Raw genomic sequence first — 288,358 nt, 5'->3', positions numbered from 1 at the left:
GGTGAACTCTGGTAAAACTGATCCTGAGGACCTGGACCAGTGTTACGGCCCGGGGAATGTTCCGGTGAATAAATCTGACCTCACTGGTTCACTGACTTCACAATTACAGGCAACCCTGCCAAATGACAGCGACGTGTAAGATGGCTGGCTGCTGCAAAACGACCGATTGCAAATCATGCGAGTGTGGTACAAGACCGTAAGAACGCATGGAGGTTTTAGTTAAGGTTTCAGAAGTGAATTTATTGATATGTTTATAAGTTATCGCGATTGGTAGCAGTAAGTAATACTCACGGTTGAATTGACTGAATGTGAAACTTTCTCAAATTTTATTTCTGATAGATTTCGCGTTATTCTTATCGTTAGTAGTATTGTTGGAGGTGGTTGAACTATTGAAGGTTAACAGATGTAAGTTAAGCACATGTTATCAAAACCATTGAATTCTAATAAAAAATGTTATTAGCTTTTAGCATTTGTCAACGCACTACACGCGTGGATTAGCTTAAAAGAAGCCGAAAATTCCCTCTCCAACACGTGTGTTGATGAAACACTACTTTTTGAGGAAAAAAAGTGCCGCCTATACCAAAAAATGGCTTGATGAGTGTTATCCGGACTCTGCACCGGGCGAAGCAACAATTCGTAAGTGGTTTGCAAAATTTCGTACTGGTCATATGAGCACCGAAGACGATGAACGCAGTGGACGTCCAAAAGAGGCTGTTACCGATGAAAACGTGAAAAAAATCCACAAAGTGATTTTCAATGACCGTAAAGTGATGTTGATCGAGATAGCTGACACCCTAAAGATATCAAAGGAACGTGTTGGACATATTATTCACGAATATTTGGATATGAGAAAGCTTTGTGCAAAATGGGTGCCGCGTGAGCTCACAATCGATCAAAAACAACAACGAATTGATGATTCTGAGCAGTGTTTGGAGCTGTTATATCGAAATAAAACCGATTTTTTTCGTCGATATATAACAATGGACGAAACATGGCTCCATCACTTCACTCCGGAATCCAATCGACAGTCAGCTGAGTGGACTGCACGCGATGAACCGAACCCAAAGCGTGGAAAGACTCAACAATCGGGCGGTAAGGTTATGGCGTCTGTATTTTGGGATTGAAGGACGAAATTTGAAAAAAAACGGCCTCATTTGAAGAAGAAAAAAGTTTTGTTTCATCAAGACAATGCACCGTGTCACAAGTCGATGAAAACCATGCTGAAATTGAACGAATTGGGCTTCGAATTGCTCCCTCATCTACCGTATTCTCCAGATTTGGCCCCCAGTGACTTTTTCCTGTTCTCAGACCTCAAGAGAATGCTCGCTGGTAAAAAAATTTAGAAGCAATGAAGAGGTAATCGCTGAAACTGAGGCCTATTTTGAGGCAAAGGACAAATCGTACTACAAAAATGGTATCGAAAAGTTGGAAGATCGCTATAATCGCTGTATCGCCTCTGATGGCAATTATGTTGAATAATAAAAACGAATTTTGGCAAAAAAATGTGTGTTTCTTAAACGATACGAACTTTTCAGCCGAACTGTTAGATGTTAGATCTGAACTTTAAGTCTAAATTTTGGAACTGACTTCTGAATCAGACTTCAATTGCAGAATCCCGGTTCATTTCAATTTTAATCACAAATTAAGAATTTAAATCATAAACTCAGTTTCAGAATTCATTTCCATAATACAGAACCTGCATGGTGGAACTAACTTCAGAACTTGGATTCTGAAACTAGTTTTTGGAACTTATTCCTGTTACTTTACTCAAGTTCGGAATTCAAGTTCAAAATGCAGTTCTGGATTTTGAAAATGAGTTCAGTTTAACAATTTTAGAACAGAATTCTCTATATGAATTTCGAACCAGAATTTTGAGCCTGGATTCGGAACCAGTTCCATCTATCGTTTACAGTGCTGGTATAGATAAATGAATGATGACAAAAAGTACTCAACAGTTGTAAAACTCGGATAAAATGTAAATCTAAAAAAACTACTATAACATTGTTTGTTGTATTTTTTTACTCTTGCAATCAACTAATAAGAGCGATTATCTATGTTCGGAAGTGTGAAGAAATCATGTCAATTTTATTCGTATTCACGTATTCGTTATTCATTTAATTGTGCATTATTAGTCATCCAAGATTGAGAGAATTCTCTCTGCACGAGAACCCAATACCGCTCGATAGGTCACAACTTCGGGCTGTGAGCTGGGGGCTCCATTCGCTTTACACTATTCCAAAACATCTTTGACGTAGTGTCAAAATACCAAATCAGGCCAGTATAGCGAGGATGACGCTCCCTGCGTGGCAACAATCGCTTTTTTGGCATTCTTCACGGCAGCATATTTCATTGTTTATCGATGAAGCTACGGCTTGTTCGACCACAGCTGCATATTGCCTGCCAAACCGTATATTTTTTCGGGAAACTAGGCCTTTCTCTTCGTTTTGAAATGTTTCTCTCCGTCGTTCCGTTGCAATAGCTGTATAACAAGAAATTGCGAGAAGCTGCCTAAAGTCTTCAAGCACATAAGTTTCATCTTCCATTATTACACAGAAAAACTTGGTCAAATATTCGCGATACAACTCGCGAGTCCGGGTTTTAGCCGTCATATTCTATTTATCATTACGGTTCGGTATAGTTTTCACCTTGTACGACTTCACGCGTTGCCGTTGCTTGGAAGAATTCACGAAAATTGGAGACATTTTAATTTTTTCACTGTTCGTACCGAAAAATTTGACTCTTCTGAAATATTTGCTTGTCGTTCGGCTCCTTCTGGTAGTTCCTGAGATTCGTTTTTGTTCCGAATCCAGCCGTCATGGCTGTTATCAAACGTTATTTAAGAACATTATGGTCGGTGCTTGCAGGAAAACCAAACTTTTGTGCATGTTTTCTTACTGAAACTTGATACAAACCGGTTAACTGTCCTTCAATGTCAACTTCCCTTTCTGAGCAGCCTAGACAGCCGTAGTGTAGTATCGGTACCTATTCCCAACTGGCTGAGAAAAATAGCCTTTCCTCGGATCCTAAGATGGTAACTCTCTGTTTTGGCCGAATTTGGCATCTTACCGTTTCGCGAAACCGGTGATGGGGTGGCCAACGTTGATGTTTTCGTTCCAAAGAAAGTAAATCCGCTAACATCCCCAGAGCTTCGCCCAATGGAAAAACTATACGAGAAAAGTTTTGAAAAACAGGGAAAGTTTTCAAACAAGACCCCGAGTTGATGATAAAGTGTATGAAAATTTGTACGAAAGATGACGCAGGTGTTGCACAGAAATTGATGGGTAGTGTTAATTCCAAGGTGCGAACAACTTAACCCTAGAAGAGGAGGATTAGTCACTAATATTGCTAATATTGCGAATCCCTTAGGAAATTAATCAATGCGTTTTAACCGAGCATTGGTAGAAGCAACTGCAGTCCAGGCAAATCTAATGGAAATTTTTTACTGTATACCACGTTCCTATCAGTTTTGGTTCCCAGTCAGTTCCCATTACGTACTTCACCGTGCCACTCCTATATAACACAAAACAGTAGCAAAACGGTTCCCCCGAAGCCTTAGTCACGTTCTCCGACAAACCATCGACGACCACAGTCATTTCGCGAGGAAAAAAAAACCAGGTGTGATGAATTCTTTCGTAATCTCACGTTCCATATCTGGCAACGGGGCTCGACCGTCCGTGGTATCGAAATGTCTTAATCTAGTCGGCGGACCCGGTCGCATCGTCGGTTAAGTGAAGGGGCAGGACAGATTCTGCATCGGTTGAGCAATCAACATTTTCCTACACGCGCGCACACTCACAAACTCGTTCTCTAGCAGCCCGAACCTGAGTTCATTGAAAGTGTATCCGTCAAAGTCTAGCTAGGAGCGTTTGCACGATCATGCAGCAGACAGCATAGCCTAAAAGAGTCAATTACAGTGCGCAGAAACCAACAAGTGGCAATGTTAGATATTATGCTAATTAGGAAAAAATACGGGTCCAATTGCTCATGGGAATGACAGAAACGGGTTTTTATTTTATTTTTTGTTGGTGTTGTTTTGTTCAGCTTGAGCTTCTCGGTAAGGATCGGAGTATGTTCGAGTAAATTAATCACAGGTGCGGTATAAAAAAAAATAAAACGCCGCATCGAAAACCGGTACGTCTACCGACGCATATGACGGCAATGAACCGCTCAACAACAAATCGCATCGGACGCCAAAGTAGCTGTCATTAAAAAAACATGTAGTTTTCTGCACGCTAGGAAGCGCGCACCTTTGCGGGATGCGTCGTCATTCATTGCCGAAAGTGTAAACAACCGCATCGGTTGATAAATATCTCGTCTACCGCCGCCGAGAGGTGCATCCAAATGAAAGCGAAACCTGCATATTGGAAAGTGCTACAGAGGGGTTTGTTTTATTTTGGCAGGTATTTGGCCGGCACCGGCCAGAGGAAATTGAAACAATAACAGAAAAATTACGATTGATAGCGGCATAGTGGCGGCAATGAAAATTTTAAAGTAACGGTATAATGATTGATGAACTTTGGTTAGCCATCATCAGGTAAAGCCGGAGTAGCAGCCGTCAGCAGTCATCATGTCACGGTTTTTGGGCTAGCCAGGCCAGTAATGATGGGTAATAGAAAATAGGCTTACTTCGTGCTAAGATTTTCATGACATTACCGACGTTGGCCTTTGTTTGCGTTCACGTTCGGTAGAAGAGGAAATGATGATGGTGGCTCTTCGCTATTGTGCAAGCAGTTTTTCATTGAGCCAACAATCGAGGCGCACTTTCTCCGCAGTGTTCCGAAAAACTAAGAAAACAATGATCGTAGTCGAGTTCCCATAAAATAAAAGATAGAAAGTGATGCTTGAGAGTTGGAGGAAGAATACACTGTTTTTTTTCTGTTTAACCTAGCAGTGAGATCATGTAAACTCTCATAATTGTTAAGATCTAGTCCGATCAGCCTATTGTTGACTGGTCGGTTCATGTTAATTATGTTACTGGAACCCATCCTAAACTTTTGTAGTGAAGTTTTACATTTCTTCCTTGTATTCTCAAATGCCATGTAAGACAGTGAAGTTAAAATTTTCAATTTCACAAAAACAAAGTTGGAAAGTATTATTGTATTCAAAAGTAAGATTAAGGCGTTCTACAACAGATGATGCCACCAGCAGATTTCAGTGTCATGATCGAAAGCTTGAGCATATGCCGATCGGTTTCGTATATTGTCGTGAATACGACTTACTTTTCTATGGGGTGCCTTTTCAAAATTAGCCATATGGAAGAATGGGCAGAACTTAATCGTGAATATCTCGACTTGTATTAATGGTAGCAACATAATTCTTTCACCATTTCATCAAAAAATATGATCAAGAATTTAGGATAATATTTTGAACATTGTGCGATAACCAAAAACAACTCAAAAATTAAGTTTTCTCAAAATTTTGAAAACAACGCGGAAAACTCTTTACTTTCGCTTGGGTTTTTCGCGCAAGGACGACGATTTTGAGGTAGTCAGGCACATATTTTCAACTGAATGCGTATAAAAGAGGAACCGTGGTCGAAAATCGATCATTTCTTTTCGTGCGTTCGATGGAAGCAGACGTCGTGGGAGTTAAACCTTTAACCAGCAGCGACGAAGAGTGCACCTTCTGCGTGGTTAAAACCTCAAACGCTCAGGTCGCAACTCTCATTTGCTTATCGGTAGTCCTAACGAGAAGTGAGTTTAGTAGAGGTTTAGAATTCAGAGCCTGCGTGCTGAAACTGGATTCTGGAAGAACTGTATTCCGGAACTGATTTGAGTTTCGAAATTGCAGTTCTCTAATTGAAACTGGATTCTGAGAATTATTGGTTCTAAATTTAGTTCTTGAACTCAGGGTTCAGTTCTTTATTCCAGACTTCTTCTATTCGGTTCTTTTTAGAACCATAATAATACTCCTAAAGAATTATGCGGAATTTACGTTACTGTACTCTATACAATCGTCTTCAAATTTCAGAGCTTAGTTCCGGAATATGGGTTTAGAATTCAGAGTCTGCGTGCTGAACTGGATTCTGGAAAATGATTCCGGAACTGATTTCAGTTTCGAAATTGTAGTTCTAGAACGAAAATCCAACTGAGTTCTGAGTCTGTTATAAGTTCTGAATTTAGTTCTTGAACTCTGATCTTGTTCCTAATTTCAGAGTTCTTCAAATCGGTTCCTTTTAGAACCATAATAATCGAATTCGAAAGTAGAAAGAAATCGTGTCAGTTTTATTCGTATTCACGACATCCAGTTATGTCTCTGACATTACACACCCGTACTTTTTATTGCGAGAAAATTGGGGTTAATGGTGAACCAAATAAGCGTCATTTGGGAGAACTTTTTTTCTCCGTTACGAAGACAATTATTCAGCTCACAAGCTCAACGTGGTCGATTAAACCATTTTTGCCACTCTCATGAAGAAAGGTTGAGCAATTGAGATGTCTGTTTCTGTGGCTCAGTCGACTAACGGGCGTACTTTGTGATCCAATGATTCTCGGTTCAAGTGCAACGGTTCGCCTTCAGTATTTTTTTTATTTCGATGAATTTCATGTCATGTTATACTACCTGGATCAAAAAGTTCCCAGACTTCATTCACAACATTAAAAATACAAGATTTTTCATCAAAATCGATATTAAGAAGTGTATCGAAAATAAGCTATCCACATACATTTGTGTTGTACGCATATATTTGAGATGGTTTATTATGCTCAGTTCACAGTATGCTGTGCGTTTGGCTGTCAGCTTTCGTTTGTTTACTTGTTTGTGCGGTTGGAATTCTGCGTTTTCAAAATGTCGTGATTTGGCCAAAAAAGCTGGAACGAGTGTCGGAATGATCCAGCGTATCAAGAGGCGAAATCACCTTAAGACCTGCAAGAAGCATAAAATCTCGAAACAAAGTGTAGAACAGAAGAAACGAGCAGCAACAAGGGCCCGGAAATTGTATTCGTGTCTTTTATAGTGTCCCGGTGTATGTGTTTTGATGGACGATGAGACCTATGTAAAGGACTCAAAAACCCTTCCAGGACCACAATATTTTACTGTCGTCGTTGGGGAGGATATGAGCGATGCGGACAGGTCGATTCAAGTGGAGAAGCTCGGTCTACAGACACTGGTATGGCAAGCAATATGTTCCTGTGGTTTGAAGTCAACCATTTTAGACACTACCGGAACTATAAATGCAGAAATGTAACATGCAGGAGTTCCAAAAATTTGGGCTCAAGCGTCCAAAAAATGTGATGCAACATTTGTCCGAAACTGGATGAAGAGCGCTCGATGAAAAGTTCGAAAATTTGTGAAGGAATAACTTAAATTTCATCCGGTTTTTTATTATGCTCAAGTTTAACCTCGTACAATAAAGGATCAATTTTTAGTTTGAATAAAATATCGTTTTTTATCATAATTTTAAAGAAAAATTTGTGGATAACTTATTTTCGATACACTCCTTATCCTCTTCAAAGTACTCCCCATTGACGGTAACACACTTATGCGAACTTTTGATCCAATCCTTGAAACAATTTTTATATTCAGTTTTCGGAATGTCCATCAGAGCCATCTGTAATTTTTCCGTCACGCAATGCCATCGTTATTTGTGAACATTCGGCTAAAAACGAAACGAATACCATTCAGCAACCACTGAATTCACCTGATTTTACCCCCAGTGACTTTTTCCTATTCGGTCGACTCAAGAAACCGCTCCGTGGAAAAAGTTAACGACTTCTACTTCAGTTACATGTCAAAAATTACCATAACTACATTACCATTAAAGTGTTCGTTACCAACGAAATAGAATTATTTGCTCTCGTACGGTTTTTGTAGAAACATTCAAAATTTCTGACGAACAAATGAACGGTTCAGGAGAGCCATTTTTTCCAGTAGAACTATCACATTCTGAACGATTCTTTGAGATGAATTGTTTTGTCACGACTCGAGAAGGTATCCTCAATTGAATTAAATTCGTTTTTACTGATAAGCTCGCTGGAAAATTTCTGGTCTGACAAGCGATGTGCACCTGCAGACGAGAAACCTCACGTTTTCTTCACAAATGAGTGTATGAACTCGAAAACAGAGAAGAGTACCGGCTGAAAAATGGATTCTAGATCCGGTTTTTTCCGATCTGGAATGAAACAGTCTTGAGCATCATTGGATAATTTTACAAGAAGGTTAGCAATCGAGAACCTTGTGAGTTGAAGCAGAGGTAATAACGACCAGTTACCGTTAATGTAAGTTACCGTTAATGTAAGAAGTTGATGCAACTAACCCACAATCACCGATGGAGTAATTTTGGATCAATTTTGAATATTATTTACGTACTTTGCATCGTAATTATCAACCAAACCTTAACACATTCAACACTTTTCACGGGCTCGGCCAAAAATTTAATAGCAACATATGAGACAATATGACGGCAGTTTGTGAAAATCAGTTACACAGTTCCGATACTTCCGGAATCAAAATACAGGAACTGGTATAAACAAAATCAGTTTGTTGACCATCAACTCACAAGACCTACAAGTTAGAACAGTTTGTAAAAAAGTTTTTACGTTCATCATCATTTTAATGACGACTGGAGATTTCAAACTCCTTATAATTTTGCATTCGGAAGCCAGATCATTATCAGAAATTCAGTATTCAATTGATCTCAAAAATCTACACGATTCCGCATCAGAATGATCAAACACGTTTCTGATGTTAGCTCGCGTTTGCGTTTTTGTTATGAAATCTTCAGATGCAGTACCCAGAAGCAGGATTTTTTTTCTCGTTCAAAATATGACGTGAGCGCTCAGTGCTAATCCTTGTGGCATCTAATAGCTCTCAGACCTTCATTTTTCGGTCGTTCATTACCATTTCAGGACACATTGTCTGACATTGTCTTGTGTAACTGCATCGATGTCTTGTGTAACTGTCGCTTCGGACTGCATCGGTAGTGTAGTTTCAGCCAACACGATTCTTCTTGAATTAAGGGCTGAGGACAGTACCGTAAGGTGGTAGATTTTTTGCTATTTTCCCGTTTCAAATTAAATTTCCTTGGAAACGGTGCAGAATATAGAAAAACCCACCTGACAATGTCTTCGAAATTTAGTTGAGAATATTCCGTGAAATTTTCAGAATCATTCAGTGAGTTTAGCGGTCGTGTTGTGTTTTTTTCTGACTGAAGAACTGCTGAAAATTGGAACGCTCGGAAATGCATACCTCTACTTGTTCATCGAATATCTCGGCTTTGAAGGCTTGTATCATAAATCTACTGTGACAAAGTCTAGATAATTTAGTTTAGATGCGATTAGTACATAAAAACATATATGTTATCGCGATTAAAATAAAGTCTTGTATTTTTCTGTGAAACAAAGTCAGTTTCAATGCATCCGCCATTTTTTTCGCTTTGGTTTCCTGATAGCATTCTGGCTGCCAAACACACAGACATTCAATCTTTGTGAAAGTTGAATATTTTTTCATTGTTCATTGGAATCCATTTAACCCATACGATAGATTAATGTGATAAAACTTCTCATCAAAGTGATAAAATGTATGCTGGCAACCCGGTACAGTTTGCTCATATACGAGAGAGTACAAGAGCAATACGATGCTCGAAGGGAATTGAGCGAGCCACGTGGTCGATTTAAAACTCAACACGTGGCCCTCTGTCCTCAGACCTTAAATGTTTAAAAGCAATAGTTCCATAATATTTAGCAAAGTATGCTATGATTTCCTTCGTCGTTTTGCTTCTTGAAACATTGCTTTGTGTAATGGAGAAATTTTGAAATTTCAGCCCGGCGCCCTTATTCCTGGTTGTAATAAAAGTGAAGTACATATTCATACCAAATAAGTTGAAAAATGAATGAAATATTCATTAAAATTCTGACACACGATGTACTTCCTTTCGATTACATCCAGAAATATGGATGTCTGCGCAAAAAAGACGGGCGGGTAATGTCAGAGACACAACTGGATGCAACAAACCGAAATAAACGGGATCGTTGAAGTTCTTCGATGTTAAACATAGTAGAGTGCATTTCTCTCTACTGAAAAAAAGAATTGGGCCTGTGTTTACCATATTTCTGGTCCAGTCAAGATGCAGCTTCAGCTACTGAAATTCAGGACCTAAATTTCGAAACTCAATGTGAATCCTGGACCTAAACAACTTTAGACTTTAGACTCCTATTCTGGACCTGGTTTTGGGACCTAGATTCTGGATTGAAATTTTGGTTCTAAATTCCTGAATTCTGGCCCTAATATCTGAAGTTGATTCTCGACCTGAATTCTAAACTGGAACTAAGGTTCTAGACTAGGATTCTAAATATGGACTTGAGAATTATAGACTAGGATCTAAATTCTGTATCGGTATTCTGGACCTGAACTCTCACCCTGGACCTGAATTCCGGACACTTAGATCTGAATTTTGAACTTGAATTCTGGGGCTGAATGCTGAGCCTGGACCAGGTTTAAGATGCTGGTTCTGGCTCAAAACATGGAACCTAGAGAAGCTAGATTCGGGTCTAATTTCTGAATCTTGATTTTTAAAATTTGTTAATTGCTGAATATATTTCCGATCACACGAAGCAAAATGAAGTTGGTCCGTTGAGAAAAAACAAAAGATATTCACAATCGAAAACTTATCACTTTTCCATAGTGATAGTTTTGAAAAGACAGCTCATAGTAAAATAAAACGTATTTACGTCAACAATAAATACTTGTATAACGATTAAATTTATGTCTCTCTAAATATGAATAAACTGTATTTTTTCTTTCTCTATACAAATGTAATTGAATTGCTAGAAAACCCGACTTTTGATCGGAGCTCCGGAGAACCCTGGTATTATATACGGTTCTATTCAGCTAGACGAATTCGGAAAATGTTCTCACCGCTCAATATGATCGAATATGGCAAAATCGATTTTATCAAGCATAAACTTTTTTGTAAGATACTAAGGGTTGTGAATCAAGCTCGAAGACCAAACGGCTGTCATTTCGGTTTCTGGAGATATAATGGCATGAGTGACGTAACCGACAAAACGAACTTTTTTCCAGTCGCTCAATTCTCGGAGGTGACTGAACCCAATTCAACAAGCTAACTCGTTTGGATGTTTATCTTGAGATGTGAAATAAGTTTTAAGACCAAATGGCTGGCGCATTTAGTTTTCGAAAAAGTATAAGTGACGTAAACGACTAAAAGTAATTCTTTTTGCCTCTGCTCAATATTCTCAGATACCCATTTGAACCATCTTAGGCTCATTCTAAAGCCACTATTGGTCACTGATCAAGTTTGAAGATCAAATTGGAGATATTTCCGGTTGCGGAGATATAATCGCTAACGTGACGTAGGCGACAAACAGCCTTTTTTTTATTCGCGCATTTTTTTTCTAGAATGTGACCAATGATCAAGAAGTTTTGTTGGTTTGGATCATTTCCTTTTCGTTAGGTTTTTCATTGAACTAACTAGAGCAAAGTCTGGAAACTAGAATTCGATGAGGATCTAGGATCAGACAATGGCATGACCTGTGCTACGATCCTACTGACAATAATAAACTTTGCAAGTCAGGGTTCGAACATACGAACACTGACGCGTGAGACAAGCGCCTTCTACCCTGAACCAGCGACCCCACAATTTAGTATTTTTTCTAGCTTTCTCACACCGATCACCTAGCTTTAAAAAAAACTGCTGTCAGAGTTCTTCAAATTAATAATCGTTTTTGGTCTCATTAGCATGTAAGTGCGCAAGAGAAACCTCTTCGCCATCATTTCGCAACAAGGAAGTCGACCGCCGTGAAGCCGGATTGCATCACAGCGTCTGGGGCGATGGTTTGGAAGATTTTATGTACGCACTTCGGAGGAACATAAAAAACTCCACCTCGTCCGCCCCGCCCCACTTTCCAAGGTGACGACGGTGATCACCTCCGGCGTCGTCAGCAAGGTGGAAATTATGTTTGACTTGGCAATGATCTGCGGCATCCGTCGGCCACCTATTATTCGTACGTGCCGAGCTCGTTCTCTGCCACAGCGAAAACGGTTCGCGTGCGAAATTGTGGCGGAAACGGTCTTGGTCCTAACCGGATCGTGATTTGATTTTATTTTCTTTCAATTTGGAAATTTTTCCGCTGAGGCAATTTCTACGCGAAGCATGACCGATGCGGTTTTGGCTTCGGCGAATTGAAACTCATTCACCTAGCATTCAAACATGCGTACCCCGCTATTGAGAAAAGAAAAAGGTCAGCCAAGCACGTTGAGGGATAATTTTAGGAGTCAAGGTCACCGGCGGTACGAAAATAGCCGACGGTTCAGCTCGTTCAAGTCGGCGGGTTATTTCGGTGCGGAGTGAAAAGAGCATTGAGATTTTTCATCACCACCACCGTCGTCGCTGTGTTGAAGTCGGTTTTAGATGCAGTGTTGTGTGACTTTTCTGTACAGACTAACTAAAACGGCTTATCGCATCCGCGATAAACAACAGTAACTGAACAGGATCGAAAAATCGGTACGTGAAAGTAATCAAAATAAACGTGACTCCTATTTATGAATGGTACTGCAGTAACAGAAATTATTTAGCTTTGCAATCAATTGCATTGTTTATAAGTCTGCACACGCGCATCTGTGCAGCCGGCCGTCGACCGACGCCTCCGTGGTGAATTGTGGGAACCAGATCGCCAAAGCGAAAGTGACATTTCCGCGAAAAGATGCACCCAGCATCGGAAAGCCCGCGGACCGTAAGTAAATAAAATGGGGTTTGCCAATCACAACGGCGCAGTGAAATCCAACTCTTGTTGTTCGATGCAACAGAGTAAGTAAGATTTGCGTAACTTTCCTCCTCACACCCGACAAGACGAAGAGACCCCGGCAAACCGACCCGCGCCGTGACGGTGATGATGTTTATGGTAATTAAGATGAAGACGGTTGTTGATTTATTTTCAATTTTTCGAAAACACTCGAGCATAACCACAACAGCTGAAGAAACGGTACTGAACTCATTAGCGTAGGTACCCCGTTTGCTCGAGAGTGGGTGCACCGGGGCAAGCGGGAACCCCCTTTTTTCTGTCCTGTACTTTCCAACAGAAACAAAACTCAAAAGTTTAAAATTAAAGCTTTAAAAAATATTTCAACAATCGATCGCGAAATGACCTTCGGAGAAACGGCTCTTTCGGTGAAATGATTCGTTCCATGTAGCCCCAGAACACACATCCCCCACTCTCCCCTAATTGTGTTGGTCGTTCAAAACCCACATAAGAGAACGCGTGAAGAACTCACTTCACCGGTCGTCATTTAGGCGTTTCATACGAACGGGGAAAGAACAACCAGCGAAGCATACAAAATAAAGTTACGGCGGTGGATGGATTTTGACGCGTTTGAGCGACCGTTTTTCCTTGGTGTGTGTGTGTGTTCTGTTAGTACTTTTAAGTATTCTTCGTAACCACCGAAGGCAAATAGGCCTTCTTTAGAAGAAGGTATGCAAAAAAAAGAAATATTGCGGTTCAGGAAGCTGGTGGAGAGACGAGTAAGGAGGAAACCCGTTAGATTCGGTAGCTGGAAGAAGGAACGGAAAACCAAAAAAAACACAAGCAAAGCGCAGAAGAGCGTGAAGAGTTTGATAATTCGATTCGACGATGAGCGGCTAGAGTTTATGTTCTAGATTTCAACCGGCAATTATTGTGCATTACTTTGGGTTTGGTGAATTGTTTACCAAATCATCAACAAAAAAAAAAGGAGTGAAAGCATTTGACGCATGATCTGTTTGAGCGGGGCTTTTCCCTGGTGGATGGAGAGCGCACATTCGCATAACGGGCACAACGAACCAATCAGCGAAACTATTCTGGTTTTTTTAACTCAATACAAAAAAAAAAGAAATTCGTCATTAGCGAGAAAAAAAAATCCAATGTGCGTTTATACTGTGTGAAAGTTGGGAAAAAATTATCCCGGCTTTCGATTCTCATTAGAAATTATACGAAAATGTTTTCACAATTTGCAGCAGGACAATCGTATGACATTTTTCCCAATCCGTAGAACTGCTCTTCCATTGAGCTACTCTGGGGACACGATGGAAGCATGTTTTCGGAAAACCAATTGTTCATGTATGGAGCCATGAGCAGTGTACGGTCAACGAGGTTCTCATTATATGCAACATTTACATTCCATCAAAGTAAAGCAAGAAAAACGAAGCATTCAAATATTTTCCTCGCTGCTTAACTCTTAGAATTCGCCAATTTGAGACTTAAACATGCTTCTATAATTTTGACTCGTTTTTTCAGACCAGAATACGAGATCCAATTCTAGATTTCAGTTCTCTTATATTTAGTTTCTCGCCCAAAATCTAAGGCCAGAATCGAGTTCCAGACTGGAAATAAATTTCAGAATTTGAACTTTAGAGCCTGAATATCAGAACCGAAATTTGGAACTGAATGTAGAATCGTGATTCTAGACCTGAACTCTGGAAGTAAGTTTCGACAGTGAATTCTGAGCTTGGATGTGATTTTTGAAACTGAATTTCGAAACTGAAACTGAGGTTTATCCAGAATTCAGTTCTGAAACTTTTGTCCGATTTTCAGATTTTAAAATCAGTTTCAGAATTCTGAAACTGAATTATGAAATTGATGTTCTGGAAATTCAGACCGAAATACAGATCCAAAATTAAGTTGTATTTCTAGGATTCAGTTCTAAACGGCATTCCAGAACACAGATTCAAAATTCATTCCCAAAATGCAGGTCTAGAATGTGGTTCCAAAATTCAGTTTCACAAGTGTAATTCAATTCAGAAACTAGGTTCTGAAAATTTTTGAACTAAGCTTGGGATCCAGGTCCAGAACTTAGAACTAAGATTCAGATGGTGAGAACACAGGTTTAAAGATCAGCTCAACAACCCTGATCCAGAATTCCGTTTCTGAGTTCAGGTTCAAAACTCAGTTCCAGAATCTAGCATCAAAATTGAGCTTCAGAATTCAGGTCTAAAATTTAGTTCCATAATTCGGCTTCAACGTTCGGTACTAGAATTCCAGGTTCAGAATTCGGATTCTTTAACTAAACCATCCATTTTATTCGTATTCACATCATCCGGTTATATCTCAGGACATAACCAACCCGCCTCTTTTAAATTGGTCAAAACCCTTTGCGTCTAATCATAATTTAAGTTTCAATATGCAACATAGTGAATTACCATATGGTCTAGTGGCTAGGATATCTGGTTTACACTAGGAAGGCCCGTGTTCGAGTTCCGGAATATTTCGGGGCTAGAGTCCATTAGAAGATACACCGTTGATAATGGTTTAATAATTGAATTATAAATCTTGCTACTAAGAATAATCGAATCAGACCATGGAACGGAACGAGATATAAGGCAGGACCGAGTTTAAATTAAGATATTCATGAATCTGAATTGATGAGATCAGAAGCTAAATTCTGGATCGAAATTTCGTTATTTGAATTTCATTTCACTTACAGAACTCAGCTTAAAAATTTAAGTGCAGAATAGGGGCCAGCATTTAGTTACAGTTCCAGAATTCTGATTCTGAGATTTGAAATAAGAATCTGGAACCGAATCATGAAATTGATTTCTGGCACTAGGACTGAATTGAGACGGGCAGAATCCAGTTCAAGAACTCCGTAACTGAATTCTGGAACTGAATTCCTAACCCGCATTATAGGCCTACCACTGGCCACTAATTCCCGGCTTCTGTCGGGAACTATTACAATAAAAATGAATGAAAAATTCTACCTCACACTTTACTTAGTCCAGGTTGAACGCCATCTGTCTACCACTTGTTTCGATGCAGAACGCTTATACCGTAATGCGCTTCTCTTTATTGGAAATAACTTAAAGATTGTTATTTTCGACAAAATTTGAGATGGAGAGGAGACCAAGTTACTGTAAACTGTCACATTATCGAGCTTTCGTATATTCCAAAGCTGAAAGTTTATAGTTATGTTTTACGGTGTCCACTATAAGCTTGAATATTTGATTTCGCGAAACGCGCACGGTCGTAACAAGCCTGCGAATAAATAATCGTATTAACGACAGTCTGATAACGTCTTCGGTTTTCAATAGATTAACTTTTCTTGAATTTGTTTTAGATGCAATCCGATGAGGCATAATATAACTTTTACTTTCAGTATACTGTAACGCAGACGAACTGTGAATTTCCATATGGTCTAGTGGCAAGGATATCTGACTTTCACTGAAATGATCGTGGTTTAATTCCTAGATATTTTTTCCGGGACTGAAATTCATTAGGAGATTTATAATACGCAGATGATAATGATTTCATAACAAACGAATAAACAACTTTGCCTCCATATTTCACACCAATGAGATCCTACTGAGAGTGCAAATATAAAACCTGTACACCATGATCTATACTCCACGTTTCCACGAACAACAATAGCAATGAAACGACCCATAACAATAACCGCATTGTTGCGGTACAACAAATGCCAACATATGCAACGATTCAATTGCCGGGTCGAACGGAAAATAATTCCACAATCATGGTCAATTAGACTGATTGATTGTTCGGTGCAGGTTCTGGTTCTGGCGTTCGTCGCAGTTCCCCCCCTCCAAAATCTCCCAGTGAATGTGACATCGGACGATGATCAATACAATGTTCGATCCGTTTCATACCAGTAATTCGGCTGAAACTGTAACAACTGTGCGATACGAACGATGCGAACGAACAGCCCCATTCAACCAACATATGTAGGAACAACAACTGTTGTGTTCCGATTTGTGTATGTTTCGAGTCGTACCAAGTGCCGCGGAACTAGGTCAAGGTGCCGGGCAGTGACGATGACGGGAAGGCAACGGGAAGTAGATGTACGCCGTAGGGTCTCAAGTGGTTCCGATCACACAGTCGGACGTCAACTCGAGTTCGTTCGGGCTGTCTGTTTCTTGCCTCATAAACTTATGATTATGAAGACGCGTTAGTTGAGATCAACAAAGTATGACTTCATCTTTTGCGCCTATACACTGAAATATAAATTCAAACGGAAGGAGACGAGATGGTGTTGTTGCTGCCGTAGAAACAAATATGAATCAATCGAAGTGCTTGGGGTGCTAATAAACCGTTTGCTTATTTGCTTGATCACTATCGGTACGAAGCATGAGTTCATCAGAACAAATTTTTTCGGTCAATATTGAACTCAGTGTTTTTAGCACTTGAATGAGTTTAATTTGTCAGATGGAAAATTTTTTACCCAGAACACAACGAAATCAAGCATTTGAACCGGTTTGCTACGAAATTCCGTTTATGGTTTCGGGTAAAATTACGGTTATGATCGTAAGGCAAACTTCAAAACGCCGTCAGAAGAAGAAACAAAGCATCGACCGAGAGAGAGAGAGAAAACAAACACTGCATTTTACTCGAGTCTTGGTTCCGAGTTCCGTTTCTGCTCATTCAACTGAGATAGCGTAAATATAGTATATACAATATAAAACCTAACTAATTGCAGCGGAGTATGATGGATTACTTCCAACTCCCTGAACGGTAGACGGCGGCATCGAGTCTACGGCCGCAGTCTCTCTCTCTCTCTCTCTCGGTCATACCTTTGAACCAGAGCCAATATAAATTCGAGAATGATCGTACGCGGCACGTATTTTCACTTTCACTTTTCGCATTGTGTGTGTGTGCGCGCACTTTTGTTTCTTCATCTTTTTTTCATGAAGCAATTTTTGGTATAAACCGTCTGAACCATGAGTACAAGCGACTCCACGAAAAGGCCAGACAGAAGAGGTAAATGTCAATATTGACTAGCGCCGTTATCATCTCCACTTCACGACCTCATCGTTCGGAGTTGTTTTGACAGCAGAACGGTTAGTAAATCATTTACAGATTTGACACAGTGTCGATTCCACGTGGAAATCAGCCACACAGAGCCCACATTCACCGAAAATTCCCGAACCATATTAGCAAATTAAATCCCTTTCACCACCCGGCACTTCACGTTTGTGTTAGATAACGGTCGACTGCCGTCGCCCTAGGCCGAACGAGAGTTGGACCATCAAGTGTCAATTTACGATACTTATTAATATTTTGACAGCACCCAGCAAGCTTGGTGAAGTGGGTCTATTTATGACACGACCATCAAACGACGGTCGGCCCAACGGGGTAAAGCGTGTGGAACTACAAAATGCAGCTGTCGGACCAGAAAGCAGTTGTTGGCGGTGAATTCAGTAATAAACTGTGAGAAAATTTTACGCCGCCCAAGATACAACAAAAGCAGTGGTCTGATAAACAAAATAGCAACAATTCGGACGTTCTCACATTATGTACTTCAGTTTACCTGGAATGACCCATTGTTAACATTAAGCCTTGTAGGTACGAATGAAAATGGAGGTAGCTAAGCTGCCAGTAAGTCATCAAATAAGACAAAAATGAAATCGGATCTTACCTCTATTTTACCCTGAGTAAGACAATAGAATGTTATCATTTTGAAAGTATGCTTACCCACCAAAAACAGCTCCTGCTTTCGTATCTTCAATTTCATAGAAAAAAGCATCTTTGGTTGTTTGTGACTTTCGAAAATAAACGAGAATCGGAAACCTATCCGTCCAATCAGGTTTAGGTTTGGCATTCGTATTAGAGATGTATTCAAATTAGAATGAACACATAAACAAAGCACTGATAGCTGTCAAAGGTAGTTCATTTTAATGATATTATGTCATTTTCATGCAAAACCCAACTCAATGCGTGCTCGAAACATACAGAGATACATTTGATGACAACTCGGAAACCGCAAAATAAATTTCGGAAATGCTCGCCAGCCTACTCCATAGGATGGTCGTTAGGTCCTTCAGAAGAAACCCATGTTCGATCATCCAAACAGAATACCTCAAAAACCTACTGATCAAGTTCGGTAGCTGAGTGTTCACTCATGCAAACTGAAACCAACATAAGACCGACTTTGGACAGCTTCCCGGGCCTAAATTTCACAAGACGAAAGCTAGAGAAAGTGTCCCCATTTAGGTTCAAATTTGTTGTGGTTTAAATCGTACGTAAATATATGATCTGAGCAGGGATTTGCAGCTGCGTTCAGACGGCAAAGATTTTCATCATAGACAGAACGACACAGCTGAAGGTTTATGATATCTCCAGCGAAATCTAGTTACAGCAGTTTCGGTGACAATTTACCAGATTAATGAATGAATAAATGTTTATCTATTCTTGATTTTAACCCTTTCGGTCTTTCGCCGAGGTAATTTGGGCCGCATCTAGCGAGTTGTCGGTAAAACCGGAAAGTATCAACGGAGTTCAATTTGTTCCATAAACTCTCAAACTACTTAGAAACAGTTTTCAAATTCGAATTAGACACATATGATGTTGTTCCATTATTAGGTGCATTCCATTTAAAACTGACCTACACAAAAAAAAACAAATAAGACAATAAACGTTCAGGTTTAGAACGTCAATAACTCAGCCATTTCATGAGACGTCTTCCTCACATTCTTTTTAAGCAGGTTTTATTCGAAGTCTGTTCCACAAAATAGAAGGCAGTCGCTTAATCACCTTAGTGATGCTTGGAGCTCCGAAGAGAGCGATTGTTTATCGAAATAAGTGTCTCGTATGCGAAACGCTTGGAGGCTGTCTTTCTAAAAAAAATCCAGTTCCAAGGCCCAGTATACAGATTAAGAATTTAAGTTCAGAATTCAGTTCCAGAATCCAAGTTCAGAATTCAGTTCCCGACTTAGAATCCAACAGCAGAACACAGAAATGTGTTTCCGAGGAAAATTCGATCAACATTGTTAAACTTCGAAATGATTTTGTTCGACGAATTTACTATAACCAGTCAACTTATCGCAGAGAACTTTTGTCTAACGTTGAAAAGGTAAATCGTCATTTTGCGGTTTAAACCAGAGGCAACTTGTTCTCGTAAATACGGATTTCTCTTACTATGAGGCGCCTATTCAAAACTTACCCTCTGAGAGAGTGATAAGTTTTTTATCGTGAATGTCTTTTGATGAATTTTACATACCATCGGGAATAAGATCATCAATTTATGATAACATTTTTACATAATTACAAATAATTCAAAATTAGTTTCTCTAAATGTTTGGTATCATGACGCCTCTCTCGTACCTGGGTAGGTATAAAAGGTTAACAATGAGTAGGAAGTAAAGCAAGTGCATGCCGAAACTGCAAATCGTATCGAATTTCAATCTTAACGTGTGACAATCGATTGAACTTTCCATGAGATGTCGAAGTAAGTTCAACTTTAGAGTTTTTCGTCATAATTTATGGTACTTCCAGAGCCGGTATTCAGGAGCTAGTATAGCCCAAAATGATTCGAATGGCCATAAATTATTACGCCAAACAATTTACATCTTCTATATCGGTATGCATTTTATAAACTCATCATCTGTAACTCCAGAATCGGATAAAATTCACCTAGGAGTGTGTAGACATTTTTAAGAAATTGTAGTGCAAATTAAAATTTGGGGATACATTCCGAATCCAAAAACGAATACCGCTCAAACTGAAATAAATTTATTTGGTAATCGACTATCCTAATCTGCAAACCCGATAAACCTGATTAATTTATGTGCAATGGACATTTTTATACTAATCACCCTGTATCTTCTAAACCAGAAGTCGGATCTGACTAGAAAGTAAGATGTTTTATAGGATTTTAAGACCTCTCATTTGAATCATAGATGATTCTTAGATTTCATTTGAATCTTACATCGGTTCAGCCATCTACGAGAAAAATTAATTGCATTATTTTAATTTCGTTTCACATATCATCCTGTGGTTCCGCAATCAGAAGTCGGATCCAAACGTTATTCAGGAACCTTGTTTGGGAGTATACTACTTTTCATATGAATCTGAGTTTGTAGAAAACGGTTTAGCCATCTCCGAGAAAATTTAGTGAAATTATTTGTCACACACGCATTTGCTGATCTCGACGAGCTGAGTCGTATGGTATATGGAAGTCATGTTCTTTCAGCATTTATTGCTGTAAGTAGTTTAAATCAATATAATTATGGAATTATTTCCAACTCGATAATGCTGATATCATCTGGTTTACATATGCCATATTCGAAAGATTATGTTGCCAAAAACTAACCGTGCTAAAATTGGTCCGAGGCAAATTGTCATGAAAAAGGATGATGTACACAGTCTTTTTGGTACTTAGAAACAATTATATGTAACAGTATAAAAAATCGTGTTTCACGTTGCTCCCAAGCATTGCTTTTTCATACAGCGCTCAAAACTCCTACTGCTGGAATAGGGAGAAAAGTCGCTTACACAAAAATATTTTAACAATCTATGGCTTGTTGGATAGGTATTACCGAGCGAAATCTAAGTCTAAAAACATATTCTGCTTTCAAGGTCAAATGAGACAGATACTGTCAAAAAACTAAAAATTTTGACATAAAACTTCGTGTAACTCAAAAAGTGAACATCCTATCTCAAAACCATTCAATAGCGTTCTGGGTGACGGGAAGACCTTTCATTTGCGACTAGTTTGATCAAAATCGGTCCAGCCATCTCTGAGATCTCGACCTCTTAGTTGACAACACACATACAGACACACACACATACACACACAGCCATTTGCTCAGTTCGTCGAGCTGAATCGATTGGTATATGACATTCGGCCCTCCGGGCCTCGGAAAATTTTTCGAAAGTTTGAGCGAATTCTATACCTTTTTTTATATATATAAAATAAGGTAAAAAAACTATAAAAATTGCTACTTTGCAAATCAAAGATAAGAACCATCAGTTTAGTGTACATCTAGAATAATTTGCTGTATAGCCCTTTTCGCAGTGTGAAATTCGCACTAAATGAGTTCGAATAAAGCCAGCATTTGACTGCTTCGCGTTCGAGAGAATTTCACAATAATGGCCCTTCTGAATGTCAGAAATAAATTTGGTATGTACAGCAGTTCTACTGCGGAACTTTCGCAGAGCCAGTTTTTCTTTAAACACGCTCAACAAACCCCAAATCGGAGAACCCAAAATAATCCTTAAAAAAAACTAGTTCTACTACTATCAAAATCAATAACTCTGTTCCTGCAAGAACCCAAAATCAATCCCAAAGCACTAATTGATATTTTCAAAATCAATCCCAAAGATATTAATATTGAATCTCCTATTGAATCTCGATATAGTACGTCTCTGTGTCTCCATAAAACACTTAGAATGTTCATTATTCATTAACACATTATTTTTCGATGCAAATCAGAGACTATTATTTCCAATAATATTGATCAACAGAAACATTGCATTCAAGCAAATAGGTTGGAGTTATTATAATCTGCGGTAGCAAGAATTTTCTAAAAGTTTCAGAAGATTGCTGGAAAATACGTAAAATATTATAAACATTACACTTCAAAATTCACTCGCTAAGATCAGAATTTAGTTCCCGAGTTCTGAACAAGAATTCAGTTCCAATAATTCCGATCTAGAGTTCAGTTTCAAAATTCACATCCAGAATACAGTTCCCGATACAGATTCTATCTCAACAGTCCTGGAATGGGCATCCAAGGAAAGCTCTATCCACATTGTGAAACTTCGAAATGTTTCTGTTCCATGAATTAACTAGAACCAGTAAACTTATTCCAATGAGCAGTATTTCGTTGAAATAGGCTAATCGGTGACCAGAGGTAATTGTTTTCTACAATACTTAGCAACAGAAGCATTGCATTCAACCAAAACTCGAATTGTTAAGAGTACTGTAATAGTTGAAAGAAAAAGAATCTGTCACGTGCACTTAGGACCCAATCTAATGATTATAATGTCCGATACAATAATTATCTGGAAAGAACTTTTCGGGTGTTTCGGTAGTTGTTAAATAAAACATGTTGTTAGCTTGAAGTCCAATCGAAGAAGAGACCAGCTCTTTCTCAGACCATACTTTTATCTTTTATTCTCAGGTAGTCATTGTCATTAACACACTAATTGAACGTTACGTAAAATCTAGATAAATATTTTATAGTGAAGCGCAGTTACGCTGAAAGAATTTTATATTCAGAACGCTGATACAACAGCTCTTCCCCCTTAAGGAGATATTACAAAATTCACAATCTGAATACATTTAACCATTATAATCATTGAACTAAGAATTCACAATTACATCTAATGAATTATTTCCATTTTGATTCCTGCTTCGGTGAGTACACCTTCCTATTTGTCTCCCTTATGGCTGTCCCAATGAACTCCGAAACATCGTTGGCGTTTTGTACAGTCACAGACAGTTTCTGTGTCAATGGTGAAAGCATCCACCCTCCGTTCAGTCGGCCCCACATACTAGTTAATCTATTAGTTGTTCGAAGAACCATCACCACACTCCTTTCCTCAAGAGTTGGGTAATATCTCTTCACTTCTATGTCACCAATATTTGTGACAATCGTTGAACGAAGCCTTGAAAAATAAAAGATCCAACCAAGCAAACAAATATTCAATTGAAATTAAATTGGAATTGTCCTTAGCCAGTTAGCTGCAATGCTTTGTCATATTCCGAAAAAGCTCGGCAATACTCATCAAAAGAAATCCACTGTTTACACTAACAAAAAGACGCCACTGAACAAAATGGCGTTCTACATACAAAAAAATCGTCACTTTGGCTTTGTCGCTGAATGCTGGTTGATTCCTTTCCTTTGTCGAACAATTGAGATCACCAACACTCACCAACTTCCTGATCGGAACTTTTCCCGCTAGCAATGGAAAGAAAAATTCAGCTAAAGTTTCTGACGCCACAATAAAAATGATCGAAACAATGAAACACTTCCAGTTCGAACAACGATTCGCACACTTATTAACTTTCTGGCTGGAACCTTTTCCGTTCCCAAATACACAGCCACTGCCGTTGAAAACGAGAAATCAATCTTCTGACGCCTTTATGGCCATCACTATTCCTCACACGTCGAAAACCTTTACTCGCAGCTCACAAACTTTCACGCGCTATAAAAAAAAACACTTTTTCTCGTCGCCACTTATAATGTCCGATACAATAATTATCTGGAAAGAACTTTTCGGGTGTTTCGGTAGTTGTTAAATAAAACATGTTGTTAGCTTGAAGTCCAATCGAAGAAGAGACCAGCTCTTTCTCAGGTCATACTTTTATCTTTTATTCTCAGGTAGTCATTGTCATTAACACACTAATTGAACGTTACGTAAAATCTAGATAAATATTTTATAGTGAAACGCAGTTACGCTGAAAGAATTTTATATTCAGAACGCTGATACAACAATGATCTTCATCGAGAAATGCTTAGAACGACAATCAATCAAATGGAAGTCCAATAACAATTAGTTATTGGTAAAATAATAATAGATAAGCTTAATAAAACAAATAAGCTAGTGACAAGAATTAGCAATCTAGCGGTAAATCAATCTAAACAGTGGACTTACTCAAACAAATGAACTGATCTAATCCGAAATATGCCTTTCTCATTCCGCACAATAGCTCCTAGTTTTTGGTCGTGAATGTGATTTACTTGTCAATGAGGCGCCTTTTCAAAATTCACCCTGTACAAGAATGGATAGAACTTAAACGTGATTTTTTTTTGTATTTAACCCAACAACATAATTTTTTCTTCATGCTATCAGAAATATGATTAGCAATTTATAATGAAATTTTCAGTAGTATAAAATAATCACAAATAACTCAAAATTATAGTTTTCTAAAATGTTTGGTTTCAATGAGTATCAAAAAGAAAAACTAATGACGCTTGTTTGCCTTTTGTCGTGAATACGACTTACTGTACTATGGGGCGCCTTTTCAAAATATACCCTCTAGGAGAGTGGTAAGTTTTTAATCGTGAATATATCTTGTTATACTTAACGCAACAACATAATTTTGTCTCCATGCTTTCAGAAATATAATCAGGAATTTGTGATTAAATTTTCAACAGTGTAAAATAACCATAAATAACTCAAAACCTATGTTTTCTCAAACTTATGGAAACAACGAGGAAAACTCATTACGTTTGCTTGCCTTTTTCTCACCAGGACGACGGTTTTGAGGTAGTCAGGCACATCTCAGTTCAAAATTTAGATCTGGTTTCTGAAACTAAATATTAGGGCTGAACACCGAACCTTGATTTAAAAACTGAATTCAAAACCAGAGTTTAATTCCTGAATTAAGTTTCAGAATTTAATTCATCAATTCATTTCCAGAATTCAGAACCTACATGTTGGATCAAAATTTTTTTTTTTTTTTTTTTTTTTTTTTTTTTTTTTAAATAACTATTTATTGGAATATGAGTTAAAATTAAATTATTAAGATTTAAATTGGGTGTTCAGCCACAAGTGGTGACTTTTCAGCCCTGTTATATATATATGATTTGGTTATTACCATGAAGACATCATTTGCTTCCGCAATTCTGAGATTTTTGTGTAGGGAAAATTCTAAACCTACTTGTATTGTGTAATGGGGAAAAGGAACTTATATACTAACTTACTAACTAATACAGAGAGCGAATCGATTCAATTGAAGATTGCATCGATTTTTGTCGGAATTTGCTTATAATATTATGTGACATTACATCTAATGGTTCTATATTTGTGAGTCTGTGTAACTCATTTGTACTAAACCAGGGAGGACGCTTCAGAATCATTTTCAGAATTTTATTCTGAATCCTTTGAAGCGTTTTCTTCCTGGTGGAACAACAGCTTGACCAAATTGGTACCGCATAAAGCATGGCTGGTCTGAAAATTTGTTTATAAATTAACAATTTGTTTTTTAGACAGAGCTTAGAATTTCTGTTTATAAGAGGATATAAACATTTAATATATTTATTACACTTTGCCTGGATTCCTTCAATGTGATCCTTGAAAGTGAGTTTTTTGTCATACGTTAAACCTAAGTATTTAGCTTGATCAGACCATGTCAATTCCAAGCCATTCAATTTGAGAATGTGATTATTGTTTGGTTTAAGAAAAGAAGCTCTTGGCTTGTGAGGAAAGATAATTAATTGCGTTTTTGCTGCATTTGGTTTAATTTTCCATTTTGACAGATAATCACTGAAAATATTTAAACTTCTTTGTAGGCGACTGCAGATCACTCTTAGATTTCTACCTGTGGCTAACAGACTTGTGTCGTCACAGAATAGCGATTTCTGACAACCAACGGGTAGATTTGGAAGATCAGAAGTGAAAATATTATACAAGATTGGAGCTACACTCGAACCCTGCGGAACACCGGCTCGTACGGGTAGCAATTCAGATTTACAATTCTGATAGCTAACCTGAAGAGTACGATCAGTTAAATAATTTTGAATCATTTTGATCAAATAAATAGGAAACTGGAAATCAGACATTTTTGCTATTAAACCTTTGTGCCAAACACTGTCGAATGCTTTTTCTATGTCTAGAAGAGCAACTCCAGTGGATAACCCAGAAGATTTATTTGATTTTATCATGTTCGTTACTCTGACAAGTTGATGAGTAGTTGAATGTTCATGACGAAATCCAAACTGCTCTGGTAAAAAAATTGAATTCTCATTTATATGAGTCATCATTCTTAACAAGATAATTTTTTCAAAAAGTTTACTGATAGAAGAAAGTAAGCTAATTGGGCGATAACTTGATGTTTCTGCTGGGTTTTTATCAGGTTTTAGGATAGGAATTACTTTAGCGTTTTTCCATCTTTTTGGGAAGTAAGCTAATGAAAAACACTTGTTGAAAATTTTAACCAGGAGTCTCAAGGCAACATCGGGAAGATTTTTAATAAGAATATTAAAAATTCCATCATTACCAGGAGCCTTCATGTTTTTAAGTTTTCTAATAATTGATTTAATTTCATCAAAATTCGTCTCAATAATGTCATCGTGTGATAACACTTGGGTTGAAATATGATCATATTTCAGTGAGACTTCATTTTCAATAGGACTCACAACGTTCAAATTAAAATTGTGGACACTCTCGAACTGCTGAGCAAGTTTTTGAGCTTTTTCGCCATTTGTAAGAAGTATTTGATTTCCTTCCTTGAGAGCAGGAATAGGTTTCTGAGGTTTCTTAAGAACCTTAGAAAGTTTCCAGAAAGGTTTAGAATATGGTTTAATTTGTTCAACTTCTTTAGCGAAATTTTCATTTCGCAAAAGAGTAAATCTATGTTTAATTTCTTTTTGTAAATCCTTAACTATGTTTTTCATAGCAGGATCACGAGAACGTTGATATTGTCGTCGACGAACATTCTTCAACCGAATGAGCAGTTGAAGATTGTCATCGATGATAGGAGAATTTAATTTAGTTTGAGCTTTGGGAACTGAAAGATTTCTAGCTTCGATAATATAATGATTCAAATTATCAATTGCTGTGTCGATATCCGCAGAATTTTCTAAAATAGTTTCATGATCCACTTGATTTTCAATGTGAGATCTGTAATCCAACCAATTTGCTCTATGATAGTTGAAAATAGAACTAATTGGATTAATTATAGCTTCGTTGGAAAGTCTGAATGTTACAGGAAGATGATCTGAGTCAAAATCAGCATGAGTAATCGGTTCACTACAAATGTGACTTTGATCTGTTAGAACCAGATCAATTGTAGACGGGTTTTTCACGGAAGAGAAACAAGTAGGATTACTGGGATGAAGAACTGTAAAGTAACCAGCTGAGAGTTGATTATGAAGTATTTTACCATTACTGTTATTTTGCCTACAATTCCACTGGACATGCTTAGCATTTAAGTCCCCTATTACGAAAAATTTCGATCGATATCTTGTAAGTTTTTGCAAATCGCCTTTAAAGAAATTTAATTGTTCGCCGGTGCATTGGAATGGCAAATATGCTCCAGCGATGAAATAAATTCCATGAATGGTTTCAACTTCGATTCCCAAGCTTTCAATAACTTTAGTATTGAAAGAAGGTAAAATTCGATGTTTAATTTGCCGTTGGACAAAAATGGCAACTCCACCACCAATTCCAGTAAACCTGTCAAATCGATGAACCACATAATGTGGATTACTTTTCAATTTTACATTTGGTTTAAGAAAAGTTTCTGTCACAATGGCAATATGAATTTTGTGAACTTTGAGAAAATTATAAAATTCATCTTCACTCGATTTCAAAGATCGAGCATTCCAATTTAAAATATTCAAATAATTATTTAACATCACTGTTAAATTTTAAATTCATTATAATATTATTTGCAAATTTCCATCCGATTTGAAATGCTTCAAAAAGTGATGAAGTCGAATTCATTTGGATGATCATTTGAAAAAGTTGATCTTGTAGGTAGATCATTTTATTTTCAGTTATATCGCCTAAATCGACTTCATTTAAAGAAGCGAATGGCATTGAAGGAATATTTGTAGGTAGACTGCCATTAGAAGAAAATGATTTGGCCGGTCTACCTATTAATAAATTGTTTTCGTTAGAAGAAGAACTGCAAGGCGGTCCTGTGTTTTGATTATTTACATTAGAAGAAATAGGAGATAGATTTCTACCTAATATACCAGCATAACTGACATTAGAAGAAGATGATGACGAGGTCGATCTACCTGTCAATAAATTGTTTTCGTTAGAAGACGAATTGGCAGGTGCCTTAGAAGAATTTTCAGGTATGTTCTGTAAATTTAAGGTCGTTGATTTGACTTGTTGTCTAAGCGAACGAGCGTTTAAAATTTTTTCCCTGACAGGACATTTCAAATAATTGGATTTATGATTTCCATTGCAATTTGAACATGAAAATTTATCAGTGGTTTCATTCATTGGACAAGCGTCTTTCGAATGCGATTTACCACAATTCAAACACCGTATATCCATATGACAATTTTTGGTTCCATGACCGAAGCCTTGGCAACGACGACATTGCGTTAAGTTTGCAATACGATTATGCCGTTTATAATGTTCCCAATGAATTTTAATGTGGGAAATGAAACGTACTTTTTCTAAAGTTTTCAAATTGTTTACATCACTTCGATTGAAGTGTATTAGGTAAAGTTCATGGGAAATTCCAGAGCGTGGTTTAGAAGTACCATTCGCTCTTTTTTTCATAAGTATTACTTGGGAAGGGGCAAAACCAAGCAATTCTTTTAGTTCATTTTTAATTTCATCAATACTTTGATCATTTGATAATCCTTTCAAGACAGCCTTGAAGGGTCTGTCTGATTTTATATCATATGAATAAAATTTATGAAGTTTTTCGGACAAATATCGAATAAGACGTTCGTAATCTTCCAATCCATCCACCAAGACTCGACATTCTCATCTTCGTCCGATTTGAAATGAGACTTTTACTTCCGGGAGAAAAGTAGAAAGCTCAGTACGGAATGCTTTGAAGTCGGAAATCATCACCGTCACTGGTGGCATAGATTGATGTTTCTTCCCAGAACGACAAGCGTCCATTTTGGGAATTTTTGAAGAATTTTCTTCTATGTCGCTACAATCGGATTCAGGAAGAATCTCGTAAATATTGTTAGACGGCATAGGATCAACGGAAGGGAAATCCGTCCGTTGTCTTTTATTTTTACATTCAGATTCTATAAGATCATGAATGTTATTAGAAAAATGTTGAATAACGGATTGTGATTTATTCCGTATTGAATTATTTTTAGCCTTAGGCTTGTTGCCTTTCCGGTTGGACGCAGGCATTTTTGAAATTAATGAAATTTTAAATTAAATTAACTAGGCTAAATTAGTCTTCGATTAGACTCCTAGCTAGCCTTAAAAAAGGCTGATTAATTTCTTAGTCACTCTAATATCACTCTTTGTATCACTTAGTCACTCTAATATCACTCTTTGTATCACTTAGTCACTTAGTTAGTGATTCAGGTAGCCTTGAAAAAGACTGAAGCCTTGAATCAATGAAACTCTAGGTAGCCAGAAAAAAAATTCCAGGAGCCAAGAGCTATACGCGTGCGGTGCGAACGACTGTTCAACACCGACATTGGATCAAAATTGTGAACATGATTTCTGGAACTAAATTCAGTTCCTATATTAGGACTTGGAATTCAAGTTCAGAATTTAGTTCTTTAACGCAATCTGGAAAATTCTGAAAATAACTTCAGTTCCTTACTTCTAGAACTAAATTTATGACCTAAGTTTTTGATTTAGATTCCGAAAATTTGCAACTGAACTCGGAGCGTGCCCAAGATTTATATATTAGTTCTTTAATTTTAACAGTTATAAACATTGGACAAATTACGCAAAGCGGTTTTTTAGAACTATTAAAACATTTCCAAAAAAAGTAGTTTAATTCTACTAGTATCTAAATCTACAAAACTGTATTTCTTCCGTGTTATTTGATTGTATGGTAGAATATGTTTGCCGTCAATTAGTCATACTATAGTATAGATGCATTGTTAAAATTCTGGAAGCGAAGCAATGAAAGTGGCAAAATATACACTATACAATCCGGAAGTGAGAAAGAAACATGTCAGTTTTTTTTGTATTCACGTCCTCCAGTTATGTCTGTGACACTACCCATCCGCCTTTTTTTCGTGTTTGGACGACGGTTTTTGATGCAGTGGGTGACATTGCATTCTCGCGTTACCAACTGGGTAGGTATAAAATGTAAAAATTCACACGTTTTATTCATTCAAGCTTGTGTAGTTGACTTTTGATATCATATCAACTAATTATTAAAGCGGTTTTTGATATTTTCTTCCATTGAAATTATTGTCCTCTCTTATTAATTTATGGGTTAGAATAAGTGTGTCGTGAATTTGTCGTACTCTAGTATAAAATTACACAATTCAAATACAATAATTAACTCATGAAAACGATTTTAGATATTCAGTAGTGTGAAGTTTTATTCGTATTCACGTCATCCAGTTATGTTTCTGACATTACCAAACCATCTTTTTTTCCAAATTCGCACAGTCCTTACAATCTTTTTCGAATTTCCATCCAACGACTGCGGAAAAAATTTCTTTTACGTTTTTCAACAATGACTGCTTTCTTAAGATTGTAAAACTTAAACTTTTTCGAACTCGCAAATCTCACACAATTCTTTTCTAACCTCGCCAAATGCCATTTGAGTTCATACAAGGTTCAAAGTGATTTCATCATATTTTAGAGTTCCTTTGCCATCTCTCTTCAAAATAGATGACAGAAGGCGTATAGGACGTTATCACATAAAACGCGTGAAATAGTAGAAGAAAGCAGTCAAGAACGCCACAAATTTTGTTTTTGTCAACCCGCAGCCGAAATCGGCTCCGTTTGGCATCCCTGACCGGGATGAATCGTCCGCCACTTGAAACCAGAACGATTGGTGACTGTGTGCGTACTGTGGACCTTCGCACTTGACAGGTATGACTTCATACACAATTTATTCATTGAAATATGAACCGAACTTATCGAACTAAACCTTCAGCTAGGCTGTTTGTCAATCGTGTTGATTGCATTCATACGCAGCAATGAGTTATTTTAATAATACCGTCACGGTAGAAATAAATCATCCACGTTACCATGGTTGAGTCGTTAACGTTATCTTCCTCCGTGGTTGATGATATAAAAAATCCTCCTCTGCGATGATATAATCCCGATGAACGTGTTACTGGGAGCCGAACAGCCTACTACACTTAACTTGCAAGAACTTTGTGGGATGTCTCCAACAATCAACACTTTGGGTTGGGTCGCCTCTATTTTTTTTTCGATTCCTCTTAACGAGCGAATGGAAACACACACTAAATTTCACACACGAACACAACGTTTACCAATTAAATCGAAGAAAACGGCGACACTTAGTTGCTGCACAGAATAAAACACCGATATCAAGTACAGTAGAAGATAGGAATGCACTTCGAAATTAATCAAACACTGCACAAATCACACGACTATTTCGCTCGGAGCGACTGTCTGACACCTTTCGTTGACGGGTAAACACTGACAATTGCAAAGACTCCGCCGAAAAAAATAAGAAACCCCGATTGCAATCAGCAAATGCATGTATCACAAACCGAGTCGTGGATCGATTGGGGGAGAGCCCAAATGCCTCTTGCTACAAATGATCACTGCAAAACAACAAACTGAAATACAACCACTTTTGCCGTCCGAGCATTGGTTTGGTACTCGTTTCGGTCAAGTGAACACACACTGTCAGTACTGACACTCAAACTATGCTGGGTATTGCGGTGATGGCTTGTGATTTGACCAGTCGTCAAAATGCGCTTCGATAAGCGCAACTGATTAGTGTTCAATTATGATTAATAAATAGTAATCATTCGAGTCCAAAAATATTGCTAAAATAAGCTAGATATATTAAAAAAGTGGATTCGATCAAATAATTTCACAACCCTCAGTATTCAAGAAATTTTCTTTATGTTGTCATTTTTGCTGGAAAGCAACAATACTCATGAATGTTGCTCAAGCAGTGCTGCAGAAAAGCCACACAACCACTACCACCAAACGCGAGGTGGGCTGTGCTGCGATGGTGGGAATTGTTGGCACAGATTAGCTTTTAATTTTCTTATTGGAATTCTAATAGGTAATGAAAGACTATAATATTGTCAATACAAGAAGTTTTGAAATATTTATGATGATGTGGGAGAAACTCCACCGGATTAACGGATTCTCCAGAGAAGAAAATATTTAATATGTGCATTCAACTTTTCTCTGTTTTTTCCTTGAAGCGTCAGTTGCAATGTTAAGCGACCCTTACACGAGACAATATTATTGTCAATACAAGGAGTATTGACAATACTTTTGATCGTGTAATGGAAACTTAATTGGATTGACGAAAATATTGTCAAAAAATCAAAACTGCTCATCAATCCGACAAATTTTTTCTCTACAGAGAGAAACTGTTAAATATGTGCAATGACCTCTTCTCTCAATATTTTAATATTCATTTGCAATATTTAACGCGCCAAACGCTTGAATTTTTCGCAAAACTCGGACTCAAGTTATCAAACCAATTGGATTGATGGTATTGACAATACTTTGGATTGACAATAATATTGTCACGTGTAAGGGCCGCTTTAAATGCCATAAACACTGGATTTCCTTGGTAGCAGGAGATGAAGTTACCTTACCAATTGCAGCGATATTTCGACAAAGTGTTGACAATGCTTTGAATTGACAATAATATTGCCTCATGTAAGGACCGCTATCAATAGAAGACAAACATTAGAAAAGGTCCCAAGTGTAAATGACAGTTTCTCTTTCGAGTATAACATAGGATAATAACAAAAACCATCAACTTTCGATATGCACTATAGAATTTGTTGGAAATTACTGAAATTTGGCGTTATAATTGAACAAGAAAGTAAACCAAGAGAAACTGTCATTTGCACTTGGGACCTTTGCAAATGTTCATCGAGAATAGGTAAAGCTTAATGTTGAAAAAATGAATATGTAGAGATATTTAAAAAAATCGAAAAAAGCATCCATTACAAATAGGTTTTCACTTAAGATATCTATACTGTTATGTAGCTTCAATTTGTTGTTTGGAAAAATATGCATTAGTTTCCGTAAAAAGTCGCGATGAAGTGACCAATCCTTAACCTTAATCCAAAATTTCAGAAACTGCGGGGTTAAACCGGACACTTATTGGAAATTGAAAAAAACACCCATTATACGTATGTTTTTACACAAATTACACACTTAAAACCATTTCTTGAGCTCGGCATAATAAAATGCCGAAACTGATCAGCAACACGTAAATTTGCTGATTGCTCAGTAATCAATACGCATGTTTCTGAGCTTCGTTAAATGCTTTCACTGATATTTCGGTAAAATGCTTCACTTTGCCGAAATTTGGCATAATTGCTTGCTGAATTTATCAGTAAACAACAGATATGCCGACATCAGCAGAGACGTTTGCCGAGATTTCGGAATATGCGCTAGCTGTTGCCGAGATTCAGCACGACAGCTGTCATTTATTGCCGCGTTACATTTTCGCTTCGCATTGTGCGATTATTTTCTAATGAAATTCTCGAGTGAAAAAAATGGATAATCTTCGAAGAAGCGTGGAACCACTTGCAAGTAAAAATATTGAATAAATATAGTGACATGTTTCGCTTTATAAAAAGCGTCTTCATCAGAGCACTCGCGATTATAAGGGAAAAACACCCAACACGGGTCTCAAAGCGTCCTCGAGACAAAACTTTGGGGGATATGCGAAAAAATAACCCAATGCATGGAATAATTCAATAGATCAAGGTAAGTTTATTTGAACAATACCGTATATGCATCATTAAATATTGAACATTTTTGTAAGCCAAAAATCAATATATATTTTTATTTTCATATTTCCAGCTCGACTCAAGGTGGCCGCATCTGGAAACGCCGCTTTTTATTTATGCTACATGTTTTCAGGTAGGCTTTAAGCACTATTGGCAACAAATTTGTAAGCCTCCTTTAAGTGTTAATAAAATGAATTTTTTATCCTGAATGGCGTGTTTATAATGTTGAGAAAATACAAACAAAATTATTTGACTAGATTTTTAATTACTGATGATTCGGTAATTTATTTTTTCCATTTTTTCGTTTTATTGGATTGCCGAATATTCAGTGAACGTTTCACTGAGCAAACAGTAAATCTTATGCTGACGATTTCGGCAATATTTGACGTTTGTCAAATTTTAGGATACCGAGACGCTCAGTAATTTTATTTTTGCCGAGATGATTGCTGATTACTCGGCTGTGCGAATCTCGGCATTTTTTTGCCGAGACTCAGCTAAAAAATTTAAGTGTGTATCTATACGATTGTGCCGCTTCAACCTTTAGCTACAATTTCCAATTTGTGACATGGAAAAACATGCATGAATTTTTGTACCAAATCACGATGAAGTAACCAACCCAAAATCCAATATTCAGGAACCGCGGGGCTTGAACCAGAGAGTCATTATTGAAGCCTATTTGATTGTTTCGCTTCATATAATATTACAATACGTTTTACTTGAATTTATAGTACATCTAGTTTTAATAAGTGATAAGAAATATATTGTAAATAGAGATATCAATATTTACGTATGTTTCACGAATCCGTTTACAATTTCAAGTTGAAAATTATGTGTCCGGTTAAGCCCAACATTTTTTGTCCGGTTTAGCCGGTTTAGAAACAGATAATTCATTTTCCAGACAGTAATAATTTTATTTTCCACATAATCGAAAACACTCAATAGTCACTGCATTCAGCACGAAATGATCGTTTAAAATTATAATGTCATCATAATGAACAGAAATCAAATACACCAAAATATCAGCAAATTTGAAAAAAAAAACTTCCGTTAGAAACGTACACGTTTTGACAAAAACACGATTGGCGCCAAACTGAATTGAATAAACGTTATCCAGTTAACTGATTGTCTGTCACATTTGCCATAACTGAAACTATCATTTTTTGATCTGCCTTGAAAAAATTATCGAAAAATTCACGAATTCCATAATAATTGAAAGAGAAACTGTCATTTGAACAAAGGACCTGTTACTGTTAAGCAAATAAATGCCAGCTCGAACATTTTCTTCTAATTTGTTTTTCTACAGACCCAATTTCTCTGTAGACCAAATAGTTATTCGCTTTCATCTTTTCTTATCTCATACTGCGAAGAGGTAAAAGTTCGGCGTACAGGCCCATAACCAGAGATGGCATTTCACCAGAGTTATACACGCTAGAGTCAGATTTTTGCCACACCGAGGATGCAAAAAACGAATCACCGCACAAAGAGGAAAGCGCACTTCTTCTCAGTGTCGAATAGACAGCATTTGAGTGTGTGCTTGTGGTTAAAACAGCTGGCGCGAGTGAAACACATTCTCTTCGCATGAATCGCTCACACGCGCTCTCGTCTAAATACACCCAAGTGACCACTGGCGCGTGATGGTGAGCGAACACTTCTGTGAACTTCAATTAATAGAGAGTAGATCTGGCCTTGCTATGAAAAATTTGCAAGGAAAACCGAAAATTTTACGATAAATTGTTTTATTTTGCTGATTTTGCGTGTCCACGCTTCATCTACGAAAACCATACAGCAGAGTGCTCACCGGCGTGTACACCTCTGTGAAAGTATCTGCATCCACCTCAGAGAATTTATTAGCTAATGCTCTAGCACTTTGGTGCGATTCAGTGGAAGAGGTAAAAGGAAATAAACAAACGCACTCATGATGCGTGCACACTTACACAACAGTGGTGTATAAATGTGAAAGAGAAGAGCTCTCGTTGAAGCTGTCAGTGCGAGGGGAGAAATTTTGCTTGCTCTTCGTCACACAGAGGAGATAGACATCTCTGCCCATAACTTCCAGAATTTTGTTCCGATAGGCCCGAAAATTTGACAAAATATTCTTGAAAAGTCTTACTAAGATTTTTCAAAAGTGTTAGACCTTACCCGCCCCTGGAAAAATAAATTGCTTCCTTTGATTTAATAGACAATAAACGTTAAACGCGTTTTTCTCGAAAGCACGATTTAAAAGTCCGTGTCCATCGCCATTTAAAAACTCAATATTTTTCCAAGAAAACATTACAGAATGTATTAAGCAAAACTGTTGCATTTACTTTTTTTTTGAATGATAGCTCTGAAAAAACGTCTTGGGATGCTACGAGCCAACGAGACATGGTTTCTCATACTAGAAACATCTGTTAAATCTAGAGTACACAGTTTGATGAATCCCAGACCTTCGTATGACTTGCCCATACTCGGTAAATTGATATTTTCGGCATAGAATGATAGCTTGACAGATCTTAATTTTACGAGTACGAAATGCAAGGATCTGTGGAATTAGCCAATTTACTGTTATCGTTCAAATTTCGCTTATTTCTGCCTTTCCCTATAAGAAGGTAATAGATTTTTTGTCCTTTTAACTCCACTACACTTTATATACTATTACTTGTTTTCACTTGTTACAGTTCATCTGATCGTTAAAATGTAAAGACCGCTAAAACTTTAATTTCATTAGTATTCAGCAAAAACCTAACCCGACAAACACTGATGAATGACTCAGCATAAATGAAAATTAGAGGGAAAATAACTTTTCCGTGATTGAATAAAATACTTCGGAACATTTTATGCATCGTTTTTCGTAAAAACTGCTAAAAAATTAGATCTGAGAATTTTTAAACAATCAATTTCCCAAATCTACTTCTCTAAGCTGACTATAAAAACCCTGAGGGGTCGCGTATAGATTTTGAATCAATCACGTGGCTCCTTCAATTTCCATTCGGTTTTGCACGATGACAACACAAGTAAACTGTCGATGAATCAAATTCATTTTTGACAGTTGCCGTGTTTTTGTTTTTTTTTTGTGATTGCAAATTAAACATTGAAAAATGGCGAAAAAGTTCCTGTTAAAAACGTGTCCCACAGTGAAAAGAGCTAAAAATATTGCTCCCTATGAATTTGTCTAAATCTGTTTAGTTTGAGGCGACTTACAATTTTTACATTCAAACGATGAACCTCTGATGAACTTTTAAACTGTAAACAATTACACCTTGACTGTCAAAAAAAAAAGTTCATTCTGCTAATTTTGTGAGGTTATGTCATGTTCGTGCAAAACCTAATTGCGTCTGTGTGTTTAGGAACCTTGTTGAATCGATTTTATTTCCCTTCTCTCCTTTTCCCGAACGCTACAAGGAAATTAAAGCGAAAAAATGGCGGACGCATTGAAACTACAAACCGTAGTTAAACTAAATTATCTAGACTTTGTCACGGTAGATTTATGACATAAGCCGTAAAATCCGAGATGAACAAATCGGAATATTTCATTCCAAGTGTTGCAGTTTTCAGCAGTTCTCCAATCCGAAATAATATAACTCGAGGGGTAAACTCAATTAATTATTCTGAAAATCTCACAGAACATTATCACCCTCTCAACAGGCGGTTCTATTTTGTTGGTCGTTGAGCGCTTATTAAACGACATACTGCACGAAACATTCGCTCGGTTTGCTGGAACGGTTTGTTGTTGTTTTTTCTCTTGCAAAAATATTGTGAATTCTAGATGTTACCTTCACATAGAAAGAAGATTTGTTGTTACTCTACATGAAGTAGAAGTATTGTACAGGACTTAAGTGGACAAAACTTCGGAAATTGTGCAGTAAAACTAGTCCAACAGGGCTCCAACACCTCATATTAAAAATGGCTCATCAATGGACCTCTGTCTGCCGGGTTTGTTGAACTAAAAAAATGGCATTCGGTTCAACGGTCTGTTTCAAAATCGGCAAACGAAGATCCCGTGTTGGCCTCCCGTTGAACGATTGATTGGACATTCATTGGACCAATGATCCAACTTATTGGACCAATGAAGGACCACCGTTGAACGTTTTTTTTCTAAGAGGGCAACTAAATTCCAGTGAAAAGTTTTCAGGTGGCTTTTTCGATATTCATCGCCATTTCAAAGATGATTTTATTTGAAGCGATAATGTATCAAAACCTGGCTGTTTCCAGTCCTTAACTATAAAGAGTGAACACAAATGGCTAAAACTCAATACCGAATTCTATGAAACACGTGCCACTCCCCGTCGACAGAAACCGAAGCCGGTGACAACTTGGCCTCTTCGAATTTCATGCAATTTCCCCTCTTCTAAACCGACAGCACGCATACCATTGCATTGTCCTATGCTGAACAATGTTGGGGCGGATGAAATACGGCATCATACGAGGGGTTATGCTGAACATTTCCACACGCATAAAAAACGACCGCACCAGTAGCAGCATACTACCCCAGTCGGAGCGCATTGAATGAACCAATGAACTGCATTGAATGAATTGCGGTGGGATGAATCCAAGTCAGGCGATGAATTAAATACAGCGTTACGCCTTAGCGTTATCAGCCTGCAGTGACAGTGACCGTGATGCCAGTGTTTCTAGCATATATTTTATATTTTCCTAATTTGTTTAAACATTAAATCAAACAAAATTCTTTCAGAATTGCTAAATTTTGGTTCAACATCCAATAAATCGTCAAGTACATCTTGTCTGTTAGAAATAATGTTGGAATTATCCTTTACTAGTTTTGTTCACTCATGTTCATTGTCACGTTATTATTTATTTATTTATTTATTCAATACCTAAAGGTGTAAACTCGGATATAGAACTTACGCTTATCGTAAATTAAAACTTCTCCCACAATTCCTTGAGGCACTCACCTGAAAATATAAAAAAAAGAATAAAAAATATAGTAGTTTTCATTTTTTCTTTGTTAAAAAATGGAATTAATGTTTTCAAATTTGATCATTAGTTATGCAAATTTATTCAGTATTTACTTGGAAAACACCGTACTCAAACCCACGAGTGACATACCTCGCATAAATATCCAGCTCAATTTCTCAATCACGTCGAGAATTCGCGAAGATCATTTCAAATTGGGATACATTCTGTAGTTATAAAGAGCTGTTGAGCCAATAGTCATTGAAATAGTAAAGTCACCACGTTACTTTGCGTCACCCCATTCCGGGAATGGTTTGGAACTTTTAGACAACCGAAATTCGGTGTTTAATCAAAGTAACCGTTTTTCTTCCATTCAAAACTAAGCGATGAGAATAAGTGGAATCAGTCAAATATAGCGATATTTTTCGTGATATTAAGAACAAATTCATTCAATGTTTGTCGTTTATGCGTGACAAGAAGAACAGGAAGGGCGAGATGGATCAACTATGGTCTTAGTCTGTCGATAAGACAACACAAACAAAAAAGTACAGGTGTGTAATGTCAGAGACATGACTGGATGTCGTGAATACGAATAAAACTGAGTCTTTTACTTTATACTTTCCAAAATAAATTAGTTCATCGATAGGCTACAGTACAGATTAGTTACATTAAACATTCTGACACACAAATATTTCGAAATAACCAGTATAGTTTCTTATGATGAAATAATGGTGGCTCTGAAAAGAACCGTTTATGAAGGCGTTCGTGATGGAGAGTGACGAGTTGAGTTCAAATTCCGATGGATCCCGCTGACTTCCGTCTTCTATTTCCAGGATGACCTGTTGTCCGTGAATGCGAAACTGATATGTGTTCTGTTGGAGTCTCCTGCTTCTCCCGCTTGCGGTAACAAGCTTTGTATTTCGCTTGGAGATTCCTCGATCGCACCATAATGAACACGATGACAACGACAACCAAATTCGAAATTAATGGCTTCTGAGCCGGTGCTATGCATTTTATATAGCAAATCTGCAGGAGGTTTACTACAAACTACATCTGGTTGAAAAATGGGCCGTATACACTATAGTGAAGTAAAATTTCGCATAATTCTTTGGGTATAAAATTATGGCTCTGAATGGCACCTTAAAGAATTTTGATGTCGATTATTTCATTTCGGATTTCAATATTTTAGTAAAAGATACTATCAAAATGCAGTACAGGATTAATTTCTGGCATCCCAGAAGAGCCAAATTGTATAATTTTCTAAGATGTTAAACACTGATTGGATATAAACGATTTTAAACACTGTTGCGAATTTAGAACTGTGAAAATTGCAAAAAACTGATCAAATTATCTTAGATTTGCACTACACTGATAATTTTAAATTTCGATTTACAAAGAAGCAATCTTTATAGTTCTCTAGGTAACATTTAGAGCCATTAGAAGGGCTGATGTTGCATAATGTTCCACATTGTTGTCCATTTTCCGTTGTATTTTGCTCCAATGCAAACGACCACCAACAGGATGATGTAATCGATCTTCTTCGAAGGAAAACTGGCTCTGCGAACTGAGCGTTTGAGGTTTTGTACAACGCTAAAGGTCTGCTCTTATTCCTAGCGACTGCTTCACCTGACGACCGAAGTCCAAATGAAAGCATTGACGACTGCTGCTCCCAACGATTGAAGTCCAAATGAAAGCACGACCTAAGCATTGACGACTGCTCCACCTGACGACTGAAGTCCAAATGAGAGCATGACCTGAGCGTTTGAGGTTTGATACCATGCAGAAGGTGCACTCTCTGAAGCTGCTGGTTGATTAAATCATTCCCACGACGTCCGCTTCCATCCAACGCACAAGAAGAAATGATCGATTTTCGACCACGGTTCCCCTTTTATTCGCATTCAGATGAAGATATGTGCCTGACTACCACAAAATCGTCGTCCTTGCGCGAAAAACCCAAGCGAAAGTAAAGAGTTTTCCGCGTTGTTTTCAAATTTTGAGAAAACTTAATTTTTGAGTTGTTTGTGGTTATCTAACACTGTTCAAAATTTTATTCTAAATTCCTGATCATATTTTTGATGAAATAGTGAAAGAATTATGTTGCTGCCATTAATATAAGTCGAGATATTCACGATTAAGTTCTGCCCTTTCTTCCATATGGCTAATTTAGAAAAGGCACCCCATAGTAAAGTAAGTCGTATTCACGACAAAAAAAAATAGAACAGGAAGATATGAAAAACAAAAGCACATAAAAATCAAATCGAGAATTAAAGTCCCCTTTCTGAACTATTCGTGTAGAGTCGGTAGGTTGCATTTAAAATATGTTGTTTTTTTGTGCGTCATTAATGAATTCAAGTCATCCATCCAGCTACACGGAAAATTGCGTAAACATGTGCAGTGTTTTTTGAGCAACGATCGGCGCATCACTGAGTAAAATGAATCCAAAATGTGTCACTAATTGTTTCGCTCCACTTCCAACTGCACACAGCCACGGTCCATTTATGCGTCGAGTGCCCCATTCATTTTGACAAATCAGCTCCTCTGCTCTGGGTGGTCTACTCGAAAACTTGCCATCGATGGCAGCGGGCCAAACTATTCCCGAAATGATAGCCATAGTTTATTCATCATCATCATAAAACCTTATGTTACAGAAACCGATTGACGGTGATTTACTGCATTTTTTACTTTATAGATAGACTTCAACAGATCCTGAGAATGAAACTTACAGGTTAGAAGAAAAATCGGGTATGATTCTCAAACAGGACGATCCTTCAGATTCAAAAATATTATTTATGGTGTTGAGGGGAGTGTTTCATTGGCACGATTCGGGTATCGTTTTACGTTTCCTCGTGGGTTTAATTTTGAAATAATTGCTATTTTTGGCTTGATCTTGAAGCGTGTGCGGGAGGAAACCGTTCGAACGGTCTTTGTTTGCTTGCTTGCGCGCCATGGGCCGGTGCCAAGTTTGAAGGTTTGGATTTGACTGGAAAATTTCCATCCATGAACAGAAACAGAATTATTTTATTTGTGTCACTTCGAACGAAAATTCGAAGTCAACTTCACTTTGAACCTTCCCTATGGAAACTGCTGATCAACGTTGATGGCACATGATTGATGATGATGAAAATTTACCATCGTAAAACGCTAACTAAGCTGAACAGCTGTGGATGCCCGTTCGATTTAAATTTTGTCAACTAAACCATCGCGAATATTTTCAGCCTTTTGGGTGGTCTCGTAAGCAGTGGAAGTTGTGCAAACTGCGTAACAAGGAAGGTAATCTGTTCGAGAAAGCATGATAGTATAGTTATAATGTCATTGCACTGTAAGAATATGAAAGATGATTATGAATTTATACGCAATGTCCTCAAAGATCAATTCTCGATTTGTTTTTTGAAAACTGCATCAGTGGCTATTTCTCTTTGCTTCCTGCTTTACGTAAGAGCATTTCTAAACAGTAGATATTGTAATGTCAAAAATATCTGCAGAATTTACAAAACTGTAGCTGTTCAAAATCTGACGATCGTTCCATAGTGATCCATGTTTTTTTTCGAAAAAATTGAAGTATGCGAACAGTTGCAGGCTAATTGGGATCAAGTTATCGAGAGTTCAATGCACTCGCTTTGAAAGCAGTTTCCCATTTGGTCAATTCCGGCTCGAGGTTCGTAGCGCACAAAAATAGCCGGCTAAAGATGATTTTCGTTTCCTTATACCATTCTGATGTGGATGGGTAGTGCGCCGTATCCGTTGTTACGGGTTTACTCTGTATTCCGTAACCGACAGTAACGTGGAATTTTCCAATATTTACGTTAGCGTGTACGGGATCTCGAAGTGTTGTGGTGAAAATTATGTGTCATAGCAATCGAATGAGTATACAGAAGTATTCTCACATCAAATGCATCAGTAGTGGATTTTCTACAGTCATATAAACAATATTTTTATCACTAATCGATGAAGACCTGTAACATCTCAATTTTCTCGGAAATTGTTAGTACCAATCTTGCTGGACAGGCACATTTTGACGGCTTCTTCTGTGTTTTAATCAGAATTGTAATTCAAACATTATCACGGACAATACGAAGAAAACAGAAATCTTGCATCTTTAGTCCAACGTGAATCTCGTGAAATTTCCAAGCAAAGCTCAGGGCATCGGGTTGGCGAATATTTCAAAATCAAGTGTACAATCAACGCTTAGTTCTATAGAAACCCATATGGAAAAATTTCCGCCTATGTTAATTAATTGCGAAAGAATCGGAATCTATTATCGTTATTTAAAACCCAATTCTTAATGTAATCCAATTTCCGGTACCAACATGTAAAAACAACACACAGAACATAAAAACGAAAAAGAAATCTACCGTAGAACCTAAAAGACATAGTTCTATTTTAGAGGAATCATACTTCCATGTTCGCATTCTCCTCTTCCACCGGATGTTATGATAATATTTTTAGAAGACCCCATTTCTGCTGGTTTCACCGCTAAACCAGACATCGTGTTGGCATCTCGTAGAACATATGTTTCCCGGTGCGTCGTTACGGTCGTGATTAGGCACACTTCTAACACAAAATAAGCCTTTATTTGTTTACATTTTAAAGCTATTAGAAAAGTTTATACAATGTTCTAGACTGTTAACTAAATAATCGGGGATTTAGGTTGGGAGTGATAGAAAGAATTGTGCATTCCAAGCAAAAAAAAAACGACCTACTAGGGCGATCGGGTCTACCCGATAGTGTTCGATTGGGACTTGATTGCAGCGCTACTTCAAATTTTCTTAGGAATAGTATGGCGAAAAATGTTGAAATTTAAAGTATATGTTTAGTTTAACCATTTCTGACAAAAACGAGCTAATTCATTCGATAAATTATTGCAGGAGCGGAAGAATAAGTTTTGGCACTAAAGTGAAAGCTTCGTTTATAATTTATTGTGAGTTTACTTAGATCTGCTTTCTGTTGAACAAATGTTCGTCGATTAACAACCAATCTAACCGAATTTCACACATTCCTGAAAATTGTCAATGCTTTATTTATTTCGAGGATAAATTATTGTTCCATGCCGATTTCTCTTATTTCGACGTCAACTGTTGTCAAATGTACGGATTTGACAGCAGTTGAGAGGTTAACTTTGGCTTCCAAAGAAATAGATAATATTGACTATATCCCTTATGGCAAAGACATCATAGTAACAAGATATCCAGCTCTCACATTTCCCGAAAAAATAATTGGCAACATCTTTTTTTGCGAGCATGGCGCCCTCAGACGAGTCCGCATCGAATCTCCTACATAGAAGTAGGGGAGAGAAATGTCAAATTCGTGCGCGCCAAAATAGCCCATATAATTGACATGATATGTTGAATGTGATGCCGTGCGATGGCGTTGCTGAACTGAAGATTGATTTCACTCTAAGCTGACAGGGTCTGCTTATGGTCAGACGATTTTACAATATGCCGAAAAGACTATTATTATACAAACAATGCAATATTCTTGTGCGAATTATTGCCAAAACGGTACTAGAAAAGTACTGTCGCTCAATGAAATATCCCCACAGTTTTTATATCGATAGTGATAACAGTGTTAGCAAAAAAACATAAATGTTTTGCATTGCTCTCGCTTAATTCATTTATCATTGATTTCAACACTATCGAAGAAAGCAAATCTAATGGATTTGATTGTATCCTGATTTTTCAAATGAGTTTTCATCAAAAATTGTTAAAAACATGAACTAACTAAAAAAATTCCTGGCAATCTGACAGATTTTGCTGAAAGTATCATCTCTAAACGAGCAGCGCCTCTGCATTTCATTTCAACGTTAATATGTCAATTTCAGTTCATTGTGCGAAGATTGAAGTTCGATAGTCCCACCAAAAAAGGGCCCACATGCAAATTAGAGTCTCTCTTTGTTTACTTTCTCTTATGATTATTACGGAGCCATAACTGCTATTCCTTGAACGTTTCCAATACAAATCGAAGCTTGTTGTCTTAACATGAAAGGTTTGCGAAGAGTTAGGGATCAAATATAACGTCAATCCGGTAAATCGTGAAAGAAAATTTAAACAAAGAGAAACTGTCATTTGCAGTTAGGCCTATTCGTTGTGGGACCATCTAGTTCATTTAGAATGGAACATTATACTTTGATCAAAAACCATTTTTCAAGTGATCGGAAATAGCAAGTAAAGTATTCAAATTAAATCGTTATCGAATGTTTTCGAGATGTTATCATTATACTGGTTTCTGTTCAACAAATGTTCGACGATTACAAACTAACCTAACCGAGTTTTACTCATTTCAAATTTTCAAACTTCAATAGTAGTTCACTCCAGAAAAAGTAGTACTAATCACTTCCAGATCAGTTTTCTTAACACCCGAGCTTATTTAGTTTATCTGTCAAAATGCAAAAGAAAACAAATTTTCACTTCTAAAATCATTTAAAAATTATTTACAAGATCATTTGTTCATGCGAAAAGGTAATTTTCGTGTGAGGAAAATCATTTTCTACCTCTGTTATTTTTGGAGCACTAAAGAGTCTGCGTCGGACAATGAAAATTTTCAGTTCTGATTTCAACATGTAAGAAAATGTAATGTAGATCATTTTAAAACGAGTTTATTCATCGCGTATATCATTAAATACCAATTGTGGGACCGTATAAATGCGCAAACTTAACCAAATATTCGAAATTATGATGAAAAATTGTTTTTTACAGTCTTTTGATTTATTCATCTAGCGCTCAAAATAACCTCAACCGAACCGAAACAAATTCCGGATCTCGATAGTGGCCAACGTATCGTCTTATGAAATCAAAAATGATTGCACTAAGTGAAAGAGTAGATTTTCTTGCATTTTAAAATAAACAGTTCTTGGAACAGATCATGAAATTCTCGAAAAAACTAAAATTATATTGTTTTCCCAGCCTGTGCAAAATTCAATCATTCTAAGAATGGTTCAAATAATGAAACTTAGATGACGCGTCAAGTAAAATTAGTTTTGCGCCTGATTGACACAATGACGCTAAAATGAAAGGTAGAGGCGCTACTTGTTGAGAGATGATACTTTCAGCAAGAGCTGTCGAACCGGCAGAGCAATTTTTAATTAGGTTTTTTACCGTCACTGCTAACCTCAATCGGATGAACACATTTTGACAGTTCAGCAGTACTGTTTGTAAACAGACATTTATTTTGTTTGTTTATTGACAAATTGGATCAGACCATTTACGGTTCGTATCGCTTAAATAAAGTTTTAAAACATTTGTTGACGTTTGAATACGGATTGTTTTTGATATTTATTAAATAAAAGTGACTAGTTGCAAAGTGTAAAGATGATTGTTTTAGATGTGCTCTTCGATTTTTGTTTAAGCTTGTTTGTAAACAGTACCGCTGAACTGTCAAGGATGAATACTTGTTGATTTGCGTCGTCACGATAGAAAACCTAATTACTTCATCTTTTTAACGATTTCTTATAAAAATGGGCAAATTCGTTTGAAAAATCATAGTATAAGTGAAAGAAAAAGTTTTTACTCTGAAGTGGTAATGTTGATCTTAATTTGTTGTGCGAAAACTAACGTTTATTTAGAATCGAGCATTACACTAAGTTCAATATCATACCGAAAATAAGAAATATACTATCTAAAATAAATAGCACTCGATCGCTATACATTCTAGTACTCGAGAAATTAACATTACATTGATGTTCTGTAACCTAACCCAAATTCACACATTTCTGAAGATTTTCCATGTTTAATCGTAGTTTACACTAAAAATATGTAATAGTAATCACTTTAAAATCGACTTTCTTCTACTCCTAGTTTACTTTTATTGCTGATATCTATTTGCATTGATGAATAATTTGAGTTTTGCAGCAATGTACCAAGCAAAGACGGATTCTTCCGAAAATTGTCATGCCGGCAGTTGTGATTTGTCAAGATTTTGTTTTGGTTATTCAATAATACAAATAGATATCTCGGTTAATTTTTCAAAAGGGCGTATAAGCAAGTGACAGTTTCTCTTTGTTTACTTTCTCTTCTATTAATTACCAAGCGGTTTCAACGTTTATCACTCAACTCTTTGCATGAAATGATACCCGACACTTTCGACTTTCAAACAGAATAAAGATATTAAAGAAAATCTTTTTAATCACATCACAATAATCGAAAGAGAGAGTGATTAAAGAGAAACTGTCACTTGCTTATACGCCCTTTTGAAAAATTGCCCGAGATATCGGCAATAGATGGAAACTCGGAGGGAAAGAAAATTGATTTGAATTCAATTATGTAGGTGCTTTCCGCGTGATTCTACTGGAGAAAAGAAAATGGCTAACTTGGTGTTAGCTTCAGTGCAAGTGCGTGTCTTTGCTTCCTGCAGATTAATGTGGAAATTAATATAAATAAAAGTGAAAATTTGGTTTGATGATGAAAGTTGTGTTTCTTGCGTAATGCGAAAATTCAAAAAATGAATAATTCATTATCCTCTGGTGAAGTGATTGTGTTCGTAATCGAAGCAACCATTGCATTTGTATAGCAGAGTCAGGGTGTAAAGGACTATTCACACATATCCGGTCCGGTTCAGTGCCGGCACGACACCGTGCACGGATACTGATATTATTTCATTCGTTTTCTATGCGCGCATTTACACCTATCCGGCACCGTGCCGTTTCAGTGCAGCTCGCCGTCAGTGTAGCGTCCGTACGGCAAACTCAAATTCGTCGTCACCGATATTTTTTATTTTCACTGAAGTCGGTATGTTATTGCATTGGCTGTGCCGGAACGGAAACAGTACGGAAATGGAACGGAAGGGTTCCGATAAAAAATGAACACTGACGGCGAACTGAAGGCACTTTCACTGAACCGTCACGGAACTGAAATGTGTGAATAGTCCTTAATTCGTGGGGTGATTTAGAAGTGGTATGAAGTTCAAGCAAATTCATGTGAATATCGAAAATTCATTTTTTTCTAAATATTTAATAGGGTGATAATAATCTTCGTTATTTATGAGTTTAAGGCAACAGTAAAACTGAAGAGTGGAGGATAAAAGGTTAGTTATTGTAAGTTTTACTGTTCTATATATGATATATATATACATCTAAGTCCTTTGGTACAATGCAACGAAAGAAAAAATCATTGTGTTTATTATTTTGATGTAAGGGTTTCAAATCAAACACAACTTTCGATCGCGAATCAAGCAGCCTACATTGACTGACAATTTTGTAGTCAATTTTTGCAGCTCACTTTGTCTGATATTTTGACACATAAACTTGTAATTATCATCATCGCACACGTACAAGCCAAACACAACGTTTGGCCGCGAACTAAGTAGCCTACTTTGACTGACAACAATTTCGTAGCTTAATGGTTAAAATCAACACAATTCTTATTTTTCCCTGCGCGAAATTGTTTCTGTGATCCTGTGGGTTTCAAACAACTTTCGTACCCACCGTGATGATCTCCGTCCGACTCCACTCCTCCCCGAAAATGCCCATCGTGGCGGCGTCCGTCAGCTGTCAGTCTTGGTAACAATTTATCACAGCAAAACAGCCGAAAGCATAAATATTTATCACGTTGTATCGAAACACTTCACATCACCTTACGCACCGGAATCAACACTTCACACAGGCAGTCCTCGCTAGGACTCGTTCGACTAGATCACATCCAACAACGGAGGAGGACGATCACGATCGCAATCCTCACACTCGGTTTTCAAGTATTTCGTATTTTTTCCTGGTATAATTTCTCTTCCGCGGTTTCAACCGCCTCTTCCGGGCATGGACCTGTCAGTCGACTCAGACCGGATAAATCACTTTCAGCTGTGTGCTGTAATTTATGGTATCACTTTTCTGGCGACTTAATTACAAACATGCACAAACACACCAACCCCGGACGACCTCGGGACGATCGTTTTGACGATTTACGAACAAGCAGTTCGCTACGTTTTTTTTCCACAACCTACGCACTGCAGATTAATTCCAATCGTACTTCTTCACTCTATTCGAAATACGGACGAGCTGTTGCGTATCAGGACTTTCGGGATCGCGTATTTTGTTTGCACACACACAGTCTCAGAGCCTCCTAGAATCGAACGACAATTAACCTGTCTCGAAAAAGCAAATAATTTCAATTAAAATAATTAGTTTCGAGACTTTAAAAAAAGTATAATTGAGGCCAGTTGTTTCGAAAATGGTTGCAATCTACTGGAAAGTTTTAATTAAAAACCACCCACGATTTCATAACCGCGCCCGTGTGTAGCCCCGATTCCGAAGGAGACAATAATTAGTAGAAAATTAACGGAATGGTTCCCCAGTGTGCTGAAATTTTTATGCGTGAATCAGTAAAATTTACGACCTTCGTTTGTTCGAGTCGGTTTCGTAGGTGTTGTGTTTTTTTCTTCTTCTTTTCATTAATATGTGTGAAAACCGCAGCGGTTGGTTCTGATCTTAACGGAATGTTCAGCTCAACTCTTATTATAAAAAGCGGTTATTTGTGGTGAACACACACCAACATTTGGAAACGGAAAATCGGCCTCGGTCCTCATACTCAGCCATTAGTAATAATAATCCACTACAGAGACACTATCGAAAATGAGGAAATGGCCATGAAAAGGACGTTTTGTCGGGTTTCAATTATTAATAGTCTCGTTGAACTACGAAAACAGCTGGTTCGATACTGATGGTTGTTTACTAAGTAGTGCTAAGCTCGATTTCCGGTTCAAAACTCAGTCTATGTAGTTCGAGTGCAGTAGACAAACTTTATAATATCTCTGAAAAAAAATGAGTGGGAATTCTAGAGGAAAAATCTTGCATTGTACTGCTACTTGACACTCGCAGGTGACGTTAGATGTTTAAGCATAATGTTTCAATTCCAAGTATCGATAGAACTGCGTACAAGGACAACACATCATACACTCAGATTGGAATCTGAGATCAGATTGCATAACTTATTTGAACACTAACTTTTGATTAGTCATATCAATCACTCATTCGAAATCGAATTAAAAACTCTAGTGATGGTGATGTTTAATTTTGAAATTTATTCTTCTGTTGGAGAAATTCCATTCAAGCCATGGAAGCAATTCTCAATAATTTTGCTAGCTCATCATGAAAATCCGAGCTACTCGCACGTTGAGTTAGTGAAATTGCTGAATGCGGTTGAATCAACATCGCAGGCAAGCTACGACTGCCGTCTACAACTGTGCATTTATTTAAAAAATGGTGACTGCAAATCGTGACAATTGGCAAAACAAATCTGTCAGAAGATGCTGACAAATCTGTACAAGAAGATGCTGATGAAGTTTAAGGATCAAGTCAAAAATATTGTACGGCAACTGAAAGCGTTAAAATGACAGATTCTCAAACACGCTAAGCTGTCGAAATTCACAGAGAATTATCTCGCTTTTAAGGTCATCTGTGACTAGAATAGTGACAATTACATCGCGACTAAGACCAATAACCCAGCATTTTATATGCACAAGGATCTGGAAAAAAATTTGTTGCCTTTCCTCAAGCAACACAACTATTTCGTTCTATTTTTTGCTGGATTTGGTATCTAGCCATTACGGAAAATAGCCCTTGGATTGGAAGGCCACACACAACATGCAGATGGAGACTAAGACTATATTTCTTAGCAAGAAGTTTTACCGATTCGAACGCATTCTTGTTTTTGTCGTCTGTTCGTTTTAATAGAATTCAGAATTCTGACCTAAATTCTAAATATACTCTTTCGCATGCAAGGTAAATGCACACAACATTGTTAACATCAAAGAGCCTGAACAATTTTGTTTTATTCCTTTTCACGTTATCCAGTTATGTCTTTGATAATACCCAACTATCTTATTTTTTATTTCCAGTATTTTTTGTACTGTATTAGTGCTATTTTGGTAATCAAGTATTTTTTAAATTTTCGATATTTTTGGAATTTTGAGTAATTTTTGTTTGTATTACTTGTACATTTGGATTTTTCACAAATTTTGCATGGATACTAAATGTTATTTTGACATTTTCGATAGTCCTGTTTTTTTGTCATGTGCTTTGGAAACATCTTCATGTTTTGGTCTCAGCAATTTTTTAATTGTAATTGTAAATATTGTATTTAAGGTGTGTTTGAATTTAAAACACACTGAAGTCTTTTTTTATGCGAATTCACGTACTGCATAAAAAACGCATAACTCTGAAACTTCGCATAAAAAAACCGCCTAACTCTGAAAATTCGCATAAAAAAGTCGCGTAAAAAAACGCATAAAAAAGACCGTATAAAAAATACCTCAGTGTACTTTAGTCATTTAAAGTACTTTTGTTATTTCTCGCATTGTTCAGATGCAAATTTTTTGTGTATTTACTTTTTTTTTTAATTTCAAGGTATTTTTTAAAATGTTGCTTTATTTATATTTTTCGTGTATTTGTGATATGTTTCATTTTCTTTTTAACTTTTAAGTTTTTCTGATATTTTTCGTACCTTTTTTCGCATATTGGAATTATCAGTATTTTAAAAAAAATTGTTTGGTTTTCTTAATTTCAACGTTTTGGTATTTTGTGTGTTTTTGATGTATGTCCTATGTAAAAATTCGTAGAGTTCCAGAAATATAATATTTCGTTATTATAGTATCGGAATTGTTTGCAGATTTACGTGTTTTTTTGTTAGTACTTATCGTATTTTTATATTTTTTGTGTATAAAGCTTGCTTCATTTAAAATTGGAACAAACTTTTACTCATATTGTGGCGCTCCTGGTGGACGGATTTGGAAGTTCTTGGCGCCCACGTGTCGGGAATTGTGTCAGCTTCACGTATGATTTTTGACATTTCGCAAATCGACTGTACTTTGTAAACAATCAACATGGAAGCCGAAAGAAGGGAAAAATTTATGCACAATTATTTGGAAAATCCATTGTGGTCTGCATCTAGGCTAGCTAAACAGCTGAAATTGCCCAGAAATACCGTATGGCGCGTTATCAAACGGTATAAAGAAACATTGACGATGATTCGGAAGCCTCAAGCCAATCGTCGGAGTGGGACTGTCGACCGGAAACTGCGTGGTAAGATTTTGAAGACGATTAAGAGACGATCCCAATCTGTCGGACCGTGATTTTGCCAGAAAATTCGGTGCTGCCCATAGTACCGTGAGGAAAATTCGACTCCGGGAAGGAATCAAGTCGTATCGAGCTAGCAAACAGCCAATTCGGACCATAAAACAGAATAGTGTGGTCATGAAACCTATGTCAAGGCAGACTTCGGGCAAATCCCAGGTCAAAAATTTTACTCGGCAACGGCTCGGGCGGATGTTCCAGCCAAATTTAAATTTGATTTTGCCGACAAATTTGCAAAAAAAAAATGATTTGGCAGGGCATTTGCAGCTGTGGTAAAAACGAAAGTTTTCGTTACAAATAAGACAATGACATCGGAACTATACCAAAAAGAGTGTCTCCAAAAACAAATTTTGCCGTTCATTCGATCCCACGACCATTCCGTAATGTTTTGGCCAGATTTGGCAAGCTGTCATTACAGCAAAGTCGTTCAAGAATGGTATGCAGAGAAAGGGGTCCAGTTTGTTCCGAAAAACCTAAACCCACCCGACTGCCACCAGTTTCGCCCTATTGAGAAATGACTCAAGATTTCTATAAAGAATGGAACACAAAATTTATTTAGCGAGCAAAAACAAAACCGACGATTTTTTAAATTAGGACTTTTAAGTTCGTAAATTTTGACGAATGTCTGCGAAAATAATAATTTTCAAAAGTCTGCAACAAAAACATGTCTGCGATTTATTTTGGAAGTCTGCAGACCTGGCATATCTGATATCAGGTATCTATGTTTTTTTTTTTCTAACGAGAAAAATATATTGTGAAAAGATTGAAGAATAGAGCTATGAAATGAAAACAGCTATCGCAGAGACGAAAGTTCTATTTTTCCGGCAAGGAGAAGGCTACGGGTTCGAGTCCTGTCTCTGCGATAATTTTCTCGTAGGTTTTTGTTCCCCAGTTGTACCCGACAGTCTATTTTCAAGCCGTTAGATACTGATAAAAATTAAAACATAATCTCAAGGCGTTTCTCCATCTTGACAAGACTAAAACAAATCGTTAGAAGTATCTTTGAGATTTCTATCTGTTTCTCGAACTTCTTGTACTTTTCGCATTGTTGTTATTCGAGTTTTCGAAATTTTGTATATTGTAGACATTTTCGGTATTGTTTGTATATGAAGATATTTTCACATTTGTAATTCCATATTTTAGATAATTTTAAAATTTTTAACAGATCGGCTGAAAAGTTCGTATCGTTTCTATGAGAGGGCACCACTAGAATTAAATCCATACCATTTTCAGTTAGTACCAACCTTCAAAAGATTCGTGTATAAATTTGACAGCTGTCTGATTATTAGTTTGTGAGATATTGCATTTTGAGTGAAGCTACTTTTGTTATTGTGAAAAAAATGGAAAAAAGGAATTTCGTGTGTTGATGAAACACTACTTTTTGATGAAAAAAAGTGCCGCCGATACCAAAAAATGGCTTGATGAGTGTTATCCAGACTCTGCACCGGGCGAAGCAACAATTCGTAAGTGGTTTGCAAAACTTCGTACTGGTCATATGAGCACCGAAGACGATGAACGCAGTGGACGTCCAAAAGAGGCTGTTACCGATGAAAACGTGAAAAAAATCCACAAAATGATTTTCAATGACCGTAAAGTGAAGTTGATCGAGAAAGCTGACACCCTAAAGATATCAAAGGAACGTGTTGGACATATTATTCACGAATATTTGGATATGAGAAAGCTTTGTGCAAAATGGGTGCCGCGTGAGCTCACAATCGATCAAAAACAACAACGAATTGATGATTCTGAGCAGTGTTTGGAGCTGTTATATCGAAATAAAACCGATTTTTTTCGTCGATATATAACAATGGACGAAACATGGCTCCATCACTTCACTCCGGAGTCCAATCGACAGTCAGCTGAGTGGACTGCACGCGATGAACCGAACCCAAAGCATGAAAAGACTCATCAATCGGCCAGTAAGGTTATGGCGTCTGTATTTTGGGATTCGCATGGTATAATTTTCATCGACTACCTTGAAAAGGGAAAAACCATCAACAATGACTATTATATAGCGTTATTAGAGCGTTTGAAGGACGAAATTTAAAAAAAACGGCCTCATTTGAAGAAGAAAAAAGTTTTGTTTCATCAAGACAATGCACCGTGTCACAAGTCGATGAAAACCATGCTGAAATTGAACGAATTGGGCTTCGAATTGCTCCCTCATCCACCGTATTCTCCTGATTTGGCCCCCAGTGACTTTTTCCTGTTCTCAGACCTCAAGTGAATGCTCGCTGGTAAAAAATTTAGCGGCAGCAATGAAGAGGTAATCGCTGAAACTGAGGCCTATTTTGAGGCAAAGGACAAATCGTACTACAAAAATGGTATCGAAAAGTTGGAAGATCGCTATAATCGCTGTATCGCCTCTGATGGCAATTATGTTGAATAATAAAAACGAATTTTGGCAAAAAAATGTGTGTTTCTATTAAACGATACGAACTTTTCAGCCGAACTGTTATCACCCTGTAATTCCGAAACCAGCAGTCGGATTCAAAGAAAATTCAAGAACTTTATGTGGGGTTACAAGACCTTTCATTTAAATCTAAGTCCATGAAAATTGATTAAGCCATCTCCGTGAAAAGTGAGTGCAAGAAAATGTTACATACACCACACACACAGACATTTTGCGTACTCGACGAATTGAGTCGAATGGTATATGACACTCGGCCTTAAAAGTCGGTTTTCACAGTGATTGCATAATCTTTCTATATGAGAAATGGAAATCACACTGATTATGGCTTATAGAAATCACACTGATAACAACGAGAAACAACATCTCTAAAAAGGAGAAAATTGAAGAATGATTGCAGTTGTACAGAACTTTCATATCACTATTGATAATAGTTGTTACTGCGACGGCTAGAAACCATAAACAAAATTGTTACAAACCTATCCACACTCGTTTTATCGATGAACTTTCCTACAATCGCAGTTATCCATTAGAACAACGCTTAATATTGTACTTTAAATTTAGACCATGAGAAATTACTTGAGAATTTAGGGGACGGGTGTAGCGTAACGGGTAAGTCGATGCCTTTCACGCAGCCCACCTGAGTTCGATTCCCAACCCCGCACATAGGGTCAGAAAGTTTTTCTGGCCCGAAGAGGCGAATGACCTTAAGGTTAAAACCTCTATAATCGAAACAAACAAACAAACATACTTGAGAATTTCGAAACACATGGATACATTAAAAATGCAATTTTCAAAATTAGATTTGAATACTAATATTTGAGTATGGTTGACGTTAGTTACAAATCCTGCTTGTTAAACCCGTCAACACTTTAGAACAAACCGGTACACATGAGGTACCAAAACCCAAGATACTATGATTGAATTCTTCCAAGCAGTGCGCAGTTACCATGAACACTATAATGCATATTAGTGATTTATGGCGATTGAATGTGCACAACAATTAGCTCCTAGCAAACACGAGATGCCAGATTGTACGACAGTTTCACCAGTAACATCGGGAAATAATACCGCTAGCCACATCGAGATATGATTTAGAAGAAATACCATCAGCGGCTTCACTCATCTCAGGATCCTTCCGACACAGTGATCTAACGCATGATTTGAGGAATCAAAACGGTGAGATTTTTACGAAACGAAACGTAAAGAATAGTAAAAACGGTTATGTACCCTAAGCACAAACATAGGCTAACTCCTAAATGACCACACCTGCATCGGCCAGAATAAGCCGAAAACAACGTTTTCGTTCGGCACGTCAGGAAAGACGTGGCACTTCGGTACCAAATATATAAGTGTTTTGCAAATAGCATTAACTTTACGTCTGCTTAGCAGTTCAAATTGAACTGCTCTGCACTGACGAGTCTAAGACAAAACGTAAAGAACAGCAGAATGTGATTGCCTTAACCCGGGCTCGCTAGTCGTATCGCAGATTTTTGACGAAGTTTTCCTGCGTGATAATGGACTATGAAATCAGGCAGCTTCCCGGAATGTATTTTTATACTACCATGCAACGGAACGGCGTAGAGGAGCATTTCAGAGCGAATAAAAAGGCCAAGTTTCCCAAAAAATAATTGGTTTGGCAAGCAATATGCAGCTGTGGTCGAGCAAACCGAAGTTTCATCACTACTGGAACGGCAAACAAGAAATTTTACCGTAAAGAATGCTTGAAGAAGCGATTGTTACCATTCCTACGCAGCCATGACGGTATGATTTGGTATCTTATCACTACGTGCCACATGTTTTGGTATGGTATAAAGCGAATGGAATGTTGAACCGGAAGAGGTAAATCCACCTAACTGTAAGGAGTCGCGATCTATTCAAGCTACAACTATAGAAAAATGTCGTAAATCTTGGACAAAAGCTGCTAAATCGGTTGCACAGAAGTCTGCACAGGCCCTAACGGCTAGAGTAAATTAAAAAGTTCGTAGTTTCTTCATGCAGCTTAATTAACTGTAATTATTTTTATGATGACTAATGCACAATTAAATTGTTTTATTCCAAATTTAATCTGTCCAGTGTTGATATTATTTTCTAGTATTTTGAAATTTTAAATGGTATTCGCATTTTTGAGAACATAGCATCTCAGGATATTTCAGTATTTTTGTCAATTTTTATTTTTTCGTGTTCAAATTTTTTGTACTTTTTTGCAAAATTATATTTGGATTTATTTAGTCTTTTGGTATGATTGACATTCCTGAGATACCGGTATTGATAATGTTCTTACAATTTTAAGATGATCAGTTTTGCCTTTTGTTTTTCAAATATTTTTAGAAGAAATATTTCATTCTATTATTTATTTAATAATCGCTGTCGCAATATTATCTATTTTGTTGTTCTTCCTTCTTTCTTCCTAGTTAGCAGCTTTTCAATATAACATTGAGTCTAGAAACAGAAACATTTGATGCTCGAATAAGTTTCCTTGTTCGTTTCGTTATTCATATGCACATTTCAAATCTCTTCTAAAGACTGCTTTTCGAAAAGAGAAGTACTGTTCGTGCATTCCTTTTTTCAAACATGGAACCCTTTTTCTAAAGTGCTCCACACCGAAGAAATAATGACTGACAGAGGGTCAAAAACCGACTAGCATACACTCACACGTGTGAGTTTAGATTTTCAGAAAACTGAGAAACTGGCTCCCTTCCATTCACCAACTGTTCCAACTGTTTTTCCCGGCAAACAGCAGCCAAAGTTCAATCTCAAGGCAACCGAGTGGAACCTCGCACGTCAGGTCGAGTAAATCTATCATCGGACAACAATATTCAGCAGCAGAGTGCGCACCACAATTTTCACACTTCAGACCGTCGGACTCGGGTTTTTACTGGTACTCGCGATTTCTGGTTCCCTTCGATTCCTTCTCATTCCTGCTCCCGTTTCCCGACGGCACGGAATAACAACACACAACAGTTCAGAGCAGACAAATCAAGTGATAAATTATCTCGGTATTACTTCGTTGTTCTCGCGGAAATCACAGGACCCATTTAGACAGCGAAGAATCGGTGCGAATATTCGCACCGGCCCCTCAAGCAAATCCACTACGTTTTGGGTTTGAAAAATTGCCAGTCTCGGCGGACCAGCTTCCTCGTGAACCAGCAAACACAAAGCCCGAAGACAGCTTCTCACATTTCAAACCATCGGAGAAACCGTCTTCTTCACCGTCAACCATAATCCGAACGGTCGTACCCAGCTCTCCCGACGACCAGTTAATCCACTTCGCTTTGTTTGTTTCTTGTCACGAAATGTTCCAACGGGGGCAGCTGTTGGGTCATTAATCTTCCATAAAATAAAAAAAAACGCACTTTGCAATCCGCCCTTCGTGACACGTGTATTCGCGGTTCCGATCGTAACACGGCAATCGGCGAACTCGAACTCGTGGTTTCGATTCTCGGTTTTCGGTTACGGTTTTCGACGCGGTGTGTGTGTGAGTGGTAATCGGTAATGCGACACACTGGTCCGAACTGCACCGGTTCGTCCCCCGACAGCGACTGAAGTTCCGCGGACTGATTTTCCAAAAAACCTGCAACAACTGGGAACTCTCTGAGACTCACTGAACTCATCGTCTCAGCGGGACCAGCGCGGTGATCCCTGGCCACACGAACTGGACGGAAGGAAGCAAGAACAGGCGGGAGGAGGCGGTGCGGTGCTGCGACGTTAAATATTACCCACGGGGCCGAAAAATTGAGAGGTTTTCCAACCAAGATTTTCACCGTTTCTGCCGTGTTGCGATCGTATATTATATCAGCCGGCATCGACCGCCCCGTCTCCGACACCGTCGCCTCCGATTGGCCACCAGAAGAGCAGTTTTCATATTTATGTTTCCTTTTGGAGCCGGCTCAGTGAGGTGACGAAGTGCGGGGTTCGGCTGTTTGTTTTCTTTATTTTCCACGGCTTTATCCGATGAAAGTGCAGAGCAGTTTTTTCGGAACGTCTGATGATTTTTTTTTCCAGTTCAGAACCAGGTCGGTCGATGCGCCAAGATATCGGCGTGTGGTTTTTTTTCTGTTTCCTTTACCAGCGAAGTGCCTGGAGAAAAGACTTGGCATACGTAGGATTGGAATTAGTTGGGGTGGGAAGCAAGTAATAAATACCTAACCGACCTATGTAAATGTAAAGTTTCTGTCAACAACTATCGTTTTCGTATCTTTACAACAAATGTTGCCGGATGATTCATTCCATTCCCGGTCTATTTGATCTTTGTTCTCGGTTCCTGAGATCTCGAAGCAACTGAGAACAGTCATTTTCCGATTAGGACTGGTTCAACAGTAAAATCCTGCTTGAATGTTTTATTTGTTAATTTTGAAAACAGCAGATTTCTAAATTATTCTTTCTCTGCTTTGTGACAGAGACGAAATCTGGTTCTCATATGTTACCATGGTATTTGTTATAGTATGGATCACCCTGATGGGCATAACGTATGAAGGAATAGGCTTAGTTAGTCGCACAGATAACCGTGTAAAAAACACCGCAAACTAAAGAAATTTTTTCTGACGCCGAATGTCTTAGAATTGCATGAAAATTTCATATCTGGTGTAATCTCGGAATTTTTTAATAAGAATCGACTCTGGAACTTGGAAAAATTCTGAGATTTCCAAAATAGAAATTTTTTTAAGCCAAATTACTTAAAAATTGCATTTAACGTCGAGATTTGGTGCGATCTGAAATTTTTTTTTGACGAGAAAAAAATCAAAAATCATATTTGACTTTAAAAAAAATCAGACTCGATGTTTTATGTATTTCTAAGAAAACCGGACCGCGTAGCTTCAAAAATCCGTGTAAAAAACCGCTCAACTTCATAATTCCGATTATTTTTATATTTTACTATGAAAAAACTAATTCGGAAGATTTTTAACGATGTTGGCATCGTACTTTAAACGACGAATTGAAATTTTATACATCTGTCATCGTGTAATTCCGGAGCCAGGAGTCGCATATGAACAAAATTCCGGAGATGCGAAGGTAACTTTTTATTGAAACCTAAGTTTGCAAAAATCTGTCAAGCCATTTCCGATCTAAGTGAGTTATATTTTGGAATATACGACCACTATTTCTGGTGCTTCCAGGATCGAAAACCAGGATAGCCGGAATCGGTTCGTTTGGCAGTCCAATGATGATAACTGTCGATTGGAATAGCTATGAGTCTAGTTTAGATTTTTGTCGTGAATACGATTTACTTTAATATGGGGCGCCTTTCCTAAATATATTTCTAATTCAAACAGCCAAAAACCAAGCAGATTCTAAGAAATTTTGTTATATTGTTTCCTCTTATTTTTAATTTATGACCCATGCATTGCTATATGTTTCCAATACAACAATTTTCCAAATATATTTTATCCAATTTTCATTGGATATTTTACATGTTATACGTCGATCGTTGTCATCATTTTACTTACAGTATCATGAAAATGCAATTATTCCAAATTTTTGGTAAGATTCGACATAAATATATTTCTTTTATGTTTGTTTATCTTGTTTATAATAATAAGGTATAGAATTCGCTTAAACAAAAGAAAAAAATTCCTAAGTGTGCAAAAGCATGTCAGTTTAAACGTATTCACGTCATCCAGTTATGTCTCTGACATTACCCACCCGTCTTTTTTTAACGTTTTTTGCTTTGCCGCTCAGATAGACGGCATTGTAATTCCGGAATGAGAAATCGGATTCGAATGAAGTTCCACGAGTTTTGTATGGGTCTATCAGACCTTTCATTAAAACCTATCACGCCATCTTTGAGAAAAGTGCGAAAATAATATGAAATTGAAATTTTACACTTGTAACCCTGCAATTCCGAAACCGGAAATCGGAACCAATTTTTCATGAGGCTGAAAGCTTTCATTTCCTAAAGAAGTAGGTGCGTAGTTATTTTGCGAATTTTATCTCTTAAATCCGGAATTGGAAGTCGGATCTGGATGGAAATCAGGAATTTTTCAGTGTGAAAGACAAAGAAAGCACAGGCCATTTACCCTATAAACTTGAAGATGAAGAATTATTGAACGAAAACATTACCCAAACTCAAAGACAAATGGCGGAATGGAATAACGTAAGTTGCCAAGCCTTTTCGGATCGTTTACTCATGGTGGGAATCATAAAAAGGTGAGAAAATGGGTGCCTCATGAACTTATTTGAATCTAAGTTTATGAAATCCGGTTCTGCCATCTCCGAGAAAAGTGAGTGCACAAACAAACACATCCACACATACAGACATTTTGCGTACTACATGAACTTAGTCGAATGGCATAAGACACTTGGCCTTGCGGGCCTTGGCTCAAAAGTTGGTTTTTCGAATTTTTTCTATATGAGAAAGACAAAAACATTCGGAAATCGAACTTGAAACTATTCCGAAACCCCCGATTATCTCGTCAACATTACCAGGTTTTCACATCTACCCAATCAGTGAAGTTCTTCTCTACAAGTCAATTGAAACGAATGATAGTCGGAAGGCGCCTATTCGGGAGTGTATGACGGGCGATTGGGGCAAAAATTGTCATCTGAGTTCAAAAATGATATTCTTGGTCGCTTCCGCTGTGTATACCGGGCCGTTGTAGTGCTGCAAAATGACTCTCATGTATTGTGAAGGCATTCTGGTCGTTTTTCGAACAATGAATGCTAACTTATAAGAAAAATCATGTAAGTTTACGTCTCGATAGATGCACATAAAAGGAGCGTCACAATTCATCTAAATTTACAACCCAAAGCATGCAAAACTGAATCTTGCTACTGACTTTAGAGCTGATTTATCTGAATTTTACATCGGAACTAATGTAAAATTTAATTTTATAGGTTATGATCTGTCACCGGCTAGAACAATGCTAGTATGCTTGGATTTAAGTCATGTTTAATTCTCAATTTTTCTAAGAGTGTGGTTCAATTTCATAATTTGCGGTCGGTAGCGATTAGTATATAAAGTTTCCTCTGATTTGAGAAGCTCATAGTACCAGACACAATTTGGATCCTACCAAAAGTAAACGTCGACCCATGATTTTCTGCACTTGAGATTATCAAAATAAGTTCTTTTTTCAGCCACCGTCACGATCCGGAGCTGAAAATCGTTCGTTTCGTGCCGATATGTCAAAATTTTGCTACCGTCCGTTATTCACCTCACAAAGAACCCATTTTCTCACCATCTTAATCATTCCTCTGACGAGTTTAGGTAATGTTTTAGTTCAACAATTTTGCATCTTCAAGTTTATGGGATTGACCTGTGCGTTCTTTTTTTTACACACTGTAATCCCCACTTTTAAATCATTTAAAACAACGTTTATGAGATTTGATGGGACTTAGAGGCACTTTTTTTTCAAAAGAAAATTATGAAAATTTGTAACGATCGAAATGAGGTCAAAATTATCGGAATTCCTCAGCCGTTTTCTAAAATGTAAGGCAATTTTCAGGGGATTTCACGAAAAATCAACAAGCATAGCAAGGATTTGTGACGTGAAATGTGAATTTTGTTTCTAGCATGTATAACGTATGGCCTCTGTCGGGCCTCGGAATGGGCAGGAGCTGTTTCGGGAGGCATTCACTCTTGGAAGTCGAAGGCTCGATGAAGGACTTATCCATTCTGTCACAACCACACATCGCTTGCCATGCCGGAAACTTCTTGTCAAATTTGGACAGTTTTTTCTTCCGGACAGTTCCAGGAACCGCGATTTGGTAACGTTTTTCTTTCAGAAACAACTGTCAATTTTCATCTAAAAAAAATCTTCCTTTGCAGCGTGACAGAAAATGGAAAAACAAAATTGATTCCCAACACACATCTTGGAAATTCAATTCTTGGTAGTAAACTAAAAAAGAATCTTGGTGCTACACTTTTGTGCGAGTTTTTTTTTTGTGAATTTTCAAAGTTTTGCGGTTTTCTATGTGAATTTTCAACGTTATGCAATTTTTTTTATTAAAATAGTCTTTTTGGATGCCCACTTCCAATTTAGAGTCTGAGAATTTCCAAAAAAAATTTTTGAAAACAAATTACAAACAATTTATTTTTGGAAAAACAAATTGCAAAAAAAAGTTTCCACAGTTACGTCAACTCGAACCCGCACCTTTTTTAAGCAAAATCGGTTTTTTCATTTCAACTACGCAACACAGAAAACAACCCAATTGAATGGAATCTCCATACATGCTCAGACTTTGCACGGTCGTTGTTTGGTCCAAGTTTCAGTTTCACTTGTTTGGCATAATTTTGAATTAATCTCAACGAATTGAAGTAATTTCAACGAAAGAGCCATTTTCCCGAATTAAACAATTGTCTTAAACTTGTATAAACATTTATTTTAAACAAATTGAATTAAATGATGGTGGTCGAATTCTTTAAATAATAGATGAAATAATTTTCGTTTTTTTGAAGAATATTTCCTAAATAAACCTTCCGAAATAGATTTTCTAATCATCTCTGAATGAAATTTACTGGAAAGTTAGTTGACTTTGTTAAGTATCAACGCTTATTTTGGAAGGACGCTTTGCTCAGATTCAAAGAAGCCATTAATCTAGCATCGAGATAAGCAACTGTGAGTCACCACGAATAGGTTCTTTAGATGAAGAATTGTAATGTTGGTATAGGAAGTACCATTTCACAGTAAGAAGCAACAGAAATTCCACAGTTAGGAGAAGAAATTGAACGATTCGGTACTTTTTAAGACCAATCAGTCGATCCGAAAGAACTCATTATGATATTTTCTTCCCTTAAAATGAACAAATCTGCGGAAAGAGATCAATTGAATCAGTTTTATTCGTATTCACTAGCTGAGAATGCATTTCAGTAAACTTTTTTTAGAACCTATTCTTAATCCACCTAGTGGTGTGATGATTTCTTTCTTTTGTCACTGACACAACCTCTTTGAAATGTTTCCCGCGGATCCACACGAACCGAAGAATGCGTCCAACATAGATAATAACCAACGCCATCTGGAAGACTCTCATGCTAAATTCAATTCACCGGCCACTACCGATATCCAGCTGGCTGGATTCTCGAGAATCCGCGATCCCGATACCACATTACATGATGATACTATTCTAGTTTTAAGTTAGACGATAATTAAGATTAGGAAATACCCTTGGCATCTTAGAACTTAAGAAGTGTGCCTTAATATTATATTATATTATTGTATAAAAAAACTCTTTGCAACGTGTTTTGTCTTTTATATAAAGACAAATTTTGACAATAATTCGGGCTTATTTTTAATACAAATTAATACAAGCAATACTACATTTGTACTTGATTTTTCACATTGATTTGTCGGTTACGTCAGTTATACGATAATATCTCCGAAACTTGAACTGCCAACCATTTGATCCTCGAACTCTACCTACAACCTAATATAAATCTCGAACGAGCCTAAAAGTAATAGAATCGGTCCTCCATATCCGAGAAAATTCAGCGGGAATGAGCTTTGTCGTTTACGTCACTTATATCATTATATCTGCGAAATCGGAGCTGACAGTCATTTGATCTTCAAATTTGACCAATGGCCCAATAGTAGCTTGCGAACGAACCAAAGCTTGTTGGAAAAGTAGGCTATGTCGTTTACACCACTTATACCATTATATCCACGGGAATACGGAAAGTGACAGCAGCTTGATCTTCGAACTTGACTAACAATATAAAAAGTGTTTAAGTTTGTTGAAATCGGATCACCCATCTTCGAGAAGCAATTCTATTTCCTCTCTAGAGAGAAAGGCAAACAGTAAGAAGACTGCCGCTTACTACTCTCGAATATTAATATCCAACCAAATGGACACTAGCGAATAATAATTGTTCTGAAATTTTGATGAGCCAGCAAATCTACAACGACCAAGACCACCACGGCATCGATTGCAGAATTGTTATAAAAACTTCGGAGGGGTGTGTGTGTAATCTTCGGTGTCAAAACAACAACGATTTTTCAGGGTGATTCATTGATGCCCTGTTGCACAGGCAGGCAGCCAGTAGAAATTGGGTTAAGTCAAACAGTTCCCAAACGCGTTTGCTGTGTTTACAATTCACATTCTCCGTCAGTGTGTTCGCGAAAGACCGTCCGCCCGCCCAAAAGAGCTGCTGTCGAGCGGTTGAGCGGTGGTTGCTTCATAAACATCGTAAAGAATCTTGAAAATCCCGGCCGCAATTCCGATGGGCCCTGACCAGAATAATAGTCGGAGTGTAGTTTTGTTTTTCGGTTTCGGTAAGTTTTACGACAATTTATGATTTTTTCAAGTCATTCTCATCAATTAGAGGACGTAAGCAGATATTGCTAAACAGCAAAAAATGATGCGTTTCGATTGAGTAGCTACTATTATGTTGAAACTGTCAACGATCGTCAGTTTTGACTGACCGGCTGTCACCATAAATTTTTTCCCAGAACATATGCATCAAATCCACCGATTTTGTTTTCGAATGAAAGTGAAACGACCGGCTTTTCAGTTATTATCAGTATTAAAATCGTACGGTTTCTCAAGAGTTTATATGCGACTGTCAAGAGACACATTTTTTCGATAATAGCAAGTCTGCTGACGACTTTCGGAAAAAAGGAAATTAATCTTCACTGCATCTTAAATTAAGAAGTTAAGTTTAAAAGATTTATTTAGACCCGGTTTTAACCTAATTGTAGTCTTATCGCCGGGTTTAAAAATTAAGAACTGTGTTATTTTGATGTAAACATTCAGTGGAACCAGAAACTGTCTAGTCTTGCAGAACTCGATTTTAGGGTTCTGTTCAGTAGACTAATTATAAGTAAAAATGGTCCCGATAGTTTCCATAACCTTCATATGAAAATATATTACAAAGAAAATTGTATCTATTGAATAGCAAGTTATGCTGCATTGGTTAAAATTTTGGATTGATGAGGTTTTGTTCAATTTGAAGTTATTAAAAATGACTTGTTTGGATGACAAGACTTTGTTTTAAATACTGCGTCGTTACACATTTACATTAAAAAAGCGGCACTTGCGAGAGCAAAAAAAAAAAATGACCAACCCAAGAATTACCCATGGTGCGAATTACAGCAATACTGACAAGATAATTCCTTTGAGAGAAAAATCAAACAGTTGTGAGGCGTCGATTTTACATCTCATAGGATCCCAATTTTAAATTTCATGTTGAACGCCGAATCGTATGTCAATTTTCGAATTGTTGATGTGATTAACAGGGTATATTCCAGCTATCCGAACTCCCCGCTGTCGTTCGTTCGAAATAAATTTAGTCAAACGCACTAGCATTTGGGTAAACCGGACTAAACGAATAAACCTAAACAAATGTGATTTCGGTGGAGTGTCTGCCCTCCTTGCAGTAATCGGATGCTTCTATTCGATGGATAGCCAGTGCGCTTGCGACCTTCAGCCGCGTTAGTTTGATTTATCTATCACTTATCAATTTCATAAATAAATATAAAGATTTGTTGAAGATCCCTACTATGTTGGGACAAGTAAGATTTGTTAATATTTATCGGTTAGTCGGGCGCAGATTGACTAATACGGTTTCACTGCTTCGTTCTTATTCGTTAACTGCCGTTCGTTCGAATCTTACTAAGGTAAGGCAAATGCCGAAGCGGTTACAGGTTAATACGACAGAAAGCTGCTTCCGATTGGTCATTGGGTGACTCGAACTACGTCACCGAATTTGGAGTTGGATTTGAATTAGGATTAGATCTTGAACGTCGAACTCGGCCCAGAACTTAAATTTTTACTTAACCTTGAAGGTACCTTGAATTTGCACTTGAATTTGGTAGATGATTCGGACTTAGATTTAAGTTAAGCTCTCGACTTGGACTAGGAACTTGGACTTGAATTTGTATTTCAACTAGAACTTGAGGTGGAACTCGAACATTGTTCTTGAACTTGGATTTTGAGTTGAAACTCGGGCCAGAACTGAGATTACTGATACTTGGACTGGGACTTGAATTCGGATATGGATATGAACTCCAACATTGAGTTGAACTTGGAATAGGACTTAGACTTGAACTGGGGCATGGGTTTGGATTTGAACTTGGATATGATCATCGACATAGTCAAGGACTTAAATCGGGACTTGAATCGGACTTGAACTCGGACTTGGACTACGACTTGGACTTGGACTTGAACTTAAATATGAACCTGAACAAGGACCTCGACTTGAACTTAGACTAGGACTTGAACTTAAACTAGACATTTAGATCAATCTGGAACTTTGACTTGGATTTGGACTTGGATATGGACATGGACTTGGACTTGAAGTTAGATTTGGGCTTGAAGTAGAACTTTAGATTGAACTCGTAGATTGACTTGAACTTGGAATAGGATTTAGACTTGGCCTGGGACTTGAACTTGGATTCGGTCTTGAACTTGGATGTGGACATGCACATGAACAAGGACTTAAATCGGGACTTAGATTTGGACTTGAACTTGAACTTAAATATGGACGTAGACAAGGACTTAAATTTGGGCTTGAACTTGAAGTTGGATTTGGACTTGAACTAGAACTATATGGATATGGACATGGACTAGAACTTGAGGTGAAACTCGAACATTGACTTGAACTGGAAGTAGGATTTGGATTTGGACTTGGACTTGAACTTGGAGTTGGACATAGACAAGGACGTAAACTGGGACTTGGATTTGAACTCGGACTGGGACTGGAATTTAAATGCAGTCGTGGACAAGGACTTGAACTAGCACTTGGACTTGAACTTGAACTGGACCTTAAGCTCAAGCTGAAACTTTAAATTGGATTTAAACTTGTACTTAGATATGGACATGGACTAAAACTTGGTTTTGGATTGAGCTTGGACTTGAACACGGACGTGGATTTGGACTTAGGCTAGGAATTGAAATTAGACTTAGACATGGACAAGGACTTGATTTGGATTTGGACTTGAATTTGGTTTTGGACTTGGACATGAACTTGGAATTAGATTTGGACTTGATCTTGATCATAGACTTGATCTAGGACTGGCACTTTGATTTGAATCTGGATTCGGGCTTGGACTTGTACTTGGACTTGTATTCGGACATAGACAAGGACTTAGGAATTGGATATGGGCTTGAATGTGGATTTAAACTAGGACTCGACATTTATGTTGGACTTGATCTAAGGTTGGGACTCTGACTTGGATTTGGGATTGAAATTAGATTTAGAATTGGACATGGACTTGAACTTGGACTTGGTTTTGAACTTGAAGCTGCATTTGGACTTGAACAAGAACTTGAGGTAGAACTCGAACATGGACTTGAACTTGGAATAGGATTTGGACTTGGACTGGAACTTGGACTTGAACTTGAACTTGAACTTGGATATGGACATGGACAAAGACTTAAACTGGGACTTGGATTTGAACTTGGACTTGAACTGGGACTTGAACTTAAATGCAGTCGTGGACAAGGACTTAGACTAGGACTTGGACTTGGACTTGGACTTGGACTTGAACTTGAACTAGACCTTGAGCTCAAGTTGGAACTTTGAATTGGATTTGGACTTATACTTGGATATGGACATGGACTGGGACTTGAACTCGGACTTAGAATTAGACTTAGACATGGACAAGGACTGACTTGGACAGGGACTTGACTTGGACTTGGATTTGATTTGGTTTTGGGCAAGGACTTAGGAATTTGATAAGGGTTTGAATTTCGATGTAAACTGACATTTATGTTGGACTTCTTTCAGGGTTGGGACTTTAACTTGAACTTAGATTTGGGATTGGACTTAAATTTAGAAGTGGGCATGGACTTGGACTTGGATTTAGACTTGAACTAGAACTCGAGGTTGAACTCGAACATTGACTTGAACTTGGAATATGATTTGGACTTGGACTTGAACATGGATATGGACATGGACAAGGACAAGGACATAAACTGGGGCTTGGATTTGAACTTGGACTTGAACTTAAATGCCGTCGTGGACAAGAACTTGGACTTAGACTAGGAATGGAATTAGACCTTAAGCTCAAGCTGGAACTTTGAATTAAATTTGGACTTGTACTTGGACTTGGTCTTGGACCTGGACCTGGACCTGGACCTGGACCTGGACCTGGACCTGGACCTGGACCTGGACCTGGACCTGGACCTGGACCTGGACCTGGACCTGGACCTGGACCTGGACCTGGACCTGGACCTGGACCTGGACCTGGACCTGGACCTGGACCTGGACCTGGACCTGGACCTGGACCTGGACCTGGACCTGGACCTGGACCTGGACCTGGACCTGGACCTGGACCTGGACCTGGACCTGGACCTGGACCTGGACCTGGACCTGGACCTGGACCTGGACCTGGACCTGGACCTGGACCTGGACCTGGACCTGGACCTGGACCTGGACCTGGACCTGGACCTGGACCTGGACCTGGACCTGGACCTGGACCTGGACCTGGACCTGGACCTGGGCCTGGACCTGGACCTGGACCTGGACCTGGACCTGAACCTGGACCTGGACCTGGACCTGGGCCTGGACCTGGACCTGGACCTGGACCTGGACCTGGACTTGTCCAAAGTACTGGACTTGAACTTAGACTTGGACTAGAATGGGACTTAAGCTAGGACTTGGACTCGGGCTTGGATTCGAACATGGACTTGATTTTGGATTTAAGCTAGAACTTGATCTTTGTCTTGAACTTGATCTAGGGCTGGGATTTTGACTAGAACTTGGATTTGGGCTTGGACTTCGACTTGAGCTCGGACATAGACAAGGACTTGGAATTGGGCTTGGGCTTGAATTTGGATTTCAACTAGCACTTGACTTTCATATTGGACTTGATTTAGGGCTGGGATTTTGACCTGAGCTTGAACTTGGATTTGGTATTGGATTTGTACTTGGACTTGGACTTGAACTTAAATATAGACTTGGACTTGGACATGGACAAGGACTTGGACTCTATGATACCAAGGGCAGACCTAGACCTTGATTCAAACTTGGAGCCAGGAATTGGAATTGAATTTGGATTTGAACTAGAACTAGAGCTTGAGGTCGTATTTTGACTTGGATTTGGACTTAAACTGTTCTGAGTAAGGAATATAACTTGGATATTGATTTGGACTGGAACTTGGATTTAAACTTGGGCTTAGACTTGGGACTTAAACTTGGATTTAGACTTGGGACTTAAACTTAGACTTTGCCTTGGAGTTATACCTGAACTTAGATTCGGACTAGAATTTAAGGTGGAGCTTGAACTTTTACTTGTATTTGGACTTTGAGTTGAATGACTTGGACCAAAACTGATTGAGTGGCTTGTGATTCAACTGATTGAGTGACTTGTGATTACTTCAACTGAACTAGACCTTGAGCTTAGGTAAAACTTTTATTTGGGTTTGTACCTGGACTTTTTAGTCTTGACGTTGGACTTTGACTTTTATTTGAACTTGGAATGGAACTTAGGCTTAGATTAGGACTTGAAGACAGAACTTCTTCGTTTTACGAATTGCGTTGTCTAGAGAAAGTACGCTATCGGCAACAACTGTCACTACGAATGATATCCAAGTAGCCAGAAAGAAGAATTCTGACCGATTCTTGAGATCGGCATACAAAAATTTTGATTGATTGTTTCAATGTTCTGTTCCGTAATTCGCTGAAATAGTATTTTGATATCTTGGTGAAGTGATGAAATCGGCAAATACGTTTACCGAGATTTTGTACAGTTTGGCAGATTTTAACCGAAGTTCGGCAAGATGCTTGTCAGCTAATGTCACTTGTCGATTCTAGATCGCACTAGGTCGCCATTTTTTCTGGGTTTTGAAAGATATAAAATTTAGGATTGAAGAGAATCTGATACATTTTACCGAGATGATTACCGGGCTCTTGACTCTCGGCTATTTTTTCGCCGAGATTCAGCAATAAAATTGTTTTTGTTTTCGTAATGATTACTCATGGGAACTATGTTTCAAGAGAAATTATGACAGTTAAAAGATGAAACGTTACGTCAAAACAGCGAAACTAAACAAATTGGATCCACTCATCGTTTCTGGTTTTCTGGTTTCCGAAATTCACGGCCTGCTGATTCTCGAATCCATTAAAATAGTTGGCTCCAAAAGCCGAACCGAAAAAAAAAACGAAACCCGCACCCTCGAAATATGACGCCAACTGCAGCGCAAAACAAAGTGCGCCAATTTCGCCAGCCGTACGGTGCTTACAAAATACCGGCAGTGTTTTGAGCCGGCAAAAACAAATCTTCCGGAGCCGCGTATCGTGGCTGTGTTGTTCGCCGGAGTGTGGGTGTGTGTGTGCGTGTGTGCAAGCACGATGAGAACGGCGCAATGTCGAGCTAAAATTAACTCCGAGGATACTAAATTTGGAAATGTTTTGCGAATTTCCTATCCATCGCGCCGCCGTCACTCTGTGAAACTCTCTGTGAAACCCCAGGCTGTGTGTGCGCGCGCGAAAAAAAGAAAAACCTCCACTGGTGTGCCGATGGAAACTAACACACACACACACGGGGTCCTCGGTTTCATCCGGAGCGGGTGGAAATTGTTTCTTTTCTGGGACATGTGGAAAATTTGCTACATTGCAGCGCAAAAAACACGCGGTTCTCGGGTTCCTTCGCCGATGCCCCAGATCGATTCCTGTCCTGCATTAACAAAACTGCGGGAAGGAACACCGCAGCAAAGTCTCACGGGAAAACGCTTTGACGGATGGGCGACTGAATTGGTTATTGGTTTTTGTCCAAAAATAATGTATGAACACACCAACTGTAAAAACAGACGGGTTTAATGGCTGCGCGCATGTGTCTGTGTCAAGAGTTTTTTTTCTGTCGAATTTGGCTGACGCCCCGCGGGAAAAACTGCGCCGAGAGCGTGAGAAAACGCAAAAGCACTCCTAGTTTCAATGGGTTTTCTTCTCTCGTTCTTTCCTTCTGTCGATCCCTCTCCTTTTGCCTCGTGGCACTTAAGACAACCGGGTGGTGCCAAACTGTAGGTCATTTCTGACAGTTCATCATGTTTATTTACTTTGAAAACCTCTGTCATTACTACTGAACCCAAAATATGGTCAGGTGTGATGAAACTCACACACACACACACACTCTCACTCAGCAACGATCTTTAACGACTTAAAACTAAACACCAGTGGAACAGAATTTTCTAATAGATTACATAAAAAAAGCGTAATCCACATCTATTTTTATCCATCCGTCTGCAATGATGAGCAGAGCAGACTGACTACTGCTCCACTGCCAGTGCCCCGCCATCGGCCGACGACGACCAAACGAACAGTCGTTGATAGGGACGCGAGGAGAGAGAGAGAGAGAGAGTGGAAATTTAAAAAAAAAAAAGAACACAGACAGTTGGTGTAAAATTTTCTGTTTCCCGAGATAAGAAAATCGTTCCCATCGTTAGTCGTTACTTTGCTACGTTATATCGTTCCCAGTAGGGTGTAGCTCTACCGTTCGAAGGGATTTTTTTCGAAACTTGGATGAATCATATCAATTTTGAGTAGGTTTTTTTTGTCAAAATTTTGATGAGACCCATAATCTTTAAAGACGTTTTTGGGCACTGCACTGCACTTTAAATAATGTTGTTAAACTGCTAGGTGACAATTGCAACTCAATTGGAACTGCTAATGCCCCGATGAGACGAAGACGAAACGTATAACTTTTAAATGTATAAGTATAGGATTTCAAACTCACTACTTAATACGTCAATTGGATGTCGCTCTCGGTAACTAATGTAAAGTTTTAGGAAAATTTCGTTCTTCAAAATTTATCTCTGACTTGGTATTTAAAATCCCGGGTAGGCGGTTCAATGTATATGGCGATAGTCTTACAAGCCAGCTGTCGTATGGTCGAATCTCGACCGGGAAGGATTCTTAGTGTCAGTAGGATCGTAGTATAAGTGATGCAATGATTTTGTACGCGAAGAATCAGCTGATGAAAGAGATAGGACAAATTCCACAAAAGGAATGTAATACCAAGACTTTACTTCTGGTATATAAAATCGCAATCTAACATTAGACCTATGTTAAATACTCAGAATGAATAAAAACAATTGCATTCTCATTGGATCTTTGCGCGAAAGAGTCGAGTAATAAATTTATTAAAACGGGATTTTGCTTTTGAATGTTTTAAGTAGCCTAAAATTTCTGTTAAAACCTAGCAGAAAGATAATGCCTTTCTCTTGTTATTCTGACAGTCGCATAAAAATCTATTTTTTTCATTAAAATAATTTTTGGACATGAATATAGGATTATTTTGCGACACAAATTCGTTCCTATATCACTCTTGCAGCCAAAAGTAACAATAATAAAACATTTGAATGTGATCAGTAGTCATTTTCTGCAAAAAAAAATGTAGGCATAGAAAAAAACGTAATTTGTCGGTTACGTCACTTATACCATTATGTATCCAGAAACAGCCACTTGATCTTCGAGCTTAACTCACAACCGACGATTAGTTTTAGTAGTATGTTAGTATCCGCTCAGTCATCCTCCTAGTCAAAATCGATCCAGATTTCTCCAAGAAAATTTAGTGAAGATAAAACACTAAGAACCGTATCTCCGGAACCAGGAGTTTGATCCGAATGAAAATTTGGATATTCTTATGGCATATTGAGACCTTTCAATTGAGTCTAGGATGGTGAAAATCGGTTTAGCCAACTCAGAAAAAAGTGAGTGAAATTATGTTATTTTCACTTTTTTGGAGCACATCACCCTTTAATTCCGGAACCGGTAGTCGATTCCAAATGAAATTCAGGAGCTTTATATGGGATCATGAGACCTTTCATTTAAATCTAACTTGTGAAAATCGGTTCGGCCACCTCCGAGAAAAGTGAGTGACAATATTTGTGTGTGTGACAAATATTATCACTCACATTTGCTCAGTTCGTCGAGTTGAGTCGAATGGTATATGACATCGGTTTAAATGTCGGTTTTCACAGTGGCTGTATAGCATTTCTATATGAGAAAGGCAACATTGATGTGGTCATCGAAAGTTCAGTTAACTAAGTGCTCACAAGTTCCTACCACATCAATAAAAAGTAAAATTACTCCAAAATCCTTCAAATTAGCTCAGAGTTTTATAAACTGAAGTTTATTCAATAACATTTTTATAAAAGAGAGATGATGCGACCACTTTTGCAGAATTTTTTTGAATGCTGGCTTTGTGATCAAGTATTGCTTTACACAAACACTATTATTTTGGCATTAAAGACCGACGTTTCGAAAAAAAGCCCTGAAGATGATGGGATATTCCTTCGAATCGTCGATCTTCAACGCAAAAAAGACATTTCAATCTAGTTTGAAATTAGCTCTAAATTACCTAGACTATTCGTCAACGTGACGATTTTTTTGAAAAAAATGACGTAAACCCAATACCCGTCCTCGGTTGCTTGTCATCCATTTGATGCGAGCGTTGCATAGAGGCGGGGCTGGTCGAAGCTGCCATCTGCCAATATGCCTGAATTTGCTTGGCTTGGAAAATCTTACTATGTCAAATATTTGAGTTTTACAATCGCCCATCCTCAAAAGCAATTAGACATTAAAGTTTTGACAATTCTGTAATTTTGATAAAAATATTGAGAAATAAATCGGTGAAAAAGTATTTTCCAAGACACGTTTTAGAAATCGTGATTTGCGGTGTCGACTGAATCTCAGCGCGAAACTATCGGAAGCCAAAAAATCCAAGTGTTGTAGTTGTAGGGGGTGTTTTTCTTGACACATTGATTGGCATTTGATATTTAAAAAAAAAATTTTTTTATAGATTTAATTTTTGGTGGTTCTTTTAAGTCGAAACCGCAAATTTTCCACGAAAAAAAGGCGCCATTTTGTAGCTGTAAAAACCCAAAGTAACAAAATAAAAAAACGAAGGCAAACGTTGGGGTTTGGTTTTTTAAGAAAATGTGTGCAAAATTTGAAAATAAGTAGTTTCTTAACGACGATGGACACGGACTTTTAAGAAGTCCATCCGAGAAAAATGTGTTCGAAGTTTACTTTCTGTAAAATCGAAGGAAACAATCTACAGGGACACTTTCGCAAAATATTTTTTTTCTTTCCATTTTATTATAACAAAACATTTCAAAAAAATTTTTGTCAAATTTTCATGTCAATCGAAGCAGAAATCTTTGGCCTGTGAGCCGAGCTTTTGCCTTTTTGCAGTATGAGATAATAAAAGATAAAAATTCGTAACAACAACGTAACAGTTCTATTCCGATAGGCTTGCTAGACGGTGGTGTTTTCTTCTTCCGTATCAGCACGTACCGTACCGGGTTTGCATAATTTTGTATGAAGTTTTGACAAGTTTGGAACAGGAAGTCGGATCTGGATGAGATATATCCACTAACTAACAAAGTCTGCCAACTAGATGAATTTACCAGTATATTTAAAACAAACTTGCACCTCGTTTCGCCATCACTTTTGAAAAAAAAACTCAGGAAATTGAAAATTTTTCATTTATCGCGCTCTAATGCCGGAACCAAAAGTCGGATCTTGATCAACTACTTGGGGGATTTTTTAAAGAATTTCAAAATCTTTTATTTGCATCTTAATTTAAAAAAAAATCGGTTAAGAAATATCCGAGAAAATTGAGTAACATATTGCCTTGTAACACCGGAACCGGAGGTCGGATAAAGATAAAATTCAATTGCAAGCTATGGGACCATAAGACCTTTCGTTTGAATCTAAGTTTTGGAAAATCGGTCATATCATCTCGGAGAAAATTGAGTTGTCAGTAACTGTTAAACCGATTTTCACAAATCATGATTCAAATTAAAGCTCTTAGAAATTATAGTGCGATGAGTGTCAAAACTTTTAAACCGTCATATAAAATGTTGATGCAAAACCGGCAAGCGTCGTTACATGCTGGTTCGGAAGAATAAAACACCACCGCCTTTGCGAACGAAGCACACAGCGTGCTTTGTTCAATTTTGTATAGCGTGAAGGGTTGCCACATTTGTATCTATATTAACTTGACATAACTGTTTACGAATTGAATTGGTTAAAAAAATTAGTTGTAAAAGTCATCCATATGGTAGTTTATACCCAAAGAAAGTTTTTGATTTTATTCAAATTAAAAAAAAAAGATTCTTGACAGATCTTCTAGTGATGTTTATGAAAATATAAGTAATATGAGAAAAGCATCATTACACCACTAGGTGGATTAGAAAAGGTTTTTAAGAGCCTGAATGCTACAAAATCTCCCGTTTTTTAAGGCTTTGGATGAAATTGAAATTTTTTTAGTGTTACAGAGTTGACTTAAAAAAAATTCGGGATAACATCAGATCTCGACGTTTCGTGTAATTCTAAGACGAAACAAAATTACCGGATAACTATAAATTTGCCTAAAAAATACCGCGTAACTCCCGAAATCCGCGTAAAAAACCGCATGAAAACAACCTCATAATAAAAGTATTCAGTGTACAGATTTTATATGAAAATATCCGGCATCTCTGGTACACACTTAAATTTGATTACCAATCTCAACTGTTCAAATCTTGATAATTAATCTTCAGCAGAATTTTCATTGAAAATGATGTTTCACATCGGTGGGTTCAAAGTATTAGGTAGTTCGTTTTTTTGTTCGGCCTGGTTAACATGAACCATGAACATGAACACACTTAAATAGAATTCCCAATCCCAGTCGTTGAATTCACAGTAAGTGATTTCACTTCAGGTCTTGAAGAATTTACTGAAAAGTTTCGATGATAACTATACTAAAGTATGATTGAGTGCTGAGTGCACATTGCTATATTAACTTGTTTTTACGTTTCCACTTCGACTCTTCCGTGCGATAGCAGTTTATGTTGAACTGCTAGTGCCACTTCGTCGTTCAACATAAACTGCTAATGCGCTGATGGATCCAAGGCGAAAAGATTTTTTTCCCACTAACTCGCTTGGTAATTCCAGGTTTTTTTCTAAAATTAATTAGTGAATTGCTGCTTCAAATTAGCATAGCCTAATCAATCTTCTGAAAAAGTCATTGAACCTGAAAAAACTCAGTCTCAGTAAATGAAGTACTGTAAACGATCAAGATCGTTTTATTGCCATAATTATGAATCCGATTAAGTATGATTCTGCAATCCGCATAGCACTTTTCGGCACGCCTCAAAGTGTCGCACTTTAAAACAAAAAAAAAAGAAAGCAAAAATAACGAAAACATCGCACCAACTGAGTCCAAGGTCTAACCTAACAAGCCAGTTTCGAACCTCCTACGCAGGACACGATGTTTCGCGTTTAGTCCCCGGCCGAACGAGGCAGGCCGTGCGCGCCCGTCAGCACCAATCGCTGCAGCCAACATCACCAAGCAAACGGGGCAAACATTGTTTGTCGCGGAATTTATTTTCAAGCAGACACCTGTCGCTTCATTTCTATCGCTCTGCCGTCGCCGTCTCTCACCGCAGTGCTGCCAATCACAAATCCCACCCCCCCGTCGAATTATTAGGGGAGAAGTTCGAGGTTCGTTTTTTTTTGTGACGGTTGCGGGGTATGATGTTCCCGCGATACCTAAACTTTGTGTTGTTTTGGGATGCCGCAAGCTTGGGCGTAGGTGCGGTGCTGAAAACCTGGTGTGACGTCATTCCTACAAAGAAACCTGCGTAAAAACCGCGCAGGTAGGAAAACTAAAAACCCAAATGTAAACAAGTTCGAAAAGAGGAACGTGCGAATGGCGCGCACAGGCTAGATGAGCGTAGATCCGGCGAAGGTGTTCGTAAAGTGCGATTTTGCAAAGGTATTGAAGGTTTGTTTACCGTACCTGACATTCGAGCGAGCAGGCAGAGTAGAGCACTGACTGTGTATCACCACCAGAAATGTGTGTGCGTGTTTGTGTGTTTTTGCTAATTTTTCAGATTCAGATCACACGGGGATGGAGAGACTAAATTTGCCATAAGAAGAAAGCACAGGAAGCAGGTTTTGCGTTGGACACTGCGCCGTTCGAAAGTGAAAAGCAACTTCCGAATCCAGGTCAACAGAGTATAGGAGCTGGACATATTTCTACACTGATCAGTCATTAGTTTTTTAGGCGAAAAATTTATGTTCCGAAGTTGAATTTGTTACTCACAATCTAATGCAGAAGTTTTAATTTTTCCCGAAAGTTATAGAAATTTACAAGCTCTAGGGAAAGCTACAAATATATTCGTAATACTCGTTCATAATTCCGGTACCTTACCCTGCCGACAACCGGTGAACGATCTAATTTCACTTGGACATAGGATGCAAAGAATCAAATTTACCGGTCGATGAAAGAAGTTTGTTTGTTGTAAAATAAGGTGAGACCTACTTTGGGTTAAGTGCATGTTGCGATGCCAAAAATTTGAATGACATGTGACACAGACAACGTGCGGTTTGTATTCAATCAATGTTTTTTTTTTAGAATGTGGTTTATTCCGCCGACGCTTTTTACATAACGCCGATTCGCCAAGCACCTATTTTTGCAATTTCTTTTTTCTTTCACGTTTCGTCTTTGACTCAACAGTGCATAGCAGTACACATTAAACGGCTATCGCAACTTAGTGGTTCAACTTAACTCTGCTTGAGGTGAATTTTGAGAAGGGACAATTAAAGTCCTAAAAATATGAAACTTGCAGGCTCAACAGCTGATGCAATGAAACAAAACTAGCTGAAGTAGACTGAAATTTTCTTCCGGAGAGCCAAGTGCAACGTACGGATAATCGTACCTAGTCATAATCGTACCTAGTCATTTGAAGTTTTGCTTGCTCAGTTTCAAGTGCCAAGTAGTCTAGCTGCTTCATTGTCTTCGCTCTTGGTAGTAAGCAATTTCGAACGAATGGAATTATAAATGGAGTAAAGTGTTAAAAATGAAAACTTAAGGAGGAAACAATTAATATATGTGTATTTTGTGATTGATATTTCAGTTATCTGATTAGTCTTTCATCTATTACCTTGAGCCAATTCGAATGTTTACATGAACCTCATTTGAAGGCCGCTATCACACTATTGAAAGAGATATTTTGTTACTTCAAAAGATCAACTGACGGTAATTTAACTGGATGTATTGAAAATAGTGGCCAAAAACTCCAAAATTCAACTCACTCATTTTTCGCAGAAATGGCCATTTTCTCAAATTTAAGTCAAATGAATGGCCTTTGGTCTTGGATTTGGTTACAGATAATCAGTTTGTACTGAGCGTACGTGATTGTTTCTACTTTTCTTTTACATCTTTATTTTACGTTTCGTTTTCAACCAGTACCTCGTAAACTTCTTTACGTCCGGGATTTCACCAGTATCAGCGCTAGAAACATAAACGACATAAGTGTCTCAAGTTCAATGTGATATAAACAGATATTACCAGGTCACATGGCTTGCTGGCAACTTTGTAAACAGTTCGGTATGGCCTTCTTTGATTCAATGCCAACTATCTCGAATGTTGTGACGAATGCACGTGATCTTTTGTTTTGAATAACAATTCCATACGAAACCGAAGGTCGATTTTTCTGGTACCTTATGATCAAAAAAGAACCGGAATTTTCATTTTAAAATTCCCGCGCTTGTCCAATCGGTAAACTTTTATTCTCTCAACGTTGGCAACACTTTTATACACATTCTGTCAAATTTTGACGCATATCGTACAATTATTTTTGTTTGGCGTCTATACAAAGAAGTTGAAAAATTTTCGTGAGGCGATTTTTATAATTGATGAAAATTTAGAACAACGTGCGTGCATCAAATTTTGTGTTACAAATGGATTTAAGTGTTCCGAAACGTTGAAAATGTTAGAAAAGGCCTTTGGTGAATCGTGTCTAGGAAAAACACAGGCATACGAACGCTATAAACGCTTCAAAGGTGGTCGTACAAGCTTGGATCATGATGAGATCCCTGGCTGCCCAACAACATCTGTTACTGAAGAAAACATTGAATCGGCGAAGCAAATCGTGTTGCAAAATCGTTCTGTACCGATTAGAGAGATTACTGTGTTGTTGGGCATCTCTTATGGATCAGCCGAACACATTTTAACTGATGTTTTGGGTTTGAAACGCGTCGCTTCTCGGCTGGTGCCAAAAAAGCTAAATTTCATTCAAAAACAGCGTCGTGTTGATGTGGCCAAAGAGATGATTTCTGGCCAAAAACTCAACCAATATCATCAACCAAGCACCGTACTCTCCAGATATGGCCCCGTGTGACTTTTTCCTCTTCCCCAGACTCAAACTGCCATTGCGGGGAACGCGTTTTGAGACCATAGAGACCATAAAAGAGAATTTGCTGCGTGAACTAAAGGCCATACCTTCGGCGGCCTATAAAACTTGTATGGAAAATTGGATCAAGCGTTGACATGCATGTATTGCCGCAGGAGGAGAGTACTTTGAAGGCGATAATAAAGAAATTTATTAAAAATTGAAATTTTGCGTTTTTTAATAAAATTCCGGTTCTTTTTTGATCATAAGGTATTTTTTTTATTTGGCTCGAATTTTGCAAATCTTTGTAATCAAAAGAGACTATTTGCATCATAAGTTTGCCATTTTTACTCTAGTCTCACTTTCAAGAATGGACTAAGAAAAAATCCCTCGAAATTTTTCAAATACTATATATCCCAGAAACGGTGGGTCCAATCGGTTTGCTATCTTCTGCAATGTTTTAGTTAATTATAAGGACTATGTTTAAAAATTTTAGTACTGTTGGAAAGTTTGTCTTGTTTTTTTTTTCATTTTAAAAATAACATCTAAAATTCAAATATCTCGAAAAACATATTTTTGATTTTTTCTCCATTTTTTGCTATGTTGTAGCTGAGGTCAAATTTATAGAATGGATTTAAGTTTTGAAAATTGAGAGAAATTATTTTGAAAATCGAGAGAAATCTTCCTCGTAAAATTGCATAACGATGTTCTTAATACTTTCAGTTAGTCCACTGACTGCCCTCGATCCAATAGTTGTCGACGAGACAAATTCACTCATAGTTGCAGCATATGAAGAGGCTTGTCCACTTTGGATTGTGCGAGCTACTAGAGGAACTCCTTGGTGGAATGCTGAACTAGCTAGACTAAGGAAACTATGCAGAAGAGCTTGGAACCACCGACGCAGAGATGGGTCGGAGGCATTCGTGTTGGCTCGAAGGGCTTTATAAAATGCTCTTCGATCGTCTGAGCGAAGTGGTTGGAAAAGCCTCTGCACAAATGTCTCTAGTCTCAACGAGGCTAGCAGATTAAATAAGTTACTTTCGAAGTCTAAGGACTTTAAGGTCAGTTTCTTAAGAACTTCAGATGGTGAACACTTGTCTGATGAAGGTGATGTACTTCACTATCTTTTTAACACTCACTTTCCAGGATGTATGGATCCATCACCGACAGCTCTTCCCGAGACTTTTTCAGGTAGTTACGATTCTTGGGCCCTTGCTCGAAGCGTTGTGACGATTGAATCGGTCAAATGGGCAGTTGAGAGTTTTGCTCCGTACAAGTCTCCTGGAAAGGATGGAGTTTTCCCAGTGTTACTGCAGAAAGGGTATGAACATTTCAAACATGTTTTGAAGAAAATACTTACTTTTAGTCTTGCGACTGGATATATTCCAAGAGCCTGGCAGGAAATTATTGTCAAATTTATTCCCAAAGGCGGTCGCGACACTTATGAGGAAGCGAATAGTTTCAGGCCTATTAGTCTTAGCTCATTCCTTCTTAAAACAGTGAAACGCATAGTCGATCACTATATCAGGAATGTTAGTCTGGGCGTGCATCCGCTACATGGAATGCAACATGCTTACCAGCGTGGAAAGTCCACTACAACCCTGTTACATGATGTTGTGTACAACATTGAAAAAGCTTTCTCACAAAAGCAATCTTTCTTGGGAGTTTTCCTAGATATTGAAGGTGCCTTTGATAACGTGTCTTTCAATTCAATTCTGGAAGCAGCCCGTGGTCATGGCATACCTTCAAGTATCACAAATTCGATACACGCAATGCTTAGCAATCGACTTCTTTGTTCATCGCTTCGGCAAGCAGAGATTAGAAAGCTGAGTGTCTGTGGGTGTCCTCAAGGTGGTGTACTATCCCCACTTTTATGGAACCTATTCGCTGATGGTTTGTTGAGGAAACTTAATAACCTTGGATTTCCGACGTACGGTTTGGCCGACGATTATCATATATTGATGACCGGTATAAGCATTAACACTCTCTTTGATTTAATGCAGCACGCCCTGCGATCTGTTGAACAATGGTGTTGTCAGGTTGGATTATCTGTAAATCCGGGCAAAACATCAATGGTGCTTTTCACTCATCATAGGATAATCACAGAAGCTCGTCCGTTGCAGTTCTTTGGTTCAGAGGTGACTGTGGTCGAACAAGTTAAATACGTCGGGGTTATTCTTGACTCTAAACTGAATTGGTCTGCTCACATTGACTTCAGAATTAAAAGAGCTTGCATGGCTTTCGGCCAATGCAGACGAGCTTTTGGAAAATCATGGGGACTCAAACCCAGATATATTCATTGGATCTACACAACTATTGTTAGACCAATTTTAGCATATGGTTGTCTTGTATGGTGGCAGAAAGGAGAAGTCGCGACAGTTCAGTCAAAGCTAAATCATCTCCAAAGGATGGTCCTAATGGCGATGACAGGAGCATTCACGACAACTCCTACTGCTGCTCTAGAGGCGCTACTGTGCATTAAACCACTACATGTGTTCCTAAAACAAGAAGCATTATCGTGTGCATACCGTCTTAAGGTTACAGGGCTTTGAAACAGTAACCCATTAGATTATGCTACCAGCCAAACTCGCTTGTGGTCTCAAATGGTTACGTGGGATGAGTATTTACTCGCTCCTAGTGACCTAACTCTCACATGCAGTTTTCCTTTCAAAACATTCAATGTGAGCTATCCTCTTCGTGAGGAATGGTTGTCTGGTTATCTGGAACGACAACTTGATGAACACATAGTTTGTTATACGGACGGTTCTCTGTTGAATGGTCGTGCTGGTGCTGGTGTCTACTGTCGTGAAATGAGGCTGGAGCAGTCTCTTTCACTTGGTAGATACTGTACTGTGTTCCAAGCAGAAATCTACGCAATTCTGTGTGGAGTACAATCGGCACTTCAGCAGAGGATCTGTGGTAAACGAATTTATTTTTGTTCCGACAGTCAGACAGCCTTAAAAGCACTCAGTTAGAATGATTCACGGATGAATCTAGTGATTGCATGTCGAACTCAAATTGAAGACCTCAGCATTTCAAATGCTGTTTACTTCGTATGGGTACCCGGCCATTCTGGTATTACTGGAAATGAATGGGCTGATGAGTTGGCTAGAGCTGGTGCAACGAATGATTTCGTTGGTCCTGAACTAGCTTTACCACTTTCAACTGGTTGGATAAAGCACAAGATTCGTTCTTGGGCTGCATCCAAACATGCCAGCTACCGGCGCAGCTTGCAAACTCGCGCTCAGAAAAAAGCATTTCTACCAAATTTTAATCACAAAATGTGAAAATGTCTACTGCATTTTGCTAAACATCATTGCAATATTCTGGCCAGAGCTCTGACTGGACATAGCAAACTCTCAACTATCACATGGCTACTATTCAGCGTGTTGAGTATTATTCGTGTGATTTGTGTGAAGGCGATTACGGTACTTCATATCATCTGATATGTAACTGTCCCGCATTGACGCAACTACGTATCCGGGTTTTTGGTTCTCCATACATGGTTGAATCTGTGTATGGTGAGTTAAAATTAAAGGATATTCTATCGTTTTTCGCCCACTATGATGAGTCAGAGGGGCTCATCGTTCCTCCTGCAGTGAAATAATTCTTTCTGTATTGACCATAAAGGTTTTAGCAGATTATTTGGCATCCCTTATGGAGAGGGGGGGGGGGGGGGGGAGGGGTTAGTTCTAAACGATGAAAAAATTATAATTTTTGTGATTTTTTTCCAAAACTATCGTTTAACAAAATAAATTCAAATGTTTTGCGTGATAAAAAGCATCATTCGAACATTATTTTATTATTTTTTTCGTGGAAAAATATTGAGAAATAAGTCGGTGAAAAGGTATTTTTGAAGACGCTTCTTAAAAATCATGATTTGCGGTGTCCACTGTATCTCAGCGCAGACTAATCAGAAGTGTACAAATGAACGCAGCATAGTTAGAGTAGTAGTTTTTCTAGACCACAACGTTTCTGTTTGATTTTTTTTTTAATTTTTTAAATTTTTGGTGGTTGTTCAAACTGAAAACTACGATTTTTCACGAAAAAATTCGCCATTTTGTGGCTGTTAAACCTGCCTAAAGTTTTTATATGTAGAAAGTGTTTGCAGAATTTGAAAAAAAAATGGTGCAGTAGTTTTTGAATAACGATGGACACGGACTTTCAAAACCTGCTTTCGAGTAAAACGCGTTTAAGGTTTTTTGCCTATAAAATCAATGGAAACAATTAATTACTCCAGGGTCTAACATTTTCAAAAAATCATATTTTTTCTTTTATAATTTGTTATAACGAAACATTTCAAGAATGTTTTATCAAGTTTTAAAGTCAATCGAAGTAGAAATCTTGGGCCTGTGCACCGAGCTCTTGCTTCTTCGTAGAATGAGATAGCCATGGATAAAGGTCCATAACTTCCAGAGTTTCGTTCCAACAGGCTTTAAAATTTCACAGAAAATTCTTCAAATGTTTTGCTATAAGAAAATATAAAGAAAATAATAAATGATTCTTCAAAAGTATTAGACCCTACCCGCCCCTCAATGGGATGCCGAATTTACTTCTGTTCATTCTTCCGGAAATGCAAAATGATGTCGCTTGTGTAAAATCGGGGATGCAGAACGATTTGTTTTGTGTCACTTGAGCCAATTAGTTCAGATTCCTGATTAAATCAGTGCACTTTTTGGAGTTAACTAAAACTGTGTTTTTCGAGTAGTGGAAACTTTGTTTGATTAGCGATTTTTGTTGAACTGCTCAGTAGTATAAGAGTTCAAAATAAACTGTTAATAGTCGAAGACGAAATAGATATAACAGATTTATGAACGATCGAGTCATCGTTTTATAATAATTCAAACAAGCTCGATGTCAATAAAATCGACGGTCCTCATTTTGGTACAACAGCAACAAAAAAACAGAAACGATCTTTAATGCACTGAAAGTTCACAAGTGCGCGACGACGTCGTCGTCTGTCGCCACCGAGCATCCTCGAGCAATGCCCTCGTCACCCCTGGTCAAACGCCGGAAGGTCACCGTAATTCTTTCGTAAAAGTTTCTCTGTTCGATACGGTTGTTCTGTACTCGTAGGTAGGCAGAAATATTTAACCGTTCTCCTCCAAGAAGAAGCGTCGTTGGGATGCTGTTGTTTGTTTACCGAGTTTCCCACCCCACCCCGCTTGGCTTAGCCTACCTGAGAACTGACTGACTGTCTGTCCGGATTGGATTGGCCAAGCAGTAAACACAGTATACACAGTTTTTCATCCAGTGATCCATCATCCCGGTGCCCATGACAGCAATTTCACACCGGATCGGACAGTAACCAGAATGGGCGTCATAATTCGACTGGCCTTCGACAAGGGCACCTCTCTGGTTAAAGATGTACGATTGTGTACGATTGTTCTGAACCACGGTTGGTCATTTGTTGATCAGGACCGAAGGTCCGAAGTTTTTTTTTATCGATAAATGCGAAGAAGAACACTCATTAGAACATTTGTCCGTTTTAATTCAATGAAACGTCCCCGTCTTCTGTCAGCAAGTAAATTTTCACTCTCCCAAGGAAATGAGGAAGATGCCGAGATTTTCTGTTAAAAATAGTTACCCACATCTTTTTCGCTTTGCTGTCCACCAACCGACGGTCAGTCGCATGAGTACACGCGTTTTTTTATTTCAGCTGGCGAAAAAAAACACACTCACACTCATACCAAGTCTCAGCTACTCACGAAGCGGAATGCTCGTAGATGGCAGCACTTTTCGATATATCAACTCCGGTATTGTTTTGCTTCCCTCAAGGAACACCTAATTGTCCACTTACCTCTTCAATCCGGAAGGTGGTCATCGATTTCCTCGTGACGGTGTGAGTTTCCTCGTAATCCATGGCGGCGGCGGTGGCGGCACTACTATCCAAGTATCTTCGATTGATGTGTTCGATCACCAGTAGAATAAAAAACGATAATAAAATAGCACTTCTCACTTGTTTTTTTCTTCTAGCCTTCAAATGCAGACCGTCGCACACGAGTTTCTGCTTTTCTGAGACACACTAGCCGTTTTTTCTATGACACTCTGCACTCTGAGAAGATGATAAATGAATGAAAAAAAAACCGATCACTTGATTCTTCCTTCTGCAAAAAAAAACAGTCAAAAATGGTCACTTCTTTAACATTTTAAACGTTGCCGTTTTGTACTGCTTTCGTACCGAGTTACATAAATAAGCTCATAAATTTTCTTCGCCTGTCTTCCTCGCAGTGAAGCATTTTCCGTAGCGGTTCTTCTAAGCGTATGCACGGGAAAATCCGCGAGCGCAGAAAGGGGGCCGTCGTGACAGGAAAAAAAAAACAAATTCAAATCAGGACTTTTTTTTCTATTGGCCACCTGTCTGCGTTCTAAGCTTCTCTACTTCTCGAACTAGATAATACTCGCGAACAGGAGAAAGTGTGAACGTGTTTTTTTTTATTCCAACACTTTCACGGCACTTCGGCTTCGGAATCCACGGTACGCGTAATCCCTTCAGCAAAGTACATGTCAAATTACTACGCGAACATTTGCTGCGATTGTCGTGTTCAATTAACCAACCAACCGTCGTGCGTTGCGCAGCGCGAACCGAACGTCTTTCCACTACACGTCAACTTTACTGTGGCGTGTTTGAGAAGAGTAAATAGAGCGCACCAGCTGTCCGTCCCAAGCCTTGTTTGTCTCACTTTATCTCTCTCGCTCTCTCGCTACTGTCAGCGTCAGCGCAAGAAAATATCGTCGGAAAAATTAAATACTAACCCCAAAAATTAAATACTAACTAACCAACGTGTTTTTCAACGCAACGCAGAGCAACAAGGCTGACAAAATGAGCACAACTTGTCACAACAGTTGGACCACCGCGAGAGAGCTAGAGAGAGAGACGTACGCCCGTTCGTCCATCCGTTTGTCTCATTTTGTTTTTTTTTCGTTTCGGGAGAAGAGTAAACAGTAAAGAGCAACCGAACAAACGTCATCGTCACCCACTATTAATGTCACATCCTCCGATCGGCGTCAGCTGATTGACGCGCGTTCCGCTCCGTACGCCTTTCGGATAACGGCCAGAAAATCACAGCATCACGCACGGTGGTCTATCGCTATCGCGGTCCCCTGGACTAATAGAAAGACGACACGGCGGAAAAATCGCCCGGTGAACTTTTTTCGAAGGTGATTTGCCAGTGCAAAATTTATACTTTGCTCACTTGTTGGGGTGGGGACGGCGTTTTTGGGACGGTGCAGCGAGTTGTTTGGAGAAAACACGCGGCTAACGCCGCAAAGTACCCCCAATACTTCGTTTATTTTGGTTTGAAGCGGTTGGTGTTGCTAAATTATACAACAATTGTACGACTAGTCCTACGTTGAGTTATTTCGTGGAAACACTTGTAATGAATGGGTGTTGCAAGATTAACTCTGAGAACGTTACTCGATTTGACAATAAATTTTAACACAATTCATGATAAATGAAAGCGTTTTAGGAGCAAAAACTGGGTATGTCCTTCTCGGTGAGATTGGTGGAGGCGCATTATCTCTCAAACAAAATTTCCTTCGGTAAAAAATGTGTTTACCACTATGATTACCAAACTGGAATACGGAAACAAAGAATTACTAAACTAAACGGTTAACTTTTTTACTTTAAATTATTCGAATGTAGGCAGAAAACGTAGAGGAAAACTACAAATGAGCTAAACTACATGTCATGCTTTGGGGGAAGGTATATTTTCAATACATGAGAAATAGTTGTCGAACCATGAATTATTTTGACCTATTACGCTGAATTACTTTGCGCAGTGAGAAAAAATATTACTTAAGCAAAAATACCAGTAGAATCGATTAAGGGTGGCACTTCATGGAAAATATAATTTTTATTTATTCTTTTAATCGATAGATATGTTGACTGAGAACGAAATTTATTAGTTTCAAATTCGTACTTTGAATATTGTCGATGAAAATGCGAAACTTATCAGGTCGGCTGTACCGGCAGAGGCTGGTTAAAATACATAGATGATAATGCCTTTAAAGTGAGTGTGTACAGTGCCTAACGAATTGTCATCGCCGTTTCAGTGACAGTTGTTCTTGTTTTCGTATTATTCACCCTCGAAAATGTCTGTTTATGTGCCCAATTCTCGCCATTTGCGGGAAGTGGTCGTCAAATGGTGAGATAACTAAGTCCTCACAAGTCCCTATCTCATGCCTCCCCGAGCGTCTATGATGACATTTGGTCAATAGAACGGCGTCGACTGGGTGCTATCGCCTTCTGCGTTAGTAGCAGAATGAGAGGGTGCGAAATGGCTTGTAGGTTGAAGCCCATCCTAAAGTGCAATGTTTATCATAGTATATTGTAACATATAATTCTGTCGTTTATTACATCATGTATTATTAGTATTATTTTTATTATGAGAAGAGCGTAACTTACACTGCGACATTAACTGTTATATTATATCATAGCATATTGTTTCATATATTATCGTCTTACACTATTTTATGTTATTATGGTATTATACTGCATTGCATCATAGCATATTATATTATATAATTATATTATATTTTATGATATTATATTATATTGTATTCTACTATATTATGTTATATTGTATTATGTTGTATTATATTATATTATATTATATTATATTATAGGGTTTATTATGAGTAGTACTACGTACCTCTGCGCAAAATATAAATTTGTTTTCCTTATAAGTTATCATTATCATTATCAGTTATATTAAAGTAATCTTTTAACTAACTATCAAGGTCGTCACAAGGTGAGCTTGGTCCTCACTGGTTCCTGTTTCATGACTACACGTGTGTCTGTGGTGACAATTGGTCGATGGAATGCGTTGAGGGCAGAATGAGAGCATGAGAAATGACAAATAAATTCAAGTAATATAATATCATAGCATATCGCAACATATCATTTTATTCATTCTATTATTTATTATATAATTCATTGTACTATATTAGATTCGTTTTTTATTATTATTTTCATTATTATATTTACTGTTATTATTATTAATTTGTCATCAATAATAATAACATATATTATTTTTATAGATGTGGATATTATTATTGTTATTAGAAGAGAAATATTCTACTTCCTGCAGTATTGCGAAGATAGAAGAGCATAACTGACACTCTACACTAAATGTTATTTTATATATTGTTTTATGATATATTATATTATATTGTATGACATTGTATTATATTATATTAAATTAAAATATATTATATTATATTATGTTATATTGTATTATTTTGTAATCTATTATATCTTTTCATGTTATATTAATTTCATTACACTATGTTTCATTGTATTTTTCAATATAAAACATTTTGCACGGGGGCGTAAAGGGGAGGGAGCATCAGGGCATCGGACGAATTGACGACTGGACGAGGGATTGTGGATAGCCAGCCCAAGTCACTTGAAGGAAACTTGTTTCCTTCTGAAGGTTTGAAATGAGTCTGACGCGCCCTTCTCAAACAAACCATCAGGCGGGTTCGAGCATGTATAGCGAAATGCTTCATCCATGCACTGGATATTATGGTTGGAAGAGCATCTTTTATTCCCGCGGAATACGAGTAAGTAACTCTACTTACATATCCGCCCAACCCTTTTTGTTCGCTTTTCGGTAACAGCTATAGTAAGAAAGTGAATGGATGAGTCATATCGGGGCTACTGTAAGTCTACCCGCATCCACTGGCAAGTCCTTGAACTGATGGTGGCTTCACTTCACATCACAATTCTCGCCATTTGCGGGAAGTTTTACTTTTCTGTTACAATTCGGAAAAAAATGCAGCTGAAGTGCATCGAATGCTCTCAGAAACTTACGGTGATGCTGCTCTGAGTAAAAGAACGTGTCGGGAGTGGTTTCAACGTTTTACAGTGGCGTCTCGTGACAAAATTGACTAGTTGTGCACTGCTTATGTGGTATAATTGCAGATGTAACAGATGTAAGTGAAACCTTAAAATTTAGGAACGGAGATTCGCTTGTGTTTTTCAATACAATGAGATAACGATATACTTTCGGACGGGATTTTTGATTAAACAAACAAAACTCAGAGCTTGTCTGAGTAATTCTTTTTCTTCTTGAATCTGTGCAGTAGCTTATGTGCACGGAAAAGACACTAATACAGCGACAGTAGATACCTGAAATTTAATGTCTGATATATATGAGATGCGTGTAAATACACGCAATTTTGGTGTGATACAACCTGCTTTCATCGAATAACTAAAGATTCAAAAAAAAAATTGGTTGGGGTTGGGGACCCAGTTCATTCCTTCAATTCAATCGGTTGTGCAGTGCACGAGGTGCACAATAAGACGAGACGCCACTGACGTTTTAAAAATGATGATTTCGATGTCGAAGACAAACATGTTGGTGGAAGAGAAAAAAACCTTCAAGGATGAACAACTAGAAGCATTGCTTGATGAAGATTCGTGCCAAACCCAAGAAGAGCTTGCCGAATCGTTGGGAGTGAGTCAGCAAGCCATTTCAAAACGTCTCAAGCCCCGGGGAAGATTCAGAAGGAAGGAAACTGGGTGCCGTACGAGTTGAAACCGAGGGACATCGAGCGCCGTCTATTTGTATGTGAGCAACTACTTCAAAGACAAAATCGTAAGGGGTTTTTACATCGAATCGTAACCGGTGATGAAAAGTGGGTTCGATACGATAATCCCAAACGCAGAAAATCATGGGGAAAGCCCGGGCATGCTACTTCGTCGAAGGCAAACCCGAATATTCACGGCGCCAAGGTTATGATTTGTATTTGGTGGGATCAGCTCGGTGTGATTTACTGCGAGCTCTTAAAACCGGGTGAAACCATCACAGGAGATCGCTACCGAACGCAACTGGTGCGCCTTAGTCGCGCACTAAAAGAAAAGCGACCACAATATCAAGACCGACATGATAAAGTCATCCTTCAACACTACAATGCTCGACCTCACGTCGCAAAAGTGGCCAAAAAGTACCTGGAAACGCTGAAATGGGAAGTCTTGTCCCACCCGTCGTATTCCCGAGATGTCGCCCCTTCTGACTTCCACCTATTCCGTTCGATGGCACACGGCCTGGCAGATCAACATTTTCAATCCTTCGAAGAGTTAAAAAAATGGATTGCTTCATGGATAGCGTCAAAAGAGGATTCCTTTTTTCGAGCCGGGATCCGAAAATTTCCGGAAAGATGGGAGAAAGTTGTCGCTAGCGACGGACAATACTTTGAATAATACATCTGTAAGCACTTTTTCGCAATAAAGCTTTTAATTTTGAAAAAAAACGGCAGAAGCAAAGTTGTATTCCTGATAGCACTTAGCGAAACATCTTTTACGCGAACAGGTGAGTAGTTTGTTGCTAATTAGTAGCTAATTAGTCAGGGTAGTTTTGAATTTGTCGCAAAATTTATTTTTTCAAGCACTTCGCTAAGCCTACGAAACATTCCTCCTAAATAAGCTTAATAAAAATCGAAACCCAGTGGATAATTTGTTACTAATAAATTTGTTACAGTAATTTCGAATTTGTTGCACAATTTTTTTTAAATTTTTTCAAGTACTTTGCTGGGTTTATATGAAGTTAAACGAAACACCCCTAAACAATAAGCTTAAAAGCAAATCAAAACATAATGGATAATTTGTTATTAATTAGTAGCTAATTAGTTACACGATAATTTTGAATTTGTTACTCAACTTATTCTTTATCTATTTTATCTATAAATATTTTTACTGAACATTTTACAAGCCTATTATAAGGGCTTCTTGGTTATAAATTGAATGACTAAATTGACCGTCTTAAACAACTTGCATAAATGTGGCTCCCTCATATTAGTTAATCAAAAATACTCATGGTTTATAACCGTACATAGTTAGTGCCTGTTCCACCAACGAACAAAACATACCGTAAGCCCACTGTACTCGATCACCGACAATATTCCGTATTTATATGTATCGGTTTTTCCCGATACACCTTGTACGATGATTCGTTCAATTCAGGCATTATTTTGGCACTGAATTTCACCATAATGCTGGATAATACCAAACATTTTAAAAAAATTGCTTGCTGACCATATTTCCGATTACATGGAGAAAAAATTATGTTGCTGCATTAAATGCAAAAAGAGATATTTTCGATTAAGTTCTACCCATTCTTGGGCAAATTAAGACAAAATTGAGCAACAAATTCAAAATTGCCCTAACTGATTAGCAACAAATTATTCTTTGCGTTATCAGCGGGGATAGGTACTTCATTATTTTTTTTTATTCAAAAGATGCTTTTATTCAGGCCTATTTGCGTAATTTTATGTTCATATATTTTTGGAGATACTGTTCTTTAAATTTATTCGCGCCCAGCCATTCCTTTAAAGCACACAAACATTGAAGCGCGATTTCTCAAAACCGTCTGTTCACACGATAAAAACCAAACTACTGATCCAATCGATACGATTTTTGCCTTTCTCATAAAGAATGGTTTTGCAATCACTGTGAAAACTGACTTTACAACCGAGGCCCGTAGTCATATACCATTCGACTCAGTTCGTCGAGATCACAAAATCTCTCTCTCTCTCTCTACAAATACAGTCACTCAGTTTTCTCAGAGATGGCTGAATCGATTTTCACAAACTTAGATTCAAATAAAAGGTATGGCCTCAATTGGGGTACAATTTTCTTGAATTTCATTTAGATCCAACTTCTGATTCCGGAATTACAAGTAAATATGTGCAAACTTATTAAAAAATGCGTAGTCAATTTTCTCGGAAATTTCCTAACCGATTTTCACAAACTAAAAAGCGAATAAAAGGTCTTGAAATACTTTAAAAAATCCAGATCCAGATCCGACTTCCGGTTCCGGTATTACAGTAAGCAAAGTCTTGGTATTACATTCCTGTCGTGGAATTTGACCTTCTGTTTCAACAGACTTCGCAGCCGATTCAGAGTGTACAGAACCAGTGCATGGCTAGTGCTACGATTCTACTGACACTACGAATCCTTCCAGGTCGGGGCTCTAACATACGACAACTGGTTTGTAAGACCAGCGCCCTATGCATTGGACCGCTGGACCGTTTCGCCTTTCACCAGTGATGTCCGAGCTCAGCACACGAGCTGCTCTATACCTGCAGTGTGTGCCTATTAAACTCGTGTGCTGTGCTTTTCAAACCAGACTCATGAGCGTGTGCTATTTGTGTGTAGTCCACCTACTGACGAGAGCAAAACAAGAGCGGACATTGTGTGCTTAAAAATTATATTATATCATTAAATAAAAAAAAATACGGACACTCAACTCAGCTCGTGAGCTAGCACATGAGTCAGCTCACGAGCTAGCTCCCCATTCCAGCTCATGAGCCAGCAGATGAGCCAGCATTGCGAGCTGGTTCTTCGAAACATACGACTCTTGATCTAGTAGCAACACGGCACACGAGCGTGTGCTTCAGACTTCGTGTGCGTGTTTTTGAAAAGGTACAGCACACGGACTGTATGAGAGCTGGCTCGTGTGCTGGACCATCATTGCCTTTCACTCATCAGTGCAGTTTACGTTGAACTGTTATGCCACCTAGCAGTTAAACACAAGCAGCTAAGCAGACGGTAAGTTTCTGCTATTTCCAACACCGAAGTGCAATGTCCTTACTGACTTGTCGTTAGAATATTTGTTCTTAACTATTCAGGTTTGGTCATTCGGGAGTTATCTCTCGTCAGAAACTGTCACAGTTTAGATATGATGTGTGACCACATCCACCATATTCTCCCAATCTGGCACCATACGATTATCATTTGTTTCGGTCATCACTAAATTCTGTAACTTCAAATGATTCAAATGAAGGCGTTAAAAATCATTCGCTGTATTTTATTTTTTTTGCTGATAGAAAGGGGGACTTTTATTAGCGTGGAGTATTATAATTACCAGAAGATCGAAAAAAGGTAGTGGGGGGAAGGAGTAATACATAGTTAAATAGCCCATTTTGAAGACCTTGACAAATCTTTTTTTCAAATTGCATCAAAATGTTGGAGGACCGATGGGTCAAGTGTATCGCTCTAGATGGATATTATGCTGAAGACTTCTCATTTCATGTAGTGTAAAACGAAAAATCTTTCCCGTTCGCAAATCTGTTTTTACTGCTCATCATAAGTTTGATGTCGCTAGAAAACAGAAGATTTGTGGAAGTTTGTCGAAACAAATATATGATTTGGCAAGCAATTTGCTCATGTGGAAAGAGGAGTGCTCAATTTGTGACAACCGGGACTATCAATTCTACTTTTTAGGTTACAACAATGGACCGACGCTTTTTCTGCCCGAATTCAGCTTCGTGCCATTACACAAAAGAAGTTTGCAGTGGTACAAGTCTAATGAGGTCAACTTCGGGCCGATGAGCTTCAACTTCTGCACTGGAATTGCAGACAATTGAACAGAGCGAACATGGAAAAAGTTAAATAATATCTTTGATTTGATTCCCTGAAAGTTTGGTGAATTTTACCAAATATTTCCTTGTGGTTAAATTCAACTCCGGACACCCTTTATCCCTCATATTCTGGACAGATACGTAGTTTTTTTTTTTGTTTCGATTATAGAGGTTTTAACCTTAAGGTCATTCGCCTCTTCGGGCCAGAAAAACTTTCTGACCCTATGTGCGGGGTTGGGAATCGAACCCAGGCGGGCTGCGTGAAAGGCATCGACTTACCCATCACACTATACCCGTCCCCTAGATACGTAGTTTTTCTACTACTTGTAGGCTTTTTCAGGCCGAAATAACCTTGACTTCTTCAATTAACAAACATTTAGGAAATCAAAATGAAAAAGAAGTACAGTTTTATACGGAACTGCTAAGTCGCACTAGCAGTTCCACATGAACTGTCAAGTTGAAAACGAAGCAAACATAATTAAAAATAGCGCTGCACATTTCACATCAAACGGTTTCTTTCAATCAAAATCTGAAAATGATCTGAAACTGAGACTGGTTGGAATCAGTCTCAGTTTCAGTGTCAGATCATTCCGGATCTCAAACAACTGAATAAACATTTTTATTCCTTTTTTGACATATAAAAACGTGACCTTGTGCTGTTCGAACCGAACGTTACAAAGAAAACTTCAGTGAGATTTCCGTCCAACTTTCCTGTCTTTCTACTGGCTAGCAGTAACTCTCTCTCTCTCCCTCTGTCTGTCTCTTTCTATCTGCCTCTCTCGTTTCAAGAGTTGAAGCACTGATCATTTTAATTGATCAATAAATATTTTATTAATAAACCATCATGTCTAATTTTCTTCGGACTGCGCTCGTTCTAGTCAACGGTGGCGGCGTCGGCGGTGCACATGCTTTCTTCATCGCCGGACAGATTTTGCTTTGCTCATCACTCTTCACTGTTCACTATCTCCCTTGCGCACTAATCCATCTGTTACTCGAAACGTTAAATTCACAACACATCCTTTCGCGCAAGCGTGCGAACTGTATCTCGTGTCACGCCGTAGTCGACTGGGATTCGCTCAATTTTTTTTTTCTCACAGCCTCCCCGAATTTGACGGAATGCGAATCGTTGTTCAATCAATCAATCAATCACAAACATAGCACCTTACACTGAACCTTTTTTTGCTTTGTGATTTTCCTCCAGCTGTTCGATCGAACTGCTGGTTTCGTCCGGTTTTCTCCGCGTTCGGTCCCCGGTTCCAAGCGGTATTGATTTTCCACACCGAAAAAAATAAACGGCAGCCAAGTAACTCTCGCCGCGCGAATCCAAAACAGACCCGTGTCCCGGCCAACTAACTCACTGCGACTGATGATCGACCGGCGTTGAGTGACTGCGAGCTGACTGCCCCTGCGGGTTTTCGCTGCTGCTGACGGGAGATTTATTTTCCTCCCCAAAAACTACCCGGAGTCCCGGCGGTGGTCCCCCAACAATCCGGCGGCGCCGTCGTCGTCGTCGACCGACCGTCGACGTCAACGCTTTGTTGGCTTTCCCCTTCCCGAGCGATCTTGTGGTCGCTCGTGGCCGCTTTGTTCTGGAAATTTGAGACGATATTTTCACGCACGTGCGCTTATCGCTGCTTTCCAGCGTTTCTTTGGATGGTGAAATTTATTGCTTCGACTCGGACGGACAAGTGGATACAATGGTGTGCGCCCGGCACTTGGGCCATTCACCGCTTGTCAGTCGGTACTGAGTCGAACAAAGAAAATGTGTTTTCCTTTCCGGATTTATGGAGAGCAGCGCAGTGACGAATGATTTGCAGTGCTCGAGAACGGAACCTGTAATAACACTCGTGTCTTGAAGGCAAAATATATAACATTTCTTTTGTTTTGGTTTGGACTAAGAAAGGGTTGAGGAAAGTTCAATGCCAGATTTCGTAGACAAAGTAAAGTCTTGGCCTCTCCAGAAACGCAGAAGGACTAATGTAGTAAAACGAAAAGGAATACATGCACTTCCGAAAGTTCAATTCCCTTCGCACGCTTGGAGGCAATATTCCGGCCGTCAATAAAAATCGAGGCACACGCCAGAAAGTAAAACTAATCATCGAAAGATATATGAAAACGTTCCCCTTTTTCTAAGTATGGATAGGATCTTACTCATTTCTGAGTGACTTTTTCTAAGCGTGTACAGTTCAACGGCTGTCAAATTTTGTTATTAGCCCAACCTCGAGACAGATTGAGTGATGCTGCACACCTAGTAGTTTAGTTGCATGTTAAGTTCTGTTCTTTCATAGATTGCATTGTAGAATGCTTGGTACTTTCTCAGTCATTCGTTACTTTCACTCAGTTCCATACTCAGGATGGCAAGAGATCGGGAAAAGAAAAAAAAAGTTGGGAATTTTAGTGCAAATCCGGGAGAAAAATTCACTAGCCCATTCGTCATCAACAAAAAATTTCGATTTCGGAAATCTAAAAATTCCCCGAATCGACATCTAAAAAAAAATTTCGACATAAAATCAATCAACGTACTCGACAAAAACGAATTGGCTAAAGTGAGTTTAAAATATGTTTGTAATTCTTGTACTAAGGTAACTTTTTGTACCTAATTTTCGACAATAATAAAAACACAACTTTACAGTTTCCCTTGAAAAAGGCGATCAAACACGGCCGAAATGTCGGGCAAGTTTCAGAGTCGAGATTTAAAAAAAAAAAAAATATTTTGTTCCAGATAACACAAAATCTTGACGTTTCATGTAATTCTAAGACATTTAGCATTAAAAAAATTTTCCATTTCGGTTATCTCAAAACTTTTCGGATTTCGATTTTTTTCAGACATTTGGCATCAAGAAAAAAATATTCGATTTCGAAAATTTTATGTATTCACCTCGAAACCCCCCCCCCCCTCCCATCCTATGGTTATTTTTCAAGATCGTTAATTTTTAAACCTCTACCCACATCCAATTTAAAATTTAATTTAGTCCAAATTTTGCATTGGGGCTATTTGTTTAGGTACTTTTGCTTAACCGCTTAACGAAATTAGAGGTGACCCTAACCCTAAAATATATAAAAGTAAATATTAGCAAATTCTTTTTGGGACTAAGAAAAATTAAAGATTTCTTAAATCGAAAACAAAAAATTTCGATGCCAAAAGTTTTAGAACGTCAAGATCTAGTGTCATCTTGAAATTATTATTTGGTTTTGTTTTTTAAAAATTGACTCGGGACTTTCGAAATCGATTTCCGGGATTTTCGAATTTTTTTATGACAAATGTCTTAGAATTACATGAAACGTAAAGATTTTGTGTTATCTCGGAAACAATATTTTCTTTTAAATCCCGACTCTGAGACAGGGAAATTTTGAGATTTCTGAAATCGAAAACAAAAATTGTAAGTTTAATGTCGCAGAATTGCATGAAAAATCTAGTGCTGTCATCAAACATCTAGTGTATGATGTACAGAAAGGATGTTTGGATATATGATACCGGTCGTGGGACAGGTAGGATTTAGACCATGTTCGATGTACGCTTTACCAAATCCAGTCGTGTGGTAACATAGAGCCGTGTCTATCATCAGGCTTAGGGTGGCGAAATGGTAGCGCGTAGCATAAAAACTCAGATTCGAGTCCTGTCTCTGAGAGTATCTTTTTTAAAAAAAAATCATCTTTTCTGTGAGTTTCTCATTCATTTGGCTTCTCCAAAATAAGTTTCCACTCAGTCATTGCAAAAACTGGTCAAAAAAAAAAATTTCGATTTCGATTTTTTAAGTACCAGACTCAAATTAAAAAAATACTTCGAGATGACACTGAATCGGACAATTCTAAGGCATTTGGCATCAAAAATATTTTTTCGATTTTGGAAAGCTCAAAAACGGGGACCTACACCCGTCCCCCGTGATGGGTCAGTGAATGCCTTCCATGCAGCTCACCTGGGTTCGCTTCCTAACTCCGCACATAGGGCCAGAAAGTTTCTCTGCCTTTGCGAACGAAGCACACAGCGTGCTTTGTTCAATTTTGTATAGCGTGCAGGGTTGCCATATTTTAATCTATATCAAATTTGAAGAAAAAAATTCTTGATAGAATCTTTTGAAAATATTAGCAATATGAGAAAGGCATCATTACACCATTAGGTGGATAAAAAACGAGACCATTGTTGACCATTTAGCAAATCATTTTAACTTCTAGTTAAAATTTGACAGTCGAGAAGTTATTTAGTAGTTGTTAAAAATAACTCTGCACGAAACCATGGTTATTTTTGACAGCTCGAAAGCTACCTTTGCGACACTGAGAAAAAAATCTTGCAAAAAATTGTTATTTCAGATTTTAGTAGTAAATTTTCTTCTGTATGTAATATTATTTATTCATTCAGTTATAATAATAATAATAATAATAATAATAATAATAATAATAATAGTAATAATGATAACAACAATATAACATAATACAATGATCAATAAATAATATAGTAAAAACACAGCATTACTAAAGACTCTCCCAGAAAGTATGGACGCACTTTGATTTCGCTGTAAATAATTCATTAGATATTCAAATTTTATTCGATATACTGATAATATTAGACTACAACAACAGAATATTCCTCAATTGGTCGAAGTTGTAGGCAATTTGGTCGATTCATGTCTTTTGGGACGAAAGTGACATTTTTGGTAGTATACCATTCTATCGTTGATTTCGAGTAGTGGCAAGAAGCAAGATCTGGCCAGAAGACAACAGGATCCTTGTGGCTTCGAATCATGGGTAGAAGTCGTTTTTGTAAACATTCCTTGATGTATATTTCGCTGTTCATTGAAGCAGTGGTGATGAAGGGTTTCGAAATCTTACCGCAGCTACAAATTGCTTGCCAGACCATAGCTTTCTTACCAAATTTTTCGACTTCAATCGATGTCTCGGACTGGTTTAACACTTGCTCTTCTCGCACCGTATAATATTGTGGTCCCGGCAAGAATTTGTAATCCAGTTTCCAGTAAGAATCGTATTGTACAGCTTTCGAACCCTCGGCCTGATCTATGCTTCTTGTTTCGGACTACGTTTTGGTTGTTTCTGCTTCTTATAGGTTCGAAGATGCAAACGTTCTTTAGCACGAAGAACATTTGACTTCGAAGCGCCCACTTTTTTGGCCACATCCCAAACTGAAACCTCCGTCTTTTGCTCGAACGCCTTCAGTATACGTTTATTCAACTGAGGGTTAGCAGGACCTTTTTTCGACCCGTTTTCGGTTTATCTTTAAAAGTGTTATCCTCACCGATGCAATCAGGCATTTCGCACGGCTTTTTCACTTACTCCTTCCATTTTTGCTATCTTTCTCAGTGACAGTCCGCGTTCTGTGCACCATTTGTACACAATTTTCCGAAAACGAATAAACAACTGCACAAGTAGTTAGAGAAGAGTGTAAACAACAGGACGCAGCCATAAAAATTGACAGATTTTAAATCATTGCGAAATGGCTGCGGTTTTTGTTTGCAACCATGCTTTCTGGGACAGTCTTTATGATAAATATTGTAATGTAAGATGGGCTGTAGCTATTAAACCATTCCGCACCCTCTCATTCTGGTACTAATGCATAAGGCGATAGCACCCACGATTACTAGAGAGCAGCTTAACCGATTTGAAAACAAACCCTGGAAATTAGACCGATTAAATAGGACTTTTCAGAAAGTTAGAACGTGACTACTAAAACTAACGACAGAAAAATTAATCAATTATCAATACTGTATCGTGAATTTCGATCGTTTTATAAAACTTCTCGTTCAAACTGCCGAACTGGGAAGATCTGAGATCATCGTCGGATGTGGGTGGATCATCTCGGCATCCGGCACTTGAAACACACCATCAATACAGACATATAATTAGTAATGGGAAAACTCTCGGCGGACCAACCCCCTCCCCCTGGTACACCACCGTGTTTTGTGTCTACAGCAGAAAGCAGATAAGAATAGACGGCGGCAATATTCGGGTGTTTCGCCCATGCAATTAGGCAAGCGCTTTCTCTTTTGGCTGGCTTAACGCAAACGTGCTCCGTAGTTTGTTTCATATTTCGAATATCGAACTCGTCAGTTCTCAAAATGTTGTATTCGAGTAGGATGAATCAGTTCGGTAATTTATTGAATTGGTACCAGTTCTGTAATTTGTTTATAGTTTCTATTGCATGGAATCAATTTGGTTACGCCACATGCAAGGTTTATCATGTTTTCAAAGCTTTCGTCTTCAAGTTTTAACTGTGCTGGAAAAATATCAAACACACACACTCCTGGTTGTGGCTGGCAGGTCAGGACGCTCCCTACTCAAACAACTCAAACGTAGTTTCGATAACTGTTTCCTGAACTACCAAACAGAGAACATTCTTGTTGAGCCGAAAACAAAGACGAAGCGAAGAACAGTCGTTGACTTTTGGCAACCTGGCAATGCTTATTTGTTTACAATTGACATTAACTTCTGATCTATTCTTCCGGAAGTAGAATTTGTACGTTGTTTGTGTCGATGTCTCTCAAAAGGAGTACAAAAATAAACCTGCCAACCTGTTGGCTGCCAATAAATCATTAATAGAATGGAAAAATATCTGCTTCTATAGGAAGAGAACTTGAGGTTCATCACATTGTTCTGTACGGTATTCGAGTCACAATCCGAGCTGCTAATTGTCACTATCAACTATCAACTATCAACTTTGCACGGCGAAGATTGGAAAGCTTATGTCACTGGACTGCTGCCAACCAGGCTCTACCAATCATCATATATTGAGTGTCTGGGAGCCGATCTGTCATAACTCAAATTCTCTTGATATTATACTCACCAGGAAGCTCATTGATTGCCGATGCGATTGATATTATCTTCATTTCTCCTGTCACTGCTTGATTACGATGTGACTAAATATTAATCAAACAGCGTAAACATTGAACTATATTCATTTACACCAAAAAAACTCCGAAGTCCGATGATTTTTTGCAAAGAATGGATTTTTTTTACTTAACAGGGCATAGGAGAATGAGAGAGAAAACAAAAAAGCCGTCTGTCTTTGACTGAGTATACTTCTACTTGGTCATAGAACTATTTGACAGACACTTCGACCGTACCGATTACAGTTGACGATGATTTTAGTCAGTCTGTCAAGGTCATTTGACATGACTGGCAATTTGCAGCTCTGGTCACAATCGACGGATTGTGCTGTCAGCGCCGGATTTTGAACCACCTTTCATAAACAATTTTGCCACAAAATTTCTAATAAATAAGTATTAAAACTTTAGTTGAAAATTGAAGCGAATTTTCATCTTACCCTTAAAGTCAATCTATCGAACAGAGACAGCAGATTTCACTCTAAACTAATGGTTTTCCCATATCAGATGACTACTGGAGCCGTTACCCTACATGCCAATAGCTTTGGTCCAGGACGCAGGGAGGTGTTAATTCCATCTAATTCTGATGACCCGTTTCGTCGTAAACAGACCAAATCGTTTTCCGAAACTACCGTTCCATCGATCAGCCCCGTCTCAATGCAATGTTTGCATCAAATGGATTTAAATGTTACAGAAATGACTTTGATCCTTTGCAAATGGCAAGCAACTCTCATTTTTTGTGGTGAGCTCTCAAGTGGTATTATATAGAATTAAATTACATCAAAGTGATCCGAACATTTTTTAAATGCAATCATTTCATTCATTAATGTTTTAAATCTAAAATCTAATCTGTATTGCCTTATTGAGTTTAATGGGTTGGGTGCACATCGCGTATCCGGAATATAACCGAGCGGATTTTTTGTTTCGATAATAGAGGTTTTAACCTTAAGGTCTTTCCCCTTTCGGGTAAAAAAAAAACTTTCTAACCCTATGTGCAGGGTTAAGAATCGAACCCAGGTGGGTTACGTGAAAGGTATCGATTTACCCATAACGCTATACCCGTTCCAAATATGGAAAAATGTTTCGTTTGACGAAGCATTTCACTCGGTATTATCGTGAGATGGGAAGCGTTACGTTAAGTTAAAGAAGCTAGAAAGCGTGGCATACGCAATATTTTTCTTAAATTGAGGGTTACAAATCATTAGAGTTATTTTGTGGAAATTATGAATGTTAAAAACCGTTATAAGGATTAGATTCTTGCTGTAAACGAGTTACGATGCGTTACTTTTAAGGAAGTTATAATTGTTACGAAGCGTTACATGTGTTACTTTTTAATAAGTTTTAAATGTTACGAAGCGTTACATGCCTTACTTTTTGTAAGTTATAGGCCTTACGAAGCGTTACATGCGTTACTTTTTAATAAGTTCTAAACGTTATTTTTTTGTTAGTTGTAGATCTTACGAAGCGTTACAGTCGTTACTTTTTTAGTAAGGTATAGCCGCTATGGAGCGTTATGAAGCGATATTTTTTCGTAAGTTAAAGGTGTTACGAAGCGTTACGGGCATTACTTTTTTACTTTAGTTACAGGCGTTACGAAATGTTACGTGCGTTAGTTTTTAATAAGTTATAAACGTTACGAATCGTTACATGTGTTATTTTTTAATAAGCTGTAAACGTTATTTTTTAGATTTTAAGAAGCGTTACATGCGTTACTTTTTTGTTAGTTATAGGCGTTTTGAAGCGTTACAGGCGTTACTTTTTTAGTAAATTATAGGCGCTATGGAGCGTTACGAAGCGATACTTTTTTGTAAGCTAAAGGCGTTAGGAAATGTTACGGACATTACTTTTTTGTAAGTTATAGGCGTTACGTGCGTTACTGTTTAATAAGTTATAAGCGTTACGAAGCGTTAGATGCGTTTTTTTAGTACGGTATAGGCGTTATGAAACGTTACAAAGCGTTACATGCGTTATTTTTTTTTCTAAGCTATAAGGTTACGAAGCGTTACATGCGTTACTATTTTAGTAAGTTATAGCCGTTACGAAGCGTTGATGCGTTACTTTTGTGTGAGTTTTAGGCTTCGTTTGATGCGTTACTTTTTTGTAAGTTATATGCGTTACAGGCGTTACTTTTTAGTAAGTTATAGGCGCTATGGAGCGTTACGAAGCGATACTTTTTTGTAAGTTAAAGGTGTTACGAAGCGTTACGGGCATTACTTTTTTGTAAGTTACAGGCGTTACGAAGCGTTACTTTTTAATAAGTTATAAACGTTACGAAACATTACATGTGTTTTTTTTAGTACGGTATAGGCGTTATGGAGCGTCTCATGCGTTACTTTTTTGTTAGTTATAAACGTTACATGCGTTACTTTTATGTGAGTTATGATGTTACGAAGCGTTACATGCGTTACATTTTAATAAGTTATAAAAGTTACGAAGCGTTACATGCTTTATTTTTTCTAAGCTATAAGGTTACGAAGCGTCACATACGTTACTATTTTAGGAAGTTATAGGTGTTACGGAATACTAGATGTTACGAAGCATTACATGCGTTTTTGTTTTGTAAGTTATAAGCGTTACGAAGTATTACATGCGTTACTTTTTTGTGAAACCCGAAGCGTTACATGCGTTACTTTTTAGTAAAATATAGGCGTTACGAAGCGTTACTTTTTGTAAGTTATAGGTGTTACGAAGCGTTACATGCGTTTCCCTTTTGTAAGTTATAGATGTTACGAAACGTTACAAGAGTTTCTTATCGGTAAGTTACAATCGTTGCGATGAGTTACATCGTTACTTATATGTAAGCTTCAAGCGTTACAAATCGTTACATGAGTTACTTTTTCGTAAGTTTTATGTGTTACAAAATGTTACATTTTTAGAAGGTGCATGTGTTACGGTGCATCATTACATCTGTTACTCTTTTGTAAGTTTTGTGTGTTAGGAAGCGTTTTATGGGTTATATTTTGTAAGTTATAGGTGTTAAAAATCGCTACCAGAGTTTTGGCATACCAATTTTAACATATGGAAGAGTCTCTTATTTGCAAAATCTATTTGATGTCAAAATTATGAAATGATGAGAAATGATCCTACAACGACATGAAATAGACTGTTTAAATTCTGCATGGAAAAAAAAATCCCGCATAAAATGAGACTTGAGTGTACCACATTGCTCATTTTCGAATGATATATGAAAACGTTGAAATTTTAGTAGTTGCTATCAACGATCATGAGTAACTTCTACTCTCAATATGAGTAAGTTTTGAGTCCAAAACACGTAGAAGGAGTACTTTCTTTAGTTTCTTTAGTTTTTGAGTTATTCCGCTTATTTATTCTAAATCTTACTCGTTTTTGAGTGAGTTTTTCTAAGTTCATACCAAACCATTCCCGTCGCATTTTCTATCTTATATTTGGTTTTTCGATAAACAAACACTGAGACAGATGGATGGATGGATGAGGAGGAAAAGTGAAAATGGGAGGAAAATGGAGTCACGTGGTGCGCTGTGCTACTACTTCAAACTTTGAATAGTCGAAACCAATTTCGGTCCCCTCATCGCCTGCTAAGATCAGTATTTGTATTCGTGTCTAAACATTTGTCAATGTCACTGAAAAGGGTAATGACATTTTCGCGTCATAAAAATAACCACAACAGATAATTAGTCTGTATCCATCATGATCCAATAATGCTAAACGTAGTCCGAGCTTCTTTCGAATGCCGGGTTTAACATATCCAAGAAACAAAATGATTTGAGGAGGCATGCGTTTTCAAAAATATATTCCGTTCAATGTGAAAGAGAACAAAGTGTACTACTTTGTCGTTGCAAATAAATTATCCGTGGCTGTTGCGAAAGTGTTAACCATGCGCCTCTCATTATAGCGAGATCAGCTGTTTTGCTTGACATGTATGCGAAAGTATAGCGGGATTGACAGTCGTATAAAACGGTCAATACTTGTGAGCAATGTTGCACTAAACATTGCACGCCGGGTTCAACAGTACGACATCTATGTTTCAAGGTAGATTATTTTTTATATTTCTTTGAGACACTCACGAGTAGATGTGAAACAGTCATGAAACTCGTCTGGAGTTTGATTCGGAACTAAGTGTGAATTTTAAATAGTTTTTGAATCAAATGCAACCACCGATTCCGACTGTTCGGAATCGGTTGATGCATTCGAAATGATCTGATATTTTTGGTAAACATATTGCATTCCCAATTGAATTTCAAACGAGTAAGCTCGGAATAAGCTAACGTTTTCCGAAACGCGTTTCTGTTAGTAGAGAATCCTGACCGGCAAGGATTCTTGGTGTTCGTAGGATGCCATGCAATGTACTGCAAGGGAACCGTTAATCAATTCCGATAATCACGTGCCACAATACCAGTTCTACTAATGCATTCTTTGAATCCAATTGTTAGATAGAAAATGATGCAATCGGCTCTAGTTTTTTCTTCATTGAAATGTAAGTTCTACGTGATGGTTTTAACAAAGTCTTTCTCTTGTCGTTCAAACATGGATGAGTGATCGATTGAGAAGAGAGGTTTAAAAATTTTAAAAATCAGTTTTGAGTCGGTCTCAATCCGAGCAGAATAAATGGTTTGCCATACTGAAGTTTCATCTAAATCGGAGCTAGTCGAACCTTCTTTTCTGTTGTAACTTTCATGACAATTGAACAAATTTGAAATGGTTTCAGAACGGCTCTGCAAAGTAAGTGCAAAGCTATCAACCAGCAAAACTTTTAGCGACAGTCGCTAAATTTTTAATTATACAACCTCAACTCTGTCGTTGTTCAATCAACCAACAACCGAAGCTTCATCAATCGAACCCCAGCAAACTTTTAAAGTGACCTTCTCTCCCGGGGGGTGAAATGAATATTATATTGACCCTCGCCGGATCGGCACAAAGTTCACCGATTTAGCGACTATTGAGTCTGTGTGTAAGTAGGTCAACAGTCCCCAACCCACCTCCGAGCGATGAGCCCTTCGTTCCACCTGTTGTTCGTGTTGTGTTTCAGGCTCTTAGAAGCTTACTGGTAGTGCCAGTATTCGGCTGGCAGGCAGCCAGAGGTCACATGTGAGAAAAGCTTTTTCTTTATCTCTCTCCCGAAGAATACCACTTTCCCAGCTCATCAGGGTTTCTATCCTCTAGGATCTAACAACGAATCGAACGTCGATTCTCAGAGAGAATTTGTTCTCCGCAATGCTCCTCCTTTTCAGAAAGGGTTGCCAAATTAATGGTAGTGTGGAAAAAGTTTTCACTGTTTTTATATTTATCAGAACAGCTGCGGTTGAAACGAATTCCAAATAATTTCGGAAGAATTCTGATGTCAAGATTTTTGGTTAGACTTTAGCGATACCCATTCGAAAACTATTGGGAGTACAAATTAGTTCGGTCCGTTTTCAAAAGATGGCTCTGGCTATTATGAACATTGAACAGTAATAGCTGATGTCTATAGTTTCAAGGGGTTAAACATCTGTCATTAATATTAAGTTCATATTGCTTCAGTTTTTTTTTCTAAAAAAAACCTTGTTTTGACGTTGCAATTATGAGCAAAGTGTGTTAGCAAAGCTTAGTGTTAACTAAGCAGCATTTGTGGGAAGTCTAAGTTTTTTTGGTTCAATTGGAAGAAAAGTGCAGCTGAAGCGCATCAATTGCTTTTTGGTTTTCATGGTGATAATGCTCCAACTGATAAATCATGTAGGAAATGGTTTCGACGTTTCAAGGATGAATATTTCAGCGTTGAAAACAGGCCTCGCTCTGGACAACCAAAAAAATCGAAGACAAACAGTTGGTGGCATTACTCGATGAAGATCCGAGTCAAACGCTAGAGGAGCTTACGGAACTATTGGATGTGACCCAACAAGCATTAAAATCCATGGGAATGATTCGAAAGCACGACAATTTGGTGCCTTATGAACTGAAACCGAGAGATTTTGAAAAGCGATTTTTCACTTGCGAGCAGCTTATTCAAAGACAACAAAAAAAGATTTGTTTCTACATCGAATTGTTACTGAGGATTAAAAATGGATATTCTTTGATAAACTCCAAGAAGAAAAAATACTACGCTATGCCCGGTCAATTGCTGCCATCGACGTAACGGGTAACGATCTTTTTGTTTCCGTGAAAACCAGATGTATGCCAAATTTCGACAATTATATCTGAGTCAAACAAACAATCCGTTATTCAGGAAAAAACTAATCACATTATTCGTCATTTATCATGCATAGTTATAGTGACAAAAAAATCTTTAAAATTGAATATCTCAGCAATGCCACTCTATGTTCGTTGGATTTTTTTACATGTTTTCATGCCCTCTGTCAACGATTAAAAGGGTGACAACATAAGCCAAAACATCCGATATAACTATCACATATGTCATATAACAATATACAAAAATGCATGTACACAATTTCAGTTTATTTGAGATAGGAAAATAACAGTTTTCCCATTATGAAAAATGTGAGCTTTTAAATTCAATCAAATGCAATTTTTTTCGTTTGTCTCATTTTGAGATATCGTTCTTTGAATAAAAAACTTATTTTCATATAAATAATTACCCTAGCTTTTGAACCAGACAACATAGACTTATTATTTTCGCAGTAAAAGTTGCTCATTGTTGAGTTCTCAAAGGGTTTCATAGAATATTGCGTCACCAAGAAATTTCTCATAGAAAAGTTATACTAAAAACACTGTTATTTTAAAGGAGTACCCTAACCCAAGATATTAGAACTATTCTAAAATAATAACGGCTCACGATACAGATTGAGCACATTCAACAATGTTGCTTAAAATTGTTTATTCTAAAACATTGTCTTATTAATTATTATCTTAGTTTTAGATACTCTATACTACAATCTGTTGATGCAAAAGAAGAGGAGGTTTTATGCCTGTTGGAGAGCAAGTTGCACAGAAACTAACTCCACCGAGCTTTCCCCTGCTCCAAAAAATAAAATAAAGTAGAATTAAAATATTACAAAAAGAAAAACATAACATTGTTCTTTGTCGTCCAGATAATTTTTTGAACTAAGACTTTTTTAAGGGCAACCCTTTAAGGGTTGTTGCCCGAAAAAAGTCCACAGAACGATTTTTTATGTGATTTTACATCTTATAAGACGCACATAAATAGAGCGTCGTATTTCACACAAATTTATATTCAAGACCATGTAGAATTGTGTGATTTGAAAATTACATAGCTTGATATCGAATGAACTGAAAAACAAAAGATCGCTGGCAGGCAACAGCGCGACTTGAACCGAAGAACATAAGATCGCAAAGCACGTCAGTTAATCGCCTGAGCCACAGAAGCACATATCTGCTTGACGAATAATTGACATACAAATTCATATAGCGGCACTTGATAGCCGAGTGCAAAGATGTAGTTTTTTTGAAAAAAAGAAGTTTTTTTTCATATGAATAATTATCCTAGCTTTTGAACCAGAATTATTATTTTTGCAGTAAAAGTTGCGCATTGTTGAGTTCTCAAATATCACAAATAATCACATAGAAAAATTATACTAAAATACTGTTATTTACAGGAGTACCCTAACCTTTCTAAACGAGTATCCTAGTCATTCTAAAATAATAACGGCTCACGATACAAACTGAGCACTTTCAACAAAGTTGCTTAAAATTGCTCATTTTAAAACGTTGTCTAATAATCTATTATCTAATTGGTTTTAGATACTTCAGAAATATAAGATTTAATTAAAATGTGTCATTTGGATGAATGTAATCTGTTGAGGCGAAAGTAGAGGAGGTTTTATGCCTTTTGGAGTGCAATTTGGACAGAAACTAACTTCACCGAGCTTTCCCCTGCTCCAAAAAAAAATATAAATTAGAATTAAAACATTACAAAAAGAAAAACATTACCGAAGAAAGTGTTGTTCTTTCTCGTCCAGATAATTTTTTAATTAAGACCTTTTTAAGGGCAACCCTTAAACTTTTGTAGTCCAAAAAAGTACACAGTATTTTAGTTCATTTGACAAGTTTAGTTGCTATGAATTGTTTGAGGAATTGTGACACCTGTAACATTCATTTTTTTTCTGTGTTGCAAAGACATGATAAAGTTCATTTAGGGGTTAGCCAAATTTTGTGCTAGGGCACATAACCGTTTTCATTATTTTTACGTTTCGTCTTTGACTCATCAGTGCAGAGCAGTTCAAATTGAACTGCTTAGTGCTAAACTCGACAGTTCAATTTGAACCGCTAAGCAGACGTAAAGTTTCTGCTACTTACAGAACACTTTTTGTTTTGCAATGGAGTGCAATGTCTTTTCTGACGTGCCGAACGAAAACGTGTTTTCGACTATTTCTGGCCGATGCAGGTATGGTCATTTAGGGGTTAGCCAAATTTTGTGCTAGGGCACATAACCGTTTTCATTATTTTTACGTTTCGTCTTTGACTCATCAGTGCTTAGCGGTTCAAATTGAACTGCCGAGTTTAGCACTAAGCAGTTCAATTTGAACTGCTCTGCACTGATGAGTCAAAGACGAAACGTAAAAATAATGATGATAAAGTTATTCTCCTGCATGACAACGCTCGGCCTCATGTCGCAAAAGTGGTGAAAAATATTTGGAAACGCTCAAGTGGAGCTCATTTTGCCGCACCCGCCGTATTCTCCTGGCATTGCTCCTTCTGATTACTGGTTGTTCCAACAGATGCAGCACAATCTGGCAGGTCATCGTTTTACTTCTTTCGAAAATTGGCTTCAAACTTAGATCACCCCGAATGACGAGACCTTTTTTTTTCAAGATGGAATTCGAAAATTTCCGGAGAGGTAGGAAAAAGTAGTAACGAGCGATAATTTAATTAATCTTGAAATTCTTTTTTATTTGAAATAAAGGCATTCTCGACCCCCAAAAAAAACGGACTGAATTAAAGACTGTCCTAGAAAGTATGGATGGATGTCAATTTTTATGGTTGCGTCCTGTTGTTCACACTATTCTCTAACCACTTGTGCAGTTGTTTATTCGTTTTTATTAGTTTGTTTCGAATTGCGTGGACTTTCAGCAGAACAAATTGCGTACAAATGGTGCGAAAAATTGTGTACAAATGGTGCACAGAACGCGGACTGTCACTGAGAAAGATAGCAAAAATGGAAGAAGTAAGTGAAAAAGCCGTTCGAAATGCAATCAAAAAGTTCAGTGAGGATAACACCTGTGAGAATAAACCGAAAACGGGTCGAAAGAAAGGTTATGCTAACCCTCAGTTGGAAAAACGTCTACTGAAGGCGTTCGAGCAAAAGATGGAGGTTTCAGTTCGGGATGTGGCCAAAAAAGTGGGCAGTTCGAAGTCAAATGTTCTTCGTGCTAAAGAACGTTTGAATCTTCGAACCTATAAGAAGCAGAAACAACCAAAACGTATTCCGAAACAAGAAGCATCGATCTGGCCGAGGGTTCGAAAGCTGTACAATACGATTCTTGCTGGAAATTTGAACTGCATAATCATGGACGAAGAAACCAACGTGAAACTCGATTACAAATCCTTGCCGGGACCACAATATTATACGGTGCGAGAAGGGCAAGTGTTAAAACAGTCCGAGACATCGATTGAAGTCGAAAAATTTGGTAAGAAAACTATGGTCTGGCAAGCAATTTGTAGCTGCGGTAAGATTTCGAAACCCTTCATCACCACTGCTTCAATGAACAGCGAAATATACATCAAGGAATGTTTACAAAAACGACTTCTACCCATGATTCGAAGCCACAAGGATCCTGTTGTCTTCTGGCTAGATCTTGCTTCTTGCCACTACTCGAAATCAACGGTAGAATGGTATACTACCAAACATGTCACTTTCGTCCCAAAAGACATAAATCCACCAAATTGCCCATAATTCCGACCAATCGAGGAATTTTGGGCATTAACGAAGGCACATCTTAGGAAACATGTCTCGGCAGCCGAAACCATTCAACAGTTCGAAAAAGATTGGAAAAAAAGTGTCAAAACTTGTCGCCAAGAAGTCTGTACGGCTAATGGCTAAGTAGAAAATATTGAGAATAATATTCTGTTGTTGTAGTCTAATATTATCAGTATATCGAAAAAAAATTGAATATCTAATACTTGTGAATTATTTACAGTGAAATCAAAGTGAGTCCATACTTTCTGGGACAGAAACAAAAATTTTCAAAATCGTCCGTTTTTTGTTTCGTACAAGCCGTGTGTTGAGCGATTTATTTAACAAAACAAGACTAGTAGGAATCGCTTTTAAAAAGAATTCTTATAGGAAACTGTTGAATCTCACGCCCGTACTGTAACTTGTCGAAAACAGAAAAGAGAAACGTTTTCTTCCTCGAATCGCTACAGAAAGCCACGATAAGCGAGAAAAACAGAATGATATTTTGTGAGAATGGTGAAACTATTTGAACTTTCACAAACTATACCTTCTAGTTAATCTCGTTCCAAAAAGAAACGATTTTCCGGTGGCAACACTGCTGAACACAGCACAGCAAGCTTCGCGCCGGAGAGAGCGCCGCTCACTTCGCTCGCTCTTGGAATGAAGTGCAGTGAAGTGGAACCGGAGTGCTGAAAGTCTCAACCAAGCCGCCGAAGCCCGAAAGCTCCCCAGCTCAGTCAAGCCTCGGTCGTCGTCGTGTTCGCAGTGTTTGGAACAGGTATTTTCCGAGATCGTTTGGTTAGTCGTTTAGAGCAGCAGCAGCAAGCAGCAAATTGATTTGCAATCACCTTTCGAGCGAGCATAGCCGAGGTTTTATTCTGCGTACTGCCGCCGCCACCACCCAAGGTCTGCTACGATTGTAAACCACCGCGCGCGGTTGAGACACGTTTTCGCGCTGCGACACATTAATCGCATTAGTGGCTGTCATCGGTGTGATTTCCGCAGCCAGCTAGCCAGCAGCCGTAATTTGTTTTGATAGCATCGGGTCAAAAGTTTTCGTGTTTTGTTTTCTCTGCTTCAAAGGGTTTGCCAATCGCAATTAGCGTCTGCGTGTTTTTTTTCTCGAAGAGAAGTGTATTGTTTTGATTCGGAACCCCGGTTATCAGCTGTCGAAAGTGAGAGTTTTGCGGTGAACCATTCGATAGTGCGTTCCGTGCTACGAAGAAGTGAGAGATTGCTAGAGAGAGAGAAAAATAGCGTGAAGGAAGAAGTTACATACATTCACACGTGAAAAAGGTAGCAAAGTCGAAGCAGAATGAGCAGCGGTGTCAACGAGATACTCAGCTTTAAGCGCAACCCGGATGAAGATTTTTATGCGTTGCTCAACTGCGATGAGAATTCGTCGGTAAGTCAGATTTCCATTCACTTTTTTGTTGTTGTTGTGGATCGAAGAATTGCATCGGACCGGGGGATCCCCGGGATAAGGTCATTAAGCCTACTACTAATTATGATGACATTAGTCGAGCGGGTTTAATTTCTGATTTAATCGGAGCTTGTAGCTCTAGGTAGCTAAATCACAGGAAAATTAATGTGAACCATACGCAATGGGATTATTACGCTAATGGTCATCTAATTAGTAGATTCATTAAGTTATTTTGCGAATTATTTGCCCTGCATTCGATGAATTGTAGGTGGATCTAAGATCAGAGAGGTTTGGAGGAAGGGTTTAGCTAAAGTCTACACATGTCTACGAGGAAGGAGGGCTGGTTTGGTCTTAAGGGTGCAAGGATTTGTCCCAAATTTTAAATGACGTTTAACTTCGACTCCGATTCGATTCAGGTTGAATGATTGTACACTCAATTCTTTTTTTTATGCGGGTAATACGCATTAAAAACCGCATAATTTTGAAAAATTTCGCTGTCTGAAAAATTTACATTAAAAACCAAAAAACTAAGGATTGCTAAATGTCTTAAAAATTCTTGAAAAGTCGAGATGTGTTATGTTGGAAAAGAAATGTTATATCAAATTATTTTTATGTCAAATGTTTTATAAATACACGAAACGTCAAGTTCTGGTGTTATCTCAAAAACAAACAGTTTTGATGTCCAAAAGAGTCGACCCAATTTGTTTTTAAGATTACTCTAGATCTCGACGTTTCTTGCATTTTTAGGGTGAAACAAAAGAACAGCATCACTTTAAAAATTCGCATTAAAACCATATGAGAAAAAATCGTATATAATGAGACTTAAGCAAGAAAAAGTCCCTATGTAAAAAGGCGGAAGGGTAATGTCAGCGACATAACTGGATGACGTGAATACGAATAAAACTGATATCCGAATATCGATATACTAACACGCACTAGTTGACTGATGGTGTGAATTTTGCAAACTTTCAATGCGTCACTTGCATCATTCCAACGGTACAATTTTAAGGCGGAACACACGAGAACAAAAAAAAATGGGGGGTTGTGTAGGGGATAGGACCGATTAAATTGAAAAATCCCCTCTTATGCGAACATTTCGGTAATAAATCGAACAGAGTGTCTGCTTTACTTGCGAATGCTTTGTTCGATGATTCGTTCAATTTATACGGTTGGAATTTGGCGTGCCTTATTTTGGCACTGAATTTCACCCTAATGCTTGTTCATACCAAACATTTTAGAAAACTTCAATTTTGAGTTATTTGTGGTTATGTCATACTACTGAAAATTTTATCATAAATTGCTGACCATATTTACGATGATATGTAGAAAGAATTATGTTGCTGCGTTAAAAACAACAAGTGATATTCACGATTAAGTTCTATCCATTCTTGTACAGGGTGAATTAGGTTAAGACACCAGTATTTTTCGCACCAAATCGTTTCATGCCATTCTAGGGCATTTGACACGAGAAAAAAAATTCGATTTCGCAAATTTCATGAACCCACCATTTTTGATACTTCCGAAACCGGGAGCTAGGAACCGATTATAGCCAAAATAAATTCTTTTGGCTAGCAACTTACGTTAACTACAATTTGAAGTATTTCCAGGGAAAATTTCCCGTTGCCAGACATCGTCGCTCTAACTGACGGCTCGAAATTTCTAACACACTTCACCCTGTTACTAAAGAATCGGAAGTCGGATCAAGATAGAATTCAATAGCTTGCTGGACTGTAAGAGTTTTTTTTATCTAAACCTAAGTTTATCGAAAATTGGCTTATGTGTCTCTGACAAAATGAAGTGAGTTTCGCCTTTTATTTTCGGAACCGGGAACTGGAAATCAAAAAAAATTTGGCCATCAACTAACGAAACACGTAAGAATACAAAATTTATATCGCTAGTTCGAAGGACTTTCTTCGTTTCTACGTCGCCATTTATATAAAAATGCTCGTGAAATTGAAAATATGTATGCCGGAATCGAAAGCCATATCAAATTAAGATTCAATATTGTATTGTAAGAACATTCATTTGAATCTTTTTTTGTTGAAATCGGCACCCATCGAAGATAGGTGGATTCGCCAAGCTCATGCTCACGAGATCTTAGGACTAAGTCTCTAAAGTGTCATTCCCGTACAAATATTTTCGATATTTGCAGTTGTAAATTCAATTTTATTCAACTTCATTATATGAATTACTGAAGTACTGATTTTCGAATCGACTTGAATACTGGAGATCGTCCAAGTTTGAATTTCCATTTTTAACAGTACTCGTCACTAAGTGAAGTGCGATGCAGTTTCGAAAAGTAAGTAGGCCTATAAACTAGACATAGCTCGTGATGAATTTCGTTAGCTAAATATCTGTTTTGCATACAAAAAATCAGTTTCAGCGCGTTATCACGGACAACATTTACTGTACGCACTGATAGGCAAATGACTACTGAATCAAAGCAACACTTGCAATAGCTGCAAGAGTAGTACACGAACTACTTGTGACACTTAATTTGTACCTAAGTACAGTGGCTTTACGGATGAAGTTTCGAACGTTTTTAGCTAGAAGTCATCTAGAGGTTTGGTTACATGTAACCTCTCAATCCTAATTTGAATACGTTAATATCGCGGTTATGTTCTTATGCGAGCAATTCCAGGAATCAGTAGACCAAAAAATAACAAAATCAGAATCGACCTTCTCCGATTTGGATGAAACTTTGCACATGGCTTCAGTATGGCAAACCATATGTTTTGAACCGATTGAGAGGTCAATCCGACTCACGACTGATTTTTAAAAAGGGCGTATGTGTTTTGCATTTCACCAAAATTGACCTTTTCAAATCGTTGTAACTCGGAAACCGTTAATTGTACAAAAATGGCGTTCAGGAAGAAATTGTATGGAGTCTATTGGGCACTCTAAAAAAATACACTGAAAAAAAATTTGATTTTTTTTCTCAATAATTACAAAATAATCCGAAAAAGTTAAATAAAAAAAAACATGGTTTTGATTTTTTTTAATAAATTTTATTTTAAAGCTGTTATTAAAATCTACAGATTGATGGCTATCCCATCCGTGCCTTTTGAAAAATGAAGAAGTTACAGCAAAAACAGTTTACGGGTCTCGTTGCAGTTCGGAAACCGTTCATCGTACATTAATTTATCTACTCACTTTAGTTGTAAAGATATTTGAACACTTACCATTTAGTCAAAATTTTGCTCGTGCATCGAGAAAATCCGAGCTACTCACACACCAAGTTGGTGGAAGGATTCTTAGTTGCCATAAGATCGTAGCACCAGCTGTGCAATGATTCTGTACTCTATAAAATTGGCTGGTGGAAAGTCTGTTGAAACAGAGGTTCAAATTTCACAAGAGGAATATAATTCCAAGGCTTTGCTTTCGCATACCAAGTTGTTGAATGTGGTATCAACGTAATAATGCGCCGTCTCAAGCGGACCCCAAACCTCTCCTTTGAGCTAAAATTAATTTAGCATTAAGCAGTTGAAGTTCAAATTGAACTGCCGAATTCAGCATTGGGCAGTTCAATTTGAACTGCTCTGCACTGATGAGTCAAAGACGAAACGTAAAGTTAAAATCAAATGCCATTTTTGTCGATTAGTGAAAATGTGGTAACTCTTAGTTGTGATGATTAGCAAAACAAAAGATGCAAGCTGTTGACACTTACGTCGAGACAGACTTTAGATAGCCGCCTGGAGGCGATCATTAAACGGTAACTGGAAGAGAAAAGGTGGTAGAGATTTTCAGACGTCCTAGACTGTCTAGGTTTGTCTCATGTGGCAAGCCTCTTCATATCTCATGTAGCTTTAAAGTGAACCATAGTCCAGGCATTGCATTCTTTTTATGGAATTTTCTGTTTCAACAGACTTCGCAGACGATTCTTAGCGTACAGAATTGTTGTATGGTTAGTGCAACGTTCCTACTGACACTAAGAATCCTTCCAGTTGCTTCCCGGTGGTTCGAACATACGACAACTGGCTGGTAAGACCAGCGCCTAATGCATTGAACCACCAAACCGAGCTTGTAGCTTAAACGGCGACAATTCAATTGCGACTGGGATCATGAATCAGACAATTTATTTGCAGAAGTTGGTTTCCATTTCTCAAGCAAACAATTGTTACTTGCTGTTGTGGTGTGATTTGGCTTCTTACCATTATGAAAAAAAAACCCATGGAATGGCATACCGGGAATAACACCCAGACAGTGCCCAAGAACCGTTCAGAGCTCAGCTTAATAGGGACAAAATATGAGACCATTATCAAGTCGAACGAAAAGAAGACACGAAAGACAGTTCAAGGTAAACCAGCGTTCTGCGACGAGAAACTCTTTGTGGAGATTCGATGAGCAGCAGTCTAGCGTAAAATCTTAGTATTCGTGGATTTTAGAATTGGAACAAACTTTTGCTCATATTGTGGCGCTCCTGGTGGACGGATTTGGAAGTTCTTGGTGCCCACGTGTCGGGAATTTTGTCAGCTTCACGTATGATTTTTGACATTCCGCAAATCGACTGTACTTTGTAAACAATCAACATGGAAGCCGAAAGAAGGGAAAAAATTGTGCACAGTTATTTGGAAAATCCATTGTGGGCTGCATCTAGGCTAGCTAAACAGCTGAAATTACCCAGAAATACCGTATGGCGCGTTATCAAAAGGTATAGGGAAACATTGACGACGATTCGGAAGCCTCAAGCCAATCGTCGGAGTGGAACTGTCGACCGTAAACTGCGTGGTAAGATTTTGAAGACGATTAAGAGGAATCCTAACCTGTCGGACCGTGATTTGGCCAGAAAATTCGGTGCTGCCCAAAGTACCGTGAGGAGAACTCGACTCCGGGAAGGAATCAAGTCGTTCCGAGCTAGCAAACAGCCAAATCGGACCATAAAACTATATGACCAGGTGCTGACCAAGTTCCACGGGTGTCTTCTGATGGACGATGAAACCTATGTCAAGGCTGACTTCGGGCAAATCGCAGGTCAAAAATTTCAGTTGAGAACGGCTCGGGGGATGTTCCAGCCTGACAAATTTGCAAGAAAATTTATGATTTGGCAGGGCATTTGCAGCTGTGGCAAAAAAACGAAAGTTTTCGTTACAAATAAGACAATGACATCGGAACTATACCAAAAAGAGTGTCTCCAAAAACGAATTTTGCCGTTCATTCGATCCCACGACCATCCCGTAATGTTTTGGCCAGATTTGGCAAACTGTCATTACAGCAAAGTCGTTGAAGAAAAGACATCAATCAGATGACGACCTGGTGGAATAAAGATAACTAAAACGATGGACGAAGAAGGCGTGCGGAAACGACGGACGAAGAAGGTGGTGTTACAGGAAAAATTCGAGAATTCCTCCGGAACCGTGACGAATAATTTTATACGTATTTTTGTTAAAAGTATGAAGAAAACGCTACATTTGTATAAAAAAAGATCTTGAATTCAATAATAAATAACTGAAATACAGGCACTTGTCTTTGTTCCAATTCTATCTGAAGCAAGCTTTAGTTCCGCAAGTAATGCAAAATAAGAAACTTTTCTTTTGGAAACAGTTTGATGAAACAAAAAAAAAACCTGTTTTAATCCACCTAGTGGTGTAATGATGCCTTTCTCATGTACATATAATATTGTGGTATTCTATTCAAAAATTTTCTCTTCGATTTTTGAAAGAAACCAAGTGATTGTTTATGCATAATATACAGCATAAAACAGTGCTTTGATTGCGTAAGCCATCCTTAAGAGAACGAAATGGGTTCACTATTATATGCACTCCCGGCACCGGAACCCGAGAACCGGTATAATCGAAGTCGGTTCGTACGGCCACCAACTGACATGACACACAAACTCTTCTAGTACGCACCCTATAACTCCGGATTCGGAAGTCGGATCCGGACGAAATTCAGGAATTTCGTATAGGATCGGAAGACCTTTCATTTGAATCTAAGTTTGTGGAAATCGGTCAAACCATCGCTGAGAAAAGTGAGTGAGATCCATTTTGGTATATATGACCACTATTTCTGGTACTTTCGGAACTGGATACCGGGAACCAGGATAGCCGGAATCGGTTTGTTTAGTTGCCTACTGATAATGACTATCGATTTGCCATAATGACTATGGTTCAGCCATCTCCGAGAAAACCTAGTGAGATTATTTGACACATACACACACACATACATACACACATACACACACACACACACACACACACACACACACACACACACACACACACACACACACACACACACACAGACAGACACACAGACATTGCTCAGCTCGATGAACTGAGTCGAATGGTATATGACACTTGGCCCTCCGGGCCAATTTTCACCAGTCGGTTTTTCAAGTGATTGCATAACCTTTCTATATGAGAAAGGCAAAACCCAAATCTTTGGCCGGGTACGGTTTGATTGAAGAAATGTTTGATTTTGAGTCAGCAGCTGCAAATTCCTTGCCAGATTGTGATGTTTTTTTTTGGCAAAAATCAGTATTACATTTAGCCAGGTATAATTTTAATCCGAGAAGCAACCAGGAATTCATCTTGACATAAGTTTTATCATTCATAAGAACTAGGTACAAAAAGTGACTGTTCCTGAAGCGGAATTCGCCTTCCAATTCAATTGTAATAGTTGCTGCATACGAATGTACTCAGAGCAGGCAAAACTGATTGCAATATTAAACGATCCTTTATAACGACACAGAATGGAATTTAAAATCAATACCAATTTTGTGCTAATAGCGAGCGAAACTTCTGAAACGTTACAGCAATTAGTTTCGCATAGCATAGTTTGTTGGATGTTTCAATCAAACTTTTTTTTCCAAAAGCCAGCAGCCCGGTTGGGCTAATCCATGACGACTGGAGTACTGGGGTAATATCGTGGTCTAGTGAGAATTGTCCCCGTTCAATAGAATGAATTTACTAACTAACTGCCCACTCAGGTTTCAAGTGGTTGTTGCAGATCGAAACAGGTGAAACTTTTTCATTTTTTTTTTATTGCTGCTGCCCTGTCTTGGTCTACCGGTGTCCGTGGAGGAATGTTTTTCCATCGTTGAGCGTTGGAAAAGTTTAAACAGTATTCGTGTTGGAAATGCTGAAACATTAATGCGGAAAGGAATCTTTTTTTGTTCTTTCTTTCTTTCTGTGCCCAGCACGGGCACCGTGAATTTTGACTTCGGCCAAGTTCGTACCGATTCGCTTCGCTGGCCCCTGGTGCTGGTTTGCTGAATTTGCAAACATCCAAAAGGGAAAAGTTCCGGGCCTCGGTACGATGAAACTCAACTCAGGCTCAAGAATGATTGAAGAAGGCAAAAATTCGCACAATGGCGTCGCAAAGAAATATAATTCAATTTGTCCTGGGCTGGGGTTTTAGGGGATGTGCTCCCCCGGGAAAAGATATTTACTGTGGCCCGCCTGACTGACTGACTGTGGCCTGTGCTCCGGAAAAACAGACAGCCGGGTGCAGACACGGCATTAAAATTTCAAATCTCTTGATAAGAGCAGGTCCCAAAACGGGGAATTGTATCTCCCAGTATTCGAAAAATATCCTTCGACAGATCCTACAACGTGTGTCCTGGGCAGCTTTCTGTCAGCTTCTCAGTGAATAATTTATAATGTTTACAGTTACAGAATATTTACGGCAAGCTTGAAAAAGGCCATTCGAGGGACCCTCAACCAGTTGTTAATTTCAGCATTTTATGTGTAAGGAAAATCAAATTTACTACAAGATCTTAGTTAGTTCGACGAGAACCAAAGTCAATTGTTACCAAGTCAACGCCCTTGACCTTGAACTTGTTTCCCATCCTACTTTCCAATCGAACTCACAGTAAACCTCTACTACCTACTGTTGAGTGTGGAAAAATCTCGCTCAACCACGAAACACCGGCACAAGCTCGCCAGCCGGACTAGTCTACCGCCATCGTAGCAAAACAAAGCGACCACTAAGTTCATATGCCCATGTGAAACCTGTTATTGAATTGCATTGATGACGTGAAACCGTTGATACTTCACCAGACTGACGAACCAACCGGCGTACGGAGGGCTTTCATAAAACCTTGCCCCGTTAATGTTGTTTAAATTTACGTAAGCACGGTGATTATTTTGCCCCCTTTTTTTTGTTGTGGACACCAAAAGCAACGATCATAGCGTGTTTTTGTGTTATGAAATTATGGCATGAATAAGAGTCATGGTATCATGAATTATTTTCCCATACTTTGACGAGTTCTATGCAAAAATCTATTTACCTTACATGTTTCAATTTTCAAGTATATTGCTTTCCCCATCATTTTTTGCGTAAATATTTGAAAATATGTCTCGTTTTTACGTAAATGTCAATACCAGATTGTATAGAAGAAAACCCTGCACAAATTGAACAGCATTAAATTCTTAAAAATCCTTGACATCACTTTAAAAATCCAGTTTCTAAAAGCATCAAAACAATAATCGTCTTATTTTGAACTCCCATTGGTCCCGAGCCCCGTGATTCAATGCATTGGGCTCAAGGATTTAGTCTCTCACGACATTTGTCGTATGTTCGAGCCCCGTCCGGAGAGGGATTTGAGCACTAGTCTTAAAATGCTTTTGAACACTAAGAATCGGCAAACAAATTTCGCAGTTGAAATAGAATGGTCAAATTTGACAGAAAAAGTGTTATTCCAAAACGGAAAAAAACGGACCGAAAAAGGAATGATTTTGGTGTTATTTTTATGCGTTGCGTTGTAACAATAGTATTGATGGACTGCACATTGGTTCCGTCATGTTTCCTCCTGATTAGCATTAGCAAGAATTAATACCATTCTCGATCAAATAGCACTTTTCACTGGCTTAAAGACTGTCCCAGAAAGTATGGACGCACTTTGATTTCGCTGTAAATAATTCACAAGTGTTAGATATTAATTTTTTTTCCAATACACTGATAATATTAGACTACAAAAACAGAATATTATTCTCAACATTTGCTACTTAGTCATTGGAGACTAGCTGGCGCACCTTCTTGCGAACGTTCCTTATTAAATTCCGTACATACTTCTTGGCGACAAGTTTTGACACTTTTTTCCAATCTTTTTCGAACTGTTGAATGGTTTCAGCTGCCGAGACATGTTTCCTAAGATGTGCCTTCGTTAATGCCCAAAATTCCTCAATTGGTCGAAGTTGTGGGCAATTTGGTGGATTCATGTCTTTTGGGACGAAAGTGACATTTTTGTTAGTATACCATTCTACCGTTGATTTCGAGTAGTGGCAAGAAGCAAGATCTGGCCAGAAGACAACAGGATCCTTGTGGCTTCGAATCATGGGTAGAAGTCGTTTTTGTAAACATTCCTTGATGTATATTTCGCTGTTAATTGAAGAAGTGGTGATGAAGGGTTTCTAAATCTTACCGCAACTACAAATTGCTTGCCAGACCATAGTTTTCTTACCAAATTTTTCGATTTCAATCGATGTCTCGGACTGGTTTCACACTTGCCCTTCTCGCACCGTATAATATTGTGGTCCCGGCAAGGACAGCTTTCAAACCCTCGGCCTGATCGATGCTTCTTGTTTCGGACTACGACTGCTTCTTATAGGTTCGAAGATTCAAACGTTGTTTAGCACGAAGAACATTTGACTTCGAAGTGCCCACTTCTTTGGCCACATCCCGAACTGAAACCTCCTTCTTTTGCTCGAACGCCTTCAGTGTACGTTTATCCAACTGAGGGTTAGCAGGACCTTTTTTTCGACGCGTTTTCGGTTTATCCTCAAAAGTGTTATCCTCACCGAACTAGGGGCTGGGGTCCACTAGGAGATTGATAGTACCTATTAGCTCTCTCCGGACTGTACCAGCCTAGATGCCGTGTGGAATCCGGCGGAAAAAAATGAACCAAGAATAGATCCACTGGGTTCCTGCTTCCATGTCGTAAAAGGCGATAATTGCAGGAGTTTCTTTTTTCTTTCAGTTATAAGATATTTTCAATGTTTTACTTCTGATTACTCTATTTTACTAAATCATCTCTTTATTCAACCTATCAATTTCCGTCTAGCTTCGGAGAAAAGTTTTATTAGGAATGATTTCTTCTTTCATGTTATTGATTGTCTTTCAGGATTATAAAATGAATGATAAAAATCAACCATTGCGCAAATCCGTTTATATTACAAAGTTAATAACAGAGATAACATGTATCGGTATATTGAATACATAGTAAAAAACACTTGATATTAATATTGCAAACAGTAAATTAATATTTTTCTCGGTAGCCGGCTGCCCAGATCAACTAATATAACCAATTAATAATTTCAATAAACAATTCAAATAATAAAAATAATAAAGAATCGGAAATAATAAAGAATCAAGACGCGTGTGAAATCTGTTGACCTTTGTTTGGTGATTTAAAATGATTTTATAATATCTGTTTAGAATATTTCAATGCAATGAATCAACTTTCTTGTCTAAATCCTATTCGCTCGTTTATTTTGTATCACGTAGTTTCATTTATAAAAACGTGCTTAATCCACCTAGCAGTGAGATGATATATTTTTTTAATCAATCGGAATGTGTTTTTTTTGCATGACTAAAAAAAACGCGAAAGGTAGATGCATAAACGAGTGACTGCATACTCGACAGCCGGCTGTCCGGAGTTTTGTCAATTTCGGAGATTGACTGTTTCGTGCATTATATTGCCAGCACAAAGTAACACATAAAACGATAATACTTTAAAACATTCTTGGTAGCCGGCTACCCAGAGCAATAAACACATGATAACATTATTAAAACATTTACTAACAAAGTATCCTCTCCTGTGATGCATGTGGGAATGCAGAGGATTCCTCGGTTCTTAGTAGCAACATGCATCGAACTAACAATCCTTTCCCTCCCAAGTAGATCTGCATTCGGACGTGGCCGGCGTCGGTATTGATCAGCATGCATGGTTCAATACAGTTTGCACAGTGTGAAACAATGTGTTATTCCCAAACATGTTACTTCAAAAAATCATTTTGCAATCTCATTTGGTCCAGATCAATAACGGAGTAGCAACACACGGGCGGTCTCTAATGCTAATGCTAATGCTAAAAGTGTTATCCTCACCGAACTTCCTGATTGCATTTCGCACGGCTTTTTCACTTACTCTTTCCATTTTTGCTATCTTTCTCATTGAAAGTCCGCGTGCTGTGCACCATTTGTACACAATTTTTCAACGTTGCTCTGCTGAAAGTTCACGCATTTCGAAACAAACTAAGTGAAACGAATAAACAACTGCACAAGTGGTTAGAAAAGAGTGTAAACAATAGGACGCAGCCATAAAAATTGACAGATTCTGAACCATTGCGAAATGGCAGCGGTTTTTGGTTGCGTCCATACTTCCCCATTATTCTCAAGAAAAAATCGGGAATACGGGAATGAACATTTATTATGCTTTACCCACTTAACGAAAAGACGACAACTCATCTGTCTTCACCGTGGGACGAATCCAACAGCGACTGTGGGGAAAAGGCGAATACTAAACCGGTTACTAAAGAAAAATCGAATATCCGAAACAGAATCTCGGAAGTTATCTGGAGATATTCGTATGGTGCTTACTAATGAACAATAAAACGTATTCATTTGGAGGTTTTGGTACCTCATGGATACCGGTTTGTGCAAAGTGCGGCTCATCAGTGCAAAAAAAAACCTATGTGTAAAGATAGGGTTTGAGATGTCGAAGACATCTCCAACGAAAATAAATTCAAATTTTGATTATAAGTTATCTAGAAAGTTTCTTGCTTGGCAAGCGATTCGTAGCTGCAGACGAAAAACATTCTAGCTATCGCTATTCAATCCTAGCGAAAGTTATATTCAACTGTTGCTCCCCAGTGGAAGAATCCAGCATCGACTTGTGCCACAATGTGAAACCATATTTTTTTTGCAAAATTTTTTTTATTCATCAACATAATCACCTTTTAGGGTGATACAATGGTTCCAACGTTTTTCCAATTTTTCAATACCATGTTTATAACAAAATTTATCTTTCGCTTCAAAATAAGCTTCAGTTTCAGCGATGACCTCCTCATTTGAGCCAAATCTTTTTCCCTCCAAATCTTTTTTTAAGATCAGCAAAGAGCCAGTAGTCACTGGGGGCTGAATCTGGCGAGTATGGGGGGTGGGGAAGCAGATCAAAGCCCAATTCGTTCAATTTCGCCATTGTTTTGTTCATTGCTGTTTTTGTTCCATCGAAAGCAATCGCGGCACCCACTTGGAAAAAACCTTTTTCATGCTCAATTTTTCATGAAGGGTAGTAAATACACTTCCATATGATATCTGTGTCAGCTCAGCAATCTCACGGAGCTTCACGATCTTTCATTATATATTTTGTCACTTCACTCACATTTTCCGGTGTAACGGCTTCCACAGGTCTACCCGAGCGTTCCGCGTCATTTGTGTCGGTACGACCACGTTTAAACTCGGCGAACCACCGACAAATCGTTGCTTTTGATGGACAAGAGTCCGGATGACATTTTTCAATCCATTGTTTCGCTTGCACGGTGTTTTTACCCATTAAAAAACAATGTTTTATCAAAACACGAAACTCGGTTTTTTCCATTTTTTAAACAAACTACAAAACGACTTTACTCCAACCTCGATAACTCAGCTGTTTCTGGTCGGATCGACTTAAAATTTTGACCCGTTTCAAGCAAAGGTTAGTACTCCAGAAAGACGTGGTTACTGGTTTACTACGAGCGCCGTCTCTGGTTTAGTCTCGGGACTTATTGATCCATGTGTTATTTATGCTTTGTTTTATTCGTTATTCTTCTAGGAACCAAGTGGTTTGTTGTACTATGCGCACATGACTGCTTTTATTTTTTTAATTTTACGTTTCACCTTCGACTCATCAGTGCATAGCAGTTTTAGATGAACTGCCACGCCACTCATCAGTTCAACATAAGTATTTGTTATTGTGATTGTGATTTTCGTCTATTTTTAAATTAAATCTAATGGAAATAAATTATGTAACCTAAATAACTGAATTTGCTGGATCTACCAAAATGGTGAGTGTTTTCACCACCACCACCATGTTGAATACCCCAATCAACGTTGGGAATGCTTAGCCAAACCGCGAGAAAAAAAAACCAAGAACGCACATCGTTTCTACCAATAAACGTTCATGTTCGCTGCCAGTCAAATACCGTGTAATCACTTACACGCCAAAGTGCGGATAAAACTCAATAACATTCCTCGGCGAAATGGAATTCTCCCTTCCTCCCCAGGATCAGTCTCGCCTTAATTCCACACTCAGCAACTTGCACAAGTCGTAAACCAAGCAACCGCTCCTGGCAGCCGACGTGATATGCTTTGATTTGATAAGATGAGAAGGAACGACTGTGCCTGAAAGTGTATTTACATTTATTCCATTTCGTTTCTTTTTTTTTTTTTTTGAAACCGTTTCTTCATGCCACTGTGCGATGGTGGATTACCCCGCCTGGAGTTCTAGCTCTTTGCAGACATGACAACTTTCGTGATTCGTTTGAAATGAACAGATTTGTGGTGGTACAAAAAAAATGGGACGACAGTCGAGTGACAGCCACAGTCTCTAGTATCAAGACAAACTGTTGTGAGGCTGGAAAACCACATTGTTTCAACTTCTCTACTAGTGAAGATAATATGTGCGAAGTGGATTTTATCTATAAGAGAGAGAGTTATAACCTTGTTTTTGATTTTTTTTTTAAAAGTATTCGAATTTATCAATAGCTCATTCAACCGACGATACTCTGCTCAATGTAGGTCAAAAACATACCGCATCTACAAACCGGGCCGGGGCCCAAATCGATTTTCCGGTCATAGCGTATTTATTGATAAGTCCTTGCATTGGTTAGTACAAAGAGCAACAAGTTTCATCAATGGATTGAACACGCACAAGTGCCCATTGAAGCGGATGCTTCATTCTTGCCCGTATGCGGGATAGCGTGGGATGCAGTCCACTCTCCACAGTCGACACGATACGGCATCATGGTTCTCATCTCAACCACGATGAAGTACATAAGCACCGATGGGGGGATAGTGGAGGAAAATTTTACCCCGGAAAGCCATCACACGGCACCCGACGCCCGGCCGCAAGCGAACTTACTTTTTGCGGTGATAATGAAACACGACATCCGCTGCAATAACTGTGCTATCTTGGGGTTCAATTCCATCCAGCTTCCATGCTGTGCATCCGAACGGTGCCGGCGTGTCAAGGCTTTTGTCAAACCAAAACCATTTGCAGTGTTTTATTTATTGTGCCATGGGGTAAAATTCTCCTAAAAGCTTCTTACCACGACAGCACACACGAGAGGACACATGTCACATAACTTCGGGGCCCATTATTGTCGGTGATGAAGATAATAAAACTGATTCTGATAGATTTGACATTCGTCCAACCGAAAAATTACTATATTCTCGAGCAAAACAGCTAAATTTCATTAACAGTTCAAGATGAACTACTATTGCACATATAAATCGAAGACGAAACGTAAATAAAAGCTAAAATGGTTTTCCCGTTAGTTCTGTAATGAAAGATCCATTGTTGGTGAAAAAAAATGAAGAGACACATTTGATTGAAGATCGATTTGACACGACTCAATGAGCAGATTTTAGCCAATTTATTATAAATTTTTTTCAAGTATCAATTCTTCATTTTTTAAAGTATTCGGATTCTTCCTACTTGATATCGTCTCTACCCTCTTCCTATCCTCAGTTTTTCTTATCTTCCAACAAGAGCCAACAAGGGTTAGTTAGGTCATCGGTTTCATCCATCGCCCAACTCCATCTCTTTTTAGAATCAAAAAGACACTGCAATGGAAAAAGTTGCTTATTAATTTTTCGCTATTCCAATCGATCAATACTTGCGATCAAGTGCCTTATCCCAGAGACGAAGCTAAACACTAATTATACTATATTATTCGCACTTTGTTTAGAGTGTATATTTACTAACTATGAATCTGTTCACCGAAAACTCAACGATTCGTGAGAAATGCGCATTGTTTTGTCCAAGCGGACTGTTCTTCCGCTTTAGATCAAGTTCCTCCAAATAACAAATTTGAAAAAAAAAATCACAATCAAACTTCTCTTGGATAAAAGACCATATATTAAAGTATCTAATAATTTGTTTTTGTTTTCCAATGTGGCGGCTCTGAAAACAGCTGTTCAAAGTCGTTCGAATTGTCATTTTTTGGAAAAGAATCGTCTGGAAACAAAACAGTTATATATTCTATATTGAATCGGCTCTAACTGGTACTACAATGAAACATTTTCATCAGGAAAAAACAACATGACGATTTTTTTTTAAATTTCGACTCTTTTTTGCACTTTTTATTGCTTATAATTTTTTTTAATAACGATGAATACTTCTGGTTGTGGTACGGACCATAGGGAGACATTAAAAGCGTAATTGAAGCTGTTTAGTTCATGTTAAAAGTGCAATAGTTTTTAAATATTAGTGAAACCCATTTGAAAAAAAATATGGTTCTAATAAAAAAAAACCCTTTTTAATCCACCTAGTGGTGTAATGATGCCTTTCACATATCAATCATACTACCATTTATAATACCGAAAAAAAAATTTTTTCTTCAATTCTTAAAAGAATAACTGAAATCGGTTTGTTTGACCGTCTACTGATAAAAACTATCCAATTAGAAAAGATTTGAGGTTTTTTAAGATTTTTCCCCATTTTCAGTGATGGTATACAATTTTTAACCCACTTTACCCTATATTTCCGGATCCGGAAGTCGGATCCGCATGAAATTCAGGAATTACGCATGGGACCACACCTTTCATTTGAACCTAAGTTTGTGAAAATCGGTCGCGCAATCTATGAGAAAAGTTAGAACACATATTTTCTTTTTTTGCACATTTTACCCCATAATTCCGAAACCGGAAGTCGGATCCAAATAATATTCAGGAATTTTGTATGGGACCACAAGACCTTTCATTTGAATCTAAGCTTGTGAAAATCGGTTCAGTCATCTCCGAGAAAAGTTATTGCAAAAAAAACGTTACATACACACATACGCACATACACACACATACACACACAGCCATTTTGCGTACTCGACGAACTGAGTCGAATGGTATATGAAACTCGGCCCTCCGGGCCTCGATTCAAAAGTCGGTTTTCACAGTGATTGCATAACTTTTCTATATGAGAAAAGCAAAAAACCTGCAGATGAATTTCACTCCTGAGATAGAAATGCGACGTGGATTCTGCACATAGACCTGGATCATTTAACATGGATTCTACCCCTGATTTTTGGATTTATATTCTAGACTTGAATCCAGAACATGAAATTTGGGCCTGAAATTCTAGACCATAATTCTGGTCCTGGGCCAGTGATTTCGACCTGAATTCTGCACATTGGTTTTTTAATCGGAACTTGACCGTGGATTCTGCAGCTGAACCAGCCTCTGGATTATACTCCTAAGTTTGAACATGGATTCTGCTCATAGACCTAGATTTTGATTCTCCACCTGGATCTACTCATACATTTTAGACTTATATTCTGAAATTGAAATCTGTGTCGGTTGTCTGAACCTGGATCTGGAATTCTAGCCCTGGATTTTGTCTCTGAAGTGCACCCCTAAGTCTGGACACGGATTCTGCACATAGGCTTGCATTCTGGGCCTAGACTGAGATTTTGCAGCTGAACCTTAATCTGGATTCTAGCCATGAATTTTGTATTTAAACTTGAAACCTTCTGGTCCAGGACCTGGATTCTGTCTGTGGAGTACTCTCTGAAGTATGAACATGGATTCTGCACATAGATCTGGGCTTGGGTTCCAGACTGGGACCTGGCCCTAGACCAGTATTTCGGACCAGGATCCTGCCACTGGATTGCACTTCTGTGCTTGAACATGGATTCTGCACAAAGACCTGGATTCTGGACAAGGATCTTGGTTCTACACTCGGATCTTGGCCTCGATTCTACTCATACATTTTGGACTCGAACTCTGAACTTAAATCCTGAACTTGAAATCTGTGTTTGTATTCTGGACATGAATTCTGCTCTTGGGCCGTAATTCTGCTCTAGGGTCTGGACTTGGATTCTATCCCTGAGTTTTGGACCAGAATTCTCCGTTTGAATCCTAAACTTGAAGCACTTAGAATCCTCCCAAGTCGACCTGTATTCTATTCCTGATTTTTGTACTTGAATTCTGGTCCAGGACTTGTATTCAGGATCTGAATTCTGGACATGGTTTCTGCATCACACTCTTAATTCTGTAAATAAAACTAGATTCTGAACGAGGCTTTTGATTCCAGAACCTGGATTCTACCCATGAATTCTGGGCTTGAAATCAGAGTAGGTATTCTAGATCTGAAATTTTCGACTTGAATTCTGGTCCAAGAGTACTGGAGTACACCCCCGAGTCTGGACGTGGATATGGATTCTGCACCTGGACTTGTATTCTACCCTTGAATTTTTGACTAGATTTCTAAACTTGAAATCTGGGCCAGTATTCTGGAGCTTAATTTAAGATCTACATGGTGAACTTCAATTTTGGACTTGGTTTGTGGTTCCAAATGTCGTACCCGAAAAAAGCATGCACGCATCATGAATTTATGTGTTTAATTCCAAAAATTTTAGTAAACTGTCATTTTTCAACTTGTCTAAAAAACATTTTGTACTAACCTAGACAAGTAACAGTTCGGCTGAAAAGTTCGTATCGTTTAATAGAAACATACATTTTTTTGCCAAAATTCGTTTTTATTATTCAACATAATTGTCATCAGAGGCGATACAGCGATTATAGCGATCTTTCAACTTTTCGATACCATTTTTGTAGTACGATTTGTGCTTTGCCTCAAAATAGGCCTCAGTTTCAGCGATTACCTCTTCATTGCTTCTAAATTTTTTACCAGCGAACATTCTCTTGAGGTCTGAGAACAGGAAAAAGTCACTGGGGGCCAAATCTGGAGAATACGGTGGATGAGGGAGCAATTCGAAGCCCAATTCGATCAATTTCAGCATGGTTTTGATCGACTTGTGACACGGTGCATTGTCTTGATGAAACAAAACTTTTTTCTTCTTCAAATGAGGCCGTTTTTTTGAAATTTCGTCCTTCAAACGCTCTAATAACGCTGTATAATAGTCACTGTTGATGGTTTTTCCCTTTTCAAGGTAGTCGATGAAAATTATACCATGCGAATCCCAAAATACAGACGCCATAACCTTACCGGCCGATTGTTGAGTCTTTCCACGCTTTGGGTTCGGTTCATCGCGTGCAGTCCACTCAGCTGACTGTCGATTGGACTCCGGAGTGAAGTGATGGAGCCATGTTTCGTCCATTGTTATATATCGACGAAAAAAATCGGTTTTATTTCGATATAACAGCTCCAAACACTGCTCAGAATCATCAATTCGTTATTGTTTTTGATCGATTGTGAGCTCACGCGGCACCCATTTTGCACAAAGCTTTCTCATATCCAAATATTCGTGAATAATATGTCCAACACGTTCCTTTGATATCTTTAGGGTGTCAGCTATCGCGATCAACTTCACTTTACGGTCATTGAAAATCATTTTGTGGATTTTTTTCACGTTTTCATCGGTAACAGCCTCTTTTGGACGTCCACTGCGTTCATCGTCTTCGGTGCTCATATGACCAGTACGAAATTTTGCAAACCACTTACGAATTGTTGCTTCGCCCGGTGCAGAGTCTGGATAACACTCATCAAGCCATTTTTTGGTATCGGCGGCACTTTTTTTCATCAAAAAGTAGTGTTTCATCAACACACGAAATTCCTTTTTTTTTCATTTTTTTCACAATAACAAAAGTAGCTTCACTCAAAATGCAATATCTCACAAACTAATAATCAGACAGCTGTCAAATTTATACACGTATCTTTTGAAGGTTGGTACTAACTGAAAATGGTATGGATTTAATTCTAGTGGCGCCCTCTCATAGAAACGATACGAACTTTTCAGCCGATCTGTTATGAACTCACTTAGTGAATATGTGTGGAAGATTATAAGCGTCCGTACACGGAACTGTGGCGGCACTAAATCAAATCAGAGAGGTGAAAGCTTTAAGCTTCGAACAATCAGGACATTGACTGCTATGGCATTTTATCAGAGTCTGACCCCTGGTTCCAGAGTTACGGGCTATGATGAGGCTAGAAACGAATTACCATGTGAATGTGGACAAGTTTACTCCAAGTCCAATAAATAAGAGTAAATTAAAGAATCGTTTTTTCCGCAACAAGCAACTTTTTTCGGGCGTGAGTTCGAATGAAGCGTGTCTGGTTGAGAAACAGTACCGTATTCGTTTAGGGCACTGTCAAATATCCGGTAATTGTAATCGTTTGAAGGATGTTTCTCTTAGCTGCAATTTGGTTGCTCTCTTTCGCCTCATGGAAGAAGAAAAATGGCTCTCCTAATCTCCCTATGTCTCGGTGCAACAATTGATCTGAATCGGATATGGGTAAGTGTTGCCGCCTAACGGTCGAGGTTAGAAAATTTTAGATCTTAAGAAATCGATAAATTAATCTCACTTTTTTTTTCGACACTGGAATTTAGAAAACTTTTAAATAAAGGATTAAAGCCAGGGTTAAATAAAATATATAAATAATAAAAATGAAATGCAAATTGAGATGAAATCTGAGTTCAAATTGCTTCTACTAGTTTAATTTCTGGATAGTTGATATACAACACAATTAGCTTCGCATAAAACAATAATGCATTCGAACTTGTTTAACATGGAACAAAAATCCACAGTTGAAAACATCGATTCTAAAGGTCTATTCGATATTTCTATTACTGGAACAATCGAATCTACTAACAGAATAATCAATGTTCATTCATTTGATATTTTATTGATTTCGTAAGCCCCGCCTTATTGACTGCGAACGTGTAATGACGCAAACATTTAAAGAGAACACTATCACTCAGCTACCGTCTGTAATAATTCTGTATTATTTATGTAGTTGGGTAATTTTATTTCCTCGCGTTCGTCGGACACCAGCAAGGAGAATCCGAAGCTGGGAGATTTGTTTTGTGTTACTTTACGCTTTAGAATTCTGAACGTTTGTATCATCAAATCTAATTTCAGAATTACCAAAGTGGCGACAATCTGACATCACTGGCTGTTGAATTTTCCTTCTACAGTAGCAAACATCCGGACTAGTTTTTGTTCGATTTACGTGAAACGTAGTGCACTCGATACAATATACCTACTAGGAAGAAGATAGTTAAAATAGCCTCGCGAACATTTCCGGATGGTGCTCTTTGTCAGCAGTCGAATAAGTTGTGTCATCACGTAAATGGAAATGTAAAAGCCAATTAAAATCGGGTCGTGTCGAAGTGGAAGTTCAAATTAACATTGATTATGGAAAATTTTCCACCAAACGGGAGAACCGTTTCAGGTCAAATTGGTACAACAATTCAATTAGGGCTGCGACGGTTTGTTACGTCACAAACATAACTCGTGATTTGGTGAGGCCAACAATGATTGAAAGTTCCTTGAAACCCCTTAGCTTTCAACGGTATTTCGGTGTAACACGCGGTGTATAGCAAAAACATCGCATTTCGAGTGGATATAATGGAATTCTTTACATCACGAAAATCGAATCGAGGTAATATAATTTTCGATGAGTACCAAACAACTCCATTCAAACTGTCAGTTATCGTTTTCTGCGTACCTCCCGGTTCCGGCCAGGATCCTCGAATGCAGTGTACCAAAATCCAATTAACGTTGATTTTGGTGCACAACTACGAACTCGACAGGTCTCGGAACAGTGAAATATCAGGCATCGGTAGCGGGCAAATCGTTTGAGTGATTCAATTAAAATCGAACTTTTTTCACACAAAAGTCCGTATTCATCTGCTAGCTACTCTAATCACACTGATTAGTAGGTGTGTGCTATAAATGCTCCGATGGCGATATGTTTTCACGGCCCCCGGACAGAAAGCAAATCAATTTTGAACCGGATGCTCGGCAAACGGCACCGGTTCTTCGCCGATGTTGATTCTCAGTTTTACGAGATTTTCGGCGCGTCCGGCGTAAAAGGGCAATAATCAACAAGCGAGCGAAACCAAGGAACAATTTCTCCGTTGTTTATTTTACATGATGAGATTGGTTCAACCGGTTGCCATCAACGATGAAAATTATGTTTCCCGGGTCGCAGTGGGGTACTTTTGCGGCAAACCGAGCCGCTCTGACCGATTGGAAGAGGTGAGTGTTATGTTCGTTCTCTGGTTAGCATTTTTGCGGTCAATGAACAAACGGCACTCGGTCGGTGTGTTTTCTATTTGAGGTTTACCCATAAACCAGTTGTTTAATCACAATTAGTTGTCGAAACAAACACATAACACCAAAACAGCAGCACCCCTGAGTCCGCCGGCGGTTAAAACTGTAGTTCAATAAACGAACATAATAGCAATAATGAGCTTAACTGAAATTAAATAAATGTTGATTTTCTCAATGTTCATTGTTATCCATTGTTGTCTCAATGAACCATTTCTTAAAACTTTCTTTTTTGTATTTTCATGTAAGCCTAATACTGATTTTTTGGTTCACAAATGTTTAAGATTGTTTAAAACTATTTGTGGGTTGCGTCACTTACACGGTCATTTCCCCGGAATCGTAGGTGTCGTTATATCGCAACCCTTTAAAGAATACATGATGAATAAATTCGCCAATGAACAAAAACTGAACCTTTCTGAGCTACGCAAATTCAAACGCTACGTCTGCTGTGTGCCCGAGACATGCAAAATGCTGCGCTCCTGTTACTTCTGTAAATCAAGCTCATGCCAAATAGTGTTTTAATGGTTTTAATCCAAATAGTGTAGTGTAACCAATCCATTAAGAATTAAAACAGTCATTTAGGGGTTGTCCTAGATTTGTGTTTTGGGCACATAACCATTTTTACTTTTCTTTACGTTTCATCATAGACTCGTCAGTGCCCCTAAATGACCATACCTGAATCGGCCAGTATTAGTCGAAAAAGACGTTTTCGTTCGGTACGTCAGAAAAGACATAGCACGTCGGTGCCAATTGAAAAGTGTTTTGCAAATAGCATTAACTTTGCGTCTGCTTAGCTGAACTGTTTAAGTTTGCACTAAGCAGTTCAATTTGAACTGCTCTGCACTGACGAGTCTCAGACAAAACGTAAAGAAAAGAAATTAAAACAGGATTTCGTCGCTATAATCACTATTTGAGATGTGTAGAAATTTTTTTTTTCATATTGACCACCCTACGTGCATCGACGTGTCGTTTTTTCTTAGTTGAGAATTTATTTTGCAGAAATTTTTCACCGTGGTATTTGGTTTGCAGGTTTTCCTTACTGATGATCAATCAAAGTCCCATTGTTGGTTTCCGATACGAGGTTTCTAAAGCTCTCGGAATCATGGCCAAAATGGGTAAAACTCATCGATTTTTCGGAAACGGATGGTTCGATGTTCACAACTAAATGATGATGCTTAGATAGGCCACTCTAATTTATATTTCCTATTATCAGTTTCTATCTATATAACAAAGCAATGAAAATCTGCGGTAAAAACACTCTACTCAAGTTGGTGGTTCAATGCATAGGACACTGGTTTTACAAGCCAGTTGTCGTATGTTTGAGTCCCGACCGGTACTCCAAAATTTCGATGCCCTTTCAAAAACAAAAAAAGATTTGCCAAGGCCTTCGAAATAGGTTTCCGTTTCTGCAATGACCTCAGCATTCGATGAGAAATTTCTTTCCTTGGAGAAACTTTGAAGAAAGGTTTGGAACTGATAATAGTCGCTGGGGGCCAGGTCTGGAGAATACAGGGGGATGGTAGACCAATCCGTGCGGCAAATCATTTTTTGCTGAGGGCTGAAACTCATCTTTTTCCATAGCTTGATGAAAACTAGAACTCGTCTGACACGATCAGCTGTTATTCAAACACTAGTGGATAGATTGTCAATGGATTTGGAACATCTAGAGCGGGTCATTTAGCCGAAAGCCATTTCGCCGAAAGTCGTTTCGCCGAAAGGGTCATTTCGTCGAAGTAAACGGAGAACACCACATACATTTGCTTGGTACATACACCTATGTTTTCTTTGGGAATTCCGCTCTGAGGTTCATGAATCAATCTTTATTCAAGAAGTACAATTGTAGGTCAACAACACGGGCGTTAACGTAATTTCATTCATTTGTGTTTATTTTAAATCAATTCCAATTATCATATCAGGTGTACAACGTTTTTTTCCAAAATTAAAAGCTTTTTTGCGAAAAAGTGCTTACAGATGTATTATTCAAAGTATTCTCCGTCGCTAGCGACAACTTTCCCCCATCTTTCCGGCAATTTTCGAATCCGGCTCGAAAAAAGGAGTCCTCTTTTGATGTTATCCATGAAGCAATCCATTTTCCCAACTCTTCGAAGGATTGAACATGTTGATCTGCCAGACTGTGTGCCATCGAACGGAATAGGTGGAAGTCAGAAGGGGCGACATCTGGGGAATACGGCGGGTGGGGCAAGACTTCCCATTTCAGCGTTTCCAGGTACTTTTTGACCACTTTTGCGACGTGAGCCCGAGCATTGTCGTGTGGGAGGATGACTTTGTCATGTCGCTCTTGATATTAAGGCCGCTTTTCTGTGAGCGCGCGATTAAGGCGCATCAGTTGCGTTCGGTAGCGATTTCCTGTGATGGTTTCACCCGGTTTTAAGAGCTCGTAGTAAATCACACCGAGCTGATCCCACCAAATACCAATCGTAATCTTAGCGCCGTACGATTCGATGTAAAAACCCCTTACGATTTTGCCTTTGAAGCAGTTGCTCGTATACAAATAGACGGCGCTCGAAGTCCCTCGGTTTCAACTCGTACGGCACCCAGTTTCCTTCTTTCTGAATCATGCCCAGGGCCTTGAGACGTTTTGAAATGGCTTGCTGACTCACTCCCAACGATTCGGCAAGCTCTTCTTGCGTTTGGCACGAATCTTCATCAAGCAATGCTTCTAGTTGTTCATCTTTGAAGGTTTTTTCTCTTCCACCACCATGTTTCTCTTCGACATCGAAATCACCATTTTTAGAACGTTGAAACCACTTCCGACACATTCTTTTACTCAGAGCAGCATCACCGTAACTTTCTGAGAGCATTCGATGCGCTTCTGCTGCATTTTTTTCGAATTGTAACAAAAATAAACTTGAACTTCCCGCAAATGACGAGAATTGGGTACATAAACATACATTTTCGAGCGTGAATAAAACGAAAACAAGAACAACTGTCACTGAAACGGCGATGACAATTCGTTAGGCACTGTACACACTCACTTTAAAGGCATTATCATCTATGCGTTTTGACCAGCCTCAGCCGCCGGTACAGCCACCTATCGGAAAACGCCGGAAGCAAAGTTGTACACCTGATATTAAGACAATAGCGGGAATCGGCGAAATAACTTTCGGCGAAACGTCTTTCGGCGAAATGACCCCGATTTATCTAGAGCCTAGTTCTTCACAAAAATATACACAGTTCGAAACTATTCACATTTTTTCTGTGAGAGGCCCTGGACTTTTCATTCCATGTAGCAATGCCAGGACTTTGTTTTTATGGGACTCGAATCCGTACCTTACTTCTACCCGGGGAAACCGTTTGGCCAATTAAAGATTACGGTAATAATTTAACTTTGCCATTTATACACCTCAATCTTGTTTCCTTGGATTGACATTTGAACGCATCACGACAGGGAAAATCGCACTCTGAAAGTTGAAGATTAACTTTTGTGGAACTGTAGACCGCTCTGTAACTTGACTTGAGGACATTGAACACAATTTATATACCGGAAAGTGATATAGGAAGCATGTGGTTAGAAATAGTGAAGCACATGGATCAAGTAGGCTCAGTAAAAAAGCAACACAACACCCATCCTTCAATGACATTATTTTCATTATTCGACGTTGATTTAGGCAACATAACGGAAAGTTAAATCTTTTTTTATCCAAGAACAACTATTTAAAATAATCATTCAAAAGAATTCTTATTATTTTTTTTGAGCCTTTTTAAGTAAGGTGGCAATTTGTCATCAATATTATAATGAATTTAAAATTTATTCTGAATTGGAATGCTCGATCCTTAAAATTGAGTGAAGAAAAGATTTATAATTTTCACAAAATTCATAGAATTCATATTGCTATTGGGACAGAATCGCTCCTTAAGACAAGTACCAAATCCAAAAACAACCCAGATCATGTGTATTATCGAGGATCAGGGTCAGTTCGCCGAAAGCCATTTCGCCGAGTGCCATTTCGCCGAAAGCCATTTCGCCGAATTTCTAATAACACAAACCTGCTTCAGAACAGATTCCGTAGGACTGTATTCGAATACAACGTGCCAATTACTGCATGCATAAGAACATTCACTACAGTTGTTTTAATTTGGAGAGCCTTCCCGCCACTTCGTTGAAAAAATCAAGCGTTCTGAAATAATCTGACTATGGATAATTTAGTTTGTTATAAGTTGTTTGTAATAGCTTTTAAGTAGTTGTTTAGTTATCATGTAATTTTTGTGATTTTTTTAAAAGATAGTGGTTTTTATGCCTATCTGAGAAAGATATACATTTTTCAACTCAGATGGGCTTTTCCCACTCTGTTAGTCCATTTAGACATCAGTCCGATGGATTTTGTTTAATAAATAAATAAATAAATAAATATAGTAATTGGAATTGATATATAAAAGACAAATATAAAATGATTATGTCTACTCCCGTTTCATCGACCTACAATCGTGCTTCTTCAAAAGGATATTTTTGACCCTAAAAAATGACCCATTCGGTGAAACGACTCTCGGCGAAACGGATTTCGGAGAAATGGCTTTCGGCGAAATGGCTTTCGGCGAAATGACCCGCTCCCATTATCGGTTTGAGATGTGTACTGGAAGCTTGGGGAACGAAATAGAAACCGCATTTACCATCCTAGTGCTTTGGTGAAAATACAAATAATTTTTTTAAGGCAAAAATTAACGTATTGATTTTTTCGAAATGAAGACTGTCCCAGAAAGTATGGACGCACTTTGATTTTGCTGTAAATAATTCACAAGTGTTAGATATTCAGATTCTATTCGATATACTGATAATATTAGACTACAACAACAGAATATTATTCTCAACATTTGCTACTTAGCCATTGTAGACTAGCTGGCGCACCTTTTTGCGAACGTTCCTCATTAAATTCCGTACAGACTTCTTGGCGACAAGTTTTGACACTTTTTCCAATCTTTTTCAAACTGTTGAATGGTTTCGGCTGCCGAGACATATTTTCTAAGATGTGCCTTCGTTAATGCCCAAAATTCCTCAATTGGTCGAAGTTGTGGGCAATTTGGTGGATTCATGTCTTTTGGGACGAAAGTGACATTTTTGGTAGTATACCATTCTACCGTTGATTTCGAGTAGTGGCAAGAAGCAAGATCTTGCCAGAAGACAACAGGATCCTTGTGGCTTCGAATCATGGGTAGAAGTCGTTTTCGCTGTTCATTGAAGCAGTGGTGATGAAGGGTTTCGAAATCTTACCGCAGCTACAAATTGCTTGCCAGACCATAGTTTTCTTATCAAATTTTTCGACTTCAATCGATGTCTCGGACTGGTTCAACACTTGCCCTTCTCGCACCGTATAATATTGTGGTCCCGGCAAGAATTCGTAATCGATTTTCACGTAAGTTTCGTCGTCCATGATTATGCAGTTCAAATTTCCAGCAAGAATCGTATTGTACAGCTTTCGAACCCTTGGCCTGATCGATGCTTCTTGTTTCGGACTACGTTTTGGTTGTTTCTGCTTCTTATAGGTTCGAAGATTCAAACGTTCTTTAGCACGAAGACCATTTGACTTCGAAATGCCCACTTTTTTGGCCACATCCCGAACTGAAACCTCTTTCTTTTGCTCGAACGCCTTCAGTATACGTTTATCCAACCGAGGGTTAGCAGGACCTTTTTTCGACCCGTTTTCGGTTGATCCTCAAAGGTGTTATCCTTACCGAACTTGCTGATTGCATTTCGCACGGCTTTTTCACTTACTCCTTCCATTTTTGCTATCTTTCTCAGTGACAGTCCGCGTTCTGTGCACCATTTCTACACAATTTTTCGACGTTGTTCTGCTGAAAGTCCACACATTTCGAAACAAACTAATGAAAACGAATAAACAACTGCACAAGTGGTTAGAGATGAGTGTAAACAACAGGACGCAGCCATAAAAATTGATAGATTCTGAACCATTGCGAAATGGCAGCGGTTTTTTGGTTGCGTCCATACTTTCTGGGACAGTCTTTAGAGAATCTAAATGAAAAGCATTGAGAATGGAACTCTGGGAAAAATAACCGAAATGGAAAATTTTCTTCGAAATCAACTCTCTGCTGTTTATGTTTCAGTTTTATTTCCGCATAGTCGTCCAACGTATTTCTCTTCTGTAAGAAACCCTTCTACAATTGATCTGGTTCTAACAGATCAAAGTCACATATGCAGTGAGCTGATTACTCATCTGGACTTTCACTCGGATCATCTTCCAGTTACATTCAGAATTTTAAACTACGTAATAATTGAACTAATTGATTAGAAAAAAAATTGTTTTGGAAAACTGTCGGTATCGATACAGCAATAGATCATTTGAATCATTACATTACATTACATAACTGAGAGCTCGAAAGTTCCTATCTCATGCCCCCGCTTGTATATCTACGGTGACATTCGGTCAACGGAACGGTATCGTCTGGACACTATCGCCGTTTGCGTTAGTAGCGGAATGAGAGGGTGCGAATGTTATTGTCATGCTGATATTGCGAAGTCGTTCGAAGTTCTTTTAATTAATAATTTAAATAAAATTCTTTTCATTAGTAATTTAATAAGCTTGCCGTCGTACCGATAAAGTGTATTTAATACCATCCTAAAGTTGTTCGATATCCAGGTAACAGGGTTGATTTGTTTTTGGGATGTTAGCATAAAACATAAAAACAACCCCATTTTTAATGCCTACTAAGTGCTTTCCAACAACATAGACTCGACCCAAGACTCTTTTCCACGGCAGTTCCCAGTCGCTGAATCTTAAGTATTATTAATGGTATCCAACGAAAAAAAAAACGAACTCACTTCCTTCCAATATTCACAATTAGGTCAATTGATTACCTTATCCTTTTTCTTCCACCTAAACACGAAACCACGGGCACTCAGGAAAGACAATTCAACCGACGTCCTTCAACCTGTCACTTAGCCCCGAAGAAGAATGTTACTATTCGAAACAAGTTTTTCCGGGAAATCTGTTTCGTCAGGCACCCAGCGGAAGACAGACGGTGATTACGATTAATGAGCTATGCGTGATTGTTGGCCTGGTTGGTTGGTGCGGTAAAGTTTAATCCTACCGCATGTCAGGAAAAAAAAGCCTATTAGCCATACAGCATCATCATCATCATCATCATCATCTCGTCGACTAAGGCTAAGATTGAAGATAGGCACAAAATAGGCCACGCCACTCGTCAGGATGAAGTGTCCTTCTCACCGTAATGCCTAAGCTTACTCCCTCCACTAACAGCCACAGCAGCAGCAGCAGCAGCAGCAGCAGCACTCGAGAGCATGACTGCCAAGGATCTACAGATGCTTAGTAGTTGGCTGGCCTGGCCTTGGTAAGTGAGCGACAGTAATGGGATGAACCGCGGTACGGAAAAACGCTGAGATTTGCATAAAAATTATGCCGGACAATGTTGGAATAATACCGGATGCAATACAACACGGACTCACCGACCGAAAACAGATCGCCGGAAACAAACAAGCAATAGTCAGCCGTTGATTTGCGTCCGTCGAGGCGTACCCCTCCTCGGAATTATACACGGAGACACAGGAATTAGCCCGTTGTGACGTCAACGTTAAGAAATGAAAATTTAATGAATAAAACCGTTCCGGTTCCGGTTCATGCGGCAGCGCCAAGCCAAGCTGGATTATGTCGTTAGATTTGTGCACTTCCGAGGAAAATTGCTTTCCACGGCAGACGGACGAAGCGTATGGCAGTATATTGTTTATTGTGTTATGATAATAGAAGTGAATTATCAGGAGGCGTGAATGTGAATGCACTAATTGCGAAAGCCAGCTCCCGGGCTGCATACATTTCGGAGCTATTAATATGCTGCCACAGAAACATGGAAGCATAATTGTGCTTCGAACAGCTGGTTGAAAATTTCGATTCCAACGAAGCAAAGCAGGCGGGTTGTTTTGTTTTGCAAATGTATTGCAAAACAGTCTATAAAATATTCACATCTGGCTCTTTTCATTTCAACATTACCTTTTTTTTGGTCTAATTTGCGTACAACGCATTTGAAACAATAAAGTTTGAACAAGAAACGAAAAAAGGATCAGAAATTGAGTTTCAAGAAAAAGTATTGGAACTAATCAATCTCCAGATAATTAGGGGAACGTGCCACCTGAGCCAATGTGTTCTGATTTTTTAAGTGTCAATTTAGATTCTCATTGTTATTTTCATAAAACGAAATTCTCATTAATCGGGCAATGATAAGTTGTTTTTTTAACTGCAAGAGTGATAAAATCTAGTTTTTTTTTTTCAAAGAAAGATTATAAATTACTGCGAAAACCGACCGTTGGTCGAAGTCCCGGAGACCCCTTGGACTATATTCTATTCGACTCAGCAGGATGAGATCGGAACATCGGTCTGTAAATGTGTGTGTGCACCTTTCAATCATTTCAACGCACTAATGCTCGTTGGAAAGCAGCTCCTACTGTGGTTCAAGTTCAAGTTTAAACTTCCAGTGGCTGACACTTCCAGATCCGGAGATAGGATGGTATAAGTGACGTAAACGACAAAACCTACTTTTTTTCCCTTATCGTTCAATTTTCTCGCAAATTACTGAGCCGATTTCAGTTAGATTGAGTCCATTTGAAAGCTTCTGTAGGATTATTGATCAAGTTTGAAGGCTAAATTGCGATCACTGCCGGTTCCGGAGATATATTGGCATAAGTGGCGTAAACGACAAAACGCTTTTTTCCGCACAATTCTCTCTAAGATGGCTAAACCGATTTTAACAAACTCGTTTGGAAGCTACCAATGGTTCATCAAACAATTTTGAAGTTCAAATGGCTGTCACCTACGGTTCCGAAGATACAATGACATAAGTGACGTAAACGACAAAGCTCATCACCACTTGGGTAGGCATGAACCGATTTCAATAATTTCAGGCTCATTCGAGACTAACATGGGAGAGTGGATCGAGTTCGAAGATCATACGGCTGACACTTCAAGTTTCGCAGATATTATTGTTTAAACAACGCAACCGAAAAAATCAACTTTTTTTTCTATGCGTACAATTATTTCAGAAAGTGACCAAAGATCAAATTCAAACATATTGCTGTGGAAATACTTGGATTGAGCAATGTTTCCAAATATTCAATATACTCGTTGAAGCCTTTTTACGTAAACTACCCGTTTTAATCTGAATAAATTTGTATTAAAAATCAGCACCAACTTATGTCAGAAATTATCTTTATAAAAAAAGTTTAAAAAAACCTAAGGAGTGAATCGATAATAAGCTATCCACATACATTTCTGTTGTACGCATGTATTCGTGATGGTTTTTTATGCTCAGATCACAGCATGCTGTGCGTTTGGCTGTCAGTTTTCGTTTGTTTTCTTGTTGGTGCGGATGAAATTCTGCGTTTTTAAAATGTCGTGTTTTGAAAAGGAAGTGAAAATTAAGGTTCTGGACACACGGCTAAGTGAGGAGGGTATTATAAGGCGAAAATTGGCGAAGCGGTTTGGAATTCATCATGTCATTGTTAAAACCATCATGAATAAGTTTGGGGAACACTGTTCTTTGGATGAGCTACCAAGAAGAGGCAAAAAACCCGGTTCTTTCAACCCGAAACTGGACCAGAAAGTGGTATCTCTAATCATGAAGAACAAATAAATGTCAAAACGTGATTCAAAAACGCAGGAACGGGTGGCGGAATGATCCAGCGTATCAAGAAGCGAAATCACCTGAAGATCTACAAGAAGCAGAGAATCTCGAAACAAGGTGTAGAACAGAAGAAGCTAGCAGCAACAAGAACCCGGAAATTGTATTCGCGTCTTTTGCAGTGTCCGGATGCATGCGTTTTGATGGACGATGGGACTTATGTAAAGGAGAACTCAAAAATCCGTTCAGGTCCACAAGCGAGGAGCGATGCGGACAGGTCGATTCAAGTGAAGAAATTCGGTCAAAAGGTACTGGTATGGCAAGCAATATGTTCCTGTGGTTTGAAGTCAACCATTTTTCACACTACCGGAACTATAAATGCAGAAATCTATCGATCTGAGTGTCTCCAGAAGAGATTGCTGCCTTCATATAAGAAGCATAGTGCACCTTCACTGTTTTGGCCGGATTTAGTGTCGGCTCACTATGCCAAAACCACTCTCTAATGGCTTGCGGAAAAAGGGGTATAAATTTAGTTGAGAAATATATCAATCCACCAAATTGCCCTCGGCTTCGACCCATCGAACGTTACTGGGCAATCGTGAAGAAGGTCCTCAAGAAGACTGGTATAAGGCAGCTGGGAACATGCAGGAGTTTAAACAAATTTGGGCTCAAGCGTCCACAAAATGCGATGCAACACTTGTCCGGAACTTGATGAAGAGCGTACGATCAAAGGTTCGAAAATTCGTGAAGGAATAACTTAAATTTCATCCGGTTTTCATTATGCTCAAGTTTAACCTCGTACAATAAATAATCAATTTTGAATTTGAATAAAATATCGTTTTTTATCGTAATTTGAAAGAAAAAATTGTGGATAGTTTATTTTCGATACACTCCTTAGACTAATGACAATATGTCAATGGCAAGAGAAAGGCATTATCACCATACTAGGTGGATTAAGAATAGCTCTATTTTCTCTGTTTAACTCTCTCGGAGCTACTGACGTCAACAAAATGAGACTTTGAAAGCTACTACTGTTTCATTGATCAAGTTCGAAAATCAAATTGCTATTATTTTCGATTTCCGGAGATATAATGGTATAAGTGACGTAACCGACAAAATCGACTTGTTTTCTTACTGCTCAATTTTTTTTTGCAGATGACTGAGCCAAATGAACATGAGCTTAGCGAGGCAACTCTCGCCGATGGTAACGCAAATAGGTTAATAATTTGTTGCTAATTAGTTATGGTATTTTCGAACTTGTTGCTCAAATTTTTTATATATTTTTTAGTACTTTGTTAAGTTCATATGGAGTTGACGAAGCACTCCTAATAAATAAGCCTAAAAACAATTACACTTGAATCGAAACCCAGTGGATAGTTTGTTGCTTATTAGTTGCTAACTAGTTACGGCAGTTTTGAATTTTTTTTGAGTACTTTGCTACGTTTATATGTAGTTGACCAAGCTAAGCTAGATAAGCTAGCATAAGTTGACCAAGCTAATCCTTGATAAGCTTGAGAACAAGTCGAAACTATGTGAATAATTTGTTGCTTTTTAGTTGCTAATGAGTTACGGTAGTTTTGATTTTTTTGCTTTATATTATTTAATTGTTTGAAGTACTGAACTAAGTTCATATAAAGTTATTTTTTCATTCCCCCTTCTCTGTCTCTTCACCATCTCGATGGCAACTCATTAGATCTCTATCGTTTTCAGACATTTTGTTCCCACATCCCCTTTTTACCACGTTTTCCACAATATTTACTTCTCTTTTATTCTCTTCGGCAATATCATCACCGCCCACGGAAGACCGCTCCAGTCGATGAACGCCATGCGGGCCACCCGCTGGGCCTTCGTAGCCTGGGGGTGTTTCTCGCGGACCCACACGGACCGAAGGATGCGGCCAACATGGATATTCACCAACGACATATGGAAGACCCTCATGCAATATTGAATTCACCGACCACTGCCGATCGCCAGCTGAAAGCTGAATTCTCGAGAACCCGCTACCCCGATACTACATTACATAATGATACTATTCTAGTTTTAAGTTAGTCGTAATTAAGATTAGTAAATACCCTTGGCATCTTAGAGCTTAAGCAGTGTGCCTTAAAATTATATTATAATAATGAATAAAAAAATATATAACGTTTTTGAAGCATCTTCCGCAAATAAGCTTGAAAGCAATTCGAAATCCTATGGCTAGTTTGTTACTGATTAGTTAGTTGGCTTATGAACTTATATGAAATTTACGAAGTACTCAAAAGAAAAATTGAGCAACAAATTCAAAACCACCGTAACTAATTGGCAACTAATAAGCAACAAATTATCCACTGGGTTTCAATAAGTTTTCAGTTAGCTTATTCGGGAGGGTAGCTTCATTTGAATTTAGCGAAGTAGTCAGCACAATAAAAAATGGATTGAACCACCTATCTACTGAGTTTCGATTTGTTTTCAAGCTTCAAACGAAATTTCTGTAACTAATTAGCAACAAACTATCCATAGGGCTTTGATTTTTTTCAAGAGTGTTTGGACAGGGAGCTTAAATAACATCATATGAATTTAGTGAAGCACCAAAAAAATTGAACAACAAACTCAAAATTACTGCAACTAACTGACAACAAATTATTCACCTATTTGCGATATCATCGGTGAAAGGTGCCGACTCGCTAAGTTCATGTTCATAATTTCAATCGGACTCGACTTCCAGTTCCGGAAGTACACGGTGAAGTGTGTTAAAAATTTCAAGCCGTTATTTTTAGAGATGATGCAAAATGAAAACGGAACATTTTTTATCAGCTGAGCTCATCAAATTGTTTGCATCAAATTAAAGTTTCTTGCTTTACTTCAAAATTAAATGAAAATTTTCTTCAACAAAATGTGTGTAATATTTATAAAAGTATGAGTAATATGAGAAAGGAATCATTACACCACTAGGTGGATTAGAAATATTTTCCAGTAGTAGGTGAAACAGTATTGAATATCTGTAAAAAATTTTATTGAGCAGTTGATGATCAAAACATGACGGCGAAGTTTGAATTCCTACTCCTATATGGAAAACAAAGACGTAGTCCTACGTCAAAATAACACTGAAACGGTAGCAAAAATCAAGCTTGAAGAAAATAAAATCGCATTAATTGGACTAAACAAAACAACTTCGGAAAAACATTCTCGAAATAAGTCAAGAATTTGGTAAAATAACACATGAGCTGAAAATTCCCGGGCCTAACAAAGAGAACTCGATTTTTTTGTTCAATTCTAACTTTATTTATCAACGTAATCTCCATCAAGAGCAACGCAATCATTTCAGCGCCGCTCTAACATTTCAATGCCACTTTTGTGGAACGATTTATCTTTCGCCTCAAAATAGGCCTCAGTTTCGTACGAAATTTCTTATCGGTGAGCATTTTTTCAGGTCTGCGAACGGCCAGTAGTCGCTGGGAGCCGAATCTGGTGAATGCAGTGGATGTGGGAGCAATTCGAAGTTCAATTCATGTAGTTTTGCCATTGTTTTGATTGACTTGTGACACGGTGCATTGTTTTGATGAAAGAAAATTGTTTTCTTTGCTATATGCGGCCGTTTCTTTGCAATTTCCCGTCTAGATGCACCTAACAAAATCATAACACAAGTATATCAACAGTTGAAATGTATAACAATTTGTGTTATTTTGAGATATTTAACGAATGAAAACAGTTGAAAGTTAAAACTTATGATAACAATATACTAACAAAATCAGTTATGATGTTTTATTTTCATTCGCAAGACTCATGATGAAGTTCATTAATTGCAAAAATGAGTTCTTCCGTAGCTTTATATCGAAATATAATGATCAAAGTTTCAAAAAACTAAAACAAGAAACCAGATTACTAAATGATTTATTCATTTAAAACAACTTCGGATGAAACGATGCTAGAAGTTAGCTGGAATATAGTTTTTCTGTGTTAAATTTGCTATCTAATACTTTACAACTATTGTTATAAATTTCTGCTTTCGGACTTGTGTAGTTATATCAAATTCAACAATAATTGTGATACAAACGTTCCAAACTCTGTTACGATTTGGTTCCTGCTAGAGTCTTTTTTGTTATGATTTTTGTTATTTTAACAGCTTACCAGCCAAAAATATTTCTTAATTAGTTACAAAATATTTCTGAAATAAATTACTCCAGTTGTTACAATTCTGTTATTACCATCTGATCGGGTTTAGTTTTCAAACGCTCCAATAATGCTATATAATATTCACTATTAATGGTATTTCCTCTCTGAAGATACTCGATAAATATTACACCACGCACATCCCAAAATACCGAGGCCATAACCTTTCCAGCAGATTGTTGTGCTCTCGGGCGCTTTGGACGATCGTTTTGATTTCGGAGTGAAGTGATAGATCCATGTTTCATCCATTGTCACATATCGACGCGAAAATTCCGGGTTGTCAGATTTAAACTTATCCAAACACTGCTCAGAATCATCAACACTTTCTCGTTTTTGGTCAACAGTGAGCAAACGTGGAACCCACTTTGAACAGAGCTTTCTCATAGTCAAATGCTCATGAAATATGGAAATGTTAACAGTTGTCTTTTTAACTGAAAAAGGTGACAAATAAAATTAGCGCCATCTACTTCTCAGGCCATGTGTTATGTTCATGATTTCAAGACCTGTTTGATCATGAATTAAATGTTGATAAATGCATGAGTAATTTTACACGTTTGTCGATCATATACTCGTGTAAGAATAGTTAGTTTCTTCGTTGATATGGTAATAACATTTCTGTAGTGCTAATAGCTATGCTAGAATACCAAAAGCAACTCAAGGCGGAGACACATGCCCCTCTGTCCTGTACTAAAAACCACCCGTTTCCATTGAAACTAAGTTGAATGAAAATCTCATCATTACTTTGTGAACAACATACTGTGCCACGGTTCGATGGACAGTTTTTTTTTCATTTTTTAATCCTTCTTTTCCCACATCCTTCGTCTCACAGCAGCCTCGGCAATGGTAAATTACTCTTTCATGAACTTCAATTGGAAAAGAGCACAGTAATTTACGGATTAAAGAGAAACTGACTGACACACAGTACCGGGTTTTATTCCACAATTTTGGTGCGCTTTTTTCCTCGTTCTGATCGATCACACAGACAGACAGACAGGCAGAGGATGATGGTCCGGGGTATTTGTACTTATTATCTGAAAAGGCTATTTTTTTACTTTCGCCCCTAGCCACCTAATGGAATCCGGTAAGTCAACAACACGAGCCGATACCGTCGATTCCATTCTGTGCGGCGCCGTAACTTTGCCATCGTCGGGCACTTTATCGCGTATAAACGGATTTAGATGAAGTTTTATCCCAGGTGCTCATGGAGAGCAAACAACAAAAAAAAACAGGTGAAATGGATTTTCAATGGAGCGATAAATTGGAAATGGCAATTTTATGAGCTGAAGAGTTGACCTGTTTCGGTTCGGTGAAGGGACTGCGGGGAAAATGGGGTAATTTAAATAACTTTATTACGCCAGTTATAGTACGGGATTAAGCAGACTATTGTGCCTGTGCGTGTGTCAGTACTTTCCATGTTAATTGATGAATCGTCGAGGCTGATGAAGTGAAAAAGCTGTCGCTTTTGGGGGGGCCTCCGTCGGCGAAAATCATTCTGCTGCGGATGGATTTTCCTGTCACGTTTGAGTAGATTAAAAATGTTAAGGCTTGAATCGAATAGTAACGGATCAAATACGGAATACACAACATTTAGAGTCAGCTTCCTTTAATGCTCAAAATTTGAAGCAGACCCAGGAAAGCCGTCATCAATTAATCAAATTAGTAAGGCAAACAAGGTGATTATTTTTTGCGAAAAATAATTACGAAGAACACCACCACTTCGTTTCAGCCGAGAAAGACACCGCTTCGCTCTTCGTTCGTCTGTTTGATATCGTATATGGACTAAAGCGAAGGATCCTTTCGGGTCCTCGCCGTACCGATAGCAACTTGTGTTACGTGTCAGCATCAGCATTTACCAAGATGGATGAAGATACAGGTAGAGAGAAAGAGAGCAGAGGGAAACCCAAAACCTTCCTGTCGGCAGTTACCGAGTAATAATATATTGAGTTCCTGGGTTGGGTCGCTTGGGAGAGAGAGAGACACACGATAAAGAAGACATTTGCATGTAGCTTCCCCCATCCTACGTCATTATTGGTAGGTTGTTATGGCGACTACTGGATGGGCGTTTGATGCGTGACCTGGCAGTGCCGGCGTTTGTTTGCACGCAAACACACACACACACCGATCCATCTTTAAACTTGAGGGAGCTTAAACAGACAGTACTGACTGGAGACGTGTGGATTCTGTGGCAATCAGTTTCAGTGTTGCATCATGCTCAAAAACCCCAGAACAACTCTTTGGTTGATCAACCAAGAGATGGAATGTAGCTGGTTTCCAGACAACTACGCTTCCTTCGATTAATTGTTACGTCATTTGAGAAATTATTGTACTGTACAGTTTGTTCCACAAGAAAGGAGACGTGAGTATTATAAATGTGATCGAATTTTATGTTGGTCACTCACTTTACCGGGCTTAACTCTACTGTCTGAAAGTTGTTTTGACAGTGTAAAGTGACGTCTCTACTCAGTATTGTTTGGCTTCCCCCAGATTGTTTGACTTATTCAAACAAATGGTCTCCGCGTTCGTGAGATTTGACGGCACTCGATTATTTTTTGTGGGGATATAGGAAGTCATAGTTTTATGCGGGTAAACCAGCAACGATTGATGCGTTGGAAACCAATAATCAACGTATCCTTGCTGAAATACGCCCTTAAATGCTTGAAGAAGTAGTCGGAAATTGGACCTTCAGAACGACCTTTGTGAAAAATGCCAAAAAATTATCTACCAAATAGAAAACAATTGCAATTTCATAATTAGGCATGTGAGAGCTATGAGAGAGTGATAAGTTTTTGATCGTGAATATCTCTTGTTGCATCTAACGAATCAACATAATTTTTGCTACATGCCATCGGAAATATGTTCACAATTTTATGATAAAATTTTCAGTTGTGTGACATAATCTCAAATAATTCAAAATTAAATTTTTCTGAAATGTTTGGTATAAACGAGTATCAAAGAGGATAGTTCATAAGGCATTTTCATTTCTCGTATTTTTAAAGCTCATAGCTCAGTGATCTGTGAAAGGATTTATATAATCTAATTATCAATAGAATCGAAATTTTTCAATTTAAACGTGTATAGCAACAGCATTGAAGTATTTCAAAAGTACACTATTGAATAATCTGTTTCATTTGACCCATGTCAACACCAGCCAATCAGAATGAGTTCTGAGGAACAGAACAAAATATCTGCTGCTGTACAACAAATCGTTCGAGAAAATGTTCCGAAAAGTGTTTAACATCGTAGTGAGTTCCACAATTTGGTCCTTCTGAAAGGCAGGAATGAATCCCGTACAGCATCCGGATAGTTTCTTTCAATGAAATGTAAATCCAAAATGAAATATTCGACATTAAAATTCTGTATGCGGCTAATTTTATAGCCGTTAGGACCGCCCACTAGTGAAAAATCTATAAACGAAATCACGTAAAAAGAAACCTCTTAACAAAAATTGGATCAGTTTGGATTCTATCGCCACTGCTAGCAGATGTATCGTTTGCAAAGCTAGGTTCACTTCCGACAAGAGCGACTGCATCACAGCTGCTAGTCGTTTGCATTGGTGAAAAAACAACGAAAAGAGGACAACGGTGGAGAGCATCACACAAAATCAGCCGTTCTAATGGCTCTAAAAGTTTTCTATAGAACTATTAGGATTTCTTGCTCGCAAATCGGAGGCAAATATTCTCAGTTTAGTGTAAATCTAAAACTGTTTGATTAGATTTGTGCACTTTTCGCTGTGCGAAGTTTACCGAAGTGAAGTGAAACCTTCTTTGTTTTTGAGAAAAATGTGAAAAAGGGGAATGCTTGCATAATTCATACAATTGATCAACTAATTGATATTCGGAAGTGTTGTTTTCGTATTCACGACATACAGTTATGTCTCTGACATTACTCACCCGCCTTTTTTTTTTTTAAATTATTGAATTCTACTATAAGTAGAAATGGCAGGACCGATTTTACAAACTCAAATAAGAAAACTCGGACTTTCTTATATAACGCTGTTGAGTTTTATCCAGATCCGACTCCTGCATAACGTTGCAAAAATATGCGCCATGATTTCTCAGCGATGCCAGAACCGATTTTAATGTACTTTGATTGAAATCAAAAGTCTTACAATTAAATAAAATAATATTGATTTTGATTAAGAAACGCCTTCCAGTTACAGAATTTCAGGGTGATATGTTTCAATTTCGAGAACGTGTTTCTTTACATGGCGATGTAAAAACGAATAAAATCTTTTGAACTAACCGTATAACTCTTATTTGGTATATTCTTGTTAGTTGATGGCCAAAAACTTCTATATCGAATATATCGGTTCATAGTTTAATGTACCGGAGTGATAAAAGACTCAAAAAGAAACTCATTTTATCTACTCAGTAATGTCTGAAACGATTTTCACAAACTTATTTTCAAATGAAAGATTTACGGTCTTCTAGACGGACATTGAACAGACGGACGGAAGTATCGGAAATTACAGGGTGCAGCATGTTTAAAATTTCAGAACGATGACGCAAAAAAAGGGTAAAAATTGACTGTTTCAATTTGCCTGTATGTACCAAAAAGCCGGGTGGGTAATATCAGAGACATACCTGGATGACGTGAATAAGAATAAAACTGACATGCTTCTTCCACACTTCCGAATATCGATAATCGTATGTACTTGTTGATTAATTATGCGAATTTGATAAACTTACTTGTCAAATCAGACCCGAAAATACAAATTATAAGCGAATCGAAAGAATATCCACAAACCGAAAGACGCCATATTGGATTTTAGGAGTTTTACATCTTTAAATTTTCTATAACCATATTCATAACCCAAATTTGTACGCACTTCCTCCTCTGTTCGTAACAGGAGATTCCGATGTATACGACAAGTACCATCGATGATTTGTTCGTTATGTTTGGTGTTTGTTACTGTGTGACGTTCAATGCGTTCAATAATGGTGGTAAATGATATTACAAATACTGAAAAATATGCTTATCGTCTGAACTTTACATGAACTAAAACGAATTAAATCGTTGACGTACAGTTTCCTAGCTAAAATTTTTACTTCTCATCTTTGAAAATATATCAATTTGCCTGGAAAACCCGACTTTCGAACGGAGCCTCAGAAACCCGTATGTCGTATGTTCTTGTCTTGACTTGGAAAGATTTTTAGTGTTCGTAGGATCGAGTCGTCTTGCGAAGTTGACTTCCACATCGAATTGCGGGGACAAGTTCCTCATCGTAATGAATTACCCTGACTTTGCTTTTCAACTGTGGATTCACTGTCACCAGTGAGAATGGTGTGGAACTTTTGAGGCTTGTCTTCGAAGAGGGACGCTAAATCTTCTAAATACCTCCTACAACGGGTTCAAATCTTCTCCCAAGTACCCCAGCAATAGCCGCATGTATCGAGTCAGGTCAACTCCCATTCCGATGGTTTCCGACCTTAGTTATTTGGAGAGAACATCCAGGAACAAATAAACTCTGCAGAGAGGTGGCGAAGCTCCTCTTCCAAAGCTTCACCGGACATAACCATTCGCAACTGGTCCACCTGGATATTCCCAGAATCGACAAGGGGACAGGCCGCTACCGACTGGGGCCGAAAACCGTTTTCGAGAGATCACCTCTCACGGGATCAGAGATGTCACCATCTACTCCGGTACTCCGGTTCGATGTATGAAACCACAATTCTTCATCCTTGGAAGACGACATCCTTCCTGCTCGGTGTTCCCGTTCTCAAGAAAAGATTTAATAAGCAAGCATAACAATTCCATTAACCAATGAGGATCTTCAAAATCTCGGGTTGGCAGTTCAATGCATAGGACGCTGGTCTTACAAGCCAGTTGTCGTATGTTCGAGCCCCGACCTGGAAGGATTCTTAGTGTCAGTAGGATCCATAGTACTAGCCATGCAATGATTCTGTATACTAAGAATCGGCTGCGAAGTCTGTTGAAACGGAAAGGCCAAATTCCACAAAAGGAATGTAATGCCAGGACTTTGCTTTATCTTCAAAATCCTTAGCGATTTTCGAAAAAAAAATCCCAACTGACTTGATACTTCTGAAATGATCAGTGATCGATGTAAATCAAATGTCAATATTTCATCCAACAATATTCCTAAATTGCCCACCTGATTAGCTCTAGTTAAATACTGTAAATCAAATTCTTCAGTTTTTGCAATGACTGAGTGAAACCATATATTGGAGAAGCCAAATGAATGAAAATCTTAACCGAAAAGATGATTTTTTGGAAAAAGATACGCTCAGAAACAGGAGTGTCGTGCCTAACCGTGTTTTAGAGCTGTGTCTTTCACAAGGTTCAGGGTTCATGAGAACGCAGGTTCGAGTCCTGTCTCTGAGCGTATCTTTTACCAAAGTCCTTCCGCAAAGCAAAAGAGACATCATTGAAAAACAATACGAAAAGCAATGGTCCCCAATTACTGCCTTGTGGAACCCCTGATTTGTTTGTAAATTGAAATGATGTGCAATTATTCAACTTCACTCGTAATACCCTAGATACCGTAGATACGAGCAGCACAGATAAGCCGAGACGATATAATTTACAAAAAAGTATTTCGTGGTCAGTTTGGTCAAATGCTGCTTTTAGATCAGTGTAGACAACGTCTATTTGCTATTTTTTTTTTGATTCTTATATAGAAAGTCTATTCAATCGCTATGAAAACCGACTTTACAAGTGAGGCCCGAAGAGCCGATTCGATTCAGCTCGTCGAGAATACAACATGTCTGTGTGTATGTGTATGTATATTAGTATGTCTGTGACAAATAATGTCACTCAATTTTCTCCAAGATGGCTCAATCGATTTTCACAAACTTAAATTCAAATGGAAGATCTTTTGCTATTGAATTTCATCTCTATCCGACTTCCGGTTCCGGAATTACAAGGTAGTATGTGCAAATCTTTGAGAAAATGCACACTCAATTCTCTCGAAAATGTCTTAACCGATTTTCAAAACCTAAGAGCTCAAATGAAGGGTCTTGAAATTCGTTAGAAAGTCCCCGAAAAGTTGATCTAGATTCGATTTCCGGTTTCGTTATTACAGCGCGATAAGCGAAAAATTTTCAATTTCATGAGTATCTTTTTCACAAGTGATGGCAAAAAGATGTGCAAATTTTTAGAAAGTTATCTGGCCGATTTACCTAGTGGACAGATCTTGTAAGTTGGACTACTAGTCCCCGGTTTCCGCTTCCAAAAGCACCGATGATAATGAATAAAGGGTCCAAAAACCGAACTCACTTCGCAACGGTTAAACCGGTTCCGTAATTGTTAGGCCTTTCAAACCGTCATACAAAATGACGATGCAAAACCGCTACGTGCTGGTACGGAAGAAGAAAACACCACCGCCTTTACTCTGTTCGCAGCGTGCTTTGTTGAATTTCGTATAACATGCAGGGTTGCCAGATATAAATCTTTATTTTTCGGGAGAAGAATTTGTAAATCTGTATCGGGAAGTTCAAAATTCTTTATTGAAAATCTGTACATGAAAAAGATTAGAAATTAAAGAGCAACGGAATGAAAAAGTTATTAAATCGAATCTGAAAATGACAGTAACTTCTTGTTTAGAGGTAGCGGTTATAGTCATGTAATTGGGAATAATTTCTTTTGACTATCTTACATTATGACCATGACCATCATCTTTCCTCCTTATCAGATGAAATTTTAGAAAGGATAAAGAATTACTCTAAAATAATTTCAAGAAAAGTTCATATACATAAACCGTCATTAGTAGATGGGACCATTTGTAGTGTTAATTAATTTTTACCCATTTGTTAGTATTATTACAAAGTGGTAACCGGGTAGCATTAAGTCAGAAATATAAAGCGGGAGAGAACAGATCTTCCATCCACTATCATCCAAATAATTTTCGATCGGAACCGTAACTTGAGGCCGGACGTTGTCGGGATGAAAAGTTACGAACGCGTTGTTTCATTTTCTGGTCAATTTTCCCTTCAATGTCCGCTTTAAACGATTTATTCGGAACGGCACGGACCACTCGGAAGCTGACAGCTTTGCGAAGCCACCTTTAGTCCAGATATTTTCTACGTAAATATTTCGCTTGTCCGCTAGTTTTGGTCGACTTTCTTGCTCTTCATGGTAACCCTAGTCGTTTTCGAACGGGTTTGCGTCGGGAGATTGGGAAGGACAGTGCAAGGTGGCACTCCTTCTTGCATCTTCAATCAACATTCTATGATCAGATTTAAACATCTTCCCTGTTGATTTCAAAAGGCATCATTCGTAAATTACGAGTACTTTTGTTGCATTCGAACTCCAAGTGAAAAGATCCCGGAAAAAAAAAATTCCGCTTTGTTAGAAGCATCTCCCAAACATTTACTCCTACAGGACAAGCTGTCTCAAAAAAGTGATGAATCGATGTAATTATGTTTCGGCGAGGCTATCTCCAGAATAGCTGTGGAAAACTGAAACTCTGACATATAAAACGAAGCTTTTATAATCACGCCGGTTTTCATTACACTGAAACGAAAATCTGTCCCAACAGGAAATTCTAGCCTGCCGTCATCTATTTAAGTAGGATGTTGGATCGGTTTTCCAGCCATCGAGCAGAGTTTTCATTTTGCCAACATCACAAGCAACGGGAGTATATTCGAATAGTTTGGCTTGGATACACATTTTTGATCAGGATGGCATGAAAAAATGAGAAAGGTAAAGTTTTATTTATTGCACAATCCAGTGAACTCCGGGTAGTTATTTTTCGTAATTAACCTAACCCAGTTCACTTTTGTTTTGCTAATATAATTACCATGAATAAACCGCAATATCAACCCCTCAAATGGTTGATTAAGTGAATTTACCACAATTTTATCGATGCACCCATTCAACCCAACCGAACAATATCCCACCTCTCGTGTTGGTATACCTCGAATCCTCGCCACCGTCTGTCTCTACCGGACTGATGAATGGCCATCCCGGTCAGCCACAAAACAAAACTTAATTGAAAAGGGTGACTTTGCTCGTTCCCGGGCCCGCACAGAGGATTGAACTTTCGTTTCGCAACGTTGGTCCGTAGTTTTCCGAGTTGCACATCCTCAGCTCATCTAGCTTTGACCACACAAGTTGCTGCACACATTGCTGCTGTTGCTAGTGCAGGTTTGTACTGTCAGTAGAAGTGTAGCGTCGCTCCATTATTTTAAATGCAATAAAAAAACCTGAGCCCAACAGGCCTTGGTTTGAATTTGCCCCGCCGCACAGAGGGCTGTTTGGGCAATGTAGCCGGTCAAAAGTTGATTTAAAAAAAAAGTTCTGAAAAAAAAAATTTGGCAGGCAATAAGCAGATGGGTTCGAGAGAGCCAAAGCTTCCTCACTACCGAAACGGTAAACAAGAAAAATATACCGTAAAGAATGCCTAAAGAAGCGATTGTTACCAATTTTACGCAGTCATGATACTGCCTCGCTGTTCTGGCCTGATTTGGCATCTTGTCACTACGCCAAATATGTTTTGGAATGGTATAAATCGAATATTGTATCGAAACTGCCCGGAGGGCGACCTGTCGAGCGGTGAAGAGGGAACTCTCTCAATATAAACAACATCAGAAAAAAAAACTAAAATCTTAAACAAAAGTAGCTAAATCGGTTGCAGAGAAGGCTGTGCAGACCTCAATGGGTCGGGAAAATTAAACTGTAATTATTTTTAAGATGAACAAAAAATGTTTCTTGGATTAAACTAACAGCAAATATGGTTCATTCCAAATTTAGTCTGTTCAGGTTTGGTCGCTAACAAGTCATGAACTATCGAATTAGTTTTTCGCGCAAAATGGTAGAGGCTCTGAAAAGAGTCGATTATTTAAAAAAAAAACTTCGATGCTCCATAAAATCGATGTCATTTCCCTCGAATGTACAACACAAAAACAGTAGTATATTTCTCCTCAATTTTGCAACTGAAATCTGGATCTGGAACTGAATACTTGATTCTGGAAGAGGATACTGCATCTGGAACTGAATATGGAATCTGAAACTGTAACTATATTCGGGAACAGAAATCTAGATACTGGAACTGTGTGCCATAGAAGTTCGTGACTTTCTCCCGCAGATAAATGAGCACTACTTTCGAGAAAATATGACACAGTACGGAGAAATTCTTTTCATCGAAAAGGAAGAGTGGTGGAAGCTTTTCGCCAGTATCCAGAATTGCGTGCGAGTAATTGCGTAAAAATATTCCATCTAACGTGAGTTTTGGTCAGGGCATCCTTGTAAATCGCTGGTCACCTACAAGAACCAGCTGAATAATTGCCGGTTTGGCGAACAACGTACTCATTACGGTAAATCTTGTACTAAAACTGCAAAAAGATTGTCAAAGATAAAGACAAACGTTCATGCAACGGTAACACAACAACGATGAAGCAAATGATGATAATCCTCACAGCAAAAAAGGATACCGAGATCCGATTATTAAAAAAATCTTATCAACTAACAAAAAAATGACTCATTCGACAGCGTAAAGCTTGTTCGCTAGTTATTTTTAAATGAAAAAAAAACTGTTTTAATCCACCTAGTGGCGTGATGATGCCTTTCTGATTGCCATTTCAAGAGAAATCGATGCAAGTTTAACATTGACAACTTTTGACAATCTGTTTCCGGATCCGGAGACCGTCACTGTCTGTTTGAAAAATTTCGCATTTATTTGAGTCGCCAATCATACGATGATAATCGACGCTAGTATGAAATCGAACAAGGCACGCTGTGCGCATCGTTCGTAAGGGCGAATTTTTTCTTCTTTCGTGTAAGCACATGTATGCACCCGGTGTTTGTATTGTCATTTTCTACGACGGTTGGAAATTAATGACACTCACCATCTTCCTACTTTCGGAACCAGAAGTCGAAACCAGATTAAATTAATAACAAATTTTCTAGTACTGTAGGACTTTTCATTTACAGTTGGCGGAAATCGGTTCAACAATCGCTGAGAGAATCGAATGTTTGGGTTCTTGCAACCATGTAGTCCATATGAACTTGATTCTGGCTGAAAATCTTAAATTGGTCTACAGAAAATTCTACCGTGAGTGTTTAATCTGGTGGTGTGTTTTCTCGCGGCCTCCAAGTTTGGTTAGCTACAATGCAAATAGGATAGTAGATACTGATAAAATTTCTCCTAAAAGATATTTTAAATTTTTATTATTGAAAATTCTATTATATTTCTTCTTATTAAAATTATCCTTACTAACAATAAGGATAGACTAAATGTTGTCGATTATCTGGGGAATGTTTAATCAATGGATCTATTTTCTTTTTTTAACAGTTATTAAGGAATGTTATTTATGAATTATGTTACGGAGTAGATATCGAAATTAACTCCTATCGCGTAGGAAGCACATGCTACTACAAAACACGATAAAAATTTCAACATGTTCTCGGCAGTCGGCTACCCTGAGTCGAACCCCTTCCGGTGATGCATGTGGGAATGCGATCCAAGTATTTTTTTCGATATAAGACTAAATCTCGAAGTTTCATGTAATTCTAAGACATTGGGCATCAACAATTTTTTTTCGATTCTCAAGTCCCAGGAAAAAAAAACAATATTTTCCAGATGACACTTCATCTCGACTTTTCATGCAATTCTAAAGCAATAGCCATCAAAGAAATTCCGGAAATTTCATGATAATTATTCAAGATCGGCAACACTTACCCATATCCGGTTAAGTTAAAATTTTTCATAGGGACTTTTATTTTGAAGTGCCTAAACTTTTGAGCACTACCGCTTTCCGGAATTAGAGATGACCCCTCAATATTCACACCCTAATTGACATACTAAATCGGTCTGCTTAGTGATTTAGATTTAGGTTGAACCGCGAGGTGGCATTAGCAGTTCAATATAAACTGCTAATGCACTCATCAGTAGACGAAACGTAAAAATAAGAAATTAGTTATGTGAACTCAGCACAAATCGGTTCTCATGCGGTATCAAAAGTCCTGAATGACTACTACACTGAGGTCTCCTTTTACGCGGGGGATACGTACCGCGTAAAAAACGCGTATTTTCGGAAATCCGCGTAAAAAAACGGAAAAATATAGAAAAAAAAAATTTTATACCGAATGTCTTAGAAATGCATAAAACGTCCAGATTTGATGTAATATCAGAAATTATTGGACTTTGGAAAAACTTTTGAGATTTTCGAAATTGAAAATTTTGTTTCGATGCCAAATGTCTTAGAAATGCACAAAACGTCAAGATCTGAGGTAATCTGAAATTTTTTTTTTAATATAAAATTTTCAGCGTTAGAGAGATGAATTTAAAAAAAAACATTTTGGGATAATACCAGATCTCGACGTTTATTGCATTTGTAAGACAAAACTAGAAAACAGGAACTTTGAAAATCCACGTAAAAAACCGCGTAACTTTGCAAATCCGCGTAAAAAAGTCGCGTGAAAAAAACAAAAAACGCTAAAAAGAAGACTTCAGTGTATGTGTATGTTAGACGGTTTTATTCTTTCGGCACTTCAGTAAAGACATGATACACTCAAGTTTCTTTTTTGTGAGATTTTTTAATGAGACTTCTTCATGCGACTATTCGAAGTTATTTGGTTTTTTATGCGAATTGTCAAAGCAATGTGGATTTACTTTTTTTGTCATAGAAATGCACAAAACGTCGAGATCTACACTGAGGTCTCTTTTTACACCGGGGATACATTCCGCGTAACTTCGGAAAGTCGCGTAACTTTGAAAATATCTTAGAAACACATGAAACGTCCAGATTTGGTGTAATCTCACAAAAAACGACTTTGGGACTAAGAGAATTGGCAACCGCGTAGCTTCGGAAATCCGCGTAGATAAAAAAAAACACAAAATCGAATATTTTTTTTGACGCCAATTGTCTTAGAAATGCATGAAATGTCAAGATCTGGTGTAATCTGAAATTTTTTTTAAGTAGAAAATTTGTCAGTGTCAGAGAGTTGACGTGAAAACTTTTTCGAGATAGCAACAGATCAGGACGTTTCATGCATTTCTAAGACAAACAAGAAAACCGCGTAATTTCGGAAATCCGCGTGTAAAAAAACCGCGTTAAAAAGACCTCACTATGCACAGTTCTAAAAAGGCGGGTGGGTAATGTCAGAGACATAACTGGATGTCGTGAATACGAAAACAACTGACATGTTCCTTAACACTTCCGAATATCAATTAGTTGATCAATTGTATGAATTATGCAAGTATTCCCCTTTTCCACATTTTTCGTAAAAACAAAGAAGGCTTCACTTGATCTAGGTTACTAATTTCACAAAACGAAAAGTGCAAAAATCAAATCAAACAGTTCTAGATTTGCACTAAACTGAGGATATTTCCCTTCGATTTGCGAACAACAAATCCTAATAGTTCTTTGGAAAACTTTCAGAGTCATTAGAACGGCTGATTTTGTGTAATGCTCTTCATCGTTGCTTTTTCACCAATGCAAATGACTGGCAGCTGTGACGTAATCACTCTTGTCGAAAGCGAAATTAGTTGTGCAGACGACACAAAACACATCTGCTCGCAGTGGCGATAGAATCCAAACTGATCCAAGTTTTGTTGAGAGGTTTGTTTTTACCTGATTCCGTTTGTGGATTTTTCACTAATGGGCTGTCCTAACGGCTATAAAAATACATACAGAATTTTAATTTCGATTATTTCATTTCGGATTTGCATTTCATTGAAAGAAACTATCCGGATGCTGTACGGGATTCATTCCTGCCTTTCAGAAGGCCCAAATTGTGGAGCTCACTACGATATTAAACACTTTTCGGAACATTTTCTCGAACGATTTGTTGTACATCAGCAGATATTTTGTTCTCTTCCTCAGAACGCGTTCTGATTGGCTGGTGTTGACATGGGTCAAATGAAACAGATTATTCAATAGTGTACTATTGAAATACTTCAATGCTTTTTCTTTACACGCTTAAGTTGAAAAATTTCGATTTTATTGGTAGTTAGATTATATAAATCCTTTCACAGATCTCTGAGCTATGAGCTTCTAAAATACGAGAAAGGCAAACGCGCCCTATGAATTATCCTCTTTGATACTCGTTTATACCAAACATTTCAGAATAGTTTAATTTTGAATTATTTGAGATTATGTCACACAACTGAATATTTCATCATTAAATTGTGATCATATTTCCGATGGCATGTAGCAAAAATTATGTTGATTCGTTAGATACAACAAGAGATATTCACGATCAAAAACTTATCACTGTCTCAGAGGGTAAATTTTGAAAAGGCACCCCATAGTAAAGTTAGTCGTATTCACGACAAAAAAATTGTGCTCTTATATCTTATAAGATGCACATAAATGGAGCGTATTTCACACATAACATTCAAGAACATGTAAAATTGTGTGGTTTAAACATTACATTGCTTGAAATCGAATGAAATAAAAAACATCGTTGGCAACAGCGCGACTTGAACCGAGAAACATTAGATCACAAAGCGCGTCAGTTAATCGACTGAACCACAGAAGCCCATATCTGCTTTATGAATTACTCTATATATTACTGATTCAAATTGTAATTAATAATTACTGATTAAACATTTCTCGTTCAAAATATATGAAATCTTCTTTTGAATCGATTCACAGTTTGTAAAAATAATAACTTTGTACGTTATTTTTCTTGAAAATTATCATTATCAAAATAAAATCGTTTCATTTTTTCAGATTTATATCTTGAGGTTGTTCGTGTCTACAATTGATCTTTTAAGTAGCTTTGAAATTAGCATCATTTACTTCCAGTTAAAGGATATATAAAAAAAAACTACAATACAACAAAAAATGTTGGAAGGATTAAAAAATCAACTATTATGAAAGAATCCAATTGTCAATTTTTCCAATTCACAAACAATCTGAGCGCTCAAACTGGATTAAGTTTCTAATTGGTCACTTGAATAAGTTTTTTGTTTAGTGAATACACCATGATCTTTATTTTTGTTTTTATTATGGGAACCTTTGAATTGTTTTATTTTTAATGGGATGTTTTTAATTTTTAATGTCGTATTTTACATACTAAGAAAACATGTTCGATTTCGGAAATCTTAAAATTTTCAAAGTCGATATTATTTAAAAACGTGATACCTTTTTTTTATTAATCCGCATGTTTTTTTACGTGAATATTCTTCGATGGTTTTAGATTTCATGAAATAATTTCCAGGACCAATCGACGAATCGAAGATAGAGATTGTATGAAACCCTAAAATTATTCCCTCAATTCTAAACGAGTGACAATCGATTAAGCATTCCATGAGATGCAGAAGTGAGTTCCTCTTTAAAGTTTTTGTCATTTTATATGGTACTTCCAGCAATGGTATTCAGAGACCAGCATAACCCAAAAAAGATCGTATGTCCTTGAATTAGTATGACGAAAAAATTGAAATAGTTTTGAGCCCAACTTTGAAGATTTTTTGGTATCGCTTCGATGACGGTTTGAATTTTAAAATCTCATTACCTTGTAATTTCAAAATTGGATGTCGGAATCGGATAAAATTCACAAATTTTGTATGGAACCATAAGTTTGTTTTAACTTAAAGTTTTGTTTATTGAATTCGTTTTGGCCTTCTCTTAGCTTCTCTAGTCCCGATACTTCCGGAAACAGAAATCGGAAATCCATGTAGAAGAAAAATTAGTTGTTTTAGCCTAATTGATCATTAGATTCGAAATTTTTGAAAATCACTGTAGCCAGTGTAGTGCGTTCTACATAAAAATTTTTGGGTACGTTGCCGGATCGAAAAGCGAATACCAGTAAAACAGAAATAAGTTTATTTGGTCATCGACTCTCAGAATCTGTGAACCCGATAAACCCGATAAATTTATGTGAAACTTTTACACTAATCACCCTGTATCTCCTGAACCGGAAGTCGAATCTGATTAGAATACAAGCAGTTCTTATGGGACCTTAAGACCTTTTATTTGAATGTTAGATGGACGAAATCGGTTCAGCCAGTTCTAGGTTCGAACAAAATGAGTGGCATTATTATAATTTCATTACACATATCATCCTGTTGTTCTGGAACCAGAAGTCAGATCCAAATGATGATCAGAAATCTTATATGGGAGCATAGGACTGTTTATATGAGTTGAAGTTTGTAAAAAATCAGTTAAGCCATCTCCGAGCAAAATTATTGAAATTATTTTTCACACACAAATTTTCTTATCTCGACGAACCTCTTCGAATGGTAGAAGGGTGGAAGAAGTTGTGTTCTTCCAGCAATTATTGAGGCAAGCAGTATAAATCAATATAAATATGACTCTGTTTTGAATTTGCGAATACTGTCAACAAATCTTTCTAATCCATATGTCATGTTCGAACGTTTATGTTGCCAAAAACGAACCGTGCTAAAATCGGAATGTCATGAAAAACGTCACTTTGCATAATTTTTTAGGTGCTAAGAAACAATTGCATAAAAAAGTATTGAAAATCGTGTTTCATTTTGCTTCGAAACATCGCTTTATCATCAAGCGAGTAGAACTAATGCTACCGGAATAAGGCGAAAAATCGCTTACACAAAAATATCGATATATTCGTGAAAAATGGACGGATTTTAACATTCTTTGACTTTTTGGATAGCTATTACCGTGCGGAATCTAAGTCTAAGAACATATTCTGTTTTCATGGTCAATTATGACAGATATTGTCAAAAAACTTTGTCATAAAACTTCGTTTAACTCAAAAAGTAAACATCCGATCTCAAAATAATTCAATAGCGTTCAGGGTGACGGGGAGACCTTTTATTTGCGACTGGTTTGATCAAAATCGCCATCTCTGAGATCTCGACCATTTTTTATGTAAAATCTAGAGTGATACCAAAATTGTAAGTGCGATTAAAAAAAATTCGAAAATTTTGAACATTTTTTTTTAAATGAAATACATTGTAAAAAATTCTGAAAAAAAATCAGAAAGGTTTCCCATAATTTCTAAAATATTCCTGATTTTTGCTCAATTTTTTTGCTAAATAGGTTTTTGAAAAATTTATAAAATGAAAATCAGAAGAACCACCCTAACTCCACCAATATGGCGGTTGGGGGTTAAAATTTTGGGAAAATCATCTCCAATATAAACCCTTTCAAACAGTTTATATCAATTTGTTTTCTGTTTGGGGGCAGATTTTATATGAAAACCCGGCTACACCCTTTCCGAAGCTGTGCGGCTTTTTATACGATACGATCTGCCAAATGGTTCAACCTGAACTGTTAGCAATTCAACATAAACTGCTAATGCACTGATGATCCGAAGACGAAACTTAAAAATTACATATTTGGGAGCAACTCAATTTTAACAAAAAAATTTTGACCGACTCGATCACCCAAAAACCCCACTGTGCGACGGCAGGAAACACGCGCTGCTGAAATGTGCATGATACCATTTCCGCCCGTCAGCCGGGTTTCCGAGTGCTGTGCCGATTTCGAACGTTTCGTGAGCAGGAAGGCGCTGCTGGATGGGGTGGAAGGCAGGGGCCATGCCGCGGAGAGTTTTTGCCCATCCAAAGTCGCCCATTTCCTCCGACGAGAGGACACGACGAGTGTTCCCAGTGCGATAGAGACCAGCTCCGGCTCGGGTTGAGGATGGGGATCGCACCTGTTGCTAGAAATAACTGACAACGGCAAAAATTCCGAACTTGATTGGTGTATGACTGGCAGGTGACGGTGTAGATATGTACACAGGTGTGTGTGTGAGTGCATCATTCCGATGGTGGTACCCAAGTCATTGTATGCCGTGTGGCAAATTCCCAATGAGCAATTCTCTTTCTCATTCAGTTTGTGAACAATTGTGATTGCAGATTGTGAAATCTGACTGGAATTCATAACAATTAATGATGGAAACAATTGTGAGCGAGGAGGGGAAGACGGAGGATTACATTTTTCCTGCTTTCAGGAGGACCATCTATCACTGGCACAAGTTGCTTGCCGTTCCGTAATACGAGAATGATAGATCGATGATACACAAGTAAAATTGTGCGATGAAACAAAATATTCTTTAGTGCGTGAAAATAACAATTCGCAAACTTTTCTCGGGGTTTTTTTTCCTGTCACGTTGAACCGCGAGGTGGCATTAGCAGTGCAACGTGAACTGCTAATGCACCGATAAGTCGAAGACCAGCAACATCAAAGAATTTACACAAACATTTTTTCTTCTCTTTTCTCCACAGGTCGAGCAGATTCAGGCCGAGTACAAGGTCCTGGCATTACAGCACCACCCGGATAAGAACGCCGGCGACAAGGATGCCGAAACCATGTTCCAGAAATTAAAGGTACACTTTACTCGTTGTTTACTGCCCATCCGTGTGATGGTGATTGATGTGACGACCGAAAAGACACGCTTCTTTCGGTGGCCGTGTCTAGCGGCCAGTGGCGAACAAAGTAGGCGTCGAAACATGCTTCGCTGACGTTTGTTGACTATCCTGCAGCGTCGTTGAATGGCGTAAAACAAATTACGCGCGCACGGATATTGGATACCACCTGGTGTTTGTTTTATGTCGCTTTGAAAATGTATCTCCCGAAATGAATTTTCTACTTCGCACCCGTGACTCTTTAACTGACAACTCACACACGAAACTGATATCAAACCCACACGATTATCCAAAGTGAATCGACGGATTCTCGGTTCTCGGCTTCAGGCTTCAACTTCTCCGCCGACCCAAACCACGAATGTTCCATTCAACGAATGTTGACATGGACCACTTGCTAACGATTTTCCAGTCAACTTGCTATCCAGTCACGCCGAGTTGAATTACATACCCCGACAACCGAGATGTTTCCAATTCAATGGAGCAATGTATCTGAATTTACATAATTTTAGATATCCTTTTGTGCAGTTAAAGCAGATCCCGGCGAACTATGCGGAACCGAAAGCGGTTAGAGTGATTTTCGTGTGTGTGGTGGTTGTGAAGGTTCGGTTTTAAGTTTTTACATTATGGAGAAGTTTGAAGCTTACTAAAACTTAATTTTAACATACGCGTAATCATTCCTTTCATCTGTTCATTGAAAGTTGCGAATTTTTCGGTTCCCTTTGAAAGAGAAAGCAGACAATTGTCAACTTCACGAAATCTGAATGGTGAATGATTTATACTGTCATTTCACTTTATTACGTTTTATATTTCTTCGGACATCTTCCCAACAATAAGAGTTAATTTATTTGTCTTCGACTCGTCAGTGCAAAGCAGTTCAAGTTGAAACTGCTAGTGCTTCATGGTAGTTCAATTTTCAAACTGATAGGTGAACGTGAAGAACAACTCTATTGAGGTGCCATTCATTAGAATGTCCAAAGCACTCGCAAAAAAAAACTAGAGAATCAAATTCAATAATGAACATGGGGGGACGGATATAGCGTAATGGGTAAGTCGATGACTTTCACGCAGCCCACCTGGGTTCGATTCCCATCCCCGTACATAGGGTCGGAAAGTTTTTCTAGGCTCGAAGACCTTCACGTTAAAAATTTCTATAATCTGAAACAAAAATAATGAACATGAACCTAGCGTGGCATCTCTCGCCGATGGAAACGCAAATATGTTGTTAGTTTGTTGCTAATTAGTTACGATAGTTTTGAATTGCTCAATTTCTTTTTATTTTTAGTACTTTGCTAAGTTAATATGAAGTAAACGAGGCACCCCTCCCTAATAAGCTTGAAAATAAATCGAAGTAAATAATTTGTTGCTTATTAGTTGCTAATTTTTGACGGTAATTTTGAATTTTCTGTTTGATTTTTTTTATTACTTTGCCAAGTTTGCACTGGGTTCCGATCTGTTTTCAAGCTTTTTCAGAAGGAGTTAACTTAAGTTAACTTCATATGAGCCTAGCGAAGTACTAGAAAATATAGAAGAAATTTAGCAAAAAAAATTGAATTTACTGTAACTAAACAGCAACGTATTTGCAACAAATTATCCACTGGGCTTCGTTTTTTTTTCAAGCTTAATTGGGAGAGGTGCTTCGTTAACTTCTTATGAACATAGCGAAATACTAAAAAAATTGAGCCACAAATTCAAAATCACCTTAGCAAATAATCAACTTATTAGCAACAAATTGTCCACTTGGTTTTGGTTTGTTTTGAAACTTATTTAGGAAGGGTGCTTCGTTAACTTCATATGAACTTAACGAAGTACGTAAAGAAAGTTTTTAAAAAATTGGGCAACAAATCCAAAATTACCGTAACTAATTAGCAACAAATTATTTACCTATTTGCATTATCATCGGCGAGAGGTGCCTCGCTAAGTTCATATTTGTAAGTCAATATCACCGTTACTAATTAGCAACTGATTAGCAACAAAATATTCACTGTTTTGTTTCCAAACTTATTCAGAAGGGGTGCTTCTACCCTCGGCATCCTGGAGTTAAAGCAGTGTGCCTCATTAAATACATTGTTAAATAAAAATCGTTTCGGCTTCGACTTATTGCAAAGCAGTTATTATCTACGTTATTATTCGGTGTTCCTCGAGCCGAGTTATGGAGAATTTCACTTCGAAATGTTCGGAAGCAGCCTTACGATACGAAATATGTTTTTAAGGATACCGTTGCCTTTATAAATGAAGTAAAATGTTAAATTTGGTTTCTCTTGACAAGTTCGACCGATCAGTTCTGTCTGATCAATAACACATTTTACTAGCGGAGCATTTTTCGAACGTGTTGAGAGACTCGTTAGTAGATGTCTCCAGCGGCTAACCGTTTTTTTTTATTTCAGTTCACTTCCGTGTCTCGTTCGAAACTGGCTTAACTAACCTCGCTCTTTCATTCTCATTCTTTTATTAGGAATATCCTTTGAATTCTTTTACTCTCTGTTTTTTGTGATAACTTCGACTTCGAAGTAATGTATGTACACTGAAGTCTTTTTTTATGCGAGTTTACGTACCGCATAAAAAAACCGCATAAAAAACCGCACAACTCTGAAACTTCGCATAAAAAAACCGCATAAGTCTGAAACTTCGCATTAAAAAAATCGAACAACTCTGAAAATTTTGCATAAAAAAGTCGCATAAAAAACCGCATAAAAAGACCTCAGTGTATACTATAATACAGTTTCACAATTGGTGTGTGTGTCATTTAGCTGAAACGTAAACAACAATACCTTTTATTACTTTAAAAATGTTTTGTTGTAAAGGAAGTGTTTTACACGGGTTAGAAGTTGTAATTTTGATTTGGAAAATAAAGAACGAGAGCCGGAGCGCCACCAAAGTTTGAATGAATGAAGAATTGGACGAATTTGCTCGATAAGAAAGATCACCCGGAGTTACTCAGCCAGGTCATTTGTAAACTTTCGAAAGCAATAGGAATGATCTTCCGAAAGGTGGACAATTGAGTGCCGTATGAATTGAAGCCAAGGAACGTTTCTTCACGTGCGAACCACATGAACATGAACTTAGCGAAGCCTCTCTCGCCGATGATAACGCAAATAGGTGACTAATTTGTTGCTAATAAGTTGCTAATTAGTGACGGTAATTTTGAATTTGTTGCTCATTTTTTTTATATATTTTTGAGTACTTCGCTAAGTTTGTATGAAGTTAACGAAGCACCCCTTCTCAATAAACTTGAAAACAAATCGAAATATAGTGGATAGTTTGTTTGCTAATTAGTTACGGTAATTTTGAATGTGTTATTCATTTAAAACTACCGTAACCAATTAGCAACTAATAAGCAACGAACTATCCACTGGGTTTCAATTTGTTTTTTTTTGCTAATTTGGAAGGGGTGTTTCGTTAACTTCATATTAACGTAACGAAGTACTAAAAATGAGCAACAAATTCAAAATTACCGTAACTAATTAGCAACTAATTAGCAACAAATTATTGGTCTATTTGCATTATCACCGGCGAGTGGTACCTCGCTAAGTTCATATTCATGCGAACAACTGCGCCAATGGTACAAAAATGTGTTTTCCTGCATCGGAATGTTACTGGCGATGAAAATTTATGATAATCCAAAACGTCGGGCAATGTATGGATACCACATCGTCAGTCGTTCAGAATTTTAATGACTTGAAGGTTGTGCTTTGCATATGGTGAGATTTGTGAAAAGGAGAGATCTGCCGACGAAACACCGATAGACACTACAAAGTAATTTTGCATCATGACAATGCTCGTCCACTAGGTAAAAACATACACAAAAACGCTTAAATGAAAAGTCCTACCCTACCCGCCGTGTAGCCCAGATACTGCTCCCTCCGATTACTATTTGTTCCGGTCGATGCAGCAACGTTAGCTTACACCTATCAAATTTTGTATAAGCATTTTTCATGACAAAAAAAGGACATTTTTCGTTATCTGTTTGTCATTATATTTTTCTAAGTTAACAATATATCTCGAAAACGGTTGAACCGATTAGTTTGGTGTCTTCGGCAATGATTTAGGATAGTAAAACGAAAAAAAAACTATTTTCTTGAAAATAGTGTTCTCGATTTTATTTTAATGTAGTTGACATCAGATTAAGTTTATAGCACTGTAAGTCGAGATGGTAAAACCATAGACAAAAAAGGGGTGGATAATATCAAAGGCATAACCGGATGACGGTTAATAAGAAAAAGTTGGATCGTTCAAGTTCTTCGGGTTTAAACAAAGTTGAGCCTTAGTATTAGTATAGTGCGGGTCTAAGTCTGGATCGGAATCGAGGACTAGGTATTAAAACATTTCTGGTTATTAAACTAGTGGCGTCTCGTTCTCATGTGCACCTCGTGCCCTGCACAACTGGTCAAATAGGCTCGGTGAAAACTTGTATGCATCCATTCAGGAGAGGCTACGGTGGCTTATGCTTATGGCAGTTGAAAACAAATTGCTGTCTCAGTTGCAACGTCGAAACGGTTCTGATATCATACCACATAAGCAGTGCACAACCCGTAAATTTTGTCACGAGACGCGACTATATTAAACAGAACCTGAATCTGGATTCTTATCTTGAACTTTGGACCTGGGTTCTGTACCTGAATTTTGGTACTGGACTTCTGTTCTGAATCTGTATTCTGGACCTGCGTTAATGAGCTGGAACTTAATTCTGGACATAGGTATTGGACTTCAATATGGATTCTGGACCTGGTTTCTGTAACTGAACTTAGATTTGAATTCGAGAATTGTATTCTGGACCTGATTTACTGATCTGAATTGTAACACTTGGATTAGGATTTGGAACTGTCTTTTGGGTCTAGAATCCTGAATCCGAATTTTAGATCTTGACTCAGTAACTGGATTTTGAACCTGAATTCTAAACCAGAATTCAGGCTTTGGAGCTGAATTCTGAACCTAGGTTCTGGATTTGGATTCTGATCCTGCCTTTTGAATCTGACCCAAATTTCTAGACCTGGATTCTGAACCTGAATTTTAAGCCTGGAATCTGGACTTGAAGTCTACACTGAATTCTGAATTTGAGCTCTGAGCCTGGCTTCTGATGCTTAATTCTTGATCTGCGTCCTCGGCCGAAATTGTAGGCTTGTTATCTAGATTTTTAATATGAAACTTTAATTTTGTACCTGCTTTCTAATTTTTAAATTTTACTTTCAAAATTCAACAAAATATTAAAAAAAAACTATTCCTTAGTGATGCGATAAAGCCTTTCTCACAGTCTTATTAAAATATTGTTTGCCACTTTTTTATTATGATAATTTCTGGAATGAATTTGGACTTATTTTTGATACAAAATTCTTCCGATTGATTTGGGTGGCTCACAAATGCATGCCTCAGCGCATACGTCACATGTACGGCAACATCCCTCAAACCAAATCAATCCGCAATGACGCATTTGAACCTTATCATTGATCACTTTCTGAAATTAGAAAATTCAAATAGGAAAAAAAATGAATGTTCGGTTACGTCACTTATATGATTATATCTCCGAAATATGAACTGTCAGCCATCCTCAAACTCGATCCATAATCCAAAATTAGTTCCGAACGAGCCTAAAATTATTGAAGTCAGGTCATCAGTATCCGAGAAAATTTGTTCATTTATCTAAAAAACATAATTGAGCGGTAATGAGTTATGTCGTTTACGTCACTTATGCCATTATTTCTCCAGAACCAGAAAAGACAGCCGTTTGAACTTTAAACCTGTTTAATGAACAAATACAATAACAGCTTCCAAACGAGCCTAAGCTTGTTGAAATTGGTTCAGCCATTTCAGAGAAAAATGCTTTACGTTTCATCTTAGGCTCGTCAGTGCATAACAGAGTATGTTGAACTGTCATGCCACATAGCCGTTCACCATAAAATTGCGACGCAGACGTAAAGTTGCCACTTTTTTTCTTGCACACCTTTTTTTGTTTCGCACCGAACTGCAATGTGCCGAACGAAAACGTTTTTTTTTTGTGGCCGATTCTAAGACGAAACGAAAAAAAAACTGAAAATGGTTATAGATCCTAGGCACAAAATAAGGCTAACCCCTAAGAGAAAATTATCTTACATGACATAACTTAGTTGGGAAACATTGTTGCACCCATGGTACTTCCCTGATCTCGCTCCGGTACTTCCCTGATCTACGCTCCGTATTATCACTCTTTTGCATCGATGGGACACTTATTTTCAGAGCAGCCTTTCGACAATTTTTAAGAAATCAGAAGAAGTAATTTGTTTGGATCTAATTCTTTTGAAAGTTAAGAAATTTCTTGATAGAAAAACATTCCTGATAAATATTTGCGTTATTACACTTTTACATTCAATAAGGAGGAACTAATGAAAACAGAAATACAACGAACACCCTGCAGTGAACGACTAAATAGGTAATACCGGGGTCACTTACCAATATTTAATTGAACAAACAGAATTTCTTGCATTAATTATTCTATTGTAGATTTGTCAAATAGTTATGTAGGATCGATTATTTAACCCTTAACAGGGCTTGAATATCTTCGATGCTATACAAGATTCAGTGCATTTTCCTCAAATTTTCACGTTTTATAGCTGAATGAATATCGATGAAAATAATTTCCATAAGTTTAGTGAGAAAGCCATGAAGCAAAAAATGGATGGACATGAACTGCTTTGAAAAGATGACTCGAAGACGAAACGTATAATAAATTCTAATTATCATGTACATTTAAGTACAAACCGTTTATTTATAGCCCAAAACTCTATTTACGTTCGGGACATCAGGGAAGACACTGTGCTTTGGTACATAAATCAAGTTTTCCCGTGATTAGTTGAACTGCTAAGCTGAAATAGAAACAACATTTGTACTGCTAAGCAATACGTATTCTAAGTCGATATTTTAAAAAATGAAAAATAAATAATGGGATTACGTGACAGGATGGTTGTTTGCAACCAAACCTCCGTAAATTAAGGCCCAGATGAACTCACTAAGCAATGACTGGAACTATTACGAATTGTCCCAGCCCGGTTTATGTTTGTATTTCATTCAAAATTTTCATTCACCAGCGTTGCCTCGTAATCCCGATGGGAGAGGAGGGACATTGTCTCTATCCCGTCGATCAAAACTCCCATCACTACAATCTCCATCCCGTTGCAATTTCCTTTTTTTGCTGGGCCCTGGATAAATGAATGGTGGTGCTAACGAACAGCAAAGCTAAGTAAAGTTGTTGGATGACAATATTTCAGTCCGTTGGAGAGCAGCATTCATAATCGGTTGGCATCACGAGAAGACAACGACGACTGTTGCAACGAATTTCGTAACGACTGGGAAATCATTTCATAATAGAAATAGGATCTGCTCCTCCTTCGGGTCGATCCATGGATTCTATCAGTCCATGGTGTGCTATATTTTAACGTGAATTGGTTTTACTTTAGTATTGGACTTTTTTTTCAAATTTTGTCCTATGGAAGATGTATACGTTTTTGATCATGAATATCGACTGTTGTTCTTAGCGTAACAACATCAAACTTGCCCCATGTCATCAGAAATGTGTTCAGCAATTTGTGATAATATTTTAAATAGCGCGATTCTAAAAATTTGGAATTTATATTTTTTCAGAATCAATCAGCATCAAGAAGACAACTTCTAGACGCGTGTTTGTCTTTCTTGTACTGGGACGACGGTTTCTCTGATTCACCGATCCATTTTATGCTCACAGATTGGCGAAAATTTTTAATTATTATTCTCTAGAAACGGACAGATTTCAGATATATTGCACAAGGATTTCTCCAATTTTCACTTACTTCAGTCGAAGATGATGGAACAAGTTTCAGTTTTGAAACCGAAAAAAAAATTAAAATTTTGAGATCGATTTTTGGTTCTTAAAAGAACCGTTCAGTTTACTCATGTTCAATCTGTTCGAGTGCATTTTTCTTGCTTAAAAATATAGCATGGTTGAGGAACGGTGTTGTTTCGATTGATGTAACTGGAGATATTAGCGATCAAAACCTAATCCTACATACCTCCAGTACCAGAAATGGGTAGCAGGTCATCTGACTTCACATATTCCAATTAAAAAGAAGCTTCACTCGTCTTCAATATAACAAACCATTTATATTTCATCAATGAAGACACAAACAGAGCGAATTATTTTAAGAATGCACCAAATTAAAGTAAAAAAGGTGGTCAGATGTTTAAAAAATTCGTTAAAAATATCGGAGTCTGGTGTTATCTTGATTAAAAAAAAATCAAAATGACGACTTTGTGGCTTCGAAATAGAAATGTATAATGTTTTAGAATTGCATAAATCTCAAAATCTGGTTTTGTTTAAAAAAAAAAAACAAAGTCGAATAAAGCAAAAATTTTGTTTTCGCCACAACACTAGAGTTTAACGTTTCGTGTGTTTCTAACACGAAATTAGAAAACCTAGGACTTTGAAAATACGCATTAAAAGCAATGTAAATATATTTTACCAAAAGAATCGTCGAAAAATCGCATATAAATGCATAAACAGACAGTTGAGTGTATTCGGACTTGAAACATGAAGAACTCATATTTTCAATAAATCGACAGAAAACATCGTCAAAGAGATTTAAATTATCGGTCCTTTTTTGGGAACCTGCAAATCGATCTCAAAGGACTGACTATTAGTTTTAAATCTATTGGGTCCCGCCTTTTTGTGACAGTCTACAGTGATCCTGTTATTTAAACTGCCAGTCAATCGACTCAGCAACATTGTTTAACATGGTATACATAGGTCTGAGAGTTTAGTCTTTTAAGGACCAGTATTTCATTATTATTATTATTATTTTTCTTTTTATTGGTATACTGAAGTCTTTTTTTATGCGAATTTACGTACCGCATAAAAAAACCGCATAACTCTGAAAATTCGCATAAAAAAACCGCATAACTCTGAAACTTCGCATAAAAAAAGACCTCAGTGTATTTTTATTATTATTATTGTTATTATTATTATTATTATTATTAATATTATTATTATTATTATTATTATTATTATTATTATTACGTGTTTTATTCTCTCTGTTCAATTTTCTCTGAGCTGATTCATTGATTTCAGCAAGCTTAGGCTAAAGCTGTTCCTTGGCTGTGGATTAAGCTTGAAGATCTTCTCAGCTGTCACATCTGATTCCGGAGACATAATGGTATTAGTGACATAACCGACAAAACGTACTTATTTTTCTCTCCTTTCAATTTTCTCAGAGACAGCTGAACCGAATTCAACAAGCTTAGGCTCATTCGGAAAATACTTTTGGATTGTGAATCAAGTTATTCTGGTTCCGAAGTTTTAATGGAAGAAGTGACGCAACCGACATAACGAATGTTGTCCTCTAAAATGGCTGAACCGACTTCAACAAGCTTAGGTTCGTTTGGAAGCTACAATGGGTTCATTGATATAGTTCAATATAATGATATAAGTGACGTAACCGACAAAACGACTTTTTCCGCTAGATTTTCTCGTAGATAGTCAGAGCTCGCTCGAGACTAATATTGGGTTGGGGATACAATTAGAAAGTAGACTAACTCTTCCGGTTCTTGAGATATAACCGTACAAGTGACGTAAACGCATCTTTTTCTCTCCGTTAAATTTTCTCGGAGATGACTCAACCGATTACAACAAACCTTGGTTTGTTCTGAAGCTTCTTTTGGGTTGTGAATTGAGTTCTTCTGATTTCCGATGTGTTATTGGTAGAAGTGACGCAACCGAAAATACGTATTTTTACGAAAATGACTGAACCGACTTCAACACGCTTAGGCTCGTTTGGGAGCTACCATTGGTTCATTGATTATGTTCGAAGATTAACTGGGGTTTCTTTTCACGCGGTTTTTTTATGTGGTTTCTTTTCACGCGGTTTTTTTTATGTGGTTTCTTTTTACGCGGCTTTTTTAAGCGGATTTTCGAAGTTACGCGGTTTTTTTACGCAAATTTCCGAAGTTACGCAGTTTTTCTACGCGGATTTCCGGATTCGGATATTTTCTATGTCTCAGTCGATTTACAAAAAAATTTTTTTTTGAGATTACACCAGATCTGGACGTTTCATGCATTTCTAAGATATTGGGCATAAAAAAATTTTTTTCTTTAGTTTGGAGGTTTTTTTTCGCGGATTTCCGAAGTTACGCGGATTTCCGAAGTTACGCGATTTTTCTACGCGAATTTCCGAAGTTACGCGGTTTTTCTTACGCGTATTTCCGAAGCTACGCGGTTTTTTTTTACGCGGAACGTATCCCCCGCGTAAAAAGAGACCTCAGTGTATATCTTCTGGTTCTGGATCTATAGTGGTATAAGTGGCGTATTCGACAAAGTACATTTTTTTCACTGCTCAATTTTCTTAGATGTTCAATTTCAACAAGCTTAGTCTAGTCTGAAAGCTACCATGATATCATCAATCTAGTTTGATTATCAACACACTTCTCGTGTCTGAGCTATAATCATGTAAATGACGTAACCGACAAAATTGTTTTTTTTCGCTCAATTTTGTTCGGAGATAGCCAAATCGATTCCAACAAGTTCAGACTCGGTCGAGACTAACACTTGGCTGTGGATCTAACTAATATTGCCGGTTCATGAGATATAATCGTATAAGTGACTTAATCGACTAATTTAATTTTTTTTCTCACCGCTCAATTTTGTCGGAGATGACTCTATCGATTTCAAGAAGCTTAGGCTCATTCTAAAGCTACTTTATAATATTGGATCAAGTTCGATAATCAAATGTCTGTCAGTTCCACCTTCGGAGACATAATAGTATAAATGACGTACACGACAAAACGCATTTTTCACTCCGCTAAATTTTCTCAGAGATAGCTAAATTAACTTTAACAAACTTAGACTCATTTTAAGCTAAGTAGCTGGGATGTGAATCAAGTTTTTCTAAATCCGAAGATTTATTGGTAGAAGTGACGTAACCAACAAAGCGCATTTTTTCACCGCTGAATTTTCACGGTGACGACTAAACCGATTCCCACATTTTTAGGCTCCCAAGGGCATTGAGTTGTGGATCTAGTTAGAAAAAAATATGGCTGACACTTCTTGAGATATGATCATATAAGTGACGTAACCGACAAATCACTTTTTTTCTTCCCGCTCAATTTTCCCAGATATCTAAACTTATTTCGACAATCTTAAACTCATTTGAAAGCTATTTTTGAGCTATGGATTTTCGGAGTTAAAATGGCTTTCAGTTCTAATTCTGGGAATATTATGGCTTAAGTGACATAAACGACAAAACGCATTTTTCTCTCCGCTAAACTTTCCCGGAAATAGCTACACTGATTTCCACAAATTTTGAAGCTTTTCGATTGTGAATTAAATTCTTATGGTTCCGAAGATTTAATGGTAGAAGTGACGGAACCGACAAAACTCTAATTTTTTTCTAGAAAATTACTTAACCGATTTCAAAAAGTTTAAGCTACCATCGGTTCATGGATTAAGTTCGAAGCTCAAATAGCTGTCGCTTCTGATTTCAGCGATATAATGGTAGAAGTGACGCAACCGCCGAAACGATTTTCTTCCACTCGATTTTCTCGATTCTAACAAGTTTATGCTAATTTGAAAGCTAGTTTTGAGATGTGGATCAAGTTCGAAGATCAAATGGCTGTAAGTTCTAGATCCGCAAACATAGTAGTATAAGTGGCATTACCGGACAAAATGCATTGTTTTTTCCTCTCCGCTCAATTTTCTCGGAGAGATGGCTTAACCGATTTCAACAAGCCTTGGCTTGTTCTAAAACCGCTTGATGATATTGGAACAAGTTCGATGATCAAATGGCTGTCAGTTCTAGTTTCGGAAACATAATGGCATAAGTGACGTAACCGACAATGCACTATGGTCCGAAACGGGAAATTAGCGTGACAAAAATATTTTCACTATTAAATATTAGTTTTTTGTAGTTGGTGTCTTCACAAATATTTTTATCCACATCGTGCCAAGACGCCTATGACACTGGTCCTTCTTTCTCGTCCACTTGTGTACCGAATGGCCTGTAAAAACCGGAAATCGACGCACAATGAGTTTTGGTTCGAATAAATACATTCTACTCATTTTAACAAACTAATGATTTTCTTGGGTTTCAGAAAGTGCTTTGACTTACTAAAAATCATTTTTCGGCTGTAGTTTTTGTGTGTCTCATTTCTCGAGTGGACAATGTATGAAACACTTGTAGAACTAATTTTATACTATTATTTTGCTGAAGAAAGTATGTTGAACCGTAAGGCGTTTAAGAGTTATGCAATGTTTTTGAGTTTTTTCAAGGTATTTTCAAAACTAATTCAAATAAGTTAAAAAAAATAACACCCTTCCAATTTTCTCTTGAAATTTTACTTATATTATGACCTTTCAGGAACCGCATAGGTTATATTTTTATCGATCTGGCATCTAATGAATATTGATATTTGAAGCAGGACTAGTTTTTGAAGAAAAAACAATCATAACTTTGTACTGGTAGCTTATATGAAATAGCTTGCTTTAGTAAAATTGTGCGCAATGATTAGTTCAACAACTCTTCTGAAGACAACTGTTCCGTAGAACGTTTCACAAAAAAGTTAGAACAAAAAAAGTAATTTTCACCCTACTTTTACTCGGGAAAATTGATGTAACTCTATCAAATGAAGAGCTATAGAAGTGCTTTTTTCAGCAAAGTTGCTCGCAATAAAATTTCCTACAACTTTATTGTACAACAAAATCATTTTTGAGTTCAATTAAGAAAGTTAGATTTCAGATTTTAATCTAAATAAGGACCACCCTAGTAACTTTTGTCATCAAAAATAGCGCCATTTGATTACAAACAACTTTTGTGAAGACACCAACTACAAAAAAAAAACTAATATTTAATAGTGAAAATATTTTTGTCACGCTAATTTCCCGTTTCGGACCATAGTGCAATGGGCTCAATTTTCTTGAAAATGGCTTAGCCGATTTTGACAAACTTTGGTTCCTTTAAAAGCTACTCTAGGGTTGCAAATCAAGTACGAAGATCAAATATCTGTTACTTCTAGTTCCGTTGATGTTTTCCTCACCGCTCAAAATTTTCGGAGAAAAAACCTGAACCGATTTTGTGAAGGCTTTTATTTTTTTGATTTAATAATATAAATTGTTGCCAATGTTCCAGATTTATCTGGAATTTGTCATATTTTTCTCATTTCGACAGACACTTTAACAAACTAGATCTTTTGCTAGATTTTGCAGATGTTCAAATTTTCTTTCAGTTTTATTTGAATAATTCGGAACAAATGGTTCAAATCGTCAAATAAGTAGAAAACCACGAAAATAAATGCCTGTAAAGACATGGCGCCACAGCATAATGACAAAGTAACGTTCAAGTAGAATCAAACTTTATGTCTGTTTCAGCCTTCCACTTGCTATGCGCGAGATTCTTATTTACTAACGAATCGAAGACTAGATGTTAAGAAGCAAATGGAACTTAGTTTTGTTAACATAAATGATGCCAAATTTTGCCAGACTTTTTCTTCGGAAACGACCAGATTTTATTTTTGAGCACTTGGCATCTCTGATTTAAAAACACATTGCTTCTGCAAGGTTAGGTTCATTCGAAAGCTACTTATTATCAATTGGAGCAAGTTTGAAGATCAAATGGCTATCAGTTTTAATTTGGAGAATATAATAGCAAAAGTGGCGTAACCGAGAACCGCTTTTTTTTCTCCGTTTAATTTTCTCGAAGATGGTTTCAATTAGCCTAGGCTAATTTTACAGCTACTTTTATTTTGTTGATCAAGTACGAAGATGTCAGTTCTTGTTCCAAAGCTATAATCATATAAGTGACGTAAACGACAAAAAGTCATTTTCCTCTCTTCGTTAAATTTTCTCAGAGATAGTTTAACTAACTTCAACAAACTTTGAACTCATTTGAAGCTACTTCTGAGTCAAGTTCGAAGTTCGAAGATCGAATGACTGTCACGTATAGTTTCGGGGACATATTGGTATAAGTGACGTAACCGACAAATACAATTATTGTTTTGCTCCGCAAAATTTTCATGTAAATGGCTGAACCGAGTCCAACGAGCTTAGGCTAATCTAAGAGCCATTTTAGGGCTGTGGATAAGTTCAAATTTTAAATTACTGTCAGTTCTAGTTCCGGGAATATAATGGCGAAAGTGGCGTAACCGACAAAAAGCATTTTTCATTTTTTTATCCTTGCGAGAATTTAAATTTGTGAAAATCAAACCAGCACAACATAAGCGAATTGAAATTTCTCCAACATCCCAATAAAATCACACAAATTTATTAAGTACAAAAACACTCTTGGTTCAAAAGTTAGTATGCTGTTCCAACTTCCTCTGATACCAACGGAGAACACCCCAGATAAAATCCGCCGAGTTTTTAATATTGGTACGAAACAAATTCAAATATTGATCTTGGTTCAATCGTCAGATTCATTAATGCTACATCTATTCCAGTACTCGAGTTCGCCCCCATTCCTGCATGTAACTGAAGCAAGTATCGCCACAGCAACCGACAACCGGCTGCTACGACGACGACGACTCCAAATGCTATTAATGAATCGCGGTGAACCAGACATAATGCGATTATTCATGGCCTACTAGGAGTGTTCTGCTAGTGCGGACGGATAATAAAACTCGATTGCGCCCAATGATCCAGCATCGATTCGTCGACCGGACTGTCTAGAGCGTCTAGCTTTGGGCGGAGAATCCGACCAGGAATCGGATGGAAATCTGTACTAATTGCCAAATCAAACGGTTCGAATTCGGTTCCCCGAAGAGATGAGGACGGAAACTGACACGAAAACTCTCAATTTTTGAGCATTGATTGAATTTGCTGTCACGGGAATGAAACGAACAAACTGTTTCATAATCGGGTGTGGGAGTGCGAGAAAACTTTTTAATCACTCAGTGAACCGTCGTCAGTGTTCGATCTCTCTGTCTGTCTATCTCTCTCGGCAAAATGTTTTCGGATTATTGATTTAATTAATTTTCATGTTGTTCGTTTTGCTTCGTCCTTCGCCGCCATGAGTTATTGTGAAGCCACATCGATACGGGTGTTATTTTATTTTTTCTTCTATCTAATACTGCTAATAGAGTCTAGTCGGTTGTGTGAAGCTCTTCAGTATGGAAAGGAATTCTGTGCAGAAATCGGTTAATCTCATGATCAACAGAAATTTCCATGGAGAGAAGTACCACGCGTCTCCATCGCACCCGACTGCGAAGAAACCCTAATAAAAATTTGCACACTCAAAAACACACACTCACAGTGTTCGGCCTGCCCAATATACCGTGTGTTTGTGTGTAAACGAACAACGCTGAAATTTGTCAACATCACAAAATCGTACAAGTTCGGCACACTACTCGGCTTTGATTGCATTCACAAGGGGCTGGGCTTTTATTAGCGTTTAACGTCTGTTGAATCCATTCAACTGGTGGCATCTCCATTTCCGTCGTCCTGGGATAGGCAGCTATACTCCCACACGCGCACAGTGTGCTTCGCTTCAGATGCCACATGGTACTTGTGGAGAAACATTCAACAACAGCAAATTCACTGCAAACTAGCCACATTCCCTGTCATGTCAGTTTTATTTATCCAGCATCGGGAGAGAACATCTGTTCGGAAAATGAACAGATTGCAAGAATTTCATTCATCCAACGGGCTAGTAAAGCGGGGGAAAAGGGGCTATCGGGTGGGTGACATGTCCTCTATATGTGTGACGTTAACAGTCCTTCCAAGTAAATTGTCAAGCAGCATGACATTAGACAGCCATTTACGCAATGTCTTCTAGGGAAGAAGGGTGGCATTTTTGCTTACTCCGGAGCTCAGTTGATAGTAGGCGAGGCAAACCATTATTCCGGAAATATTTTATTATTAATATTAATCTTGAGCGTCAGCAAAATTCTGCACATTTTTCCAAACGATGAATAATGAAAATTCCACACAAAATAATTCAAATTCATGGGAGTAGGCACCACCGACAGGAGTGTGAATTTATAAACATACTTGTTAAATATGCGGAAGTTATGCGATTGTTATTCAGCTGTTTGGTTCAGTGTTAAAAAAAAAGAAAAAACATGCTACTTGAGATACATTAAATATACTAATGAATTATTATTCTACATAATTGACTGATGAGAATTATTTCGTTTCGGGGTGCTTCGTTACATTCTTATGAACTCAGCGAAGTACTTGAAATAAATCAAAAACTACCGGAACTAATCATCAACAAACTAAAAACAACCGTAACTAATTAACAACAAACTATCTACTGGGACTCGATTTGTTTTCAAACTTATTTATAACGGGTGCTCCGTTAACTTCGTATAAACTTTGCGAAGTTCTGGAAAAAAAAGAGCAACCAATTAACAACTACCGTAACTAATTAGCAACAAATTATTCACTGGGTTTCGATGTGCTTGCAATCTTATATAAGAGTGGTGCTTCGTTTACTTCGTATGAAATCAGCGATTTCCTCTAAAAAATAAGTTTCGATTTGTTTTTAAGCGTATTTAAAAGATGTGCTTCGTTAAATTCATATAAACTCAGTAAAGTTATCGAAAAAAAAAAAAGTTGAGCAACAAATTAAAAACTACCGTAACTAATTAGCAACACATTATCCACTGGGTTTCGATTTGTTTTCAAACTTATTTAAGTCGGGTGCTTCGTTAACTTCATATGAACTCAGCGAAGTTCTCGAAGAAAATAATTGAAAACTTTCGTAACTAATCAGTAACAAAGTATTCACTTGGTTGCGATTTGTTTTCAAACTTGTATAAGTGGAGTGCTTCGTTAACTTCATATAAACTTTGCGAAGTACTCGAAAAAAAATAAGCAACAAATTAAAAACTACCGTAACTAATTGGCAACTTAATTTCCACTAAGTTTCGGTTTGTTTTCAAACTTATTCTGCGAAGTTATCGAAAAAAATAAGCAACCATTTATACCGTTACTAACTAGCAACCAAATATGCACTGGGTTTCGATTTATTCTCAAACTCATTTAAGAGATGAGCATGAACTTAGCGAGGCACCTCTCGCCGATGATAACATAAACAGGTGAATAATTTGTTGCTAATTTGTTACTAATTAGTTACGGTAATTTTGAATTTGTTGCTCAATTTTTTTTATATTTTCGAGTACTTCGCTAAGTTCATATGAAGTTAGCGAAGCCTTCCTTCCAAATATGCTTCAAAACAAATCGCTCGATTTATTTTTTTATTTTTTTGAGTATTTCGCCAAGTTCATATGAAGTTAGCGAAGCCTCCTTTCCAAATATGCTTCAAAACAAATCGAAGCCTAGTGAATAATTTGTTACTAATTAGTTACGGTAACTTTGAATTTGTTGCTCAATTTTTTTTAAATTTTTTTGAGTACTTCGCTAAGTTTATATGAAGTTAGCGAAGCACTCAAAAAATTTAAAGAAAATTGAGCAACAAATTCAAAGTCACCGTAACTAATTAGCAACAATTTAGCAACAAATTATTCACCTATTTGCGTTATCATCGGTGAGGGGTGCCTCACTAAGTTCATGCTCATATTTAAGAGGGGTGCTTTGTCAACTTCATATGAACTTTGCGAAGTTCTCGAAGAATAATGAGCAACAAATTAAAAACTACCGTTACTAATTGGCAATAAATTATACACTGGGTTTCGATTTGTTTTCGAACTTATTTATGAGGGGTGCTTCATTAATGTCATATAAACTCAGCGAAGTACTCGAAAAAATGAGAAACAAATTAAAAACTACCGTAACTAATTATCAACAAATTTTCCATTAAATTTCGGTTTGTTTTCAAACTTATTTGGGAAGGGTGCTTCGTTGACTTCGTATAAATTCAGAGAAGTTCTAGAAAAAATATAAGCAACAAATTAAAAACTACCGTAACTAATTAGTAACTAATTATTAACTGGGTTTCGATTTGTTTTTAAACTTATTTAAGAAGGCCGCTTCGTAAATTTCGTATGAACTCAACGAAGTTAAAAAAGTAGTGAGCAACAAATTTAAAACTAACGTAACTAAATAGCAAAATATTATACACTAGGTTTCGATTTGTTTTCAGACTTATTTGAGAAAGGTGCTAAGTTAAGTTTGTATGAGCTCAGCGATTTTCTCTAAAAAAAATGAGCAACAAATTGAATACTACTGAAACTAATTAGCAACAAATTATCCACTGGGTTTTGATTTGTTTTCAAACTAACTTAAAAGGGGTGCTCGTTAACTTCATATGAACTTTGCGAAGTTCTCGAAAAAATGAGCAACATATTTAAAACTACCGTAACTATTTAGCAACAAATTATTGGGTTTCTTTTTGTTTTTAAGCTTATTTAGGAAGAGTGCTTCGTTAACTTCATATGAACTCAGCGATGTTCTCGAAAAAAAGTGCAACATATTAAAAACTACCGTAACTAATTAGCAACAAATTGTCCATAAGGTTTCGATATGTTTTCAAACTTATTTAAAAGGAGTTTTTCATTAACTTCGTATGAAGTTCTCGAAAAAAAACGAGCAATCAATTGAAAACTAACGGAACGGAGATGAGTAGGTTTCGGGTATTCTTACCCGAATCGGGTTAGTGTTCAAAAATGTGGTCGGGTTTCGGGAATTCTCGATACCCGATACTCGAACCGAAAAAGGCACGGGTGAGGTTCGAATACGGGAAAATATTCTTCGGTCTCGGATCGGGTACAGGTGAAGATCTTTTAATTTTAATTGGGTTCGGGTCAGGTTTTTTATTTTCGATCGGGTCTGGTTCTCGTAAAATAGAAAGCTTATCCGATCTTCTCTACAGAGAAGTGCTGCTCAGGAAGTTTGTGAAAAATCGATAGAATCGTATGACAGTCGGAAGGGGCCAAGTTGGGGGAGTATGACATTTGAGGCTAATGTTCGTATGTGAGCTCGGAATTTGATATTTTTGAACGCTTTAGTAGTGTGTGTTGAGGCGTTGTCGTGCTGCAACTTTACCTTCTCTTGTCTTCTGGAGAATGTTGGTCGTTTTCCAAGCAATTTCATCATTTGCTGTCGATAGCGATCAATATTTACAGGCACGCCGCCTAACTAGAGAAGCGTGTAGCCCAAGACACCTTTTAGATCCTAAAAAGTGTACGAGATCAAATTGCATAATCAGAATATATTCGGTGAAATTCAGGCATTCTTCAAACGTTTAGGAAATCAAATCAACAATATTATGTAACTTTTTCCATGATCGATTTATTCAATTTTAGTACCATAATCAAATGCACGAACCTTCCTTTCAACAATACTCATCGGGTGTTGTACAACGCTTAGACCAACATTTTTCCATTTTGTCATTATATCTTCCTCCAATTATCCTTCCCCAGGATGTTTCTGAAGCGTCAGCTTCCTGATGGCCCAATATTTTTGAATTGGCCGTTCCGGGTATAGAAGTTCTTCGGCACCAAGTTGATCTCATTAGCCGACAACTTTCGAGTAATGACACGAGGCTAAATCTGACCAGAATAGCGTAGGACCATTAGGGAATCTTAGAGGAATGTTAATCTTTTAAGTTAGGTTTCTTTGCTTTAGTCAGATCCAAACGAGCGGTAGCGACGGTTGGACAGCATACGATGTGGCAAAACCGAATTAGATATTTTTTCATTCGCATTAAGTAAACGAAAAGTATCGCGAACATTAGCGAAACAGTAGCTGATAAAGTCAACATTTCTCGTTCTCGAAATCAGGAATCAACCTACAAAAATTAACCAAAAGAATATTTTTTCTGAAATAAATGCGTGGAAATGAAATTACCCGTTGTTTTAAATATGAGATATTTCAGAAATACAATTGGAGGTCAACAAAACGGGTGTAAACACTATCATCTTTCATTTTTCTTTATTTGAAATTATTTCCAATTACGATGTTAAGAAAATTGTACGATTCAGTGAAATAACCCTTTCTGCGAATTGTCTCTTTCAGTGAAACGGCTTTCGGCGAAATGGCGTTCGCCGAATTATCCTGACACATAATGCACTACAACATATACGTGCTCGAAGACTTCAAATAGTTCCGGGTTAGGTTTTTTATACCGCAATGCGAAGGAACGCTATGGCGAACATTTCCGGACAAAGAGGGTGTTCGAATTCCCGAAGAAGAATTTGATTTGGCAAGCCATATGTAGTTGTGATCGAAAATCTAAAAGTTGTACTGTGTACGAAAGAGAAAGTCTGCGAATGCAGTCGTTACCATTAATCAGAAGCCACGTTTGGCTTGATTTGGCATTTTGTCACTATACGAATTTCGTACTGAACAGATGTAAGGTACCATAGCTCAAATATATACCAAAAAAAATAACCAATTCATCAAACCTTCCTTGACTTGGTCCAATAGAGAAGTTTTGGGCTCCAGTTAAGCGGAAACTCTTCGAAACTGAGAGGAACTTTTCTTCAACTTCATCGTCATTAACGTGCACCGCTTGAATGAGAAGAGGATTGAGGAAGATTTCTCCACTCAACTGGAAGAAATTTATAGTAGGCTGTGCACGACGAAATTTGAAATAGTCTTAGGCCAAACGTGGCGGGTTGAACCGATTGTAAATACATGAAAAGGGGAAATTATTTGAGACAAGAGGGCTGAACACCTTCCACCAGGAAAGGTTGCAGCAAACGAAAAAATAGACTGTTTTTTAATATCCAGATACTGCTACTTAGTGAGTAAAGTTCATCGAAATAGATTCGTATTGTGTCTCATGTGTCATTTATTTGTTCCTGTATTCCGGAATGTAGTTCACAAGGTCGTCTGAACTCCTGGTGGTATTCGTGGATCCATTTATTGGCAACTAGAATATAGAAAATTTTTATTTGTATTGATCATGTCTCCCAATTTAAACCCGGTCACATACCCCACTTGGATCCGAGCAATACCGGACAGGCCCCGTGCAGCGTTCTTCTGTCCCCGGTTCCGTTATGATGTAGGTTGTACCAGAAAATGGCCGATCCTCGCTTCGGGAACACACCAACTCCAAGTACAGGGAAAACGGTTGCTCCTCCTTGTTCGACGTCACTCAACTACAATTCAGAAGAAGAGTTCAAGGGATCACTCCATGCATCGGGCGTCGATTTCTACACTAACATAATACATCACCGTGCCGATTCGATTTCCTAATCCAATTTTCTCAAACGGCGGAACATCGCCATCCTGTCGTGCCCAGTCATAGTGCGGTAGGTAATGACCTCCGATGCCGTAGTTGTTGATCTGCAACGCCTCAAAGCCTTTATCGTCCAAACCACTGATGTCCATCGTTCGAAGGGTCACTGTCCTTACTAGAGGCTGGTCACCGTCACGCAACCAACCGTTTTGACTAATTCTTGAGTTTGACACTTCTTCTTTCATGCCCAGCTTCGAGCGCCTAATTTTAGGCTTTGCCCAATACAGTAAATTTTCGATCTCCTCTTCGGACAACACATCGTGGTAAACTTCAATCAGCGGGTCGAAGCTTACCTCTTCCAGTTTGAACGGAGCAATCCGAATAAAAGGAGTCTTGCTGGATTCGTACCGGCATCGCAACATGGACCAGTCAGCGACCGGTCTTTGGTGCTCTCCCCGGCATAGTGCCCCATACAATCCTCGATCGACGTCGGTACTCGGCTTTGGTCCATGCTCTTCAACGTACTGCAGCCATTGTTCTAGAACTTCCTTTTTCTGAAGAGCGCCAACATCATTCGGGATCATTTCAAGCAATTGATCCGTTCGTTTCATTGCTTCCTCATAGTGACCTTCCTCTGCCAGGGAGTAGGACAAAACATTCAAAATTTCCTGCTTACTTACCACAGGCTTCTCTTCCAGGTCCCATCGTCGAAGTCCTTCCTCTAACCAAAAAGCAGAATACTTGAATTGTTTCACTTGACCCATGACCGCACCGATACTGAAACATTCATCGGCTGTCAACTCTCTGACAGTGGACTGGCCACGAATTATTCCGGCAGCCAGCTCGACTGTATCGAGCTGATAGACGTGCTGAAGATTGGCAATTGCATCTGCCACTCCCATGTAGTCTTCATAGGCCGGTAGGATAGTTGAATTATCAATCAACGACACGCCCACATTCGACTGCATGTATTCATCCATTCGGGCATAGTCTACCACAAGGCGTTTCATCATCAGAAATGCATTGATTGGATTCGATAGAAATGCAATCCGGTTCTTCGAAGTATCTTCGATGTCACTTTCCAACTTTGCTAGCTGCCCTTTTAGGAACTCTATTTTCTGCTCCGACAATCGAATGAACTGTTCCAGTCGTTTTAGGATCGTTTTCTCGCTGTCCAACAAATGTTCCATGCTCAGCAAGGACGAGTAGAATTCACCGGGTTTTTCTTCCGCTTTCGCCTTCTGAAGGGTTGCCCCTAGCAGAACCAGCAACGTGACGACGCGACGACTTGCTGCCATTGTCGTTTTAGTACTGAATGTACTGATTGGGCCCCAAACGGTACCGGTCGCCTCAGATAAGCCATGCGACATTGCATTCTAATCTCCAGAACAATAAATTAATTCAGCGATAAAGGGAACTCACAACGCTAATTTAAGATCGACGAGAAAAACCCAGTTTGATTTCGGTTATCGAAAATCGAACATCAACTTCGACCTGATGACGACGATGTTTTTTGTCAACATGCGTTGAGTGGTGCGCCCTTCTGGAGAATCCCCCGAAGATTAAAGACGGAAAATAGTCAGTCGAATTACCGGACATTGCTCGAGAGTGTTTCTTAAAAGGTTTGCATTCGAAATTTAAAGCTACGGTTACGTAAATTATTTTCAGAAATTTGCTCACTTAGTCCTAGGTCGTCTTCACTTGAATGCTCCATTTCCTATTTAAAAAAAACGGCTGAAATCCATCACCTATCCGGATTTAATTGATCGTTTAATTTGACTCCAAAAATCGTATATTTCTGCCCGTAATCCTACCGGTGGTGTCATCTTTTGGCAAACACAGGAAGCTTACTTCCACACTGAAATCTAAAAGTCACATGATTTCTTTCGCATCATCGGATTTCGCATTTGAAGATGAGATTGGCAGGAAATGGTGCTAAAATGGTGACTATTCAAAACTATTATACTAGTTCTCTTCTCCTTAAATTGCAAGATGGGAACATGCAAGGAAAATTTTTTCTTGTACTGCACTGATACTTTTTGCAACTGTGGGGTGAAATCTCCCTACAAATTGAGCGTCATTAAATTCTCGGATGATTTTGACTCTCAGTTTAGTTTAGTTTTCCATGAAAAAGATACTCAGAAAAAAAGTCAGTCGTTTTTTGAAAAACTGTTTTCCCTTTATTAGTGCCAATTTGTTGTGTATGAACGGTTGCTAAAGAACATGAATTCTTGAAACAAAATTCCATTAAATTCAAAAATATTGTTTTTTTTTTGTAAATCGACTTAAAAAATTTTTTAAAATCTTTTTTTCCAGTGTAGGATTTTTTTCAGTATTTGTATACACATTTTTGTTGGATGTACCATCGTTCGACTACAACCATTTGACAAAATTGACAATAAAGTTGGATCCTTTTTAAAAGAGATTCTTCGTCAATTTTGGAAATACACCGTATGCAAAATGCCTTTCTATGACAAAGTTCACATGTCCCGAAAGTTCCATTGGTGCTATTGGTTTTATCTAATCCTACACTGAAAAAAATCGATTTTAAAATATTTTTCATTCAAAATTGTATTTAATACAAGGCACACTGCTTTAGCTTTATGATGCCGAGGGCAATTTAGGGTTCAAATCCCTCCTGAAACTTAAAAAAAATAATTATGTTATGGAAACTCTTCTCTATATACATACGAGGTCTGTTCAAAAAGTACCCGGAATTCTCATTTTTCTAAAAAAATATTTATTTATTCGTCTACATCTATATGGTCCCCTTCAAAGTAATCCCCCCTAGATATAATACACTTATGCCAGCGTTTTTTCCAGTCTTCGAAACACCCCTGATAGTCACTTTTTGTAATGCTCTGTAGCACTCTCAGCGATTCTGCCTTTATCTCTTCAATCGATGAAAAACGCTGTCCTTTCATGGGTCTCTTCAACTTTGGGAACAGGAAAAAATCACACGGAGCGATATCTGGTGAATAAGGAGGTTGGGGCATGAGTAAAGTCTTGTAATGCGTTTGTTTTTTTGATCAAAATTCAGTAGTTTTGGAACGAATTTTGCTGCCACTCGTTTCATGCCCAAAACATTTGAAAAAATATGATGGCATGAGCCAACTGATATGCCAACTTCATCAGCAACTTCTCTAATAGTGATTCGGCGATCATCCATAATCATTTTTTCCACTTTTCCCACATTTTCATCGATTATTGACGTGCTGGGTCGACCGGAGCGTTCGTCGTCTTCAACGTCTTCGCGGCCATCTTGGAAACGCTTATACCACTCGTAAACACTTGTTTTTTTTTCATAGCAGACTCACCGTAGGCTCTCTGTAACATTTCGCACACTTGGTTACACTTTATTTCATTTTTCACGCAAAATTTAATACAAATTCTTTGACTCTTCAATTCTTCCATTGTTTAAACTAACAAAAATCGCCGAGCTCAAAAAAACACGTCTACACCAGCCGCTACAAGACAGAATGTAAACAATGAATACAGCTGAAAATTTCACCATACATTAGGGACATATGTACCAACACAATAAAACAAAATTTTTGACCACCGGACTCTCCAGACGCGCGCAATTAAAAAATTCCGGGAACTTTTTGAACAGACCTCGTATGACGTATTTCAGGCCAACGCGAACAAATGTTGGCAGCACCGTCTCTGATTTGAATAAAACTTTATGAGTGTGTAAACTTTGGGTCAAAAAGTCACTTTGCATACTTTGTTTTTTTTCCAAAATTGATCCAGACTATGTTTTGAAAAGAGCTAAACATTTTTAACCTATTTTTTCAAAGAGCTGAAACAAATCCTCATCGAGTCCTACACTGAAAAAAAATTATTTAAAATTTTAAATCGATTTACAAAACAAACCCGTTATTGATTTTGATAAAATTTTGTCCCAAGATTGGTGATTAAGTTCTCTATCAACCGATCGTACGTACATTCAAGAAAAAAAAGTTTTTCGAACAAAAACTATTTCTTGTCCAAACTGAGTTTTTATCCGGTATCTTTTTATTCAAAACTAAACTGACCTGAAAGTCATAAGCATTTAAGATTCCATTAAAATTGGGAGGAAATTTCACCGTTGCTAGTTGCCCGATATTTACAGAAAGTATATTTTTTTTATTTAAAAGATAATTTATTCAGGCCTATTTGCGTACAAGCCGATTTAGCTGAGTTTTCAGATAAAATTTTTTTTTGTATTGGATCTCGTTGTCACCCTTTTTCTAGGGGGAGAGGAGCTTCCATTTTCCTCCTGCGAGGATTGAGGGGCACTTTGTTCGTGGTTCGTCTCGCCATCCATTGCCGGGGTATTGTTGTTGATCTCGTTGCTAGTTGCTGTAGTTGCGCCTTGTTGTACATTGGTTGCAGTTGCTGGTTGGTTGGAGGGTAAGTTGTTAACTGCAGCTGGTGTACTTTGTTCTATAGGGGATGATGATGGATTCGTTGAAAGGGATGCTTCATTGTAGTTGGTGGCTGTCACAGGTGTACTGGGGTTGCTTGGGGTTGGTGTAAAGGAAGCACCGTTGTCCTTTGGTATAGTTGTCTCCTTGTCCGGTTTATCACATGGCTTACCGTAGTGAAAAGCTTTTTGGCAATATTGACATGTGGCCATCTGATTGTCATAGGTAACAAGTGATTTGCACGGGATTCTTGTATCCTGACCGAAAGTCACATAAGAAGGTATAGGCCTCCTCAAGCGAATAGAATAGAATACCAAATTCTTCCACTTTTCTTTTTCGATAGAGAGAATCTCTCCGTATTGGGACATGGTTTTGCGAATATAATGATCGATGACGCTTGAGGGAAGATCATGCACACGCACTTCTATAGCACTATCTTCCATATATACTGGAATGTTGTACTTAATGTTCTCGTGCTCCACATAGTGCACATTGTTACTGTCTTTTGCGAATTGAATTGCATCCAATTCTTTATAAAACTGGATGTAAACAACATTATTTGTCTTATTGCATTGAAGTAAATGCACACGTTTAATGTCAAGATGCATTTGCTCCTTAAGCAAACCTTCAAGTTCTCGTATCGAAGGTCGAATTTTGCACTGCCTGAAGTCAACAACAATTGTATTCTTTCGTGTCGGCGGTAGCTTTTGTTCGTTTGGTTCACTCATTTCGAGATCGTTCTATTGTTCACTACACAATACTATACTTTGCTTCTTCTGTCCCGAACGTAAGCGGTTTTGGTTTATCGACTGACTTGGATGAGATGTGAAACCGAACTGGAAAGTATAATTGTCAGAAAAAGTTTTAGTTTTAGGTTATTAGGGAACATAATTATCTATGTTTGGAAAAAAAATCATTCAAATAAAGAATGGCGTTTTTTTTATTTGACTTTAAATTTTTAAAATAATTTTTTTTTTTAGTGTAAAATTTGATTAGTAATATTTTCATTATTTTCATTCGAGAATTAGACTTGTTTTGAGAACATCACCAGTACAACAATTTTTTTGTATGATTTTTCATTTTTCTATTCCAATAATTTGCAAAACATTGGTAAAATTGTCTAGTTGTTTTCATCAATTTTGGAAAAATAACGTGAGCAAAGTGGCTTTTTGTGGTAAAGTCTATGTGCTGCCAATTCCGAATACAATTTTGTCCGAAATTTCTCTATTCGAATTCTACACTGAAAACAAGATCGGTTTTCAAAATTAAAAAAAAACATCACGTTCGAATTCAATAAAACTTTGTCCCAAGGTAGGCCATTATGGTCCCTTCCAACCGTCCATGTATTGTAAGGTGGGCAGATTTAAGGAAAAAGGGTGTTCCCACCTAAAACTTTTTCTTGTCCATTATTGATTATTTTTTGCAAATATCGGGTAACCAGTATTCTGGGAAATCTTCTCACAAATTGATATTTTTGGATCATTATGGCTTTTTGTTTAGATTAAGTTTCCGATAAAAAGACACTGTAAAATTTTTTTTATGTAAATTGATTTTAAATTTTTTAAAGTCAATCTTTTCAATTTTTTTTTTCGATATGGAAGTTTTTCAATATTTTCATTGGAAAATTTGACTGATTTTGTGAAAATCAATGGCATGATATTTTTTTGTAGGCTTTGTCAATTTTCGTCGACTATTTGAACAAAAAAGTCTAAAAAAAAGTTTGACCCTTTTCAAAAGACAGTCCAGATAAATTTTGAGTATATGAAGTATGCAATGTGACATTTTAGGACCACCAAAGTCTACATGTCTAGAGGGTTTCATTCAAATCTGAGAAATTTTTGTCAACTGTAAATATGATTTAGCGCGAAACTCGTCATATTTAAGTCAGTTATAGAATGAAAAATATTTCTATCTTATCCAAAAAAAAAATGTATGTAATTATGGAACGGAAACTAATTATCTTGTCCTGAAACCCTCTCCGAAAAAATGTTCTGGTTTCGCGCCTGACACATACTGATTCTGAAACTGTTCGACCTTTCCAATACATATTTGGAAAGGTACGGACTGACATAAATATCAAGCTACGCCATCTGTTAGAAAACGGAGAAAGCTTATTTATATACCTATCAGAATTTTTGCTGTCTTCAAGAGTGTCCATTTCCTCTCTTGGGACAAAATTTCATTAAAATCAAAATGGTGTTTTTTTTCTAAATTAACTACTATTTTAAAATCGATTTTTTTTCCAGTGTAGGGCTCGATTTGAAGTTTTTTGCTGGACTGAGTTTGAGAAAATCACTAGTACAACACATTTTTCAGTAGTGAACAATAGACCTCGAAATGAGTGAATCAAACGAACAAAAGCTACCGCCGACACGAAAGAATACAATTGTTGTTGACTTCAGGCAGTGCAAAATTCGACCTTCGATACGAGAACTTGAAGGTTTGCTTAAGGAGCAAATGCATCTTGAAAGTTTCAGAGTTTTGCGGTTTTTTTTTATGCGAATTTTCAGAGTTATGCGATTTTTTTTTATGCGGTACGTAAATTCGCATAAAAGATTCCAGTGTACATTCTTATGTGACTTTCGGTCAAGATACAAGAATTCCGTGCAAATCACTTGTTACCTATGACAATCAGATGGCCACATGTCAATATTGCCAAAAAGCTGTTCACTACGGTAAGCCATGTGATAAACTGGACAAGGAGACAACTACACCAAAGAACAACGGTGCTTTCTTCACATCAACCCCAAGCAACCCTAGTACACCTGTGACAGCCATCAACAACAATGAAGCATCCCCTTCAACGAAACCATCAGTATCCTCTATAGAACAAAATACACCAGCTGCAGTTAACAACTCACCCTCCAACCAACCCAGCAACTGCAATCAATGTACAATCAGGCGCAACTACAGCAACTAGCAACGAACTCTGCGACTGCGACCAATGAGGAAAACGAAAAGAAGGCGGAAACCAACAACAATACCACCGATGCAGCAATGGATGACGAGACGAGCCACGAACAAAGTGCCCCTCAATCCTCACAGGAGGGAAATGGAAGCTCCTCTCCCTCTAGAAAAAGGGTGACAACGAGATCCAATTCAAAAAAATCTTTTATTTAAAAAATCGGCTCAATCGGCCATGTAAAAGCTTGTATGCAAATAGGCCTGAATAAAAATATCTTTTAAATAAACATAATTCCTTCTCCACACCATCGGAAATATGTTCAGAAATTTATGATAAAATTTTCAGTAGTATGGGATATCAGAAAATAACTCAAAGTTTAAGTTTTCAAATATGTTTGGTATGAACGAGCATTAAGGTAAAATTCAGTGCCAAAATAAGGCGCCGCAAAATTCCAAACGCATGAATTGAAATAATCACCGCACAAAGCGTATCATGCAAAACCAATGCATAGAAATACGAAGGCTTACGACTATTGATTGGTTGATGGTAATAAGCCTTTGGTATTTTTAATTGACTACTATGAGGAAGACATATTGGTGCATGTTATTTAAGACGGTCAGTTTAGGCATTCAGTTTATAGACAAAAAACCGTATCTCATGTGTTATATATTTGCTATATTTTTTCCGCTTGCAATTCACAAGGTCTCCGGAACTCCTGATGGTATTCGTGAATCCATTTGTTGGCGACTAAAACAAAGAAAAAATAAAAATAAATCGATGTCGTGCCACGATTCGATTAGTTTCACATACCCCATTTGGAACCGATCAGAACCGGACAGGCACCGTGCAGCGTTCGCTCGTCTCCGGTTCCGTTGTGATGTAGGTTGTACCAGAAAATGGCCGATCCTCGCTTCGGGAACACACCCACTCCAAGCAGAGGGAAAACGGTTGCTCCTCCTTGTTCGACATCACTAAGCTACAATTCAGGAAAAGATTTAATCGATCATCAATCCACGCATCGGACGTTGAATTTCTACACTCACATAATACATCACCGTGCCGATTCGATTTCCTAAACCCAATTCCTCGTACACTGGTTTGTCACCATCCGGTCGTGTCCAGTCGTAGTGCGGAAGATAGTGACCTCCGATACCGTAGTTGTTAATCTGCAGTGACTCGAATCCTTTATCATCCAAACCACTGATGTCCATCGTCCGAAGGGTCACCGTTCGCACCAACGGATGTTCACCGTCATCCAGCCAACCGTTCTGACTCGTTCGGGACTTTGACACTTCCTTGTTACTGTTCTCACCGACCATCGATCGTCTAATTTTCGGTCTACCCAATGACAACAGTTTCTCGATTTCCTTGTCGGACAACACGTCGTGGTAAACTTCAATCAGCGGGTCGAAGCTTACCTCTTCCAGTTTGAACGGAGCAATCCGAAGGAAGGGAGTCCTGCCGAACTCGTACCGGCAACGCATCTTGGACCAATCAGCGATCGGTCTTTGGTGATCTCCTCGACACAGGGCCTCGTACAATCCTCGATCGACGTCGGTGCTCGGTTTTGGTCCGTGCAGTTTGACGTGTTCCAGCCATTCTTCCACAACTTTCTTCTTATTTAGACCATTGGCATGATCAGGTACAATTTTAAGCAGTTCATTCGTTCGCTTCAGTGCCTCCTCATAGTGACCATCCTCGGCCAGTGAGTAGGATAGGAAATCCAGAATTTCCGACTTGCTAATTCCCGGCGAATCTTCCCATTCCCATCGTCGAAGCGATTCCTCCAGCCACAAAATCGAGTACTTGAACTGTTTCGCTAGACCCATCGCCGAACCAACCCGAAAACACTCATCGGCTGTCAATTCCCGCCCGGTGATCTTACCACGAACTCGGCCCGTAACCAATTCGGCCGTATCGAGCTGATAGACGTGCTGGAGATTTCCCAGTGCTTCCGCGACACCCCAGTAGTCGTCGTACGTCGGTAGCATCGTTGAGTTATCAATCAACGACACACCCACGTCCATCTTCATGAATTCATCGATCTTTCCGTAATCCGTCACCAACCGTTTCGTCATCAGGAATGCATTGATCGGATTCGATAGGAAGGAGATCCGGTTCTTCGAGGCACCTTCGACGTCACTCTCCAGTTTGGCGAGTTGCTTTTTCAGGAACTTTATTTTCTCCTCCGACAACCGAATATATTTGTCCAACCTCTTCAGGATGGCCTGTTCGCTGTCCAACAGATGTTCCATGTTCACCACGGACGTGTAGAATTCGCTAGGATTTTCCATCGCCGACGTCGTCGCCACTAGGAAATGGTTGGTTGTTCCTAGCAGCAGAAACAACCAAACAACGGCACTTGTTGCAGCCATGGCGAGTCACCTTTGATTACGTACTAATCGGAAACATTCAACATTTAGACCGAAACTGGTTCGGTATCGAAGTCTTATCACTCGAAACAAAAAATAAAAATCAATTCCATCCGATAACATGCCCGAAAAAGTCATGCTACTTGCTATCGGAATATCGATAAAAATGAAACATTTCATTTGCAGACATCCGAAATTTGAACACGCCGCGCGAGCAAGTGACATTTCTTGTCGCCAAACTGCCGCTTTCGCTTTTGAGTGTCACCGAAGAGTGCTGCCACCAAAACACCTACGAGTCCGAGAACTGCTTATTAAATTGCAAAAAAAAACCGGCGTGATAATCGATAATGGAATCTGATTGGAGTGCTGTGAATTGTTCTGTTGTTGTTGTTTTCTTTTTTTTTGTTTCATTCTATCAAACTCCCTTTCCGCTGATAATCGTTATCGCGCGTACCTTCATCGAAGACATGTTACAAAACATGCCAGTTCTAGCCGGAACTGATTCCCGATATCCGCGTTGGGTGCCGCCATCATGGCTATCGGTTTCTTGATGTATTCTGCGTTGAATGTTCAACAGATTAGACTCCGTTAGAACATACAGTAGCTTTACGTAGTAACTTGTCAGGTATAGATTGATTCGATTAGCTTACTCTCATTCTCTCTCTCTCTCTCTGTCTGACTCATTGTCAACCGATAAAATTCGCGAATGATTTTGCACGGATGGAGACCAATTTGACTTCTGGCCGGATCTTCGAAAAGCAAAAAATGAACTTTTTCCGAACTCTATAATTTGAACGTTGGACTCACGGTTCCGAATCCTCAGAAAACAGTGCGTCCCAGGTTTTTAGGTTCATCTTATTTTTTAAACTTGTTTTTTTTCTGTTCAAGTAAACTGCACTAAACTTTTTGAGTTTGTTTTTTTGTCCAATTTTTTTTTCAATTTGCCTATCACACTCCCCCACACCAAAAAGCTCTATAAAGAAACCCCTGCTCTTAACCGGCGGAGAAGGATATATTATCTTTAAAAAAAACTATTTACTCCCAGTGGAATTGAATCTTTTTTAAGGGATCCACAATGAATACTAAAACTAACTGATAATAAGAAAAAACTGTTGAAGTTTAACTATATTTATACACACATAAATAACGATAACAATATACAAATTTCGTTTAATCTCTGTCTAAAAAAAGTACCGTAGTCTAGTCTTGAATATGGTACTACCTGTATCATTTATATACAAGAGGAACAACAATGGTCCTATATTAGTACCCTGCGGAACAACAATTTTTATTGGAACGAGATGTTTACTAGGGTGCAAATATTTTAGGGCCATCTCTAATTTTGTTAAGCTGTAGTGCTTGGGTACGTGAGATTTCCAGATGCCAAAAGTCTCAGGAATTAAGAATTGCGTGAAAAGTTGAGATCTAGTCTCATCTAAGATTTTTACCTTTCTCTATTGAAAGGTATTAGAATTACTGGAAAAACCGACTTTCGAACGGAGCATCGGAGACCCATAGTGTTATATACCATTCGACTCATTTCGACGAGTTCGAAAATCTCTCTCTCTCTCTCTCTCTCTCTCTCTCTCTCTCTCTCTCTCTCTCTCTCTGTGTGTGTGTGTGTGTGTGTGTGTGTGTGTGTGTGTGTGTGTGTGTGTGTGTGTGTGTGTGTGTGTGTGTGTGTGTGTGTGTGTGTGTGTGTGTGTGTGTGTGCACTTTTCGAAGCTATTTTAACGTGCTCAATTTTCTCAGAGATGACTAAACCGATTTCAACAATCTTAGGCTCATTTGAAAGCTACTGTTGAGCATTTGATGAAGTTCGAAGATCAAATGACTGCGACTTCTGGTTCCGGAGATATGATGGTATAAGTTACGTAACCGACAAAAAACGTTGTTTTGTACCGCTCTAATATATATAAGGGTGCGAATATTTTGGGATCCCCCCTAGTTTTGTAAGGCGGTGGTACTCAAAAGTTTTAGCACTTCGAAAAAAAAGTCCCCATACAAAATTTGAGCCGAATCAGATTTGGGTAAGAGGTGCTGCCCGACGCACAGTGGTCCAAAACTGGAAAAAGACGGTCAAAAGTCTGTACTGACTTTCACTGATTTTTAAGAGCTAACGTGTTTTCGAAGAAGTTTTACAAGATTATATTACGCTTCATTTGAAAGTGGCACCTTAATTTTTGTTAAGGAGGTAGTACCAATTTCGAAAAAAAATATTTTTTTTTCATAAATTTTTTTTCTATCTCATTTCGAAGAAAAAAACATTTGAAGTATTTTTGCTGAAGATATAAATAATGCAAAAAAAATATTTTTGAGATATATTCACTTAATTTTAAAAATAGTTTTTTTGGTTTTATCTACGTAGAATCTACCTCTATTACCTAAGTATCTACTACAAAGTGCGCATAAATACGCATAAACAAGCTCATGCTTGCACGCGCAGCTTAAACAAAATGTTGTGATTATTATTTTGTTTACTTTTTGACAATTAACAATATTAGAAAAAATCTAAGTGGAACTCGATGCAATGTTTTAGGTCTTTTCAAAGTTAGTTTTAAATATTGAAAATCCGAAAAATTCAAAAGTTCAATACATATTAAAAAAATGGGAAAATGTTTTCCGAACAAAATATAACAAAGTATTGTAAAAGTACAAACCTTTACGAAAAGATTTAATTTTTAAACGTGTAAATAAATTGAGTTATCGTGAAGCAACACGTTTTTTAAGATGATATATTGATCGTGCAACGCTCACTTAGAGATGTGCGAAGCAGCTCATACCGGTGAACAGCTCCGAACCGAACCGAGCTCACTAAAGGGAATTGAATCAATGTATCAGCTCATCGGCTCATTAAAATTGAACTGAAGGTTTGTTTCGAGCGCCGTTTTTCTTACTCCGTTTTTCTTCCATATGCATGATCGAAATCTTTGATGCACAAAGAACAATGCTATGCGAACTAACTTGCCTGTGAATTATTATTATGTCATATTTGAGAATATCTGCAAAAGTGGCATCCCTGAATGTCCCTTAGCCTACTGAGTGAGAGGTAAAATTTCTTATTGACAACGACTCATTCAATCTGTTAAAGAAGGATAGATGCACATTTGGAAGAACGAACAAAAGCTCATGCACACATTTCTTCTCATTTATAACCCGCTCTTCAAGAACCGAAGATCCGTTCAGCTCGTATCTGGTTTCCACCTTACCAGCAGGGATGCCAGGTCATTTTTTTTAAATCTGTGACCATCTAAAAACTCTCACTATTTCCTACCGCTCTGTAAGTTTTGGTGCTAAACTGTGATCAATTTCAAAAATCTGTGATCGATTTCAGAATCTGTTTAAATCTGTGACTATTTTCAGAAATCTGTGAGAATCTGTGCCGAAAGGTTGAAAATCTGTGCGAAAGGTTGAAAATCTGTGAAACACAGATTAATCTGTGAATCTGGCATCCCTGCTTACCAGTGCGGTGAACTGGTGAGCTGCGGTTCTTTAAAAAAGAGCTGTGAGCTCAGGAGCGAATTGCACATCTCTACGCTCACTGCAAAAGTGAGTTACATAAATAGCAGGCGCGTGACGCCCTCCGTTTCTTAACCATTCATGGTTTCAGCATGGACATAGTGAAAATGAGTACTAGTCACACGACTAGTACTCAGGATATTCTCATTGGAAAATAAATTGGATTAGGAATATATTTTCCTATTAGTATTGTGAAAGTTTGCTGCATTAAGTTGCATATATCGCTTCAGTATAAGGTTTGCTAGGTAAGAATAGGTAAAATGATGTATAACTTTTCCAGAAAAGAATAAACCTATGCATTACCTTCTACAAAATTATGGGATTTTATATTTTCTATTATTCCAAATAAAGTATGTTTAAAAAATAACTTGAAACAAGTTATGAATAGAAAACTAATTTTAAGGGGGTTGTCATAATTCAATGACTAAAACTAACTTTGAAAAGGCCTAAAAAAGTTCCATCGAGTTCCACTTAGATTTTTTTTTAGCATTGAGCATATCTTTTCCCATAAATTTTGTAAAAATCAGCTGCATAAAGTTGCATATTTCGCTTCGATGCAAGGTTTTATCTTAGGTAAAAAAAGGGAAAATGGTGTATAACTTTGCCAGGAAACAACAAATCTATGTACTACCTTCAACAAAATATGGGATTTTTTATTTTCTTCAATTGTTCCAAACAAAGTGTGCATAAAAAATAACTCGAAAAGAGTTATGAATAAAAAACTGATTTGAAGGGGGTTGCCATAAAAGCGCTTTGTATATCCGAAACGGTGCGACCTAGACCTTCGGTATATTCAACAAAGTAAGTTATTTTCAATAGTCCTAAAACTTTGTAAAATAAAAAAATTTTCTATCTCTTCAGAAAAAAAAGTTATGGTTATATTTTTTGTCAAAGTAGGCTATGAACAATTAGGGATAGAATCAAATTACGCGGTATATATTTGTAAAAAATTTCCTTAAAGCAACTATATGCATTAAAAGAACGGTTTGGCAGCTACTGATTTATGTCCACGTTTTTATTGAATCGAACCACTGTGCGACGGTTAAGGTTTGAAAATTTTCGATCTTGAACAATCACCATAGGGGGAAGTACATGAAATATCCGAAATCGAAATTTTTTTTTTTGATACCAAACGTCTTAGAATTGCATGAAACGTCGAATTTAGAAAATTCCACTAAGTGGACTAAAAGGGTTTTTTTTAGATTAGCATCACTTTTCTCATACAGATAGGCAACGCAAATGTCAAGCACTAGGTTGAAACAAAAAGATGCCGACTGTTTGACATAAACACTGAAGCATGCTTTTGTGAACTACTCGAATCAATCTGAATCAATTGGTGTCAAATTTAGTATCCGAAATTATTTAATAAAAGTATGAAACATATTTTCATGAGACTGTTATGAAAGAAGAGAAAGGCATTATCACACCACTAGGTGGATTAATAAGGGTTTTTTTAAATCGACTTTCTAGGAAATTTTGAGGTTTCCGAAATCGAATTTGTTTTTGAATGATAAAATATATTGTTCCAAGAACCCGTAAGGATGTTCAAGTAGAAAACTATGGGTTGCGAATGTGAATTCCGGCGTTTCCCAAAGAGAATATTGTGTTTCAATGTGAGATTTTGCTTTTACAGTTAAACTATAGACTCATGGTTGCATATTTGCACCTAGAATCATTTTGTTGAAAACCGGAATTCGCTTCTCCAAAAGTCGTTAAGTTAAGATGAAAATCACTATCACAATTCTTCATTTCGACGAAAGCCATTTCACTTCGCTCACCCATCATTTCAACGATACTCGTATATCTGAAAAGTGTTTCATCACGAATAATTTCGCGTATCGTTTTTAATGTTTAATGTCGACGAAAGCCATTTCGCAAAAAAAAACATGTCGCAGAACGGATAGTTCGTTCTGGAAGGCTGGTATTTGTTCATCGAAAGCCATTTCACCGAAAGTAATTTTAACCACATCATTTCACTTCATCAAAAAAATTTTTTTTTCTGATTATAGAGGTTTTAACCTTAAGGTCATTCGTTTCTTCGGATCAGAAAAACTTTCTGATCTTATGTGCGGGCTTGGGAATCGAACCTAGGTGGGCTGCGTGAAAGGCATTCCCTTACCCATCACGCTATTCTCGTTCCCAAAAATTATTTTAAATTTCGTGAAAAATCATTTCGTCGAATGCCATTCCATTGGAAGCCGTTTCGTAGGAGGTCATTTTGAAGAAAACCGCTTCAGATTATTCTACCGTAGCTTATTTAGCTGAAAGCAGTTCTTCCATGAATCATTTCTCCGAAAGTCGTTTCACCGAAAGTCATTCATCAAGCGTTATTTAGTTAATTGGGTAACTTCGTCGAGTCATTTCGCCGAAGCCATTTCGACCAAAAGTTATAGTCATTTCGCTCAAAAATAAAAATGTTTAATCAAAAATCATTAATAAAATATATAATTTTACCAAAAGAAGTAATTATTTCGTCAAAAGTCGTTTCATCGAAAGTCGGTTTGTCTAAAACCATTTCTCCAAAAGGCATTTTCTTGAAAACTGTTTCGAGTACTGGTATCGATACATTGAAATATTGGTAGTCAATACATTGAAAATTAGTTCATCGACAGCAATTTCGCCGTTTAACCGAAGGTAATTTTTCACACAAGTCGTTCGATCAAAAAATTATTTCAGCCAGTGCACTTTCGTGAAAAATTGTTTCATTGGAAGCCGTTTCGTAGAAGGTGATTTTGAAGAAAGTCGCTTCTCTCAAGATCATTGTACCGAAACCCGTTCGCCATAAGTCATTTCGCCGAAAGTCGTTGTCACCGAAAGCTGTTCCACCAGAAGCCGTTTCACCGAAAGTCATTTTGTGGAAAGCAGTTCGACCAAAAATGTTTCCGACAAGAAATCGTTTAAAAAAATATCATTTCATCAGTAGCGGTTTCGTCGAATGCCATTCCATTGAAAGCCGTTTCGTAGGAGGTCATTTTGAAGAAAACCGCTTCACTTAAGATAATTCTACCGTAGCTCATTTAGCTGAAAGCAGTTCTTCCATGAATCATTTCTCCGAAAGTCATTTCACCGAAAGTCATTCATCAAGCGTTATTTAGTTCATTGGGTTACTTCGTCGAGTCATTTCGCAAAAGTTATAGTCATTTCGCTCAAAAATAAAAATGTTTAATCAAAACTCATTGTAACGTAAAATTTATAATCTTTCTAAAAGAGATAGTATAGTAAGTCGGTTTGTCTAAAACCATTTCTCCAAAAGGCATTTTATTGAAAACTGTTTCGAGTACTGGTATCAAAAGTAAATACATTGAATATTAGTTCATCGACAGCAATTACGCCGAATTTTAACACAAGTCGCTCAATCAAAAATCATTTAAATTCACAAAAAATTATTGCACTTTCGTGAAAAATTGTTTCATTGGAAGCCGTTTCGTAGGAGGTTATTTTGAAGAAAGACGCTTCTCCAGGGCTTGTATTGTGAATCCTCAAACGAACGAAGCAACAAAAAATATCTGCTGTGAACACTTTGCTTGACATAGCTGAATGAGAGACCTATATTAGAGAGAAACTGGATGCGTGAGAGTATATGCTACTGAGCAGACCAATTCCCCTTGCCAAGTAAATTGTCTGTGCTCTCATTCTCAGTTAACACATGAACTAAGCAATCCATGACAATGTAATGAAATGAAGGGTTCACTCTCGTTAGTATTGTACGAGAAAGAAGACCTTGCCTCACGGTGTGCTACAAGACGCGAAGCAACGTCATATAGGCAATGTTTACGGTTTATTTTTAAAAAGTGGGTTTACAGAAGTCATTTTTAACATAATGTTCGCATTCCAAGACCAAATTTGATCACATTTCAAACAGACTTTAAACATTTTATAGCAGAAATTTTGCATTTGAGCCCATTTTCAAAACGATCAATTTGTTTCTTGGCAGTTTACACTGTGTATATATCCTAGAAACACTAAAAGCAATGTTCTTTAAATTAATATTCATCGGAACTAAAAGTTATGAAACTAGTTTCCTCATAGGCATCTACAATATGAGAACCATTCATCCAATGCTAACCTCATGAAGCATAGGTCTCAGCAAGCGGGCATATTCATGAACTAATGAACGAACGAAGCAGCTCTCCTGGTTTGGGTTGCGCTGTGAATTCTACCTAACATACGAATGTGTGTGAATAGCACAGATGGTGAAACCCTTTCGTTCATATTCATTGCTTCAATATGCAAGCCCTGCGCTTCTCTCAAGATCATTGTACCGAAACCCGTTCACCATAAGTCATTTCGCCGAAAGTCGTTTTCACCGAAAGCTGTTTCACCAAAAGCCGTTTCACCGAAAGTCATTTTGTCGAAAGCAGTTCGACCAAAAATGTTTCCGACAAGAAATCGTTTAAAAAAATATCATTTCATCAGTAGCGGTTTCGTCGAATGCCATTCCATTGAAAGCCGTTTCGTGGGAAACCATTTCGAATGAAAACGTTTCATTTATGGTCATTGTACCGGTATCTGTTTGATTGAAAACCGTTTTACCATAAGTCATTTTACCGAAAGTCATTTCACCGATGGTAATTTTAACGAAAGCAATTTCACAAAATTATTCCATCCAAATCCGTTTCAACTAGAGTTATTTAGTTCATTGTGTTGCATCGTCGAAAGATTTTATAACGATTTTTTTTTTTGCAAAATGACTTTTGACTTAAACCAAAGTTATTTTCCCGAACAAAATTGTTTAATCTGATCTAAAATCGCCACACGAAAATTTTTCAACTTCTTTGTATAGACGCCAAACAAAAGCTAATCGTACGATATGCGACAAAATTTGACAGAATGTGTATAAAAGTGTTGCCAACGTTGAGAGAATAAAAGTTTACCGATTGGACAAGCGCGGGAATTTTAAAATGAAAATTGCGGTTCATTTTTTATCATAAGGTATGTCGCCAAAAATCATTTTATTAAGAATAAATCATTCAAAAATTGTCATGTGTTCGGATGAAGCTAGTGAATGTGCAGCAGGGTCTATTTATAGATTCGATTTATTTTAATGCTTTGTGTACGGACCTATCTTATTACTATTTAAACAATGTTTAGGTAAAAAACGTGGCATTCACAAAAATCTTACATCGTCCTCCATTAATTTCGTGAAAGATTCAGTGATAATACTCAGAAAAGGAAAACATTTTGACATGAACACAATTGACGCTAAACTGAATTGATTCAGCGTCATCCAGCTAACAGACGTCTGTCTGTGACATGAAAGCGCATTTACTAAGTTAATTCATGGATCGGAATAATTGTTGTCTTATAAGATATTTAAAATGTCCGGTCTAGTCACGGTCTCCCCTAATATTTTTTGATTTTGTTGGAGATAAGGCCGATTTTCACAAATTAATTTTTAAGTTATCTCACACACAACTTTAATTTGGTTTAAAATTCTTCTAGATCCGATTTCCGGCTCCGATTTTGTAAGGTGATAAATATTAAAAATTTCATTCAAAGTGACGATGTAAACAAACGATTTTTATGAACTTACATTCAAATTAAAGGTATTATGTTTTTATACAAAATCACTGATTTTTATCGGGATTCGACTTCTGTTTCCAGAATTACAAGGTTATGAGAGCTTAAACGTTCAATCCGTTGTTTAAGCGCGACGATCCAAAAAAAATATAAAAAAAATCTTAAATTTGGCTCAACATTGTTTACAAATTTCATAAACGGTACAAGTCGAAAAATGATTTTTTTTTCTTAAATCTATCATTTTACTTCACACTCCCCCACATGTGAATTACAATCTCACATGCCAACGTCCTTGACTCATGCACGTTGGACAGCACTAGCTTTAGGCAATTTACTGCCGCATTACTTCAAACTCTCGGATCTTCTTTTTTTAGTCCTGGTTATATAAGCATAAGAAAAAAAAGAGATATTTCACTCCCGGTCACTTTCGGATTGTTAGTATTTTTCTTGAAACAATGTTTGAAAAATTCATTTCATCCTCGGCTAACCCTCCTTGGCTGTAGAAAAAAAAACACTCAAGCCCGGCTTTTAATAAACATTCCATTAACTCTTCCTCGTTCCGTACCGGGGCGGACTTACGGCAGATTTACGGCAAACACACTTCGTCCTTGTGTCGGATTGTGGGATTCTCTGTCTCTCTGTCTCTCCTTGTCTCTGTCTCTGGCTCTCGACAGTCCTGAATAAACCCCCATCCATTGTAAATCAAAAGCGTGTGTGCTTATGTAATTTCCTTCTCCGGTGTAAAATCGCATTCTATCCGTGCTTCCCATCGAGTTTTAAAAGACTCTTTCCTGAATGGGGATCCCTTCTTTCACGCCCCAGCTGGACTCCCATTAAGACGGTGAACTTACTAAAGGCGTGCTCGGGATGGGATCAGGAGCGGCATTACGTAAGCCTCGTCGTTTCCTACCCGGATACCGAGGGGCAATTAACCAGACGACCAGCCCAACTCAGCCCAGCCCAGCCCAGGCTCCAATGCGGTCGAAGGTTCTACCAAAGCCTACATGTACATGTGGGCCGTATTGCATCAGGTGGTTCATGAACGGCCTCAATTATGGGCTCGACAAGTCCCTCATCACTGGTGCTGCGATGCTTTTCGGTACCCATGTATACATGTGTGTGTGTGTAAAGGGACTCGGTCACGGAGCACGAATAGAAGAGGGCACAATAACAGCTCGCGTGTTCCTGTGGGCGATGCTAAATAGCAAGTCATAACTCTTGTAACGTCACTCGGTTCGGTTTGTTGAATGGAGCCGTCCAAAGAAGTGCGACGATGGATGCTGTGCGAATGTTGTAGGAAAGCAGGGTTTGTTACACACGGGAAAGTAATTAGGGAATACAAATTTTCTGCTTCATTGAGAAAAAAACCATGTTCCATGTTTGCTCGCTTGCTCTGGTAACAAATTTCTAACTTAATTGCTTCGTTGAAACTTGAAACTAACTTGCTGGATGTATGTTTTGACACACTTGCCTTTTTTCACAGGACTTTGGGTAGGTTTTGTAGTTATAATTGACTTAAATATCTAAAGAAAAGAGTTTTCATAATATAAGGGAGACCAGGGCTAAACCGGACACTTGTTGGAAATTGGAAAAAATCCATTACAACTAGATTTTTAGCCAAGTTATTTCTACCGTTGTGTAGGTTCAACCGTAAGCTACAATTCCCAATTTAGGATTTGGAAAATTATGCATTAGTTTTCTTACCAAGTCCAAAAGTGTGGAAATTTGAGGCCACATGCATTGAATGAAAAACAGATGGAAAACCGAAAGAACACTTGTGAAATTTTTCTTCAAATATGATGAAACAAAATCAATTTTGCATCGAATTGTTGATTTAATTATGACGATGAAAACTGGATATCTTTTTATAATCCAAATGGGAAAATATCGTGGGTTAATCCGGGAAAACAATCAACATCGACGGCTAAATCAGATCGATTTGGTAAAAAAGTAATGCTCTGTGTTTGGTGGGATCAGAAAGGTAAACATTGAAGAAGTTGCATACAGTAATTTTCTTAAATTAACTTATCTTAACATTCTATACAGAATTGAGGGTTACAAATCAGATAAGTTATTTTATGGAAATTATGAATGTTAAAAACCTTTATAAGGGTTAGATTCTTGCGGTAATACGAGTTACAATGGACGCTACGAAGCCTTACATGCGTTACTTTTTTGTAAGTCTTAGAAGTTAGGAAGCGTTACATGCGTTACTTTTTAGCTAGTTATAGGCGTTACAAAGCGTTACATGCGTTACTTTTTTGTAAGTTATAGACGTTAAAAAGCGTTACATGCGTTACGTTTTAGTAACTTAAAAATTGCAAAGTGTTACTTTTAAGTAAGTTATAGTTATAGTTACTTTAGTTCACTTATTTGTACTATTGTAGGCGTTTGAGTTCTAATAGCTAAATAACCGTCTATATTGCAGTATTTTTCAAGCAAGTTCTAGTGATTTTGGCAATACGAATTTTGATACTGTCGTGTCGATCCTAAAATTCCCAACTATTTTACCATTGATGCTCGGCTTAAACGCATGAGTTAAAATAAAGTTGATCAAACCTGGAAAACCGGTTAGTAAAAAGATCAACAAATACAACTATGAAAAGAAAACCAAACCGGAGAAATTGTTTTATCAATTAACAGTTGAACATGGCCGGTTTCTTCTGTTCCATTGAACTGTTTCTTCGTGTGTTTCACATGCAGGATAGTTCAATTGGCAAAATGATTTCCCCTGTTAGGAGAAAACTCCGGGGTTCGAATCCCGTCTATTCGGTAACTTTTTTGTGGTTTTCATTTCGGAGTTGTATTCGTTCTGTTTTTCAATCTCGTCCTAACAAAAGTAAACAAATCATTGCATTAGTTGAAACGTGTTTCAAGCTCCGAGTAATAAATAACTAGCATTTAATCAATTGGATGCAAATGTACTTCCCAAAGGGAAACAATTGCCATTTATCCTTTGATTGCGCAATAACTTTGGCATCTCAAACTAGAAATTTCATTTCAACTGATACATGAATTCCTAACTATCAATTACGAAACATTCAAATATTCACATTACGAAACATCCCTAACAAAAAGCCGAAGGTGAATACTGCCAACTAAACAAATAAGATCATTCCACAATCAGAACAATTCTCCTCCTGACTGCGACAATAAAAAGTATTAAATTTTTCAACGTCCCCTTTTTCCCACCCTCTCTCACGTCTTCTCCTACCCACTAACTCCGTACATACTTTGATTGCCTCCACATCAAAGCAGCACGACGGTACGTTGAATATCGAAGCGTGCAAGTCCCGCTGAGAAGGTAAACAATGTTAATAATAAGACGATTAGCAAAAGCTTTCTTCGGTCGTTACGAGCACAGAGCGAGACGGAGAGAGAGAGAGAGAGAGAGAGAGAGGAAGAGTAAATCGCCTGGAACCGTAGTTCCGCAAACTTTCGGTGCTCGACTATTCGAGCGTGTCCCTTGAAACTCTGGTAAACACTTCGGGATGGTAGAAGGGCGGGAAAATTTGTTGGGCAAAAAAAAAATTGTTAATATGTTAAAAAACAACGCAGACTGCTAATGCACTGATCAGTTGAAGACGAATCGTAAAATTAGTTGTGTACTTAGCGCAAACCGGTATCTATGCGATAACAAAACCCCTAAATAAAATTAATAAACAGTTTTTGATGAAATACCTTTCTAAGAAACTCAGAATTTGTCTAAAATTTTACATTTGAACAGATGGTTAGCGTCAATTATTACTTAAAATATGATTATTCTTCATTATTCTTATCAGCATTGACGATCTGATTCAGATAATCAGTTTGAATGTTTCTACTTTCCAAACAACATCCCGTAGAACAAACTCGATTCGCCAGTCTACAATCACGGCAGAGGCTTATTTCCTGTGGAGCAACAACATGTTGAGTTCTACAGTCTTTTGTCGTCGTTGCCGGCGGGTGGAAATGTTATGCATGAACGATAACTACAATTTATGGCTTCATTTAGTTGGCAATGTTTTCTGAATCGCTTTTACTGGAAAAAAGTGAAAGTAGTGGGGAAGGCCGATGGCAGAACCGTGACTTGATGGCATGCTGGCAGCCTGATAGAATCAGCAAGAATGACTTATTCTTGCTCTATGCCAATGGTTCTGATTCCGGGAGGGGCCAGGGCCCCTCGACTCCCCTCTGGGTACGTGGCTGTTGGTAACATTAAAAATATTGAAACCGTTGAATTTTGTGAAATAATATTTCTATTTACTAATTACTCTCATATCAAGTAAAGAACTAGTGATTCCTTCGTAGATAGAATAGAACAATTAATTCACCTCAAAGTTTTACTGAGCAGAAAATGCAGGAAGAACTTTTAGTTACGGGAATAAAAGTTATGGGTCTCTTGCAATAATATTTATGCTCATTTTCCTTCAAAATTAGATACAAGTGCTCGTTTCGATTAGATAAAAATGAATAAAGATTGTAACGCTTTGTACTGTCATAACTCACAAAAAAGTAACGCTTCATAACGCCTATAACTCACAAAAAGTAACGAATGTAACGTTTCGTAGCGCCCACAACAAGTAACGCATGTAACGCCTATGACTCACAAAAAAGTAACGCAATTCATAAAAAGTAACGCATGTAACGTTTCGTAACGCCTAAAAATTATCGTAACACTTATAAATTACAAAAAAGTAACGCGTGTAACGCTTCGTAATGCATGACACAAAAACAGTAACGTATGTAATGCACGTCTATAACTTACGCAAAAGTAACGTATGTAACGCTTCGTAACGCCTATAACTTACGCAATAGTAACGCATGTAACGCTTCGTAACACCTATAATTTACTAAAAAGTAACGCATGTAACACTTCATAACGCCTATGACTCGCAGAAAAGTAACGCAAGTAACGCTTCGTTTCGCCTATATCTTACAAAAAAGTAACGCACGTAACGCTTAATAACGCAAATAATTTACAAAAACGTAACGCTTCGTAACGTCTATAACTTACAATAGTAACGCATGTAACGCTTCGTAACGTCTATAACTTACCAAAGAGTAAATGTTACGCTTCGTAACGCGTATGGCTCACAAAAAAGTAACGCATGTAACGTGTCATAACGCTTCAAACCTACAAAAAAGTATCACATGTAACGTTTCGTAACGCCTATACCACAAAAAAGTAACGAATGTAACGCTTGTAACTCTTCGAAGCGCCTACAACTTACAAAAACAATAACGCATGTAACGCTTTATAACACCTATGATTTGCAAAAAAGTAACGCATGTAACGCTTCGTAACGTCTATAACTTACAAAAGAGTAAATGTTATGCTTCGTAACGCGTATGGCTCACAAAAAAGTATCGCATGTAACGCTTCGTAACGCCTATACCACAAAAAAGTAACGAATGTAACGCTTGTAACTCTTCGAAGCGCCTTCAACTTACAAAAACAATAACGCTTTGTAACACCTATGGTTTGCAGAAAAGTAACGCTTGTAACACTTTGTAACGCCTATAACTGACAAAAAAAACGTATGTAACGCTTCGTAACGTCTATAACTTACTCAAAAGTAACGCTTCGTAATGCCTATAACTGACAAAAAAGTAAAGCATGTAACACTTCGTAACGCCTCTGACTTACTTAAAAGTAACGCATGTATCACTTCGTCACGTCTATAACTTACAAAAAAGTAACGCATGTAACGGTTAATAACGTGAATAATTTACAAAAACATAACACTTCATAACGCCTATGACTCGCAGAAAAGTAACGCTTCGTAACGCCAATAACTCACCAAAAGGTAACGCATGCAACGTTTCGTAACGTCAATAACTTTCAAAACAGTAACGCATGAAACGCTGCTTATTCATGGAAAAGTATCACATGCAATGCCCTGTTCTTCAAAAAGTAACGCATGGAATGCTTATAATTTACGAAAGGTAACGCATGTTACGCTTCGTAACGCCAATAACTTTCAAAACCGTAACGCATATAACGGTTTGTAACGCACAAAATGTAACACAAGTTACACCTATAACTTACATAAAAGTAACGCTTCGTAACACCTAAAACTTACAAATAAGAAACAGTTTGTAACGCTCATAACTCGCAAAAAGTAACGCATGTAACGCTTCGTAACGCCAATAACTCACCAAAAAGTAACGCATGTAACGTTTCGTAACGTCAATAACTTTCAAAACAGTATTTTGAACTTGTTCATAAAACTCATGAACAACTACGATTCTTGAAAATTGATTACGCAATCAACGATGAAATTTTTAAAAATGTGTTTTTATGGGGCCGGAGCAGGGTTACCAAGCATTGAAAATAAAATTCTGTACATTAAGAAAATTAGGATTACCACAACCTGGTACAACGTACAGAGATAAAATTTAACTTCACTTAAGTAGCACTATAATTGCACCCTAATGCAATATCCGCTTTGGCGTATTAGACGAAACTGGGAAACTGCCCAGCGTCCTTCGAATTTAAATTTATCAGCTGTTTAGGTTCTAGATACAAATAATAATATTCTCCACAGAATTTTGGATATCGCATGCGATATTATGAAGAACTGTTTCTATTATTCGCATTCTCGTTAACACGGTTATGTCTCTGACATTACTCACCAGTCTCTTTTAGTCTATCGAATGGTCAAGGAAGATTTGTTGTTTCATCCATATAAGATCGTCATAACCCCCCTGTCAGGTGAAACCGACAGATTAAGGAGCTCATTTATCGTTTGCGAACAAATGCTAGCCAGTTTGGGTTGAGTGTAGCCGGAGAACAAAATGTCTCAGGTGTCTTTGCGCAACCCCGTACTACTCTGGAACATCTTTCGAGTAATGAGGCATGAAGCTAAAGCCGACCACAAATGCCTAGAACCACTGTATGACCTCAGAAGTGGGAGTAAACGCTCTTAAAGGCATTCATTTATGTATAATTACTTGTCGATCGTAACGGTTTTCACCAAAGGAGTGCTATGCTTTCCACATGAGCAAATTGCTTGCCAAATCATCAGTTTTATTTAGAAATAAATTTCAATCGTGCTCAAATCAGATCGGTTGTGTCTGTGACATTACCCAACCGGATTTTTGAGCGAAATTTGTTTTTAGAATCTTCTATTCCTAGCAAAAGTAAGACAACGAAGATCAAGATCAAGTACGTGCATTTTCAGTGTTACCGTGGACGCGCTTCTTTGAATATCGGTTGGTGTCCTTTTTATACTTCGAAGTATGTAACTACGAAAACAAAATTCAAACCATGAAATTGTCATTACACGTTCGGGTTCAACAATCTTTTTGCGCTAAATGTATGTAACTATGTTCACTTTTATTTACTTTTCGTCTTCGACTCGTCAGCGCATTAGCAGTTCAGGTTGAACTGTTAGTGTGACTTAGCATGAACCCCTGAGCAGACGAGAAGTTTTACTCTACTAGACCACCGGTCATCTGAAATTGATTCGTCGAAGACGAAATGTACATAAAAGTAAAAGTGAAAATGCATTTTCATAACCCTTACGCTCAATTTTCGTTTTCTTTCCTTCGTGGTTTCGTCCCTTCCCTTTCCAGGAGGCCAAGGAGATCCTGTGCGATCCGGAGAAGCGTGCCAACTACGACAAGTGGCGCACCAGTGGTCTGCAGATCAGCTACAAGAACTGGGTCGGCATGAAGGAGCACGTCCAGCAGAGCATGCACTGGGCCACTCCGAAAACCAAGGACCGCATGCTGCCGGAAATGGGTGGCACCGCGAGCGGTCTCAGCGCTGGCCAACCGAACCCGGCCCACCGGCGCGCCTCGGAGGGCGGTGCCGCCCTGCACTACGCCGGTCGGAAGGGCGAATGGGGCTCGGAAAATCCGAGCGAGGTGGTCAACAAGTTCCGCAACTACGAGATCTAAGTGCGATGGTGCGGGTTTTAGGTTGTTGTTTTGTTTTAAATCGTTTTTTTTTGTTTTTTGATAATGGTTTTCTGAGGGACTGCGTGCGAAAACATCCGATGGTGCTTTCGGATCCGTCCGATAGAAAATATTTCTGCTCCTTTTTATCGCGATTCGCGGGTGACGGTTCCGAAGGTGGTTCGGGTTTTTTTTTCTGGAATCGCCCTCAGAAACAGTTGGGATTTTAAGAGTGATTATATTTTACTACTTGCGAAGGTAGTTTCGCTACATTCGAGAGAAATATTAGATTTACGTGACCGAACAAGTCAAGTGTTTAATTAAGAGAGTAAAAACAAACAAACAAAAAAAATACACGTTGAAGCAAAGAGTATATAAAAATCAAATTTTTCACTGTAAAATGATTGCTGTTTGATAAGAGCTATTGTGTACTGTTATTCGTAATACATTCAAACATAAATTAGTATCATTGTCAGAATAGGTATCTCTATGTTGATTGAACAAAACAAATGCATGTAATGAAACACTAAATGTTTTGATAGATATTTAAGGATGAACACTATGAACTCAAATAACTATGATGTAGTCGATTTCCGTTGTGTAGCCGTTGAGAAGAAACCGAGCAGGAAGGAAACAAAACAGAACGTTTTAGAGTAATAATTTCCATACAAAAAGAAGAAAAAAAACGGAATGCGAATGCGAAGATCGCGCATCTTCCCTTCTCTCTCGGTGTGCGTGTTGTCATCTAAGATTCTCAAACGGACGACGAGCTTCGCGATCATCTACACAACAGAGTGAACCGATCGGTGTTACAAATTTGTGGAATTTTGTATCCTTCAAAGCTAAAAACAGTTTAAAAGTTAAGTAAAGTAATAGTACTAGTAAGAAAACATAGAATGTCTATTTAGTGTGGAATATTTTCCCTGAACCCGTTTGAAAAGAACTGCTGTTGTTTTTTTTTTGATATTATAGTCTATTTTTCCTATACACTAGAATGTAAGATACTTCCGAAGGAGGAGTGACTAGTGGAATGAATTTACCCAGTAGGTTTAGAAGAAAAACAGAAACTGAAAAAGAGTTTGTTATTCCAGGCAAAGGCCATCCCTGTTCTAACTCGAATCCCACCTCTTCTGCCTTCTATGTAGAAACAATTATCGTATTCAAGATTATTTTCCAGACAAATAAACCAATCAATTTATACCTGGGAAAATCTGCGAAGGATCCGTTTTTACTCTATTGAGCTAGCTATTTTGAACTGATCCTGTTTAGACAGCATCGATATACTAATTCACACACAAACAAACACACAAACACAACCACACACATGATTTCATATTTCATCGAAGAGCCGGCAACAAATTTGTTCATACACAGCTAAAACAAACAACTGGAAGATGGTATGTTGGTATCCCAGCCAGAGCAAGAATCTAACCTTTTCCTCTGCTTTCAGATGCTCCTCTCTAGGCAATTTTCATCCAGTGATGAGACATGAAAATTGGTTTTCATTGTTACGAAGTCCGAAGCCTTCCGTCTGAATGTGGGTGGGTGTTCACAACAGGACTAAGGACCGACACTCGTATAGCAAGCAAGCAGAAGACTACTTTGATTGGAAAATTCTGTCCCCGCATGCTGTTTTGCTGTCAATCAGAGCAGTCAAGTCAACTTCGGTTGAATGTATCGAAAAAAAAGAAAAAAAAAACAACGGAGAATATTTTCACAGCTGGTCACAACTGAAGTTTCCATTTTTGCTACGGTAAAAGTAACCATTCAACTGCACTGATAAAATGCACCGTCGGAGCGAAGGACTTTCCACCTGTCAGCCACAGATGGAGTGATTGATGTAGCCTCATTTACATTCAGAAAAATAGCTCCTACGAGTCAGTAACAGTGTATGAGAGTAACAAACTTCTACGGAATGCGGCGGCGTTGATGACGATGCAGGTGGCAAGCGACATCCGAGAGAAAGAAAGAAAGAGACCTCAAGTGGGCACTACGGAACTGCGGATCGATATTTTGTTTTGCGATGAGCCATCCCACCACTGAAGTGAAAAACCTCAAAACCACCCTTTTCCAATTGCCATTCTGTCGACACGACGCGGCGCAAGCCTGGGGAGGGTTTTCTTGCGAAGATTACGCTTACGGTTGAAGTGGCCGGGAGGCTGCCTGTCTGTCATCTGGTTCTTCTGGTATGCCACCTATTTTAAGAACGGCTTCTCTCTACCGACACGGCTTGAGATCGAAGGTTAATCCGCAGCACCGGGCTTCCGGTGTCGGTCTCGATGGATGAGTGAGTGGATGGAGGGTGATTGATTTCACGTTGCCTTAGTGGAAATGGATTTAGTAAGGAGATGCGAAAGGACGATTATTGCATTTTGCTTGGAAGCGAAGCATCAGCAGAACACGATTTCGAATCGGAACTCGCTGAGAAATAATGCTATTTGCATGAAAGTGCTTTTTTTTAAATATCTAAGTCACTACAGACTGTCACCAATAAAGGCGGGGCTAGGCGAGTAAAAATATAGCAAACACAAAACCAACTGTTTTTGATTGATTTGTTAAAGCCGATTTGCTTACTTCGATAAACGAAAACTTTTTGGGATCTACATATTAGTCCTTCAAAGGACCAGTTAAATAAACTTCTTTGATAATGAATAAAATTGCACAAATCGACAAAACTGGATTCTTTGACGATTTCTTCAGGGAACGATTTGTTTGTTTCAAACCAGCATCGGTTGGTTGAGCTTCTTTGATGTTAAAATAATGTTAAAATTTTCTCAAATACGAAGAACCAGTTAACGGTGATGTTTCTCTGCCGATCCAGAGCTAAAGTCCAGAATAGCGATACAAAATTTAGGTCCTGATCCAGGTCTAGAATTTTCAAATGCAGCTTTAGAATTTCAGTCCTGAATTTAAGTCCCAGAAAATCTCAATCCAGGTTCATGTTCAGAATCAAGGTCCCGAGTTTAGACCTAGCTCCAGAACCTCAGTTCCAAATCCAGATTTAGGCTAAGTGTACAGGTGCAGTATTCAGAAACAGGTCCAAAATTCAGATCCAGAATCCACGTCTAGAACTAAGATCCAGGTTCATCTTCAGAATCAAAATCCCGGGTTTTGATCGAGAATCAGAAACCCAGTCCATAATTCAGGTACAGGATGAGCGTTTAGAATTTCAATCTGAGATCAAAATCTGGAACCAGCTCCGGAATAGGGATCCAGAGCTAATCGAAAATATGGAGGACCAGATAACGGTGATGTTTCTCTCCAGAGTTAAAGTCCAGAATACCGATACAAAGTTTAGGCCTTGATCCAAAATCCATGTCTAGAATTCTCAAGTTCAGCTTTAGAATCTCGGTCCTGAATTTAGGTCGAGAATCTCGATCTAGGTTCCGGTTCAGAATCAAGGTCCCGAATTCAGAGCCCCGATACAGGATTCAGATACAGGTCCAAAAACCAGATATACAATCCAGAGCCAAAAACTCTGGTCCAAGGTGAGAATTTATGTCCAGAATATCCGTACTGAATTCAGGTCCTGATCCAAAATCCAGGTCTAGAATTCTCAAGTTCAGCTGTAGCATCTCAGTCCTAAATTTAAGTCCCCGAAAATCTCGATTCAAGTTCATGTTTAGAATCAAATTATAGCATTTTGCTTGGAAGCGAAGCATCAGCAGAAAACGATTTCGAATCGGAACTCGCTGAGAAATCATGCTATTTGCATGAAAGTGCTCTGTTTAAATATCTGAATCACTACAGACTGTCACTAATAAAGGCGGGGCTAGCGCGAGTAAAAATATAGCAAAAACAAAACGAACTGTTTTTGATTGATTTGTTAAAACCGATTTGCTTACTTCGATAAAAGAAAACTTTTCGGGCTCTACATATTAATCCTTTGTGGGAACCAGCTGAAAAAACCTAATGAACAATGTTGATGACAATGCTGGTCTCTGGCTTCATTGATGGTTTCTTCGGGATCAGATTGTTTGTTTCAAATCTGGACCTGCTAATTGAGCTTCGATGTAGGAAATGTTAACATTTTCTCGATTACGGAGGACCAGATAACGGTGATGTTTTTCTTTAAAGCTAAATAGAATCCTGAATTTAGGTCGATAATGCCGATCCAGGTTCTGGTTCAGAATCAAGATCCCGAGTTCAGACCTAGCTCCAGATTCTCGGGTACACTAAGAATCGGCTGCGGAGTCTGTTGAAACAGAAAGGCCAAATTCCACAAAAGGAATGTAATGCCAAGACTTTGACTTTCCAGAGCCCCGGTTTAGAACTCAGATATAGACTAAGTGTACAAATGAAGAATTCAGATACAATTCCAACATCCAGATCTAGAATCCAGGCCAAAATGTCAGATTCAAGGTTCTCACCTTGAATTACTCATTTACGTCCAGAATACCGATTCGGAATTTTATCTTCTGATCCAAAATCCAGGTCTAGAATTCTCAAGTTCAGCTTTAGAATCCTTGTCCCAGTTAAGAATTCATGGCAGAGGGCATTAGCCCTACAAGCCAGTTGTCTGTTCAAGCCCCGACCTGGAAGGACTCCAAGTGTCATCGTAGGATCGTAGCACCAGAAGCCTCAGTGTTACGTTCCGTGTATACATTTCGCCACCCTAAGCCTTGTGATAGACACAGCTCTTAAAAACGACTACGCATGACAAAGCGTACATCGAACATGGTCTAGATTTTAACCGTCTAACGACCGGTACCATACATCCTAACATCATCTCTGTCCAACAAACACTGGTCTTCTCGCTCTATACCTATCTTCCGCTCAAGCACTGAGTATTTATAATCGCTTGTCACCTTTCCTTTCGCTTGCCCACCATGCCTTAAGGACTGAGGCCAGTAGGTCGCGTAAAACCACGTGGCTCACTGTGCGTATTACAATTCTCTCCATGCTCTCTCTCGCAAATGTGCAAAATGACTCTCGATGTGGCCGGGTGGCCAAGAAAGTTTTGATATTTTCGGTTACAAGCTTGACTACATCACATCAAATCCAAGAAAGCTGCCGCTTGCTTGGCAGCCCTTTTGAGCCCATTTTATTTCTCTCTCATGTTTTGTTACGTTACTAAGCAACGAGAGCAAAAAAAATGGTGCGTCTATAGAAATCGACTTAGCTTCACAAAAATAACTTTCACTTAATTTTCATCGCGACAACGTATATGTTTTTATGTACTAATCGCATCTAAATGAAATTATCTAGACATTGTCAGGATAGATTTTTGATCCATGCTTTTGAAGGCGAGATATTCAATGAACAAGTTGAAAGTTGCCGTTTTCAGCTATGCAATTCTTCCTTCAGAAAAAGACTCCCGACCGCTAAAGTCAAACAATCATTCTGAAATTTTCACAGTATAATCTAAACTAATTTTCTAAGAGATTGTCAGTTGGGGTTTTTGATATTCGTCACCGCTTCTGAGAAAATCAGATTTGAAGCGTGAAAATAACCCTTTAAATCATCCTAAAACACACTGGCCTCAGCCCTTAAGACGAAGGTAGCATCATTCACAAAAAAAAAGAAAAAAGAAAGTGGCCCTAGCGTACTTCCTTGAGGAACACCTGTGAGCTGCTTATAAGACTGGACTGTAGAGCCGATGGAAAGATATTGTATCCGATGTTATCGCATTTCGTTGATGGTAAGTCGATTAATAGGCAAAATAACATAGAGAGTCTATAAATGACATGACTGTTAATAAAATAACCCTACAATTTTACCGTCTACAAGATAGGCTTGAAGCCATTGACAAAATCTGGTCGTGCATCCTGTTTTACTTCAACTTGGTTAGCAAAATTTCGTGATTCAGCGAGTCGAAAGCAGTCTTAAGATCAGTGTGGATCGTGTGCTGGCAACTGAGTGATTCGAAAATCTTGGATTCAACACCCAGCGACGTGATTCCTCGGTAATTAACGACGTCGATACTTGTCACCTTTATTTAAGCTCCTGGAAACATTACAGAGCGTTTCCAATCAGTTGGAATTTGTTGCTGTTGGAGCGACAAATTGAAGATATGCATAATTTTTTTTTCTCCAAAATTGCAGATGGTTTAGCGCTGTTACTTGCTGCATACGACGATTTGATTTTCTGAATGGCTGAAATAACCATTTGCTCAGTGACATTGAAAATTTTATTATCAATAGCATCAGTTTATGCTTTTTCAAGCTCGATGGCAGATAGAGTTAGTCGAAATAACTCTTGTCATCCAGTGGCGTCCCGTGACAAAATTTATGGAATTTGCACTGATTATGTGATATGATATCAGATATGACAGTTCGTAGTAAGTAACTAAAGATTGAAGTATGGATATTTACTTGTGTTTTTTTTCCAATACTTTAGGATGGGATTGGCTTTTTTATTGAACTTATTTCGTATCATTTGAAACAATAGAAGAATACTCTGTACGTGGAGAAAATCTGTCAACAACTCCGTCAGTGAAACCGCTTTGACGTTGCAACTGAGACAGCAATTTGTTTTCAACTACCGTAAGCATAAGCCACTGAAGCCTCTCTCCTGAAGGCGCACATGCAAATTCCCACAAAGGCAAACGTGACTGAGATAGCAAAAATTCTCAGAGCTGAACACTTCCTTCTCTTCTTGAATCTATGCAGTAACGTACGTGCATGGAAAATACACTAACACAGCGACAAGACATATTTGAAAGTTTCAGTTGGTTGTATTTGAGATGTGTGTAAAATATACGCCATTTCGGTGAACAAGGCAAAGTGCTCGAGTTCAAAGCGCCACCTATTGGCTACGGTAATGCGATCTGAACAGATCGTTTGACTGTCATTGACCAGCAAGGGCAAGGAGCTTAGGGAGAATTTGGGCTTATTGTACTATGGACAAAATCGTTCATTATTATAACTGTACTTGGATTCTGGTACTGCGAATATTGCAACTGTTTTTTGAGGGCATAAATTCATTGAATTTTTATCCTTAATCCTGAACTGAATTCAGAAACTATAATCTGGACCTAAATTCGGGAACTGGAGCTGGAATAATTTTGAACCACTGCATCTTCGGAGTGGAAACATCTAGCAAAATAATTGAATGCGGATGGGGAAACAGTAAATTCTTCAATTTGACCGGCACAAGGTGCACATGAGGACGAGACGCCACTGATAGCATCCTAGATGGAAGCCCCGTCATTTTTTATGACATTGGTTCAGGATAAGTGTAACCGTATGCGGATGAGGTTCAAATGAGCCCAGCTTGATTGAAGTCACCAAGAACTTTGGCGTTTGCCTGAGAAGATAGCATCGATGCTAGGGAGTCATGTCGCTTTTCGGGAGGAAGGTGCACTGCACAGATGTAATAGTTTTTCACTGGCGCGGAAATCTTAGTCCAAACAGAAACAGCGATGAAAATTCCACTATCACCAATTATGATGATCTCCAGTTCTAGAGGGCAATTGTACGGTAATGGAATTGAATACGGCTAAGTTGACTAGTTTTAGGTCATTATTGTTGGTTTTTGGGTGAGGTCTAAATCCCCAATGACACTTTTGACATAGTGACGTGGGTAGCAATCCTGTTCAAGCTCTAACTGCTCGACGGTGCTCCCAGGGTAGTAACTATATACGAGGTCTTTTCAAAAAGTACCCGGAATTCTCATTTTTCTAAAAAAAATATTTATTTATTCGTCTACACCTATATGGTCCCCTTCAAAGTAATCCCCCCTAGATATAATACACTTATGCCAGCGTTTTTTCCAGTCTTCGAAACACCCCTGATAGTCACTTTTTGCAATGCTCTGTAGCATTCTCAGCGATTCTGCCTTTATCTCTTCAATCGATGAAAAACGCTGTCCTTTCATGGATCTCTTCAACTTTGGGAACAGGAAAAAATCACACGGAGCGATATCTGGTGAATAAGGAGGTTGGGGCATGATTAAAGTCTTGTAATGCGTTTGTTTTTTTGATCAAAATTCAGCAGTTTTGGAACGAATTTTGCTGCCACTCGTTTCATGCCCAAAACATTTGAAAAAATATGATGGCATGAGCCAACTGATATGCCAACTTCATCAGCAACTTCTCTAATAGTGATTCGGCGATCATCCATAATCATTTTTTCCACTTTTCCCACATTTTCATCGATTATTGACGTGCTGGGTCGACCGGAGCGTTCGTCGTCTTCAACGTCTTCGCGGCCATCTTGGAAACGCTTATACCACTCGTAAACACTTGTTTTTTTCATAGCAGACTCACCGTAGGCTCTCTGTAACATTTCGCACACTTGGTTACACTTTATTTCATTGTTCACGCAAAATTTAATACAAATTCTTTGACTCTTCAATTCTTCCATTGTTCAAACTAACAAAAATCGCCGAGGTCAAAAAAACACGTCTACACCAGCCGCTACAAGACAGAATGTAAACAATGAATACAGCTGAAAATTTCACCATACATTAGGGACATATGTACCAACACAATAAAAAAAAAATTTGACCACCGGACTCTCCAGACGCGCGCAATTAAAAAATTCCGGGGACTTTTTGAACAGACCTCGTACGCTAATGATGCTCATATTGCAGAATTGTCATCCTTGTTGTAGATATCATAGTCACTCCTAAATATCTTCAACAGCGATGCAGTGACGAAAACATGAACCCTCATTTCATCGAAGAACCATCGAGCTTCCAATCGTATGCTGGATTTAAACCGAGTGTTCTAGACCAAATATCTACCTTACACTAGGGCTTCGTTACCTAGTCTCGGGAAGAAGCTGCCGCCTTGGAAGTAGCTGATGAAACACCGAATTTTGTATTAAGCAGTCCGCTACGGCTCAGACGCTGTTGTGCGCCGCTCCTAATACAAAAATGTTACTCGATGTCGACCTCGGCTTTACAAAATGACAATTTTTGGTTTTCAAAACGAGTACTACTGGTTAAGCTGCAAAATTGGTCGGGGTTCGGGTGTTCGAACCCGACCTGTAAACGAATACGACTGGCTAGGTTCAGTAAACGGAAATTACCAAATTCATATAAACATTTCCATTTTTCATCGGGCACGGATCGGGTTTGAAAAAAAAACAATCTTGGATTCGGGTCGGGTGCCGGAAAAGAATTTTTCTTCTCGATCGGGTACGGTTTGGGTTTGAAAAATTGCATATTCGACCATCTCTATCGTCCAATCACGAACCACCCTAATCATAGCAAACTATGATCCGGTGAAATTCGTTCGGATATAACCAAACCATGATTAAACAAGGAGGGCTGGCATCCCTGATGTGGGTGATTCGAGTTCGAAGTCAACACTTCGAAACATAAGGACAACTGGTACCTTTTTCCAAGAAGAAATGTATTTCCCTATGATTGTGGAACCCTGTTGTAAATTTTAATAGCCTCTCGACCAGCGTTGCCAGAGCAAAAGGTAAGATGATAAATGGCAGTTTTTGTTGCAAAGCAATGCTTTGCCCTTCATATTTACTTTATTTACAAATAAAACAATACATTGTCGGTGATGCTGACAACACTTTTTTTTACTCTGCAGTAGCATTAGTGTCAAAGTCGAATACTTACTTACTATAATTTCAACCAATTACGAGTTGATTCAAAAAAAATTTACGAGCTTTTATCCAATCCCATGCTTCAATTGCAAAAAAAACGTTCCAGCAAATCTCATCAAACGTACAAACTTTCCAGTTGTTTGGCCGGCTATCAGTGCACTCACACATTCACTAGAATTATTCCTACAGTAGCTATCAAATGCGAGCAAACCTATGACAAATAGAAGAAGAAAAAAAAACAAACAGAAAGCAAAGCAGTGGTAATGATTAGAAAAAAAGACAAACTAACGTCTCAGTATTTTCAATGAATGGTGACCATTTTTATCTCTAGAACAAAAAAGAAACCTAAACCTATAACAATCAAGCATTTTTATGTACCTCTACAAAGCAACAAAATACAATGTTATTGGCAAACAAAAATTGAAAGCTCAAAACTAGTAAAATCTGTTTTAAACTGTGGAATCAATTATCAATAAACAACACATACTAATGCGATATCATTTGCAAACAGCAACATGCAAAGAAAGAAAAAAAACAAGAAATATAGAATTAAATGTGATAAATGATATAACAGTAAATTGTATTATGATGATGATGAAACTCACTTGCACAGAAATGTCACATAAGGACATAAGGAAGACGAACTAATATTCAACCAGACAAGCACCAACAAATAAAGGGACAAACCATCTTCCGTCGGTGTTGGATTCTGTTTATTGTTTTTCGGAGAATGAGTAAAGAAATCCCCTTGGTTATCTGTGTTAAGTAATTTTACTAACTGAAATCTGTTACAAGATGGAAGAAGAAAAAAAGTATTCGGTTATAGGACAACCGACAAATGGATCGTATTTACATTTACAATTCGTCCGCGGAGTTTTCGCACTCGAACGTGTTTGGGCCTTGGGTTATGTTTAAATGCAAAGTAGAAGCGAAGTATACGTGAATATAGTAAGGGATCGTTCATAAACCAGGTAAACCGGATATTTGGCACTTTTCCATCTAGTGTCTAATGTTTGTGGATGTTTTTTTCCAAAACAACATTCCCATCTCGCTTTAGTTCTACGTGGTTTATGGACGTCCCCATAAGTCCTACTAAATTATATGGCAATGAAGATTCGTTGTTGAATCCACTAATTTTTTTTTAAACTTAAAAAAAAACCTAAATTACTGCTATTAAAAAAGAGAGCTAAAATGAGTAATTTTGGTGTTCACTGGCTTATCCTAGGTAGGTACGGTCAACTTTTCCTATGCAGTTTTGGTTAAAAAAAACACACTTATTCACGTCACATCATCCACACTCCTCAACTCGTCCAGTTCGTCCTCGTAGACAATCCGCTGTCAGAACTCTTCCGGATGATCGGGCCGAAGTTCGCAGGGTCGCCGAAATTCCTGACCACGTTCGTGGATCCACTTGTTGGACACTGAGAGAAAGAGAGAGAGAGAGAGAGATTAGATCAATCGATCCCGAGCAAAAAAAAATGAAACCTTACCCCATTTGGTACCGGTGAGAACCGGACAGGCCGCGTGGCGTGTCGCATAATCACCATTGCCCGATGCATGCAGATTGTACCAGAAGGCGGCCGTTCCCTTCTTCGGCCACAGAGCTACCCGAATGCTGGGGAACACCGTTGCTCCACCCTGGGCTACGTCACTCATCTGGTCAAAACAAAACCAAACAAATGATTATTATACAGTTTCACTAGGAAAACGAAATCAACGAAACTCACATAGAACAACACCGTCGCGATGCGGTTCCCCGTTCCGAGACTTTTGAAAGCGTTTTTCTCCTCCCGACGGGCAAAGTCGAAATGGGGTTCGTAGTGACCACCGATTCCATAGTTGACAACCTGAAGTTCCTCTGCCGTTGACATCGCCAGATCGGTCATGTCTTCAACCCGCTGTCCAATCGTTTTCACGTACGGATGTTCTTCGTCCTTGAGCCAAGCGGATTTGCTAATTCGGTAGTTGGCCACCTCCAATTCTCCGGTTTTGTAATTCTGTACCGTGGCTCGGCGGAACCGTGGTTTAGCCAGCCGCTTCATTACATCGATTTCCTTATCGGACATCACGTCGTGATAGATGACGATGTACGGCTTGAGATGAGCTTCCTCCAGCTTGAGCGGGGCAATCCGCAGGAAGGCCGATTTGTTTGTTACGTACCGACACGTGAGCCTGGAGGTATCCGCCACCGAACGGTTGGCCTCACCCCGGCATAGCTGTTCGTAGAGTTTCCGCTCGGAACTGTCGTACACGTTGGGACCACTATCGGTGCGGAATTGCTGAAAAAAAAACAGATATAATTTTTTTTTGACAACTTATCAAGTTAAATATTCAGGGACATACGATGGTTGTGTCGACCGGTACGTCTTCGCTGCCGTCATCTCCTCGCAGTGCTTTCTGAGAGGCTTCCTTCTGCAGTTCCTTCTCGTAGTAAGCTTTGTTACCGACGGCTCGCTCGTGATTCGGCACCAGCTCCAGCAGCTCGTTGGTCATCAGCAAAGCGGTTTGCATGTTACCTAAAAAAATCATATGTTAATTGTTTACTTTGTGATTTGAAAATTACATGAAATAAAAAAACAAAAAACTGATAGCAACAGCGCGGCTTGAACCGAGAAACATTAGATCATAAAACACGTATTTAATCGACTAAACCACAGAAGCCCATATCTACTTGATAGCAAAGTGTAAATTACATTCGGAGTCAAGCGGGTATCTTCTTTCGCCGTCATCTTCGATCTAATCACCTTGAAGTATCACCAAAAGTTATTTCTAGAGCTATACGTACTCAAGGATGTCCAGATATTGGCGCGAACAAACCATAATTAGTTATTTCAAGGTGAAAAAGGCTTACTTTTTTACCCCCAAATAGGTGCACATACCCGTTTTCAAATTGATTTTACGTTTCATCTTAGACTCATCAGTGCGTAGCAGTCTAACATTGAACTGCTAGCGCGACCTGGCGGCTCAACATAAACCGCTAGACAGTCGTAAAGTTAATGCTGTTTGCAAAACACTTTTTGTTATTTCACCGAAGTGTAAAATATTTTTTTTTTTTTTGAGAGGTATTGTCGAAAATGAAATCATACAAACAAGTGTTTTTCACAAAATGAGTCAAATTTTTCAATGAAACTACTGAAAAAAATCCTTATCGAGTCCAACAATGAAACAATTTATTTAAAAAATTTAAATTGATTTACAAAGCAAAACCATTATTGATTTTGATTAAATTTTGTCCCAAGATAAGTGATTAAGTTTCCTAGCAACCATTCATACATTGCAAGAACTAGAAAAACTTTTTTCTCTTCAAACGTCCCGGATTTGTCATTTTTCTACTCTAATTATTTGCAAAGAGTGAAAGTGTCTAGTTTCTTTTCAAAAGATGGCCTACATCAATTTTAGAAAAATGAAGTGGCTTTTTTTGATAAAGCTTATATGCGGCCAACTCTGAATACGATTCAGTGCGAAATTCGTTTAATCGAATTCTAGACTGAAAAAAATCGGTTTTTAAATTTTAGTCAATTTACAAAAAAGAACACCACTTTCGAATTCAACGGAACTTTGTCACAAGGTAAGTTATTATGATCCCTTCCAACCGTCCATACATTGTAAGGCGGACAGTTTTAGAGAAAAAAAAACAAAGGATTTTTAACTAAAACTCTTTTTCTTGGCCATTACCGAAACGACTTTTTGCAAATATCGGTCAACCAGTATTTTTTGAAATCTTCTCTCAAATATGGATTCATTGAATTTTTGGATGATAATAACTATCAGTTTAGTTTAGTTTTTGATAATAAGACACTGTAAATTTAGTTAAAAAACCTGTTTTAATACACCTAGTGGTGTAACGATGCCTTTCTCATATTCAATATTATGGTATTCTATTTAAAATGTTTCTCTTCGATTTTAGAAAGAAACCAAGGAATTGGAAATGGCTCGCGCAGGTCATCCTTAAGAAAACGAAGTGGGTTCACTATTGTATGTACTTCCAGAACCGGTATAATCGAAGTCGGTTCGTACGGCCATCAACCAACATGACGTGAAAACTCTACTAGATTTTTTAAAATTTCAAAGATTTTGCCGACGATTTAAATTTTTGTTGTATCCGAATATATGCAGTAATTTTTAATACGACCATAAGACCTTTCATTTGACCCTAAGATTGGGGTTATCGGTTTTGAGTCCGGTTTAAAATTCGCTATTCTTTGTTTCGCCTGTTTAGTCAAGTGATGGTATACAATATTTTACACACTTTACTTTATAATTCCAGAACCGGAAGTCGGGTCCAAATGAAATTTTGTATGGGACCGTGAGACCTTTCATTTGAATCTAAGTTTGTGGAAATCAGTCAAACCATCACTGAGAAAAGTGAGTGAGATCCATTTTGGAATATATGACCACTATTTCCGATACTTCCGGAACCGGATACCGGGAACCAGGATAGCCGGGATCGGTTTGTTTTGTTGCCTACTGACAATGGCTATTAATTTGTGTAGTTTTGAGATTTTTTTGCGTTTTTTGTTTCGCCTATTTAAGTGACGGTATCCAATTTTAAACACATTTTACCCTATGATTTCAGAACCGGGAGTCGGATCCGGATGAAATTTTTTCACTAATCACCCTGTAATTCCGGAACCGGAAGTCGGATCAAAATAAAATTCAGGAACTTTGTATGGGACAATTATAGCTTTCATTTGAATCTAAGTTTGTGAGAATCGGTTCAGCCATCTCCGAGAAAAGTTATTGCAAAAAATGTTACATACATACATACACATACACACACATACAGACAAATCAGAAACAAATTTGAAATTTGTTATTTTTCGTCTCAACTGATTTGAAACATAGAATTGTTTAGCACTTTTTAAAACAGTCTAGAACAAAGTATGCAATGTGACATTTCAGGACAATGTCTACACGTCCAGAAAGTTTTATTCAAATCTGAGAAAATTCTGCCAACTGCGAATATGATTTAGCGCGAAAGTCGTCATATTCAAGTTAGTTATAAAATGAATAAATTTCAACAAGCGACTATATCAATTTTTTCAAGTAATTCTATACATATTTCCATGCGTAAGGAAATTGACCATGATGTACTGAAACCCCCTTCTAAATTTTTTTTCTGGGAGCGCGCCTGTTTGGAGTATGTAAAGTTCTGTACGAGTGGAATATTGCGTCATTTAAGTAGTTAAGAATTTTATCCTAAGACTGGAACTGAATTCTAATTCTAGATTCTGAGGCTAAATTTTCAAATCTAAAGGCCCACTAACGAGGGAAACGTGCACGGAACGACCGAAATTAGCTCTGCGCCTAATTCGTATTACTGTTTTTGAATTAGTTGATTTTAACAACAAAATTTCCAAAATAACTATAAAATTAGTTAAAATTTAGAATTTACTGTGCTGAAAAAAACTCTTATTTTTAGAGAATGTGTTTAGGTGGCGAATATTCAGGACACAAACCAGCAATATTTCAATCCAACACGAAATTCTCATTGACAACTAATTTCGTTATTAAAATCAGAAACTTTGATTCTATTTATATGTTTCGCTTATGTCTTTTTCTCCAATACAACATCGTATTTATACCTGCAAATATAGAAAAGATAACCGCGACTGAAATTTTTTTCGGTAGTAGTGTGCCATCTAGTGGCTAGTAGTCATTACGGTGTTAACGAGCGCCATATAGCTGCTAATTGCAGAAACCAATTCAACCATTTATGTTGGTTGAAAACAACGTTTTATTTCTCTAATTCAACTAAAAAATTAGTTGAATGGATATGAAGCGTGCCTTAGCTAAGAAATGACAGCACGTTTAATTGGTGAATTCAACTAAAAAAAATAGCCATTTCAACAAATATTTTATTATTATTAAGAGAATCAGAAATAAAAAATCTAAATTAGCAAAAGTAAGATTTTTTTAGTTGTCTCAAAAAATAACTAACTAAAATCAGAAAATCAACTAATTTTTTCGCCAAAATGCTAATTTCGGTCTTTCCGTGTGCCACTTGAGCCAACTCGTTCTGATTCTCGCCCTAATTTAGGTTCGGAATTTGTAACAAGAATTCTGATGCAGGAGCATTTACGAAACAAAATTTCATATGGATAGAATTATGGATCTCGACTTTGGAACAACATTTTAGATCTAAACTCCGAGCCAAAATTTTGGAACTGACTTTTGGACCAGAACTCTATCCCTGAACTTAGTTTCAGTATTTACTTCCTGAATTCAGATTCAGAATTTAGTTCCCGAATTCTGCTCCAGCATTCAATTCCTGGATTCAGATTAGACATCAGAACCTGCATGCTGGATTTGAATGCGAAATTTGTTCTCTGGAACTAGATTTTGGAATTACATTCAGTTCCTTAGTTCAGATTCGGAATTCAAGTCCAGTATTCTAGAACTAAACTCATGAACCCTGAAATTCTGAATTTTTCAACTGATTTTCTAACCAGTCCCAGGCGAGCAAAAAAAAGGTCACACAAAAGAACTGTGGATTCGTGATACTATCGTTCTCGAAAAAAGGTTGAGCAAAAAAAGGGTCCCGCAACTTTAAACAGAGGAACTACCGTTCTCGAAAAAAGAACTATTGCTCATTCATTCTTTCAAGAGAACTAGATCTTTTGAACCGTTCGTGAACGAATTGCCCATCTCTAGTACACATATCAAATTTATTTATTTAAGTTGATTCAGGGAAAAGCACACTGAAGTTGATACTTATTAAGTCTCTCTCTCCAGCAGGCATAAAACCTTTTGTACCAGCAGATATTCACAATCAAATGATATATAAATTAATTAAAATTAAGTACAAGGTACACTAACAAACTAACATAATATACATAGCACTTACAAAAAAACGACTATTGACTTATTATTTTTCGCAAACTATATCACCAATATTGTAACGTTAAGTACAGTACAGGATGTTTATGGAAAACCACACATAATTTATGAAAAATATGTTTTAATAAACCAAGAATTTTGTTTCGATTTTGTTTTCGAAATAGCTCGAAAACAGTTGTTTCAATTGTATTTGACGTCAAAGAATACTTTATTCAAAATTTCAAAAGAATAACGAAAATAATAAATTTGGCGATGGAGAACCAGACTAACTTGTAAAACCTGTTTAAACCACAAGCCCTTTAATTTGAATTTAAGTTTGTGAAAATCGGTTCAGCCATCCCCGAGAAAAGTTAGTGCAAAAAAAAACGTTACACACACACACACACACATGCACACACTTGCACGCGCACACACAAACACAGACATTTTGCGTACTCGGTGAACTGAGTCGAATGGTATATGACACTCGGCCCTCCGGGCCTCGATTCAAAAGTCGGTTTTCACAGTGATTGCGAGGCAAAAAGAAACAAAACCTAGAAAATATCCATTTTCTAAGTTTTGTTTCTCATATATCTCAAAAATGGCTGCAGAAAGTAGCTCTCAGCTAACTTTTTTCATTGAGCATAGCTCGAAAAATAATATTTGTTTGCTTGAAAGTCAAAAAAAAGTTCTTTTCAAGTTAAAATTGTTTACAAATAATGTTGCTTCAAACGCATACGTCCTTTTCAAAAATTGGTCTTGAGTGAAAAAAATCTCTAGGCATTGAGCAAAATACTTTATTTGCCATACCGATCACACATGCAAAGTTTCATGCAAATTATCTACACTGATGTTACCATCATTGAATCAGAAAAAAGGATATCGACAAATTGCTCCCTTCAAAATTATGTTTATTCAATGCAATGTTAACTTAAATTAATGAAATCACGCGCTAGTCGACTTGCATGATTATCATTCATAAATTCATTCATCGCACTTCAATTTAGTGATTGGCGCAATACTGTCCAACATTAAATCGGTTCATTGGTTCCAGTTGAACTGATACGGCGGATTAGTAGTTAATTTTGAATTGCTTTGCACTGATGCGTTAGAGACGAAACGAAAAGATAATTTTAATAACCTTTCGAAAATAGGTGAAATTCAGTTGAAAACAAAAAAACACAATGATGTTTCACCCACTTGTGTCAGATGCATAGCAAAACAGTTTCATTTCTGTCAATTTATAACGGTAGAATGAAAAAAAAAATCTGCATCATATTAAGCCGAAGGCAGACCAAGGAGCTTTCATGTATTGATTGCCTCTCCCTGAGAACCAACACAAACTGCCAACTCGCAACTCGAGTTGCCCCAGTCATGCACCGAAGAAGGGCGCAGCATCACGATCTGTTTTACCATTTGCTATTTGCATTATTCTCCAAACCTTATGCTTGTCGCTTCACCTTGTACACCGTGGTTCGAAGATGTGCAGACGACAGAATGGCAAGAATGGTTTTAGTATTAATAAAAAGGTCACAGACCATGTTTCAAATGGAAACCGTGAACTACCGATTTTGAACCCTTGCCTAATTTTAAAACGAACTGTCAAATACTTTGACACTACCGTGTCAAAGCGGTTTCATGCCGGTGTGTGCAATCGATTTATTTTCTTTGATGCAAGCATGCTGCGATTATTCTGCGGCTTCGCCGCTCATCCAGTGAAAGGAGTGGAATCAACAGTGAATTGCATCGTCTGTTGCTACAACAATCGATACTGGATTTCAGAATACCGCGCTCCCGGCCTACTATTCTGTCTTGAAGAACATTTTCAATTATTCAATAAGCACACGGACTCTTTCGGTTCAAAGCTACTAGGTTCGAAGAAATGATGAACCAACAACCATGACCTTTTCAAACTTAAACAGACAAACCCCTAAATCACCAACCTTGTTTAAACGTGGAAAATGCCAGATACTCCAGTACATCCGCCTTCGTTGTCGTTCGGTTAACCTCCTGCGAGAGCCGGTCCATCGCTTCGCGCATCCACAGCATCGTGTGGTAGTAGTCTCCGTTCAGGTAAGTCTGCCGGCCCAGCTCGAAACAATCGCCAGCGGACATTTCCGTACTGTACTGGACACCGTTCAGTTCACCGCGGGCAACGGAAGCCGTGTCCAAATTGTAGGTGTCCTGTAGGCGCATCAACGCCACCGCCGCCCCGTTCAGATCCTCGTCCGACGGGAACTTCAACACGTCCCGGTAGTTCGTAACGTTCTCCAGAAAATCCGCCCCGACATCGTACGACATCAGACTTTCCACCTCGCGCCAATCCGTTGTCAATCGCTTCGTCAGCAGAAACGCATTGACCGGATTGGACAGGTAGGTGCTGATGTCTTTGGCGGCTTCCGCGTGCTCCCGCTGATATTCGGCACTCCTCCTGTAAATTTAGAACAATCGATTGGCCATCATAACAGAATCTTCAAAAAAAATAACTTACAGTTTTAACTGATCCAGTTTCTCCTCCTGCACTCGGATGTACTTTTCGAGGTTGGTTATCAGTACTGCCTCGGTCTCCATCAGTTCTTCCATGTCGGCCAAGGCTGTGAACAGCTCTGCTCGTGTGGAACGCAGCATGGCAGCCAGCAGCAGGATTGACAGCACTGCCAGCGTGATTTGAATTTGGTTGGAAATCATCGTTGGATGTGTGCTAACCAGGGAAAAGAGAATTAAGAGGAGAATAAGTAATTTCAATTTTACAGAACAATTCTCGGACACAGAAAAGATAGGTTTCTATATATTTTGAATTGCTACAATTATCACTTATCTCTCAAATCAGTAAGCAACACCTTTGGTAGAATCAGGAAGATTTATCAACATGTTGAATGTGATTCTGTCTATCCCTGGGGCTTTATTGTTACACGACAAGAGTGCAAGTGATCATTTCATAATTGAAAATGGTATTTCGTTCGTGTCGCGATGCGGGGATGATCTATTGTACCGAAACAGTATCGGGGCACATATTTCTGGCAAAATCGAATATACACTGCTTTGAATATTCCTCATTTTCGTTCGTATTATTTCGATTACGTACACGGTGGGTCGTTTTAAAATCATGTAAATAGGTATTGAAAGAGACATAATCCAATGATATAAATACAAATAGAAAACCACGCTCATTTGCCTCGAACTTACTGTGAAATCGATCCAGATACTCGATCTGGGCTAGTTATATGGCGGGTCAAAGTCCAAGATCAGAACTTGGACCAATAATGTGATGTCTTGGTTCAGAACCAAACCCAGTTTCAAATCCTAGCCTTCAATTTGAGTCAAAATCTGAAACTGGACTAGTAATATGCAGTGGCGTCTCGTGACTAAATTGCCTAGTTGTACACTGCTTATGTGGTATAATAGCAGATGTAACAGTTCGTTATGAATGAAAACTAAAGATTGAGGAATGGAGATTAGCTTGTGTTTTTCAATACAATGAGATAACAATATACTTCCGGATGGGATTTTTTATTAAACAAACAAATCTCAGAGCTGAGCTGAGTAATTCTTTTTCTTCTTGAATCTGTGCAGTAACTCATGTGCACGGAAAAGACACTAACACAGCGACAACAGATACTTGAAATTTTATGTCTGATGTATATGAGATGCGTGTTAATACACGCAATTTCGGTGCGTTCCAAACTTCTTCCATCGAATAAATTCCAAAAAAATAATTGAATTTGGATGGGGTTGGGAACGCAGTTCATTCCTTCAATTCGACCGGTTGTGCAGTGCACAAGGTTGTGCAGTGCACAAGGCACATGAGGACGAGACGCCACTGGTAATATGGTAAGTTCCTCGATTTAGATCAGATTTTGGATCAGGATTCCGGACCTAAATTCTGAACCAGGATTCAGAACCTAGATTCTGGAAATCTGAATTCTGAAACTAAGTCCGGAGCCTGGACGTGAATTCTTGGGCTCTAGGTCTGGACCTCGATTCTGAACCTGACTTCTTGATCTGGATTCTAGGCTTGACCTCGAACCTTGGATTTTGGACCTCAATTCTGAATCTTTGACTGAGTTTTGACCTGAATTCGAGATCTTTACTTGAATTGTGAGCCTTGATCTGGATTGATTAGATGTAAATTTAAAACCAGAATCTGAGTTCTGTTTCCGGATTCTTGACCTGTACTGACTCTGTACTCTGGACTTGAATCTCGAACCTGAATTCCAGACCTAGATTGTTAACCTGAATTATTAAGCTGAACCTGAGTTCTGAACCCGGATCTAGATTCTGGACTTTAACCTCCTTCTTACAGTTTCTGGAAAACAACCATTGTTGAAGAACGCAAAAGAGCAGTTTTCTCAGCCACTGCTAGATAAATTTCCACGAGAAAAGCATCAGTTTATTAAGAAAAATGAGCCAAAAAAATGGTTTTTCTTTTTTCAATTTCCACTCAACGACAGTGAAGAAAACTGTTTTTTTTTTTTTGCGTTTTGCAACAATACCTTATTTTTTAAGAATGTAAAGTGCCCCTAAATTCTGAATATGGAATCTGGACCAGAATTTTAGTCCTGGATTCGAGAACTGAATCCTATATCTGTGTTCTGGAATTAAATTCTGAACCTGAATGCTGGACCGAAATCTGGAATCTGAACCTGAGCTGACCTAAATGACCTGTCTCTCTTGGGAGGAATGCGGAGATAGAAATAATTAAAGTCCCTTTACAAGAGAATACAGTATTGGATGGATTTGGTGCTCTTTACACACTTAGAAAATGTTGCAAAATTCGACAATTTTTACCCAATTTTCATCAGCTGAATGTAATTAGTAATTAGTTCGGTGATTGAATAGACTACAGAGCGTTCGGTAAAGTAATTTTGACGACTTGTCAAAAAAATATCGAGCTCAATGATATAAATTAGCGAATAGAACGGTAAACTCAATATTTATTCTAAATCCACAATAAGTTTTTGAATTTTTTTCTGAACAATACATCTTTTTTATTGAGAAATGATATTGATCTGCAAGGTTCAACAAATCCACATTTAGCGCGTTTGGATAAAAAGAACATGTTGAAAACTGAGAATTGTGACGTATTTCAGACAAATCATCAATCATTTTATAGCAGCACGCATAAAATCTGAAAAATTGAACATTTATGCATCACAACTAAGAATTGTAGTGAACGTTAACCTTATCATGGATGATAATTTGATTGTTTGCTCCATAAAAAATTTGTTTGAAACAATATTCATAGTATAATTTCTCACTCTCAAGCAAAGCAAAGTCTTGGCATTACATTCCTTTGGTGGAATTTGGCCTTTCTGTTTCAACAGATTTCGCAGCCGATTCTTAGTGTACAGAATTATTCACGACAACTGGCTTGTAAGACCTTGTAAGACGCCAACCCGGTTCTCACTCTCAAAGCACTTTCAAATTATTCGCCGTTCGGCAGTAGATTTTTCTTGATTATCGAATTTACCGAAGTTTAGCGATTTAAAGTTTTTTTTACCGTACCCGGTGTTTATATACAGATTTATCGTCAAAATTGTATTTTCAGTTACAGAATTCTGTAAAATAGCTTGCGTGAAACTTATCACTCAGTAATAATTCGTTTAATTTCAGTGCAATATACTTCTAAAGGGTGATTTTTACTGGTATCTTTTTGGCAACACTGTTTTTGACAGATCACGCGTGAATTGTGTCTTGTGTCATTGTAAAACTAGTTCAGTTTGGTCTATAATTTAATCATGAATCTTCAATCCACGAACGAACAACGTCTGCAAATTACTGAATTTAACTATCAAAATTCATGCTCAGTTAAGAAATTAGGGAATCCACTTTATTATCGTAAAATTGTGTTCAGGGACAAGGCTTATTTCTGGTTGAATGGATATGTCAACAAGCAAATGGAGTGAAGACCAGCCAGAAGCATTGCAAGAGCTACCAATGCATCCCAAAAAGTCACTGATTATGATGCATTTGCATCATCGGACCGTACTTCTTCAAAGGTAATGATGGGAGGAAAGTTACTTTGAATGGCGAGTGCTACCATGTGATGTTTTACGTTTTTTTTTTGCTCAAAATGGAAAAATTGGACATACATGACATGTACTTTCAACAAGACGGTACCACATCCCACACGGCACGCAAAACAATGATCAAATTGAGAGCCGCCTTCGGTGAACAGTTTATCTCACGTTTTGACCCCGTCAATTGACAGCCTAAATCGTGTGATTTAACGCCTTTGGGCTATTTCTTGTGGGGCCATGTTAAGACTCATTTCTACAAGGATAAATCAGCAACGATTGACGCACTGGAAGCCAATATTGAAGCATTTATTTTTGGTATACTGGCCGATATGTTGGAGAGAGTGTCCCAAAATTGGACTAACATTTGCATGGAATCTTCCTCAAACATTAAATTATAGTGATGGTTCTACCGATTCCAATAAAGAGTTCATCAAATTTCTCAAATTTTTTGTTTCTTTTCGAAGCTAATCCTATACCTCTTAAAAATTCACCCTTTATTACCGAAAAATCTGTTAACTTTCTTATTATTACCGAAAGTTTTCGTCGAAAAAATTACCGAAATACTTGGGGTCCCAGGAAGTACTAAATCTTTCAAATCCTTGCTACAACTCTTCATGTAGAATCTAATAAATTGTTTTATAATATTCAATTTTATCTTACTGAATTTAAAGTGTGGGAAAAGTTACGCGGACTACCAAGGAAGTACAAACAATTTGGAACGAACTGACTGAAAAAATAGGAATGCTAATTTGTACTATTTTTTGAGCGATTGAATACTTTTTATCGATATTAGAAAGGTAAATTTATCAAGAATAAAATGTTCTTAGAGTAATGGATAACAGATTAGTCTTAAGTTATGAAAAGTGTGAATCAAAGTCTTTTGAAAAAAAGTTGGAACGCTTACTTTGGTTGGCTATACCTTATGATCAAAAAAGAACCGGAATTTTCATTTTAAAATTCCCGCGCTTGTCCAATCGGTAGACTTTTATTCTCTCAACGTTGGCAACATTTTTATACACATTCTGTCAAATTTTGACGCATATCGTACGATTAGTTTTTCGTGTGGCGATTTTTATAATGGATGAAAATTTAGAACAACGTGCGTGCTTCAAATTTTGTGTTGCAAATGGATTTAAGTGTTCCGAAACGTTGAAAATGTTAGAAAAGGCCTTTGGTGAATCGTGTTTAGGAAAAACACAGGCATACGAGTGGTATAAACGCTTCAAAGGTGGTCCTACAAGCTTGGATCATGACGAGATCCCTGGCCGCCCAACAACATCTGTTACTGAAGAAAACATTGAATCGGCGAAGAAAATCGTGTTGCGAAATCGTTCTGTATCGATTAGAGAGCATATTGCTGTGTTTTTGGGCATCTCTTATGGATCAGCCGAACACATTATAACTGATGTTTTGGGTTTGGAACGCGTCGCTTCTTGGCTGGTGCCAAAAAAGCTGAATTTCATTCAAAAACAGCGTTGGTTGTGTCGCAGTTTTTGGCCAAAAACTCAACCAATATCATCAACCAAGCACCGTACTCTCCAGATATCCCGTGTGACTTTTTCCTATTCCCAAAACTCAAATTGTCATTGCGGGGAACGCGTTTTGAGACCATAGAAACCATAAAAGAGAATTCGCTGCATGAACTAAAGGCCATACCTTCGGCGGCCTATAAAACTTGTATGGAAAATTGGATCAAGCGTTGGTATGCATGTATTGCCGCAGGAGGAGTGTGAAAGTCACCGGTTTGAATGTAATGAAATACAAAGTTTCCGATTATTTATTCTTGCACTTCCGGTGGCGGTTTTGAATAAAACTTTTGTTCGATATTTTCAACTAGGAAATATTTCATTTCCGTTATTTTGTGAGGGATATACTTTTTGAAATAGGAGCCACACTTGTTTTCTGTATGTAATCTTTTTACTCATATTTAGTACATTTTTTACATCGCACTTTTATATATTATTTATTTACTGGAAGTACACTTTTTCCGAGCTTGAATCAGAACATTGAGGATAAATTCAGCCAAGAATTTCAAGTCTGACGCTTCCACATAACAGTGTCTACTTTATTCAGGAGCTCTCGATCCAAGGCGTAAAACGATGAGACCACCTTAGCCTCGGTTTTCCTCTTTAGTTTCTGCTTTACTATACGATCAGGATTCGGTTTGGTGCTTTCATCTTTCTCCATGTAGATTAGAGACGGGTATGAGTCGGGTTTGCAAATTTGATCGGATTTCTGATATTCCCGAAATTCCGACCCAAAAAAGAACCTCAGGTTCAGGTACAGGTAAAGAATTTTCGTACTTATCGGGTACGGGACTTCTGGTCCGGGTTTGGAAAAAAAAATTCTCGGGTTCGGGTCGAGGAAAGGTTTTCGATAGGGAACTGGCCGAGTTTCAGAAATTGCTCACCCGAGCATCTCTAATGTGGATGATATTGTAAATATCGGAACGATGATATCTAGAGAATAAGTTCACGATGATCTAATTCTTCGCTACGGGCCAGACGTTGTCACGAACCACCCATGAACAGACGCTCATTTTTCCCTTTACTGTCATCATACAACCAAAGATCGCACAAGAGAAAGAGAGGACGGGGCTGTTTTGTTTGAGAGATTAGGTAGGGTGTCAGATGAAAAAAATCTAAAATATGTAGAGACGTGAGTGAAAGGATTTTTCTAGATTAGAAGTTCGTTGATATACGGAGCGCGCTTAGTCTGCTCAACTTTTGAATGCGTTTTCCTCAAAATACGATTTTTCAGAAACTGCTGCCATGATATTTTGAAAACTATTTGATTGATTCTTCCAAAAATTTCAGTTTTGTTCAGTTCATGCGAAACTTTAAATTGAACTAAAATATTGCTTTGTTCGGTTTTAAATTAGGACTTATATAGACAAAAAAATGGGCTTTTTTCTTTGGAACTTTTCAATTCCTTTCCTTTATTCTAGTTTCGAACAGAGTGTCAAGTACTACGAATAAAATGGTGTATGTTTTTTTTTGTTTCAAATGAAGAGAGCTTGGTTTCAAAAGAAGAGAGCTGGAAGCAGTGGAGCACTCTTTTTAATGTGTTTCTGTTGATTAGTATATTTCAGAACATTTCTAGAGATTGTTTGAATGCATTCAAAAATAAAATGAAAAAATTGTGTTGCTTTAAGCTGGTTAGTAGCAGACTAATTGTTCTCTGATTGCAACTACAACACTGGCTAAATGCCTTTACAAACTCAGTTGAGATCCTCAATCTCGTGAAGCATTTTTCCACAAACTTAGGTTCCAGTTTAAGGATTCAAATTACCAGTGATTGTTATTGGAAACGATTTTAATCTTCGTAGCTTAGATGGTGTTAATCGCCATTCGTAATAGAAAGTTTCAGGAATCTAGAATACCATTTCATATTTTAAAATTTTTTAAATAAATCTCTATTCTCAAACAGTATGCAGACGATCTTCTAATGCTTAGTTCTTTAAGGTATGTTAAATTTAAAGCTGTTCGGTAGCATATTTTTTTAACAAAGCTGTTGAAAACAACAACCATCTCTGCGGAAGTTTGTGTCTTAATGCTGAACTCAACACATCATATGGTAAACATATTTCAATTGTCATGTGAGTGTTCTCAACACAAAGAAACCGAAGATGAAACACAACGTGTTCTACTGTGACTTTGATCCATTCGCGGAGTGCAATCTGGTGCTGGTTGCATTGAAGCATCCCTTCACCGATCTTACTTCGAAGGCTAAATGCTTCAGAAAAGGGGTACGCTTTTCGATGCCATGATGGATGGATGAAGCTGCAATTGTTCGCTTGTAGAATAAATCATTCCGCTGTTGGAACCAATGTGTGCTACAGAGGGAAAAATTGGCCTACGTGACGAATAAACTTTACACGATTTCTCCCACGCAGCCACTAGCATTTAGAAGGTCCAATCATCTGCTTTCCCAGTTATTCTTTTTCCGGCTGGTTTCTTCCTAGCGGCTGTCGTCTAATTTCCTAAACCCGATAGACTATGATGATGTGTTTACCACAACTCCTCGATTTCATAACTCGGAAATTGAAATGTTTGATAACCGAAGTAATTTTTCATCTCTCGCACACAACGAAACTCGAAACTGCTGTGGAAGACGTCAGAAAGTGAGAGTTCATGTGGCAATGAAAGCACTGTGACCGAATGCGGCATAATTCTACAGTCCCGATAAACCACATCTGGTGCATTGCTTTCCGATGGGGATGGCGGGTCAATTGGGATGTGGATTAGAATTTTAACTGCACTCCCTCTGGAACATGGTTACTGATTCTTGCTTGCTACTTATTCATAAGCTAACTGTTCAGAACATTTTTAAGAATCCTATCCAGAACTATCTTAATTTTCGGAAATTACCATTAATCTGTACTTATTACAATTAGCTCGATCACCTTCTTCCCCAGCTTACTATGCATTCGCGTGTGTAATTCAATTATTTTCAATTTGTGCAAAATCTCAAACTACAATCCCGCAGTAAATTTTGAAGATAATAGGACTGCGAACGAGAGCCCTTTTTTCGGTTTAATTTCAGGTGTGATTATTAAGAACTAAATATAGAACTAACCGAATAATTCAAGAAATCAAATAATAAACAAAACAGTAGCTCTGAATTTCCTGTTACACTGCTTCTAAATTTTAAAACAGATTCATATGTGCGGGAGTGCAACAGCGCTAATTGGAATAAATGGCAAAAGCATGTCAACAACTTGCATATTACATTGGCTTCTCGTGCAATTTTTATTTGCCGGCATTTTCCCAATTGAATTGTGATGCGCTGTAATAAAATAAGATCCGTCGAGTCGAGTGTCCTTCATACACAAACCATGTTTTCTGATTTCGTGATCAAGGATCCAATAGTAACATGTTTCAGTGTTTTAGGACCATAATTCGTCTAATTTGCTTGTTCGAAATCAAAGATTCAAATTACCTTCAACTTTATAAGGAGCACAAATTTTACTTTACGCTGTTACACTTTATCACATCAATCTTCTAGACCTTTTTTTCCGCTGAAACTTCTAGAACTCCGTACAGCATCCCACTGGAAGCATTATTCTTGCGTCGGCGACATGCCTAAACCTTTTCCGACCGTTCTATTGATAACGATGACAACAAAAATCTATTCCTCGAACTTCACAAGATTCTTTGCATCAATCAATGATTTGTTTATCTTTTCGAAACGAAACAGTCGCTAACCTTGTCGCACCTTTTCAGCCACCGAACTCACGAGCGTAAGCGAGAACACAAACGAAAATCGATAACGCGTGCTGCCTGCATGCAGAACGATTTTATGAATGAAGATGGCTAGTTAGAGAATTTGTCAGCAAAACACACCGCAAACCAATGTAGAAGACGACTCGGGAATGACTGACTGACTGACTGCCGAATGTGTCATGAATGAATCCGATGTACTTATGCTGTGCGGAAGGATGCTCAGGAAAGAGACGGCCGTATAAATGTCAGTGTGACTGGACCCGAACAAGTGATGCCAGGGCGGCTGGAAATGAAACTCAGCAAAGAACTACTAACGAATCATGATAGCTTTTGATTACCGCTTCAAAAGCGACAAGCAATGGAATGAAAAATTAAATTCGATAAAGTTAGGTTGAGTTTGAATTCTGAATGCACGAAATTTCTCCCATTAAAATTAGAAAATCGGTTGGGAAATAATAAATAAAGCCAGATAGTAGACTCTTTGTGGATCTATTTTGTGTGTTATATGCTCCTATCGTGTCGGTTATTTTTCATTAAAACTGCAGATATTCACTTTTGAGGAAAACCTCTTAGGAAAATTGTCAAGTCAAGTTGGAGAGCTTCAAAGCAATTACAAAGAAATAAAATTGGCAACTAAATATCTATCCGAACATAGTTCGATTTGAATTTATGAGCTTTTTACTGAGCTGAGCTTCACACATATGGTCATTTAGTTTTGTCTGTTTTTAAATTTCATTAGACGTTTAACGTTTAATTTGAATTTGGGGCATAGTTCAATTCCTTATAAACTGTTTACTCATTTGTTATTAAGGATCTAGGCTAAGAAAAAAAGAAACTGAATTTGAACATGATATCTTAAAACAAATTGCTTTGATTTTGGATTGAAATGAAGAAGAATATTCAATTGAAGTGCTATTTACATATGAATTGATCATAGCTATTTTTATCAGTGTAGAACGTACTCGGTAGAAGCCGCTGGAATTTGATAAAGATGTATGCACCTCCGCCTGAGATGAGATTGAAGAGGAAGAAAGGTATTACTATGTGTCATGCTGAAGCAGCTCATTTCATCGACGTAGATCATCAATTCGAACAGCTCGAGAGACTAGTTCTTCAACTACATATATAAAACTCTTGATGATAACGATCACCTCAAATGCTAAAGTTGCGCTCTCATTCGCTTCTAAAGCCTGATTTTAATTAGATTCTGAAACTGAGCTCAGAACCTGGATTCTTCTCCACCTGAGTTCTGAACCAGAATAAAATTTAAAACTAAAACTCTGGAATTGAATCGAAATTCTAGATTCTGGAGCTAGATTCTTGGAACTCGTTGCTTGACTAGATTTCGGTATTGATTTTAGTGTCTTAATTTAAGTTTTGAATTCATATCCGGAAGTTAAACCATTGAAATATTCGCGATATGAATGAAGTTTTCCTCCTTTGGGTATGTAAATCTATGAAAAAAGCAACTAGAACATGGTCTGTTGTATTGTTTTACTCTCATTTGTTCAGTGTTATTTATGTGGTAGAATATATTTGTCGTCAACAAGATGTACTGTTACAATTCTGGAAGCGAAATAGTGAAAGTTGTGAAATTACCACAATCAATCAACTGATACGAACGATTATTGATATTGATATTTTATTTTTCAATTCTTTCAAATAAAAAAGCTTTTATACTCTTATCAAAAACCGTACATGAAATTTCCGAAATCGAAAAAAAATTTGATGCCAAAAATCTTAGAATTGTATGAAACGTCAAGATTTAGTTCCATCTCGAAACAATTTTTTTTTGAAAAAATCGACTTTTTGGGACTTAGAAAAATATCAAAGTCCCAGAAGGTTACGTCACTTATACCATCATATCTCCGGAACCAAAAGTCACAGCCATTTGATTTTAGAACTTTATCAATGGTTCAATAGTAGCTTTCCAACGAGCCTAAGTTTGTTGAAATCGGTTTAGCCATCTCCGAGAAACTAGCGCGGTAAAAAAGCAACGCGTTTTGTCGGTTACGTCACTTATATCATCATATCTCCGAAACCAGAAGTCGCAGCCATTTAATCTTCGAACTTGATCAATGGCCCAACACTAGCTTTGAAACGAGCCTAAGCTTGTTGAATTCAGTTAAGCCATCTCTGAGAAAATAGCGCGGTAAAAAATTCGGTTAAAAGAGCACATACACACACAGACATTTTCCGATCTCGTCGAGTTGAGTCGATTGGTATATAACACTATGGGTCTCCGAGACTCCGTTCGATAGTCGGTTTTTCCAGCAATTCTAATGCCTTTCAATAGAGAAAGGCAAAACAGCAAGAAAACATATCTGAAATGTTCGCTACTATGTTCCTAATTTCATCTCAATGGATTTTTATTCATCCTATTAATTAGAAATTGCGATAGCAATTAAAACAAAATATTGAACTATTACACTCTCAAGTTCAAAATGCCAGAATTCTTCTTAAAAGGGCCTAACGCCAACTGTTAGACAACACCAGAGCTTAAAATTGTCACGCTTTCTCAATGAAAGAATCCAATCCAACAGCCTCATTTTCAATATTTTACTGTTTCATTCGTAAAGGACCGACACCAGAACAAACGGAGAGACACTAAGTATTTTCGTTTCTTATTTGAAAAAAGAGAGAGAATAATTGCCAACGTCACTCTTTCCTCTATGACAAGACGAAACCAAACAAACGTCTTCAGGGAGCATCAGAAGAATTTCAATTATCATTCTTTCATCGATGTATTGAAAATCTGTGACGCTTGGCTATAAAAAGTGACTAAAATATGACAAATCGAAGTAATTACACCCCATAACCTCTTTGGAAACCAAAACTACTACAAATTCGAGCACCAACAGGTAAAAGTTATTGTGAAACCTTTTTGCTGTCATTTTCGCAAATAACTGAAAAGGCAAATGAAAGAAACAAACATAGTTTTGAAACTACTCTCCCGCTTACGTCATTGACTGGACATGCATTTCGTTCTCATATACCGTTTTCGTTTTTGAACCTAGACGCGGGCTACTCTGACTCCAAGTAAAACGAACACGTGGTACACGCCCTAAACAACAACTCATGAAAAAAAATAAACAAACTCGGCTGGATGCGTGGTGCGACCCGAGAAAATTTTCAGAGCGAAACTACGCGATTGGAGTCCAATCTAGAGCGACCTCAGGTTGCTAAAACAAACATATCAAACGTTGTTTGGGCGACTCTGGGTCAGCTCTCTGGCTGCGCTGATCAATAAACGAAAACGGTAATAGTTTGCAAGCGAAGCTGAGAGTGACAGTAATTTCTTGTCATTTTCGTCTATTTTGACTCAATAAAAATTACTTAAAAAATTATTAAGCTTTGGACAACAAAATTACTTAGCTTTGGACAACACACGATATTTTTAGTGCCATTTTGGAATCAATACGACTTTTTAACAATTATTGGGTCATATTTGTTTTCATTCGTTTTACATTGAAAAAAGTTACTATAAGGTTAATCTGAACCTTTTGAAAATATGAAAATGAACTGCCGATGAAACACACACACACTTAACAGCGGTACGTTGAAATACATCGGAATGAAACCAGTGCTACTAGATTTGCCATGATGGTCATTTCACTAGTATTTAGCACACATTTTCTAGTAATATTCAGAGCCGAAACAGTTTTATTGAAATATGAATATCAATAATATAATTAAACTAATGTCACGGATGCAAAAAAAAACTTGTTGATGGTAATTTAAAGAAAAAAAAAATTTTTTTTCATAACATTATGAGAAAACTTGGCAAACTTGCGATACGAAATGAGATGTAAACAAAGCGTAATTCAGTGCAAATTTTCATCCCATATTTGGGAATATTTTTATTGTTTAGCGGGTAATTTTAGAAGTTTTCAGTCATTGACTAAACTAGTGAAAAGTTAACATTACTAATTATGAAGTCATCCAGTGGTGTTAATGTGTGAAATAGTGATCATGTTTTGAGACGAATCAATTAGTAAATATTTGGAAACATGACGAACTGTAAAACTTGAGACGAAAATCAGGGTGCAAGTGACCGGGAAAATTGGGCAAAATTCGGGAATTTAAGTGCAAATCCGGGAAAAAATTTACTAGTCCTAATTTTAGTAATGATTTTCAGCATCATGATTCTCCTGATACAACAAATGAAAAGTTGTAGGCAATAGTTCTGTGTTTGAACGAGAAGTTCAGTACAAGTTTTAAAACATCTTATTGTCCCACACAGGTTGAATGGTGTACAATCCATCCATTGGAAATGGGGCCAACACCCCATGTCTCATTCAACGGTTTTTATGAGGGTTTGACAGAAATTTTGAATCAATAAGAGCTTTCATAGTTGTCACCAATAACAGCACAATGAATGCTCAAATAAATATAAAGATAATTTGGATGTTTCTGCTATTATTATTATTATTTCTATTAAATTTCAGAATAAGTATGCATAATGGTAAAAGTAACATCAGATAACATGTTTAATTATTTGATCAGGATATTGATGTCGACGAAGAAACAGTCGAAGATTGTCGATGATAGGAGAATCAAATTTAGATCATCTCAGTCACTAGAGGCATAGATTGTTGTTCTTTTTCGAAAGTGACAAGCGTACATTTTAAGAATTCTAGGAAGATTTTGTTCTATCTCGCTAAAATCTAATTTTGAAAGAATATTGTATACGAGGTCTATTCAAAAAGTTCCCGGAATTTTTTAATTGCGCGCGTCTGGAGAGTCCGGTGGTCCGGTTTTTTTTATTGTGTTGGTACATATGTCCCTAATGTATGGTGAAATTTTCAGCTGTATTCATTGTTTACATTCTGTCTTGTAGCGGCTGGTGTAGACGTGTTTTTTTGAGCTCGGTGATTTTTGTTAGTTTAAACAATGGAAGAATTGAAGAATTTGTATTAAATTTTGCGTGAAAAATGAAATAAAGTGTAACCAAGTGTGCGAAATGTTACAGAGAGCCTACGGTGAGTCTGCTATGAAAAAAACAAGTGTTTACGAGTGGTATAAGCGTTTCCAATATGGCCGCGAAGACGTTGAAGACGACGAACGCTCCGGTCGACCCAGCACGTCAATAATCGATGAAAATGTGGGAAAAGTGGAAAAAATGATTATGGATGATCGCCGAATCACTATTAGATTGCTGATGAAGTTGGCATATCAGTTGGCTCATGCCATCATATTTTTTCAAATGTTTTGGGCATGAAACGATTGGCAGCAAAATTCGTTCCAAAACTGCTGAATTTCGATAAAAAAAACAAACGCATTACCATCGCTCAGGAGCTGTTAAACGTAGAGATGGGCAATTCGCTCCTGAGCTGTTCCAATGAATCGAATCATAAAAGTGAGCTGACAGCTCCCAGCTCTTTTTAAAAGAACCGCAGCTCATCAGCTCACTTATTTGCTATCCAGTTCGCCGCATTGTTGAAGAGGGGAATAAGATACGAGCTGAATGGATCTTCGGCTCTTGAAGAACGAGTTCTAAACGAGAAAAAAAATTGCACCAACTTTCGTTATTTCTAACATGCCTGCATCTATCCTTCTTTAACGGATTCAATGAGACATTATCAGTAAGAAATATTACCTCTCATGGCGCAAGAAAAACGGGCCACAACATTAACCATCAGTTCAATCTAAGTGAGCTGATGAGCTGATACATCGAATCGATTCATTTTGGTGAGCTGATCGGTTCGGAGCTGCTCACCAATATGAGCTGTTTCGCACACCTCTAGTTAAACGACGTCAACGACGATCCAAATTTACTTGAAAGGGTCATAACTGGTGATGAAATGGGTGTACGGTTATGATGTGGAAACAAAAGCACAATCGTCCACGTGGAAGCACCCAACGTCACCAAGAGTGAAAAAAGCACGTCAAGTTCGATCAAATGTCAAGGTTTTGCTTACTGTTTTCTTCGATTATAATGGCATAGTGCATAAAGAATTCTTGCCAAAAGGTCAAACCGTCAATAAGGAGTATTACCTTGCGACGTTTGCGTGAAGCAATTCGAAAAAAACGCTCCGATTTATGGAAAAACAATTCATGGGTTTTGCACCACGATATCGCACCTGCTCATTCATCGTTGCTTATTCGTGATTTTTTGGCTAAAAACAAGACTTTAATCATGCCCCAACCTCCTTATTCACCAGATATCGCTCAGTGTGATTTTTTCCTGTTCCCAAAGTTGAAGAGACCCATGAAAGGACAGCGTTTTTCATCAATTGAAGAGATAAAGGCAGAATCGCTGAGAGTGCTACAGAGCATTACAAAAAGTGACTATCAGGGGTGTTTCGAAGACTGTAAAAAACGCTGGCATAAGTGTATTATATCTAGGGGGGATTACTTTGAAGGGGACCATATAGATGTAGACGAATAAATAAATATTTTTTTAGAAAAATGAGAATTCCGGATACTTTTTGAACAGACCTCGTATGTTGTTAGGGTGGTACTGTCACTTTAGAAGATGAACGTCTGAACAAACTGTGGATGCGATTTTTAAACGTAGTTCCAAGAAGATACCCGAAAAATACTTCATTTCTCAACTCTCGATGTTCTTTTGGACATGGGATTTATATTTAAAGCTTGAATGAGACAAATGTTTTAAAACTAAGCTATTTGGGCCTGTTAAAAAAGCGGAATTTTTTTAATCTAGCGCACCGAGAAAACAGGAAAAAACTGGGAAATTGAAATCGTTAATTCCACTTGCCATCCTGGAAAATGTTTCCTAAATTGGAAATTTTAAATTAAACAGTTCACGTTTTGGTTCAGGTACGTTGAGGTGCGAGTTATGAGATGAAGAGAGGAGATGGAATTAGGAGCTCATATGAAATAGAGAGCCATTACCCTATATGGACTAGTTTATTACGCTAATCGAATGATTCTTTTACATGCGGGAGTTCCTGAAAATTTTCGTGCGATTATGGAGAAGTCGGTAGATTTCATTTGAAGATTTGACATCACTGCTCACGAGTGCGATACACTCAAGCAGAGATGCCATTTATACAGATTTATCTGTATTATACAGATTTTTACATGCGCATACAGATTTAATACAGAGTACAAATTTCTTACAGATTTCTTAAATTTAATACAGATTTATACAGATTTCACCAAAAGTATTATGGAAAAAATTAAACTATCTATTAGTATTTGAACTATCTATTAGTATTTGATTGCAATGACGAGATAAACGTTTAGGAATCAACGTACAAATCACTTTTTAAAATATATATTTTTTGTGCAGATATTTAAAGAAGAACACTGAAATCCATTTATATTAAAATTTGTAACTAAATTGAACTTAAAAGTTAGTTAGTCATGAAACATTATTGCCAGACTGACAGTTGTATTTCCTGACTCGACGTTGCATATTGGGTTTTGGAAATCCATCTCAATTTATAAAGTGAACATTTTCAAATTAGACAAGCATATGATGTTGATAGGAAAAAACTATAAAATTTCGTCGATGAATATAATATAAGATATGAAATTTAATCTACCACTCTATAGCCATAATCTATTGGAATAACACATTTTAACATAATTGTATTGTAGAAATTTCATTTTATTAGCGAATACAGATAAATACAGATATTTTATACGAATCAATACAGATTTTCTATGAAAATATCTGGCATCTCTGCACTCAAGTGAACAACCTGGACTAGCAGCAACCAGGTGGCAGCACATAATCGATATCCCGTTAGGCGGGCTAGATTCAATCAATCATATACGAAAGCATCAGACAAGTCGTGACCACAACAAAACGGTACAATTCGTGTGTGATGTAGCTTCCACAACACAACAACAACAACACAAGTGCGCTCCCTTCACTATTTTGTATTCATTCATTATCTCGCGATCTCTAATCAGCTGGTCTTCGACTGAGTCGAATGACCCAAAGCAACGGAACGGACGACGTCATCATGGGTTAGTGTAAGTGAAGTACAAAAAAAAAATCATACTGAGGGTAGATAGTTGTGTGGTGTGATTAATAATGGTGTCAGTAATTGAGGGCAATGTTAGTACGGTTAATTTTAAACTGCGTATATCGTGAAGTTCTATGAATCTGTTCGGAGTAAAGTATAGCTTTAAACGTGTGTTTTATAAGATCAAACTGGTTTAGCTCGGTTAGTTTCGATTACAGTTGAGAACTTGTTACTAAGTCTTCCGTTTGTTTATCCAGTGGAAAATTTTGTTGACTTTATCAGATTGAATTACATGATTAATTACATTTATTTACTTATCGGTGTGTATTGAAAAGATTTTGTTTTTATCTGTTACACATGTTGTGTTCCGGCTTCAACAAGCAAAACAACATTTTTACATTCATTTTATCTTGCCTTTTCTTATCGTTTAAGCTTCGCCCGCAAACACTGATTTAGCGATAAAATCACGTTTCGAGAAGGTCTGTGTGCGAAGAACCGACGCACAAAGAACGGCAGAACATGTGTGGCGGCCGGAAAGCAACGGCCAGTCAGCCAGTGGTGTAGTAAACATCAAGCAGCAGCCACCGAGCAGCGAACGGCGATCGAAGGAAAAAAAGTCGCGGTTCATTTCAGTACAGCTGAGAGCCTTAACCAGTCCGGTCGGATTAAACAACAAGTGCTTTCGGAGTAAAAGTCAGTGTTGAGTGTGAAAGAAAGAAAACGACGGTGACTCAGCTCTCACCGAGGAGACGACAAAGCTCGTGAACTTCTTGCCTGTAGCGAAAACCTATATCTGTACTTGAATAATCCAAGGGGGAGGTGATCGAAATACCGTTTTTCGTTTTTCAACCCGGGCTCTGGTGTGTTAGTAGCGAGGGATTCATTCGCAGTCGGGCAGCATAAGTAAGTTTATGCAATTTTAATCGTTCAGTAAGTCATTGCATAAAAAAAAACAAGTCACCAATTGTCAAAGTGTACTTGCTCTCTATCGCTCATCGCGGTTAAAAATGTATCGATTTAGTTCTATCTAATCTCGGGCTTAAATCTGATTAGCAACCGCACCCTGATTTATTAGCCTGTGTCATGAACCAGTGCATTGAGTGCTGATACACTTTCCATCGATTAATCATTTTCAACGGACGGCCGGACGGTATAACGATGTTGACGATTGATTATTCCCATTTTAGAACGACGCTCATCACGCGTCGATGGTCGGAAGCTAACGGAATAGTTGTTGGGTCAACGTGCTGCTTGCGCATCAGCATCATCCTCCTCATGACGCAGTTGATGAAGCTACGTTTGCTGTTGGTGGGCTTGTTGTTGTTGCTTCCCTCGCACCTAGCGACGATCGCCACCGCGTATCGAATCGGAGTAGGCCGAGCGGATTGCACTGGACCACCTGTCGAGATTGGATTTGTAAGTAGATTTTTTGTTCCGTGTTTATGCGAAATCATTCCACTGTTTTTTTTTTCGTGCCTTTCTCAGATGGGATATGCGGAATTCTCGCAACGAGGTCATGGCATTCACCTGCGTCAGTATTCCCGAGCCTTTATCGTGGAGGATGAACTCGGCGAGCGGGTGGTGTTTGTCAGTGCCGACGCGGGCATGATGGGGCACGCAGTCAAGCGAGACATTGTGGATTTGCTGCAGCAGAAGTATGGCGACTTGTACCGGTTTGAGAATGTTGTTCTCAGCGGTACGCACAGTCACAGTGTACCGTCCGGGTTTCTGATGTCGTTTCTGTACGATATATCGTCGTTGGGTTTCGTACCGCAGAATTTCAATGCCCTGGTCGAGGGAATTACGCTTAGTATAGTACGGGCACACGAAAACATGCGAGAAGGAAGTATCTTCGTGTCCGAAACCGAAGTTCAACAGGCAAACATCAACCGAAGTCCCAGTGCATATGAGAATAACCCCAAGGAGGAACGATCACAGTATAATGATAACACCGATAAGAAACTGGTCCAACTACGGTTAGTTGACAGCCACGGCAGGCTTATGGGGGCGATCAATTGGTTCGCTGTTCATCCGACGTCGATGAACAAAACGAACTGCTACGTTTCCAGTGATAACGTGGGTTACGCGTCCTTACTTCTGGAACAGGAAATGAACCCGGACAGTTTACCGGGACAAGGTGATTTCGTGGGCGCTGTGGCCGCCAGCAATCTGGGGGACGTTTCGCCCAATGTGATGGGACCGAAGTGCGAGAAAACCGGACTACCCTGTGATCTGCTAACGTCTTCCTGTCCCAGTGGGGCCGGTGTTTGTATTGCATCCGGACCCGGTGGTGATATGTTCGAGAGCACAAAACTGATTGCCAAAAGGATCCACGCAGCTGCGTCGGTAAGTAAGTTAGGAAGTACTGTGCGCTTCTTCTGGCCGTGACCTTTCGGTCAGCCGATCAATTGCGCATATTGCTACGTTGGGTTAGAGAACGGACAAAGAGCGTAATAACTTTTCATAAATTGAATTTATTGCTTATGGAATGATTGCTTGTTTTTTGTGAGTGCTATATTTTAAAGCAAAGCAATGAAATGCAGAGTACAATAAATCGTTCAATCAATCACTAAGTCAGTGATAAAATCAACATTTCTGAAATATTTAGTCGATACAAATTTAATCTGATAAACGTTTCAGTATTCGATTTTGCAGTACAAAATAATAAACAACCTTTCATTCCAGTTTCAATTTTCCATCAATCCGGAAGTAATGTTTGAATACGAATTTCTTCTCGCACCACTGTCATGATAACAGTCTGCCTAGAAAAAATTAAATTCTTGAACAAACTGCAATAGCAGAGAGGCTTGTCGGCACCTAATAATCGAGGAGGCCCATGGTCGCACACCCAGTTTCATAATGGCAACAATAAAATGACTAACTACCATGATTAGTAGTAGCTCCCGTGTTGAACAAAAAAAAAACAAACTTCCAATAGAACGCGACAGTTTGGAAAAGCAGAAATTACCGACCTAGCCCTTCACATGATCCTTACTGAACGATTTATGCTCAACTCATTCCAATTATCAGACATCATAAAAAATCCTGTGTTGTTGTTTCTCCGTTTCTCAGAAATCTCCCTCGGAAGCCGCGGGACATCCAGCGGAATTATTTCAAGCAAAAATTGATCTCGGAGCTTCAATAATGCTGTCGTGAACGGAATATCTTGGGCTTTGCCCTTGCTGTGTTAAGCGAAGTTTCGGCAGTACGTTGCGACTCTTCGCGACTACAAATAAGTTCGGTGTCTCTCTAGTTGTTGTATGATAAGTGCTGGGAATTCAGTATACATTACTCTGATGGATAATGGTTGGAGTAGCACAAATCAATCTCCAGCATAAACATTTAGTAATCATGAAAATATTTAGACTTCTGCAAGTAAATATAGTGTCTACGACATTAGTCCAAGTATGACGTATTTCCATCTACGTCAGAAAATTGTTATGCCCCGTTCGATGCTTTCAACCCAAATGCTATGACTCAATGCGAATGCTGTGAATTTGTAGACTCTGGCGCTAGAAAATTTGACAGGAAGTTTTTTCTCACACGCTAATATTAGTACAAATGTTGCATGCTATCGGGAATGCCAGGTTAAGTTTTTTAAAAGCTTGGCCAAACAAAATGCTTCCATGGCAGTGGAACAATCACTTTTCAGCGAGCAAAAATGAAAGTTAAATGCTCGAAAGATGTAAATTTCAAATTTTTTTTCGAGATGACACTAAATCTCGACGTTTCATGCAATTCTAACAGATCAGCTGAAAAGTTCGTATCGTTTCTATGAGAGGGCGCCACTAGAATTAAATCCATACCATTTTCAGTTAGTACCAACCTTCAAAAGATACGTGTATAAATTTGACAGCTGTCTGATTATTAGTTTGTGAGATATTGCATTTTGAGTGAAGCTACTTTTGTTATTGTGAAAAAAATGGAAAAAAAGGAATTTCGTGTGTTGATGAAACACTACTTTTTGATGAAAAAAAGTGCCGCCGATACCAAAAAATGGCTTGATGAGTGTTATCCAGACTCTGCACCGAGCGAAGCAACAATTCGTAAGTGGTTTGCAAAATTTCGTACTGGTCATATGAGCACCGAAGACGATGAACGCAGTGGACGTCCAAAAGAGGCTGTTACCAATGAAAACGTGAAAAAAAATCCACAAAATGATTTTCAATGACCGTAAAGTGAAGTTGATCGAGATAGCTGACACCCTAAAGATATCAAAGGAACGTGTTGGACATATTATTCACGAATATGTGGATATGAGAAAGCTTTGTGCAAAATGGGTGCCGCGTGAGCTCACAATCGATCAAAAACAACAACGAATTGATGATTCTGAGCAGTGTTTGGAGCTGTTATATCGAAATAAAACCGATTTTTTTCGTCGATATATAACAATGGACGAAACATGGCACCATCACTTCACTCCGGAGTCCAATCGACAGTCAGCTGAGTGGACTGCACGCGATGAACCGAACCCAAAGCGTGGAAAGACTCAACAATCGGCCGGTAAGGTTATGGCGTCTGTATTTTGGGATTCGCATGGTATAATTTTCATCGACTACCTTGAAAAGGGAAAAACCATCAAAAGTGACTATTATATAGCGTTATTAGAGCGTTTGAAGGACAAAATTTCAAAAAAACGGCCTCATTTGAAGAAGAAAAAATTTTTGTTTCATCAGACAATGCACCGTGTCACAAGTCGATGAAAACCATGCTGAAATTGAAAGAATTGGGCTTCGAATTGCTCCCTCATCCACCGTATTCTCCAGATTTGGCCCCCAGTGACTTTTTCCTGTTCTCAGACCTCAAGAGAATGCTCGCTGGTAAAAAATTTAGAAGCAATGAAGAGGTAATCGCTGAAACTGAGGCCTATTTTGAGGCAAAGGACAAATCGTACTACAAAAATAGTATCGAAAAGTTGGAAATCTATTAAACGATACGAACTTTTCAGCCGAACTGTTACAGGCTCGAACTTTCTTTTAAAATTCTGTGTAAATTTCAAATTTGCTATACGTTGGAAACATTACTGCCACCTACTCGACTGTTCGCCGCGATCTTTCAAAACGTTCCACTACGCTCCGGAACGATAACAAAGTCCTCCTACCTGTTATAGAAATATTCCAACTACAACAATTTTAATACTTGCCACACGATTTTCCTGAGTGTTAAAGGCAACTTTTTTCCATATCACATAAATCACACAAAAATTCGACCGGAATAAAATAAAAACAAACTTGTCATTTTAACCAACATCTAAAAAAAATCTAGCGTGAAGTGAATGTTGCACCCAAAATTGTGGCTCATGGGAAAGCGGCACCCATATCGTGGTGGTGTGTCGATTGTGGTGACATCTGCAAGTGTTCGCCAGGCTGAGTGAGCAAATTTTACACACAGTTCATATGTGAGCCTGTATATCTGTTTTCTTTGACCTCGCGTTTTTGGACTGAAAAGATCAGCAGAATTGTGTAAAGAAAATTTTTCTTTCTGGTTGGCGTCACCTCACTTGAGAGTTAATTTTCGTTCATAGTCTAATGAGCTTTCTTTTCTCAGGACTATGAGCCGAACCTCGCCAAAGTACGGATAGAAATTCTTTTTCGTGAAATACTCGAATTTTCACCGCATCAAGAAATACTAGTGTGCAGCAGTGGAAGTCGTCAGAGCTTCATGAGACCGCTGTGTTTGAAAAAATCGCGAAAAGAAAAGAATTTCCTTATGAATATACTCAATTCATGCACTCCAATTCTTCATTGGTGAACAACCAAGATTCAGGCAAATTTCGTAATCAATCAACGCTTAAATCTTTGAAAATATCAGCAGGAAATTGAAACAGGGATGCCAAGTATTAAAAAATCAGTATATTTCGAAAATTAAGACTGATGGATCCTTGTGCCTCTGTATACGGTGATGTATTCGACGAAAAGTGGAAACTACCCTGCGTTCTTAAAAGTTCGTTTATCAAAATTTAAAAATTAATAACATAATATTCATGGCAGAGGTCACGATTCTAGGTTCTAGATACAAGGAATAATATTCTTCGCAGAATATTTCCACTTATTTGTAAAACAAAACTTTAGTTTTATATTTCTTTTACTAATAAAGGGTGATTTTTTAAAAGTATAGGATACGATTTTCGAAATAAAAAACAACACAAAAAATTGAGAAAACCATACGACTATCCATGATTAAATTATAGACCAAACTGAACAGGTTTGATAATGACACAAGACACGATTTACGCGTGATCTGTCAAAATCAGTGTTGCCAAAAGGATACCAGCAAAAAAAATTACCCTTTATTTCCGATATGGACTACATATCTTTTATTATATAGCCTAATTTTAACCCGTTGGGGAAGGGAGGGCAAAGCATATTGATTCAATGATTATTTTCACAATTTAAATGAGATATTAATTGCGTATACACATTTGCTTTCTCTTTAGTAACTAACAGTCCGACTGAAAACTATTTTCATCTTAAATATTCATTGCGTTAAGTAATTGTTCATGTAGGGGGCAAAGCGTGGCACTTTATAAAATCTCACGATAATGCCAATGAATCAAAAGTGAATTAAATTCATTATTGCGCATCTAAATTGTATCAGAATGATCTACCAGAGGTAAAGTTACGTTTCGTTGAGCGCTGTCCAATACTCTGCTTTGTCCCGAGAAACATTTTTCTTTCTGACTAGTAAGTAGTAAACACAGAAATGCTCGGAAACGAAAAACATAATACGTTATAGAAGTGCAAAAACTATGACAACGAGTTTGACAATGATACAAGACACACTCACGCGTGATCTATTCAAAAACAGTGTTGCCGGAAAGATACCAGCAAAGAAATCACCCTTTAATACTTCTACAAGTAAATTTACGAAAACACATGGTTCGAGGGTGTTTCAAAACGAAATTCCAATTTTTTTCGATAGCTGGCATCATAAATCAGAAGAGATAACAAAAAAACCCTGCTATTACTATATTTTTTGCTTTTTTTGCAGATTTGCATTTATCCGATTATTCACAACTGTTGAGTACTTTTTGTCGCCATTTATTTATCTTCACCAGGACCTGAATTCTGGGGGTTCAGGAACTGGAACTAAATTAAAGAACTAAATTTGGAGCCTGGAACTAGTTCCGAATTCAGTTGCAAAATGCAGGTTCGGAATCCAAGTAAAGAATGGTTGCGAATTCAATTCTAGCATGCAGGTTCTGAATTCTGGAAGTAAATTATGGTTTAGAAGTCAGTTTTAAAACTCTGGTTCGGGGTTCGGATCTGAAATGTTGTTCCGGAATTCGTATCTTGAATTCTGTTCCAGAATTTTGAACTTGAATTCCTGAATCAGAATTCTGGATAGGATTTTTGCATTTAAATTAAGGCACTCCAAAACTTCAGTTCCTGAGTCTAAGTTTTAACTGTTGATCCTGTGTTCTGGAACTATATTATGAAACTAAAAAAAACTGAATACTGCTAGTGTGCACTAGCAGTTCAACTTGAGTCGCAGAGCGATTGGAAAGTATTGTTTCGGGAATCTATTTGAACTCTGGTAAAGCCATAACCAATAACACGAAATAAGCTTAATTGTCCTTGAAGGTAAAAAAAAAAGGCATAATAATTTTCCTTTCCCCTTCCAGAAACTACTCAAATCGACGGACGGCGCCGAAATCCGTGGTCCTATCGCATACGCACACCAATTCATCGACATGACCCGGACGGTGGTACCGTACTACAACCGTACCACGAACCAGGCCCAGGAAGTACGGGGCTGCTATCCGGCCATGGGCTATAGTTTTGCGGCCGGCACGACGGACGGTCCGGGAGCGTTCGATTTTCGGCAGGCGATGCTGACCGATACCACCTTCTGGAATACGGCACGGGATTTGATTGCCGTGCCGAAAGCCGAAGATATCGAGTGTCAGGCACCGAAACCGATTCTGGTTGCCACGGGGCGTACGACTTTTTCGTACGAAACACAACCGAAAATTGTGCCGGTCCAGATATTGTTGTTCGGAGATTTTGCTATTGCGGCGGTTCCCGCCGAATTTACGACCATGTCCGGCCGGCGGCTGCGTAAGGTAATCGAGGATGCATCGGTCCATGCTGGCGGTAAAAAGGTGCAGGTTGTGGTAGCGGGTTTGTCCAACATGTACACAAGCTACGTGACCACTCCCGAGGAGTACGCAATTCAGCGGTACGAAGGAGCATCCACCTTGTATGGACCGCACACGCTAACTATTTATTTGGAACATTTCAAAAAGCTGATGGAATCAATCGTCACCGGAGAAAGCGTCGCCAAAGGACCCGAGCCACCGTTTGAAGATTATAAACAGATCTCGCTGTCCACCGGGGTGGTGTTCGATGGGCACCCGTTCCGGATGTATTTCGGTGATGTTCAAACTCAACCGGAGGAAAGCTACAGGAAAGGTGATACCGTGAAAGCGCTGTTCGTTGCCGGCAATCCTCGGAACAATTTAATGCACGAAAAAACATACCTAACGGTAGAAAAACAGGTTCGGGATGACGAATGGAAGGTGATAGCGACGGACGCCAGTTGGGACACGAAGTTCAGGTGGATCCGGAAATCTACGCTGTTCGCGTACAGTGACGTCGAGGTCGAGTGGCAAACCGGACCCGACACGGAAGAGGGTATCTATAGAATACAACATTTCGGCTATTGGAGGTATATTCTGGGGGGCACATATCCATACAATGGTACCACCAGAAATTTTAGTATATTATAGAAAGAGATTTTACATTTTCTATTGTCGATTGTGATACAAATAGAGAGAAACACAGACTAGTCAAGACAAATGCAGTTTTGTTTCATTATTCAAAGATGGCAGCAGCACGGGTCATGGGCGGGATTCGATAGAAAAGTTCTCTCCGCTCTTATCCTCTCTCTCTCTTTCTCAGTATAACGAGTAAACACGGGTGTTTGTTGCGTTTTTGTTTTTCCACTGTTTCTTTTCGTTGTCGTCTTCCTTCCGACGGCTTGGTCATCACTGCGGGGAAGCCGGTTCCTGCAGTCGAGTCGCGAACAGATGGTTTTGTTATTTACAAAGTTTACAAACGAAATGCTGACGCACACCACCGAACAGGGTCTTGCTTTTGCTGCAGTTGTTTGCCCAGAAAGATGCATTCATGCTGTGCTCGCAAGAAAGAATTATTTTTTTTTTTCTTTGCTATGTCTTATCGACGGCTGAGACCGATTGCGGTCCATCTCGCCAAGAAAGAATTATTCTACTCTGCTGCTTCGATTGTCCGCTTTTTTTCCTGCTGCATGACTGCCACTGCACCATTGACGACCGCCAGGCTTGCTGCTCTGCTTGTTGGCCAAAAGCGGGTGATGGTTTTTCTCATTCAGTCGTGTTTGACGGTTCGCGCAGAGTGATCGCGTGCTAGGAAAGTGAACGTTGTTTTTTGTTTGTTTACGGTGTGGTTCGAGTAATATTTCACCATTTCTGTGTCCGAAGAATAAAAAAGTGATTGAAGTGAGTGTGTTTCGACAGAAAAAAACAGTCCCGGAAATAATAATTTCGAGGCGGATTCGGAGTAAAATCTAAACAGTGCTGTCAGTTGCCGAAACTAGCTGTGTGAGTTACCTTTCAGTTTTTTTTTCGTTCTTTCTCTCTGTTGTGCTGTTTTATGGAGCAAACGCATTTCTCTTTGTTTGGCATGTGTTAGAAGAAAAAAAAACTTGGCGGGGTGTCAATTTTTCCTGCTGCAATGCGCAATGCAACAATGAGTTCTCGTTTGGAAAAATGGGTGAAGGTCTCAATGGTCGTCTATACAGAAATCTATCTAAAACATATTTTTTCTGTTTTCTTGAATATGATAAATTCAGGTTCACGATTTTCGCAATATCATTCCTTTACTTAAAAATTAAATTTTTACACACAGTAAAAAATAGTGTAAATTTAAATAAATTCCAGGCAATTCTCACGAATTATTTTGTTGATATAGTGATAATAACAAGTCTGGTTTGATTCAATCAATGTTCTTTTTAAACAACCAATATTTCGACAGTCCCACGACAAAAGGCCTAACTGCAAATGACAGTTTCTCTTTGTTAAGTTTTTCTTTCACACCTTTTTACCTTTTTTTATATATATAAAAAATAGGTATAGAATTCGCTCAAACTTTCGAAAAATTTTCCATGACATACCAATCGATTCAGCTCGACGAACTGAGCAAATGTCTGTGTGTGTGTGTGTGTGTGTGTGTGTGTGTGTGTGTGTGTGTGTGTGTGTGTGTGTGTGTGTGTGTGTGTGTGTGTGTGTGTGTGTGTGTGTGTGTGTGTGTGTGTGTGTGTGTGTGTGTGTATGTGTGTGTGTGTGTGTGTGTGTGTGTGTGTGTTTGTGTGTGTGTGTGTGTGTGTGTGTGTGTGTGTGTGTGTGTGTGTGTGTGTATGTGTGTGTGTGTCTGTATGTGTGTTGTCAACTAAGAGGTCGAGATCTCAGAGATGGCTCGACCGATTTTGATCAAACTAGTCGCAAATGAAAGGTCTCCCCGTCACCCAAAACGCTATTGAATGGTTTTGAGATCGAATGTTTACTTTTTGAGTTATTCGAAGTTTTATGTCAAAATTTTCAGTTTTTTGACAGTATCTGTCACAATTGACCTTGAAAACAGAATATGTTTTTAGACTTAGATTCCGCACGATAATACCTATTCAACAAGCCATATATTGTTAAAATTCGTCCATTTTTAACGGAGATATCGAAATTTTTGTGTAAACGACTTTTCCCCCTATTCCAGCAGTAGGAGTTTTGAGCGCTGTCTGGCAAAGAAATGCTTGGGAGCAACGGAAAACACGATTTTTTATACTGTTACATACAATTGTTTCTAAGTACCAAAAAGACCGTGTACAGCATCCTTTTTCATGACAATTTGCCTCGGACCGATTTTAGCACGGCTCGTTTTTGGCAACATAATCGTTCGAATATGACATATATAAACCAGATGATGGCAGAATTTTTTTAAATTATTTTGTTTTAAACTACTTACAGCAATAAATGCTGGGACAACATCTTGCAATAAATGCACTTACAGCAATAAATGCTGGAATAACATCTTGCTTTTCAGTCAGATCCAACTTCCGGTTTCGGAAATACAGGGTGATTAGTATAAAAATGTCTATTTTATATAAATTAATCCGGTTTATCGGGTTTGCAGATTTGGATATTCGATATCCAAATAAATTTATTTCAGTTTTAATGGTATTCAGTTTTCGATCAGAAGGCACCTAAAAATTTAATTCGTGCTATGATCTCTCAAAGATATCTTAACTGACTTTCAAATATTTTGAAACAAATGTAAACTGTACAGCTACTCAGGTGAATTTATCTGACTTCGGCCATACCGCTTTTAGAATTCCGGTTCCAGTATAAAATTGTTTCTCAAAGTTCAATCGTTTTCTCAAAAAAAGCCTAATCAAATTTCAGAAACAAAAATTCAAATTAAAACAAACTTATATACAAAAATTAATTAATTTTATCCAATTATGACTTCCGGTTCTCGAATTACATGATGATGAATTTTTAAAATTCAAACCGATATAGAAGATGACAATCCCGAAAAGCTTCAAAGTTGGACTCAAAACTGTTGTAATTTATTCGTCATATGGCCATACGAATCGGTTTGGGTTATGCTGATTCCTGAATACCGGCTCTGGAAGTACCTTAAATTACCGTAAACTCTAGAGTGGAACTTACATATCATGGCATGTTTAATCGATTATCACACTTCTAGATTCAAATTCGATCCGATTTGCAGTTTCGACATTACAGAGTAATGAGTGATTAAAATCTCAAATTGTCGCTTAAAACAACGGTCATTAAAATAATGTCATGAAAACTTAAACACCGAAGAATATTCATGCAAAAAAACACATGTGGATTGATAAAAATAGGTATCATCTCACTGCTAGGTGGATTAAACACGTTTTTTTCGAGAAATGGCAGTAATGCAGGGTGGCAAGTGACCGGGAAAATCGGGAAAGCCGGGAAAAAGTCGGGAATCTGATTTTACCGGGAAAAACCGGAAAAAAATCGGGAATTTTAGTGCAAATCCAGGAAAAAATTTCCTAGTCCTAATCTTAGTAACGATTTTCAGCGTCATGATTTTCCTGATACAACAAATAAAAAGATGAAGGCCATTTTGTATTTGAACTAGAATTTCAGTACAAGTTTTGAAACTTCTTATTGTCCTTCACAGGTTCAATGGTGCACAATCCATTGAAAATGGAACCAACACCTCAGCAATTTTAATTCAATATGAGCTTTCTTAGTTGTCATCAATAACAGCATAATCAATGCTCATAATGAAAAATAAGGATAATTTGGATGCTTCTGCTGGATTTCTATTAAATCTCGACAAATATTTGAAAAGATTCCAAGTGCAAATGATAGTTTATCTTTGTTTATTTTCTCTTTAAATTATAATGTTTAACAGCAGATCGAAAGTTGATAGTTTCAGTCGTTATTCTATACAAGGTTTAAGATAGAAGGAATGCCTATAGGACCGTAATAATCGAAATAAAGAGTAAAGAAAGAGGAACTGTCATTTGCACTTAGGACCTTTTCTAGTGTTTTTCTTCAAATTTCAGAATAAGTATGCATAATGGTAAAAACTAATTCTTTCGGTACAACTATCAAATTTTCAAAAGTTTTTGAAATCAACGGTTTTGCCCATTTCTAGAATACTAACTCCTAACTTGCATAAGTTTTAAGAAGGACTGATTCAGTGGTAGTCTTGAAAAAGATTGAATAGCTCGAAAAATAATAATTTTATTTTAATTGTAAGACTTTAAATTTAATTATTCATCATTAGACTTTCAAATAACTGATGATATTTCTGGAAAACTACAAAACACCACCAATAATCGTCGAATATGATGTGAAAGCTGCGCTCAAGAGCATTATTGGAAAAAGCAAGAAGTTTAAATAAATTGTGTTGATTTTTCCAGAAAATTGCAATAATTTTGATGCTTCATTCCTTCGTGAAATGCAAGACTGATCACTTTCATCACCGTTGGCCAGATATGTTTCTTGTTTTAATCCTATTGTTACATCGAAGTTACTCACTAAGTAAAATACAAAATAAAGATGGAATACATTGGGCTGGATGATACTGTTAGTTCAGAAGATAAACGTTTGGACAAAGTGTGGATGAAAGTTTTATTCGTAGTTCCAAGGAGATACCCGAAAAATACTTATTTCTCAACTCTCGATGTTTTTTTGGACATGTAAAAAAAAACGGGAATTTTTAGTCTCGCGCACCGGGAAAAACGGGAAAAAACCGGGAAATTGAAATCGCTAATTCACTTGCCACCCTGGTAACGGGTTTTCCCCGCTTAGGAGCATATGACTTGACCCTCCACAAAATACCGCAGTAGGATGCCACATGTTTTTCAATAGATTTAATATGGTGAATCCAGGTTATTGTGGGGTCATAATATATAATAAAATATTTGAAGCAGTCCACTTTTTCAATGATATAATGTCCCAATGTAGAATGACGATGGATTGGTATTATAAAATTACTCTTTGTTAATACAGAACGTAGAATGGTAAACCAAAATAAATATTCCGTTCTAGATCAAGTTTCAACGAAGAGTATTTCGAAAACAGTCCTATATTTTAATTTGGAAAGCAATATTTATTTCAGAATAAGTTGTTTTACAGTCTTCAAATATGATTTTTACAACTCATTTAAAAAACCACCGCGGCTTCAGTACTGGCCTAAATTTCTGTCAATTCTTTATTGGGTGAAAAAAAAACTATTAAGGGCATATTCAGTAGTGTTCTAGTTCTAGATGCATAATTTATGTCAGTCACAAAATTTAAATCTGAATTTGATAACAAGAAAAACGGGCAGCCCCAGCAGTGTTTTATTCGTGTTTAAAAAAAAATAGAACGGCATCGTAGACCAGTTTTAAATTTGACAGAAGAACTGGTTGAATAAATAATACTAGGACGGCTTGCTGGATATACGTTTGTTCCAGTTTCTGCTCTATTATAGATCTTCCATATATAACTTCTAGCTGCTGAATTTGCTCTAACCAATCATTACATTCGTAGTACTGAAGAAAAATGACTACTTTGATGAATCATTGAATTTCGGTTCTCAGAAAGCTGTTTACCGATTACACCGCGCAAAAAAAAAACGCGCAACTTCGGAAATCCGCGTAAAAAAAACCTCCACTAAAGAATAAAAAATTGTTGATGCCAAATATCTTAGAAATGCATGAGACTTCCAGACCTGGTGCAATCTGAAAAAAAAATTTTTGTGAAAATTGACTGGGACAGAAAAATTCTGAGACTTCCAAAATCGAAATTTTTTTTTGATGCCGAAAAAAACCGCTTAATTTTGAAAATCCGCGTGAAAGAAAGCGTAACTTCGGAAATCCGCATAAAAAAAAACGCGTAACTTCGGAAATCCGCGCAAAAAAACCGCGTAACTTCGGAAATCCGCGTAAAAATCGGCATAAAAAGAATCCGTATTTAAAAAAAACGCGTAAAAAGAGACCCCAGTGTAGTTGTTGATGTCATTAATTTATTGATTTTGGTATAACGCGGTAATTTATTACACCGAATATCAGTATAACATTATGGATTGCTGAAAAATTGGAAATAATAAAATATTAGTATTTTGGAAAAAGGTACTTTTGCACAAAATTTCAGTAAACTATCGCTTCGCCGTTCGTTTTCGGTATCGTTTTCCGACGAGACCAAAATTATGTTTTAAGTGTGATTTCTTAAACGATTCAACCATCGCTATACTTCGAGTAAGTGCCCAGGAAACGTAACTTTCTGGAAAAATCTCTGGAAGAGCTGGAAAGTGAGTATTAAAAAGACAGTTCAATCACCTTCATCAGACAAGTACTCACCACAGGCACGTACCTAGAGGAAGCGGAACAAGTTTGATGACGTTTGTGAATTTTTGGCTGCTGCGATAAAGCAAAGTTTGTTGAAAAAACAACTAATAATACCTTGTAACTGAAACATGTTTGAACCAAGTGGAGAAGTTTAATGACGATCTAAATCAACACTCATCACCCTGTATTTTCGGAAATTGAATCTCGATTAAATTAAATGTCATACGGAATAAAAACACCCTTCACCTGATTCACCATCTGAAGTTCTTATGAAACCGACATGAAAGTACTTCGATTTCGAAAGCAACTTGTTTAATCTGCTAGCCTCGTTGAGACTAGAGACATTTGTGCAAAAACTTCTCCAACCGTATCGCTAAGGTGATCGAAGGACCTTCTTTTAAGCGCTTCGAACTGAGACGAACGCCTCCGATCCATTTCTACGTTGGTGATTCCAAGCTCTTCTGCATAGTCTCGTTAGTCTAGCAAAGCTCAGTCTCTGGTAGCTCGCACAATTCGAAGTGGACAAGCCTCTTCATATGCTGCAACTGTGAGTGAGTTTGTTTCATCGACAATATTGTCCAATTCGATTGGGGATTCGAATATTGGATGGTATCTGGAAAATCTAGTCGTCGAGTCCTCTTCATAGTTTGTAGGATTGGCATTACGATATGTAATAATATCAAACGAAATGTTGGAATGATCGAAAAATACATATATGCAAATTAGCATGCTCGGGACATTTCACGTGTTTAGTCATACCATCCTAGATAGAAGGATTTAATAACTTTTTGACGTATTATATACGCTCTGGCGAAACTTGGAAAACTTGCATGATATATTTGAAAAATTTAGGTCCCACGAGTTGCGAAGAGTCCAAACGTTAACTGTGTCAGAACTACGCATAGCTCAATAAGGGTCAAACTCGAAATCAGTTTCCTCTCAATTACCTTAAACAATTTCCAATATAATAAATGACAAAAATCAGTCCTCTCCTTTGGGTATACTTCGTATAAGAACCAAACTAGCAATTATTTCCAATACGTTTTCAAATCTGCATGGCTCATTGGTTTCGATTCATCATTACAACGGAACCGTGAATCAGTGTGACCGGATACTAATCAGTCTCGATTGATCATTGAATTGAATTTCCAATCTTAAAATTTAAATAAGCTAGCATTTTTCGATCACCTATGAATTCCTTTTGCGCTACAGATCGAGATCAGCTTGAACAACTGAAATTTGACCTGGGATTGCCAAATCATTCTTCAGCGCACAACTTCCGGGTAGTCTCAGAAATCATTGATTAATACTGGTGCTAACCAAGCCCAAACGATGTATTTTTACGGTGCTTCTAGTTTTTGTGGGACATATGCTTAATTATTACCTTATTCTTTAATAGTTTGTTGTCATCGTCTGTATATGAATACATTCTCTAACTTATCTAGGCAATGATAGGAACGATATAGCACTGGGAATAACATAAAGTTGCATCCATGGCTACATGTTGTTTGTATCCATGGAAATATAACCTCAGGTCTTCGTCCTTCTTTTAAGTTAGACCTTTGAATACGACGGAAATATAAATACCCGGCTCTGATAACCAAAGGACAATCAGCACATTTAATGTGAGTCACAAAAGATAGATTTCCACAGTTTTGACAGTGGATTATTTGGGATGCGTTGCGAATGCTGTAGATGGCTTACGAGGACCAAGTCGTATCAAAAACAACATTTGCTTGGTACAAAATGTTCAAAGAGGACAGACGACGCGTTGAAGACAAAAAGCGTCTCGGTTAGCAAAATCAATCACTTCCGATCAGATTTGAGCGAGTTTTCCTGTGATGATAAAGACTATCTGAATAATGCTGGATATATTATCATTTAAAGTAGTTTACATTTGTTTTTCGAACTTTATAATTCCCAATCCTAATCCTCAATCCTGACGCTACGAGATTTTTATTGGATATCAATAGAGATTTACAAAACCAAGCTGTTGATTCATACTGTTCTCGATGCGAGCTCAGATTCTAAAACAATTAGCATCATGATAATTATACCGGTTAGCTGAAGGTAAATGACCTTTGGCTTTCGATAGACGTCATATCGATTCGTAAAAGTTTTGACGGCTTTAATAGCCATCGCAAAGTAGGGGTTCATAGCAAAAATTTTTTTTTTTTTTGGTTTTTTACGGCAATAACACTGTGCTGAAAAAACAAACTTTGACTTTAAAAACCTAATATTGAAAGTCATTTCCTCAATCAATCACAGACTGAACATTTGCGAAAATTGGGCGGAGTAGGTCGAGTTCTGTGAACGGAGCGATCCCGCAAACATTTCCCAGTACGTAATACATCGAACGAGATAAGGCCTAAAATTCATCAAACCTAGACCACAATAGGGTTTGTTTTAAGCTGTCGTAAATTGACACAAATCTGACATCAATCAAATCTAAAAATCGAAAGTTGTACCAATAATCTGGAACGGCGTTATCATGAATCGTTGTGACATATGGCGAAACTGATTGTCTGGCTAATTTCACGCCGTCTGTAATGATCAAAGTGTTATTGTTTTTACGCACTTAGTTTGGTTCGGTTTTTTGATTCGACTATATTATGCGATTATTTGTTGCCTAGAAATGAAGGTTTAATTTCAGCTAGTAGTTAGGATGAAAATAAACACTCATTCTTCTACTTTCCGATACCATATTCGATGTTTGCCTCCCCTGTTTGGTTCCAGTGTCACCGGAGTCAATTCGGCCATATTATCTAAGTTTTTTTTTGCATCAGCTTGTTCTTACCTTTTTTTATAAGTATAAAAAGAGGTATAGAATTCGCTCAAACTTTAGAACCCGGAGGTCCGAGTCTCATACACCAATCGATTCAATTGTGCGTGTTGTCCACAAAGAGGTCGAGATCTCAGAGATGACTGGACCGATTATGTTTGTGTAAGCGACTTGCTGCCTTTTTTCAGTAGTAGAAGTTTTACGTACTTGATGATAAAGCGATGTTTCGGAGCAAAGTAAAACACAATTTTCAATACTGCTTTATGCAATTGTTTCTTAGCACCCAGAAGACTATAAACAGCATCATTTTTTATGACGTTTCGATTTTAGCACGGTTTGTTTTTGGCAACATAATCGTCGAATATGTATTAGAAAGATGGCAGTATTTTCAAATTCAAAACAATTTCATATTTATATTGATTTACACTGCTTGCAACAATATTTGCTGGAAGAACACGACTTTTTGCACCCTTATACCATTCGAAGAAGCTCGTCAAGATACTGCAAATTTGTGTGTGAAAAATAATTTCATTAAATTTTCTCGGATATGGCTTAACTGATTTCTACAAACTTAGACTCATATGAAGAGTCCTATGCTCTGCTCCCATATAAGGTTTCTGAATTTCATTTGGATCCGACTTCTGGTTCCGGAACTACAGGATGATATATGTAATGAAAGTAACAAAATGTCACTCATTTTGCTATTAGATGGCTGAATCCATTTCGTCCATCTAACAATCAAATAGAAAGTCTTAAGGTCCCATAAAAACTGCTTGTTTTTTCAGTAAAATCCGACTTTATTAGTTTTTATCCTTATTTAATTTTTATTATTTATTTATCCGACGATGATTAGTGAAAAAAATTCACATTAATTTGTCGGGTATATCGGGTTCACAGATTTTGAGAGTCGACGACTAAATAAACTTACTTCAGTTTTACCGGCATTCGGTTTTCGATCCCGGAAGGTATCCAAACATTTTATATGGAACGCACAACGATTTTTCTGAGATGGCTACACTGATTTTCAAAAATCTCGAACCATTTTCGAAAGTATCGAACTTAATGAACTTAAATAAACGTCTTATACAAAATTAGTGAATTTTGTCCGATTCCGACTTCCAATTTTGAAATTAACGATACCGAAAAATATTCAAAGTTTGGCTCGAAACTATCTCAATTTATTCGTCATACTAATTCATGGACATACGACCTATTTTTGCTTATGCTGGTCTCTGAATTCCGTTTCAGGAAGTACCATAAACTTTAAATAGTTCTTCATCTCATGAAATTCTTAATCAATTTTCACTCATTTGGACTGAAAGGAGTAAATTTATATCTTCGATTCGTCTGGCAGATCCAAAATTTTCATTACAATTCATTTAAAACGACGGCCATTAAAAAAATTTCATGAAAACTAAACACAACGAAGAATATTCACGCGCAAAAAACAAGCTAATTGATAAAAAAGGTATCATCTCTCCGCTAGGTGGATTAAGCACGTTTTTTTTCGTTAGTGGTGATGATAAAAAATGAAATTACAAGCTACCAATGTTACATACTGAATGCACCAATAAATAAATACTTGCGTAGTAGTAGGATAGTACAAAGTCGTAGGATAGTACAAAATCAAATTGCCTAAATTCTGCACTAAGCACTGCAGCATTTTGACGCTGTAGTGGCAGCTAGCCAAATCGGGCTAAAACTTTACTGGTTGATTTTGAGTTTTAATGTACAGAAGAATACGCTTTTCTGGGCACTGCTGCTTGTACATGTGGGAATCCCTAGTCTTGTTTGTTACGGAAACCTGTCCCGGTTTTATTTGCAGCTGCAAATACTTTGCCAGATTATGAGCTTTCTTGGGAGTTTATATGCAAAATCGAAAGACCAAAGACTTTTCCTAACTTTGCCGGGAAGTTACCCATAGTCCAACTTCACGTACGTTTCGTACTTCTTAAGAAATTCATTGTACAACTTCTGATTGGGTTAATAGCTGAGAACTCTTACCAAAACAAAGTAGTTTTATTATTTACCATATCTGTGATCAAGCTCAACAAACAGAACAAATCGTCTGAGCACCTGCCATCACTTATCGGTCAGCAGTGATTTGCTAAACAAATCGCAGGTCAATTGATACGACTCAACAAGACTCAAGCACAGGTGTCCAACAAGAACGTTTCATATAAAACAACTAACCAATTACCGTACCGGCTCAGTGCCAAATCGTCTCGACTGCCAACAAGAACTCGTAACTCCAAACCGGATCGTGCGTAAATTCTCAACCCGCTCGACTAGAGAACACTTGACAGTAGTTTGACGTGTTGTTAGGGTGTCGAACCAATGCAAAAAAAAGTTTCGAGTAGCTGTCATTGACGCTGTCAACATCGTCTAGTTACCTTTGGTTGTGAAGGTAAGTATTTTGGCGTTTTTTTTTTCGATGATTGTGAAGAACAATTCCTTTCTCGGGCTTGACCCTTTGTGCTCCGAATAAACCAAACGCAACTTGAGTAGTTGCATCGCAACTACACTCTCCAGTTACCTTAACGATCATAACTCGAAGGCCACATGCGCCAACGTCGCTCATGAAAAAGGAGCAAAAATCTCCTTGAAGGCAACCGAATTGAGTTATCGCAATTATACAAGTGCCCCTGCCGCGCACAACGGCGGCGTTCGTGAGCGTGCGAGGATTTCATCATCAAGATCAATACCGGCTGGCGTTATTATCTCCAAAGTCGCCTTCTTCTCGCAACTGGCCGCGGAGGACCACGGACGGACGGACGGAATCAGCATGCACCGTGTCAGTCGGTGCAGTGAAACTGGGTACTCGTATTTACTTGCAGATCGTCCGTCTGTTGATCGACGACGGTTGTCGGGTGCTTTCCGTTGAAGTGCTGAATGTGCAGCAATGGAGTTTGCAGTGTTGCAATCGCAACTGCATGTTTGTTTGTTGATTTTTTCTGTTGTTGCTCACTTCACAATTAATCACTGCACTGTGACAAGAGCGCCCATATTAAGTAAGCTTCAATGATAAAGCGCTCGTTGGAAGGTAGATGACCTTACATAATCAACCGGATCGAGTACGATCCGGAATCGGAACAACACCCCCTTCTTCCGCCAATACTGCCAATGACACAGCAAACCTACCTAGAACCGCTTTAACGACATCATACGAAATACCGGTCATCTTGACAAACCAGTATCGCAGTATACTCGTTTCTGTTTGGGTAGTCTCGAAACATCCGAACATACAAGCTGCGCAAGGTCACGAATGCTGCGTGGAGAATTCCCGTTTCGGCTTCCGCGTTCAATGATCCATCATATTTTCAATGCGGCCGCGATCGGTTGCCGGAGACTGTGCGAAGCCTGAATCTCACACATCACGCTGCTGAGGACTGACATTCGCCGACGTTTATAACGGCAATCGAAGGAGGCATTGTTTTTTACTTTGATTGATGTTTTTCAATGGCTACTAGTTTCGTTCATGTTGGTGATAGAAATTGCAGAACAAGGCGATCTCGTTCAACATATTATATATCAATATCAATACGTTGTTATTCAGAATAAGGGTGATTAATGCTAGATGCTTGTCGGATTCAGGAAGGTTATCAACTTGGTAAAGGATTTTGCCGGGCAAAATAAAACCAACACCCGTAATAAGGGCCAGTAAATACATCAAAATTAGCATAAGCATAATACGAGAGAGCCCTTCATGTCGGATTTGTTGACATTAATCAATGAGATAGAAATCTGCCCTCCAGGTTTTTAGTATCTTTTGGTTCCGATTCATAATCGTTAAAACAGCATTTTTAAGGCATTGCTATATGGATTATCGTAATGACGTTTTTTTGACGTTTCGTCTACGATCTATCAGAAGTGTCACTCTAACATTCTGTTCAGCTGCGTTTCGTGTTTGTGCATTGATTATTTCTCTTGAATTGAATTGTTGTTGCCAGGCTGTTTTAAAAATTGCTTCTTTTAATCGTTAAAGTAACGAAATAAGTGAAAAGTGCTGAATTTGTCTGTATTGTGAAATTTAAAAATGTTCAAGTGTTCTGTTCCTGATAATTCCACACCCAAAAGTAAATAAATTTCACTTATCAAGGTGCCACCCGCAGATCATTGTCGGCGTTCTCAGGATCAATCATTCGCCCTTATTCGGAATAACGACGTATTGATTTTTCGATAGAATGTGGTTCGATCGAATCATAGCTACCTTTGATTTTGCTAGCGTTATTGGGAATACAAATGAAATACGAGGGAAAAAACGATACGACGTTATTCAGAATAAGGGCAATTATGCTTGTGACCGTTTTGTCAAGACGATCAAATCTGGAGATGATTTCATTAATCACATGTAAGGTAAACATTTCAAAACTCTTCAAGCAGAATGGAAACAGTCTGTAAACTCAAGAAGAAAAAAAAACGCTGCGGACTCAAGCTCTTTATAAAAAATGGAACATGAAATTTGTTTAGCGCGCAACAAATAAAACTCGCGGCGATGTTTAAAGTCTTTAAGCTTTGACGAATGTCGGCGAAAATCATTAAATCAATGCAAACGTATGCAACAAAAACAGGACTGCTGTTTTTTTGAAAAATCTGCAGCTTTGCTGACAAATCTGCAGACCTAGCATCTCTGCTGCAGAGATGCTGTTATGATTCCAATTGAACTGTCAAAATCGGATCCAGTTTGATTGTTTTCAATTGCCTTGTTGCTCGTTGTTCGCCACCAGTGGGGAGTATTGATACCATGACTGTTGTCATCTCATTAGTAAGAGTTGCTATATTATTTTACCGATTACTCGACATTTACGCCCTTATTCTGAATAACGACGTATTGACTTTTCGATCGAATGTGGTTCGATCGAATCATAGCTACCTTCGATTTTGCTAGCGTTATGGGGAATACAAATGAAATACGAGCGAAAAAAACGATACGACGTTATTCAGAATAAGGGCGTTAATCAATGAATTGTGATAAAATTGGATACAATATCTTTGTGTCGGCTCTGAGAAGCAGTACCGAAGAAAAAATAGTTCTAAATTAGTTCTATACTGTTGTTATAGCGACACGAAAACTCGAAGCGAATGCATTTATTTTCATCTTACGCTGAATCTCACTCTAACTATTGGTTTTCGTATTTTATATGATTATTGGAGCCGTTACCTTATATGATATTTGAAAGAAACGTAAAATAATTTACAAATTATTTATGCTGTTTTCTCACTTACAATTTGAGTAAAACTGATAGATACAGGGATGCCAGGTCACTTTTTCAAAAATCTGTAATCAATCTAAAAACCAGTCTATGAAAATCTGTGCACGTTTCCAGTACCATAACAGCAGTTCAAAATCAATTTGATGACAAAAAAAATCTCACTACCAACACCGCTCTGTACTTTTTGATGATAAACTTAAAAAATCTGTGATTAATTTCAAAATCTGTGAAAATCTGTGCCATTTTTAAAATCTGTGCCGAAAGTTGTTGCAAATCTGTGAACCTGGCATCCCTGGATGGATACAGTTAATTTTTTGTGACACATTACAAACAAACTCGAACATTCAAAAGCTGCCGTTACACGATCATTAAAAGTATCATTACTAAAAAGTAATGCCATTTTTAATGAACGTGTAAGGGCAGTAATGATGAATTCTTCATACAAATTTGGAATGTCATCACATTAGTACGCCCTTATTCTGAATAACGTCGTATCGTTTTTTCCCTCGTATTTCATTTGTGTTCCCCATAACGCTAGCAAAATCAAAGGTAGCTATGATTCGATCGAACCACATTCGATCGAATAATCAATACGTCGTTATTCAGAATAAGGGCGGTAATCATTAGAAATACCAATTCTGTATAAAATGTTCATAACGACGACTGTGACAATAAGAGATTCTCTTTGTTTACTTTCTCTTTCGATTATTACAGTTCTCCTAGCAATCCTTCTCTCCAATTATTTGCCGATAATAATAACTAAAGCTGTCATCTTTTAATCTGCACTGCAGAAATTACTGAGAAAAGCAGGAATATTTCGCAATAATCGAAAGAGAAAGTAAACAAAGAGAATCTCTCATTGTTACATTCGTCGTTTTGAACATTTTATACAAAATTCTCGTGTAAGGGCCGCTAAAAAGTTACTCGCACGTAAATCCAAAACAAGAAAAAAACCGATGCCAGTATTTTTGTAACGTTTATCTCGTTGCCAGATCTACGGTTGAATGTTCGTGTTTTTTTTTGCAACAGAATGTGACAACTTCTCGTAACTTTACTTTTGCCGGTTCGGACAGTAAATGGCAAACGACCGTTGCCTTTACTTTCTGACATATCAGAGACTCGGATGACTCGTATCGCTCAGATGCCTAAATTCGACTCCTCTGGTAGAAGGTAAAAGTTTAGATACGAGAAGCCTTCTGCTTACTTGAATGACCCTTGTCACGTCTCACTTTTCCGCACTTTATTCTTCACATCCTTGCTCTTCCTTGAGTAGTATGGCTCTATAATTTCATATTCTTTCTCCTCTTATAATCTCTAGTTAGTTTGATATCGTTAAAAAACCGAAAAATTGGAATTTATTGAAAAGATCGGAAATAAGGTGCCGTACGAGTTGAAGCAGTTTTCGTGTCGTGTTATTAGTGGAGACGGAAAATCAAACCCGATTAATTCGTCGAAAAAATTAATTATTCAAGTAGATAAAGTATTGTTATACAGGTGGGGGGATCACACCTGTGTCGTGAACTACTATGAACTACTTCCGATTGTTCAAACCATTACCCAGACCGTCTTATAGAATTCAACTAATTCTAAAGTTTTACCTAGTAAGGTGAAGGTTTTTCCATTTCGTCCGCACTTATCCCTGTAACATTCAATCGATGACCGAATACTTGTCCAAAACTATTGCATCATACCAAGCTAGTCCAACCGTACTCCAGCGTACGGTACGGTGAACGCGCCGGTGGCACTTGTTTTATTTTTTTGGTGTTTGGTTTACGGAGCGAACTTGTGGCCTTTCTCACTTTACACGTTCCCCAGCAGAGGATTGCATCAACATCGTCTGTACGGCTGATCAACGGCCGACTAGATGGCCGTTTTTTTTCGAACTTGCTTTTAGTAGCGAAAGTAAACTCGCACAGAAAGCTTGTGAACTTGGATGTGAATTTTTTGGTTACTGGCGAGATATTCTTATTATTTTTTGGTTTGTTTTATCCAGTGACATGTTTTGTTCCATTACTTCGAAATGTGGTGTGGCACCGGGACGTGAAGGATGGTAAGGGTCCTCGAAATCAGTGCTGGGTGAAACTTCCAGTTAAAACTGGTAAACAAGTTACATAATGAAATTCGATAATTTCGGCTAAACGGTGCTCGACGTGTGTATTAAAATTTTGTGTGGGGCAAAGATAAAAAAACACGAGTATGCATCTCAAACCGTAAAACCCTTCCCGCGTGATGATTGCAGTGATATTTCGCAAACCTCTGAAACCGGATCGATTGTAGCAGTGAATGAGTTTAGCCTCAAAAATGGTAAATCTATCACCGCCATTAGTGCATTAGTGGGTCATGTCGGATTTTAACAATGCGCGCAAACAAATAGGCTGGCGCTCTGAAACAAACATACGTACGGTTGGACTGACGACGGCAAAGCACGAGTCTCTGCTGTTCTGCTTGCATGTGCCAGTGCTGCGAGGAAAGTTTTTTGGAGTGATTATTGTTTTGCATAGTGTTGTCACATCGCCGCGTCAAACGCGGAGAGCGGCGTGCATGTAAAGGTCAACGCGTGCTTCGATTGCGAAGTAATGGAACCGATTGCTTGCCGTGGTGACGTTTCTATCGGCGACAGCGATAACGGGAACAGCTGCTTTGTGACGCCACGGAACTAGTCGAATCGGTAATTTTGGTTTGTTATCTTGCTGTTTTATCAGGTGTTACAATTAATTTGTAGAGTTTTACGAAAGATGGCGGTAGCCAACTATTCTTAGTCGCATACACAAATGTGAATATTCTCCTGGAATCTACTGACATTGCAAACGTATCGATTTTTGTGCCTAGAAAATCGTTTTTTGCAGAAACTACTTTAATATGAAGAAATGTGGTGAAGAAAGTCATCGCATTTCAGTGGAAGTATACGGTGAATTACTATGCTAAGTGTCCATAAATTGGATCAATTCATTAGTCGAATCTAAAGAAAATGGTTTTTTGAACGCGGTCGCTTTGGACAACACTTTGAATAACGGTCCTGTAATCATATTCTCATAATAAGCAAAGACACTTAAACAACGATACAAATTGACACAGAAAGTACAATAACAATTAGGATTTTAGCATCTTAGTTAAATTCAACGCTACCTTGCTGAAAAATTACTAATCAGCAGGGCTGGGAAAATCATCGAAAATCAAAAATCGCGCATATGACATAACTACTGTATATGTCATCACATATGATCTTTTTTGATTTTTGTATGATCATGTCGAGTCGAGATCAGTGAAAGTCTAAATTCTAAAAAAATCGGAAATGATTGATGTAGACAATCGTTTCTGATGATGATTATTCAAAAGTGCACAGTTGTTTGTTTATATTTCCAGAAACACGTATTCAAATTAGAATGAACGCGTAAACAAACCACCATTAGCTGTCAAATGATGTTTATTCAGTGAATTTGTGAGGTTATGTCATGTCCAGTGCGACAAAATTTCATTTTAAATCGAATATTATTAGATGAAAAATGAAATTTATTGTCATTGACTGTCATTATATCTCTCTTCATTCATTTAACTTTTGTTGCCATACTCAAATGAAGCTCCCAGAACTCACCGTCAATTGAATAATTGTACCTGGTCATTTGAAGTTTTGCTTGTTCAGTTTCAAGTGCCAAGTAGTGTACCTGCTTCATTGTCTTCGCTGTTGGTAGTGAGCAAGGTCGAATGAATAGGCATGAACATCAATTCGATAACCGAAATTCTCTCCGGCCAGAATTAGAAATAGAGGGTGGCGGTTCTCATTTGAGTTTTCGATTATCACCGGTAAGTTCAAATCGATAATTTTCGACTGCTTGAGATGTTTTGAGATGTGTTCTAAAGTATTCAAATGAAAACTTATGTTTAACCTGCAACTAATATATCAGCTATCTTGACCGGTTTACCTTTAATTTATTATCTTGAAACAGTTCGAATGTTTACATGAACCTTATTTGAAGGCCGCTCTCTAATTCGATTTCAGAGATATTTTGTTTTTTTCCAAGAGATCAACTGACGGTGGTTAAACTCAGCTTCAACTGAAAGAGGAACGAATGAATAACTGAATGCTGCCCGTTTGGTACGTCAGCGAAGGTTGTGTGTCAGAGTGTAAAGTTTACTATAGTAGAATGATTGTCAGTGTGTACCACATTCTATTGATTTGAATGAAGTTTTACTGCACTGGTCATGTCATTCCAACAGATTATGAATATAGAATGAGTTGCGCAAAGTACTTCCACCTGAACGACGCGATGAACAAGTAAAATTGTCGTCATTGTGCCGAATTATAGGTTGTGGAGAAGTCCCACCATTAATTCAAAATGTTTTTAAGCACACGAATAGTTGTAACGTACGACTGAATGTTCAAAACCCGGTGAGCAACACTCCAGTGTTTCATGATGAAAAACTACTAGACGGAAATAAAGCTTCGTTCTTTTACTTTCCGATGTAGTGTTTAGTTTCTCTTTTCCTTGTTTGGTTCCGGTGTGACCGGAGAACAAAATGTATCAGGTTCCTTTGCACACCCCTGTACAATGACGAAATTTAATATAATTTTTATTATCAGCAATTGAATTTCAATTCCATATAGCTATCTAGTTTGACAATGTTGACTTCTTAAGTTGACATGGAATTCAAATGCCCAATATGCAACCCTAAGTCAGGTCATACAACTCTCAGTCGGGCAATAATGTTTCGTGGTGGACTTCCTTGAATATCAGTTCGAATTGGTTTCAAATTATAATATAAATGTATTTTAGTGTTGATCATCAAATATCTGCACAAAAGATTTCCTGTTTTCATTTGTGAGTTGTCCGTTAATTAATTAACTTTTGTCTTGTCACAGCAATTAAATATCTCAGATGGAAAAGTTTTTTTTTATTGCGTACTTTTTGTGAAATCGGTTTGAATCTGTAGTAAATTCAGGAAATCTTTAATCTGTATTAAATCTTGTGAGGTTATGTCATATTTCTGTTAAACCCCAGAGCAAATTGAGCAGCTGGAAATGGATAAGGAGTGTATCGAAAATAAGCTATCCACATACATTTGTGTTGTACGCATGTATTTGTGATGGGTTTTTATACTCTGATCACAGCATGCTGTGCGTTTGGCTGTCAGCTTTCATTTGTTTACTTGTTTGTGCGTTTGAAATTCTGCGTTTTCAAAATGTCGCGAATTGAAAAGGAAGTGAAAATTAAGGTTCTGGACACATGGCTAAGTGAGAAGGGTATTACTATGCGAAAATTGGCGAAGCGGTTTGTAATTCATCATGCCACTGTTAAAACCATCGTTAATAAGTTTGGGGAACACTATTCTTTGGATGAGCTAACAGGAAGAGGCAGAAAACCCGGCTCTTCCAACCCGAAACTGGACAAGAAAATGGTATCTCTAATCATGAAGAACAAATCAATGTCAATACGTGATTTGACCAAAAAAAGCAGGAACGAGTGTCGGAATGATCCAGCGTATCAAGAGGCGAAATCACCTGAAGACCTACAAGAAGCAGAAAATCTCGAAACAAAGTGTAGAACAGAAGGGCCCGGAAATTGTATTCGCATCTTTTGCAGTGTCCGGATGCAAGCGTTTTGATGGACGTTTGAGACTTATGTATAGGAGGACTCAACAACCCTTCCAGATCCACAATACTTTACTGTCGTCGTTGGGGATGCTGTACTGGTCTTCGTACTGGTCGATTCAAGTGGAGAAATTCGGTCGAAAGGTACTGGTATGGCAAGCAATATGTTCCTGTGGTTTGAAGTCAACCACTTTTTACACTATCGGAACTATAAATGCAGAAATCTATCGATCTGAGTGTCTCCAGAAGAGATTGCTGCCTTTATATAACCAGCACAGTACACCTCCACTGTTTTGGCCGGATTTAGCGTCCTATACCAGATCCACTCTCAATTTGCTTGCGGAAAAGGGTATAAATTTCGTTGAGAAAAATATCAATCCACCAAATTGCCCTCAGCTTCGACCCATCGTACGTTACTGGGCAATCGTGAAGAGGGTCTTTAAGAAGACTGGTAAGGCAGCTGGGAACATGCAGGAGTTCAAAAAAATTTTTTGCTCAAGCGTCCAAAAAATGCGATGCAACACTTGTCCGGAACTTGATGAAGAGCGTTCGATCAAAAGTTCGAAAATTCGTGAAGGAATAACTTAAATTTCATCCGGTTTTCATTATGCTCAAGTTTAACCTCGTACAATAGAGGATAAATTTTTAGTTTGAATAAAATATCGTTTTTTATCATAATTTGAAAGAAAAATGTGTGGATAGCTTATTTTTGATACACTCCTTAATTTGGTATTAGGTTTTGCACGAACATAACATAACCTCACAAAAATGAACAGAATAAACTTTTTTTTGATAGTTTTGCTTTAAAGTTTAAAAGTTCATCAGAGGTTCATCATTCGAACTTAAAATTGTCTTAAACACGGTCAAAAATGAATTTGTTTCATCGTGCCGTCATCGTGCAAAACCTAATACAAGATGACATCACGAATGAACTCGTGATAAATAAAGTTCATGTTTGACAGATGACGGTGTTTTGATTACATCTTCATGAACACGTATTCAAATTAAAATGAACATGTAAACAAACCACCGTCAGCTGTCTAACGAATGTCAGTGATTTTAGTGAGGTTCTGTCATGTTCGTGTGAAACCTAATAGAATTGGAAACAGCAACAAATGCATCTCCAGCTTCACGTTTTAGTTTTATTTTTTCGAATAATACTACACTGAGGTCTAATTTACGCGGAGCATACGTACCGCGTAAAAAAACCCGCAAACATAAAACCGCGTAACTTCTGAAATCCGTGTACAAAATACCGCAAAACTAAAGAAATTTTTCTTGATGCCAAATGTTTTAGAAATGCAAGAAACGTCTAGATCTGGTTTAATCTCAAAATATATTGGATTGAAAAAAGTCGAAAATTGTATAATTCCCAAATTTAAATTTTAAAACTGTCATAAATTATGCATCTAGAACTAATACAATCCTGAACATGACATGAAAATGAAAAACACTATGCCTACTGTGTTTCGTCATGACAGTTAAATCGCACATGCTGAGTATCACGAAATCAGTCAGCGCGTGTTAACTTTACGAAAAAGATTTGTTCACTTCTTTTCGCAAAAAAAAAAATGAAAACTTCCGAACCGGAAACAAATTTAATGAACCTCTGTCTTCGGTTTTACGAACCAACGATCCACAGCTCAGCTCCAGTAAAAATCCAACAAACTAACAGTGAATTGAGAGAATTGCATTGTGTTTGTGTGTTCGTAAGACATTTCTTCCACGAACAAGAACCGAAGTCGGTTTTGCCCAAGGTCAAGGTTGGTTTTTCAGCCTGTTACTGCTTTAACTGCACACCTCACCTTCGGTCGGCGGTCAGTTTGCGAATTTGTCCGAACGAGAGGGAAAGTAACCTTGGAAGTAAGTTGGATCCGTCGCCGTGAGGATGATCATTTTGCCGTCGATCGGGTATAGGAAAGTGACAAGCAAGCGCTGGACATGAAAGCGTAAATTGGACGAATGGAACCAGTCTCTTGGGACTCGGAGCACGGAGGAACTTCAGGCGGTGGTGGTACTGGTTTTGACTAGTTGAACGTAGGCTTCGTCGCACGACTACGTGTTTTGTATATTCGTACGTGTTCAAGCGCTGATTGTCATTCCCCACTCAGTGATGAATCGGTTATTGGGACACGCCAGTGTCGTACAGTAGTACGATGCCGATAACAACTTTGTTTTTGATTGGCGAAGATCTGATTCATTCCAGCGGGTGGTGACATTCCTTTCAATAGGTCTTATCTTTTCTTGATTCTTTGTCTTAACTCCTAAGATTCCTACAAAGAATTCTAACATACTTTGCCAACGAGTTTCAATTATCTTTTTGTTTCGTCTTCAATTTGTTAGTGGGTAGCAGCTTCAAGTGAACTACTAGTGCGCCATTGTAGTTCAACTTAAACTAGGCTAAGCAGATGTCAATTCCTACTTTTACTTGAATAATAGTTTTGTTAATGGCGTTGAAACAGCTATGAATCGTAATAAAATTGATAGATCCAAACTCTTTTGGGTGGATTTGTCTAGAGATCATATCAACGAGTTGCCATCTGTAAAACCAGATCAGGATGATTTGAACTCTTGACAGTTCAAGAGTTCTTCGACATTCGATTGTTTTATATCTATGTTATCAACCAAAACTCATCGCAAAATTCAAATGAAGCAATCATTCAAATGTCACCTGCGTGCGGCAGCAGGTTTTTCGTACTTCTTCCGAACTTCCGCCTCAGAAAAACAAAAACATGTTTTGTGTTACAATATGCAAGACGTAGTGGAGCCGATGAACCAGTACCCACGGTCGAAAAAGCCTTCGCCTTTGCCGGACGTTGCAGTTTTGAGTTATTTTCGTATCATTTTCCGCACTCGGAACGCGCTTTTAACGGGTTCACGTTTTACGCCTATCAATTGGCGAGATTAATTGTGAGGTAGACAGAAAAAACAAGCTTGCGAAAAAAAATAATGCGAAATATCCGTGATTTGCTTGTCAACCGTAATCATCTACAGCTCCTCTCTCGGACACGCAGATCGACCGATAGTATGGTTTCCTGTTTACCGATGCCGGTCACGGAATGCACTCGTATACTCGTTTGGACCGAGAATCATAGGCACTTCGGTGGCGTATGCAGTTGGGAGGTCTAGTAAAAAAAAAAAACAAAAGTTCTAAGTGTCAAAAAACCAATCACATTTATCATTCCTAAATAAATTGTTTTCGTTCATTTCGTTGCCGATTAGGCAAGGAATCTGTAGTCGTGTGGGGGGAAATTAGTTTAATTGATTTATCTTCATTTTCACATGTCGCATTAAACTGCATTCCAGATTTGGTCGAGTCAAGCCTCTTAACCAAAGATTCAATTCTAACCAGAAGGACGGTTTTCACATTGGACTGTAATATCAAGGCTTTGATTTGGTTTCGTTTTTCGAACAGCTACATCATACTCGCTATTCATAAGCCTATTGCGTTCCTCAGATAATGTCTTCATCTTCATAACCAGTTTTATAATCTCGTGCGGTAGCGAGACAATGTGACCGTTTAGGAAAACCGAATTTAATATTCATAAACGAACGTTGACTTATAATATTCATGAGTATACACCCATTAGAGACAGTTGGTGCATTCCAGTTAGACGAAGTGTTCGCTTGATGAGATCGTTATCTAGGAACGTAGATTTTGATAGGGCAATCTTCTTTGCTGTCTAATATTTACTCTGACTATAGATCGTGATTTTAAAGTTTAAATTATGAAACTAAGACTGTGGAACTGAATCTAATTGTGAATTCTGGAACAACATTTTTGGAACTTAAGAGTCTGATGTGGATTCTAAACCAAAATTAAATCTGAACTACGAATCTGAATCCTGAATTCAGTATTTGAATTCACTTCCTAAATTCCGAATTCATTTCCGGAGTTCAGGTTTAGAATTCAGAACTCATGTTCGGAATTCAGTTCTACAACTAAATTTGGAGCCTGGATGAGTTTATTTTCAAAATTCTAGAGTTATATTCACGAACTAAATTTTTGATTCATTCCTCTAAACTTAGCAACTGAATTCTGAAGCAGTCCCAGGTTCCGACTTTACTCTTGAATTCAATTGCAATTCCTGAACCCTGATCCAGAATTTAGATTCCGGAGTAGATAAACAAATGATGGCAAAAAGTAAACATCGGAAAAGTTTCACTTATCGGTTATTTTTGGAACCATTCAAATATTTTCAAAAGAACAGAACATAAAATTCTGCAAAATGAGCAATCAGTCATAGTTTAATATACTACCTTGATTAAAAAGGTTTCCGGAATGTATTCAGAAAATTAAAAATACAAGATTATTAATCAAAATCGATATTGTCCCCTTCAAAGTACCCTCCATCGACTTTTGCCATCCAATCCTCGAAGCATTTTTTTATATACAGATTTCGGTATGGCCATCAGAGCCATCTGCGATTTTTCGATAACCTCATCTCGAGTGCTGGAACGCGTTCCATGGAGCACGCTTTCTTGAGTCGACCGAATAGGAAAAAGTCGCATGGAGCCAAATCAGGTGAATTCGGTGGTTGTTGAAAGGTATTCGTTTCGTTTTTAGCAAAATGTTCACGGATAATCAAGATCAAGATGGTGGAACGGTGCAAGATCACCTAAGGCTTAAATCAATAACCAAAATGTCTTGAACGGATCCAAAAGCAATGTCCAACGCCTCTGCCATCCTTCTAATAGTCAGTTCGCGGTCTACGGTCATCCATTCTTTGATTTTGTTGATGTTTTCGTTGGTTTTCGATGTCGATGGCCACTGATAAACGACTGTTTTCCTTTAGAGTATCGTTGCCGAAACACTCTTCTAACATTTGTAATGTCGTTGCACCATTGAAACCGTATTTAATGCAAAATTGTCAATTGGCATATACCATTCGACTCAGTTCATCGAGCTGAGCAATGTGTGTGTGTGTGTCTCACTAGGTTTTCTCGGAGATGGCTGAACCGATTTTGGCAAACTTGAATTCAAATGAAAGGTCTCATGGTCCTATACGGAATTCCTGAATTGTGAACCCACTTCGTTATCATAAGGATGACCAATGCGAGCAAAGCACTTTTCTTATTCTTTATGTTATACTAGTTAATGCACAAACAATCTCTTGGTTTCTTTCAAAAAACGAAGAGAAAAATTTTGAATAGAATACCACAATATTATATGTACATGAGAAAGTCATCATTACACCACTAGGTGGATTAAAACAGGTTTTATTATTAAAACAAAACGTAGCTTTGAGAGGATCGAAGATATTAATTCCCAATCGCAGTTGATTTGGTAAATAATTTGGCAAAAGCCCGTGCGCATGGTGGGAGAATTTTTCAACAACCCCCTGGAAGATTTTTCAACAGTAAGTGCCATGAACAATACAGTACTTATTATAGAAAAGTACAAATAACTTTTCTTTCAAATGTTTGCACCTTCCCCACCTTTTGAACCCCCCTCCCTCCCATGAATCCCCACTCCCATTGAACTTCTGCCCCCTTTTGACACCTCCCTTGAACCCTCCCCCCGCTCGGCATTCCAATCGTTTTGGCCTATGTATCATTCGATATGGCTTCGAGTACACGTCGTATGTTGTCTTTAAGTTGAGCTATATTATACTTTGAATTTCGAATAGCCTTGGATTTCAAATAGCCCCATAAAAAACATCTGGAGGCATCAAATCGGGTGATCTCGGGGGTCAGTCAAAATCACCGTTTTCCGATTTGACTCGTCCGGGGAACAACGGTCGTAATTAATCGATTGTTAGTCGAGCTGTATAGCATGTTGCACCGTCCTGCTGAAACCAGTAGCCATTCAAACCATTTTCACGAACAATGGGCTTCAAAAAGTCATTTATCATGGCTCGATAACGAGTTTTCGTTGCTTCATCATAGCATTGGAAACAATAGGGACCAATCATTATATCCGCACAAATTTCATATCGAACTGTAACTTTTTGGTCGAATAGATGCTGTTCCTCTATTAATTGAGGGTTTTCAGTGGCATATACCAGACAATTATGCTTATTAACGCTTCCATGATGATTTTTCACCTCGAGTTTAACTCGTTTTGAATGTAAAGCTAAACAATTTCAGCGCGTTCTTGTGGTGTGTGTTATTATTTTCACTGGCGGTTAACAAAGTTTGCACAGCGACAAGATAGCGACAAAATGCCGCAAAGATAGCGAAACTGTCATTCGCATCGATTCAACCCCTTCGTGACCGCAAAAACAAAAAATACAAAAATGTTATGAACTTTAGTACAACAGACAGTTTAGAGTGTAAAACAACTGTCTCAATCCTGGCAGAGATGCCAGCTAAAATGTTCAAGTGTGCATACTAGAAATCCTCCAATCCAAGTGTTAAATGTTATAAGTATGACGAGAAACAAACCTGTTTTAATCCACCTAGTGGTGTAATGATGCCTTTCTCATGTATAATATTGTGGTATTCTATTCAAAATTTTTCTCTTCGATTTTAGAAAAAAACAAAGGGTTTGCTTGTGCATTAACTACTACAATATACATAATGAAACAGTACTTTGCTCGCGAAGGTCATCCTTAAGAAAACGAAGTGGGTTCTCTATTATATGCACTTCCGGCACCGGAACCCGAGAACCAAACTCTACTCGTTTTTATTAAAATTTTGAAGATTTTATACAATTTTGCCAAAGCACTCTAAATGACGATTTAAATGTTTGCTGTATCCGAAAATATGCAAAAATTTTTGGTAGGACCATAAGACTATTCATTTGACCCTAAGATTGGGAATAACGGTATTGAGTCCAGTTTAGGTGATGGTATACAATATTGAACACACTTTACCCTATAACTCCGAAACCGGAAGTCGGATCCGAATGAAATTCAGGAATTCCGTATGGGACCATGAGACCTTTCATTTGAATCCAAGTTTGTCAAAATCGGTTCAGCCATCTCCGAGAAAACCTAGTGAGATTATTTGACACACACAATTGAATGGTATATGACACAATTTTTACTAGTCGGTTTTTCAAGTGATTGCATAATCTTTCTATACGATAAAGGCTAAAACAAACAAGAACGCAATTTTATAAGTCTGTCTAAACTTGATCGTATATAAAAGTTTCAAAAACCTGTAAAAAGTCTGCAAAATTGTCGAGTCTGCTTACAAAAGAAGTCGGCAAATTTATATGCGAATCTGAAACCTGACACCGGTGATTCTGACGCTCATTATTTTGTTATTTTGCGGAAATTCCGTTGCATTCTATGCCTCACTGAAAACCACAATAATTCACAAGATCTGGCTTTATGGACCCGTAGGTCTGAGCCAAATGTCACTCGAGCGGAAAGATCATCTAAGCCTACTGTGTTTTTTTTGTCGCCATTCTGCAAAAGCGGTTTGGGTTGATTTCAGAGCTACCGGATATTTTCACAGAAAACCTGATTTAATTCTTAATAATGAACAGCACTTCAATCAATTTCCTTGCTACGCTTCTGCACGCTCGGCATTACATCTGATATTCCGGAAAACATTTCCCGTTTGCATTTAATTGGTTCGATTCTGGCAGGGGATGCCAGAAAACTATGCTAATCGACAGTTTCAATATTCTCCACTGAACAACGATCGATCTTCTCTCTGTTTTATCACGCAGAACCGGCACCGGCTGGAGGAAAACAAAAAAACTGTGCACGACAAAGATGCCATTGTGAACCGAACCACTGTAGAGAACGGAAGCGAAGCGAACCCGATCCCAAGAACGGACACCGACACACCGAAGTTTAGGAATTGTACCGAGTGCCGCCGCCGACAGCGACAGTGAAATATGATAAATATTCAACACCTGTGCCGAGTATGCTGCGTGTATCTTTTGCTGATTAGCCTGACAGCGATGACGTCAAATCTGGCCACCGCCTACCGGGTTGGTGTTGGACGTGCCGACTGTACCGGGCCGCCAGTGGAGATAACTTTTGTAAGTCCACACATCACATCTTAGAAGTCCTTTCTTAACGGCTCAGCTTATTTTTTTGTTGTTCTGTTTTACAGATGGGTTATGCACAACTGTCACAACGGGGAGTAGGGATCCATTTGCGTCAGTATTCACGAGCGTTCGTTTTCGAAGAATCCGGTAAACGGGCGGTGTTTGTAAGTGTGGACGCAGCCATGATGGGACATGCGGTCAAACGTGATGTCCTGGCGGTGCTACAGAAACGATACGGCAATCTGTACAATGTGAACAACGTTGCCATCAGTGGGTCGCACACGCACAGTACCCCCGGTGGGTTCCTGATGTATCTGCTGTACGATATGACCTCGCTGGGGTTCGTTTCGGAAACGTTCAATGCTTTGGTACGTGGCATTGCTCAGAGTATCATCCGGGCGCACAACAACATGATCGACGCCAAGATTTACGTTTCGGAGATTGACGTTCAGGATGCGAACATCAACCGGAGTCCGAGTGCGTACGAAAATAATCCGGAAGAGGAAAAGGCACAGTACAAGGATAACGTCGACAAGCGAATGGTGCAGATGAGGATGGTCAACAAGAACAATGTTGTGTTTGGGGCTATCAATTGGTTTGCGGTACATCCGACTTCGATGAATAACACTAACCGGTTCGTGTCGAGTGACAATGTGGGATACGCTTCCGTCCTGCTGGAACAGGAACGCAACAAGGGCAGCCTGGTGGGTAAGGGAGAATTCGTCGGGGTGTTTGCCTCGAGCAATCTTGGAGACGTTTCACCGAACATCATGGGACCGAAGTGTGAGAAAACCGGTCTACCGTGTGATGTTCTAACGTCTTCTTGTCCGACCGGAGCGGGAGCCTGTTTTGCTTCCGGTCCTGGCAAAGACATGCACGAAAGTACGAAAATCATTGCGACTCGATTGTACAATGCGGCATCGGTAAGTGAAAAACCTTCCCAGTTCTAGTCCTCAAATTCATTCGCTTTCCTCATTCCAGCAACTGTTAAGTCAAGCAGGTGGTCGGCAGGTAACTGGTCCAGTTGGTTTCGTTCACCAGTTTATCGATATGACACGGGCGGAAGCGATGCACTACAATCCACGATCGCGCGAGTTCGAACTGGTCCGCGGATGTTTGCCGGCGATGGGATACAGTTTTGCGGCCGGTACCACCGATGGACCGGGTGCTTTCGATTTTCAGCAGGGTACCATCACGGACAATGCACTGTGGAATGCGGTTCGGGATTTCATCGCCGAACCAACGAACGACGACAAGGAATGTCAGGCACCGAAACCGATTCTGTTGGCGACGGGGCGGGCAAAGTTCCCGTACGACTGGCAGCCGAAGATAGTGCCGACGCAAATCCTACTGATCGGGGACTTTGCTATCGCAGCCGTACCGGGAGAGTTCACCACAATGTCCGGCAGACGGATGAGAAATGAAATTTCTCGGGCTTCCGTGGCGGCCGGTGGCAACGAACTGCAGGTTGTCGTGGCCGGTTTATCCAACATGTACTCCAGTTACATAGCGACACCGGAGGAATACGAAATCCAACGGTACGAAGGTGCTTCCACTTTGTACGGACCGCACACGTTGACGATTTATCTTCAGCAATACAAAAAAATGATCAAATCGTTGGTTAAATCCGAATCATTGGATGCGGGACCAACCCCGCCCTACCAGGATGACAAGCAGATTTCTCTGAACACGGGGGTTATCTTCGACGGACATCCCATTGGGCGGGAATTCGGCAGTGTGAAAATTCAACCGTTCAACACGTACGAACGGGGAGACACGGTTTATACGACGTTCGTCACCGGAAATCCACGAAACAATTTGATGCACGACAAAACCTACTTCACCGTCGAGCAGAAACAGATCGATGGTAATTGGACGGTGATTGCGACCGATGCCAACTGGGAAACGAAGTAAGATTTTTCTCTTCAGATTATTAAAACATGTCAATTAATATTTTATACTAATTTTAGATTCAAATGGGAACGGCAATCAACGATCTTAGGTTTCAGCGATATCGAGTTCATGTGGGAAATCGGACCGGATGTGAAGTTGGGAACGTACCGGATCCGACATTTTGGCTACTATCGCTATATACTGGGTGGAGTTTATCCGTATTCCGGATCAACAAAGACTTTTATCGTGGAGTAGGCAACCGATGACAAAATCGAAACAAATAACAAAAAAAACATTGGCGTTTGTGAAAAAAGTTACAGACACTTGTGACGACGGAACGAGATGAATGACTAAATGAAGTGTTGTTGATCAAACGTGAAAGGATTAGGTTAACGTAAAGCTACAAATTGGAACCAAAAAGCCTAGTCAATAAATGATATCTGTAGTTTGGATAAGCCTAGGTTAGCAGTAAAACATTTAACTTATGAATAGCGGATGGTTTTTATTATTTAGAGAGAAAAACGATCCGAAACATATTACATATAGAGCGAAGAAAGGGCTGGTCTTTAAATTTCTTCATTATCAGGTTAAGGAAATAAAATGTAATATTTTTTCAGTAACAACATGGGAAATCTCATATTTGACATTTGAGTTTTCTCAACATTCCGCAATATAAAATTTGGTGACGTGCCTTAGTATTGGTATTGGCCATCCTTTTTATATAGGCAGTGATGCTGTAGGTAATGAGGAAAAAAAAGACGAATTGGCAATAACTGGAGGACGTGGTATACTTCTTTCGCTTACGAATATCGACAACCATTTCCAGTTCAGTTTCTAATCTGATTTAAAGATCTAAATTCAATTTCAAAATCCTGGTCCAAGTTTCGAATTTCACTCCAACATGCAGGATCTGAATTCTGAAACTGAATTTAGTAATTAAATTCTGAATTCAGCTCTGGTTCAGAAATCGGTTTCAAAACTTAGAGTCGGAGTTGAGATCAAAAATTTTGATTCAGAATCCAGATCTAAAATTCATATCTTGAATCAGAAATATAAGCTCCGAGCTTAAATTTATTCAGTTCCAAAATCTAGTTAAAAAATCAGCTCCAAAAATCTAGTTACATATTCTATTGTCCTATATTCTATGAGTTTTCCTATGCATATGGTACAATTATGCGTAGAACGGCAGTATACTGGAACTAAATTCTGACATTCTGAGAAAAAAGACGGGTGAGTAATGTCAGAGACATAGCTGGATGACGTGAATACGAATAAAACTGACATGCAGGGTTGTTACGACCGCGCGGTTCCTGCTCATATTTTGGTGCAGATTTCACGTGAAGTTCAAGAAACATTATTTTACATTTGTGAATCATTTGTTCGAAAAAATAAGTTCTTTGCAAATTTTTGAAGCTTGTGAGTTTTATGAAAACGTAAAAAATTAAAAATGGGCAAACGTTTCAGCAATTGACCGAGCAGGCCGAAATGGAGAATTTTCACCTTGAAAAAACCAAAATTTACGAAGAGGCAGCTCGAGCAAATGTTTTCTTCAGTGAACAAAACTTCGATTGTATGCTCTCCGATCTTGAGTTCTACAAATTACTATTAAAGCAGAGATATTACCAGGAACTACAATAAATTTTCGATACATGTGCTTGCGTTTCGATCGATTTGTGATATTTATCCTGTACTTTTTTCCACCATCATCTACACCAGAACCTGAATTCAGGACATTCAGGAACAGAAACTGAATTATAGAACTAAATTCGAAAC

The 288,358-nt window shown here is 38.0% G+C and overlaps 7 protein-coding genes across 29 annotated transcripts in view; 3 read left to right on the top strand and 4 right to left on the bottom strand.

The window, feature by feature from the left end:
- The window catches only part of LOC131426206 (tropomodulin), a 147,466-nt gene extending 52,255 nt beyond the window's left edge, over positions 1-95,211 (bottom strand). For 3 of the 19 annotated variants that reach the window (XM_058588762.1, XM_058588768.1, XM_058588771.1), the window contains exons 1-2: positions 94,968-95,210; positions 85,235-85,489 (exon numbers count right to left, since the gene is read on the bottom strand). In XM_058588762.1, coding sequence (XP_058444745.1) covers positions 85,235-85,297 — 63 coding nt within the window. In that variant the 5' untranslated portion in view covers positions 85,298-85,489; positions 94,968-95,210. Of the gene's footprint in view, positions 1-31,321; positions 31,893-48,347; positions 49,001-57,636; positions 57,927-85,234; positions 85,542-85,835; positions 85,852-94,962 lie in introns of those variants that run through there. The other 16 variants (XM_058588772.1, XM_058588773.1, XM_058588774.1 and 13 more) reach the window with 11 other exon arrangements.
- A 15,974-nt stretch (positions 95,212-111,185) lies between these two features.
- On the top strand, positions 111,186-222,991 carry LOC131426201 (J domain-containing protein). The gene is made up of 3 exons (XM_058588750.1): positions 111,186-111,862; positions 164,958-165,059; positions 212,452-222,991. Exons 1-3 carry the CDS (start codon positions 111,773-111,775, stop codon positions 212,776-212,778), a joined length of 519 nt encoding a protein of 172 aa, XP_058444733.1. The 5' UTR covers positions 111,186-111,772; the 3' UTR covers positions 212,779-222,991.
- On the bottom strand, positions 185,757-188,350 carry LOC131426199 (prolyl 4-hydroxylase subunit alpha-1-like). The gene is made up of 3 exons (XM_058588748.1): positions 186,151-188,350; positions 185,921-186,086; positions 185,757-185,857 (listed from the first exon to the last, which is right to left on the bottom strand). Exons 1-3 carry the CDS (start codon positions 187,534-187,536, stop codon positions 185,766-185,768), a joined length of 1,644 nt encoding a protein of 547 aa, XP_058444731.1. The 5' UTR covers positions 187,537-188,350; the 3' UTR covers positions 185,757-185,765.
- LOC131426200 (prolyl 4-hydroxylase subunit alpha-1-like) lies at positions 194,085-195,886 on the bottom strand. The gene is made up of 3 exons (XM_058588749.1): positions 194,524-195,886; positions 194,291-194,456; positions 194,085-194,227 (listed from the first exon to the last, which is right to left on the bottom strand). The coding sequence occupies exons 1-3, from the start codon at positions 195,853-195,855 to the stop codon at positions 194,154-194,156; spliced, it is 1,572 nt and encodes a 523-aa protein (XP_058444732.1). The 5' UTR covers positions 195,856-195,886; the 3' UTR covers positions 194,085-194,153.
- Positions 222,992-223,036: 45 nt separating the features above from the next.
- Positions 223,037-240,507, bottom strand: LOC131426197 (prolyl 4-hydroxylase subunit alpha-1-like). The gene is made up of 7 exons (XM_058588747.1): positions 240,065-240,507; positions 231,595-231,804; positions 231,047-231,534; positions 224,628-224,800; positions 224,012-224,563; positions 223,775-223,940; positions 223,037-223,705 (listed from the first exon to the last, which is right to left on the bottom strand). Exons 2-7 carry the CDS (start codon positions 231,789-231,791, stop codon positions 223,623-223,625), a joined length of 1,659 nt encoding a protein of 552 aa, XP_058444730.1. The 5' UTR covers positions 231,792-231,804; positions 240,065-240,507; the 3' UTR covers positions 223,037-223,622.
- A 7,607-nt stretch (positions 240,508-248,114) lies between these two features.
- On the top strand, positions 248,115-257,092 carry LOC131426196 (neutral ceramidase-like). 3 transcript variants are annotated; one of them, XM_058588746.1, is made up of 5 exons: positions 248,115-248,298; positions 248,724-249,194; positions 249,479-249,707; positions 249,777-250,637; positions 255,916-257,092. In XM_058588746.1, the coding sequence occupies exons 3-5, from the start codon at positions 249,567-249,569 to the stop codon at positions 257,020-257,022; spliced, it is 2,109 nt and encodes a 702-aa protein (XP_058444729.1). In that variant the 5' UTR covers positions 248,115-248,298; positions 248,724-249,194; positions 249,479-249,566; the 3' UTR covers positions 257,023-257,092. The 3 variants fall into 3 exon arrangements, with proteins under 3 accessions (XP_058444729.1, XP_058444727.1, XP_058444728.1); XM_058588744.1 differs by having other exon boundaries at positions 248,115-248,492; XM_058588745.1 differs by having other exon boundaries at positions 248,115-248,611.
- A 525-nt stretch (positions 257,093-257,617) lies between these two features.
- On the top strand, positions 257,618-287,076 carry LOC131426195 (neutral ceramidase). 3 transcript variants are annotated; one of them, XM_058588742.1, is made up of 6 exons: positions 257,618-257,874; positions 273,148-273,822; positions 284,366-284,683; positions 284,758-285,615; positions 285,674-286,602; positions 286,663-287,076. In XM_058588742.1, the coding sequence occupies exons 3-6, from the start codon at positions 284,537-284,539 to the stop codon at positions 286,838-286,840; spliced, it is 2,112 nt and encodes a 703-aa protein (XP_058444725.1). In that variant the 5' UTR covers positions 257,618-257,874; positions 273,148-273,822; positions 284,366-284,536; the 3' UTR covers positions 286,841-287,076. The 3 variants fall into 3 exon arrangements, with proteins under 3 accessions (XP_058444725.1, XP_058444724.1, XP_058444726.1); XM_058588741.1 differs by lacking the exon at positions 273,148-273,822; XM_058588743.1 differs by lacking the exons at positions 257,618-257,874; positions 273,148-273,822 and adding an exon at positions 267,997-268,348.
- Positions 287,077-288,358: the final 1,282 nt, after the last annotated feature.

Source organism: Malaya genurostris, chromosome 1 (assembly GCF_030247185.1).
Source record: "Malaya genurostris strain Urasoe2022 chromosome 1, Malgen_1.1, whole genome shotgun sequence".
Lineage (NCBI taxonomy): Eukaryota > Metazoa > Arthropoda > Insecta > Diptera > Culicidae > Malaya > Malaya genurostris.
This window is presented reverse-complemented; position numbering and strand designations above follow the sequence as displayed.

Bases quoted from the DNA above. Each gene is read 5' to 3' on its own strand.
- LOC131426196 (XM_058588746.1), top strand. From the start codon at position 249,567: ATGACGCAGTTGATGAAGCTACGTTTGCTGTTGGTGGGCTTGTTGTTG. The intron at 249,708-249,776 runs GTAAGTAGATTT...TGCCTTTCTCAG, and splicing joins CACCTGTCGAGATTGGATTT to ATGGGATATGCGGAATTCTC. The intron at 250,638-255,915 runs GTAAGTAAGTTA...TTCCCCTTCCAG, and splicing joins GGATCCACGCAGCTGCGTCG to AAACTACTCAAATCGACGGA.
- LOC131426197 (XM_058588747.1), bottom strand. From the start codon at position 231,791: ATGATTTCCAACCAAATTCAAATCACGCTGGCAGTGCTGTCAATCCTG. The intron at 224,564-224,627 runs GTATGTCCCTGA...TTTTTTTTTCAG, and splicing joins TACCGGTCGACACAACCATC to CAATTCCGCACCGATAGTGG. The intron at 223,941-224,011 runs GTGAGTTTCGTT...TGTTTTGACCAG, and splicing joins TCGCGACGGTGTTGTTCTAT to ATGAGTGACGTAGCCCAGGG.
- LOC131426195 (XM_058588741.1), top strand. From the start codon at position 284,537: ATGATAAATATTCAACACCTGTGCCGAGTATGCTGCGTGTATCTTTTG. The intron at 285,616-285,673 runs GTAAGTGAAAAA...TCCTCATTCCAG, and splicing joins GATTGTACAATGCGGCATCG to CAACTGTTAAGTCAAGCAGG. The intron at 286,603-286,662 runs GTAAGATTTTTC...TACTAATTTTAG, and splicing joins GATGCCAACTGGGAAACGAA to ATTCAAATGGGAACGGCAAT.
- LOC131426199 (XM_058588748.1), bottom strand. From the start codon at position 187,536: ATGTCGCATGGCTTATCTGAGGCGACCGGTACCGTTTGGGGCCCAATC. The intron at 186,087-186,150 runs GTTAGTGTAGAA...TCTGAATTGTAG, and splicing joins TCGGCACGGTGATGTATTAT to TTGAGTGACGTCGAACAAGG. The intron at 185,858-185,920 runs GTATGTGACCGG...TCTATATTCTAG, and splicing joins ATTGCTCGGATCCAAGTGGG to TTGCCAATAAATGGATCCAC.
- LOC131426200 (XM_058588749.1), bottom strand. From the start codon at position 195,855: ATGGCTGCAACAAGTGCCGTTGTTTGGTTGTTTCTGCTGCTAGGAACA. The intron at 194,457-194,523 runs GTGAGTGTAGAA...CCTGAATTGTAG, and splicing joins TCGGCACGGTGATGTATTAT to CTTAGTGATGTCGAACAAGG. The intron at 194,228-194,290 runs GTATGTGAAACT...TCTTTGTTTTAG, and splicing joins TCTGATCGGTTCCAAATGGG to TCGCCAACAAATGGATTCAC.
- LOC131426201 (XM_058588750.1), top strand. From the start codon at position 111,773: ATGAGCAGCGGTGTCAACGAGATACTCAGCTTTAAGCGCAACCCGGAT. The intron at 111,863-164,957 runs GTAAGTCAGATT...TTTTCTCCACAG, and splicing joins ACTGCGATGAGAATTCGTCG to GTCGAGCAGATTCAGGCCGA. The intron at 165,060-212,451 runs GTACACTTTACT...TTCCCTTTCCAG, and splicing joins CCATGTTCCAGAAATTAAAG to GAGGCCAAGGAGATCCTGTG.